The 251,453-nt window shown below is 35.7% G+C and overlaps 23 protein-coding genes and 1 long non-coding RNA gene across 29 annotated transcripts; 14 read left to right on the top strand and 10 right to left on the bottom strand.

Annotated features, from left to right (window-relative positions):
- Window positions 1-3,799: 3,799 nt before the first annotated feature.
- On the top strand, window positions 3,800-16,684 carry LOC109165014 (myosin-2-like). Of its 3 annotated transcripts, none has more exons than XM_019313620.1 (7): window positions 3,800-4,199; window positions 4,348-4,480; window positions 4,994-5,134; window positions 5,228-5,352; window positions 5,449-5,637; window positions 5,915-6,275; window positions 16,674-16,684. In XM_019313620.1, exons 1-6 carry the CDS (start codon window positions 3,900-3,902, stop codon window positions 6,266-6,268), a joined length of 1,242 nt encoding a protein of 413 aa, XP_019169165.1. In that variant the 5' UTR covers window positions 3,800-3,899; the 3' UTR covers window positions 6,269-6,275; window positions 16,674-16,684. The 3 variants fall into 3 exon arrangements, with proteins under 3 accessions (XP_019169165.1, XP_019169172.1, XP_019169157.1); XM_019313627.1 differs by lacking the exon at window positions 16,674-16,684 and adding an exon at window positions 6,753-6,896 and having other exon boundaries at window positions 5,915-6,278; XM_019313612.1 differs by lacking the exon at window positions 16,674-16,684 and adding an exon at window positions 6,756-6,896 and having other exon boundaries at window positions 5,915-6,281.
- Window positions 9,244-10,145, bottom strand: LOC109166393 (ethylene-responsive transcription factor 4-like). Its single transcript, XM_019315379.1, has one exon. It carries the CDS (start codon window positions 10,143-10,145, stop codon window positions 9,351-9,353), a length of 795 nt encoding a protein of 264 aa, XP_019170924.1. The 3' UTR covers window positions 9,244-9,350.
- LOC109166384 (F-box protein SKIP27-like) lies at window positions 15,657-16,332 on the top strand. Its single transcript, XM_019315367.1, has 3 exons — window positions 15,657-15,731; window positions 15,821-15,895; window positions 16,030-16,332. Exons 1-3 carry the CDS (start codon window positions 15,657-15,659, stop codon window positions 16,330-16,332), a joined length of 453 nt encoding a protein of 150 aa, XP_019170912.1.
- Window positions 16,685-24,830: 8,146 nt separating the features above from the next.
- LOC109165007 (heterogeneous nuclear ribonucleoprotein U-like protein 1) lies at window positions 24,831-27,172 on the top strand. Its single transcript, XM_019313600.1, has 6 exons — window positions 24,831-25,090; window positions 25,221-25,975; window positions 26,079-26,267; window positions 26,574-26,682; window positions 26,768-26,826; window positions 26,920-27,172. Exons 1-6 carry the CDS (start codon window positions 24,910-24,912, stop codon window positions 27,058-27,060), a joined length of 1,434 nt encoding a protein of 477 aa, XP_019169145.1. The 5' UTR covers window positions 24,831-24,909; the 3' UTR covers window positions 27,061-27,172.
- Window positions 27,173-34,344: 7,172 nt separating this feature from the next.
- Window positions 34,345-36,415, top strand: LOC109170543 (heterogeneous nuclear ribonucleoprotein U-like protein 1). Its single transcript, XM_019319710.1, has 6 exons — window positions 34,345-34,605; window positions 34,695-35,458; window positions 35,568-35,756; window positions 35,846-35,954; window positions 36,036-36,094; window positions 36,177-36,415. The coding sequence occupies exons 1-6, from the start codon at window positions 34,449-34,451 to the stop codon at window positions 36,330-36,332; spliced, it is 1,434 nt and encodes a 477-aa protein (XP_019175255.1). The 5' UTR covers window positions 34,345-34,448; the 3' UTR covers window positions 36,333-36,415.
- A 1,924-nt stretch (window positions 36,416-38,339) lies between these two features.
- LOC109170527 (external alternative NAD(P)H-ubiquinone oxidoreductase B2, mitochondrial-like) lies at window positions 38,340-43,367 on the top strand. 2 transcript variants are annotated; one of them, XM_019319697.1, is made up of 11 exons: window positions 38,340-38,455; window positions 38,535-38,675; window positions 39,335-39,614; window positions 39,800-39,994; window positions 40,151-40,401; window positions 41,011-41,230; window positions 41,415-41,519; window positions 41,962-42,234; window positions 42,320-42,441; window positions 42,710-42,829; window positions 42,950-43,367. In XM_019319697.1, the coding sequence occupies exons 2-11, from the start codon at window positions 38,605-38,607 to the stop codon at window positions 43,035-43,037; spliced, it is 1,725 nt and encodes a 574-aa protein (XP_019175242.1). In that variant the 5' UTR covers window positions 38,340-38,455; window positions 38,535-38,604; the 3' UTR covers window positions 43,038-43,367. The 2 variants fall into 2 exon arrangements, with proteins under 2 accessions (XP_019175242.1, XP_019175249.1); XM_019319704.1 differs by having other exon boundaries at window positions 38,454-38,675.
- Window positions 43,368-52,582: 9,215 nt separating this feature from the next.
- On the top strand, window positions 52,583-54,544 carry LOC109171411 (vacuolar protein 8-like). The gene has a single exon (XM_019320503.1). The coding sequence runs from the start codon at window positions 52,686-52,688 to the stop codon at window positions 54,483-54,485; it is 1,800 nt and encodes a 599-aa protein (XP_019176048.1). The 5' UTR covers window positions 52,583-52,685; the 3' UTR covers window positions 54,486-54,544.
- Window positions 54,545-59,753: 5,209 nt separating this feature from the next.
- LOC109166362 (sugar transport protein 12-like) lies at window positions 59,754-62,860 on the top strand. Its single transcript, XM_019315339.1, has 4 exons — window positions 59,754-59,889; window positions 59,990-60,312; window positions 60,975-61,598; window positions 62,369-62,860. The coding sequence occupies exons 1-4, from the start codon at window positions 59,754-59,756 to the stop codon at window positions 62,858-62,860; spliced, it is 1,575 nt and encodes a 524-aa protein (XP_019170884.1).
- A 19,516-nt stretch (window positions 62,861-82,376) lies between these two features.
- On the bottom strand, window positions 82,377-82,782 carry LOC109170524. The gene is made up of 3 exons (XR_002052449.1): window positions 82,751-82,782; window positions 82,628-82,649; window positions 82,377-82,420 (listed from the first exon to the last, which is right to left on the bottom strand). It is a non-coding gene; the product is annotated as an uncharacterized LOC109170524 (long non-coding RNA).
- Window positions 82,783-87,028: 4,246 nt separating this feature from the next.
- On the bottom strand, window positions 87,029-90,253 carry LOC109170506 (vesicle-associated protein 4-2-like). Its single transcript, XM_019319656.1, has 7 exons — window positions 89,905-90,253; window positions 88,397-88,467; window positions 88,162-88,243; window positions 87,957-88,072; window positions 87,800-87,877; window positions 87,575-87,694; window positions 87,029-87,414 (listed from the first exon to the last, which is right to left on the bottom strand). Exons 1-7 carry the CDS (start codon window positions 90,146-90,148, stop codon window positions 87,355-87,357), a joined length of 771 nt encoding a protein of 256 aa, XP_019175201.1. The 5' UTR covers window positions 90,149-90,253; the 3' UTR covers window positions 87,029-87,354.
- Window positions 90,254-102,338: 12,085 nt separating this feature from the next.
- LOC109165086 lies at window positions 102,339-104,079 on the bottom strand. The gene is made up of 2 exons (XM_019313706.1): window positions 103,638-104,079; window positions 102,339-102,690 (listed from the first exon to the last, which is right to left on the bottom strand). The coding sequence occupies exons 1-2, from the start codon at window positions 103,917-103,919 to the stop codon at window positions 102,523-102,525; spliced, it is 450 nt and encodes a 149-aa protein (XP_019169251.1). The 5' UTR covers window positions 103,920-104,079; the 3' UTR covers window positions 102,339-102,522.
- Window positions 104,080-116,708: 12,629 nt separating this feature from the next.
- LOC109171400 (putative PAP-specific phosphatase, mitochondrial) lies at window positions 116,709-121,396 on the top strand. Its single transcript, XM_019320490.1, has 9 exons — window positions 116,709-117,035; window positions 117,127-117,229; window positions 117,652-117,760; window positions 118,115-118,323; window positions 119,468-119,527; window positions 119,713-120,095; window positions 120,320-120,398; window positions 120,477-120,527; window positions 121,045-121,396. The coding sequence occupies exons 1-9, from the start codon at window positions 116,941-116,943 to the stop codon at window positions 121,195-121,197; spliced, it is 1,242 nt and encodes a 413-aa protein (XP_019176035.1). The 5' UTR covers window positions 116,709-116,940; the 3' UTR covers window positions 121,198-121,396.
- A 3,963-nt stretch (window positions 121,397-125,359) lies between these two features.
- LOC109171401 (myb-related protein 330-like) lies at window positions 125,360-126,970 on the top strand. Its single transcript, XM_019320491.1, has 3 exons — window positions 125,360-125,757; window positions 125,922-126,051; window positions 126,157-126,970. Exons 1-3 carry the CDS (start codon window positions 125,622-125,624, stop codon window positions 126,869-126,871), a joined length of 981 nt encoding a protein of 326 aa, XP_019176036.1. The 5' UTR covers window positions 125,360-125,621; the 3' UTR covers window positions 126,872-126,970.
- An 8,512-nt stretch (window positions 126,971-135,482) lies between these two features.
- Window positions 135,483-137,316, top strand: LOC109166354. Its single transcript, XM_019315327.1, has 2 exons — window positions 135,483-137,241; window positions 137,309-137,316. Exons 1-2 carry the CDS (start codon window positions 135,483-135,485, stop codon window positions 137,314-137,316), a joined length of 1,767 nt encoding a protein of 588 aa, XP_019170872.1.
- Window positions 137,317-138,867: 1,551 nt separating this feature from the next.
- Window positions 138,868-141,987, top strand: LOC109166346. Its single transcript, XM_019315314.1, has 9 exons — window positions 138,868-139,233; window positions 139,319-139,528; window positions 139,794-140,183; window positions 140,424-140,671; window positions 140,761-140,961; window positions 141,039-141,146; window positions 141,229-141,304; window positions 141,392-141,502; window positions 141,830-141,987. The coding sequence occupies exons 1-9, from the start codon at window positions 138,868-138,870 to the stop codon at window positions 141,911-141,913; spliced, it is 1,794 nt and encodes a 597-aa protein (XP_019170859.1). The 3' UTR covers window positions 141,914-141,987.
- A 12,462-nt stretch (window positions 141,988-154,449) lies between these two features.
- Window positions 154,450-155,575, top strand: LOC109167305 (protein MOTHER of FT and TFL1-like). The gene is made up of 4 exons (XM_019316332.1): window positions 154,450-154,707; window positions 154,795-154,856; window positions 154,960-155,000; window positions 155,242-155,575. The coding sequence occupies exons 1-4, from the start codon at window positions 154,495-154,497 to the stop codon at window positions 155,466-155,468; spliced, it is 543 nt and encodes a 180-aa protein (XP_019171877.1). The 5' UTR covers window positions 154,450-154,494; the 3' UTR covers window positions 155,469-155,575.
- A 372-nt stretch (window positions 155,576-155,947) lies between these two features.
- Window positions 155,948-161,172, bottom strand: LOC109170488 (lysine-specific demethylase JMJ25). 3 transcript variants are annotated; one of them, XM_019319634.1, is made up of 14 exons: window positions 160,213-161,171; window positions 159,999-160,135; window positions 159,360-159,462; window positions 159,142-159,274; window positions 159,006-159,072; window positions 158,298-158,892; window positions 157,873-158,202; window positions 157,284-157,763; window positions 157,123-157,195; window positions 156,956-157,041; window positions 156,686-156,805; window positions 156,457-156,611; window positions 156,183-156,373; window positions 155,948-156,108 (listed from the first exon to the last, which is right to left on the bottom strand). In XM_019319634.1, the coding sequence occupies exons 1-12, from the start codon at window positions 160,816-160,818 to the stop codon at window positions 156,531-156,533; spliced, it is 2,811 nt and encodes a 936-aa protein (XP_019175179.1). In that variant the 5' UTR covers window positions 160,819-161,171; the 3' UTR covers window positions 155,948-156,108; window positions 156,183-156,373; window positions 156,457-156,530. The 3 variants fall into 3 exon arrangements, with proteins under 3 accessions (XP_019175179.1, XP_019175188.1, XP_019175172.1); XM_019319643.1 differs by having other exon boundaries at window positions 155,948-156,373; window positions 158,298-158,889; window positions 160,213-161,172; XM_019319627.1 differs by having other exon boundaries at window positions 155,948-156,373.
- A 9,371-nt stretch (window positions 161,173-170,543) lies between these two features.
- Window positions 170,544-172,320, top strand: LOC109170482. Its single transcript, XM_019319616.1, has one exon. It carries the CDS (start codon window positions 170,593-170,595, stop codon window positions 171,847-171,849), a length of 1,257 nt encoding a protein of 418 aa, XP_019175161.1. The 5' UTR covers window positions 170,544-170,592; the 3' UTR covers window positions 171,850-172,320.
- An 84-nt stretch (window positions 172,321-172,404) lies between these two features.
- On the bottom strand, window positions 172,405-175,113 carry LOC109170472 (pentatricopeptide repeat-containing protein At1g11290, chloroplastic). The gene has a single exon (XM_019319603.1). The coding sequence runs from the start codon at window positions 174,979-174,981 to the stop codon at window positions 172,555-172,557; it is 2,427 nt and encodes an 808-aa protein (XP_019175148.1). The 5' UTR covers window positions 174,982-175,113; the 3' UTR covers window positions 172,405-172,554.
- Window positions 175,114-175,313: 200 nt separating this feature from the next.
- LOC109171392 (nitric oxide synthase-interacting protein) lies at window positions 175,314-177,084 on the bottom strand. Its single transcript, XM_019320476.1, has 2 exons — window positions 176,701-177,084; window positions 175,314-176,160 (listed from the first exon to the last, which is right to left on the bottom strand). Exons 1-2 carry the CDS (start codon window positions 176,937-176,939, stop codon window positions 175,482-175,484), a joined length of 918 nt encoding a protein of 305 aa, XP_019176021.1. The 5' UTR covers window positions 176,940-177,084; the 3' UTR covers window positions 175,314-175,481.
- A 2,691-nt stretch (window positions 177,085-179,775) lies between these two features.
- Window positions 179,776-183,310, bottom strand: LOC109171404 (shikimate O-hydroxycinnamoyltransferase-like). Its single transcript, XM_019320494.1, has 2 exons — window positions 182,897-183,310; window positions 179,776-180,884 (listed from the first exon to the last, which is right to left on the bottom strand). Exons 1-2 carry the CDS (start codon window positions 183,308-183,310, stop codon window positions 179,904-179,906), a joined length of 1,395 nt encoding a protein of 464 aa, XP_019176039.1. The 3' UTR covers window positions 179,776-179,903.
- A 7,638-nt stretch (window positions 183,311-190,948) lies between these two features.
- Window positions 190,949-208,951, bottom strand: LOC109171403 (shikimate O-hydroxycinnamoyltransferase-like). Its single transcript, XM_019320493.1, has 3 exons — window positions 208,907-208,951; window positions 204,193-204,600; window positions 190,949-192,110 (listed from the first exon to the last, which is right to left on the bottom strand). The coding sequence occupies exons 1-3, from the start codon at window positions 208,916-208,918 to the stop codon at window positions 191,127-191,129; spliced, it is 1,404 nt and encodes a 467-aa protein (XP_019176038.1). The 5' UTR covers window positions 208,919-208,951; the 3' UTR covers window positions 190,949-191,126.
- Window positions 208,952-230,883: 21,932 nt separating this feature from the next.
- LOC109171402 (shikimate O-hydroxycinnamoyltransferase-like) lies at window positions 230,884-237,348 on the bottom strand. The gene is made up of 2 exons (XM_019320492.1): window positions 236,858-237,348; window positions 230,884-232,016 (listed from the first exon to the last, which is right to left on the bottom strand). The coding sequence occupies exons 1-2, from the start codon at window positions 237,275-237,277 to the stop codon at window positions 231,033-231,035; spliced, it is 1,404 nt and encodes a 467-aa protein (XP_019176037.1). The 5' UTR covers window positions 237,278-237,348; the 3' UTR covers window positions 230,884-231,032.
- A 7,328-nt stretch (window positions 237,349-244,676) lies between these two features.
- On the top strand, window positions 244,677-245,462 carry LOC109166321. Its single transcript, XM_019315285.1, has one exon. The coding sequence runs from the start codon at window positions 244,677-244,679 to the stop codon at window positions 245,460-245,462; it is 786 nt and encodes a 261-aa protein (XP_019170830.1).
- The last annotated feature ends 5,991 nt before the right edge of the window (window positions 245,463-251,453 follow it).

Raw genomic sequence — 251,453 nt, 5'->3', positions numbered from 1 at the left:
TACTTTTTTATTTTATATTTTAAAAATTACTTCTTCTTTTTTTATTACAAAATTAAATAATAACTTAACATAGTTTCATTCTATTTAATTCATTAATTATAAATTTATCTACTCCGTATTATATTATATTTCGCGTTCAACCTAATTCGGACATATTAATTATGATATAAAAAATACCAATGGTATTACTTTATATAAAATTATATAAGTGATGATAATGCTTTTTGTAAAAAGGGAACTCTGCATACATGAACAAATTTTATGCTTGTGTAATAGTTCCAAGCATAAATTGCAATAAGATGATGAACTCGATTGAGAGAGTGTTGATAATAATCAACCACATGACCTTATAATATGAGAATTTTGCTCCACCCATTCACCACCCATTTTAGGATTATTTTTTCTTTAATTTACTGTAGCTTGTTGCTATTATATATATATATATATATATATATATATATATATATATATATTTCTTTCTTTTTTTTGTCTCAATACTTTTTACAAGTAGACCTAAAGCCCAATTTTATAGGTAATTCAAACAATTTTATTTCTAATAACTATACTTTAAAGATATGAAATGAAATCTTTACTTTACTTTATTTTACTTTTTAAAATTTTATAAATATCATGTTATATGGGAAATTGTCTAAATTCAATAACCCAACCACGAAGCCCATCCAAGTTTAGTTTGACTAATCCAACACCTCGTGGCAAACAACCTTATTGCTAAAATAGTAGGAAATTAGGAATCTCTATAGTAACTGATGGATAATTACGAAACGGATCCGGAGCGGAATAATATGGAGCGGATCGAATCCGAGGCACGGACCCAAACCTAGGCCGAGGTCGGCCAAGCAAACTATGACCGGGGTTGGCCATGGCCCTCATGGTCGGCCGACCTCCTTGCTCGGCCAAGGGGCAGGGTCGTCTCCGCGTTGTCCGGGTCCCACGGTGTGTGTTGCGGTCCAAGATGGTTGAGGCGACTCCCACCACTTCCTCCGGAGTTGTTATGGCGAAGTTGGGTATAAAACCCTTCATTCATGTCCTATCGAGACACAATCTGTCCCAATCCCGTACTTTGTCTTGTTATTACATAATTCTTACCTTTGTAATAGCATTTTATACGCAATTAATACAATATTTGTCAAAGTGACTTATATTCGTACATATTTCGTCCCGTTATTGCATTCATATTCAACTTTTACTCGTTTAATCATATACTTGTCACATTCCTCTATTTATTCGGGTTAATTAATTCGGACCTCCCGAGTTAATATAATCCATCATTGGTGCTTTCATTGAGCTACACGAGCCCCGGGTTAATACAATGTGGAGCAAACATACCAAATGAACGTACCATCCATACCAATCAAATTCTTCACTCTTACTAGTTGTAAACTTGTGATAAAAAAAAATGTGGAATCGACCACTCCAGATGTTTTTCACACCCTATTTGAGCGATTGCTTCCATATTACTATTGGTGAGACTTGATCATTAGTCTCTTTATGAGTTTTTTCCCTTTTTAAATTGTTTTCTAATTTAAGAGTCAATGACAAATTCTATTCAACTTGCTTCATATATTTTAAAATCAATGAATTTTGCATCCTTTCGTGTTAATACGTGTTGATCATATAACCATTAATGTGCAATCCAACTATCAACTTAGGCTTTTAGTTGAGATGTAGCACATGCTTCAATTTGGCATCAGAGCCAGACCAATATTCTCATATCAGAAAATCACAAGTTCAATTATTGCCAACACCCTCTCAGTCAAGCTTGTCGCATAAGATCTTCTTAGTACAATTTACATATATATATATATTGTGTTATTTGCGAGCTATTACATAGAACTTTAATTTACCTAATACACTATCAGATAATAACTATGAATTTTTCTCGTCATCCAAAAAGAATCTAATGGTAACTAATGATCAAATCTAAGTTTGAATTTTTCAAAATTTAAGATATTTGGACTTTCTCGTTATCTTTTTTTTTTTTTTTTTAAATATAGTCAGCAAAAGTGAGATATTTGTTGGACTTTCTCCCCCGTTGTTCTTAAAAGATGTAGTAAAAAAAAAGTGGAATTTATTAAATACTACGAACATCGAAAATTTAAAATACAATTCACAATTATATTACAATAAACCATTTAAACGTAAAAAAATAAAGTCATCCCCCAATATATCCTTAAAAGTGAGAATTAGTTTTATTAATAAGGACATTGTGGTCTAGTGGCACCATAAGAAGTTGTTAGTTGAGTGACTTGAGTCTCAATAGAGACGGTATTGACTCTTTGTGTTTCAATAGGTTAAGTAAGTAGGGACTTTGTGGTCTAGTGTCACTAAAATCTTATACATTGTGTACACAATGTATGCTTCTTTTTCATTAAAACTTGAACTCATGACCTCCTATATGAGAGAATCACTTCGTGTCACTAGATCAAAGGTCATTGATTTATATTTCTTGTTTGTTCGCGGTGTATTAATTATTTCTATTAATGTTTTTTATCTATATATTCACTAATTTTTTCATTGTGTCTTTATTCAAATCTTGCAAAGCATGATGTATAACAACTTTTCTTTATAAATAGGTAGGGAGGATAGAATTTCGACATCGGCTGTGTGGGGATTATGCTTAAAGTAGATAGATTCCTTATGTGCACCGATATTTGACTCGGTCTGTTGAGTTATTGAATTACCGTGATTTATATATTCTCAAAGACTCTGTCGAGCCGAGTTGTGAGGGCTCTTGAGATTAGGGATTCAACCTTTTGAGAGAAGGTAGGGAGGATATAAGCCTCCACTATTAATCAATAAAAACATGACACATTTTTACGTATTTTTCTTTTATGTGTGATTTGCATGTTATTATACAAGAGTAATATTTACTTGTCAGTGTACATCTTTAAATAGTGATAATAAATTTCTAAGAAAAAGATTGACACGTCAAACAAAATTTTCGACCTTGTAATAAATTTTTTTCATTAATTAAAATAGAAATAGAACGCGTCAATAGGTGGAACTCCCGCCATCGCGCTATGACATTTTCAATTTGTTTACAAGTGAAGTCAAATTTTGGTGGGGCCCCAAAGAAAAGCTTTCATTTTTCTTCAAGTCTAAAAAGAGACATCTTCTCTCAATTCCCACTCAATATGTCATGTAGTCACTGCCAAATGCACAGCTAATCATAACCATTATTTCTCACTTTTTTCATGCCTAATTAAACCCTATATTCTATATTGATTGCAAAGTTTATGTAATTACTAATTAGGTATCCCGCATAATAAGCCTAATTGGATAAAGTTTGCATTCACTCATCTAAACAACTCTTTCAAGAGACTTTGAATTCTGCCCGGATCAGTTTAATTCACTGGTTCAGTAGACAATATTTGAGAAAAGAGATTAAGGTTGGAACATTGACAACGACAGTGTGGGAATTATAAGGCTTATGTCTAAAGTGGACAAATCCCTTGAATGGTTACGAGTTTAATTCTTATTAATACTTTCTCAATCGAGCTCGACCCAACTATCGCAACTATTATCCGATGGTGTAGACTGAGTAAATCTTACCTTGCAAACCACATATGAGGCGTCGGGGTTTGACCAAGAAGACAAAAATATATTAACAAATATTAAATTCATAATTTTTTTTAGATACAAGAATTATGTTTTACTATGGTGCAAAGTTATGTATGGGGATGAAACATGGCTTCATATATTTGAGAGTTGAGGCTTTGGGCAAAGCAGCAAAAAAGCTATAGTTTCTGACAATTCACGTATAATCTGATCATTTCTCTGAATATTTTTTTTTTTCAAGAAAAGCCATACGACAACCACCTTTACGTTCAAAAGAAACCACCTTAAATTCTCCCATTTTTAGTACAATCCAGAGATTCATGTTTTCTCCAAGGTCGTCTGATACTCTGATGGCGACGTGTCAAATGAGGACCCTTAGCTCACTGGAGCTTTTGCTGGTGAAACTCCAGCAAGCGCCGGAGGAGGAGGAGGAGGATGCCCCGCCGGCGCTGCCGCCCCGGCCGGTGAAGAATTCCCGGCTGCCGCGTGCCCGGAAGAAGCTGCCCCTCAACCTCCGGAGTGGTTGCTGTGATCAAGAAATGGGAAAGATTAATGATTTGTCTGCAAGCAGAGGAATGGAGAAAAGGGCTTTTCTTGATTCAGATAATCTAAAGATTCAGGTAAATCTTTATTGCCTTTTTGTTCTGCTTTCCCTAATTCCCTCTTAATTTCAGTAAACTGTACTGGATTTATGGATGATTTAATTTTTGTAAATTTCATGTTTTTGTTTTCCCTGAATTTTGAAGCCAATTGTTGTCTGTTTCTCAGATTAGCATAGAAGAAGATGAGAAACAGCTTGCAGTACAGAAAGGTGTAGAGATAATCCAGAGATGTTACCATGGCCACCAAGCCCGCCATTACTATAATGAGCTCAAGAGAGGAGCTATTGTACTTCAATCATGTAATCCCCACACTTCTGTATTACAACCCTAGTTATCCAATAAAATGCAAATCGCCCGTAGGGGTAACTCAGTTGGTTCCTGGTCGTAGATTGTGAGAAAGAACACAAGATCGAGCCCCAGTAGACCCCGTGTGTGGGCTCTTTCTGGGCACCAGACACTGGTCCTCCCACCTAATAGGCCGATGAGTTACTGTTCTTGCGGGAACGAGTGAATTTTGCTTTTTGTGGGCAATAAAATGTAGATTCTGTGCCAATGACCTTGTTGTCTAGTGGCACGAAGTGACTCTCTCATATGGGACGAGTGAATTTTGTTTTTTGTGGGCAATAAAATGTAGATTCTGTGCCAATGACCTTGTTGTCTAGTGGCACGAAGTGGCTCTCTCATATGGGAGGTCTTCAGTAGGTTGAGAAAGTAGTTATGATCAGATACTGCATTGTAATAGAGTCAGATGCAGATTCTGTTTTGTCCTAGGGTATCTTATGATTCTCATGTTGGGTTGTTTATGTCTGCAGTTGTACGAGGCGAAAACGCAAGAAAAGATTATCAGTTTCTTGTTACAAGGCTGAGAGCCATTGTCACTATCCAGAAACACATGAAGGAACAGCAATCTCGGAGATTAGAGCAGCTCGCCGCAGTCATATGTTTGCAATCTGGTAACCATTATTTGCTAGTTAAATGTAGAATGAATCTGCAGTGTTAGATCGCGAAATGGTTAAGTTATCCTCTCTGTGTATTACATTCTTCAGGAATTCGCGGTTGGTTGACACGAATAGAATTCAATAAGAAAATAACAAGTCGGTTGAACTCAAGACAGATGCTAAATCCTGAATTGAAGGATGAGGACATTAAGGTATTGGCTTGTACTAATGGGGTTAGTGTTTGCCTAGAATGTTTTAACTTGTTTTTGAGACAATTCCAATGTTTTTATGTGACATTTATGTGCATTGTCTAATTCAATCTCGTTCAGGTTCAGAGGTCAGTTTTACTTGATCTTCAAAGGAGAGTTGCGGTAACAGAGGCAGCTTTGGAGAGAACGAGAGACGAAAACGCCTCTCTCAAGGAATATATTTTGCAGTTTGATAAAAAATCGCAAGAGTATGAAGCGAAGATGCAATGTCTGGAGAAGTCGTGGCAAGATCAGCTGATGTCTATACAGGTCAGTCTTGCATCCCTCTCGATCACACTCGAATTCTTGCACCCGTGAATCGGTTAATGGCATCTGATAGTTTCCCGTTCATAAAACGAATATCTGTATATCAGTATATGAGCATATGTGTTGAGCATATAACCATTAATGTGCAGTCCAACTATCAGGTTAGGCTTTTAGTTGAGATGGAGCACATGCTTCAATTTGGTAAAAGAGCCAGACCAAAGGTCATGGCTTCAATTATATGACAGCTAAACAGAAAAGCGGTTTTCGTGAACTTGTGCAGACAAGTCTAGGTGCAGCTAGTAGAAGTGAGGGTGTTGCAGAAAATGGGCTTTCAAGAACTGAACCCCCAAGCGAAAGGTTTATCCCGTTTGAACGGTCTGATGCAGGACTGGTAGTGAACAACAGGCTCGATTTCGCGAGTCCTCTCGATCAAGAAAATGGTTCTCATCAAAACATGATTACATGGGTTAAATCAGGGCATGATGAGCCCTTGAATTTAAGTCCAAAAAACAGTGATGTGCATAAGGTGAAGTTAAGGTTTAAAGCTTGGAAGAAGGATTACAAGAGCAGATTGCAGGTGGTAAAAGCAACACTGAAGCAGCTAAGACATTGTGATAGAGGCAAGAGCACATAAATATGGTGTACTATGGCCCCGTGTGGTAAAATAATTAGCCTATCAGTCAATTTTGGTTTATTTGACCACTATTAGCGGTTTGATTTGGTTAAACAATTAATATTAGTGCTTGATTAACAGAAATGTGTTCAAAGTAGCTTTACGATCAGGCATGCATGTAATCAGCTATCAGTTAATTTTAAACACCCCCTATATCTTAAGTTATGGTACATACTATAGATTATACACGATAATACAATTGTGTGCATTTTTTTTTTTTTTGGAATACTATCAAAGAGTCAATACCGTCCCTACTGGGGATTGAACCTATGACCTTCCATTTTGAAAAGTCACTGGATGACAAGGTCATTGAAGTATTTAGATTTTTTATTTGAGTAGTGATCTAAAATTTTTAGGTGTTATTATGAGATTTATGCATGTTTATTTGATGAATCTTTGTAGATTCTCTCATACTTCCATTTACTAAAAGCATTTTAGAAATTATGTCGTTGAAGCTCCTTTGTAAGATCTTAAACAAGTCAATGTTAAATTATTTGGAATTATATATAAATTCACAGTTAAAGATGGAAATAAAGACATGCATACTCTGTTTGGACCGTGTATGCATATATAAACACACATACATATATACATATGTATATAAAGTTTATGCGACATGCAATGTACAAAATTTAAGATTATTTGGCAGGTATAAGGTTTCATTTTTCAAGCTATCTAGTTATATTTGGAGAATGTTTTATAAAGTTCACTTCTTAATGACCCGCCGAATGTTGTCCAGCCATTACCGTTTGCTTGTTCTAGATTTATGTATTTTTTATTTTACTTTTTTTGGTGGTTATTTATGCTACACAGAAACGAAAAAGGGAAAGGAGAAATGGGGAAGTGGCATTAAAAAAAGAATAGGAAGCCAAACATGGAGAAACGTGCAGATGTTAAAAATAGATTACAGGTGCCAGTACACTTTTAAATATGATTGGTTCGTATAAGGGAATCGGAATTGCAATAGGAATAAAATATTTGATAGTGGTAATAGATTTTGGTGAGAGTATTTTGCATGTTTGTTAGTAAGGTAGAATTGGAATGATTACCAATATTGATGTTTGGTTTTGTATGACCACCCTTTATAATGGAAATAAAGGTTTTAAAAATTAGGGTTGGGGTTCAACTTTTTGAAAGAATAAAGGTTTTAAAAAAAGTATAAAAATAAAAAATTTAAAGCAATTGATACTAATATAATGACATTCAATACACCAATATGAACAAAAAATAAAAAATAAAACAAAAATTTAATAGCACTAATCCAAATTTAAAAATAAGATTACCAATAGGATGGAATGATACGCAATTCGTTTTTAATTAAGGAATGAGGTTCTTAATTGAAGGGATAATCAAATCTCATAGTTGTGTTTTAAAAAGTTATCAACAAAACACATTTTGATTCTCATTCCTAATGTGTAAACCCATGAACCAAACACACCCTTCTTCTTCTTCTTCTTCTTCTTCTTCTTCTTCTTCTTCTTCTTTGGTCCTACTATTATTGTGGCATGACCATTTTTTGTCATATGCCAACAAAATTTTTTAAATGACGATAAATACAAGGACATTTTGATCTATTCAGTATAAGTATTTAGTCTTTTTTCCATTTTTGGTCCTAGATTTATATGTGTCATCTCGACCAACTTTTAGTCTCTTTTTTTTTTTTTTTTTTTTCTTTTTTTAATATCCATGTTGGTCCTAGCATTATTGTGGCATTATCATTTTTGGTCCTCTATCAACAAACATATTTAAATGACATTATTAGCTACTCAAAATGTTCCTCTTTATTATTTTTATTTATTTTTATTTTTTTATTGGTAATAGAACCACAAGTCTTATGGATTTTTATAAAGTAGATTTATGCACTAGACTTAAGGTTTGTCATTAAGGGTCCGTTTGGAAAGTAGGAAAATGACTTATGGAAAATGAGTCATTTTCCGAAAAATATTTTCCTTTTCCAGTGTTTGGTTGCATTTGGAAAATTGTTTTGGTGTGTTTGGTTCATTTTCTAAAAAATGAGTAGAATTGTATAATTAAATATTTTAATTATTTTATTTAGAATATAAAAATACATTTTATATGTTTGAAACCCAAAAAAAAAAAGGGTTCAGGTATCCGCCAGAAACCATAGCTATGGTTTCCGCCAGAAACCTTAAAAAAAAAAAAAAAAAAAAAAAAAAAAAAAAAGCAATGGGCGGAAAATGACTTCCGCCAAATTTTGGCTGAAGTCATTTTCCGCCGAAATGGGCACATTTTTCCCAGTCAACGAAAAATGTTTTCCGTTGACTGGATTTTCCAAGTGTTGTCAAACACCAAAAACCATTTTTTTCAGAAATCATTTTCTGGGTTTCCAAACACACCTTAAGTAAACTTGTGATTTTTTCAATTGCACTTTTTTGGGATTTTAGAGTAGGCTTATGTATTGATAATAGTTTATAACCAAGAAGAAAAAAGGAGGATTTTGAGCGGTTAATACCGTTATTTTTATGACATTTAAACATACTCGTTGACAGTCATTTTTTTCGCCGGAAATTTCATTAGTCGGTAATCGGTCACTTTTTTTACCGGAAAATTCGCCGGAAGGTGGCCTGAACGCTAATGACATGTGATAGCAGATCATTAACCTCTTTTTAGGATTCATTGCACCTAAATGAATTGTTGATCGGTGTCATTACGGCAAATTATGCCCTGGAAACGTGTTCACCATGAATGGTGAACACGGGTCCAAACGGCGCCGTTTTTACGTTAAAAAAAAAAAAGGGAAAATCAACGATTTGGTCCCTCAATTGTTAGCGAAATATCAATGTAGTCCCTTAATCGCGAAATCATCGATTTAGTCCCTGGAAATAACTGTTTTTAGTTGATTTGGCCCCTCCGACCGTAGCACGTTCAAAATCCAACGACTGCTCCGATTTGGCATGGGTAAATTTGTCATTTCGTTCTAAAATGAACAAAAAAGGGTTTCGACGGAAAAAAACGGTTTACTCTTGATGCCGGGCGGTTCACAAAGTTTCTGGTGGAGGGAGGTTGAGATCAAGATCTAAAATTAGGCCGTCTTTTTTAGGTTTGAGATCGCGATTGGTTTCGACCACGGAGGAGGAGTCGGACTCGCTCTGAGCAACGCCGCTTCCGGTGCTGCCGACGCCGCCGTCGTGAAAATTGGGAGACGAGAATCGGGGGTTGAGGGAAGGCGAAATTGCGCGGCACATGCGAGGGCGTTGAAATAGAACACGTGGCTGGCCGGATGCACGACAGCGGCGGGCGGGTATCCACACACGACGACCGGCGCGACGCGGAGGTGACGGCTTTGGTAGGGAAGGTTCACCGCGGAGAATCTGCCGCCGACGTTGAGATCCAACAGCGACGACGAGTCAACCAACACGGTGTCGCGGCTGGACGACTCCACGGTGCTACTCTGGCTGGGACTGTGGTGGTTGCTATTCTTCCCTCCTCCTCCTCCTCCGCCGCCGTCCTTCTCGCACGCATTCCTGTTCATATCAAACCGCGCGCAGAAATCGAGCGGAATCCGCTCCTCCGCCAACGGAAAATTCGTTTTCGCCTTGGCGCCGCGGAACTCCCGCGCGGCATTATCGTAAGCCCTAGCGGCCTCCTCCGCCATATCAAACGTCTCTAGCCAAACGCGGCTTTTCTTCCCGGGATCTCTGATCTCTGCCGCGTACCTCCCCCACGGCCTCTTCCTCACTCCCCTGTAATGCACCTGCTCTTTCCGCACTCCATTCACGTTGCAGTCCACCGCCGGAACCGCCACAACCACCGCCGCCCCCTTATTAAATAGGGCAAAAAGAATAAGACCAAAATGCGAAATGACAAATTTACCCATGCCAAATCGAAGCAGTCGCCGGATTTTCAACGGGTTACGGTCGGAGGGGCCAAATCAACTAAAAACAGTTATTTCCAGGGACTAAATCGGTGATTTCGCGATTAAGGGACTACATTGATATTTCGCTAACAATTGAGGGACCAAATCGTTGATTTTCCCAAAAAAATAAAATAAAATTCGCTAATGTGGTGTTAACGGCGCGCGTTTGGTCAGATTATGAATTTTCTGTTATGAGATTATGAATGTACTATAAATTCATAATCTCATAACAGAAAATTCATAATCGCATAAAAGAAAAATATTTATTAAATTATGAATTTTCTGTTATGAGATTATGAATTTACTATAAATTCATAATCTCATAACAGAAAATTCATAATCTCATAACAGAAAATTCATAATTTATGAATGTTGAAGAAGCTTGCGCTGCAAAGGAGCAGCCATGGTTTCGGACGGGAATGTGTAGGCATGGTTTCAAAGTGAATGTGCAGGCATGGATTCATAATTCATGAATGTTTGAAATCATTACTCACCTCAAATTAAAGTTAAACCGCGAAATGTGAAAATGAAGAAGAAAAGTCATGCAATTAATTAAGGAAAAAAAAAAAAAGATAACGGTATACTAACACCGTTGGAACCGAGTTCACTATGGATGGTGACCACGGTTCCATGGCATAACGATTGTGTCATTACACCATTAAAAAGTTTAGGGTCTAATTGATTTTTAAGTTAAAGTTTGAAGGCCTATTTGACCCTTTTCTAAAAAATTTATTGTATTTTTTAATAATGAAATTGTAATGTTTTTGTGTTTTTTTCTACTAAATAGTACTTTATAATAAGGTTTTTTTTTTTTTTTCCCATATCAGAAAATTTCTAAATTAAAGCTGCTTTATTTCAGCTTTTAACTTCTTAATTAATACCCAACCAAAATAGTATCATTTTTTTCAAAAGGGAAATAGTATCATTTAATTACCGCGAGTAAATTTCAATTTTAGTCCTGTGACTATTGGGTCCTGTTAATTGTAGTTCATGACTTTTAAACATGTTAATTTAGTACATTGACTATGCAATTTTTATCAATTTTGGTCAATCTGACAAAATTGCTGGCCAAATTTCACCGGAAAAACTTAATTAACCAATTAGTGTTTAGGAAATTAGTTTTTTTAATTATGGTCTGAATTAAGCAAAGACCGTTTTTTCCGACGAAATTTGGTCGGAGTGACCAAAATTGATAAAAATTGTATACTCAAAGTACTAAATTACCACTTTTGAAAGTCATAGACTGCAATTAATAGGACCCCAATAGTCACAGGACCAAAATTGAAATTTACTCTAATATTTAGCAAATCAAGGCTCTGTTTGGCGGAACTTATTTAGGTGCTTATAGGTTATTTTAAATTACTATTAAGCTATAAGTTCTGTTTGGTAATGTTCCAAAAATAAACCAATATTTTAAAATAATAACTTATTTTGAAACGCTACCTAGGTTATACCTTTGCTAGAGCTAGGAGTTTGTAGGGTGAACTTACTTTCTAGGACGTTAATTAGTCTCCCTGATTGTAGTTTTGGTTCGAGTACGTGGTGCCATTTTTGTTTTGTTTTGTTTTGTTTTTTTTTTTTTTTTTTGTTTTTTTTTTTTTAACAGAAGAAAAGAACATGACGTAGAATTTATGAATTGAAGTAAAACATTATTCTAAAATCTATATCTATATTTATATTATTAATAAATACAAAATCCTCCTTTGTGAAATTTCCGCCCAAACAATAGTAAAGGTTAATTGAAAAAAGAAATTGATATTATTAATTGACTGAAAATATAAAAAGATTCTAATGGAAAAGGAAACAAAAATTAGGGAAATTGAAAAAGGATACAGATATTACTAATTGACTGAAAACTATAAAGATTCCTAATTGACTAAAAATAGAAAAGGAAACGGTTGGATCAGCGTGAAATAATATTTGATTAAGAAGGTAAATTGAAAAAGGAAACTGATATTACTAATTGGGAAAATGGCACTTTTTCCCCCTAAGTTATATATTTATAGCACTTTTTCCCTCTCAATTATTTATGTAAGCACATTAGCCCCCTCAATTATTTTAAAAGTGGTGATTTTTCCCCCTAATATATTAAATTGACATTTCTACCCTTAAAGTAAACATTTTATTTATTTTACTTCTCCAACAAATTATTGCGTATATGTAGCGATTATCACGGTTCGGTACGAACTGAACCAGACACTATAGCAATCGAATTAAAAGTTTTCGGTTATGATTCAGATCTAGAACTCAATATTTGGATTTCAATTTATTAAATTTAAGAATAAAAAAACTGGATCATGAACCGTGAACCGGCGGTTCCGGATCCGATTCGCGATTTTGAACCGTCTTTATTTTAAAATTTTATTTTTTATTTTAAAATAGTCTAAATTCAACAATAAATATATTTTATTTTTTCAGTTCGGATCATGAACCGACCATTCCAGTTCGCTATTTTAATAAACTCTAAATATCGCGTTTTGATTATAAATTGTAATTGGGATATTTTGGTTTGGTTGCTAAAGTATCTGTTTGGTTTGAACCAAATTATAGTAATAATTTGTTGGAGAAGAAAAATAAATGAAATATTTTTTTTAAATATTTATTTTAAGGGTAAATATGTCCATTTAACATTTCAGGGGGAAAAAGAGCCACTTAAATAATTCAAGGGGAAAAAATGCTATAAGTATATAACTCAGGGGGAAAAAGTGCCATTTTCCCTTACTAATTTATAATTCTCACATTCTCTACCTATAAATACAATGGATTGGTGACTAAAAAGATTGCAATTCTTCATTTTACACTGCCTCCCTCCTTTTTCCGTGCTGGTGACTCTCTCATTCCCCTCTTACACTGCCCAGTAAAAAATCATATTACAACTTTATAAATTGACATGTAATATGCATTATTATATAATATAGTTGACATTATATTTACTTTTAAATTATTTCTCCTTTATTTTTGTATATTTGTTTTAATAATAATAATATAATTGTCTAAATCATATTACAATATCGCTTTATGATAATAATTAACTGTCGTAGCAGAAAGCCGCCGTGAACCACCACGAGAATGCCGAAGTCTTCACCAATCTGTGATCCAAAGTAATATTTTTAGTACTACAAATGTGACTAAGAATTATTTTAAGTGCGGGTATAGCTTCCCGTGCGGTTGACGTGACGCACCTTAAATATTAAAATGGCGCACCTCAAGTACACAAACCACACGCACCTTATGCACACAAATAAAGCACATTAAGAACACAAACCCCACGCACCTTAAGTTTCAACTACTCACGCACCTTAAGCTTTATATATATATATATATATATATATATATATATATATATATATATATATATATATATATATATATATATATATATATATATATATATATATATATATATATATATATATCATATAAAATGAAAATATATATTCTAATAAAATAAAATGTAAATTGATATGTGGAATTTATTCTAATTAGATAGAATTGAAGTTTCTATTTAATTTAATATCTTCATATTGTAGATATCTTTAAATTTATTTGTTTTGTATTTCAGTTCAAAACTTTTGAAATTGAAATTATTTTATTTTATTCACATTTAATTGTATATATTTTTAATTTTATATTTAAATTACAGTAAATATTAATATTTGTATTGATTTAAGCTTAGAATAATGATAATGATTTATATTCATAATATAGTAATGATTTGTGCTCAAAATATCATAGAATAACTATAATTATATTAAAGAATGAATTTTTCTCAAAATAATGGTAATGATTCATAGTTTTAATGATTTATGCTCAATGTAGTTATGGACTATATTAATCCATACAAATTTAATAATTAAATTCTTTTCATTTGTACACGCAGTTTCCTTAATTATAATTATAATTAATATAATAAGAAATATAATTAAGAAAATAAAATTATAAAATTAACAAAATATGTGTTGATAAATATTTAGAAAAATTTTTAAATACATACACACATACATATACTTATGCACTATATTAATCATACAAAATTTAAATGTTAATTTTTTAATTTCTAAATGTAATTATTTTAATTGTAAATATATCTATCAATATCTATCTATACTACTAATAAAAACAAATTTATACTTTTGCAATTTCCCGTCCAAACTATTACTATATAAAATCTAATAAATATTATGTTAATTAAGTTAATAATTAAATGAATATTAGTATAATTACAATTAAACATGTTATATATAAAAGTGTAATTGCACAATATTAGTATAAATTATGTAATAATTATTATGGTAATTAAGAAATTAATTACACAGATATTAATATACTTAAATAATAATTATTATATTAATTAAACTAATAATTACACGAATATTAGTATAATTAAAATTAAACATGAGTTGTTGGATTTTTTTTTTTATAATAATTACACTTAATTCATTCAGATATGGAGGAGAAAGAAAAAACTAAATGTGATATGACGAAAATGAATATACTTTAGGTAAAAAAGTATGATTGCACATATATTAGTATAATTGACTAATAATAATTGCCTAATAATTATTATGGTAATTAATCTAAACGTTGGTCGTTGAATTTATTTTTATAATAATTATTACAATTAAACTATTTCTCTTTTTTTTCCCATATTTATTTTAGTAATAATAATATAATTACATAAATCATATTACATATAGATCTTTTTAAGATATTTGCAGACAAACGAGTCATATATTATCCAATTAATTTAGTGATACTTTTGCACTAATCTTATAATAAAATAAATGTACACGTTCAATATTAAAACTTTTTATAATTTTATCTTTAATTGTATTATCTCAATAAAAAAAAAAAAAAAATTATCCGTGCATCGCACAGGTAATTGAGCAGTTATTTGCTCAAATTCAAGCAAGGATAACATCAGAAAACATAATCGATCCAACCAAGTTCATCAATTGTACTATATAATATTTGATTTTATAATTTATATAGTTGTATATCGATCCAAATATTCTTAAAATATTATAACAAATCCATTCCGTGCAACGCACGTGCGAAAATACTAGTATGAATAAATCTATTTGCACATATATTCTCAAAAATATGTGTTGGATATGCAATTAGGGATATAGTTCTACTTTAAATAATTAGTTATTATTTTTTCAAAATAAAATTAGAATTACCTAAATGGTGATATTTATCCATTAAGAATATTTAAAAATTTTCAAAAAGCAAAAAAGAAGAGAAAACAATGGCACGGACAGTACGGTAAAGAATACAAACTTCAAAAATCACATATATCTCTCTCTTTATATAGAGAAAACTTTACTTTCATAAATTGAAAGGTAATTGGAAGGTGGTTCTTGATTTCCTTATAAGGAGCGACTGTTACAAATTAGGGTTTTTCACAATATATCATTATACTCTCTAAGATTCCGGTCTCATTCTCGAAGATTTTTGCCTGGTTTGGCCATGGAGGTTGCAGGTTTAACATCAATCACACCTACATATAAGTCTGCTCTCGAAGCCTTGCCTCAAGATATTCTGGTAATTTTGAATTTAGATTAGATTTCGATTGTTTGATAAAAAGATTTGATCTTTATGGTGATATATATGTATATATATAATATATGCAGATCAGAATAGTTTGTGGTGTGGATCATGATGATTTGAGAGCACTGTTTCACGTTTCCAAGACGCTCCGAGAAGTGGTGAGTCTTAAATTTTCAGTGAAATTAATGTTTTTTGTTGGTTTAAATTTATATATATATCTTCTGGCTAGACTGTTTGTTTGATGATGATGATTAGGGTTTTTGGTTATGATGATGATGATGATGATGAACAGACGTTGGTTGCTAAAAAATTACATTTTGAATATAGTACGCCGAAGAAGATGGTTCATTTCTGGAAGAACGATGATGATGATGATGATTTTGGGGAGTTTAATAATGATAATAATGGAGTTGTTGTTGCAGCACCTAATGCTCCAAAACACTTGAGAGTTACAAGGTCTCGGTTGATTAGCAAGAAGCTGGCTGGTATATCTGTTGCCCTATTTGCATCAGAATATGGTGGGGCAGTTAAGTGGCAATGCAATAAGCAGTTTTTGCAGATGGCGTCGCCCGGCATAGATGAGATCAGATCTTAATTAATGGTCCAGTAGGCAGTATTTGGGAGAAGAAATCAGGTTTTAGTTAAACCTACATGGCTAGGGTTTGTTGTTGTAGTAGGATGAAATAGTCCCAATAATGAGACTGCACATTATTTATCGATCCCCCTAACATATGAGTGCTTGTAGATGTTAGGGCATACTTCAACGAAAAAAAACTAGGTAGGTAACTTTCTCTAGTCTAGATCCATAAGATTGAAGATGTCATATATCCAAGTTTGTCATCGCAGGGAGTTTGGTTGAGGGAGTAGAATTTGGGAGCCGACAGAGCTGAGGAGATCGTCTTGTCTTCAACCATCTCATTGAAGCTAGCTAGCTAGGTAGGATATGATGTGTAGAAGCTAATTCATATGGTTAATTAAAAGCTTCAATTCTTGATTCTCATGGAGGCATATAAACCCTTCTCCAACTTAACTTAAAGTTGTAGTTTGGCATTCTTGGAACTCTTTAATCTCTTGGAATACCATTCTTGGTAGTCATATTTCATTGAATAAAGTTTGATTGGCAAAAGAAAATTTTATATATGGTATATATGTATTGTTATTATTCCTAGTAATCATATTTCATCCAATGTTTGATTGATTAAAAAAAAAAATCAAATATGATGGGATATCTTATTATATTTTTTGGGTTTTTCTATTGGTAAAAATGATTTTACTAAATATATGCAAATAAATATTTCTTGACTTTATTTTATTCTTTGGTATCCAAGGAAATGTTGGTGTGAGTGATCATGCACTTTTGTTCTTAGAGAGATCGGGAGATTGAAATCCCTTTTATATTATTCAAATTTTGAATAACGTAACTAACATGATCTATCTTGGAATTTTAAAGTTTGCAAATTGAATTTGTCAAGATTTTAATGTATTCTTATCATCAATATAAATCTTTGAATAATTCATTGAAAAAGACTACTTTACCTTAAACTAGGAGATCAATGAACCAAAATATAGGATTTCTTATCATTAATCTAGCTCAAAAGAGATTGATTGAATAGATCATTCTTATACAGAAAATTTTCCTACTTAAAATCTGCCAATCACCTATTATAACTTTACTTATTATTGCCCCTTGCTTAGTGATGTCTCACCTCCATAGATCTACTTTTGTAAATCACCATCATTTATTTACTCACTATAATAATCTAGCTACTTGATAAGCATTACCATTTACAACTATCTAATATTGATGGCATTTACCATTAAAATTGATATAATTATAGGAAGAAAATAATTAGATTTCAACTATATATTTTATAGGTTAAAAAAAATAATTATAGTTAAATATGTTGGTTTGTGACACATAGCCACATAGGTGCTTAGAGATTAACACTTGAATAATAATGTCAAGTAACTAGTTTAGTGGGCATGAGTCCTATTTGCTGAGTCATTGAGTCACCGTGATTTACATCCTCTCAAATGTTCTGTTGGGCCGGGGTTTAGGGGGACCCTTGGGATTGAGAATTCAAGCTTTTGAGAGAAGAAGAAAAGTATAAGAATAATAGTATTTTTTTTATTAGCCTAGGTTTTTCTTTGTATTAATAATATTGTTATAAGAGATTTGTCATATGGGTGAAGTTTGGAAAGAATGATCAGAGATCAAGTCTCACCAGCGACACTGTGGGAGCAACCTCTCAAAGTGAGGGAGACTCCTTGTGCGCGGTAAGCAAGAAGGAAGACGGAACATAGTTTGATACTATATGTACCTTTTACGATGATTTGTTGTGCTACATTTTCTAATTTTTGTACTAAGATTTTTACTAGACTAGCGCTATGATTGTCCACCACGTATGTGGGGCAAACTTATTTTGTAGTTGTTATAGCATGGACCCGGGTCCACCTTGGTCCAGAGAATAGTTTGCTTTTATTATGTGTCTTTGTATATTTAGACTAAATTTCTGATTAGACTAATAAAATTGGATTCTTTTTTTTTTTAGAAGGAAGACGGAACATAGTTTAATTTGATACTATATGTACCTTTTACAATGATTTGTTGTGCTACAGTTTCTAATTTTTTACTAAGATTTTTACTAGACTAGCACTATGATTGTCCAGCACGTATGTGGGGCAAACTTATTTTGTAGTTGTTATAGCATGGACCTGGGTCTGGCTCTATTACATTATTTAGATGTTCATATACTTTTTCAGCCTACTGAGGCTTGAACTCACAACCTTCCAAATGGAAGTCCAACCCGAGTACCATTAGACCACATAGTCTTGGTAATAAAATTGGATTCTAATACATTAAATGTATAAATCGCAACTGGATATATCTTCAAAAATATTCTAACAACAATGAAAAGTTGAAAACCCGTTTGGTTAACTAGGATTTTTTTTTTTTTTTTGAGGGGTGAATATTTTTCTCGAATTTGAAGAAAAACATATTTTATCTTATTTTGTTGATCGAAATGAACACGCCTGTAGATTAGAGGTTAGCATGGCTGCGCAATATGATAAGGAGGTGCTGGGGGCTTTCAAGTCGAAAAAAGTGGAAGGCATGGGTAAAACATCTACGTTGATACCCGTATCTCTTGGACTAAGCCGCCACCAGGGTGGCTCAAGATAAATGTGGATGGCAGCTATAGGCGTAATGGTTTAGCTAGCTGTGGAGGAGTGCTGCGCGACGAAAATGGGGACTGGTGTAAGGGGTTTGCATACAACATTGGAAGATGCTCGGCGGAAGCTGCAGAGGCGTGGGGTGTGCTGCAAGGGCTACGGATGGCGAAGGACTTCGGAGCCTCGAGGATTATTGTTGAGTGTGATTCTAAGGCTACGGTGGAGAGTTTGTGTGAGAAAGAAGGATGGAGAAGCCAATGCCATAACATTGGCAGGCTCTGCATGCGAGAAGCTTTAGGCCTGGTGGAAGTGCGATACACACATGTTTTCAGAGAACAGAATCGGGTAGCGGATAAACTTGCGACTATGGACGAGGAGGGTGGAGTTGTTTTACGCTATTATGACTCACCTTCGCATGCGATCATTGAGCTGCTATCTCTGGACAAGGTTGGCGCATCCTCCTCCCGTAGAGTTCATAGAGCTTCTTGCGTCCAAACTCCAAAGGGTGCTGTAATTTTTGTCTTTTCTGGGTATCCCCTCCGTTTTGATATTAAAAAAAAAATTATTTTGTTGATTAAAAATTTATTCCAATGGAAATGAAATTCTTGCTCTCTATTGATATTCTATTTTCCATAGTAAATTTCATTTTTTCACACATTTTAAGAACAGAAGAAGTTACAACATGAATTCCTGACTTAACCGCATATATTTTTATTATGCATGAGCATTTGACTCTTTATTTATTTATTTATTTGGTGAGGAGCATTTGATTCTTTATTTATTTATTTTTTTGGTGAGAGCATTTGACTCTTTATACTAATTACTAGTTTTTTTACGCGCATTGCGCGATTGAGATAATGTCCAATATTTTTTTTTAAATAAGTACTTTAAAGTATATATCAATGCAAGATTATATTAGAATTGTTCATGCATAGATAATTGAATGTTGAATTTGTGTATTTATAATAGGTAATTCTAAGTTTACAAATGCAAGATAATATAGTCAAGATTGATTATAATATTCAATAAAATAATTATATAGGTATGGACATGGTTGAAACCAAATAAGGGACATAGGGGAGCACAAATAAAAATTAGGGCATAAAATATTAAATATATACTAATATTGAAGAGATAACTGTTGATTGCCAAACAAGGACATTGCGAGGTAGTTTCCCACTTCAATTTGTTGTGTGATTTGAATACTCTCTTTATCAATATATCTTCCGAAGTAGTTAATATGATTGCTTAATTATATATATATATATATATATATATATATATATATATATATATATATATATATATATATATATATATATATATATATATATGTATGTATGTATTAAAAAACAATTATTATTATTATTATTATTATTATTATTATTATTATTATTATTATTATTATTATTATTATTATTATTATATGTATATCATTAGGTCATTTTACATGTTAATCTAAACAGTTAATTTTTTCAAATATCTTTTTACCAACCGTTGATTAATTCGCTGGTCAAATCCGCTAACGCTAACCGCTAGCTGCTGGTTGTCAAACAAGTACATTGCGAGATAGTTCTCACTTCAATTTGTTGTGTGATTTGAATACTCTCTTTGTCAACAAATCTCTCAAGTAGTTAATATGCTCTGTCGGGTCGGAGTGTGAGGGCCCTTAGGGTTGGGGATTCAGCCTTTTAGGGTAAGTTAATATGATTGACTTTATTAATTATATATTTTTTAAATTTTTTCATGATATTAATAAAATACTTGGTAAATAAATATATAGCATTATTTTGTATTATAATTTTGATATTTAATTTTAAAAATAGTACACAAAAAGATAATAGACAATGTAGTGAATATAATCAATTGATGAATTTGACTGTAAAGAATTTTTACATTGGAGAAAAATAAAGACAATATAACTTATAAAATTATTTCTCATAATTAATTTATTGATAATGAATAATTTTTTTAATAAAGACATTGTAGGGACAATGTAGTGAATATAATCCATTGACGAATTTGAATGTAAAGAATTTTTATATTGGAGAAAAATAAAGACAATATAACTAATGAAATTATTTCTCTTATCTACTTTATTGATAATGAATATTTTTTTTGAATAAAGACATTGTAGACATATAATTCTAAATTAAAGAAATGCATATGTATTATTTTTTGTTGTAGCTACTAAATTATTATTTAATTTAATAAGAATAAAATAGAGTACTAATTATGTCAACTTTGATTGGGATGAGGTTCGAACTTAAGACCTTTCTTATTGAAATTAATGAGTAAGTTAACGGTGAACTAACAGAAATTAACGAAAAAGATAATATTTAACGGAAAAGTTAACGGATAATCATATTCATTAAGGATAAATTAGGAAATCTTAAGAAAAAATTAAAATTTGATCAATCTGAGCCATTCATTTGATTAAAATCTGTGACCGCCATTTTTTCTACCCATTATAGGTCTAAATCTCTTGAGCTCTTATTAGTATACTAGTTTTTTACGCGCATTGCGCGATTGGGATAATGCCCAATGTTTTTTTTTTTTTAAATAAGTACTTTAAAGTATATTAAGGCAAGATTATATTGAAATTGTTCATGCATAGATAATTGAAGGTTGAATTTGCGTATTTAAATAGGTAATTCTTCTCCCAAAGGTTGAGTCCCCTACCCAAGGGCCCCCCACACGTATACTAGTTTTTTACGCGCATTGCGCGATTGGGATAATGCCCAATGTTTTTTTTTAAATAAGTACTTTAAAGTATATTAAGGCAAGATTATATTGAAATTGTTCATGCATAGATAATTGAAGGTTGAATTTGCGTATTTAAATAGGTAATTCTTCTCCCAAAGGTTGAGTCCCCTACCCAAGGGCCCCCCACACTCTGACCCGACAGAGCATTGTAGGAAGTTGTAAATCACGGTGACTCAATGGTTCAGCAGACAGGACCAAATGCCGGTGCGAACAAGGAATCTGCCCACTTTGGACATAATTCCTGCACTGCCGCCGCCGAGGTTCAAACCTTGGTCTCTTCTCCCAAATACTGCCCACTAAACCATTGAGCTAAGCACGTGCTGGTTAAATAGGTAATTCTAAGTTTACAAATGCAAGATAATATAGTCAAGATTGATTATAATTGTCAATAAAATAATTGTATAGGTATGGTTGAAACCAAATACGGGACATAAGGGAGAACAAATAAAAATTAGGGCATAAAATATTAAATATATACTAATATTGTTTGAGGAGATTTCGACATTAGGATTTGTGGTTAAGTTCTATTAAGACTTTAATATTAGAATTAGATTAATGGTGTAATTATAATTCTATATTAGACGTTAATATTAGAATTAGACTAACGGTGAATTAACGAAAAAAGTTAAATGGATAATCATATAATTAAGGATAAATTAGAAAAATTTTAAAAAAAAAAATAAAATCTGAACAATTTGAACCATTCATTTGATTTAATAATTTGGCGGTCATTTTTTCTACCCAATGTTAATAATTAAATAAATTCGTTGGTCAAATCCGCTAATATAATCCGCTAACTGCTGATTGTCAAACAAGGACATTGCAAGGTAGTTCTCACTTCAATTTGTTGTGTGATTTGAATACTCTCTTTGTCACAAAATCTCTCAAGTAGTTAATATGGTTGGCTTTATTAATTATATATTTTTTTAATTTTTTCATGGTATTAATAAAATACTTGGTAAATAAATATATAACATTATTTTGTATTATAACTTTGATATTTAATTAGAAAAATAGTGCACAAAAAAGATAATAGACAATGTAGTGAATATAATCAATTGATGAATTTGAATGTAAAAATTTTTACATTTGAGAAAAATAAAGACAATATAACTAATGAAAATATTTCTCTTAATTAATTTATTGATAATGAATAATTTTTTTTCACTGAATTAAGACATTGTAAGGACAATGTAGCGAATATAATCAATTAATAAATTTGAATATAAAGAATTTTTATATTGTAGAGAAATAAAGACAATATAACTAATACAATTATTTCTCTTATTTAATTTATTGATAATGAATAATTTTTTTTTGAATAAAGGCATTGTGGACACATAATTCTAAATTAAAGAAATGCATATCTATAATTTTTTGTTGTAGCTACTAAATTATTATTTATATAATTTAATAAGAGTAAAATAGAGGTACTAATTATGCCAACTTTGATTGGGATGGGGTTCGAACCTAAGACCTTTTTTTTATTATTGAAATCAATGAGTAAGTTAACGGTGAACTAACGGCAATTTTTAAAATTTTAACGGAATTAGTAACGGTGTGTGGGTATTTTAGAAAATTTTAGTGTAAAATTTAAATCTTATCAATCTTTTAATCAATCTGAGCCATTCATTTGATTAAAATCTGTGACCGCCATTTTTTCTACCCATTATAGGCCTAACTCTCTTGGGCTCTTACTAGTATATATAGTATATATATAGTAGAAATTAATGAGTAAGTTAATGGTGAACTAACAGAAATTAACGAAAAAGATAATATTTAACGGAAAAGTTAACGGATAATCATATTCATTAAGGATAAATTAGGAAATCTTAAGGAAAAATTAAATTTTGATCAATCTGAGCCATTCATTTGATTAAAATCTGTGACCACCATTTTTTCTACCCATTATAGGTCTAACTCTCTTGAGCTCTTATTAGTATAGTAGAAATTAATGAGTAAGTTAACGGTGAACTAACATAAATTAACGAAAAAGATAATATTTAACGGAAAAGTTAACGGATAATCATATTCATTAAGGATAAATTAGGAAATCTTAAGGAAAAATTAAAATTTGATCAATCTGAGCCATTCATTTGATTAAAATCTGTGACCGCCATTTTTTCTACCCATTATAGGTCTAACTCTCTTGAGCTCTTATTAGTATAGTAGATATAGTAGATTTATAATCACTTATTTTCTACCAACTAAACAATAAAACTAATATTTCAAATAATATATTTCTTATAAATTTTAAATTCAATTTTTTTTTTTTCATGAACCAAACAGACTATCAGAGAATGATAATAAAAAAATATCATCAAATATCAATTTTGGACCCATGAGTATTAGTAAAATAACGATTTTTGGTCTACATGTTTAATTCTTATCATTTTTCATCCACGACTATTATTTTAGTACCAATTTTCTTTCACGACTATTATTTTAGTACTAAAATTCATTTTGCCGGTCACCTCTCCATTTAAGACATGTCGAAATCTAAACATTTTAGGATGTCCTTTTCAACTTAAGATTCCAATTTAAGCATGAATAATAGGATTTAAACCCTAAGATCAATCTCAATTCGCAGTTCTCCTCCTCATCCCACCTTAATTTGAGGAGAAGAACCGCGAATTGGGATATATCTTAGGGTTTAAATCTTTTTATTCATACTCAAATTGATATCTTAATTTGAAAAGGACGAAAATACCCTTAATAATTTGATATTTTGACATGTCTTAAACGAAGGGGTGACCGATGTGATGAATTTTGGCACTAAAACAATAATCGTGAATGAAAAGTGGTATTAAAATAATAGTCATGGATGAACATTGATAGGTTTTAAACATGTTGATCAAAACTGTCATTTTACTAATAATCGTGGGATAAGAATTGGTATTTGCTCAAAAAAATATTGTGGTTTACCTCTCACGCCATGCGCACCATTGTAATTTGTAACGTACGGGTCGGTTTCACCATTGTATTGTGGTTTAAAAGATTTGCCAGGCCGAAAACGTGAAGGATTAGTCATAACTCATAAGCTTCTTCAAAAAAAAGTACACGTGGCACTCCAGAAATCAATATACGTTATTCTTTACAGTCATATATTTGTCACCTTGTTCCATTCCATCGCTCTATACTCCACCGGAAATCCCTCACAAATCTCTCTCGCTTTCACATTTTAAGTACACCCCAAGTTATAATTTACTTTTTTCCGTGCCGGAAAATCCACCGGATGGCGGCGTCGTCGTGGCCGAAACGTGACTCCTCCTCGTCGTCGTCGTCCATAACCGACGAACATCCCGACGCTAATAAGAAGCTCAAGATCGCCGTCGCCGCCGGAGACCAGCCGTCGTCTCAAACTCCGCTCCTCATGCCCCGTCGCGTATCACTCAACCCCGCCGATTGCGACTTGGGTATGAATCTATCTTAGCTTGAAACTTTAACCAATCTTGCCAACTTGTATGTCGTGTATATATATAGCTGTGTTTTTTGAGGAATCTGCAACTGACATTGATTTATTATAACTTTATGATGATGTTTCAGATTTCTGTATTGAGTTCAATGGACTGCAAGGCTCAGGGCGGTATGAGAAGGAGTTCGCTTATTGCTGGTCTGGGGCTCGAGCGGATGTGGGGATCAGTGGGGGAAAGTATTGTTTTGGCTGCAAAATCATTGAATATCAGCCTGCAAACATTGGCGCTGATGATGACATCTCAGAAGACCACAAGAATGTATGTCGGGTAGGGGTGTCAAGGGGGGAAGATGGCAACAGTAGTAGTCTTGGAAGCCTGGGGGAGACGACGAACAGTTTCTGCATTCAAAACACCAGAGAGTTCTGCAGTGGAGGAAGGTTTTGTGGCTATGGTGAACGGTTCGAAATCGGGGATACGATAGTTTGTTGTGTGGATCTTGAGGCTAAACCGGCGTCCATTGGGTTCCACAGAAATGGGAGATGGATGGGAATGGCAAGCCAGTTTGATGGAGGGATTAAGGAGCTGGAATGGCAGTCTGCATATTTCCCTCATGTTCTGCTAAAAAATGTTGTTGTTCTTTTGCAGTTCTGCAGAGAAGATGGACTGGAGCCTGTTGAAGGCTACAAACCCTGGGCATCTTCTGTGCAAGATGGGAAAGCTTTTCCAGGCCCTACTTTATCTCCAGATGTTCATGGCTGTGACCTTATAATGATGGTTGGTTTGCCTGGTTCAGGCAAGACAACCTGGGCACAGAAATGGGCCGAGGAGCACCCCGAAAAACGATACATCTTGCTTGGAGAAAGCCATGCTTTTCATAAAATGAAGGTAAAGAAGACAAGATTTACTTGGTTCGGGAATCAGGATGGAGCAAAGCTGTTCTTTTATTAATTGACATCTGACAAGAAATTTGACACAATTATATTCACAGGTGCCTTCCCTGATGGATAAGTGTAACTATGATGAACTGATTGAGTGCTGGAATGGCCGTGCTGCTAAAGTCTTCAGTGCTCTTGTGTCCAGAGCTTCAAAGCTGCCTCGAAACTTCATCGTTGATCACACGAATGTCCACAAAGGTCTCCGTGGCCACAAGCTGAAGCCATTTGCAAACTACAACAAAGTATTGCCATGACTTCTGTCATAAATATTGTTTGGTTATTGTTGAGCATATTTAATGTGCAATCCAACTATCAGCTTTTAGTTGAGATGGAGCACATGCTTCAATTTGGTATCAGAGCCAGACCAAAGGTCATGGGTTCGTCACCCTATAAGCGACTACGGTCCACGTGGGGAACCCACCGCGGGGCGTGTTGAGCATATAACCATTAATGTGCAATCTAACTATCAGCTTATGCTTTTAGTTGAGATGTGCTCTTGTTATTGCCATGACTTCTAATGAAGCATACTGTCTATGGCTTTGAATTAGGTTGCTGTTGTGGTTTTCCCAGCACTAGAAGAGTTCAAGTCACGTGTTGTTAAGAGATACAAAGAACTGGGAAGGGGAATTCCTGCTGGAATCATAAATGAGGCTTTAGGTATCACCAAACTTCATATAATTTTGTCATTTTACATCTTTACTGTTCGGTTATGACTCGTTCGTTCTGGCTAATCACTTGGCAGCCAACTTTGTTTTGCCAATGAGCAAAGACATGCATGGAACAGATGAGCACTTTGATGAGGTAAAAAGATAGATGTTCATAAGAACAGTAAGTTTCTGCATTTATTTTTCCTCATGTTTTGCTCTTATCTGTCTATCCATGTTGTGTTTTAAGGTTTGGTTTCCGGAACTTGGAAGAGCAGAGTCAGAGAAGAACTTGGGTGAGATGAAAGCAAATATGAATTTTTTTGCAGTTCTGGGAGAACAGACTCAGAGTTCAAGCACTCCTAGGCCAGCAGGTTCTGCAGGCCTCTAGAGAACGAAGTTGACATGGATGGTGATTTCATGGAAGCTCAGCATTACTAAATTAAACAAGGAGTTTTATATATGGTGAAATTAGGAAATAGTTTAGATTCTTAGCTTATTGAAACAACTCTTCTCTTTAGATTCAACATTGAACTAATTAATATGGTATTTTCCCTAGTGATACTGATAAATGTTTTATAGTTACCATATCATTCAAGAATCTAATAGAGCAGCCCAAACCCGAAACTCTGGATTTATGTTTATCGGCATGATTAACCGTCTTAAATAACATTTAATGTTGTGCATGGAAACGCCGCAGCTACATATATAGCAGGCAAAGACACCACAAAGAATACATTAGCTTATAATGATTTTTGCACATACTTGTCACTTGAAGTATAAATAGGAGTTCAAAATACAAACTCCGAATTCAAAAAGAAAAAAAAAGGACAATTGCCAGTTGGTGACCACCCCCAATGTATACTACAGCGCCCAGTTGGTGCACAAAACGTGCACTAACTTCTTTTTTTTTTTTTTTTTTTTTGAGATCTACTGACATTAAAAAAAAAAAAAAGAAAAGTTGGTGCATGTTTTGTGCACCGGCGCGCTTCAGTGCACATTGAGGGTGGTCACGGTTGGTTTCGAGACTACCGGAACAGTCTTCGGCGGGTCAACACTACCGGAAACAAAGTAAAGATGGTAGGAAAAGTGTTTTGGTCTCAACTCTCGCGTGTATGTTTTAGATTATTCAACCCCTTTTACAATGTCTTCTCATGCTTTTTATACAAGCTCGGATGATTGTTTCTACTAAGTATAAATAGGAGTTCAAAATACAAACTTTGAATTCAAAAAAAAAAAAAAAAAAGACAATTGCCCGTTGGTGACCACCCTCAATGTGTACTGCACCCGCCAAGCTTGTGCACAAAACGTGTACTAACTTTTTTTTTTTTTTTTTTTTTTTTGAGATCCACTGACACCCCAAAAACAAAAACAAAGTTGGTGCACGTTTTGTGCACCGGCTGGGCGCGTTCAATGCACGTTGAGGGTGGTCACGGTTGGTTTCAAGACCACCGGAGCAGTTCACTGGCGGGCCAACATTACTGGGAACAAAGCAAAGATTGTAGGAAAAGTGTTTTGCTCTCAACTCTCGCGTGTATATTTCAGATTATTTTAGGCCTGTGCATCGGACGGATCGGATCGGATGATTTTTCCGTTCATCCGATCGGATTGCGGATTGCAATTTTGAAGTCCTATCCGTTTTTTTGAAACTAAAACCCTATCGGATATGCTATGTCGGATTTCGGATTATACGGATCGGATGTCGGACTTAATTCGTATTTGGAAAAGTTCATTAATAATTGAAAATTAAAAACTGAAAAAACATAATATGATTAATTTAATATGATAATATATAATCTACCAAGTCTCTATTACCAAAATAAGTAATAACTAATAAGTTAACAAAATAAAACATGCAACAACCTTTTAATGGACAGTTTGCAGAGCTAAATAATTTAAGTTTACAAACAAAATTGCAAAAAGTAAACCAAAAATACAAAATTAATCTAAGTTTAAGTGTTTAACTTCCAAAACATCAAAAATTCGAAGTTAATCACTTAAACTTCAGCAATCATTCCAGTCTAGGCCTTTTCAACAAATAACATCAATCACCATTTCTACACTTCTTCCTGTTAATATGAAAACTTAACACAATATTAGATTATTAGACAACATATGTAGTAAACAGCTAACTAAGTAACAATATTATGCTGTAGGGGCATTAGGCTAATAGCCTTATAGGCTCAGATTGCAATTTTCCATTTCAAGTAAGGATAGTGGCAAATTGCTCAAATGTGTTATAATAGCACATGAGCAACATAGCAACACTATACCATTTGTTCAAACAGTGGTGGAAGCATCATCATTGCCAAAAAATAAGTAATAATAAATAATAATGCATTAAAACTGAACAGAGATCAATTCAGAGGATGAGAGGAATACCAGAGATCCAGAATGGATGTAATGGGAGTATGGGACATCAATACTGAATAGTGAATACTGCTCAACTCTAAGTGGGGCAACATTTCTATAATATAATTATAGAAAGTTGTCAAGCGACTTAGACTGTTAAGACTCTTAGAGTTTCATCTTGTGAAGGCCAACAGCAAACAACAGTACAACACCATAACATATAAAGATAAATAATTAGTTAAACAAATAATAATTACTGAAAACATTACAGGAATGGATGACAGCATTGATGGTAGAGTAGTTCCAGCTCCAGTGGGTAACTCTGCAAAACAGTTAAGTATAAGTAATTAGTTCTAGACTTACAAGTTACAAAAGTAAAAAAGAAATGATTTAAAAAATATATATTTACCTTTCTCCAATCTTTCAACCTCATCTAAATTTTCCTCAAGTGTGATTGGCTTATTATGTAACCTCAGCCAATCTTGGGTACACAGTAGGGCTTCCACAATTTTAGGAGTCAAGGAACTCCTAAATGCATCAAGCACACCCTTCCACTTGTACTAAATGCACTCTCATATGCAACTGTGGAAATAGGAACTGCAAGCACATCTCTAGCCATTTTGGAGAGAATAGGAAATCTCTCACTATGACTCTTCCACCACTTTAGAACATCAAAACTCACAGATTCATCATCCTCAACCAGATTTTCACTCAAGTATATTTGTAGCTCTGTCTGCTTACTGCTTCCACCACCACTCTCCAATCTTTTCTTTTTTTTTTTTTTTTTTTTTTTTTTTTTAAGTTCACTCTTCATCCTTGAGACAGGCCTACCAACTGTACAAGTAGTAGGTTGAGACTGGACAGGTTGGTTAGAGGATGAACTGTCAGAGTATGTAGCAGCATAGTCATTATACAATGCAACCATTGCAGTTTGGACCTTGGCAAAACATTCTTTGCCTTTGACATCTCCATACAACTTGACAAACTGGTGAGGCATGTACTCCTCCTTATCTCTGGGGTCCAGAATATTGGCAAAGAAAATGAGATGGTTCATTTTTTCTGGATCTCCCAGTACTTATCAAACTTGTCTTTCATTTTTGTCCCTATTGCCTAATAAATACAGAAACTCAGAAAGCATAAACATTTAAAAACACATATAACTTGGCAAGTTATACACAATTACACAAATAAACACAAGTGTTTTACCTTTTCAGTATTCTCAGCTTTAGTCATATCTTCCAGCATGCAACTTAGATCAGAGATCTCAGAGAAGAATGTGTTAGAAGTGACATAAAGAGAACCAGATATTCTCACTGTCATTTCATAAAAAGTTTTTCTTTGTATTAATAATATTGTTATAAGAGATTTGTCATATGGGTGAAGTTTGGAAAGAATGATCAGGATCAAGTCTCACCAGCAACATTATGTGAGTAACCTCTCAAAGTGAGGGAGACTTCTTGTGCGCAATAAGCAAGAAGAAGGAAGATGGAACATAGTTTGAAAACATGTACCTTTTACGATGATTTGTTGTGCTACATTTTCTAATTTTTGTACTAAGATTTTTACTAGACTAGCGCTATGATTGTCCACCATGTATGTGGGGCAAATTTATTTTGCAGTTGTTATACCATGGACCGGATCCACCTTGGTCCAGAGTTTTGTCTCTTTGTATATTTAGATTAAATTTCTGACTATCAAAACTATATGGTCTAATAGTAAAAGACTAAATTTCTGACTAAACTAATAAAATTGGATTCTAATACATTTTTTTTTTATTACAAAGGAAGGGGGCTACCCATATACTAATCTACGCCTACACCAAGGCTCAAACTTAAAACATCCCACATAAAGGGCCATCCGGATACCAATGGACTACAAGCCACTTGGTGAATTCTAATACATTAAATGTATAAATCGCAACGGGATATATCTTCAAAAATATTCTAACAACAATGAAAAGTTGAAACCCCGTTGGTTAACTAGAAATGTTTTTTTTTTTTTTTTTTTGAGTGGTGAATATTTTTCTCGAATTTGAAGAAAAAAAACATATTTACCTTATTTTTTGATGAAAAATTTATTCCAATGGAAATAAAATTCTTGCTCTCTATTGATATTTTATTTTCCATAGTAAATTTCATTTTTTTTCACACATTTTAAGAAAAAATAGTTACAACATGAATTTCTGACTTAACCGCATATATTTTTATTATGCATGAGCATTTGACTCTTTATTATTATTCTTCCAAAAGGTTGAACCCCAACCCTAAGGCCCCCCACACCCCGGCCCGACAGAGCATTTGGGAGGAACTCTTTATTATTATTATTATTATTATTATTATTATTATTATTATTATTATTATTATTATTATTATTATTATTATTATTATTACTAGTATTTTCACCCGTGAGTTGCACGGAATAAATTTGTTATAATATTTTAAATATATTTAAATCGATATACAATTGTATAAATTATAACATCGAATCTATATATAATACAATTGAAGGATTGAGTTGGAACAATTATGTTTTATGATGTTATCATTGATTGAATTCGAACAAATAACTGCCGAATTAATAGCTAATGTCTAGATGTACGCAATTATGTTTTCCGATGTTTTCATTTTGGGGGAAAAAAATAATACATAATATCATCGATTGTATTTACACATTATTGAAAATCTCTCTGTAAACAACATTGGTAGTCGCAACACAATCATGTCCATCATTGTCTAAAGCTAACACCTTCAGGCCATCAGGATGGGTGACTGGGGAGAAAGCCACGTACAATTGTCCGTGATTTTAGACCGGTTTTTTAAGCAATAACCCAACATGAGTTAGTGTTTGGCCTTGGCTTTTGTTGATAGTCATGGCATATGCAAGCATCAGCGGGAATTGTTTACGCTGGAACTTGAAAGGCAATCTTGTATCAGAAGGAGAGAGGGACATTCGAGCGATAAGAACTTTGGTTCCTTGATGTGTCCCATTAACTATTCTTGCTTCAACAATGTGATCTGCCAATCTTGTGATGATGAGCCGTGTCCCATTACAAAGACCAAGAGAGTGGTCTATGTTCCGCAATAACATAACAGGTGCACCGACCTTTAATGTCAATGAATGATTAGGAACACCTGACAATCTCAAACTATTTAAGAATTCAAGAGTGTGTACTTCTGATAGATTTTCACCGTCAGATTCTGCCTTACACAAAGAGTCACAACTTAAATATGTTCGACCTTCTGCAGTGTTCATGTCGCACATGTACTGATTAATTTGATCAACGACATCTAAAGTCGGTGAGAGGATCGCTCGGCCTTCTAGGTGCGACTCATCGAGTATGTCATATCTCGCGCTTTGGAAGGTGCTTTCCACTATAGTTGCTATGTGATCGGGTCCACACTTCAATAGAAACCGTGCTGGAATATCGATCTCTTATAAACCGTCGTTTTCAACTCCTGTAATCCCATCCCCGATGTCTTCAATCCATTTTGAAAACCAATCAACCGTCTGTCTATCTTCATCTGAAGCTAAGCTCCGTAGTCTCAAGTTCTTTGTGAGCCCTAATACCTTGCAATTTTTTCAGAGGTATGAAGAATTAATTGTTGCTCTGACAACTACTGGTCTTTTTGCTTTCAGAATAACTGGAAGAATTTGTCTAAAATCACCGCCAAAAACTACTGTCTTTCCACCAAATGTCTTTTCACCACTACCCGGTATGGCAAACCTCAATAGATCCCTCATGGTTTTGTCCAAAGCCTCAAAACAGTGTTTGTGCGTCATCGGTGCTTCATCCCATATTATCAATTTGCTCCTTATTATAAGCTCAGCAAGGTCATCGGTGCTTCATTTTTTTCACACATTTTAAGAAAAAATAGTTACAACATGAATTTCTGACTTAACCGCATATATTTTTATTATGCATGAGCATTTGACTCTTTATTATTATTCTTCCAAAAGGTTGAACCCCAACCCTAAGGTCCCCCACACCCCGGCCCGACAGAGCATTTGGGAGGAACTCTTTATTATTATTATTATTATTATTGGTGCGGAGCATTTGACTCTTTATACTAATTATTTATAACAGCTTATTTTCTACCAACTAAACAATAAAATTAATATTTCAAATAATATCTTTCTTATAAATTTTAAATCAATTTTTTCCATGAACCAAACGGACTGTCAGAGAATGAGAATAAATAAAATTAAAAAAAAAAAAAAAAAAAAAAAAAAAAAAAAAAAAAAAAAAGCAAATACCAATTTTGGTCCCACGAGTATTAGTAAAATAACGGTTTTGGTCCACATGTTTAATTCTTACCATTTTCCATCCACGACTATTGTTTTAGTACCAATTTTCTTTCACGACTATTATTTTAGTACCAAAATTCATCACATCGGTCACCCCTCCATTTAAGACATGTCGAAATCTAAACATTTTAAGGGCATTTTTGTCCCTTTCAACTTAAGATTCCAATTTGAGCATGAATAACGGGATTTAAGCCCTCAGATCGATCCCAATTCGCAGTTACCCCTCCTCATCCTCGCAAATTATGCTATGCAACCGTGTGCACCATGTATGTTGTTCATTCATTGTGGATATTTAATTAGTTCATTCATTGTGGATATTTAGTTCATTCATTGTGGATATATAAATTCAAATTATGCACAAAAAAATGTTATTGCCGGGAAGTTTTTTTTAAGTGGGACGCGTATTTTTAATCAAAACGACGTCGTTTTACATGGTGCACACGGTTACACAGCATAACTATTGCCTCATCCTACCTTAATTTGAGGAGAAGAACTACGAATTGGGATAGATCTGATCTTAGGGTTTAAATCTTTTTATTCATACTCAAATTGTTATCTTAATTTGAAAAGGATGAAAATACCTTAATAATTTCATATTTTGACATGTCTTAAACGAAGGGTGATCGATATGATAAATTTTGGCACTAAAATAATAATCGTGGATGAAAATTAGTACTAAAATAATAATCGTGCAGTGGATGAAAATTAGTACTAAAACAATAGTCGTGGAGGAAAATTGGTAGGATTAAAACATTTGGACCAAAATTGGTATTTCCTCAAAAAAATATTGTGGTTTACTTCTCACGGCTCACGCCATGCACCATTGTAAAGTACGGGTCGGTTTCACAATTTAACTATTTGGAAGGGGAAAATCTAACAATTTTAAAAGATTTGCCAGGCCGAAAACGTGAAGGATTAGTCAAGCTTCTTCAAAAAAAGTACACGTGGCACTCCAGAAATCAATATACGTTCTTCTTTACAGTCATATGTCTTTGTCCCCTTGTGCGTGCCATTCCATCGCTCTATACTCCACCGGAAATCCCTCACAAATCTCTCTCGCTTTCACATTTTCAGTACGCCCCAAGTAATAATTTGCTTTCTCCGTGCCGGAAAATCCACCGGATGGCGACGTCGTCGTCGTCGTTGTCGATAACCGACGAACATCCCGACGCTAATAAGAAGCTCAAGATCACCGTCGCCGCCGGAGACCAGCCGTCGTCTCAAACTCCGCTCCTCATGCCCCGTCGTGTATCACTCAACCCCGCCGATTGTGACTTGGGTATGAATCTATCTTATCTTGAAACTTTAACCGATCTTGCCAACTTGTATGTCGTGTATATATATTATAACTTTGTGATGATGTTTCAGATTTCTGTATTGAGTTCAATGGACTGCAAGGCTCAGGCCGGTATGAAAAGGAGTTCGCTTATTGCTGGTCTGGGGCTCGAGCGGATGTGGGGATCAGTGGGGGGAAGTATTGTTTTGGCTGCAAAATCATCGCATATCAGCCTGCAAATATTGGGGAAGATGACATCTCAGAAGACCCCAAGAATGTATGTCGGGTAGGGGTGTCAAGGGGGGACGATGGCAACAGTAGTAGTCTTGGAAGCCTGGGGGAGACGATGAACAGTTTTTGCATTCAAAGCAGCAGAGAGTTTTGCAGTGGAGGAAGGTTTTGTGGCTATGGTGAACGGTTCGAAATCGGGGATACGATAGTTTGTTGTGTGGATCTTGAGGCTAAACCAGCGTCCATTGGGTTCTCCAGAAATGGGAGATGGATGGGAATGGCAAGCCAGTTTGATGGAGGGATTAAGGAGGAGCTGCAATTGTTGCAATGGCAGTCTGCATATTTCCCTCATGTTCTGCTCAAGAATGTGGTTGTTCTTTTGCAGTTCTGCAAGGAAGATGGACTGGAGCCTGTTGAAGGCTACAAACCCTGGGCATCTTCTGTGAAAGATGGGAAAGCTTTTCCAGGCCCTATTTTATCTCCAGATGTTCATGGCTGTGACCTTATAATGATGGTTGGTTTGCCTGGTTCAGGGAAGACAACCTGGGCACAGAAATGGGCCGAGGACCACCCGGAAAAACGATACATCTTGCTTGGAGAAAACCATGCTTTTCATAAAATGAAGGTAAGTTCCATTCTTAGCTTCTTGTGGAGTAACAATAATGACAGAAAGTAAAGAAGACAAGATTTACTTGGTTCGGAAATCATCATCTGACAAGAAATTATATTCACAGGTGCCTTCCCTCCTGGATAAGTGTAACTATGATGAACTGTTTGAGTGCTGGAATGGGCGTGCTGCTAAAGTCTTCAGTGCTCTTGTGTCCAGAGCTTCAAAGCTGCCTCGAAACTTCATCGTTGATCACACGAATGTCCACAAAGGTCTCCGTCGCCACAAGCTAAAGCCATTTGCAAACTACCACAAAGTATATATTGCCATGACTTCTGTCATAAATATTGTTTGGTTATTGCCATGACTTCTAATGAAGCATATACTGTCTGTGCTTTGAATTAGGTTGCTGTTGTGGTTTTCCCAGCACTAGAAGAGTTCAAGTCGCGTGTTGTTAAGAGATACAAAGAACTGGGAAGGGAAATTCCTGCTGGAATCATAAATGAGGCTTTAGGTATCACCAGACTTCATATAATTTCGTCGTTTTACATCTTTACTGTTCGGTTATGACTCGTTTTGGCTAATTACTTGGCAGCCAACTTTGTTTTGCCAATGAGCAAAGACATGCATGGAACAGATGAGCACTTTGATGAGGTAAAATGATAGGTGTTCATAACAACAGTTAGTTTCTGCATTTATTTTTGCTCTTATCTGTCTATCCATGTTGTGTTTTAAGGTTTGGTTTCCGGAACTTGGAAGAGCAGAGTCAGAGAAGAAGTTGGATGAGATGAAAGCAAATATGAACTTTTTTGCAGTTCTGGGAGAACAGACACAGAGTTCAAGCACTCCTAGGCCAGCAGGTTCTGCAGAGAAGTTGCAGGAAATGGTTTAGATTCTTAGCTTACTGAAACAACTCTTCTCTTTTAGATTCAACATTGAACTAATATGGTAGTATTTCCCCAGTGATCTGATAAATGTTTTATAGTTACTGGATCTCAAACTAGCCTAATATTTACCATATCATTCAAGAATCTAATAGAGCAGGCCAAACCGGAAATTCTAGATTTATATTTATCAGCATAATTAACTCTCTTAAATAACATTTAATGTTGTGCATGGAAACGCCGCAGCTACATATATAGCAGGCAAGACACCACAAAGAATTCATTAGCCTATAATGATTTTTGCACATTTTTACTTGATATTTTTGAATTCTACTAAGTATAAATAGGAGTTCAAAACACAAACTCTAAGAAATGGAGGGGTATACCCGAGGTCAGTAACTGACCCTAACAATGTTCTCATCACCCAAAACTCCCAGCTCATCTTGTCGAAGGAGCTTCTGGATGTCAGCAGGGGGGTTCACAAACCACTCTAACGTATTGGTATCCTTGCTGGCTCTTTTAGCTAAAGCATCCGCCACTTTATTTTGTTCTCTAGGCACGTAATTCATCCGGATCTCCCAGCGTCTTTTCTTTGCGTCTCTACACCTCTCAATAAGGTTGCATGCAGGCCCTTCGTATTCTTCCCCTACGTTCAACATTTGGATAACTTTTGAGCAATCTGACTCTATAATCACCTTCTTGTATCCTTTCTCCCACGCTTTCTCAATGGCATGGTGAATAGCCCAAACTTCAACTTCCATAGCACGGCACGAACCAATTTGTTTGGAGAACGCTCCTATGAACACTGCATTCTCATCTCTGAACACACCTCCGCATGTGGCTTGATTGTGCGCTCTTTTACACCCATCCGTGTTGACCTTGATCCAGCCTGCACTCGGTGGTTTCCATGGTTGCGTTCTTCTCTCTTCACGACACCTTCTGTTCTCAATTCCCAAGCTTCTCGACCTTTTTTATCTCTTTGAATTGGCGATGTAACCACTCCACTTTGTCCTCGACCGAGAGATGGATGCCATTGAAAATATGGTTGTTTCTATCTCTTATAGTTTATTAGTAGCTTAAAATAAGTTATAAGCTCCTAAATAAGCTTTGCCAAATAGAGTCAAAGTAAAGATTGTAGGGAAAGTGTTTTGCTCTCAACTCTCGCGTGTATATTTCAGATTATTCAACCCCTTTTACAGTGCCTTCTCATGCTTTTTATACAAGCTCGGATGACTATTTCTACTAAGTATAAATAGGGGTTCAAAATACAAACTCTGAATTCAAAAAAAAAAAAAAAAAAGGCAATTGCCCGTTGGTGACCACCCTCAATGTGTACTGCACGTTCCCAGCTTGTGCACAAAACGTGTACTAACTTTGTTTTTTTTTTTTTTTTTTTTTTTTTTAGATGGACTGACACCCAAAAAAAAAGAAAAATGAATAAGGTTCAAATTGGCCACTAAACGTAACCTGAAAATGCAATTAGGCCACTGAACGAAAAAAAGTGCAATTAGTTGATCAGACTTCTCATTTTTTATTTAAAATTTCAACAATAAAAATATATTTTAACATATATCGTAATTGATTAATTATTACATCACAACTCGTTTTATTTTGATTGTAGTAATTTGACTATAGTCTATAGCGCAAGGTCAGAACTAATAAACATTTTTTATTAAAGCATAAATACGGTCTGATTTGACTTAACCTAAATTATGGGAGACCGGAAGATCCAAGCCGCCTGTTGGGGCGACCGGTCGGTGATTTTAATATTCCCGGCTGCTTCGATGTTTTCTCTGGCTGTACAACATTCTTAGCGTCACGTACACCCCTCTGGTCCAAACTGTAAAGCGTTCTTCGACGGCCATGTGACAGCCTAACTAACGGCACGAGGCTGCTTTTCGCGGCTCCACAATGGAATCACACCATGACGCGCGTGGTCAACACAACCGCGACACGTGTCCGATTCCTGGGCCCCAGCTGTGCCAGCAAGGATGAATGGGAAGAAGGTTCGTGATGCCAACTGCCCCAACTTCTTGGCGGTGAGAAACCGAGAATAAGCACGCCTCATTTTTTGTCGCTGTGTAGCCGTTTTGACTCGCCATTGATTCGCTTTCGTACTTTCTTCTTAGAGGTAATTTTCATCAGAGCTTCCTTCTCGCTTAGCGTATGTATTTTGAGTTTATTGTGTAGATTTTGTTCTGCGTTGATAGGTGATCTGAAGTTGGGGAGAGAGATTTCGTTTTGTGTTGTGGTGGAGATCAGCTTTCGAAGTGAAAAAAAATGCAGAGATTTGCTCGAACCTTCCGTGAAAATCCTTCGCTTTCTAAGCTTCTAATTGTTTTCACTGTCAGGTAACTTTCGTTTTCGCTCTGTGATCTCGAAGTGTTGGTGTGGAAGAATCGATTCTGATCATGAACATACTTTTGGTTTTTGGCCTGAGTATCTATTGAATTGATTGAATCTGTTCTGTTTCTGAATTTTGTTAATCTTTACTTGCCATAGGAAGATCTGGTTTGGTAGTAGATCAGTTGTTCAGCATATGACCTTGCTCTGTTGTTTGTAACCTTTGTATTTGGTGATTTTGGTCTAACTCTGCATTATAGTGTACGTGTGTTCCAATTTTAAGTTTATGCTTTGGGTTCAAGCTTTGCTCCCCTGTGAATTTAATGATATGATTTGGGAGAAGAAGATTTGGTTAAACTCTTTAATATGTAGAAAGTTGTACCAAACAAACAAAATCCTTATATGATGGCTTCATTTTACAATGAAGGGAACAGTTTTGTTTCTTAGAAAATAGTCTTGATGAACTCTAGTGAACTAGTTCCTACTTTTAGACTTGTATGAGTCTTCTTTGCTCCTGGAGTACAGGTAGATAGTCAGATGTACTCCCTTTTCTTTCCTACACTTACGGTGATATGAATATATGATCTCTCAATATCGCTCTCCCTCCCACCTTTTTTATTCAAATTTATTTATGTTTAAATGTATGCCATTTTCCTTGGATGGGCAGTGGTGGAAGCCTTGTGGCATACTCTGAGGCAACAAAGCCACATGAGAGCAATAACCTTGGGGATTTGACCGAGGTCAATCACCAGAAAAAGAGAGTGGTAGTACTTGGAACTGGTTGGGCTGGAACTAGTTTCTTGAAGAACCTGAAAGATCCCTCATATGATGTTCAGGTGATATCACCGCGTAATTACTTTGCATTTACTCCCTTGCTGCCAAGTGTAACATGTGGCACCGTTGAAGGTCGCAGCATTGTTGAACCAATTCGTAACATTATCAGAAAGGTGAATAGAGCAGTTAAATTTGCAAGCTGTAAATCTTGTGATTAAACATGCAAATGTATATATTGTTTTTTTTTTCCCCTGAAAGTGTAGTATTTAAGTAAAATCCCATCTCAGAGTACTAATCATAAAACAAAAACTGAATCTGCAGTTGCTCTACTGAAGTTGACTTGAACAATTTTCTGCAGAAAAATGTAGATATGCAGTACTGTGAGGCTGAATGTATCAAAATTGATGCAAAGAACAAAAAAGTATACTGTCGATCTAATTTGAATGGGAAGGAAGAATTTGCTGTAGATTATGACTACCTTGTGATTGCCATTGGAGCTCGTGTAAATACATTCAACATTCCTGGTGTGGAAGAAAATACATTTTTCTTGAAGGTAATATCAAGAATACTTTTCCTGTGTTGTGGACCTGCCACTAGCATGTCTCTCTGTCCCCGTCATCCCCACCCCCCAATGTTATTATTAACCTCTGTGATTAAGAATATTTAGTCAACTCCCTTCTATGATTAAAAAAGACTACAACTTATGCAGGAAGTGGAGGATGCTCAGAGAATCCGTAGGACTGTTATTGACTGCTTTGAGAAAGCCAGTCTGCCTTACCTCACTGATGAAGAGAGGAAAAGAATTCTTCATTTTGTTATTGTTGGTGGTGGTCCAACTGGTGTGGAATTTGCAGCTCAACTCCATGATTTTGTCAGTGAAGATGTTGTTAGGTTATATCCTAAGGTGAAGGATTTTGTGAAGATTACACTAGTTGAGGCAACAGATCATATTTTGAACATGTAAGAATCCATTCCCCTTTTTATTGGTAACTTCACGGTATGCTCAACCATACTTCTAAGAGGAAACTGCATATGATGCTTTACCTACTACTATTGCTTTCTTAGTCCAAGAAGTCAGAATGCTGTATTTCAACTTCAGTATTGTAGTCAAGCTGCTTTCCAAGCCTTTCTGCTATACTGAAATGAAAAATCTAAGTTGTATCAGTTGAGGCTTTCATTCTTTTCATTGTTCTTCTAATTGTTATCTATCTTGGCTGGCTTTTGTTGCTGTTCGTCCTTTTATGGTCTTGCTTGCTTCTGGTAATGCAAAGCCCTTTGCTAGGCATGTAAATCATGCTATATGAGTGTAACTTGATTGTTGTCAATAAGAAAGATGTGATACGGTAATTGCTTAACGATATCATCATTTTAAGTTGGCCTCAATATTATAAACCCCCCAAAAAGAGAAGTAATGGATCCATATTTATCTTGCTCACTTTGACCTTATCTTTCATTAATTGGGCTATAGTTCTTATTTTTACTTCTTTCTACTGAACCTTATAGATTTGACAAATGAACTAATGATGGATCCATATTTTATCTTATTCACTATAACTATTTGTTTTACAGGTTTGACAAAAGAATTACGGCTTTTGCTGAAGAAAAGTTTGGGAGAGATGGTATTGATGTTAAAACAGGCTCAATGGTTGTTAAAGTATCAGATAAGGAAATTTCTACAAAAGATGTTAAAAGTGGAGATATAACTTCTACACCTTATGGAATGGTTGTTTGGTCAACTGGCATTGGGACTCGTCCTGTAGTAACAAATTTTATGAAGGAAATTGGTCAGGTATAGATATAATTATATTTATGTTTTGTACATATTATTTTAGTTAAATCAATGTTGGCAAATTTACTGTCCCGGATTGCTTTCTCATGTTAAATTTGTCGAAATTTCTTGTGCTATTGTTTCTATTGGCGATATGTTACATGCACTTACCACCATCAATACAACAAATTCACCTGTTATATAGGGCCAAAGACGTGTATTAGCAACTGATGAGTGGCTGAGAGTTGAAGGATCTGACACCGTATATGCAATTGGGGACACTGCCACAATCAATCAGCGCAAAGTTATGGTAGGTATACCTTCTGTATGATCAGCCCTATGTGGAAAAGACAAGATACATGCACTCACACATTTGCACAACTGTTTAAGCATTTCTGCATATAATCATAATTTTCATAATATCGTGCTTAAATTAGATATATGCATGAAGAAGAAGGTGCTTCTCACTTCTCATGTTCTTGACCTGCTATATATTAGCAGTGTCTTATTTTGCTCATTTTCTGACTGGGAGGTTAGCAACAGGGATTTGTCAGCCCTGAAGAGTTTGAAAAGAATCATATAATGAATAACTTAATTTCCTTGTACACTACTGAAGCAATCAGTACTCTAATCCAAATTCGACTTGGCATTTACAATAATTGCATGTTTACTGAATAATGGATCTGTGCATATACCAAATTTAGTAGGACTTGTCTTTGAATAATGATTTGTTTGTGTTTCAATTTTTCCAGGAGGATATTGCAGTTATATTTCAGAAGGCAGACAAGGACAATTCTGGAACACTAACAGTAAAAGAATTTCAAGAAGTCCTCAATGATATATGTGAAAGATACCCACAAGTAGAGCTCTACTTAAAAAACAACCATATCAGTGGCCTGGTCGATTTATTGAAAGAAGCAAAAGGGGATGATGTTAAAGAATCTGTTGAGGTTGATATTGAAGAATTTAAATCAGCTCTCTCCAAAGCGGATTCTCAGATGAAGAATCTTCCTGCTACAGCTCAGGTTTATGCAGAGAACACTATAATCATGTAGTATTTCACAGACAGATCTTCAAATTTTTCTAATGTTATTACTGATGCCTTTTCAGGTTGCATCTCAACAAGGTGTCTACCTTGCTGATTGCTTTAACCGTATGGAGAAGTGCGAGAAGGATCCAGAGGGTCCTATTCGTTTTAGGGGAGAAGGACGCCATCGTTTCCGGCCCTTCAGGTATATAATTTTAATTTACCTGTTATATATTTTGTTTCCTTCGATGATGTCCTACTGAGACCATATTGGCACAAATTTGACTTCATATTTTCAAACATAAACAAAATAACCAGTGTATTATTTATTGTAGTTTAATTACATCATTACGATTTTATGGTGATAGTGTCATGTTATTAATGAACGAAAATCACTGAAAATGAAGTTGAGAACTAACTGAGACCTCAGTGAATTTCATCTTGTTTATTGATGCTGTCCTGCTTTTCTCAAGGTACAAGCATCTTGGACAATTTGCACCTCTAGGAGGAGAGCAAACAGCAGCACAACTTCCTGGAGATTGGGTTTCAATTGGCCACAGTACACAATGGCTCTGGTATTCAGTGTATGCTAGGTGAGTTATACTTCCCTTGAGACTTCATGACCTCAAATTGCTATTACTCATGAACTGGTCATTAGACCGACTTGGTTTTTTCGCATAAATGAAATGATCACTGCATACTTGAATGTTCAGCAAGCAAGTCAGTTGGCGTACAAGGGCGTTGGTGGTGACAGACTGGACAAGGCGATTCTTGTTCGGGAGGGACTCTAGCCAAATCTAATGAAGATCCTATAGTTCTGCTCAGACTTGTGGTTGAATTTGCCATTTTGGTGCCAAATTCATTGAGTACTGAAATTCTTTTCTCTTCTTTCCTTTATGCAACTGTGTCAGCATTTGGTTGGAGGTATTCATCAGCTTCAATTTTGCAGCACTCTTATCTCCACCCAATTTTTGGTTTGGAGGTTTTCTTCTAGCTTTAGGATTTCATAAAACATGAAAAAGAGAATTCAATAATAATGCCACAAAACAATCGATTCTTTTTTTGCAGTGTAACTCTTCTTGAGATTAATGATTCATTTCCTTTCGGGATGTATTACTCTCAATTTCTACTGCATTTTTTACACTAAAGATTACCACTTATAATCCTACCTGCCACTTCTTTCTTTTTTTTTTTTTTCCCTTTTTTTTTTTAATGCCAAGTGACTTACAAGCTATTACATCACTTTGCCATAGGGGTGGGGCAAAAAAAAAATCAAATAAATTTTATTGGTATTATTATTATATACACTTTTCGTCCTTAAGTTATACGATAATTGTAAGATTTATTCTTAATTGTTGGTTATGCTCACTTTCCATTTTTAAGTTATTATTGGTGTTATATTTTTCATTTTACAACGTTAGTATAGCTTATGAACGAAAAGTGAGCACGAAAAGAACAAATAATATAATGTCAATGATAGTTTAGGAGTGAAAAGTAAGTACGATCATTAATTATGGACGAATTTTATAATTATTTTATAATTTATGGACGAAAAGCTTAATTTTTTTGTTATAATATTTATAATTCTTTTTTTTTTGTAGGAATAATATTTATAATTTTAATAATATATATACCTTTTTTCCCTAAACAAAGTGAAGATTACCCAGTTAGTTTTATTCCTGAAAGTTGTGCTCTTGCAAGATAACATAGCATTGAAAAAAGAAAAAAAAAAGATTTCCTAGTTAGTTTTATTCCTGAAAGTTGTGCTCTTGTAAGATAACATAGCATTGAAGAAAAAAAAAAAAAAAAAAAAAAAGACTCAAGTTATTTTTATCTATGTAATACTTTTTCAATTTTAAAAGTCCATCTTATTTTCTCTATCAAAATTGTAATTTCTTAACTATTTTGGTTCCACTCTCAAATCATATTATAATATAATAAAAAATAATGATATAATAATAAATAAATAAATAAAAATTAAAATAAAAATAAAAAGTATAAAAGGCTGTCAAATGGCAGCTTTTTGTACCATTCGAAAGCTTTCAAATTGTCAAAGTTTTCAAGTCATGTAAGACTACAAAAATTTAAATTTAAAATTAAAATTTTACCTACACTTGCAGTGAAAAAGTTTACAGGGATAAAGATTTGTCTTTGACATTTAGGTTAAATTTATTCCTGTAAATGTGCTATTTGCAAGATGATGTTGCTAATGCCGTATCATTATTTTTTTATTATTTTTTTAATAAAATGGGTTTGTAAATTTGGATTGTATGCAAATTTGCACACAATGCAAATTTACAAATTCTGAAAAAGCTGTCGCAGCAGCTTTTGTATTTTGTATTTTTTTTAAAAATTTTGTTTTCTTTATTTTTTAATATTTTTAATATAATTAATAATGTTATTTTAATTTATTGAGCTCACTTTTAAAGTTGATTAGATTTGTAGGAATGTAGTATGAATAGTATATGATTTGCAAATGAAATGATGTAAAAATGAGACTCATTTTTTAGGGTGGAAAAGATTTGCAGAATAATGTTAGCCTAGTCTACCTTGCCGAATGACAAGGTGGTATACTTAAGTGTTCCACAAGGATTCAGGAAATACTCCGGAGGCGGAGACTATCATTGCCGATTATAAGGCCTTAATGTAGACCTTCGTCAACTTCGAGCTCAAGCATGTTCTTAGGGAGGGCAACCAGTGTGCAGACTTCCTTGCCAACATGGGTCAAGGCACACGGTGGGGTACAACAATTCTTGATCAACTGCCGGTAGATCTCAAGTTGCTCATAGTTCGTGACGCCAACAATGTCGCATTTAGTAGAATCCACTATTCCACTAATCTCGCGGGACTTTGGTCATTCCCTCTACCAAAAAAAAGGTAGTATACTTTAAAAATAAAAATAAAAATGAAACAAGAGTAAAATAAGCAAGCTAATTACAAGTAAAATTATAATTTGGTTATTCAACTTTAAAAATTACTATTGAATCCATAAAAAAAAAATATTAAATTGTGCAATTAAATCAAAAGTGACGTATTCTTCACGTTCCGATGATTAATCCATTAAAATAATCAATTCTTTAATTTGTTTTAATAATTTTAATTTTTTTTTTTTAAAAATATCCCTCTCCCTCACCTTTAATTTGCCTCCGACTTGATTTTAAATTGTTCAAGAACTCAATTACAGGTTAATGTGTAATTTGGTGACCTATTTATATATTATTTATTTTTTATTAATCACTTGTTTTATTTTAGTATTATTATTATTATTATTATTATTATTATTATTATTATTATTATTATTATTGAAAGTGAGTTGAAATAGTAGTGATGTACGGAGTATAAAACACAATAAAGTGAATTGTAAATAATATGATATGCGATTCATTTTTAAGTATTACTCACTTTAAAAAATGAGTCTAAGAAGGAATTACATGGATAAATATAGCCTAGGCGTACCAAACTATTTGCTTAAGACAATTATTAAGGAGCACCTTTTAGGCCAAATAATTAGTAATTTAAGGCTTAGACCTGGCTAGACATTATGCATGACATGATAGAAGAATTATTGTCAGAACTAACTATATAATGGCAATAAAGTACAAGCTAGATTGGTCATTAATTAAATCATACGACGGCTCAAGGTTTTGTCTAGATGTCTACTAATACACCAAAATATTGGGATACTCTATAATATAGATTTAAAAAAAAAAATGTAAATGGCCTGTGTGATTGAATTTGTGGAATATGAGTTTCATATTTTTAAAATCACAATTGAAATTCGATTCTTATTATCAAGACTCTTTCAATCGAACTTGTTACACGAATTTTCTTAGTGTGATTTGTCTTACACATTCCCCCCTCCCCCTTAATGTGATATAACAACTTATAGATTTAATCTTTAATATACAGGGATTCTTCCGAAGTTCAAGAGGTCGGAACCCTGTGCTCTCGTTGGGTTGGAAAATACTAAATATTTTTTTTAAGCCTTTCAGGTGAAAAGTCTCTTTTTGTAGAACATGTTGGCTTTTATAGTGTGTGGAGAGAATACATGACACATGTCAAATTTTCACTGTCATAGGCTACTTATTAGGTCGATTACGTCATGTGTTAGTGCTGAAATTCTTAGACATGTGTGACAACTGAGATGATGTTTCACATACTGTTTCTCTGTCTGAGTAGGGTCCACTTCCCAACGCCAAAGGTCGAGAAATGCATTACAGAAATCTAAAATGATCGATAATTGTCATATATGTTCTCTATATTACCATCAACCATAGTATGATATACTTAAAATATATATATATATATATATATATATATAAAATTAATTACATAGTGACTGCTAATCTACATGCACACTACTGCATTGCATGTGCCATTCAAGTGATACTATTCAATGGAGGAGAAGCATCAATCACACATAATAAGACACTTGGATATGAATCATATGATATGATGGAACAAACAATTTTCTTTCGAAACAAAGCTAAGTATTGGCATTTGGCAAGCTGGCCTTCAAACGGATAGCTTAATTAATCAGTATAGATAAAATAACTCTATGCACTTAATACGCACTTAGGTGTAAATTATTGTAAAAGTGCACACCAACCAAACATGCCAACAGAATAATGTGTGTCTTGTACGAATTTTGTCTTGTAATACAACGATGTTAGTACTAAATTATGGCACCTTTTAACTCTGGGCACAAACGTAACACTACCGGCGGTGACCTGCTATCCTATCCTAGCTAGCTAGCTTGTAATCTATTCGATTTAATTTGGATGAATTGACATAACTTTTTGGAGTGTTTGTTGCAGGTACGTGGAAGCCTTAAAAGTGTACCTTAAGGTAATGTGGGTGTAGTTATGTTATGAGGGTATTTGGTATATAGCTAATAGTTAATTGTATTAGTGTGTTTGACTAGTTGATAGTATTCGCTGATTGTAGAAAAATGTTTGATAAATGAACTGTTAGTTGATAGCTGATTATTTGTAAAATGACTTTCTCAAAAAAGCTGTTTTGAATCGCTTTTAAAATTTTAACTTTTTAGAGCAATAAACTGTTACAAAAAGTTAATTAATTATATTGATTGTTTAGTCAAGTCAAACAACTAACAGGGCGTTTGGTTGGAGGGATTTTAAATTTCCTTCCCACTTAATTCCCACCTAATTGCAAAGGCCATTAAATTCCGTAGTTTGGTTGGAGGGAATTGCAATTCCATGGAATTGCAATTCCCCAATTTTCATAGAATTAAAATCCCATGTCCCCCCTGGTATTTTAATTCCTGGGAAAAAAGATAGTGATGAGTCAAAATTACCCCTTCCTTTTTTACCCTAAAATTAATGTCTAACAACAATAATGGACATTTTTGACTTTATACTACTTATTTCCTTTTAATTCTCATGTATACCAAACATTGGAATTGAAATTCCCAGTAATTCTATTCCTATCAACCAAACACTGGAATTTAAATTCCCACTTTATTCCCAGTAATTCAACTCCCATGGAATTACAATTCCTTTCCCACATAATTCCCCCCCCCCCCCCCTCCAACCAAACGCCCCGTAATGGTGTGTTTGGTTCGCACTTGGGAATCGGAATCGGAATCGGAATGGATATCAAATACTTGGTAATGGTAATAAGTTTTGGTGAAAGTATTTAACATGTTTGGTAGTAGGGTGGAATAAGAATTGGTTACTAATAATAGTGCTTGAAAATGAATAAGGGAATATAATGAAACCCTTATATTATTTGGGTATGAGTTTTTCAATTGATGGGGTATTCAAAACCCATAGTAGTGTTTTAAAAATCTATCAACCAAACAATAACAATCACTTTCATACCCATTCTTATGGGCAAAACCCATCGACCAAGCACGCTCTAATAATGATCAAATAAGTCAAAATTGACTGATAAATTAACTATGTTACCAAACAAGCTAGAGTTATATAATTTTATTTAGTTTAAGTTGTGATATTATTATTATGTCAGATTTAAAGTTATGTACATGATAATTTGATTTGATTATCTCTCTCATCTTAGGTACTTGAGATACCGACTTTTTTAGCTTTTTGGGGAAAAAAAGTTATCCCTTTTGTCCCATTTGTCTGTTCTACTTATTATTCATTGATCAAACCAACTCTTTATTCCTTATTTATTTCTATTAATATTTTTTTATAATTTATAATTTTGATTTTTTTTATTTAATAGTACTTTTAATATAATTTCTAAATATATAAAATTTACATACTAATTCTAAATTTAATATTATTATAAAAAATTAAATTATAAATAACTTCAGTCAAAGCCTAGTTAGTGATTCTTTGTGTTCAACTAATCCAATAGAAAATCATACATAAGAACCGTTCACTAGAACTCCGCAATCCTCACTCGGGACGTGACCAACCAGTCAGTTTTGACTCCCTAACTAAATTACCCAACACCCCTCCATAACACCCAAATAATTACCTTTTATTACTCATTCATTACCCTAGTAAATCTCCCCCATTATTACCCATTAAACTTATTAATCACCTATTTATTTTTCCATTTAAACCCACCAAAAACCCATTAATGGGAGGGAGCCTAGACTATTCATTCTACTCGTACAAAAAGCTAAGTGAAGAGCAAGAGGAGGAGGGGGGGGGGGGGGGGGTTATTTTTCACGAGAGGGCTCCATCTCTCGACACAACAACGAAAACAATATGTACAAAATATTTAAAAAATAGTGAATTTTAAGCTTGGGACCGTCCAAAAAGGTCCGTGATTTTCACTTTTCGTTTTCTACGTTAAGATTGTTGTGTCTCTCTTTCTTTTTTCCTTTCTATTAATTCTATTTTATTTTCATTCAATTGGTTATGTTGGGCAACCGAGTGACTACCCCAGGTCACGAAATCAATATTGGCGCCGTCTGTGGGGACCGATATAAAAAGTCGTCTGCCCCTACCATTACAGTGAGAATATCAAACACTAGACCGCTGAACAATGATTGTCGATTACACATTTGCAGAGCGCGCTTTGAGTCAGGTAATTCGTCACAATATTATTCTAAGCATCGTTTTGGATTGAAAACAAGCTAGAATAGAAATTGTTGTAAAATTCCAAAAAAAAAAAAAAAAGAAGGCAAAATTCTGATATATTTTTAGCTCTTGACTTAATGATATATATATATATATATATATATATATATATATATATATATATATATATATATATAAGAGAAAGATTCCGGTCCTACTTTAGATTTTGAATATCATGATAGCATAATGTTGATTTATGCATGATTATAGTTTAGTATGTGGTCGTGTTCATTGGGTTGTCATATGTCATTTTAGGTGCTTGCTTGGTACTCGTGAGTAGTTGCCCCCAAGCTTAAGCATGCATCCAATCTCTTGCTAGGGTTTCACATGGATGGTGGGGTGAAGTCATGTCATCTCTTTCGTTGTTGCCTTCTTTGTCTTACCTCTTCCATTTTCACCTAATCATCATCAAATTGTACTATGTCCTATTATTATTATGTTTGGTCATTTTAATTTGCACCACCCATTTCTTATGGTTTTTGTTCTCTATTGCTTTAGAATATTATCACTTTTTTTTATAACGTAACTCAGGTTTTCCAACTTCGTCGAGTTATATTATCTGTTCTCTATTGTTCATCAACAATTTATTTTCCTTTATCAATTTTCCATATATCTCCAAGAAATTGAGAATTTCTCTAGTAAATATATACAATCTAGATACTGGAATACTTCAAGTAGTATATATAAAGACATACACACAAATACATTGAATAAGTCCTGATTACTTTTTATAATCAGAGCGGTAAGTGTTTAATCTTGTTACGTTATTACAATATTAACCACAAATATCTCCAATATGTACTATACGTTCAATGAATTATACTCACTATATATGATAGCTAAACACAAGGTACTATATCCTAAAGAATGAAAGACCAACCATGTACCTTACAATAATGACTTAACATATTAAACATCACTAAGATTGCTTCTAGCAAAACTTGAAGCCATATTAAGAGTTTTGGCCTCAAAATTCTTACTTTTTTTTATTATGTGTTATTTAATCATTAATAAGTCTAGCTAAACTATTACACACACACGCACACGCACGCACGCACGCGCGCGCGCGTGCACACACACACACACACACACACACACATATATATATATATATATATATATATATATATATATATATATATATATATATATATATATATATATATATATATATATATTGGCATGGTGATGATAACCTAATTATTATTATGTAAACTATTATTTCTCTTTAATTTCATGCAGACTAAGGTAATGGATTAGCAGATGGGGATGGGACATCAATGAATACCTAATGTGGTTGGCATGAAGGCAACAATTCCATTGACTTTTGCAGACATGCTAAAAATTCAAGCTATGGCCAGGTAAAATTAAAGCTGCATTAAGAAGCTGTTTTAGTAGTTGCCTCAACAACCCCATTGGATTCCCTAGTTTAACAGTACACAAACTAAAGAATAAATTAAGGTGTATAAGGAACAATATAATGGACATTATTATAGGATACCAAACTAACAGTCGACATTATATAGGATACCAAACTATTTTTCTTTCTCATCAAAACATATAAAATATGTACTCGGCAGATCCCAATTAATAAACCAATTCAAAATAAGTTTATAAGTTTTGCTTTGCTATCAGCCATATGGTATGATACGGATATAGCTAGATTATTTGATCTTGTTGTGAGAACTAGTATTAATGTTTGGGAGTTTATAAGATAGTTGAAATACATTTCGTGATTTATCCCCTCCCCCTCCCCCACCAGTTTCTAGAAAGGAGATTAGAGGTGATGAAACTTTAAGTTTGGAGTTCAAAACATATATAAAAAAAATATTGTAAATATATTTACTAATTGAAAACCCCAATGCTGCAAATCTACATACTAAAAACCCTAATGCTGCAAATCATAATTGGGGCACGCTCAAGTGAGAACGGTTGTCCAGGAGAGAAATCAGAACCACTCACAGTTGTTTACGTGTCCAGATTCACGAATCAGATGTAATTTAAAAAAAAAAAAAACGACACGGTGGCATTTTCATAAATAACTCGAATTTTTGTACAAGTAAAATGTGTTACAAGTGCAAGTAACTGGTACAAGTTTGCAAGTGAAAAGTGCAAGTAAAATCACTTACAAGTGCAAGTAATTTACCTTGGTAACATCCGTGCACCAAATGATAAAGTCTTTCACATAGGTGCACTTAATGATAATGTCTGGTGCTACTAATGATATGATAACGTTAGGTGCACTTAATATTGATGCTCAATGTACATTTTACTTGCACTTAGGTGCACTATATGAAATTGTTACTTACTTTTAAAACAATTTACTTACACTTTGATGTTCAATTATTTACAAAAATGTTACTGTGTTTTTTTAAAATCAGTGTTTCTGATCATTTAGATCTGGACACATGGACAATTGTGAATGATTTTAATTTCTTTCCTAGGCGAGACGTTCTCACCTAAACGGCTTCCTTATAATTGGTTAGTTAAAACCCATTTAAAGACCACACTTTAAATTATAGGTCTAACTAGGAGACAAACTTGAAACCTAGCTTGTATGTAAACAACTCAACTAGGATTGTCCCAATTATACTGTATGCTATAAATACTATACATAAGAGATTAGTACAACTTATAAAGTATAAGGTATAATTTTATAAGCATAGTAAGGGTGCGTTTTGTTTCCACATGGGAATCGGAATTGAAATGAGAATCAAATACTCGGCAATGGTATGAGTTTGGTGAAAGTATTTTGCATGTTTGGTAGTAGGGTGGAATTGGAATGATTACCAATATTGATGTTTGGTTATGTATGACCCTGTAATAGGAACAAAGGTTTTAAAAATACAAAAATAAAAAATCAAGTCAATTGATTATAATATAACATTATAATGACATCCAAAGCACAAATATGAAAAAAACAAAAACAAAAACAAAACAAAAAAAAAATCTAAAAATACTAATCCAAACTTTAAAAATCATATTATCAATAAGATGGAATGATACTTTAAAAATGAGGTTTTTAATTGAAAGGTAATTAAATTCCATAATTGTGTTTTAAAAAATTATCAACCAAACACTAACTATGATTATCACACTACCCTCCATTTTCACATCTAAATTATGCAGTTTCAGAAAATCCCGTCCCCTATATAATTAATAATGTTCATCATAAAAGCTTGGGAGTGATTAAGAAACCGAGGTTATATTGGTAATTGCACTCCATCAACGACAGTGTCACACATATATATACATCAGATAATGACAGTTGAAGCCGTAAGCTACTGAGCATTAACTTCGTTGATGATAAGATTATCGATTATGGTTTCCCTCTGACGATTCATTCTACCCGATCGAAAGCCGCCAAAAAATGTTGATACGTCCCCCGCCGGAAAATGGGTTTTCTGTAAAGCCTCTAAAAACCCATCTTCAGGCCGAGTCAACAAGACACGGGCACAGCTCGCCGGAGCCACCCACCGGAGAATCAAGAATCCGACGGGCCATTGACCTGATTTCTACCCTGATTTCCCTCACTCATTCGACCAAAGTCTTCTCGGTGAAATGGCAGCTGATACGCTGCAAGCTGGAGGAGCTTCTCGCCGGCGTCTCCGCCGTCGAGAGCTGCGACGATTCCGGTGAAAATCGCAGACTTCTTAGCTCCGTGAAGTCCATAACCGCCACCGTGAAGAGCTGCCACGATCTCGCTAGGGGCTGCGTGGATTTAACCTACAGCGGGAAGCTGCTGATGCAGAGCGATCTCGATATTGTGTCCGCGAAATTGGACGGACATATAAAGAGCATGGCGGAGATTTATGCCCGCGGGCTGCTGAAACAGAGCAATGCGATTGTGGTTTCGCGGCCCGGCCCCACGGCGTCGCGCGAGGATATCAAGTTTTACATCACGGATTTGCTGTCCCGCCTGAAAATCGGGCGTGCCCAGATGAAGAAAGAAGCTCTGGTGGCCTTCAATGAAGCGATTCAAGAAGACGAAAGGTATGTGAAAGCCGCCATTGAAATCGATAACTTCGTAGCTGTGCTAGTGAGCCTTCTTGATTTTCAAGAAGCCGGCATTCACCAAGAGGCTGCAAAGGCGGCGTCTTTAATCGCAGGGTTTCAGCCCTTCAGAGGCGTTTTGATCATGGCTGGGATAGTTGCTCCATTGATTAGGATCTTGGAGAGTGGGAGGGATGAATTGGAACTGGGGAAAGATTATGCCGCAAGGTGTTTGATAAAAGTCACGGAGAATTCAGACAATGCATGGGCTGTTTCCTCGCATGGTGGGGTCACAGTTCTGGTGAAAATCTGTGCTGCCTGTGATGATTCCGGGGGTGAATTGGTTGGATTGGCTTGTGGGGTGCTGAAAAATTTAGTTGGGGTGGAAGAAATCAAGAGGTTTATGATCGAAGACGGGGCGATTCCCGTGTTCATCAGGCTAGTTAGGATGAAAGATGAAGTCACCCAGCTATCTGCAATGGATCTTCTGTTAAGCATGGGTTCTGGAGATGAATCCACCCGGCAAATGATCATTACAGAAGGCGGGATTCGAGCAATCGTGACCATCTTGGATCCCATTTCATCGTTTTCGTCCAAAATCAGAGAGGTGGCTCTGAGAGGGATAGTGAATCTATGCTTCACATCACCAAATTCCCTCACCATTTTACTCAGCCTCGGGTTTATAGACTACATTCTTTACTTTCTCCAATACGGGGAGGTCTCGGTTCAAGAATTCGCACTAAAGGCAGCTTTTTGGCTCTGCAAAGCATCCGAAGACGCCAAGAAAGCAATGGGGGATGCAGGATTCATGGCAGAACTCGTTAAGTTTCTCGACTCGAGATCATATGACACCCGCGAAATGGCAGCAGAAACACTGTCTAGCATGTTGGTCGTGCCTAGAAACCGGAAAAGATTCGTGCAGAACGATCAAAATGTCGGGTTGATCCTGCAGATGCTGGATCCCCAGGAGAAACAGTTTGGCAACAAGAACCTGCTGCTCTCCATACTCAAGTCCTTAGCCTCCAGTAGCAGTGCAAGAAAGAAGATTGCCAGTTCTGGGTACTTGAAGAACATTGAGAAGCTTGCTGAGAATGAGGTTTCAGATGCAAAGAAAATTGTCAAGAGATTACACTCCAATAGGTTCAGAAACATCCTTAGTGGAATCTGGGGTTCTTGATTCATGTTGTTGTACACTTTCTTTATCTTCTTTCACCCTGTTATCTTAGTTATATTATCCTGTACATTTTCAAAACTATCGTTATAGATCTATGATAAGTATAATTTTTTTTTTTACTTGATACGAAAGAGCCAAAAAAAAACACTATGTCATTCTAGTGGGAAAGACACCGACAACATCTGTAAAAATCTCTTGCCGACTCCATATGATTGCTGTGTTGTTTCTTGATTATATGGGCAAAGAGCCAAGGAAGTACTTGAACTTGTCCCACATCGATTGGAGACATGTTTTTTGATCATTTTATAAATTCGTTTTCTTGGCCCTTGCTCGCTGAGCTCTGTAACGAGAGCTTGTAACCCGAGTGGGGGCATGTGGGTGATGCGGACGGCAGTGTCTGGTCAGACGGGTTGAGCCAGCGGGCTGTGTTGTCGGCCCGCCCATTCCGAGTGTAGAGTTGGGCCAAGGTGTCCATGCGGAAGCTTGGGCTTCTTGGCCCGTAGAGTGGAGAGCACCGCGTGAGGCTGGTTTGACAGAGCAGCGAGAATCTCCCGCTCTTTGCGGTGGAAGGATAACGGGCCGTTGCTTAGCGGGTTTAAAGAGCCCATTGATCAGCTCCAACCGGACCATCACCTTTTTTAGCGCAAATTATATCGTGTATGCACCGCGCATCAAAATTTAATGAAAAGAAACGGAATCTGTTTCGCAAAAAATAACTCTGTTCTTCACTTTCATTTTATATACACTGCAGTTCCAGTTCAATACAACTACAATTTCATTTCGATATAACTATAGTTTCATTCAATATTTATACACTCAAATATGTGAAAATGTTATTTAATTTTATTTTATATACACTATAGCTTCATTAAAACACAACTACATGATTATTTCAATATAATTACAGCTTCATTGTACAATATACACTCAAATATGTGAAATGTTATTCAATTTCATTTTATATATACTGCAGTTTCATTTCACCACAACTACAGTATCATTTTGATATAACTGCAGTTTCATTTTATAATGTAAAAATAATACGTGAGGCAGTATCGGTTTAGATACACTGTAGTGTCCCGTTAACACTAACAGTGCGCCGTTTTTTTACTTAAAGAAACGATGCCGTGTTGATTATGCACCGCGGTCCACGATATAACGACTGTTTTTTTAGGATCTTAATAAACATTTAAAAAAATTATTTTTATTGTATTTTAAGAAAACCGTTGAAATTCATCAAAGGATATATAATAAAGTAAAATAACGTTTATCCAATTGCGTCAATTTTAACCATTTATGGAGAAATTGTAGTAGATAAAGAAACAATAATTGATTAGATATATAAAGGAAATAAGAAGTTTATAATTCATCAATGATACATCACATAAATGTGTATCAAAGAGTAATAATTATCAACAAATATAGAAATAGCAGATTTGCTGACAAGCTTGCTAATAAAGTTATGTCACACAAGAGAGGAGTCTTAAAATAGTCTGAGATATCGTCAATGTCAATTAAAAATTTTGAGAGATGAGTTTGGTCCAACCCCTTCTATTCCAAAAAAATAAAATAAAAAATAGTAATAATTGTTGTTTTTTTTTTTTTTTTTTTTTTTAGAAGAGTAATAATTGTTTTTCTTTCTCAAATTACTAGTATATCCAAAATCGGATGATGCACATTTCTTGAAATATATATAGAAAGAAGATAGGAGCAAGATTATAATTTGTTGTGACACATCATATTATCAAAGAATAATACTTGCTTTTCTATCTCAATCATTTTTTCTTCATATTGTGTATGGTATTCTCTACTACAAGACTAATCTAGGTTGAACTCGATCGAGTTGTATTTACATAATTTAACTCTAACTAGAAAGAAAACTTGGCCCTAAGCTCAATCTTCTTGTTAAAATTATCATTCTACTAACAAACTGTCCCAAATAGATAAGTTTTCAATTATTTGTTTTCAAACTAACAATTGTTTTCCTTTCTCAATCTTTTCAAACTTCGTACCTAAATCTCTTTGAATATGCAATATAAACTCTATCCAATTGCGTTAATTCTAACCATCTATGGAGTAATTGTGTTGGTAAAGAAACAATAATTGATTAGATATAGAAAGGAAACAATAAGGGGGTGTTTGGTTGGATGGAAAATATTTTCTAAGAAAATTATTTTCCTAAAAAGTTAGAAAAAGCTTGTTTTCTAATGTTTGGTTCATGAAATTTATTTTCTATTGGAAAATGATTTCCTTACTTTTGAGGAAAACAAATTCTGAAGTGCAACTTAGGATTTTGTTTTTGTTGGTAGTTGGGAACAAAAAGTAAGTTTGCAAGATTATTTTATCCTTGTGTTTAGGGCTGTTAACGAACCGAACATAAACGAACGAAGGTTGTTCGTGTTTGTTTGTTAAGGTTTTTGAAAATCCTGTTCGTGTTTGTTTGTTAAGCGTTCATTAGTGTTTGTTAACGTTCGCGAACACGTTCACAAACGTGTTCGTTTACGTTAACGAACACGTTCGTGAACGTGTTTGTCAATGTTCGCGAACACGTTCACGAACATGTTTTTAACGTTAACAAACACGTTCACGAACATATTGGTTTACGTTCATGAGCACGTTCGTGAACCTTTAATAACCAAACACCTGTACATGTTCATGATCACAATTCGTTCGTGAACAAGAAATAATCTACATTCATGTTCGTGAACATTATTAGACGAACACTAAACGAGCTTGTTCACGAACATTATTAAACGAACACAAACGAGCTTGTTCACGATCTCTTAGCAAACGAGCATACAACTATTCAAGCTCTGTTCGTTTATTAACCGAGCTCTAATTTTTGTCTGTTAATGGTTCGTTTACCTTAACAAACGAACATAAACGGACGTTTACCGAACACGAACACGAGTAGTTTGCCGAAAGCTCTGTTCGCTAACACCTCTACTTGTGCTTCTTTCTTAATTACATTACATACATATAAATAGCAAACCCTAGGGTTATAGGGACATATAGGTCTTTATACTCATTATTCCTTACAATCACAAACACAACCAAACAATATAATCAATATTTCCAGTAACTTCTTTTCCACCAACCAAACAATGGAATAATTCATCTCCCCAATAACTACTTTTCCATGAAATTTCAATCTCATTTCCTTTTTAAATATTTTCCGCGAACCAAATGAGCTCTAAGTTTATCACTCGTCGTGATACATGGTATAGATGTGTATCAAAGAGTAATAATTGTTCTTCTTTTTTTCTCAAATTAATAGTATATCCAAAATTAGATGCACATTCATGAAATATATAGAAAGAAAATAAGCGTAAGTTTATAATTTGTTATGGGACATCATATACACGTAAAACGTGTATATCAAAGAATAATATAATACACAATCCTTAAAAAAATAAAATAAAATAAAATCATACCGCATATGGTATCCTCCATTATAACTTATACGACTAATTTAATTTATATTGAATTTTGGTCACACCCGCAAAATATGATTGTTACTAAAAGAGAAAAGCCTGATCCAAAACTTAACCTTATATTTGAATTGCCAATTTACCATTTCACTAACGAATTGTTCCAAACTGTTGGGTGTTTCAATTTTTTTCAAACTAATAATTCTTTTTCTTTATCAATCTTTTCACACACCTTACATGGATCTCTTTCACTCTGCAATATAAACTTTATCCAAAAAGAATAAAATTGTTTAAGTAATTGTATAACTCATTCCTAAATCCTAATTAATTTTATTTATTTATTTACTAGCTAGTATGGATATTATTTACCAACCTAGCTGTTTTTTTTTTTTTTTTTTTGAAGGGAAAACCATGATACTTTATTAAATCAAATGAGCAATACAATGCGGAATAGAATGAATCCAACAAGAATGATCGACTGTGAACGAGCACTTCTAGCAAGAGTATGAGCGAGCTTGTTCGCTGATCTAGAAATAAAATTAAATGACACTAAATCGTTACCAACCTAGTTGTTTAATCGTTACAGAATTTACAGCTTAAATTTCACATCTGAAAGGAAATTTATGAAAGTCATTTGTTCCTTAGGGTTGGGGGAAATAATGAAAGTCATTTGTTCTTCCCAACAAATCATTCCATGTTTTAGCACAAATTCTTCCACTAATCATTCCATGTTTCCTAACAATAATTAAGTTCAAAAAAACAAATAAATTAATAATACTAACGGTTTCGGTTTTGTGAAGCCATTAATTGTATTCAAATAGATAATATTGAAGAGATTAGGATAATCCTAGTCATCATGACATAGTGACATATTGTGTAATTTATCAATTATCAATAATTTTCATATTTACTCATCATTAATTAAATTGTGCATACCATTATATTGACAGCTAATCATAATCATAATAACTGAAATAGAAAACGCAAATACCCCTTATTAGTCTAATCTACTGTACTATATATTGCATAGTAGCAAGGAAATTACAGGTAAATTATCCAAATAGTTTACCGTTTATAAAAGTTCTATTGCTTTGACTTTACACTTTTAATTTTGTCTAATAATATAATATCGTTAAATTTTTAAATTTTTACATATTTCGATTAATTTTGGACTAAACAATACCTTTTGGGAATTAAAATAAGTACAATTTGATAACAAATGATATTATGCGACAAAATTAAAAATTAAAAGTCAAGAATTAAAGTGGTAAAATCACTATAGTTGAGAGACGGCTTCGTTAAGAATCATGTTGCGCACCCCTATATAAAATCGCTCACTATTAGTCATTTCTTAACATATTTGACATACGTAAATTAAATTTCTTTAATTTTTATTCTGAAGGTCCCTCACATTCTGTCCCGACAAAATATTTAGGAGGAAGTAAATCTTCTCAAATATTGTCTACTGAACCATCTCATTAAGTTAAACTCGTGGAGGCAATTTTTATTTTAATAAAATAGGATAAGTCAATTCACCCGTATTCATGACAATTAAGATTAAGAATAAAAAAAAAAAAAAAGTTACTTATATGGGGCCATTGTAATCGTAAAATCGTAAAATTTTCTATATTTCTATATATGGAAATATGGAATACTGTAGTAATTTACTATTTCAGTAATTTACTATTTACTATTACCTTAGATGCTTTCCATTTCTCTATATATTCCTCCCTCCCCATTTCATTTCTCCCCTACCATTCAATCTTCCTTTCATTTATATATCCCTATCGATTTTCTCTGATCTGTTGCTAAACCTTCAGAAGCTAAGGAAGAAGTAACAATGGCGGGTGGTGGTTTTGGCCCTGATCCGGGCACTGGAAAAGCATACCCTGGAAATCTCACTGGTTATGTCACTTTTACTTGCATCGTTGCTGCCATGGGAGGCCTTATTTTCGGTTACGATATCGGGATTTCAGGTAACCGATCTCATACTTAAGTGACTCGAGTGAAACGCTTTTGGCCCGAGTCTCGAGGTTTAACATTTTTTTGTTTTAATTTGGTGGTGGAATATAATAGGGGGTGTGACATCTATGGATTCGTTCTTGGAGAAGTTTTTTCATTCTGTATACATAAAGAAAAATGAGGATACGTCTACGAATCAGTACTGTAAGTTCGACAGCGTTACATTAACGTTGTTCACCTCGTCATTGTACTTGGCTGCGCTGTTCTCCTCCCTGGTTGCCTCGTATGTTACCCGAAAACTGGGGAGAAGACTTTCCATGCTCCTCGGAGGTCTTCTCTTTTGCGCCGGAGCTTTGCTTAACGCCTTTGCTCGCGACGTCGCCATGTTGATCATCGGCCGCCTTCTCCTCGGTTTTGGTGTCGGATTTGCCAATCAGGTAATGTAGTCTCCCATCTATTTTCTTGCCGGACAGACATCCTTAAACTGGTTCTTAGGATTTATGTACGAGGAAAATCATAGTCACTATTTGAGAGAGTGTAGATTTGATAAATCTAGTCTGGGTGACCCTAGTTTGTAAAGGACTACATAAACAATCCGCCTAGGTTGTTTTGATTGGCTCAAACCAAAAAGATTTATAGGCTGCTCCCTTAAGAGTTCACTACCCCATTGAATATGTGTTGATGGGATAAATTTCCGTAATGTAACCTTAGTCAGTCTCCAAAACACTGTTGCAAAAATTGGCTTAAGTAGTCGCCTAGGCGTCCTTATATAGTGATGATTTATCCCCTAAGTGCCAAACTCAGTCGAGTTAACTGTAAACTCGGTAGAATTAACTAGTCCAATTCAGTCGAATTGGCCTTGCTAATTTTTCTTTTATTTCACACACACACACACACACACACACACACACACACACACACACACACACACACACACACACACACACACACACACACACACACACACACACACACACACACACACACACACACACACACACAAAGTAGTACAATGAACTAAATCAATCTAAAATTAAACTTGTATTATTTAGTTATTGTTCATCGCATTCTTGATCTGACAATTTTGTGTGTTGTGCAGTCGGTTCCGTTGTACCTGTCGGAGATGGCGCCCTACAAGTATCGAGGAGGGCTCAATATGTTGTTTCAGCTATCAATCACAATTGGGATCTTAGTGGCCAACGTTTTGAACTTCTTCTTCGCCAAGATCACGTGGGGATGGCGGCTGAGCTTGGGCGGCGCCGCCATCCCGGCGGTGTTCATCATCATCGGCTCCATCATCCTCCCGGAGACACCCAACTCCCTGATCGAGCGCGGCAACCACGACGTGGCCAAAGAGCGGCTCAAGAGGATCAGGGGAATCGACAACGTGGACGAAGAGTTCAACGACTTGGTCGAGGCGAGTGAGGCCTCCCGGAAAGTGGAGCATCCATGGCGGAACATGTTGCAGAGGAAGTACAGGCCGCAGCTAACTATGGCGATCATGATCCCATTTTTTCAACAGTTTACGGGGATTAACGTTATCATGTTCTACGCTCCCGTGCTGTTCAACACCCTGGGCTTCGGGGATGAAGCTTCGCTTGTGTCCGCTGCCATCACCGGCGCTGTTAACGTTTTTGCCACCTTTGTCTCCATTTACTACGTCGATAAATTGGGGCGTAGGTTCTTGTTCCTCGAGGGTGGCATTCAGATGTTGATCTGTCAGGTAAAGCTATCACGTACTAAAAGATCCACCAAATCATATACTCACACATATCACTCAAATTGATCATATTGTTGAGTTATTAATTACATGGTTCCAAGTCCAATTCTTGTGAGAGCAATTTTTTGGTGACAACTTAGACTGGTTAGTTCTTTGGCAACTAGAGTTACAAGAGCAATCTCAACCAAATGGACTGTACTATTTGCTTAGTAACCACAAAGTTCCAAGTCGGATTTGAGTCGGTCAGTTAGGATAACTTAGACAAGTTACTCCTTTGTTAGTTGAAGTCAAATTATCATATTGTTGACTTGGTCAATTGCATGGTTCCAAGTCCAATTCTCAGTACTTTTTTGGCCTTCTTGGTGACAATAGACTGGGTAGTCCTTTGCCACCTAGAGTTACAAGATCAATCTCAGCCAAATTGGCTTGTGGTATTTGCTTGGTAACCACAAAGTTCCAAATTCAATTCTTAATGAAAGTGATCTATAAACCATTTTGGTTTGAGTCGATCAGCTAGAATAATTTAGACAAGTTAATCTTTTGTCAACAAAAATCACAAGGGCAACCTCAGCTCGACCAAATTGGGCATGCTATAGTTTAGTAACAACAAGGTTCCAAGACCAATTCTCAATGAAACTGATTTATTGAGCCGGTTAGGTATAGCAACCTAACGTGATTAGTCTTTTGCTAGTTAAAATCACTAGTGATTTTGATTTTATTTTTTTATCACTCGAAACACGTGATATTATAAACTCATATTTTTTTGGTTACAGGTGGTGATTGCCATCTGCATTGGGGCGAAATTCGGGGTGACTGGATATGCCGGCGATTTACCAAAGTGGTTCGCCTTTGTGGTGGTGGCTTTCATCTGCATTTACGTGGCCGCATTCGCATGGTCATGGGGGCCTCTGGGGTGGCTGGTTCCCAGCGAGATCTTCCCACTGGAAATCCGATCCGCCGCGCAGAGCATCAACGTGGGAGTCAACATGATCTTCACCTTCATCATCGGACAGGTGTTCTTGATGATGCTGTGCAGCATGAAGTTCGGGCTGTTCCTGTTCTTCGCCGCCTTCGTGGTGGTGATGACGGCGGCGGTCTACTTCTTCCTGCCGGAGACCAAGAACATCCCCATTGAGGAGATGGTGGTTGTTTGGAAGGAGCACTGGTACTGGAAGAGGTTCATGACGGGGGTTGATTTTCCGGGGAAAACAGCGCCGGAGGTTGAAATGGGGATCGGAGGAGAAGGTGGGCACAAGAATGTGTGATAATCAACAACGTTGTCTGCATGTGTTTTTCCAGTTTTATGTTCGGATGTTAGATTTTTTTTTTTTTTTTTTTTTTTTTGGTCACCTTTGGAGTGGATTTATATATAGTGCGTGGATTGAATTGCTAATGTTGCAGTTTACTGGTACGTCTTGATACATAGAACTATAGAAGTTGTGTTTTGCATTTTATTTGTGTTCCATCGTTGCTGAGATTAGGAAGAGAGAGAGAGAGAAAAAAAAAAAAAAAAAAAGACTTCGTAATAATATTTCTTACACATAATAAAGTTTTCTTCTTTTTAGAATTGGAGACTTTGGCGTTCTCTGTATAATGTTTATTGTTTAATACCGTGAATTGTCAATTTTTAAATTTAAATGGTTTCTACGACTATAATTTACACAAGCTGTGTGGATCATATTTTATATACGGTAAATTAATGTATATTCAGTACAAAAATAATGTACATTTAGTACAAAAATAATATACATTTAATATATTAAAATGTACTTTTTGTTATGGTCCATACAACACTGTGTGGACCATAACTTGCCCTTATGCAGTGTGATAGTACCTTCGTTACCATTCCAAATAGGTGAATTGAGAAAATATATCTAGAATATATACTACCTTTTAAGAATCACGAGTATTTTTTTTAAAAAAAATTAAATGCTGCTTCAACCTTAAAAATGATTGGATGGGGTAAATTGCGAGATTATCGACTAAAACCACCATTCCGAGATTATAGACTAGACGACCATTAGGAAAATTTAGAAATTTAAATTTTTAAGCATTAGTAAATGAGTTTTTTTTTTTTTTTTTTTACTAGTTTGAGAATTTGAAAAATCATTTAATTTGTTACTATTACCCACTATCTATTAAAAAGGGAAATTCTATTCACATCCCCCTTTTTACTATTTGCACCACCTATATAATAGGTCAAATCACTTTATAGGTGGTGCTAACAAAAAATGCTAGTTGCACCCCATTATTTAATGTAGTCCAAAGATTAATATTTATTTTATATTTTTTTTTACAATCATTATTATTAATTAACAAAAAAAAAAAAAAAAAACACAACTAAGCCGCTAAGCGTCACCTTCTCCGGTGAGAAGGCAGTCCGTCGCCTTCTCCGGGGAGAAGGTGACGGTTGTTTTTTTTTTTTTTTTTTTTTTTTTTAATGAATTAAATTTTGAATTAATTAATTATTATTTAAATCTAATAAATGTGGTTTGAATAAGGGGGTGCAAATAGCATTTTGACCACCCATTAGGCTATTTGCACCACCTATGTATTTATTATAAATTTTTACCTGTTTAGATTTTCAATGTACTTTATATCCCATTTTTAGTTAAAGGGGGTGCAAATAGCAACACTCATTAAAAAATGTTTGGTAACACTGTTAGTTGATTAGGTTGTCGGGAGTATTCCCGAAATTTTAAAAAAAAAAGTTTAGCCATGATTTTTAGAAAATTTCTTAATAACTGTGTGGTTGGAAATTCCAAACTTCTATGGTCAAAAGTGTTGAAAATTTCACTAATCTTTATTTATTTTTTCTGATTGATTAAAAAAGTAACTTAATAATTGACGAATTTCCAACAATGATTCAATTATTCTATGTTAGTTTTGAATGTAGAATCAAAACCGAACCAACAATAAAACTACTTTATTAATTAGAGGGCAAAAATGATTACACCAACAACAATGCTACTTTATTATGTCTTTATTAGAGGAAAAAACGATTGATAATGGCTCTGTTTGGCAAACCTAGCTGAAAAGCTATAAGCTAGGAGCTGATAGCTGAAAATGAGCTGAAAGCTGAAAAGCTATAAGTTTGGAGTTGAAAATTGAAGAGCTGTTAAGCTAGCTGTTATGATTGAAAGTGTTTGGTAAAATTAGCTTTTTGATAAGCTGATAAATGTAAAAAGACTAAAAAGGACATCTTCATAAAATTTAAATTAATTTGTTTACATATTAAAATTTAACATTTCGTCTTCCAAAAAAAAGTAAACATTTTTAAAAATAAAACTATTAGCATGATCATGATCTAGCATCCCATAATGAAGTAGCAATATTGTCATTGGTTGAAGCCATATTGCTAATTTAAAAATCGCATTAATAATAATAATAGAAGAAGAAGAAGGGATTGACGTGAAGCCATATTGCTAATTTAATAATAATAATAATAATAATAATAATAATAATAATAAGCTAAAGATGAAGGGATTGACGTGAAAATTGGGATAGGGAAGAGAAAGGGTTTTAATTCATAAGGTTAAAATATGTCATTACTTTAAAATAATAAGGGTAAAGATGGAAAAAAAGTTAGGAAGCTAGTAGCTTATTTTGAAACGCTACCTATTAGGTAAAGTTAGGAAGCCATATTGGGTAAAGTAGCGTTCCAAAATAAGTTCATATTTTAAGTTAGGAGCTTATTTTGAGAATATTACCAAACAGAGTTTATAGCTTATTAGTAGCTTAAAATAAGCTATAAGCTCCTAGCTTAGCGTTGCCAAACAGAGCCAATATCATATGATTCCAAGAATGCAGAGCCATTGACCCACAAAGAGATTGTCACAATATTATGCAGACAACAAATTAAAGTTTTCAAATTCCAATTTTAATTTTATTTAATGATGTTTGATGTCATAAATTTTAAGATTAATTTCCTATAGTGCCTACATTATGGCTCTGTTTGGCAGAGCTTATTTAGGAGCTTATAGCTTATTTTAAGCTACTAATAAGCTATAAGCTCTGCTATAAGCTCTGTTTGGTAATATTCCCAAAATAAGTTCCTAGCTTCCTAACTTTTTTTCCATCTTATCCTTATTATTTTAAAGAAATGACATAATTTACCATTCTCAATTAAAATCATTTTCTCTTCTCCTTTATCTGCAACTTTCACCGCAATTATTATTATTATTATTATTATTATTATTATTATTATTATTATTATTATTATTATTATGAAATTTGCAACAATATTGCTACTTCATTATGAGATGCTAGATCATGATTATGCTAATAGTTTTATTTTAAAATAAAACTAATTTAAATGTTAATTTTTTTTATTTTAAAATGTTAATTTTTTTTAAAAGACAAAATGTTAAATTTTAATAGGTAAACAAACTAATTTAAATTTTATGAAAATGTCCTTTTTAGTCTTTTTACATTTATCAATTTATCAAAAAACTAATTTTACCAAACACTTCCAATCATAACAGCTAGCTTAATAGCTCTTCAGTTTTCAGCTCCGAGCTTATAGCTTTTCAGTTTTCAGCTCCTTTTCAGCTTATAGTTTTTCAACTAAGTTTGCCAAACAGAGCCTATGTGTTTGTAGTTAATAGATTATGTACACATAATAAGTTAACTACATGCACATAATATGTTAATTGCAGACACATATACTTTCAATTTATTTACAGACACATAATTTATTAACATTGAAATTAAAACTCCCATGGAAACAAGAAAACATTATTTAATTTGTTATTATTGAATGAGATACATCATACATGCATGCATATAAAGGTAGGTAGCCCAGATGGAGGCCACTTTACCCCACACAAAACGTATCTCAATGCTGCATTATTGTTAAGGTTACAACATTGTTGTTGTCTAATTTCAATTGACAAAACCTTCAATGCAAAGCCATTGGCCGACGAAGAGGGCATTACAGTTGAGGTTTGGGTTTATGCCACTGAAATCTTTAGTGCTAACATTATACGCCTCGGCAATGTCGAAGCACGTGTCTCCTTCCTTCACTCCCACCACCGTGAAACATGATGGCGGCGCGGCGGCTGTGCTATTGTAGAAAGGCTTCGTCGCATACTTCATATTACAGTCTGGGGAGAGAGCCGTGGCACTCAATCTTGAATAACTACAACTTTGCAGTTCTTGGATAGCTTTTCTCAGGCATGTCTGACAATCCCGGCTGCCAATATCCGGCCGGCACTGCGCCAGACTGTAGATACTCTCCAATTCAGTGAAGTTGCCTTCTTGAGTCGCAAACTTCCGGCCGGCGGATTGATTGTTGACCACTTCAGCGGCCACCTGAGTCAACGTCTTGTTAACGGACACCATGAAACTATCCGGTTGAGAATCGTTATTACCGTTATACGACCAGAATGGGACAAAAGACGGATTGGGTATCCCATATACAGGTTCGTCGGAGTAACTCAGGGTACAAAAATCGTACCAGATAGTTGCAGTCGTCGTTTGGTTGGGACATCTCTGCAATACGGTTGCGCTAGCGTCTCTTACGCACGCGCCGCAGTCGGCGGCGGAGACGTCGCCCCGGCACATGAACAAGCCGTACACGGCGGTGTCTTGATCGCCGGCGGTGAAGTTGTAGAAGCCATTTTGGCGGTTGGCATGGGAGGAAAGAGTGGGGAGGAGAGACTTAAGATTGGCTTCATAAGCGGTGTTAGGGGTATAAGTAGAGGTGTCTTTACAATAGTTTCCGAGAGGTTTGAAGGTAGCTCCGATCAACGGACTCATCTGGAAGCAGATGCATAGGATTAGGATGTAACCCAGAAGAAAACATCTGAATTGAAGATGCATATTTCTTATCATTTTTGTTTTTTGTTTTTTTTTAAATAAAAATTTCTAGGGCCGGGTATCTCACTATCTTGTTCAGGAGAACACATGCATATAAAGAATTAAGTTGACGAGAACAAAAAAAAAAAAAAAAATCAAAGTGGGAGAAGAAAAAAAAACCAAAGTGGGAGAAGAAGAAAAAAACCCAAAGTGGGAGAAGAAAAAAAAAAAAAAAAACTCAAAGTGGGAGAAGAGAAGAACCAATGTTCGAACTTGGACATAGTGTGAAATTATGTTTAAAATAGACAAATTTCTTTCGGTGTATTGACAGTTGATCTTATCTGCTTGAGTTACTGTAATTTATATGCTTTCAAATACTCTGTCTAGCTGGGTGTGGATGATACACCCATGATGTTGGTATAATAATAATAAGAGCAAATACCAGTTTTGGTCCCACGAGTATTAGCAAAATGACGGTTTTGGTCCACATGTTTAATTTCTACCAATTTTCATCCCACGACTATTGTTTTAGTACCAATTTTCATCCACGACTATTATTTTAGTACCAAAATTCATCACGTCGGTCACCCCTCCATCCAAGACATGTCGAAATCTAAAAATTTTAAGGGCATTTTCGTCATTTTCAACTTAAGACTCTAATTTGAGCATGAATAAAGGGATGTAAGCCCTAAGATCAATCCCAATTGGCAGTTCTCCTCATCATCCTACTTTAATTTGAGGAGAAAAATTGTGAATCGCGATAGATCTTAGGGCTTAAATCTTTTTATTCATGCTCAAATTGGGATCTTAATTTTAAACAGACGAAAATACCCTTAATAATTTCATATTTCGACATGTTTTAAACAAATGTGTGATTGACGTGATGAATTTTGGCATTAAAACAATAGTCGTGGATGAAAATTGGTACTAAAGTAATAGTCGAGGATGAAAATTGGTAGGAATTAAACATGTGGACTAAAATTGTCATTTTGCTAATACTCGTAGGACCAAAATTGGTATTTGCTCTAATAATAATAATAATAATAATAATAATAATAATAATAATAATTATTATTATTATTATTATTATTATTATTATTATTATTATTATTATTATTGTATAGTGGGAATTATTGTATAGGTGGGATAACACTATTGTAATAGATAGTTAATAGTTAATTATGACACAAGTAGTGGGGTAGTGTTTTTGAAAAAAAAAAAAAGTAGTGGGGTAGTGGATAGTTAAAGGGGTGGTGGGTAGTTTTATAATCAAGTATAAATAGCAACCTATGTATTGGAAAGGGGACACTGAAGAATATATTAATGGATGTCTGGTGATATTTTGGGAGTTAGACTATCACTTGAAGTATAGTTATTGAGAGTTGGGCTGTCACTCGAAGCACATCCATTAAGTTTGGCTCTTGACTCGAAGAAGAGCAACCTATACAACAACAAAAAAAATTAAATGTCACATGCTTAAAAAAAAAAAACAAAAGCTTCAATTCAGCGCCCAAGCGGGGTGGTTCCACTGGTCCGTGAATTGCGTTGACCTCTTTTTTTCTTTTCTCTTGCAAAATCTCATGTTTTGCACGAGAAAAAACTCATTAAAATTTAGACCTTTCATTAGCTTAAAATTTTGTTCCTAAATTTTTACTATTCCAAAACACATCTAAAATGTTAGAAAGAAAACGCCAACTGCCAAGTAGATGAAGCTACTTTTTTTGTGTGGCCAATCAATCTAGCATTGGTACGAAACCGTGTGGAGAAAAAAAAAAAAAAAAACTACTTTTTTTGTGTGTTTTTTTTGAGAGATTAATTGCATTGTGTATTAGATTAGATTAATTGCGTGTTAGGCGTTATTGGTTCTTTGTGTTTCAGTAGGCCGAGAAAGTATATAAACAGATACTACAATGTAATAGGGCCAGTAACATTCAAAAAAAAAAATTAATTGCGTGTTATTGTTGTATATGTATATAAAAATAATAAAAAAAAGTGTATTGTGTATTAAGTATTATTAGTTTAGATTGATTAGTTCTAGATAGTATTTTAAATTTTAAATTATTTAGTTAAAAGTTTGAACTTTGAGCCTTTAAGTTATAAATCAAGTAAACTAACTCATTTATATCTTAAATAATGTTGTACGACAATATATAGGAGATATGGATCGAAATTAGATGTATAAAAAAACGCAATACACTTGAATATGTTTATGGGGTTCAAGAGTTTATAAAAATTGCCGAGGAATATGCAAGTCAAATTGGTGAAAATTATATAGATAGTGTGCACTTGTTATGATTGTAGAAATCTAAAAAAGTGTCGTAGTTCTGAACAAATTAAGAGTCATTTGATACGTCGTGGTTTTAAGCAAGGATATGACCGGTTGATATGGCATGGTGAAACTGTACCTACTAGTGTGAGTACAAATCAAAGTAAATGTAGAAAAAATGTAGAGAAAGATCAAAGTAATGAAGATAATGTTGGAAATGATGGAGACAATGACCGAGTAGATGAATTGATGCGTGATATGCAAGGGGATATGAACGAAATGCCTCAAGAGTTTGAAAGTTTTTTTTGAGAGTTCTGGAAAACTTTTATTTTCTCGATGTAGTAAATTTACAAACTTTTATTTAAATTGTATAACGTAAAAGCAAAAAATAGGTGGATGATAGAATAATTATTAATATTTTATTCTATTTGCTCATTATTATATTTTATGGCTCATAAATATTTATTTATATTTAATAATGAGATAATCCTGTGATTGGCCAGTTAAGGATAATAGCAGTTTCAACTGCTCATCAGATAATATCCTCTCAGGTTGATGGAACCGTGAGATTATTGTTAACCATTTTTCTGATTCTCTGGTCCTCTCCCAACCTTCTGAAAAACTAAACTCTCTCCATCTGAGTTCTTAGAGTAAAGGAATGCTGAAGGCCTGGAGGGAGAAACCAAGTTTCTAGTACAAGCAGGAGAACTATGGACCAAGGTATGTTCGTTGAACTCCGATTAAATACTGTATGTGAAAAACATGTGTTCTGAAGATCTTGTATCAAGTAGGAATCACTTACAGTGGAGTGATAAGAGTTTCACGGAGTTATTAGAGCTTTTAAAGGGCATGCTTCCTTTATCACACATGTCTTTTATAAGGCAATAAAATCCTTCTAAGGGGTTGTCAAAAAAAAAAAAAAAAAAAAAAAAAAAAAAACCATTCTAAGGGTGAAATGTGGGTGACAAAAGAACACAATGCTACATTTATCACATGGTTCAAAGATATAGTGATATGATGCAAGAGTTATCTCAAGTGCCAAATAATATCAGTGAAACCATTAGGTGGTTAGCGTATGACCCTGTGTTAGTTGTGAACCCTTATCACTACTAGAAATTCTGAAATTTCCGACCACCTGAAATTTATCTTAAATCAAGTCGAAAGCCTTGTTCCGACCACTTTTGGTATCCGGAAAAACCCTTGTTGCTATTTCCGACCACTTTTTATTTTCAATTTGATTTAAGATCACTTTCAGGTGGTCAGAAATTCAATAATTTCCAGTAGTGTATGAAGGATATGATATTATTGGATATACGTTTTATACAAAACGTCAAGATCAAAAAAGTATGGTACAAAATAGTGAGGTGATTACACCAACAAGTCAACAATGCTACTTTATTATGTCTTTATTAGAGGAAAAAAAGATTGATCTTGATATGTTTCCAAGAATGCAGAGCCATTGACCCACAAAGAGATTGTCACAATATTATATATGCTGACAACAAATTAAAGTTTTCAAATTCCAATTTTTTATTTAATGATGTTTAGTGTCATAAATTTTAAGATTAATTTTCTATAGTGCCAATCGGATATACTTATGTAATATATATCTTTTTGTTACCAGCTGATATTGACATCGGTTGATAGTAGACTAGTAGGCAGTACAAACAAACATGTATAAGGTATTATTGGTACATGTACCTCATTTTCATTATCATTTCTGGGATGAAGATGATGCCGCAAATGAACATGTATAAGTTCAGTTAGTTGGCCCAAAAAAAGCCTAAAACCGACAATATTGTCTAATATGGTCGGGGCAAGCTAAATGCTGGTGCATGGTGCATACGGTTGCAAAAATAACGTCGTTTTGACGTCCGATTTTTTTTAAAAAAATCAGTTTCGATCACCGTTAACGGTGTTATATTGTGCATAATTTGAATTATATAGTTCATTCATTCTAGATATATAGTTCATTCATTCTGGATATATATTTCATTCATTCTGGATATATAGTTCATTCATTCTGGATATATATTTGATTCATTCTGGATATATAGTTCATTAATTCTGGATATATAGTTCAATTATGCACAACATAACGCTGTTAACGGCAATCGAAACTGATTTTTTTTTTAAAGTCAGACACGCGTTTTTAATCAAAACAACGCTGTTTTTACAATTGCATGGTGCACACGGTTGCACGGCATAATTTACGAAGCTAAATAACCGCCATTCAAGTTTTTGGCCCAATAATGTAGCGCAATCCATCAAACTCTACAAATTATACCAGGAACTAGGGTTCACTTTACATTGTAAATTCTAGTTCAAAATGAAATTCAGATTATGTGTCTGCATTTAATCGATTATGTGCTTATAAAAAAAATGAGTTAATTTCAATTTTGATCCTATGATTATTGGAGTGTTGTCAATTTCAGTCCACTACTTTCAAAACTAACAATTTAGTACCCTAACTATTTAATTTTTATCAAGTTTAGTCCGTATGGCCAAATCGCAAGCCAATTTTCAGCCAATGGTCGCCAATTTTATCCACATCCTACTTGCCTTTGTATTAATTCAAACAATGGTTCAAGAATTAGCTTCCATTTTAACACTGAATTAAAAGATTTCAGAGACAATTGGTCGACAATTTGGCTAGATTGACTAAAATTGATAAAAATTGAATAGTTAGGGTACTAAATTGTTAATTTTGAAAGTTGTGGACTTAAATTGATAACACCCCAATAGTTATAGGACCAAAAGTGAAATTAACTCTAAAAAAAATTGAAGGCACGTAATATGTTAATTACAGACACATAATATGTTAACTACATGCACATAATTTGTTAGTTGCAGACACATAATGTCGTTAACCTATAATGTGCCTATAGTTAACAAATTATATGTCTTCAATTTATTTACATGCACATAATTTATTAACTAAAAAAAACATAATATGTTAATTGTAGACACATAATTTTGTAGACTAAGATCTGCAATGCAAGGTGGACCCTGGTCCATGGTATAACACTTGATCAAACTCAATCACTGCAATTTACTCACAAACACAACAAATTATACCATGGATCACGGTCCACCTTGCATTGAACACTGTGATTCAAAATGACACTCAGATCATATCTCCGCAGTTAACAAATTATGTATCTATAAATAAATTTAAAATACATAATATGTTAACTGCATGTACATAATTTATTAACTATATGTAGATAATATGTTAACCGTTTATACGTAATATATTAATTGTAACTAACATATATAATAAGTTAAGTGCAGAAACATAATAAGTGTTGGAATAGTGAACTACATGATTGAATGAGAAGCAGAGAGAATAGATTGAGAAGAAGAAAAGAAGATTGTATTGAAGAAAACTTCACTTTACATTATATACACAGAAGAAGAAGAAAGGAAAAAGATATGTAGAATGACAACTAACTCCCTATGCTAAATCTGCTTATTTATTCTCATCCTCCAACACCCCCGTAAGCTGGAGCGTGTAGATCCTACATGCCCAACTTAGATACAAAAGAGCAAAATGAAGGATCAATAAAACTGCTGCTTTTCATACCACTTCTCCATCATTTCAATCTGGCCCTTGTTGCTAAATAATCTCAGAATGATATTCATGGTCCATATATCAGGTTTGCATGTTTCACTCTTAAGCATCCCCAAGAACACCTTCTCCATCTCTTCATATCTCCCTGCATTGCAGCTACAAAACTTATGCGGCAAACAGAACAAATTTCTGCAGATCAGGTTCAACATTTGCAGCAGATCAAACATCCATCAACGTTGATCTTCTGCCGCAACCTACTGCAAATCAGACCAGCTCCTCAGAGATTCAGAAAACCATTTCAACATCATTTCTAATTGCATTATTCCATCCTTATATCTGATTCTATTCTCCAACTGTCAACATCATCCAGAATTATTCAGACTGCCTATTCTCTGTTTACAGACAAAAAAAACAGCCTTTGTTTCTGCCTCAAAACTTCAGCAATTCTCCCTTCTGCTCAGATGCTACAGGCATGAAGAATCACTTCCCAAAGAAGGATCAACTTCATGGCAGCAAAACACCTCAACTTTAAAAGTTTAAATGTTCTGCTGCAGGTTTCATTCTCATAGAACTCAGATCAGCTAAGGGCCTCATTTCCAACATAGAATCAACCACTTAGCATCAACCACTTAGCCCCAGAATCAGATTAATCCTAACCCTTCCTTATTTTCTGTTCAACATAAGAATCCAACTTTGTAATTATCTCAAAGGTCCATCAAGCTTGGTGGAACTTATTCCCCCACATTTCTGTAAACTTCAAACTTCACAAATTGTACACAATCAGCTCTATATCATTCATTCAAGCATGGTGCATTATTTCTCATTGTGAGATCAGCACCCTGGTAGCCATTCCTTCAACTTCATAAGCTTTGGGTTTGACTACAGCTCAGAAGATGTAAACCAGCTTTCATTCTTCTATTCTGCAAATCAGGACTTGTATAAGTAGTAAAACAGAAGAGCATACCAGAACATTCATGGGCAAGTTTCTCGTTAGTCAACTTTTCCAATGGAAGTGCAAACTCCATGGCATACAATGCATCTCCCTTCTCAGCATCACCAGACTCCACCAGACAAATATCAACTCCTGGGCTATTTCCCTTCAATATCCGTACTAGCTTTGATTCATTTGAAGCATCTAACAACAATTCAGTGCTCTCTACTTGCCCAACAATATCAGCACCATCAGATTTTGGTCCTCCAGTTGTTACATATGCAACAATTCCAAGAGCAATTGAATGCTCATTCAAAACAAACTTAAAATTGTTTAAAAGTTTCAATAAATTCTGAGCTGTTACCTCCCGCCGCATCTCCTGCGGCTCCAATCCCGGCACCGTCTCCTCACCAACGGCGGTCATTGGCTCGAAGGTAACCGCGAGACAGAGAACTGCCGGCCATACTATTCTCCGTTTCTCTCCGAAATTTCGGATTGAAAGACACAACCACTGTGGCTGAATCGGAGGATTGTTCCATCTGTTTTTGGCTAAGAACTCCTTCCTTCCGTTGCGGAACGGTTGTGGAGGTCATCTGAACCTGAACTGATGATTGAATGACCGGAAACGACGGACAAGCTTCCTGGATCGCATTCCGCTGCTGATCGGCTACGGCTATGGCTGAATCGGAGGACTGCTCCATCTGCTTCAACCGATGTGAGCTACGAACTCCTTCCTCTGCGGCTGGGGAGGTTCGAGCAATCGGATTCTCCTTATCTTCTAGATTCCTCTACGGAATCGTTGCTAATAATTGACTACTCTACGTAGCAATCGGATTGATTGGCGATGCGCGAATTAGGGATTTAACAATCGACATCACCGGATGAGCCGTGCTTTGACTCGATTTTTCGGCGACGGTGACAGCGGCGGCGTGGCTTCCTCGCCGCTCTGATACCATGTTGGAATAGTGAACTACATGATTGAATGAGAAGCAGAGAGAACAAATTGAAGAAGAAGAAGATTGTATTGAAGAAAACTTCACTTTACATTATATACACAGAAGAAGAAGAAAGGAATGACAACTAACTCCCTATGCTAAATCTGCTTATTTATTCTCATCCTCCAACAATAAGTTAATACAAACATTGGAATTGAAGCTCACATGGAAACAAGAAAACATTATTTAATTTGTTATTATTATTGAATGAGATACATGATACATGCATGCATATAAAGGTAGCTAGCCAAGATGGAGGCCACTTTACCCCATACAAAACGCATCTCAATGCTGCATATTATATTCTTAATTAAGGTTACAACGTTGTTGTTGTCTAAGTTCAATTGACAGTCCCTTCAATGCAAAGCCATTGGCCGATGAAGAGGGCAGTACAGTTGAGGTTTGGGTTTATGCCATTGAAATCTTTAGTGCTAACATTAAACGTCTTGGCAATGTCGAAGCACGTGTCTCCTTCCTTCACTCCCACCACCGTGAAACATGATGGCGGTGCCGGCGGTGCCGCCGGTGCCCCAATAATCCCTATATATATATTGAGGAAAAACAAAAAAACATAATGAGTGAGATTGACTCGGGAGGCTCAAATTTTGGTTTAATGTATCATCTTAATTCATGAATTGGTTGATGAATTAGAATCTTTCTGATCTTGAAAAGCAGTTAATCAAAACAAGGTCACATTTAGTAAGATTTGCCTATACATTTTCCATAATGTAATTATGGCCGGTTAGTTTCTTGTCAGACCGTCTCACGAGTCTCAATAAATGAAACTGGTTAAATATGATAAAAATTGATCATAACAGAATTTCAGATATAATCAATACTTTAAGTTTTATATATAATATAGTATAAAACAAAACTAGTAACACACAATTAATACCTCCAAAGAAGGGTTGGGTTTCAGCCATGGCAAAGACGACAAGTACGAATAAGGAAGCTATGATTTGAAACATGGAAGCTCTGCTGAATCCCTTGCCCATCTTCAACTTTGGATTTTACCTCTGGGATTATTTGATGATAACCACAACTGCCAGCTGCTAGCTTGTAATATATATATATATGGAGTTAGAAGAATATATAGAGTTTGAAGAATGTAACAAATAAGGAAACATAGGGGCATTGTTTTGTGGCGATTAGATCGAGTACAGGTGCTGCTTGCAGGCCATGGAGTTGAAAAGGATTGGTGGATTATCCAAAGAGAATAATGACATGGAATATCATGTGAATATAATTTTCACAAAGAAATTAAATAATCAAGTTTTTTTGTTTTTTTTACTTTTTATAATTTGATTCGATTATCATGTCATAACGCATGCATAAAAGTCTGCATTATAACTATGTAATGTGGTGAACGGGTGAAGTCATAAAAAAATAATAAATCGTTATAATAAGGCAATGATAAAAAAAAAAAAAAAAATACTAGAAACAAAATATGTTTATCTTGTTCAATGCGACATGCACTATTAGAAATTCACCAATTATCAACTACTTTTCTCAAACTAACCAAAACAAAAGTGAAGATTAGCAAATTTTACAACTTTTATGACTATGACGCGTTGATCAACTAAGTTTTTTGATAACTTTTGTTGGTAGTTGGTATTACCCACTATTTTTACCGAGTGATGGTCAATAGTGGCAAAAAAAATTTTGAATTCTCAAAGTGGTCGGAATTGTCTTTTTTTTTTTTTTTTTTTTTTTAAAAAAATATATTACTACCTACCTTATGTTTCTAACCACTTCTCTATAATAAAAAAAAAAATCTCAAAATTTTCAACTGGGTAAGAATTACAATGCATGCGTCCGATTAATGAATCAGATATAATTTTTTTTTTTTTAAAAAAAAAAACAACGCGGTAATATTTTTGTAAATAACTCGAACTTTGGTGCAAGTAAATGTGTTATAAGTGCAAGTAGACGGTGCACCTTTGCATGTAAAAATGCAAGTAAAATCACTTACAAGTGCAAGTAATTTACCTCGTTAACATTCGTGCACCTAGGTGCAACTAATTATAACGTTAGGTGTACTTAGTATTGGTGCTCAATGTAAATATTACTTGCACTTGTAATACATTTTACATGCACTTGTAATACATTTTACTTGCACTGAGGTGCACTATATGAAACTACTGCTTGCACTTGTAATACATTTTACTTGCACTTTGGTATGATGTTCAATTATTTACGAAAATGTCATTGTGTTTTTTTTTTTAAATCAATACTTCTCATCCGTTAGATCTGGACACGTGGATGAATGTCATGCGTTCTGAGTTCTCTTCTAGACGCACCGTTCGCACTTGAACGCACTCCTATATATATATATATATATATATATATATATATATATATATATATAGAGAGAGAGAGAGAGAGAGAGAGAGGGCGAGAGGGAGAGAGAGTTGTAAGCTGGATCACTAACTTATTGTATAAGTACAAATTAAAGTATATGTTGTCATATTTACAAACAATTAATAGAATATTTATGCATTATAGTATTATAATTGAACACCCACTTATGTAAAATGACAAATAACTACTAGAAACATATATTGTGCATTTCATTGTTCAAGTCACTTTAGGATTTATAAATTGAATACGAAATATTCATCAAACCAAGTTCTCACTGGAGTTTCGAACTCAAAAGTTGATAATTATTAACAAACTAATTATCTTACTAGATTGAATTACCCAAATACCCTTTTACTGATCAATATGTCAGGATTTGTAAAATTTTCAGTTGTGACTATATGGATGGGGCAAGACAAATATTACCATTGAACATGTCAATATATTACATATTGATGAGTATATATATGACTATATAAAGATCAAAATTTATAAGGTGATCTTCTCTTTACTGGAGACACATATGCATCTATCATCGATCGATCTCCATATGTAATTTGAGAAGCTGTACGCGCTGCCGCCATGGCTCCATCTCATCATCATCATCAAGTTATCCTACGTCGTTTTCCCCATAGTTCGACGAGATTAATGAAGCTGCAGATCGACATGTTTCATGCAAAGCAGCACCAAAACGTTTGTGAGTAGCCGCACCAAAGATCCATTCACATTCAATAATCTACCCTGTTTAAATATCATTAGATTGTTTAAATATCATTAGGTTGTATTAGGCGTTATTGGTTCTTTGTGTTTCAGTAGGTTGAGAAAGTATATGAACAGATCTGAGGCTTGATCTCATGAGAGTCACTACATGCCATCTAGCCAAAAAGTCGAGAAACTACCCTTTTCTTTTTAACTTAATTAGTAATGTAATTAAACACATTTTCTTTCCATATTTCAATCAATTATGTCATATAACATTGTAAACTTACTATTTAATTTAACGGATCACACTTTATACAAACATTATTGAAATTGAAGCTCCAACAGAAAGAAGAAAACATTATTTGTTATTATTAAATGAGATACATCATACATGCATCATGCATGCATATAAAGGTTGCTAGCCCATACAAAACGTATCTCAATGCTATATTGTTAAGGTTACAATATTGTCTAAGTTCAATTGACAGTCCCTTCAATGTAAAGCCATTGGCCGATGAAGAGGGCAGTGCAGTAGAGGTTTGGGTTTATGGCATTGAAATCTTTAGGAGTTTGGTTGGAAAAAAAGGAATTAAGGGAGAAAGAAATTGTAATTCGGTGGAAAAAGTATAAGGTAAAAATAAAGTACGGAGTATGAATAAAAATTACATTGTTGGTAGGGGTAAATAAAATTATTTGGAATAGAAATGGAAGAAATAATATAAAGATTAAAATGTCCTTTTGTAATAATATTAATAATAATATCAAATGCAAATAGCCAACTACCATGTAGTGTGATAGCATCCCAGTTACCCATCCAAATGGATGGTCATAAATTTGAACTCAGGTGGTGGGGATTTAGATTCTTTGTGCTGAAAATGTTTGAGAAAGTATAGAACAGATACTACCTTGTAAAGAATCACAAGTATTTCAAAAAAAAAAAATTATCCAAATGCAAATATATCATTTTTTTTTTCTTTTCTTTGTAGGACATCGGGGACATATGAATAGCAATATATTGAATTGAGGAAATTGTAATTCCATTAAACGCAATTCTATCTAACCAAGTAACGTAATTTATTATTTCATTGAATTGCAGCATTGTCATTGAATTGCAAGTTATGCCACCCAAATAATGTAGTGCTTACATTAAACGTCTTGGCAATGTCGAAGCACGTGTCTCCTTCCTTCACTCTCACCACCGTGAAACATGATGTTGTTGTCCCATTAATCACTATATATGTTTTGAGGACCCCAAAAAAAAAAAAAAAAAAAAAAAACAATATAATGAGTGAGATTGACTTGGGAGGCTCAAATTTTGAGATCGTGAGTCTTAATAACTGAAACGAGTCAAATATAATAACAATAAAAAAAGATCATAATTGAATTGTAAATATAATTAATACTTTAAATTTTATATATAATACTTTATATTATAACTATAGTATACGTAAAATTGTAGTAGACAATTTTGCAAAAAATAAAGTAATAACATAATAGAATTGTAGATATCATTAATATTTTAAATTTTATTTTATATCATAACTATAGTATTTTATAACAAAATTGTACGTAATAAATAATTTGCATGAAATAAAGTAATAAAATAACATAATTGTAGATATAATCAATACTTTAAACCCAATGTATAATATTTTATAAATAAATGTAATATACATTTTACAAGCTATAAAGTAATAACATAACATATTGCAAATATCATCATTATTTTAAGTTTTATATATATATATATATATATATATATATATATATATATATATATATTACTTTATAGCATAAATCATAAATGTAGTACTTTATCGAAAAACTATAATAGACAATTTATAGGAACTTAAGTTTCATTGAATAGTAGAATTGCATATATAATTAATACTTTAAATCTTATATGTAATACTTTATAGTATAAATGTTATATTTTATAACAAAACTGTAATAAACAGTTTGTAAGAAATAAAATTACTAAACCCATATACCATAAAACCCAAAATTCTCTTGACCCTACTCGTCTCATAGATTATACATCAGCAGTTATACCATGGACTTGGGTCCACCTTGCATGGTGGATCCAGGTCCAAAATACAAAATTTACATACTGAATGTTCACAATTCAAATTGTGAATATCCAGTAATTGTGAAGATTAAATATGTAAATTGTGTATTTTTATATTCGAATCCACCTGCAAGGTAGACTCGGGTCCACTGAATAATTTGTCATTATACATGAGTTGTTATACCATGGACCATGGTCCACCTTGCAAGGTTGTTCCTGGTTCTAAACGACGTATAAATTGTGTATTTTTAATATTGAAATTGCGAACTTCTAAAATATAAATTGTGTTTTTAAGTCAAAGCACATAATACAATACAAGATAATCAATTACATATATATTAATATTATGTGTTTGTAATATATTTTTTTTTTTTGAAAATATGTGTTTGTAATATATAAATTGTAAATTTTTTAAAAATAAACTGTGAACATTTAGATGCAAATTCACCTTATAAGGTGGATTCAAGTCCACGGAATACTTTGCGGCACCATGTCACTAGTCATTTTGATTCTCGTTTTTAGGCTTTTCAAAAAAGAAGTTGCAAATATCACGCCCAACTTTATAAAAATATTAAAATTTCAAAAAAGAAGTTGCAAATATCACGCCCAACTTTATAAAAATATTAAAATTTCACCCTTCTACCAAGCCAATCTAGCTTTTAGCTGGCTAAACATGGTTACGTTTTATGTATGTGTGTATATATATATATATATATATATATATATATATGAACATCTAAGTAATATCATTTCTTTCTTTTAAATCTAATGGCACTAGATCGAGGGTTCGTATGAAGGATTGAACTTATAATATTTTTGTAAAATTGAAAAAAAAAAAAAAAAAAAAAAAAAAAAAAAAAAAAAAAAAAGACTTTTGAAAGTATATAACGACTACCTAGTACTACATATATAATTAATAGAGTTAATTCTATTTCTACATAATTAATAGAGTTAATTCTATTTTTTGTCCTAGATTTATAGTTGGCATTTAACTTTTAGTCATTTTTTTTCAAACCATCTTTCTTTGGTCCTAGTATGATAGTGGCATGTTTTTTATCCTCCATCAATAAAACCATTTAAATTTCGTAAAATATAAGGGCATTTAGGTCTTCAATTATGAATTTTTTAAAAAAAATAAAAAATAAAAAAGATATTGGGTTAACCTACTTTTTATAAAAATGATTGAAATGACCTTGTGTTTAACGTTATTTCAATGATTTTGTTGACGGGGGACCAAAAATGGTGATGCCACAATAATACTAGAACAGAAAATGAAATTAACAGGGAGGACTAAAAGTGGATTGTCAAATATAAATTAAATCTAGGACCAAAAATGGAACTAACTCTAATTAATATACCTCTAATGAAGGGGTTGGTTTCAGCCAAGGCAAAGACGACAAGTAAGAATAAGGAAGCTATGATTTGAAACATGGAAGCTCTGCTGAATCCTTTGGCCATCTTCAACTTTGGATTTGATGATAACCACAACTGGCAGCTGCTTAGCTTGTAATATACAGTTACATGCAGTTAGAAGAATATAATTAAGGAAACATAGGCATGTTTTGTGGCGATTAAATCGAGTACAGGTGCAGCTTAATTGCAGGCCATGGAGTTGAAAAGGATTGGCGGATTATCCAAAGAGAATGACATGGAATATCATGTGAATTTTCATGGAATATATTATATATATATATATATATATATATATATATATATATATATATATATATATATATATATATATATATATAAAAGATATGATGGTTAATGTGCGACGAGTCCTCCAGATGAAAGATAAGATGAGATATGAACTATTGATCAAATTTATATTAACGTCTCAAATCAATGAACTTTAAAAAAAAAAAGAAAAAAAGAAAAGTGTTTCCTATAAACTGGTTCATTCTCCTCATACGATTGTTCAAGTGATGCACGTTAATGCACCTTAAGTAATGTTGAATTGGTGCACCTTAAGTGTTAAAATGACGCACATTAAGTGTTAAAACTTAAAATGACGCACCTTAAGTGTTAAAACTTAAAATGGCGCACCTTAAGTGTTAAAATGCGCATCTTCAGTGTCAAAATGACGCACTTAAGTCTTAAAATGATGCACCTTAAGTGTTAAAATGGCGCACCTTCAATGTTAAAAATGATATGATGCACCTTAAATGTTAAAATGACGCACATTTAGTGTTAAAAATGACGCATCTTAAGTGTTAAAAGTGACGTACCTTAAGTGTTGAAATGACGCACCTTAAGTGTTAAAATGGCGCACCTTCAATGTTAAAAATAACGCACTTTAAGTCTTAAAATGATGCACCTTAAGTGTTGAAATGACGCACCTTAAGTGTTAAAATGGCGCACCTTCAGTGTTAAAACTTAAAATGCCGCACCTTAAGTGTTAAAACTTAAAATGGCGCACCTTAAGTGTTAAAATGCGCATCTTCAGTGTTAAAATGACGAACCTTAAGTCTTAAAATGATGCACCTTAATTGTTGAAATGACGCACCTTAAGTGTTAAAATGGCGTACCTTCAGTGTTAAAAATGATGCACCCTAAGTGTTAAAATGGCGCACCTTCAGTGTTAAAAATGACGCACCTTAAGTGTTAAAAATGACGTACCTTAAGTCTTAAAATGATGCACCTTAAGTGTTGAAATGATGCACCTTAAGTGTTAAAATGGCGCACCTTTAGTGTTAAAAATAACGCACCTTAAGTCTTAAAATGATGCACCTTAAGTGTTGAAATGATGCACCTTAAGTGTTAAAATGGCGCACCTTCAGTGTTAAAAATAACGCACCTTAAGTTTTAAAATGATGCACCTTAAGTGTTGAAATGACGCACCTTAAGTGTTAAAATGACGAATTTTAACCTTTATAATTACGCACATTAAGCTTTCGAGTGTAAAATTGACGCACATTAAGTGTTAAAACGACGCACCTTAAGCTTTGAAAATACGCAAAATGACCATACTGTCACACATTAATCTTTCAACAATATGCAAAATTACCATAATGCCATCACATTTTTTTTTAATTTATCTTCATTCTGGATTGTTGACCTTTTGTCCCGTGAGAACCTACAGTATACAATGCACATTATAACTTTCTTGGAATAGTTTTTTTGTGCATTATATAAACAATTGTGTGCATTCATGTTAGTTCACAAGTTCTCACAGAAAGATTGAGGAATTTAAAGCTCGAAACTAACTTATTGTATAACTACAAAGTATATGTTGTCATATTTACAAACAATTAATAGAATATTTATGCATTATTGCATTATAGTATTATATATTGAACACCCACTTATGTAAAATGACAAACAACTACTTGAAACATATTGTGCATTTCATTATTCAAGTCACTTAGGGTTTATATATTGAATACGAAATATTCATCAAACCAAGTTCTGACCAGAGTTTTGAACTCAAAAATTGATAATTATTATCAAATTAATTACTCTACCAACTTGATTGAATTACCCCAAATACCCTTTTACCGATCATCAATATGTCTTGGTGGGGATTTGTAAAATTTTCAGTTGTGACTATATGGATGGGGCAACACAAATATTAATATTGAACATGTCAATATATTACATATTGATGAGTATATATATGACTATATAAAGATCAAAATTTACAAGGTAATCTTCTCTTTACTGGAGAGACATATCACATATGCATCATCGATCGATCGATCTCCATATGTAATTTGAGAAGCTGTACGCCCTGCCGCCATGGCTCCATCTCATCATCATCATCATCAAGTTATAATCCTACGTTTTCCCCATAGTTCGACGAGATTAATGAAGCTGCGGGGCAGACATGCATGTTTCATGCAAAGCAGCAAAACGCTAAGGAATCTCAGCTCGCTCGCTGCAAATTAAACACAATTCATGGTAGCTAGCTAGCTCTGTGTCCAGCAGTTCAGAAGCATCACTTTCCGGACAGACTCCTCATCCACCTCTAATTTCCTCCTCTTCAATTCTCCGTCGCCGGCGCCGGCGCCGACAGCCTTGCTCGGCCGGAACGCCCGGAACGCGGTGCAGTATTTCGAGCACTGCTCGGTCTGGGTTTCCGTCGCGGCGATACTAGCCACCGCCATACGACAAACTCTGCTAATGCAACTCATAATGTTCAGTTTATTACTGTCTCGATCGCCGAGAATTGATACCAAGACTTTCACGAATTTAACGTTGTTTTGAAGACGTGAAGTGCAGATATGGCGGAAAGCGGGGAGAGTTGTTTATATAGGAAGATGCAGAGGATAATCAGGTGGCCGTGGAGGGTGGTTTTGTGAGGAAAAGCCATGGTTTTGGAGGAAATCCGACGGCTGTTTCATCACTTTGTGGCGACTTTTTGTACTTATCGTATATTTATGGGTGAAAAATGTGCGCATAATTGTGGGGGTGAAGTAATGGAGTAAGCAGGTCCCCCACAACAATAATCTTGGCAAACAGCCCACAGAATTTCAAAACTTGAATAGTTGAATGAAACATTTCAGCTAAATTTTATCTATAATTTGGCATAATTTTTGTTTTTTAATAAAAAATTTTACAGCTAAATAAGTACTTGTAAATCAATGACATCCCTGTAGTGTCAGTAGTACTAGGGTGTGTTTAGTTGATGGGTTTTGCCCATAGGAATGAGTATGAAAGTGATTGTTATTGTTTGGTTGATATGTTTTTAGAACACTATTATAGGTTTCGAATACCCCATCAATTGAAAAACTCATACCCAAATAAAATAATGGTTTCATTCCCTTATTCATTCTCAAGCACTACTATTAATAACCATTCTCATTCCACCCAACTATCAAACATGTTAAATACTTTCACAAAAACCCATTACCATTACCAAGTATTTGATACCCATCCCGATTCTAATTCCCATGTGCGAACCAAACACACCCGAACAAAATTTACATGTAGAATTCTTTTAAAATAGATTAACCTAATGAATTCGAATGGATCAAACCCACAAAAAATTATGTTACTGTAAGATAAAAAGTTTACAAGTAGAATAAATAAAATGAAGAAATAATCAGTAATCCAAGCTTTTCCTCAAAAAAAAAAATAAAAATAATCCAAGCTCAAATGACCCATATATCATACAAGTCCAACCAAGGTGGACTGACTATTAGTCGGTTGGGAGTTGATGACAAATAGAGGAAGGTCAAAGGAGAGTTGATGATGGTTTGAAATGGATACCCCCCCTTCCTTTTATACTACTATTGATAGAGCTGTCAAAACGGGCTCAACTCGACGGGTTGGACCCGTTTAACCCGTATTTTGGATGGGTTGGGTTGGAGAATTTTCAACCCGGCACGTTTAACCTGTATCCCCACCGCCACTCCCACCCTCAAATTTATTGTGTAATTAGGTATTGTATTAAATATTTAAAAATAGAGAAAATGGTCAAATAAGCCCTCAAACTTTACCTAAAAAGTCGATTAGGCCCCTAAATTTTTTAAAGTAGCAATTGAACCCATCAACATTGTATTTTGGTGTAATTAAGTCCAAAAACCGATTAGTGACCTGCTATCACAGGTCACTAGGGTTTTGGTCAACATTCCGGCCAACTCCGGTGATAATTCTGGCAATAAAGTTCTACAGTTGCCGGTGAATCAACGGAGGGTTGCCTTCTCCTCCGTTGATTCACTAACGACAGTTCTACGCTCGCCGGTCACTTTATTGTAGGAAATATTGCTGAAGTTGACCAGAATGTTGACCGGAACGCTAAGTGACCTGTGAAACCTGTGATAGCAGGTCACTAATCGGTTTTAGACTTTAAAAAAAAAAAAAAAAACCATCGGTTTTAGACTTCATTGCACCAATATACAATGCTGATGGGTTTAATTGCTACTTAAAAAGTCTAGAGGCCTAATTGACTTCTTAAGTAAAGTTTGAGAGCTTATTTGACCAATTTTTCTTTAAAATATTGTTGATAACCAAACTTAAACCTTGACCATTCATTTAACTTATCACTATTGAAACCACCTATGCTAAGGATACATATCAATCGTTATGTTGTGCAACCGTGTGCACCATGCATGGTGCACACAATTGCAAAACGACGTCGTTTTGACTAAAAACGCGCGTCCCACTTAAAAAAAATTAGTTTCGATTCCCCTCAATAACATTATGTTGTTCATTCATTCTGGATTTTTAGTTCATTCATTCTGGATTTTTAGTTCATTCATTCTGGATATTTAAACGGAAATCGAAACTGTTTTTTTTTTCATTCATGCTGGATATTTAGTTCATTCATTATGGATATTTAGTTCATTCATTCTGGATTTTTAGTTCATTCATTCTGGATTTTTAATTCATTCATTCTGGATTTTTAGTTCATTGATTCTGGATTTTTAGTTCATTGATTCTGGATATATAGTTCAAATTATGCACAACATAATGTTATTATCGAGAATCGAAACTGATTTTTTTTTTAAGTGAGACGCGCATTTTTAATCAAAACAACGTCATTTTTGCAACCGTGTGCACCATGGATGTTGCAAACGGTTGCACAGCATAATTTTCCCCACTTACCTAATTGGATTCCGCTCTAGCCAAGCCCACCTCATCTTGTCTAATTTGACTCCCTCTAGCGAAGTCCACCTCCTCTTTACCTAATTGGATTTCATGCTCCATTAATTGCCTTTTACATATAAAATTTTAAATCTATTTTACTTTTTAAGACAGTAAATATTACTGCAATAACGATCTTAATTCTCGAATTATGACAATGAGACAAACACCTTTTCCTTTAATTTAGACAACAAAAAAGTTGAAGTCCATATATGTGTACATCATACATTGCTTGCCTTTGACAACAAAAGATGTCCAAATAACAGATGCACATACCAGAACTATGGCCATTTTATTTTCTGGCACCATTAACTAGAGAGGAAGATTTTCACACCAAAATTATATCACAGAAGGGGGAAACTGTGCCTCCATACTTTCTACATTCTATACATTTAATTCATAGCAAGTTTGAATTATACTCTGCAGAAGTTTCCAGTTGGAGTGCAAGATTCTGAAAGACACCCCAGGCCCCAGCTATCTATATCGATTCTACAGATCCAGCGTTCTGTTGAGCTAGGTATCGTTCTCTTCGTTCTTTCTGCAAAAAACAAAATGAAGTGAGCATAGCTTTCAAGGAAAAACAGTCTCGAGTTTCTTCATGAGTCGATCGATAAGGTTGTTCAGTAAAGTGAAAAAAACAATCTTAAAATCTTAATCCTAGGTTTCAAGGAAAAAGGATCTCGAGTTTCATGAGTTACCCATTCATCAACCACAAGTCCTTCGCCAATAAACTGTGGATCTGCATCTTTTGCTGGCTTCTTGGAGGCCTCAGCAGCAGCGTCGGCTTCAGCCAGCTGGCGCTTGAGTTTCTCTAAAGCCTACAAGAAATCCCGGGGGGCGAGATTAAAACAGCATATCAAAGTCAATTATTTTCGAAAGATACACATTTCCATATCGAACTAAAAGCAAGAATCTTTACTCACAGCAGTAGGACGCCCCACATCAAGAAAAACAACCTGCAGTATCTGTTCCTTAGCTATTTGATCGCTTTGCTCTTCAAACTGTTAGGAATCACAAATAATTATTTTTTTTTTACGTTTCAACTCCGAGAATGTCAAGAATGGGAAGTAGGGTACTAACCAGCTCGGGTTTATACTCCATGTCTCCTTTAACCTTGAGGCTCATGATTTTGAATTTCACCTTGTTTCTCTGATTAGGTTTTTCGTTCTTCTCCGGAGGCTCTACAAACTTGAACACTAGAGCAGTGGGGTGCAAAAATCAGAGAGTGATACTCACAGAATATCGATCAGTTATAACTCGACAAATATAAATGTTGATTAATTACCAGTTGCTATAATACTCTTGCCAGGAGCAAGAACAGCCCCGGGAGGACGCATGAAACAGCTTTTCGGTGAAGTTGTTTGGAACTAGGAACATAAGAAAACATCATCAATCAGATAAAACGGACTGCATATTTAAGGATACAATAATATAAGCAGAATGGTAATCCCGAAAAACTCAGAATATGAACAAAAATGCAGCGAATGGATGAGGGAGAACGAGTTGAGTATTTTTGCTACCTTGAAAGCTACAAGGGACTTGCTAGTATTCTTGATCTTAATAGCACTTCGAACTTGTTTACCAGGTTCATCTGTAGCCCCACAAAACAAGAAAAAGAACCATCAATTTAGCCCATTCTAACACACATAATTGAAGCTTAGTAGACACTATTAAATGAAGGAAAAAAACAGATATTTGTAACATCTGAAAAGCTAAAATTTTAGCAAACATTGAAAAAGACCAATCAGACAAAAAGTCACAAAACTTTCGATATGCATTCAACTATGCATTTTTCTTATCCAAAGTCCAAAGCTTGATGTTCAACAGTTCTGAATCTAAGAACAGAACACATGACATAATGAACATTCCAGCTTCCAGAGTCGGTCTTTTCAAAAGTAGAATGCAGAAAGTTGGAAAACTACAAATTTATACACAACCAAATTTAAGGTGTACAAAACATTACCACAAACTCAGACTTATAAATGTCCCATCATAGTAAAAGATCATAACTTTTGTTCAATAATTAGCAATTCTGGTGAATAGAATCTCTTACAGCCATCTGTACATTCTGAATGTTCTACCATAAACTCATTAATTTGATGAAACTAACACCTTTTTTTTAGTGAAAAGGGAAACCTGCAGCCACTACCAAGGGTGTGCACGGGATCACAAGGAGGTAAACCAGCCTAAATGCTCATAATTGATTGGCTCAAAACCAGCTTAAATTGCTCAAACCGAGAAAGCCAATAGGCTACTCCCTTTAGGAGTCAACAACTTTGAAGCTAATAGTTGAGGTGACAATCCATGGTTCAACACACACCAAAAACACCTGCATTCCACTTTACTTCAAGGAGAAAAGAAAAAATAAACAAGATTCCCAGCATAAAGTTCTTTCTTTTTATATTTTTTCTGCATGCATAAGTCCAAACTTTTCCCCCCATTTAAAGAACTTGTGTCTTGCGTCAATTCAAAAAGTTCTTACTGAAAACACACAGGCCTGGGTGGTAAAATAGTTAGTCTATCAGCCAATTTTGACTTATTTGATCACTATTAACTGTTTGACTTGGTTAAACAATCAATACGAGTGTTTGTTTAATTAGTCTTTTGTAATAACTTATAACTCCAAAATGCTAAAATTCAAAAAACTGTTCAAAATAGCTTTTTCAATTAACTTTTTTAAAAAGTCATTTTGTATATAATCAACTAAGCTAATTTACCAAATACTTTTCTACGATAAGCTAATGCTATCAACTAGTCAAACGCAATAACCCAATCAGCTATAACAAACACCCCAAAGTTATTACAGTTAATAATCTCTCGCCGATAAATCAAGAACCTCCATTTTAAAGCAATTGCCTTAAAGACTGATCATTGCCCAATTTTTAGCAATTAATAAACAACCAAAAATCTAACTCCATCATAGAGGCAGGTTATTTACATCAGAGCACAGCTAAAGGGAATTTTAATAATAATAATAATAATAATAAAATAAAGAAAAAAAATGGAAGAAATTCACAGAGTGGCGTACATGGAAAATACAGCCTTTTCGCCGGATCGAGCTTCAAACGGCGCGGCGTGGGGAGAAAAGAGCGCACTACGGTGGAGACTTTGCGAGGTCCCGGCGGATTTTGACCTTGACTTTGCCGCTGACTGTGAGACTGAGGGAGGTTTATGGGTGAACCAGAAGTAGAAGGGGGAGAAGGCTTCCGGAACGGGAGCTTAAACAGACCGAAGACTTTGGTATTCTTACCGGCGGCGGCGGCGGAGGCCATGAGTTCCCCGGAAGTAAGTGCGGCCGGCGGCGCTCTGGTTTGAAAAAGTCTCGGAGTTGGAAAATTGTAACGGGTTGGTTGGGAAGGTATGAACGGTTTGAATTTTGAAGCGAGTATTTATAACAGAGGAAATTTTGTAAATACGCGCCGCCACGCGGCATTCGGTGATTTGTTATTGCCACTACCAAATTTGCTTTTGGAGTCTCGACGACTTGACTATTGACCAGAAATGTTTTTTTTTTTTTTTTTTTTTACTAGAAAAACTATGCAACGAATTTGAATAAGATGGTGTTGATAAAAATTAGTCTTTTGACATTTGAGAATAATACTCCATCTAATTTATTGATTAATTAAAAATAATGTCTTTAATTTTTTATTTATTTTTATTTTTAATCAGCGTGGACGCATTTGTTTTGTACTTGTTGGATCGGAGTTATTATCTATTTTTTATAGAATATGATTCAATAAGGATGAAGATACAAAGTCATTTGAACATGTCTCCATTTTTTTGTTACTTTCAATGTCATTTAATCACTTCTAGATTGTACATTATTTACTTATTCGTAGGACAAATTATGTCTATTTATTCATCACTTCTAAGGTCATTTGGATTTAAGCGCTTGACTAGTAAAATAAAAGATATGGAGTAGTTAATTATCACCAATCTCAAAACCGTTTACTATAACCTTCAATTGATTTCTGCTCCAAAAGTATAGTTGGATATTTGCTGTCATTTTCATACATCGAGATTGGATCTGTCGAAGTATAGTCAATACATTTTATTATTGTGCATAAAGACGCCTCTGTGTAATTAAAAAAAAAAAATCATACTTTCACTATAATTAGTATTGAGCACATGAATAACTATGCATAACCAAAGCTATTTCTACCATTATATCCATCCAAATAATTGGCACTCCATACTTTCAATCTTTGATTTGTGTTGTTTATGGTATGGCTACCAAACATTAGGATTGGTCATGATTCTAGTTCTCAAATCATGAAATCGGAATTGTCAATTCTGATTTGAAATCATGCAAATCCTAATCTTAATTTTGTGTGTATAGTTAGATATAGTTAGGTTTATTTGGATTGACCCAACATAAACTAAATAACTTGTGTCCTTAGGCTACTTCCAAGCAAACATTGATAAAAAACAATAATGTTGTAATTTGTAAACTAAGCTTGATTAGAATTTTTTGTGTATTCTCCCAAATGTTTATGTCTTCCTATTGACTTTTTTTTTTTTTTTTTTTTTAGCATTTTATATAACCACCAGAAATAAGTACTATACAAATTATTTCTAATCATTTTCTCATTTTGCCATTAAACAATGGATTGGATAAACAATTGCAAGTGTTTTATTTAATGCAAGCAACATTTAAAGTGGTTCAAAAGGTTGAAGATGCACAACGCTTGCAAGTTTTAATAATTGAAACATCCTTGAGGACTTAAACTATGTTTGGTATAAAGATCTTCGTTGGGACACAAACAAGGACCCTTAGCTTAGCCTCATAAGGACAAAGACCCCTGGTTGGATGAGTACAAGGACCCTTAGCTTTACGAGGACAAAGACCCCTAGTTAAACAAGGATTGGGACCCTTAATATGTCGATCGAGGACAATAAAGGAGTTCACCTGACTATCATCCCCTATTGACGAAGACACTCCTCATGTTGGTTGATAATTGTAATATGTATTAATTTATGACCTTGAAAAAATACATGAGAACGAAGGAAAAAAATAATAATAAGAAGGTTCGAATTATCAATTCGTGAACCTGAACCTAAACAAATTAACTGGTACTAGACCGGGACCATGGCTATTAAAAAATAAAATTAAAATTCTTTCTTTATTTTGATTCTCAGATCACTACAAAAAAATGCGAAAATAACGACGGATTTAGCGACGGATTTATTCCGTTGCTAAATTAACGATGGACTTATTCCGTTGCTAAATTAGCGACGGACTTATTCTGTTGCTAAATTAGTGACGGAATAGCGACAATTTAGTGACATATTTAATTTTTTTTTGTTAAAAAGATATTTAGCGACGGATTAGCGAGTGATCAAATTGTGTTATCAAATCGTTGCGGAGAGGAAAATAGCGATGGATTGTTTTCATATAGCAACAGAAATTTCCGTCGCTAAATTTAGCGACAGAATTAACTTGTGTCGCTAAGATCTAGCGACGCGCCTTTTTGCGATGGATAAATTCCGTCGCTAATCACTTTAGCGACGGATGTCGCCTATTTAGCGACAGAATCAGTCCGTCGCTATTTTTGCATTTTTTTGTAGTGTATAGTCACAAGTTCAATTATTATCAACATTGTTTCAATCAAGTTCGTTGCATCAGCTCTTCTTAATGCACACAGTTTACTTCCCTCTATGATTTATGAACTATTACATAAAAACAAAAATTATCCATATATACACCATTAAGTAATGATTACAAATTTTTTTCAACACCTCAGAAATTAAAATTCTTAAAGGAAATTATGACCCATTCAAGATCAGTTGCACTCAAAATGAAGTTGCCGGCCATGGCGTAGGAGAATTGAAAATTGACTTTGAAGAAGATAATGTAAATGACTTCGAATCTACGAGGAATATATTTGCTTAAATGGGATAATAATTAATGAATTAGTTAAATATAAGTGCGAGATTAATTATTATATTTCTGTATATTAAACAATTCAAAGTGGTGAGAATGGACCATGAAAATTTCTAGGGGTCAGAAGAATCGATCATCAACCTGGGTGCAGTGGGAGGAACTTGCAGTGTTGGTGCATTTAAAAAAATATTAAATAAATGGAGTTATATGCAAAATTGCAAAATTTTCAAGATTAATTTATTGTTAATGGGAATAAGGAAAATTTTATTTTATTTATTTGTTTTATTATTATTATTATTATTATTATTATTATTATTATTATTATTATTATTATTATTATTATTATTATTATTATTATTATTATTATTATTATCTTTTTTCATTTTGAATACTTGACTTGCATAAAGAAAATAGAATGAAATCTTCTGGAGGATGGACAATTTACTAAAACCAATTATTGTAATAAAAACTTGAATGTAACTTGTTTGAAGGGACTCTAGATTTTGATCATGGGCAAGCTTATTTTTAATTTGAATAAATATCAATTTTGGTCCCATGAGTATTAGCAAAATGACATTTTGGTCTAATATGTTTAATTACTGTCAATTTTTATCCACGATTATAGTTTTTGTGTCAAAATTTATCACGGGGTCACCACTTCAACTAAAACACGTCGGACTATGTAATTTGTAAGAGTATTTTCGTTCATTCATCTATAATATGCTTATTCCATTAATGTATGAACTCCCATCCAAAATATGCCAAGACATTTGTACTCCATTATCTCCGCCACGTTTGGGCGAGGATGTCTTCGCCTTTGCCCGTGCAGGAAACTTCGCACAGCTTGCAGGTATAGGTGCCAGCACCAATGATTAGGGAGTCCCTGATTCGGCCCGACATCTTATTCATTAGCCTGTCGGTTGATATGTGCCCGCGAAGCCATCCTCCGTGGGACCCTCACCTGGATGTGGCGGCAATAATGGAGTATGTACAAAGGCCTTGGCATATTTTGGATGGTAGTTTATACATTTATGGAATTGGCATAGTATACATGAATGGATGAAAATACATTTACAAATTACACAATTTGGAATGTTTTAGTCAAAGGGTAGCCGACTTGATTAATTTTGGCTCAAAAATAACAATCGTAGATAAAAATTGGTAGTAAATAAACATGTAAACTAAAACTGACATTTTGCTCTTTCAAAAAGAAAAAATTTGACATTTTGTTATACTCGTGTGACCAAAATTGATATTTGCTCTTTTCAGTTTATTTTAAATCATTCTTGATACTATTTCACTATAAAAAGCGTTGAATACTTGACCAATAGAAAGTGGTTGAAATTTTAGAACTTGACATGTTTAGCGGTTGAAAATTGATTTTTTTTGTTGGCTCTGAATAAGTTGATAAATCAAAATATAAAATAAAATAACGGTATTTAAAATTATTAGAAATAATCACAAAGCAACAACACTATGAAAACAAGGAAAATTCATGTTCTGTGTAACACACTTTCCTTAAAATCAATTCGTTACTTTCCAATGGTGCTAGGAGCATTATAGCGTCAATCTCTCAATATAAAATGAATTTACAATAATATAGTTGCGCAATCAAGCTATATTACTCTCGTCGAACTAGAACTAAAACAACATATAAAATACAATAATACTAATATAAATATAAATATAAAAAACATGGATACATATTTGCACAAGGTCAAAAATAAATAATTAAATAAAAGCAGGTTTAGATTGATAAAAAGTAAAGAAAAATAACTTTTTTGGGTTAAAAATCTTTAGAGGAATGAGGACAAAGACCCTTACAGCACGTTTGGTTCACGGAATGAATTTGGAGGGAATAGGAATGTTATTCCACATGGAATGGAATAGGTAAGGAATAGAATAGGAATTGTATTCTGTTGTTTGGTTGGCAGAAGGAATAGACTTTAGTAATTGTATTTCAGTGTTTGGTTGGTTAAATGAATAGAAATGAAATAGGTTTTAAAGACATAAATACCCTTATACAAAATAATAATAATAATAATAATAATAATAATAATAATAATAATAATAATAATAATAATGAATATGATTACGATATACTGAATATTATATATATATATATATATATATATATATATATATATATATATATATATATATTTATTTATTTATTTATTTATTTATTTATTTATTTATTTTTATATACATGTATATGTATGTGTGTGTGTGAGAGAATAACAATAATAATAATAATAATAACAATAATAATAATAATAATAATAATAATAATTATTATTATTATTATTATTATTATTATTATTATTATTATTATACAAATACATATTTATATTTATATCTATTTTCCCATTTATCCCACGGTTGGAGAAGTAAGGAATGGATCCTTGAGGCTCCTAGCTCCATAATTTCAATTGCAATGCTCATCAGCTAGGCACGCTTGCAATGCCCAGTCGCTAGGCATGCCGATGGGCAGGCTACTTAATTTAGGAGCCAAGGCTCCATAATTAAGGAGTCTTATACAGTTAATTTATTTATATATATATATATATATATATATATATATATATATATATACACACACACACACACACACACACACAAATAATTTATTTCAATATATATATTTATTTGATAGATAAAAATTATAATTTAATTAAATATATACATTTATATAATACATTATATTTATTAAATAAATATAAATATTATGTAATGTGCAAAGGGTATTTTTGGTATTTGTAAAATAAAAGTTATTTCCAAGGGCATGGGAATAGCTAATACCAAGGCCCCCCCCCTAAGAATGGTTATTCCCCTTACGAAGGTAATAGCTCATTTCTAGGCATATTATTCCTATGACAAAATGATCCAACCAAACGATGAAATATGTCTATTTCAAGGAATGCTATTCCATTCCTGACCTATTCCATGAACCAAACATGTCATTAGTGTGATAGGGATAAGGATCCCCGGTCATATGAGGACTCTCCTCACGTTTGTTGGTTGAAGATGCGAACAAAGGTGCCTTCCTATATTGGTTGAGGACAAGTCTAGTCCCTCTCCCTCCTATCCAACGCACAAACACATATAGTTTTTTTTTTTTTTTTTTCTTTTGACAAACAGATATAGTAATTTAATTATGTAGTATATATTATTAGGTATATACAAAAATCATATATCACTATATATTAATATTATCATCAATTACTATTACCTTATAAATATTTCCATGCATTAATTAATTACATAGTGTGTGTATATGAAATTACTATATATATATATATATATATATATATATATATATATATATATATATATTACTATGTAGGTCAACTATTGCAAATTTAATTCACATAAGGAATTTTGAAAGAATACAAATATATTTCGTAGGGAATAGAATGAGCAATGAATATATAGAATCTAAATTTTATTACAATGTTTGGTTTAAGGGAAAATGGCACTTTTTCCCCCTAGTTATATACTTATAGTCATTTTCCCCCCTCACTTATTTAGGTAAGCACATTAGCCCCCTCAATTATTTTAAAAGTGGTGATTTTTCCCCCTGATATATTAAATTGACATTTCTACCCTTAAAGTAAACATTTTATTTATTTTACTTCTCCAACAAATTATCACGTATACGTAGGGATGACCACGGTTCAGATCAAACTGAACCGGACACTATAGCAATTGAATTAAAAGTTTCCGGTTATGATTCAGATCTAGAACCTAATATTTGGATTTCAATTTATTAAAATTATGAATAAAAAAAATTGGATCTTGAACCGTGAATCGGCGGTTCTGGATCCGGTTCGCGATTTTGAACCGTCTTTATTTTAAAATTTTATTTTTTATTTTAAATAGTCTAAATTCAACAATAAATGTATTTTATTTTTTCAGTTCGGAACATGAATCGTCCGTTCCGGTTCGCGATTTTAATAAACTCTAAATATCGAGTTTCGATTCTAAATTGTAATTGGTTGTTATAGTGTTTGAACCAAATTATTGTCATAATTTGTTGGAGAATGAAAATAAATGAAATATTTATTTTAAGGGTAAATATGTCTATTTAACATTTTAGGGGGAAAAACAGCCACTTGAATAATTGAGGGGAAGAAAGTGCTATAAGTATATAACTTAGGGGGAAGAAGTGCCATTTTCCCTTGGTTTAAAATAGAAATGGAATAAAAATAAAAACATAATTACCCTTTATTTTGAATGATATATCACTGAACATTTGTAAAATAATAATAATAATAATAATAATAATAATAATAATAATAATAATAATAATAATAATAATAATAATAATAATAATAATAATAATAATAATAATAATAAAATTTTAACCTATAACCAAAATATTCAAAAGGTAAATTAGGCATTACAAAAATATACTATTCATAGCTCCTTCTCCCTTCTTCGAAATAGATATACTCTTACAAAGCTATAGGTCATTCTCAAATTAAAATGACTTACCAGACAAAAGTGTATTGGCCTATTCTCAAGAATTTTATTTCATTCCCAATCAGGGACCAAATGTGTTGTTATATATTAAGCTCATTGACAGAAAAATCTTAAACATTTATGCCTTGTGAACAATTATATTTAAGTCTTTAAAAATTAGTAAAAAAATCTCAAACATTTATGTTTTGTTACAATTATGCATAGCGGTTATATTTAAAATATAAATTAATATCAAATATTTGTATTTTGCAATTGATGGTTTTTGAACCCAGGCCACAGAGAACTAGGTAATCAAGTGTAAAATTAACAATAAACACGGCAAAATATTAAATAGAATTAATTTTGGACCCCAAGTGCCCTTTCGGTCCCATAATGAAAGATTTTACAACCACGAGCACAAGTACAAATTATTGCTAATCATTTACTCCTTTTCCATTAAACAATGGATTGGATAAACAATTACAAGCATTTTATTTAATGCAAGAAATATTTAAAGTGATCAAAATGTTGAGGAAACACGCCATTTGCACGCTTTGAGAATTGAAACATCCTTGAGAACTTAAGATCTCTTTAGGGTAAAGTTCCTTGGTCGGACGCGAACAACGATCCTTATCACGAAAATGATTAGGAGCCCTGGTCGGATAAGAACGGGGACCCTTAGCCTGATGAGGACGAATATCCCTGGTTGGATAAAGACCGGGACCCTTAACATGTCGATCGAAGACAACAAGGAAGTTCTCGACTGTCTTTCTCTATTGACGGTGACTCTCCTTCTATTTATTGGTTGAGAAAACGAGCAAAGTTGTCTTCCTTTATAAGCAGAGAACGTATCTAATCTTTCTCATTCCTATCCAACACACCGAGCCACGTATAGTAATTTAATAATGTAGTATATAACATTAGGTTTACTAGTATTTTCACACGGGCGTTGCATGAAATTGATTTTGTTATAATATTTTAAGAATATTTGGATTGATATACAATTATATAAGTTATAATATCGATTATCGAATATTATATAGTGCAATTGATGAAATTAATTGGATCGATTTTGTTTTCTGATTTATCCTTTCTTGAACTCAAGCAAATAATTGCTCAATTAACCGTGCGATGCATGTATAATTTTTTTTTTATTATTATATATTTAGATAATTAAATTAAAGATAAAATATAAAATATTCTAATATTGAACGTGTACATTTGTTTGATTATAAGATTAGTGCAAAAGTATCACTCAATTAATTAAATAATATATGACTCGTTTGTCTGTAATTATCTTAAAAAGATCGATATATAATATGATTTATGTAATTATAGTATTACTAAAATAAATATGGTATTTATAATCCATTCCTTGCAATGCACGGGTGAAAAAATTAACATTATTTAGTTTTTGTATTATTAATATAGTGCATAAGTATATATGTATATATGTATGTATTTAAAAAAAAAATGTATGTATTTTTTTAAAAAAAAAAATTACAATATTTATGAATACATATTTTGTTAATTTTATAATATTTTATCCTTAATTATATTTCTTATTTTATTAGTTATAATTAAGGAAAATGCATGTACAAATGAAAAGAATTTAATTACGGAGTATTAAATTTATATAGATTAATATAGTCCGATCCGTAACTATATTGAACATAAATCATTAAAACTATGAATCATTACTATTATTTAGAGTACAATTCATTCTTTAATATAATTTAATTTAATTTATGTTATGATATTTTGAGCATATATCATTACTATAGTATTAATATAAAGGGAAAATGGCACTTTCCCCCCTAAGTTATATACTTATAGCATTTTTTCTCCCTGAATTATTGAAGTGGCTATTTTTCCCCCTGAAATGTTAAATGGACATATTTACCCTTAAAATAAATATTTCATTTTTTTTTCTCCAACAAATTATGACCATAAGTTGGTTCAAACCAAACAAACACTATAGCAACCAAACCGAAATATTTCAATTACAATTTAGAATCGAAACCCGATATTTAGAGTTTATTAAAATCGTGAACCGGAACGGACGGTTCATGTTCCGAACTGAAAAAAAATAAAATACATTTATTGTTGAATTTAGACTATTTTAAAATAAAAACTAAAATTTTAAAATAAAGACAGTTCAAAATCACGAACCGAATCCGAAACCGCCGGTTTACGGTTCAAGATTCAAATTTTTTATACATAATTTTAATAAATTGACATCTAAATATTGGGTTCTAGATCTGAATCATAACCGGAAACTTTTAATTCGATTGCTTTAGTGTCCGGTTCAGTTCAAACCGAACCGTGGTCATCCCTACGTATACGCAATAATTTGTTGGAGAAGTAAAATAAATAAAATGTTTACTTTAAGGATAGAAATGTCAATTTAATATTTTAGGGGGAAAAGGCACCACTTTTAGAATAATTGAGGGGGCTAATGTGCTTACCTAAATAAATGAGGGGAAAAAAGTGCTATAAGTATATAACTCAGGAGAAAAAGTGTCATTTTCCCTAATATAAATCATTACAACCATAAATCATTATCATTATTTTAAGCTTAAATCAATACAAATATTAATCTTAGCTTTAATTTACTGTAACTTAAATATAAGATTGAAAATATATACAATTAAATTTGAATAAAATAAAATTATTTCAATTTTAAAATTTTTGAACTGAAATACAAAATAAATAAATTTTAAAGATATCTACAATATCAAGATATTAAATTAAATAGAACACTTCAATTCTATCTAATTAGAATAAGTTCCACATTTCAATTTCAAACTTGAAATTTTCATTTTATTTTATTAGAATAATATATTTTCATTTTATATGAAATTTGTTGCCATTAAAATTTTTAATATATATATTCTACCAGTGCGATGTACAACAAAAAATTTAAATAATTTTATTGTTGATACGATTTAAAAATAAAATGATAGAATAAAACATTAATCCTCAAAATTCATTGCGAAATATAATATTTGTTCTCTTGTAATATTAAATTGTTTATTTATATTGATCGTCACAATATTTTACAAAAAAAAAAAAATATTATAAAACATTGTGTTATTAGATACAACACGTGATTTTAAAACATTTAAATTTAAATAAATCAAATGTACTTACAATATAAACATAATTATCCAAATTACACATACATAAAATATGTCAGTAATATGCATAGTCCAAATATATTGTATACATGTCATTTAATATAGATACATGTAGAAGATAAATAAATAAATAAATATTTACAAAGCCCAATGAAATAAACCTAAAAATATATATTTATAGCAGCTCATTACAATTGTCTTCGGAAAAAAAAAAACAAAAAATAAAAAACAAAAAACAAAAACAAAAACAAAGATTATCTCAATCTTTTAACCCTAACACCTCGTAGAGTCGAATCAATCATACCCTTATTGTTCAAGCAGTACTTTAGGCATTTATTTCATTGAGTAAAACGAAAGTAGGAGTCCAAAAAAAAAAGAAAAGAAAAAAAAAAAAGAGATACAATAAAAAATGAGGAATTATGGTAAGGTAAAAAAATTATTGAAATGTATAATTTATATATATCAGTCTAAAAATCAATTAGATATATATAAATTATATTTGGAAAAGTATAAAAATAAAACGGATTAATAATTATAGTACATTATGCCGAAAAAATTTATTCCTTAGTTATAATTATAATAATATTATACTTTATATATATATATATATATATATATATATATATATATATATATATATAACCATAATATTACCATAATAATTACATGGAAGAATGGAATGAGAATCACCATAATAATTACAATAAATAAAAATTAAGCAATTATATTAATATTTAATTATTAAATTAAGTATTTGCACAAAAAAAAAGGTAAGTATAATTAATTTTGTATCAATAATATTATACATTAAGTATAACAATTCAATATGTATATAGATTATCATAAAATTATCATAAAAGTTACAGGAAGAAGGAGATGAAAATCATCATAATGATTATCATAAATAATTATTAAACAATAATATATTAATATTAATAATTATTATTAATTATTAACTATTAAGGCGTGTATAATCTATTTTGTACTAATACATGTAATATTATTTTTTTGAAAACAATATATGTAATATTATTACTACAAAATCAATTATACTTTATAATATCCCTCCGTCCCTCTCATTTGCTTTTTGCATGGTTTTTAATACAACATAATAAATGTTAATGACTTTTCAATTTTGTCCCTCAAAAGTATGTGTTATTTGTTAATTGTTTTTAGAAGATTTAGTCCCTCCGACCGTCTTCCATCAACCAGCCAGTGAAGATTCCGATTCAGTAGGGGCATTTTGGTCTTTTCTTATCTTCAGCCCTCTTCTTGACCGGAGGAAACCCCTGGTTCCTCTCAAGTTTAAGGCGACTCAGTGAACCAGGAGTGCCTTTCTCCATTGTGTGTAACCAAGCAGTTTCGAGCCTCTGGTCATGGATGATCGATTCTATTCCCTGTACTGGAATTTTTGAAATTCGCTCTTTTGAACTGTTTATTTTAGCATTTCCGCTTGTACACTCAAAACCCCCAACCAGCTTTCCATCACGATCATTAAAGCTTTCGCTTGATGCATGCAGTGGCTCACGATGTGCATCCAGACCAGAATATTCCCCTAATGCGTTAGAGCAAATTGATAAACAAAGAGACAACAATTCCAAACAATAAAAAGACTTACCATATAAAGGTATATGTGTATAGGCTTACCACCAGGAATGTTATTCCATTTTTGATATTGTGTCTGATCATGACAACAAAGTCTTAAACATTTATGCCTTGTGAACAATTATATCTAACCCTTTAAAACTTGGTCAAAAAAAAAAAAAAACTCAAATATTTGTGTTTTGTGATAATTATGCATAGTTGTATTCAAATTTTTAAAATTTAACAAATTAATATCAAATATTTGTATTTTGTAATTGATGGTTTTGAATCAAGGCCACTGGAAACTAAGCAAGCAAGTGTAAAATTATCCCTGAACACCACTATATCCTGTAGATTGACAAAAAGTAAAGAAACATAATTTAGAAAAAAAAAATAGAAGGAATTTTCTAGTATTACTAATAAAAGCATAAATGTAAAAAAGTAAAATAAAATAAAAAATTATAGAGGCATATTTGCACCATATCAAAATTAAATAAATATGTAAATAAAAGCATGTTTAGATTGACAAAAAGTAAAGAAAAAAATATTAAGAAATAAAAGAGAGAGGAGGGTTTTAAAATTGGAATTCAGAGCTATCCCATTGAAGAACTGCAGACTCCAAATTCTGCTCTCTCTTGAGCTTGTCTTTCAAAAACCAATCACATATTCTTCCTGCATTCAGCTCCTCGATTGGACACCCTTCTTGCTCTGATATTACTTTCAGTAAATTTAGTGATGATATCTGTAACATCAAATTTAAAACATAAATAAATATTAAAACACTAAACTGTACGACTTATGCTTTTTTCAAACTTTTGGCATTCTTGAATAAAAATCAAGTGAAATATTATCAAATTTTGTCCATAACTTGCGAATGATCAAATTTTATAGACAAAAAATCACACTTTTGTACAAGACCATGCCATGTGAATAGACATTATGTTCATAAATTTTGGTCACTCACAGATTGTATGGTAAAATCTAATAAACTTGAGAACCCTAACCAAGTTAGTAAAATAGTTGGTTTGGTAACGCAAGATTTCAAGTTTGACTTTTGATAGAGTTACATATTGACCTTCTTGGTCTAAATAAAACCAGTCGGCTATGGACAACTTGGATTGGAGTCTAAACCATTCAGTTATGAACAATCTAACGTGATTCGACGACTAGAATCACAAGGGCATAGAAATGACACAAATCTCATAAGATCAAAAGTAACCATTACTCATACTATAAATTATAAACAACAAACAATATAAATTGTCCATTTTGCCCTTCATTTTAACACCACTTAACACCAAAGTTAACGGCGGACCATTTTAACATAAAATTCAATAGTCGGAGGACCACTTTGGGTGCAATTAAAAGTTAAGGAACCAATTTAAAAAAAGAATATAGTCGGAGGATTATTTTGAGAATTAACTCTATTTAAAATAAGTTTATTAAGTTTTGTTTTGTTAGCTGCCATTAATTGTAGATTTGAATCTTTCAATGACCAAAAAATAGAGGTATAAATTTGATATACTTATGTACAAACATTTTAGGATATATTCATAAGTCAATTGAGACATGTCTTAGGATATAATTTAATTAACTCTCACATCCAAATTTAATGGAGTAATAAAATTTCAAATTTCAATTGCAATTATATAATACTGGCAGGAAGATATGACGCAAGCGAATACGTACCGTTAAACGGCAGAGGAAGCGCTCGTGAGCGTCGAGGCCGGAGATTTCAACCAGGCCGGCTTCTTCAAGCGTCAAGAAAGTACGCCGGCTAGAATTCTGTCCTTCTCCGCCGGCGCCGGCGCCGGAGCTACTCGCTTTTACTCGGAGATTTCTCGGCCTCTTGAGCGGCGCAAGAACAGTGTAAGCACGCGGTACTCTTGCCGGTGATCTTGGGGCGGCTGAATAACTCCATGAAAGCAATGCGTGCTGATTTCCCAGCTTGTAAAGTTTGAGTGCATTCATGATTTAATGTTTGTTGAACTTTGAGCTGAAGAATATAATGGATCCAGAAATGGATGGGTTCTAGAGAAGTTTGATGATGATAATATATATGTATATATGTATAGGTCTATCTAGATATAATGAACGCTTGCTATGATGATTAGGTTGTGTGGTGGAAATTGAGCTCCTATCATTTGGAATTTTGGATTTTCACTCCACGTATGGACTACTCCAAGAAATACCTTCACATTGCATATTAAAAAATTATTATTGGGGAACCAAAGCATTATCCAAAAGTGTGTACTATATAAACCATTTTTTATAATAACTAATTGAGGTTATTAAAAAAGAAAAAAAAAACTAATTGAGATAAATTGCATTAAGAAGAGCATGTGCGAGAGGTTCCACCGAAATGTTATTAGCAAGAATTAAATTAGTGATATACAAATTTTTGTCCATTGTAGACGTGTAGTTATTTAAAAAGTATGTATTTTAGTACAATGTTAATATATATATATATATATATATATATATATATATATATATATATATAATAAAAAGAATGAAAATTTAAAAATCTATATAAGTCAAGATAAACTATGTTAGATATATTAAATATAATATATTTAATATAATATATGTTAAATATAATATAATATATCTATAATATATATTTGAGAAGAGGGAGAGGGGGAGGAATGCTTAACACTTGATTGATAATAAAAGCTTGAATACAAAGACTATTTATACTAGATAAGATAACTAAAATTAAGGAATTAATGCTCCATGTAAAGCTAACATCATCGCCATGTACTGCACCTATAATTACTCCCATTATTTTTAACCAATTAACTAACTACTTGGTTTAATAATAATAATAATAATAATAATAATAATAATAATAATAATAATAATAATAATAATAATAATAATATTATTATTATTATTATTATTATTATTATTATTATTATTATTATAACATTGCCTCCTTTAAACCAAGTTGGATATACTGGTCATCCCAATATCTCTTTCTTCAATTTAAGAAATGTCTCCGTCTTCAAGTTGGATATACTGACTTGTATTTCGTTCTATAAACCCACTTTACTCCAATTGACTTCTTCCTAGGAGGTAAATCTGTTAACTCACAGGTACCACTCTTTTCAATGGCACGAATCTCCTCATCCATCGCCTTAAGCCAATGAATTTCTGTAGCAGCCTCCTCAACAGATTAAGGGTCACAATCTGCAAAAAGAGCAAATTGAATAATCTCTTCATCCGACAAGTCATTATCATGACCCAAAACATAATCTTGCAAGCGAGCTGGTAAGTGGCGCTCGCGCTGAGATCGTCAAACTGACGACTCTGGCTGTGAAGGAGACTGGACATTATCTGGAATCGGTTGCTCTTCAACAATATTTTCAACAGCAGGAATAACAACTGAACTTTCATCTTTAGCTAACCAATCCCAAGCACCATATTCATCAAAAGTGACATCACGACTTATAACAACCTTTTTAGTTTCAGGATTGTATAGTTTATAAGCCTTTGAAGCGTCACTATAACCAATGAATATGCATTTCTCACCATTATCATCCAACTTCTTTCTCAATGGATCTGGCACATGTGCATATGCCAAACATCCAAAAACCTTGAGATATTTGATAGAGGGTTTTCTCCCACTCCATGCTTCTTCGGGTGTCTTATCACTGACACTTTTAGTTGGACACCTATTCAACACATAGACAGCACAAGCAACAGCTTCTGCCCAAAAAGGCTTAGGCAGATTCTTGGATTTCAACATCCACCTTACCATATCCATGATAGACTTATTCTTCCTCTCAGCCACTCCGTTTTGTTGTGGAGTGTATCTAGCTGTCATCTGGTGTTGGGTACCCTTTTTCTTCAGAAAATCATCACAGGCAATATATTCTGTACCTCTATCAGTTCTCAAAATTTTAATTTCATAACCACTTTGCTTCTCAACAAAAGCCTTAAATTGTTTGAAAACATCACATGCTTCAGACTTTTGCTTCAGAAAGTAAACCCATGTTTTTCTACTGAAATCATCAATGAAAGTAATAAAGTACTTACAACCTCCATGTGAGGGAACCTCCAACGAACACAGGTCTGAGTGAATAATCTCCAACTGTTTTGTAGCTCTCCTTGACTTGCCCACGGGAAAGGGATCTCTATGCTTCTTCCCAATCACACAAATCTCACAGATACGATCAGGGACATTCACAACAGGTAAATCAGAAACAAGTTCCTTTCTCGCAAGATAGTTTAATCCAGAGAAATGAAAATGCTCAAACCGCATATGCCATAACCAATTATCATCACAAACTTCAGAATTAAAGCAATCAAGGAGAGTATGCTTAATTTTCAAAGGAAATAGTCGATTTTGGGACATATTTACCTTTGCAATCAAAACTCCTTTAGCATCTTCAATGGTACAACACCCCTGAGCAATATGTATCTTATATCCTTTTTCTGACAACTGACCCAAACTCAACAAATTTTGGTGTAGTTCAGGAATATAGAACACATCGGATATAAAATTGTGAGTACCATCCTTCAACTGAATAGAGATTTTACCTTTTCCCAAAATTGGCACTTTTGACTTATTGCCAAATGTCACTCCAGACCGGACTGATTCATCCAGTTCAGAAAACAATTCTTTCTTCCCACACATATGGTTACTACACCTAGTATCCAAGAACCATATGTTCTTATCTGCAGAAAAACTATCGCTGGCTAAAAGTAAAGTTTCAGAACTCTCACCAGACTTTTCAGTAGTGTTTTCAGCAATGTTTGCTTGATTTTCACGATTGTTGTCCTCATTATACCAACAATCTGCAATCTTGTGCCCATACTTGCCACAATTGTAGCAATGAAATGGAAATTTACCTTGTTTGGTATTACCTCCACCTCTTCCTTGGTTGGAGTTACCACGTCCTCCTCCTTGGTTGAAGTTACCACGACCTCTTCCACCAGAACCTCCTCTTCCTCTTCCACGACCTCTACCAGATCCTCCACCTCTTTGATTAGTGCCAGTCACATTAAGGGTGACTTGACTCTTCAAAGCTTCTTCTGCTAGTGGTTCCGTTTTTGACGCAATCCTGTCAATATGACTTTCTACCATACCTTTCAACTCTGCAATTGATAAGAGCTCAGTTTTGTGTGACTCTGTGATTGAAGCCACCACATGGTCATACTTCATCGGCATAGTTCGAAGAACTTTTTCAACCACTGCACCATCTTCAGTCGTATCTCCGTATAACCTCATCTTATTCACCATATCAATAAGACGAGTGAAATACATATCTATTGTTTCTGTAGAGGTCATCTCACAATTATCGTACAACCTTCTCAACGACTGCAACTTAGACTTCTGTGCCCGATCGACTCCTTTGTGTGACACCTTTAAGATGTCCCAAGCTTGTTTTGCTGTTTGAGCACGAGCTAATTGCCCAAAAATGGAATAATGAACACCTTGGTGAATCTGACCCAAGACCAATTTATCTCGCCGTATAGCGGCTGCATCAGCTCCTTCGGGTAGATCGGGATCAACAAAGCTCCAAAGATTTTGAGCTTGCAAATGTGTGGACATCATAATTTGCCAATAATTGTAATCGAGTTTCCCGTCCAATTTGGGACCCGTCCATACAATATTGAAATTTGCAGCCATATTTCACTACGGAAAATATCTCGGGTTTGAAAGGTTGACTGACTCTGATACCAAATGTTAGATATATTAAATATAATATATTTAATATAATATATATTAAATATAATATAATATATCTATAATATATATATAATATATATTTGAGAAGAGAGAGAGGGGGAGGAATGCTTAACACTTGATTGATAATAAAAGCTTGAATACAAAGACTATTTATACTAGATAAGATAACTAAAATTAAAGAATTAATGCTCCAGGTAAAGCTAACATCATGGCCATGTACTGCACCTATAATTACTCTCATTATTTTTAACCAATTAACTAACTACTTGGTTTAATATTACTAATAATAATAATAATAATAATAATAATAATAATAATAATAATAATATTATTATTATTATTATTATTATTATTATTATTATTATTATTATTATTATTATTATTATTATTATTATTATTATTATTATTATTATTATTATTATTATTATAACAAACTAGCATAACACACATGGAGTGTGTATAAGATGTTCAGTATTTATACCAATTTCGTGTTTAAGTATTGAGAATACAATTATCTTATAGTACAAACTGATTAATCTCAAGATCTTGTTATTAATTAATTAGCTGATTAGACGATAATTTTTTTTATATCAATTTTATATTTATAAGAGATGGTATTTAATTTTCATTATTCTAATTGTAAAATTTTTCTAATGTTTTTTATTCGAGATGATTAAAATTTAAAACCATGTTGATATTAATAAATAATGTGCATATATTCATTGTCACTTGTACAAAAACTATAACATATTTACATATTCCAATTCCTTTTGTAAAAACATAAAATGGAGATTAATTTTTTTTATTTTTTTTAAATAATAAAGAAACAAACAAACAAGAAGAGCCTTCAGCCTTGTACGGATGCTATGTCGGAGCCCAACAGCTCAGGTACATGACGGTCCGGAGAGATTCCTCAGCCTGTTTCAGCTTCTCGTCGGCTTTAGAAGCCTTCAAAGCGCAAGAATCAATGACGCCGGAAAACCTCGTGGCCATCGAACCACCCACGTCGCCGCCGCAAGCGGCGTCCTTAAGAGCCTCGAATCCCGCCGAGTGATCCCCGCCGGCGCCGTACTTGGGGACCAGCTGGTCCTTATTCATCCCCTGAACCACCCTTATCGCCGCCCGACCGACGCCGCCGCCACTCATGTAATTCCCGACGTTGTAATCTTCACGACACAAAAACACGGTTTCGAGAAAGAGCATATATAGCCTCAAAGTCCTCGAGTTTTATAGGGGAGTTGTTTGATGGATTATTATTGGATAATTATTGACAGCTTCCTCTGGTTTTATCCAAAACTACCGGCGACCGGAGATGCTAACCGGCGTGGTGTGCAAGAAAAACCGGGGGCTGGGGTGACGCTGTACTGGATTGAGTTTGGTTCCTGCGGGTGACGGACAGTTGTCGGTTGTAACATGAGAAATCTGACTTGGATTTTTGGATATTTATCGCTAATTTAATTAAAGAATACGTGTTAGATTTGTGTAGTGCATAGTTTTTGATATTTGTCAAAGAATCTTCTTATTTCAAAATGTGGGCAAATTATTAAAGGAAAAATATTATACCTAGTTCCACTTTTTACTCTCAACTTTTACCTTCTCTCATAAATTTTAGATATAGACACTTTTCTTGGGATTCACATGATTAAAATATCTTATCCTTGTTTGCCACATCATTGAGTAAAGATTAGGGAGTAGAATTTTGGAGGCTCCGTTTGGCAAACCTAGCTGAAAAGTTATAAGCTCGGAGCTGAAAGTTGAAAAACTATAAGCTAGGAGTTGAAAACTGAATAGCTGTTATAATTGAAAGTGTTTGGTAAATTAGCTTTTTGATAAGCTAATAAATGTAAAAAGCCTAAAAAGGATATTTTCAAAAATAAAAAGTAGTTTGTTTACATATTTAAATTTAACATTTTGTCTTTAAAAAAATAATTAACATTTTGAAATAAAACTATTAGCATAATCATGATCTAGCATCCTATAATGAAGTAGCAATATTGTTGCGAATCTCCATCATCCCATAATAATAATAATAATAATAATAATAATAATAATAATAATAATAATAATAATAATAATTGCTGTGGAAGTTGATAAAGGAGAAAAGAAAAGGATTTTAATTAGGAAAGGTAAATAATGTCATTTCTTTAAAATAATAAAGACAAAGATGGAAAAAAAAAAAAAAAAGTCAGGAAGCTTGTAGCTTATTTTGAAACGCTATCTTAGGTAGCGTTCCAAAATAAGTTCTTATTTTAAACTAGGAGCTTATTTTGGAAACATTACCAAAATCTACATTGGGGCATTTCAAATATGCGAGTAGTTGTTGAAACTTAAGGTGCGTGAGTTTTGTGCTTAAGGTGCGTGAGATTTGTGCTCAAGGTGCGTGGATTTTGTGCTTAAGGTGCGTGAGTTTGTGCTTAAGGTGCATGAATTTTGTGCTTAATGTGAGTAGTTGTTAAAACTTAAGGTGCGTGGGTTATGTGTTTAAGGTGTGTGTGTTCTGTGCTTAATGTGAGCCATTTTAAAATCTTAGGTGTGTGGTTTGTGTTCTTAAGGTGCTTTGTTGTGTGCTTAAAGTGCGTGGTTTGTGTACTTAAGGTGAGTGATTCGTGTTCTTAGGTGCTTTGTTTGTGTACTTAAGGTGCGTGGTGATCTGTATATTTGATGTGCACCACCTTAATGCTTAAGGTGCGTCCAACCGCACGGAAAATCATTCCCGCACCTGAACCCTTACATGAGCCCTTACCCGCATGGCGGCCACTCTCAATCTTTCTTTGTTTTTATTTTTTTAACTTCATATCTGGTTTGCAGAATTGTAGCAACACATCCATTTTTTTTTGTTAACAATTAATTTGTTTGTTTTTTATTGTTTTATTATTTATATTTTAATTTTTTCATAAATTTCAATTATGTAATATATATTTTTGAATTAAATTTTGAATTATTTAATTACAATTAAAAATAAATAGATCAACAACGGAAATTAATTTAGATATTTATAATTATCATTTTAATTAAATGTAAGTATATTTATTTTAATTAATTTTCATAATTATAAATTTATAATTTAAATAAATAAAGAAATAATTAAAATATAGGATAGAAAATGGTGGGTTCACAAAAAAACTGAGAAAAAACTTCAAACTAATATGGTGAATGATTTTTATGATTGAATGAGATAGTGGATACTAGGGCTCACAAAAAACTAAGAAAAAAACCCACCTAATATGGATGTTCTAACTCTTAAGCATCCCCAATAGGGAACTGTTCTTGATTTTTGGAATAGTAAAAACTAACATTGTGGATTTTTAGCAAATGTGAGGTAGGAGATTTCGGATGTGAGTTCTCCATGCAAACATAGAGATTTTGTTAGAATTTTTAAGAAAACAAAAGCATAAAATCTACATTGAGGCATTTCAAAATGGCCGCCAGAAATGAAATGAAGTCTAAGTTTTTTTTTTTTTTTTTTTTGTTTTTTTTTTTTTGTTTTGTTTTGTTTTTTTTTTAAACAAAAACAGAACGATTTCATTAAGCATTCAACAAAACAGAGATACAATCGGGTGGGTTGGTAAACCACACCTCCGAGCCAGTCTAAGTTTGTTTGTTTGTTTGTTTTTTTTTTTTTTTTTGTTTTTTTTTTTTCAGAATTGGCCGTTGCAAATCATGTGTTTAATTTTTTTATTTTATATTTTTAATTTAATTGATAATAAACTATTATTAAATTTAAATTTAAATTTATTTTTTATTTTATTTATTAAATTCACAATTTTCAATTAAATTAAATTTTTATAATTATTACTAATATTATTATTAAATTTATAATTAACAATAAAATTTGATGAATTTTATAATTATAATTATAATTATAATTATAATTTTTAATATGATAATAAATAAATAAATAAATAAAAATATAGGATAGTAAAATAACGGGTCCACGAAAAGTTTGAAAAAAAAAACTTCAAACTAATGTAAGGAAGAATTTTTGTGATTGAGTGAGATAGTGGATGATGAAGTGGATCTTGGGACCCATAAAAAACTGGAGAAAAAATCTCAACTGGAGAAAAAACCTCAACTATTGAGGATAATAGTGGGATTATTATTATTATTATTATTATTATTATTATTATTATTATTATTATTATTATTAATTTTATTATGGAATAATAAAATAAAATAAATCGGATGTAGGACAATAACAATAACAATAACAATAACAATAACAATAACAACAACAACAACAACAATAATAATAATAATAATAATAATAATAATAATAATAATAATAATAATAATAATAATAATAATAATAATAAGAGTCAATACCATTCGGGGTCCTCCGAGTATAGTGATCTTACCATGTTTAGTCCTAAACCGATTTTTAAATTGTTATCATCTGTGGTCCAAGTAACCACCAATGGTCCTTCAACTTTTAAAATTTAACCAGCACTAGTCCTCCTATTAGGACCACGACTTGTTAAAATTTGATAATTGAAGGACAATGGATGGTTAATTTGGACCACAAATTATAATAATTTGATTAAAAATTTAGGACTACACGTGACAAAATCACTATACTCGGAAGACCCCATATGATATTAACTCATAATATAATAATAATAACAATAAAGGATATGACATCATTTATGATCCCACATCGAAAATGTAATAAGAATGAAGGGGCGTTGAGCTCTCTCTATTAATGGGAGTTCAACACCCCTTCACTTTCAACCTTGGGCAAGGGAGAGGAGCCTTCATTTATTTAAGGAGTCTTATCTATACAGTTTATTTATTTATTTATTTATTTTTGTAAGTTGGATGAAAAAAAAAAAGCAAATTCCACAGCAAACTGGAGTTTGCCAGATGGTCTTATTTTTTCAATTGAAAGATGCGCTAACTTTTTAGATTATTGAAACAACCCACAATGCAAGTCATGAAGGGTACAGAAGATACTACATTGTCTAAGGTTTGAGATCTCATACGCCACTGTGGTTGCAAAAGTGGAGAACCTCCCTCCAGTGGTAGGTGTTGCACAACTTGTAATAGAAATGTAAATTGAATACTGTTATGTGATAGAAAACTCGATCATATTTTAGATATCACACGACAATATGTACATTAGAAGTTAATTAATCTTGGTTAAAAAAGAAAAGAAATCAATTAATCAATGTTCTGTACTTCATCATCAACAATAACTCTATCAGCAACATCTTCATCAACTTTGTTAAAGTAGTCCACAACCTTTGCAATAGGTGCAAAACCTTCAATGTTTTGAAGATCAAAATCTTCAGGACTTGCAGAAAGAAGTTGATCAAACTCAATATCTGTAGCTATAGGAGCTATTGTAAGTAATGCTTCAACACTTTTACCTTTTCAAATACACTATTGATGTATTTCAGAAATTCAGTTTCTTTTTGTACGTCTGTCTTAGATCCCCTACTTTCTCGGGTGTTTGATTTGGTAGGTTTGTTATGTACAGTCTCCATTTGTCTGCTTGTTGATGGTGTATTTGTTGCATTAGTATTAAGGATATGTGTTAGACTAGTTAATTAGTTGGATTCAATCTTTAGTGTGGTTTAACCCATATGTATTATAGCCCAATTGAATGCCCCTGGTCCAATCTTAGTTTATAACATGGTATCAGAGCACCCATAATGGTATCAGAGCACCTGGTTATCGATGAATCCAAGCTTTCGTAAGCCCGTAGCCCGTTTGGTTTGACTCATGTATATTAGAGCCCAATTGAGTGATCCTGACCAAATATTAGTTTATAACATGTTACCAGATAACTCATAATGGTATCAGAGCACCCGGTAATAGGTGCGTCCAAACTTTTGTAAGCTCTCTTGTTCGGTCCACTTTGGTGGCGTGCAGAGTTTTTTTTTTTTTTTTTTTTTTTTTTTTTTTTAACTCTAAGCAAGAAAAAGAAAGGCTCAAGTTTCATTCCGCACCATGAACTAATAGCGATTCTTCATGCCGCACCCTGACCTTTGTTGTTTTGATGCCTAAACCATAAAAATTTTTTCGCATAACCTTTGAAACATGTTTTCAACAAGTGATGGGTCTGTCAGGAATTATATTCTGCCGAAAAATGTTGGCGGAGGAGGAGGCGATGATCCTAGAAAGCTGATTCTTTTCTCTGGCAATTTGTGTTTTTTTTTTTTTATTTTTTATTATTATTAAGATTTTCTGCGTTGCTGGGTACGAAAAAAACTCCTCCTCATCGCTTGACGAATCAATGGCGTCCAGATCTGTCACCGTTACTCGAACCGTCCTCGGACCCTATGGCAACTTACTTGGTTTTACGGTGGTGGCACAGGGTTTAAGCATCTGCTTTACGACATTTATGTGCTCAGTGTATTTGATTGGACGAAATATACTATGATCCATTATTTCTGTTTCCCGGTGATTAAAAGCAAGTTTACTTTGAGAAGAACAACACAGTGGACTGGACAGTATATAAGGAGATCAGAGAATGGGGAAAAGAAGAGTCAATAGAGGCTTGAAGGAAAAGCTTGAAATGCGGAAAAGGAAGAGCGATTCAGATTTAGAAAAAATCTTACACCATAAGATGAGATCCAAAAGGCGGGAAAAAAAAAACACGGCGGACAAGGCTGCCATCAGAGCAAAGCCACTGCCTCGAAGCTTTTAATGAAAACTGGTTTTGTTTTTCCCTTTTCAGGGAGAGAGAGATAAAGAAAGAGACAATAAAGTAATTACAAAGCGTGATCACCCCGCACCCCGTCCGATTAATCAGCTCCACCATTTTCATTAGCTGTATAATCCATTCCGACCACCCGGCGCTAGCAAATTACAAGACAACTGTAACGCCTCGGGATTACGTTTTGGGATTAACCAATTAACATCTCTCTTCTCTCAATTCTCTCTCTGTTTTATCTCTCTTACTCTTTGCGCTTCACCTTTTTCTTCTGCAAATCTGCTTCTTCTTCTTCTTCTTCCCCCCTTACAATTCTGCTCTATTCTTTCCTTTTCCCTGCCTCCACTCTAAGGTTCATTACAATTGGTATCAGAGTCCTCTCCCTCAAAACCTACCCCATCCACCATGGAAGCTCGGTTGGACAAGCTTGAAGCTCAGGTGGTGGAGTTGAGCCACAAATTGGATGCACAGTCTCAGGCTACTGCGGATTTCATGGAGACGTTTAAGCTTTGGATGGAAGCTGAGTTCTCCAGCTTAAAAAACGAGGTGATGATGGCTCTCGGACTCAACGGATCTCCTCCTCTGGTTCTAGATGATGAATCGATCCCTGTCGGCGACTCAGGAGCGACGATCTTCGCCGGCGACTCGGGAGCAGCAATTTTCGCCAACGATTCAAAAGCAGCGATCTACGCCGGAGATTCAAAGTCGGCGATTATAGTAGGTGAGTCCTTCCCTGTATCAGCTGAAGCTCTCGATTCTAGTTTCTGTCTTCCAATTGGGAAAGCTAAAATTGAGCATGATGGAAATGATGTGACAATCACTGCTTTCTCGAAAATGGTTGGTTATACTCTCAAGGCTGTTGAGATTCGTGCAATGGAAGGTGTCATCGCTGAGATTATCATTTTGCGCTTAGGTAGACCACTTGATAGACCTACAATCAATGCTTCTGTTAGGAAAACCAATAGACTGGTATTTGTGGAAGAAAGCCTTAAGTACCCTGATGCACTAGTTGGGAGGAATATATCTCAATGGTGTGAAGAAATACTGCAGAAAGAAGCCACCATAGTTGAGATTTGTGAAGGTTTCCTTTCGGTATGTCTTAAACTGCACACTCGACATTCTCAACTCCTACCTAAAAGCAGGGTATATCAAGTGCATGTTGATATTCTAAGAGCATGTGGCAAAGAGAAGATGGCAAGTGAAATGAATGGGGTTGGTAGTGTTCCATATGAATGGAATGATGTCTTCTATGCAAATCCTACAAGGCAAAGGTGTAGTAACTTTGTTTTTGATCCAGGTGGTACTTCCTTGCTTGATCCTTGTGGACAAGGATCTAAGCATACCAGTGTTGAAACACTTGGTTGTACATCAGTGACCACCAACCGAATAACAACAGCTAAACTGGTTGCCATGAGCTCGATCTTTTTGAGGGAGAACTACAAGATTGGTCATTGGAAATGATGGATTCTAATCTTCAAATAATTGCAAGCTATCTGCAAATATTCTAATAGTGTACTTTGTGATCCCAGGAATGCCTTCTCAGGCAGCATTGAATGCCTCCTTCCATTACTTTATGTTACCTGCAAATTGAGCTAATTGCACAAATTAAATAAGTTATGGACTTAATTGCATACAAATAAAGAGATGAAGGCTTAATTGGAGCTTTTGTTAGTTTATGGGGCCAATTGCACTTTGGCAAATTATATCGTGCACCGCGGTGCATAATCGATTATACACTGAGCTTCAAAATGACGTCGTTTTATTTAATGAAAAGAAACGACACCTGTTTCGCGCCGTTCCGCAAAAAGTAACTCTGTTATTTAGTTTCATTTTGTATACACTGCAGTTTCAGTTTAACACAACTACAGTTTCATTTCGATATAAATACAGTTTCATTCGATATTTATACACTCAAATATGTGAAAATATTATTTAATTTTATTTTATATACACTATAGTTTCATTAAAACACAACTACATGTCTACATGATCATTTCGATATAACTACAGCTTCATTGCACAATATACACTCAAATATGTGAAATGTTATTTAGTTTCATTTTATATACACTGTAGTTTCATTTCACCACAACTACAGTATCATTTGATAATATATAAAAAAATACGTGAGGAAGTGTTGGTTTAGATACACTGTAATGTCAGTTTAGATACACTATAGTGTCAGTTGGTAATTAATACACCAAAAAATGCGCGCTCCGTTAACAGTAGCAACGCGCTGTTTTTTTACTTAAAGAAACGACGGCGTTTTGACCGCGGTGCACGTAAACCGCGGTCCACAATATAAAGAATGTTGCACTTTAACTTATAGTTAAATGACCTATTTGACCCATATTCAATTTTTAAAAAAATATTCATTGCATATTTTTGTGCTGAATTTATATTGGACGATTGAGATCGGACTGCACGTGTGAAAACTGAAACACTTTCGTCTCCAAATATCCGTAAGGAAAACTAACCAACGGACTCAACTGTCACCGGGCTGCTCAATCTATCCCCGCAGGCCGCCATTATACTCTTCGCCGTTAGGAGTCGGCGTTTCTCATCATATAATGAACATTAAACATTAAATATAGCATATTCCATTCGCAGCTTCCTTTACCGTTTGATTCTCTCCTGCAATGGATCTTCTCCGCTACTCCGCCGTTCGATTCCCCAAAGCTCATCCATGCCGTCCGTTCGATCAGCCTCCCCGCCGGCGCTGCTTCACCGTGAGGTTCTAATCTTCAATTGGAATCCTAGGGTTTCACAGTTCTCCAAGCTTATAGAGTTTAATTTTCGTAATTATGTTGCTCATTGGGTTAAAGGTTGAGTTCGAGGCTTCCGCTTTCGGAGCAGAAAGCGAAATACTACAAAGAGCTCGAGGCAGCCGTGGATGTTGTAGAGAGAGCTTGTCGTCTCTGCGTTGATGTACTCTCTCAAGCATTTTGATTGATTGCAGTACTTCGTTATTGATTTGCTGAAATTTTTTTAGTTAACTTCAGATTTTCAATGCAATAATTTTTTTTTTTCTTTAGGTTTCTGCAACTACATTATCGCCATTGTTTGTGTTCGTTTTTTTGGGGGCTCTTTTTTGTGCTTTCTTTTCTAAATTTTGGAAAATGTCTCATGGATATGTCATTTTGAGTTTAACCTGTATTGCAAAGTACTGAGTAGACTAAACCAAAGATTGGAAACAGAAGTATCTTTTTCCTCGTTTACAATTGAAATAGTAATAATAAAAATAATAAATATGTTTTCCTCTGCTCCTACTGTAAGGAACAATGGAGATCTCTTTTATTTGTGAGTAGTGTAATACTCTGAAATTGTTGGTTGTTATTGGCGATTGCTAGGTTAAGAAGTCATTGCTCTCCAGTGATGGTGATGGACAAATTCTTGAGAAAAATGACCAGACCCCAGTGACTGTTGCAGATTTTGGAGTGCAGGCTTTAGTTAGCTTGGGTAATGGTCTATTTGTTGATGCAAATTTTATAAAAAATTAATTTTGTTCCAAGTATATAATCTTTTATTATGTCATTTGGTTTCATTTTTTTTTTTCTTTAATACATAAAAGGCCAAATGAGAGTTAGTAAAGAATTTCACTGGAGTTTCAACCACTGATCCATAAGAAATCAAAACTGAATTCATGAGTAAAAACTATGGATGATTTATTTATGAAGGGCACAGTGAGGAATGAATTATGAGCATATTAACTTGTCGCTGAAGTCAGCTGTTTCCCTTTTAGTTCTTTTCTTCCTCCTTCATTTGCCTATTTTTATTTATTTTGGTAAGCTATCTCCTGTTTTAATATGACAGAGATGGGTAGACTATTTCCCTCTATTCCTCTGGTGGCTGAAGAAGACTCGGCATCTTTGCGTGTGAATAATCTGGTTGATCCTGTGGTTGATTTGGTTACAACTAAAGCAACATTTGGAGATAAGTTGACAGAGGATGATGTTCTGAGAGCAATTGACAGAGGTGGAAAGGATGCCTACACATTTGGCCCTTCTCCGGCCACTTATTGGGTGGGTTTGTTTTGACATGTGGTAATAAAATCTAATGCAGTTATAAACTTTCAAGAGCATCTGAAGATTTATATTTAGTTTTGCTGTCATATTTACAAACAAGGATTCTTTTTGAGTCTGTTGACCAAAAGAAAAGATTCACTTGGTAATGCTGCAAAGCCTTAATCACGTGGTCATGCTTATGCCACTTTTCTCTTATATCTCATTCATGGCTAGAAAGTTGTCTAATTCCTGAATGATATTTGGTAATTGTGTGATTTACATGTGTCTCATATAATTCTACTTCTTCTAAGTGTGCTATACCATATGTAGCATCTTTGGGTGAGGAGGGAAGCACGCAGCCACTACCCAAGGGTGTGCATTGGGTAAACCTCGCCTTGTGACCCTAGCCGGCAAAGGACCACAAGCCACAAGGAGGTAAACCAACCTAGGTTGCCCATAGTTGACCGGCTCAATCCAAGAAGGCCAATAGGCCGCTCCCACTGAGAGTCAAGCTTGGAACCTTATGGTTACCAAGCTAATAGCCCGACTAACTCAGTTGGGGTTGCCCCCCCATATGTAGCATCTTTGTCCAAAAAAATGTTGATAATGTTATAGGACATAGTTCTATATATGTTTTAGATAAATTTAGATATTGGACATGTCTTTTGTGGCATTCTCAGCTGGAAAGAATCTATTATCATACTGGAAATAGATATTATCGTATATGTTTTGGTCTTGGACTTTGAAGGCATAAAGATGTCCCATTTATGTCTAAATTTTATTTCCTCTGCTCTTTGTTTTTCTTTGGCTGTCTTAAATATCTGAGAGTGGTTATTGCATGCTGAAGTTGTAGAGTTGATGAATTCATTGGGAATAGTGCAGTTATATTTTTCCTTTCGTTTTCTCTGCCTTGTGACACAATGAAATCTTAATTTTCTCTAAAAGAAAGACGGAAGAAGAAATTTATGATTTCTTGAGCATTAGTTTGTGCTTTGGACATGAAAACAGAAAAAAAGAAAAAAAGAAAAAAGAAGAACCATAAACAAACAAACATTGCTAGCTCCCTTGCTCGAAGTGAATGAGAAAAACATGATGCATATTTATATGGTATACTAGTTTTCAATGTTTCATTTTGTTCATTGATTCCTTCACTTTGGTACAGGTATTGGATCCTATTGATGGGACAAGAGGGTTTGTTAAAGGCGGCGATGCTCTGTATGTGGTATGCTTTACAAATTTTGTTAGTTTCACACTAATTTTTTTTAGTTTTGCATTGAGCACAAGATTGTTTTACTTGTGGCAAAGTAATATAATCCTGCAAAAAGTCTGTGTTCTTTCCTCCAATTAATTTCTGGTTCTTTATCTGTCCTTCAATTTATATATCTGAACGTGCCCTCATATTTTCAGGTTGGTTTGGCTCTTGTAGTTGAGGGACAAATTGTTTTAGGAGTTATGGGCTGTCCAAACTGGAAGGAATACAATTCTGACAATTCCTCAGCTGGATACAAGGATTACGAAAAAACGCCCATAACATCAGGAATCATAATGGTTTCTCATTTGGGATGTGGAACATGGAGAAAGAGGTTATGGAACACACAAAGTGGTGAATTGTCTAATAACTGGACCAGATGCTCTGTTGATGAGTGCCAATTAGTTCAGGATGCAAGCTTTTGCATTCCAGAGTCTCAAACATGGGAGTTAATACCCCTATCAGCTTTATTCAATGCAAAAAATCAGGCTGAAAAAGTTGGAGACAGAGACATTCTTCTTTTGTCTGCTTGCTGTGGAAGGTTATTCGTCTTAAAACATAACTTCTTAAAGTCCAATTACTTTTATACCAAGTTTGTGTCGATTAGAAATTGATTGTTAATTACCAAAAGAAAAACAAAAACACCCTCATTTTTTAGAATTTGAAATTATTACCATATGCTAGTTGTGTTCTTTTAGCATTGAATTCACGGATTTTTTTTTTCTTTTGCTTGTATTTGAAATGATGTTTATATTCTGTGTACAGCTTGTGTAAATATTTGATGGTGGCTTCTGGAAGGGCATCAGTTTTTATTATCCATGTGAAGACTGGAAAACTCATCAGGGTAATATGTCATGTTCAGCATTGTCAATGCTAATAATTGCAATAGAATGAGCTGATGCTTAATCATGTCATACTGTAGGCATGGGATCATGCTGTAGGAGTCATATGCATCCATGAAGCTGGTGGAAAGGTATGGGCATTCTTTCTTTTATACCAAGTAGTCATGTATATATATAGCATTACAGTATTACACTCCCTCGGTTATATATACAAGCCACTTAAGTTTAACCTTGTCTATGCTTTGCTACTTGCTAGCCACTGGACTTGTTACAACATCACCAAAGCAGCAATTACTTACTTAAAGCTAGTGAAACTGCATGCAAGATCTATATTATCACCTCTGTTATTGAGTCTATATGACATACATTTAGTTTTACAAAGGGGTGTTTGGTAAATTGTTGTTAGCTGATTGGGTTAGTGGGTTTCACTAGTTGATAGCATTAGCTGATTGTAGGAAAGTGTTTGGTAAATTAGATGTTAGTTGATAGCTGATTACATGCAAAATGGCTTTCTCAAAAGCTTATTGAAAAGCTACTTTGAACAGCTTTTTGAATTTTAGCATTTTGGAGTAATAAGTTGTTACAAAAAGCTAATTAACCAAACTTTTTGTCGGGGTGATTAATTAGAAATGTTGAACTTGGTATCAGGTGAGTGACTGGAGAGGGAATGATATTGATTTTGCCGAAGATGAAGTTGAACGGAGACTCATATTTCCTTCCGGCGGCATTCTTGTGACCAATCAAAGCTTACACAAGGATATATTAGGGATGATCTCTTCAAGTTCATCAGTGGTTTATTAGTTCTGGGTATTCCTTCACCTCTCTCTTGCTCCTCAACTCATTATTGCCTGTCATTCAATATTCTGCACTATCTATTCTTCAAGCCTTGGTTTATTTAAAGTTCAGATTAAATCCTCAAATTCTTGAACTGAATCAACTGATACAGAAAACCATACTTCTGTCATAATAGTAACGTAGTATATATTTGGATTCCTTGGTCTCCTCTCATATCAGAAAATAGCTCAACACAAAAAAAAAAAAAAAGAAAAAGAAAAGAAAAAGATTACTCCTTGGAAATACTTGACTTCCTCTCGGCAAGACCGATCTCGTCTGACATGACATATTTTGATTGAGTAATTTTCAAATTAGTCAAAACATGCAATGTGTCACTCCTTAATAACAGTCTGATTTGATAATTAAATTAAAATACTTATAATCGACCTACTACAGTGTATTGTGGCAACCCTGTACAAGCAAGCCCACCTGTTTGGACAGGTAGCTACTATTTAAAGTATGAAGATGTAAGCAATTCGTTGAATTAGGTACTGAACCTACTCCCGGATTTGGATAACTACTATTTATAGGTTGGATTTTCAACCTTGAGTCTATTTAAATCCATTGAATTAAGTATATATATATATGCTGGGGTATATTACTTAAGTTTAGTCCATGCATACCGGCTTATGATCTATGCTTGATTATGTTTATGTGTTCTTAATTTATAGTTTATAGATATTGTATCTGTATTAGCTTGTTGACACCAATCACTGCAACATTAGCCCAGGATTATGCTGTCATGTCCCATAATTTAGTTACAAAACTAACACTACGAATTTAATATCTAGTCTAGTTGGTAAAGTTAGAAATTGCCACTTGTCAATACCCTTATACCATAAATTGGTATCTTGAGTCGATGAAACCTGATTTTACTGGTAGAGGATGGTCACAAGGCGAGAAATATACAATAGTATATTCCCCATCCCTACTCATGTCTTGCCCCCATCTGAACATTTGAGAGATATATTTTCCCCATCTCCACATTTGCGGGAAATTTTTCGTTGTGGCAAAATTTTATTGAAGATAGGAAATTCTCCGTTTTCAATATTAAATATATTATATATAAAATTATATACAATCAAAAAGTTAAAACATGTAATTGCTTTGCACATGTTAGTTCAAAATGAAAAGTTTGATTAATATACTGTATAAAGGGTGAATCCTGATTTCTTTACACATGTTAGTTCAACATTGAATGTTTGATTACTATTGTATAAAGTATAAATTGACAAGGTATTCCCTCAAGAATTGATGTTGAACATCTCACTTAATATACCAAGTTCAAGTCTTACCTTATACATTATACAAATATAGTTGTTATTGGTGACTTATATAAATAAAGATTGTTATAATCGGTTAAATTGTATGATTAAATATATATTGTATATTTAAATATATATTGTCATGGACCCTAGTCCAAAACGATGTTGTTTTTGCTCCAAAATGATGCCGTCTGATTTTTTTTTTTTAAAAAAAATTACTTCCTTTCTTGCCGTTAACTTGTCGTTTGTCTTCAGAATTTGTTCCTCTAAAAATATTCATAATTTTTGAACTATATATTCACAATTTTAAAACTCTATATTCACAATTTTAGATCTTAAGATACAAAATTACAGAGCTTAATATTCACAGTTGCAGAACTCTATATTTACAATTTTTGAACTCTATATTTACAATTACAGAACATTCATAATTTCATAACTCTATATTCACAATTAAAGAACTCTATATTCACAATTACAGAATTCTATATTCAATAGTATAATACAATTTTTGAATCTATATTCACAATTTTTGAACTCTATATTTACAAATATATATATATATATATTTATTGACTGAGGAAATAGTATCACTGACGATAGACACACGTTTTGAACTTGGTCCACATCATAATTTGCCTATAACTTGGTATATGGCCATGTCGCCATGTCGGTTTTAAAAGGTTGATATTGTCGACCAGCTAGCACCCGGATTGGGTGGGAATGGACGGGTCAAAGACTCAAAATGAGCAGCTTGCATAGCTAGTATGAAAATATGAATAGAGTAATGTTTGACCTTGGGTTATAATTAACATTTATATACCGTACAATAAAATTCACCTTTACGCGTAAATTTACCGTCAGTATTAAATGTGTAGGTGTCCCACCCACCTTTTTATTTATTTATTTAAATGCTAATGCCCTAATATCTTTTACATTTAATATAAATTTCATAATTTTTTACATTTACTTTTAGTTGTATTTGATGTAATTAGGACTATAGTTAATGTTTATTTTAATAATAATTACATGTCAATTACAAAAAATTCAAAAAATTTAAGTTGGTTTATCTTTATGTAGTCCTTTACTGGTTAAGATCATAAAGCAAACTTTACCGTGATTACATCTTCAAGTAACGATGGTTGGCTAAAAAATTTTGTATTTTTAAAAAGATTGACTACAGTATATTTATAATTTCTCATAAGTTGTTTAAGTAGCTAGATACATACACCTTTATATTTTTAAAATACAACATTTTAGGTTCGATACCATAACATTTTCTATTACTTCCTCTATCCATTTTATGTGTCTTGTTTGGTTAACGAGACTAGCTTGATTGAAGTAATTTACAATTCAACTTTTTATATATCTAATTTTAAGTTTAGAGTTGGTATATAAAATTTATATATTTAGAAATTATATGAAAAGTACTATTAAATACAACAAAAAAATTTAAAAAATTATTAAAAAAAATGCAAAAGAAAATAAGTGAAAAAATAAAAATTAGCTTGAACAGTAAATAATAAATAAGACATGTAAAATGAGAAATAAAAAGTATTGACACTTTTGAATTTTTTGTTTTCTAATATTGTAAGGAATTGTGTTGTGGACACAAGAAAGAGTAAACAAAAGTGGATAGTGTCAATATATATTGGCTATTTGGGCAGTTTCTTTGCCATTTTTCTTTTTCGATGGAAGAATAGTCAATGCATTATTGCGGATACTATACACGTATGTATTATTAGGTGTTGTCGTAAGATTTATTATATTTTAGAACAATAATTTATTATAGAATTTATAGCATCATGCTAACAAAATTTGAATAATTAATTTCTTAATCCTTAATTTATTGCATATGAACATTTATAACATTAATTAATAAATAATAGTATGAAACCTTGGCCAAAAAAAAGAAGCTCTATGTGGCCTAGTAAGAAAATGGTGTGAACTCAACCCAACTTGTTAGACTTTTACAACTCTAATCAAAATACTTTAATCTCCCATGAATTTAGAAGAGAAAAAAAGTACTTCACATTTAGAGAAAATATCGCATAAGTGAAAATGTAAGATAAATAAAAGATATGATCTCTTGAATTAAAAAGAATTTTAAAGTTTTAAGTTAATCAAAGCTCTCTAGAAAATTACAAAACTCTATTTATAAAATGCGAGGAGGGTCTTAGTTTCACTAGAAAAAAAAAGTATGAAAATGAATGAAAAGAAAAATTGAATATAATATTTTTAAAATACGTAATCATTTTCAAAGATTGATGAAAGATGGGAATACCCTACTCTACAATGCAAAGGACACTCTTGTATGGGCCCGCCCGTATGGCATTTTGTTCGTAAAATTAGTCAAATAATGAAGTTAAAGTTAATATTCAATTTAGTCATTAATTATAGTAGTTTTTTTTTTATTTAGTTTTAATTGACTTTTTGTACTTAATTATGTCATCAATTTTGATAGTTTTACTCAATTGTGTAATCTATTAAAATAACTTGGTAATTTCACATCTATTAATCCAATTTAGTTATCCATTATAGTAATTTTATCTAAATTAATATTCGGATTATAGTGGTTTATGGTCTCTTATATTAATCATTACAAACAAATTAAAAATAATTACGTTACGAACCTGACCAAGAAAGTATTGACAAAAATCAAATAATTTTGAAACGAAAATAATGCACACAACGCAACCACCTTTTTCGAGGCACAAATTTATTATATACACATACATACACATTTATATACATACAAATAAAAACTTTTATAGCAGTGGGTCACATGAATTTTTGTTTTTTAAGTTTTAGCCATAAATAGAAACTTATAGTAAAATTGGCATTTGCTAATTGCTAATTGCTACCTTGTCAATACAAATTTTCAATTGAATACACATTTCCCCTTCAAGAAAAACTGGGACACGTTGCCATACAAAAAACAGAGGACGGCGCCGATTACCTTTGACCTCCATTTCTCCACCCCCTCTCACTCTCTAAATGTCTCTATATATACACACACCTTTCCAGTAATCCCAATTGCAGACTCTCTCTCTCTCTCTCTCACTATATATATAAAAATATATATCTCTATCTCTATAGTTGAAGAAATAATTCATCTCCACCATCATGGGAAGAACACCGTGCTGTAGTGATAAGGATGGTCTGAAGAGAGGACCATGGACTGCTGAAGAAGATCAGAAACTCATTGATTACATTAACAAACATGGCTATGGAAACTGGAGAACTCTTCCCACCAATGCTGGTACTCATCATTATAGTGCTTGTTTTACATGTTAATTTCTGGGTGATCAGAGAAACCCGTAAATTTTTTTGATGACGAGAGAAATCTAGCTATGATTTACTGGGTAAATTTCGTTTTTGTGTAATAGCTGATAAATAATTCTTGTTTTAAAAACTTGTTATTAGGGCTGCAGAGGTGTGGAAAGAGTTGCAGGCTTCGTTGGATGAATTATCTCCGTCCCGACATAAAACGAGGAAGATTTTCTTTAGAGGAAGAACAGATAATCATTCAACTCCATAGTATCATAGGAAACAAGTAAGTTGTTCGGGATTCAATCTTTTAGTGTTGGTTTGACTGACTCAATTCGGGATTTCGGTCTAATCTTAAATTCTAATGGTTGGTGTTCTGTTTTTGGTTAAGGTGGTCGGCCATAGCTGCGAGGTTGCCGGGGAGAACGGATAACGAAATCAAGAATTACTGGAACACCCACATTAGGAAAAAGCTTCTGCGAATGGGGATTGATCCGGTGACGCATCGCCGCCGTGTTGATCTTCTTGATCTGTCGTCAATCTTGAACAACAACCCATCGCTCTTGTACAATTCAAGAATCTTAGGTGCCCAGACCTTCGCTAATCCTCACCTCCTTCGGTTAGCCGCGTCTCAGCACCACAACAACAACGTAATTAACTCCGACACCGCCAATAATGTCGTTCAAGACACTCAACAACTGCATGCGCCGCCGCCGCCGCCTCTAGTTCAAGATTTCCCAGTTTACAGCCCTGCCATGGCCGCCGCTCAGCTTACGCAGCAACCCAATGGCGAATTCGGGTTAGAAAATTGTCCGGCGAACGATTTCTGGCTAGGAACTGGACTGCCGGAATCTGAGTTGACACAAGATTATTTGCTGCCGCCGCTGCAAAACTACGGCTACTACGAACCGGCCGTTGATCCCCAGTCAGCGATGGATCCTCCGGCTCCGGCGGCGGACGAGAGCTACCGTTTTGGCTTCCGGCAAGGGTGGTCAACGCCTTCGTCGAGTCAAGTTAACAGTAGCAGCACCACAACTACAGAGGACGAGAGGGAAATTAGCTACTGCAGCAATTTGTGGAACTTTGATGTCGCAAACATTTTTTGATGTGAATGAATTCATGTAGCTTTGTTTAATCCACAATTATTAGTAATTAAGAAGTTATAATTAATTTTTCGAATTAAATAAGAGAAGTATAGTCATTAATTAAATTGTTTCTGTAATATATATATATATATATATATATATATATATATATATATATATATATATATATATATATATATATAGACACATCAATCTTCTTCAGCACGTTGCTTGGACCTTGCCCTTGATCCGGCCTCTTCACGAACTGGTTGAGGTAGCCTTGCTGAACGACCTCCACCTGAATTTGGCATTTGAGAAAAGCATGCACTCACCTATGTCGTGTCCCAACAATACTTGGCGGAGTCTAACTTTGGAGATATTTTCATACATTCACCGGGGTACTCCACGATCCCCATGACCTTTGCATGGTCCAATATGGTGTTCACGGGTTGTGTTAGCAGCTTTAAGTAGCGTAAGGGAGCTAGCCTCGGTCCCTCTGTGTGCTCTCGGCGTGGTGGGCTCAGTACACAGTGATCCTCCACAGGGCTTGAGGTTCCCTATATTTCCGATCCCACCTCTCCTCCTCGTCCTTCTTCCTCATCTCGGTCTCCTTGGCGTTTGTGAACCAGGCTGCTCGGTCCATCAACTCAGAATAGGTTTTGGATGGGTATCGGTTCAAGTCATTGTGGACCAAGCCTAACCTCAGAGCATAAGTGAATATTGGGATGGCCACCTTTCCCTCAAAGTCATTAGCCCCCATCATCATCATGGCTACCCAGTAGCAAGTGAGATGCGTCTAAAGGTCCAAAGCCCCCGTGTATGCCTTGATCACAAGAAAGCAAAACTCCTTGGGCAAGGGCTCAACCATGAACTCCTCGGTGAACGGGATGGACAACATGTCCCGAGGTTCTAGGGACCCGTTTTGGGCGTCTATATACTTCTATAGCTCATCCATTCATTTTCGTAGCTGCTCGACCTCACCGTGGTGTTTACTCGGAGCCTGACCACTAGTCTCTCTTGACCGCTTGACCCTTGAGGCCTACTCGTTGCGTATCGAAGCTCGAAGCATGTGGTCTGTGGTCCTCGATGAAAAGGAGTCTTCCAGGGGCAAGTCATTTGTGGTTGGCCTTGCCCTAGGCGGTCTTGTGCATGTACTTGGGTGCCTAACGGTCCAAAGACGGACTTGGCTAGGGTCCACCGCCCTCTTTCGGTTCCTCGGCTCTCCCGTCCATTTTGGAATGAGCAGCGATTACCTGCGAATGAAAATCAAGATATAAATTCTGAAAACCTAGATTCAATTCTGCGAAGAAAACATCAAGGCGAGCCAATTGTTCCAATTAAAGAGTCAGATTGGGCAATTCTAGCAGAGACGGAGAGGAAACTAGCCTTGATTGGTAAGTTCTTGAAGGAGAAGCCACCAATTGAAACAATTAGGCTTCAATTCTAGAAAATTCTTCCTATTGCTGGCGGCGGCAGCGGCTGTGGGTTCTGATATATAGACTCTGCCCGTCAGGAACTTCCGGGAAGAAGGGCTGCTCGGGGCTAGGCAATACAGGATCAGCAGGCGGCGGCGGTGGCGAAGGGGCCAAGTTTGTTCCCGCCGGCAGCTCTGAACCCACCGGAAACAGCGGCTGATGAAAGTCGAGGTGAAGGTAAAGAGCGACAACAAAATGGTGAAGGGAAAGACTGAAAGGACTCTAATACCCTCAAAGTGGAGACTGAAAGGACTATTATGCACTCACAGTAGACGAAGAGTTAACCCCCAAACAAACGGAGGACCATATAGGTCAAAAATTGAATAGTTGATGACTGAATCGGTCAAAAAAATAAGTCGATGGCCAAGTCGGTACTTTCGCTATAGTCGAGGGACCATTTTGGTAATTAACTCTTTAAAAATGTGACAGCATAAAACATAGAAATAGAAATAAAAATAATTAAGTTGTTTTTGCTTGAGGATAACTTAGTTGATTGACCAATTCAAAATAGGTTACTAGGCTATTTAGCTATATAGAAAATGTGACATATAAAAGATAAAAATGCAAATAGTAACATGTTTTGTTCAAACATAACTCAATTGATTGATCAATTCAAAATAAGTTAATATCAAAATAAGTTAATATGTTATTATTCTGCTTGCAATAGCAATGTGCAAATTTGAATCCTACCAATGGAAATGATAACATGAGGGCTGAGGCCATTGAAACCCAAATTTTGTGATTTATTCCTTCACCGGTGCACTAAGATAAGGGCAGACGAGAGTCCAATAATTTTGGGTACAAATTGTTTAATACATAAAAATGTGATAACATAAAAGAAGAATAAAATAAAGATATAATGTCAACATTTAAATAATTTAAAAAATATTTTGCAGTTTCAGGCATATATAAATTGTGTTGTCTCAATTAATGCATCAAGCCATCAACGACTTTCCATATTCATCAATTCGCAATTTTCTTTACTGGTAATTAAAAATGATATTTCCCCCATTCAGTGATTCAACCGGTGATGTCCCTTTAGCGTGGGCAAAAAATATAATAGTAAAGTATTTAATATTTCACTTCTATATCTTCACATCAAGTGTTATTTCATCTAGAAGAAAATAACTTGTTTTGCTCACAATCAGCTATCAAACCAATATCATGTTTAAGTTTTATACATAATAGTAACAAGAATATATAGTTATCGGTTTTTGCTAACACTCTCTCGATTAAGCTCAGATCATCACACATGGTCTTTCTAGTGTGATTTGTAAACTATTATACAAGGATTTATTCAATGTACACCATTAAATAGTAGCGGTGGATTTTTCTCGCCATCCAAAAAATTGAAAAAAAAAAAAAAAGAGAGAAAAAGAATCATATTTTTAGTTGTGTTAATGCACTTTGCTTGGTATTTTCAATTAGAACCATACTAAAGAGACTGACTCTACAATTACTACTTTTTATTACTTAATTTCTTGACATGTTATCCTTTTATTGGATACACAAATTCTTTATATTAATTTAATGTGGGGTCAATTTTTTTTTTTTTTTTTTTTTTTGAATGCAATGTGGGGTCAATTAATTCACCTATAATCCATGAAAATAAATAATTTTTATTTTTTAATTATGGAGTAGCTAAAAGGGATGATACTTGTAGGGGTTGGAAGCATTTTTCTTTTAATTATTTGTTTATTTATTTATTGTTGATTTATTCATAAATTTTCTCATTTGGAGTATACTAGAACCTCACGAGTACATTTTTAGGGCTCGAACTTAGATCCAATTATCTAAGGTATTGGTTTAGGAGTAAATTGTTTAAATGTGTCTCAGCTAACCTTGATTCCCTTAAGTACTTGTAGCACTTGTAATGGGGACGAGTGGACAACCAGCGAAGCAAATGTTATCTTTATTTTATTGTTAATCAATTGAAGTGTACTCCATAAGCTTCAATTATTTATTTTTATTTTACAAAGTGTTGTGATGGACTCTTATCTAGATGAGAATTATAAACAAACAAACAAAAAAAAAAGATTAAGTTCATAAATAAAAGTTAAAATGAGCTAGACGATACAAGCGAGGGATTTAATCCCTTAAAGCTAGACAACGACGATATCGACGCCCTAGGCAGTGGCCAGGGATGGGAAACTAGGAAAAAGAGTTAAATTGACCTCTTAAGTTATTCAAATAATGTAATTAGGTCTCTTAAATAATTTTTTTTAAAAAAAATTCATTCAAATCTCCTAAATCTGTAAAATTGTTCAATTGAGTCCAAATCGACCTGTATAGCAGGTTAATTCTTTCCAGGCTTGACACATGTTATTTTTAAAATATTTTTCTATTTTTATTTTTTAAAACACTTTTTATTTTTTTTATTAAATTATAAAAGGAAAAAAAAAAGAGTACAACCACCGACTATTCGGCCATGGATGCCGCATTCGTTCAAGATTGTCCAGATCTGGACCTCTTGTTTGAGGTCCAGATATGGAAGACGGCCATGGCCGTCATTCTTTGACAACCGTGGTTGTTCTTGCCGGGCAGCCGATGGCTGTACTTTTTTTTTAATAATTTAATAAATAAATAAATAAATAATTTTAATAAATAAAAATAAAAAAATTATTTTAAAAATGACACGTGTCAAGCATGGAAAGAAATAACCTAGTATACTGGTCGATTTGGACTCAATCGAACAATTTTACAAGTTTAGAGAATTAGAATGTAACTTTTTTTTTTCGAGAATCTAATTGCACTATTCGGATAACTTAGAGCATCCCCAAAAGGAGGTTTTGGACCCGTTTTTTTTTTAAAAATGAGTGAGGTGGAAGAGAGATAGTGAAGAGAGAGAGAGAAGCCAAGCTCTTCTAAAATGGAGTTTTTTCAGGAATGTGGGGTCCACTTTGCTAGCTTCTCTATCTCTTGTGTGTTGTAGAAATGTGGAGTCCACTTTAATTTTTTTTTAAAATAAGCTTTATTGTTTTTTTTTTCTTTCTTTCTTTTTTCCCTTTCATCACATCTTCTCTTTTCTAATTACACTTACAAAAACTCCTCAAAAATCACAACAAAAATTCCATTATTGAGAATGCCCCTAGGAAGTTAGAGGATCAATTTGACACTTTTGATTTTCACATCCGGCTAGGACTTTATTGACCAGACAATGTGGGGACTACTCATGTAACAAAAGTCCTAATCCTTTTAAGTGTTAACTTTATTAAAAGATTATATTGCGTGGGTCTCGTTGCTATTTACTGTCTTTTTAGGTCCTCGCCATGCAATTAATGTGGGTTTTGTCCAGTTGTCTCGGAACAGTGTCCACTACAAGAAAAATGCACATAGACAACACTAGAAAGACAACAGTTTTTAAGAAAAGTGTTGTCTTTTGTATAAAAGACAACAGTTTGGTCCAAAACCGTTGTCTTTGATGCAACACTTTTGTCAAAGACAACGGTTTTTACTTAACCGTTGTTATAAGTGTGTTGTCTTTGTGCATTTTGTGAAAAGACAACACCACAACGACAACGGTTTTTAAAAACCGTTGTCTATGTGCGTTTTTTTTTTAAATAAGACAACGGTTTTTTTAACTGTTGTCGTTGGTGTGTTGTCTTTAAGCGCACTGGAATACACAACACTAGAAAGACAACGGTTGTTTAAAACCGTTGTCTTTGTGCGCTCTTTTTTTAAAAAAAGACAACGGTTTTATTTAACCGTTGTCGTTGGTGTGTTGTCGTTAAACACAATCGAATACACAACACTAAAACGACAACGGTTTTATAAAACCGTTGTCTTTGCATGTTCGTTATTTGTTTAAGACAACGGTTTTATTTAACCGTTGTCTTTGGTATGTTGTCTTTAAGTGTATTTGAATACACAACACTATAAAGACAACGGTTTTAAACAACCGTTGTCGTTGCGCATCATTATTTAACAGGTATATAAAATAAAAATGAAGATGTTAACTAGAAGAGTCGAACCTATGACCTCATGCTTAACAAGTACACAATTTTACCAACTACACAACACAACCTCTTATGTTTAAAAGTGCAACATCTGGTATATAACTGGGTTGCTTCTGTGTTGTTTGTGAAAACCAAGACAACAATTTTAGAAAATAGTTAAAGAATTCCCCCCAAGAAGAATAGAACCTAGGACCACTAACATAATAAACTAAGTTAAACCCACCAAGCGACAACAACACTTATGTAGACTACAAGAAAAACAGCTTTTAGTGACAAAAATTTAGTGACGGGTAAAAAAATCCCTCATTAAATGTATTGTTTGCATAATTTTTGTGACGGTTAAAAATTACTCTAGTTAAAAGTTTATGATTTAGTGACGAAATTTTAATTTTATATTTATATTAAAAATATACTCTCACTATTAGTACAAAAGATGTGTTACTCTCACTAACAAGCTAAGGTTAGCTATATGTTGGTAATCGACCCTTCCGGCTAGCGCATGACTAACAAGGTTGAAACTGTTGGTAATCGACCCCTCCGGCATGCCTGAAACACGTTGAGAATGGATATGAAAGAGTAGTTGATCGATGCCGTACAATTTTCTATATCCCATTTCTTTTGCCGCCGCGATCTTAATTAGCTGTATGTCATAATTACCAAACTATATATTCATAATTTTTGAATTGAAATGCATATTCATAATGATTGAATAACTCTGATCTATATTCACATACAATTACAGAACGTTGTGTTTATAATTTGCGATGTTCATATTCCCAAGTGTTTATAACTATACATTTTAGAAATTGTGAATCAACAATACAGAAATTATGAATCTGCAGTATAGAAATTATGAATTTACTATATATAAATTATTAATCTATACAACTGTATTTAAATTAGAAATTATGAATCTACATTATAGAAATCTATGAATCTCGTGTTCTGTACCTATATACCCGATTCTATTTTAATTGACCGGATGTAGCGACTCGAGTAATTAAATTATTATTTTGTTATGAAATTTCCCTCTAAGCTAAGACAAATTAAAATTTCCCTCTAAGACAAACTTGGGAAATTTTTGTCTTCCCTCCCAGACAAAAGAGCGCAAAATTAGGGTTAGTCCAAAATTGTCTCCGCCACGCCAGTCTTCCCTCTCCGCCACGCCAGTCTTCCCTCTCCGCCACGCCAGTCTTCCCTCTCCGCCACGCCAGTCTTCCCTCTCCGCCACGCCGGTCTTCCCTCTCCGCCACGCCAGTCTCCGATAACCTCCTCGTGTGCTCTCCGCCGACGGCGTACCGCCCTCGCCGACCGCCGACTGCGTACCGCCCTCGCCGACCGCCGACCGCGTACCGCCCTCGCCGACCGCCGACTGCGTACCGCCCTCGCCGACCGCCGACCGCGTACAGGAGAAAACACGTGTGCGAGCTACTCTTCCTTCTGAACCACAGCGCATGAATGGAAGGTATAAGCTTATATGGCTTTGTGTTTTTCATGCTCTGTGTTCAAACTTTGGTCCTATGCTCTGAATATTTGACCTGATGTTTCAGGCCGGCCCTTTGTTACTGGTACACTCTTCATAGACATGTAGTATCTGTTAGTTCATTGATTGGATTGGACATGATTGATATAAAAGATGGGAATAGAGTAGGAGGAAAACAAGTTGCAGTTTGAGAAAGCAAACCTTAAATCTTTTGATCACAACCTTAAATCTGTTGAGATATAGCCACATAAAAGCAGTGGGAGTGCAGAACAAAGTCCTTGTACATAATTGAGGAAGCTTGTAGTATTTGATCCTTCTGTTGACTGTTTGAGTAATAGAAATTGATGTAATTAGTTTGTAACATTCTGCAGATGGTTGAACTAGGAAGACTGAGGAGGAGGATAATACACTGAGAGCTGCTGTGGAAGCTTTTGGTGAGAGTAATTGGCAGGTTGTTGCTGCTTCCCTTGAAGGACGGACAGTTACCCAGTGCTCCAATAGGTCAGTTATATTTTTTAATGGTTAGAGTTTGTCATGGCATGTTTATTATTGAGGTTGAGGTAATCAAACTATTCTATGTGATATTGGCACTAGGAAATCTTAGTTTTTTGCAGAATTATATTGCTTAATTTGTTCTGAGGTAACTGCCACATTAAGGTTATGATTGATACTTTTTAATGAATTCAAGTGTTATCATTTATTCTGCCTAATCTGTTGTGAAAGGATTCACATGTGGTTGAAAGTAAATTTGTAGTTATATGAGTACTTGAGCCTTTGACTACACATTGCAGTTGAATGAAATAGAGTATACTTATGCAGATTTACTTCAAGGTATTAATGAAGTTATTGTATTCTTAAGTCTGTAATATGTATGGTGGTATTTATATCTCTCTCTTTTGCCATTCCACCATGTCAGACCTCTCTCAAACCTTACTACTCCTTGCTCCATTTATACCTCCCCTCAGATTCTTCCTATCACTTCCATTCTCGTTACTTTTTCTAGCAGCCCTATTTGTTCTAGAACCTGCAACAGTATCCTCACCAAAAAAATACACTAACAGTATAGTATATATATATACTCTAACAACACTAATTAGTATATATATTTTATACTGTTAGTATAGAATATATATTCCGTGTCAACATTAATTATAAAACATATATATATTTCATCACACATATATATAGTATACTGTTAGTGTGTGTGTGTACATATATATATATATATATATATATATATATATATATATATATATATATATATATATATATATATATATATATAGTTAGTTAGTTAGTTAGTTAGTATTTTAAGTATGTGGTTTTTGTTTTGCTAGTTACTACTAATTGTATAATTATATTCATTTAATAAGTTTTTGTTTTGGCAATATATGACCGATGCATGCAGCAGGTACCAAATAAGTATGTGGTTTTTGTTTTGGTAGTTACTACTAATTGTATAATTTTTAAGCGATATGAATTTATTTTTCTTGTCACTTGACTGTTTTGTAGCATTGGTGTATAAATAAACAATGGACAAAGAATGGATGTCAAAAGATAGATTATGTTATGAATATGAGGTTGGAGTAGAATCTTTTTTACAATTTGCTAAAAAAAATGCCGTTGATCCTAATTCAATATCATGCCCATGTGCAATATGTGGCAACCTAAGGAAGCAACCTCTTGATACTATAAGGGCACACTTGTACCGTAATGGAATGGATGGAACGTATGTGTCATGGATATGGCACGGGGAGAAGGCTACGTTAAACAACTCAATAGATGATGGCGGTCTAATTAGGGGAGAAGAGCATAATCGTGTTGATGAAAATCCTATAGATATGGTAAATGCTGCTTATGACGAATACGTTGAGGATCCCAACAAATTTAGTAAATTACTAGAAGATGCAGAGAAACCGCTATACGTTGGATGTACTACGTTTACAAAACTATCAGCGGTAGTGAAGTTATATAACTTGAAGGCAAAATATAGTTGGAGCGATGCAAGTTTTACGGACCTTCTGGATTTGTTTGCAAAAATGCTTCCAACTGACAACGTACTGCCTTCTTCTTTATATGAGGCAAAGAGAAGCTTGGTTGCATTGGGAATGGACTACGAGAAAATACACGCGTGTCCCAATGACTGTATCTTATATCGTAAGGAGAATGCAAATTGTACTAATTGCCCTACTTGTGGAACTTCAAGGTGGAAGATAGGCAAGAATTCTAAGATATCCATAGGAGTTCCTGCAAAGGTGTTATGGTACTTTCCACCGATACCAAGATTTCAAAGAATGTTTAGGAGCAAGGATATATCTAAGGAGTTAACTTGGCATAGTGATAATAAAGTTTGTGATGGTTACTTGCGTCATCCAGCTGATGCACCTTGTTGGAGAACAGTAGATGAAATGTGGCCAGATTTTGCTAATGAGCCAAGAAATCTTAGATTGGCTTTATCTGCAGACGGGATAAATCCCCATAGTGTAATGAGTTCTACATATAGTTGTTGGCCAGTCATCATGATTACATACAATCTTCCTCCTTGGATGTGCATGAAGCGAAAATTCATGATGCTCAGTTTGTTGATTTCTGGTCCTAAACAACCCGGGAATGACATTGATGTTTATTTGGCACCTTTGATTGACGATTTAAAAGTGTTGTGGGAAGAAGGTATAGAAGCATATGATGCATACCGACAAGAAAAATTCGTCCTTAAAGCTGTTTTACTATGGACGATCAATGATTTCCCAGCATATGGGAACTTATCAGGTTGCACTGTCAAAGGATATCATGCATGTCCTATCTGTGGTGAGAATACATATGCCAAGAGGTTGAAGCATAGTAAGAAAATGGCATTCACAGGACATAGAAGATTTTTATGTAAAACTCATCCTTATCGAAGGCAAAAGAAGGCATTTGATGGTAAGCAAGAATTCGACTTAGCACCCAAACCATTGAGTGGCCATGATGTTCTGAAAACAGTTGAGGGGATCAATTGTAGTTGGGGAAAAAACAGTGGCAAGCTAAATGCTAAAAGAAAAATTAGTGAATCATGTTGGAAAAAGAAATCAATTTTCTTTGAGCTTGAGTATTGGAAGCATTTGCATGTTCGGCATGTTCTTGATGGCATGCACATTGAGAAAAATGTGTGTGAAAGTATTATTGGCACATTACTTGACATCCCAGGAAAAACCAAAGATGGGGTAGCTGCTCGACTAGACCTTGTGGAAATGAATGTGAGAATGGAGTTGGCACCAAAACAAGGGGAGAAGAGAACGTTTTTGCCACCTGCTTGCTATACCCTAAGCAAAGATGAGAAAAAGAAAGTTTGTAACTCTTTGTTACATATGAAAGTCCCATCAGGCTATTCATCTAATGTGAGAAACCTTGTCAATGTGAAGGAGTTGAAACTTGTTGGTCTTAAATCTCACGATTGTCACACTTTCATGCAACAGTTGCTTCCAGTTGCTATTCGAGGTGTGTTACCCAAACATGTAAGGTATGCTATCACTCGGTTGTGCTTCTTCTTTAATGTCATATGTAGCAAAGTGATAGATTCCTCAAAGTTAGATGCGCTACAAGATGAGATTGTGACAACGTTGTGTTTGCTTGAAAAGTACTTTCCTCCTTCATTTTTTGATATAATGGTTCACTTAACTGTTCATCTTGTGAGAGAGGTCAAATTGTGTGGACCAGTGTGGTATAGATGGATGTACCCATTTGAAAGATATATGAAAATCTTGAAAGGTTATGTGCGAAATCGCAATCGACCAGAAGGTTGTATAGCCGAGTGTTATATTTCTGAAGAAGCTATAGAATTTTGCTCAGAGTATTTGACTGATGTACAAACAGTTGGGATCCCATCAACATTTCAAGAAGTGGTGCGAACTCGGCCTTTATCAGGTGCTCAAGTGCAATCCATTAGCCAAGAGGAGTGGGAGCAATCACATCGTTATATTTTGGCAAATGATGTAGAAATAGACCAATATGCCAAGTAATTTTTCCAAGTCTTATAAAACTTCCAATATATTGTTTATATTGTAGTGGTTAATTGACTTTGGTCAAATATCGTTTGTTAGGGAACACAAGGCACATTTGAAGGCTACATTGCGCGGTAAAGTTAGGACAGAGAAGGGGCTACTTGATGAGCATAACCGCACATTTATTAATTGGTTACGTGATCGTGTAAGTTGTATAACTATGACTAGTACAAAAAATAAAAGTCACTGGTTTTATTATCATATACTAATTTTAAAGTGCTTTCATTTTTAAGGTTGGAAGAGCAATAAATGATTCCACCCATGAAATATCAGAAAGACTAAAATGGTTGGCACATGGTCCTCGGAACCAAGTGTTAAAGTACTCTGGTTATTTAATTGAAGGAGTTACTTTTCATACCAAAGATCGTGATAATTTGCGAGCTGTCCAGAACTCAGGCGTAAGCTTAGTTGCAAATATAATGCAAGTTTCTAGTGCAAAGGATAAGAACCCCATTGAGTCAGATATGGTATTTTATGGAGTTATTGATGAAATATGGGAGCTTGATTACCATACCTTTCGAGTTCCTGTGTTCAAATGCAATTGGGTTGAGACTAACAATGGTATTAAAGTAGATGATCTTGGTTTCAAATTAGTAAACCTCGATAGGATTGGATTCAAATCTGATTCTTTTATCTTAGGGAGTCAAGCCAAGCAAGTATTTTATATTCAAGACCCTCAAGATCCTATATGGTCTGTCGTGCTCGCAACTCCTAGTCGGGATTACTTTGAATATCAAGATGGGAATGAAATGGATGAACCAATAATCCATCATCAATGCTTTACGAAAGGGATGCCAGATGTTGACGTTAAAGATGAGAGTGAACCACCATGCATTCGAGAAGATTGTGATGGGACATGGGTTGAGAATAGGAACTCGTAGCAAGTTTCTAGTGTATAATTACTTTTCAAACCTCATATTTTAAATATGACTTTGTATGTGCTCTTACATGTTTCTTATGTTTAATTCCTTAATTTTTTTGGCTCCCAACTTCTGAAAATGAATTCGAACATTTCTAATAATTTTGTTTTTATGTTTTTGTGCTTATTAGGTTTGCGGGGTCTATGGCTGGTCGAAGAAAGAAAAAAATTGTACAGCAGGAACAAAAGGGACAAGAAGTACATGGTGACGAAGAACATAATGGAAAAGAGGTTCAGGTAGATGAGGAAGAAAACATGTCGGGTTCTCAAGAAACCCAGTCAACGAGGAGCACACGAGGTCGTACCCAAATGCATAAGCTTGCTATGCAAAGGGCACAAGGACTGAAGAAAGACGTACAATTCAATGAACTAGGACAACCAATTGGAGATAGTGCTGCAGAACTACAAAGTTACATTGGTGTCCTTGCAAGAGAAAAGGTGAAGTTGAATTTTAAGACATGGAAACATGTGCCACAGGATATTAAAGACAAGATATGGGACGCTGTTAATGTAAGGAAAATCTAATTCGTTTACTTAGTATTTGTGATATTTAACACATTAGTCGTTTAATTCTCACAAAATTTTATCTATGTAGTTGAGCTTCAGAGTTCCGGCAATATTCAAGAAACCTTGCTTGAGTTCAGCAAATGACAAATGGCGGCAATATAAAACACAACTCACAAATAACTTTATTTGGAAGAGACTGAATGATGAAGAAAACTTGCACAAACCACCCCCAGGATATGGTATTATGGGAGATGAATGGAGTCAATTTGTGATTAGCCGCATGTCCGAAGACTTCAAGGTAACCTCAAAACTAGAAGTCTATCTATATGTGTATATATCAATTTAATTTAAAAAGTTCAAATGCCCACCACAAGCTTTTGCACAGGTATTCATCTTGCAAAGTGTGTTTAACAAAAATAGCAACTTATCCCATTGAACAATTTAGCTCTATACAGTACACAAACTTGCAGAAACCACACCCATGTTTGATGCCACATGATTTCTGACTGTCCTGTGTAATTGCAGTAATATGATTTGTTGTGATGCTTAGTCATAATATGAAGGAGTTGCAACTTCAAGGACCAAATGAGGACATCCTGACACAGGCTCTTGAATCTAAGGAGCATGGAGGTCGGGTGAGGGCTATAGGTGGACATGTCAATCCCTCAACATATTTCAGATTGGGTAAAGGGATGCTTCCTAACCATGAGAAAAATGTCCTTCTAAGACGACAAGCAACAGTAGAAGACAGAGTTGCAAAGTTAGAAAATTTGGTCCTTCAAAATGTTGCCTTTAAATCATCTCCGATTGAAGAAAAAGGGAGTTGTACTGCAAAGGATGCAAAGGGTGCGATGAAGCTGAGTGAAGAAGAAATTGGTTTTATGAAACAAAAATTGGATTTCGAAGATGATGATGATGAGCTGCAGTTTATTGACAAAGAAGATGTCTTGGAGGTAAATATTCCCTCTTTACTGAAGTTTACATTTTACTTAGTTTATTAGGCAAAAATTACTATCTACGTATTGGTGCCTCTGTCAAATGTTTTGCAGATTTGCTTCATCCTCTCAATTTTCAAATGTTTTGCATTTTTCATATAAACTGTAGGAGATGTTAATTTGTGCATGTATATAATTCACATGTCTTGGTTAGTATATTTATTTATTTACCTAATATGTGTATATTTTGCAAATTAGAAACAATGTAAGAAGAAACCGAGCAAGGAAGTCAAAAAGCTTGAGTTGAACTCCTCAAGTATGCCTAAGTCATTATGGCTACTATACTGTTATTACAAGCGTGCACTTGGGAATGGAGAGAGTTTAAAAATAGTGCTAGATGAAAATGTCTTCGGGGAAGAATGTACTCTATATGTGCACGACGAAGATGTGACTCCGTTTTGTCAATTGATGCCAATATCGTACACATGTATTGCTGTGTACATATGGTATGATTTAATATATATTTCGAGTCAATTATATATACTTATCACTTCTATGCTTTGTTATTCTAATTCAGTTTCCATTCCAATGTTAGGTATTTGTATAAAAAGATGATGGAAGACAACAAGCTTGAAAAATTCAGATTTATGCAGCCATGTCATGTAGGTCATGTGCCAACGACAAGAACAGATAAAAATTTCCTAGACAAACAGTTGGAAAGTAGGGCACGAGCTTTAGCAGACAGACTAATTGACAATCCAAGTAGTGCATCACTTTTGGTGCCATGTAATGTAGGGTAAGAATGATTACAATTATACTTTCCATTGCATATTATTTTCTATTGATGTAATATAATTTTGTGTTTCTGTATAGTTTCCATTGGATTCTGACAGTTATCAACGTCAGTAAGGATATTGTTTATTTGTGGGACCCTCTTAGTCATCGCATTCGCGATGATGATTGGAAACATGTTGTAGAAATGTAAGTTTTTTTTTTGTTATTTCTTTCGATTTATATCAGTATGATTATCACATAATCTGAATAATCAACAATATATTTGAAGGGCTATTAAAATGGTTCATGCGGCCTCTGGGAATGGAAAGAAAGGACGAAGTAAAACTGCTTGGGAAATTGTCAAGGTAATTTAATATTTGTAACTAATTAGATATAAGTGTTTGTATATGTTAAATTGTAATGCACATGCAAATCTTATTTAACATTTGTAGGCTCCTCGTCAGCCGGATAGTAACCAATGCGGTTTCTATGTCATGGCTTACCTGAAGACTTTAATTGAGAACATGCCGGACATTGATGATAAAGATTCTGTTCAAGCACTGGTAATAATTCAATTTCTAATTCGTGTTTAAAATTATTTTGATTTCAATGTTTCAAAGTGGAAATATGATGCATTTGAGATTCTTGTTGCCAGTATAATTTTGAGTACTCCATTTATTGTTGATGTCTATTGAATGAATGCTTTTTAGTTTTTAATTTGATCATTTTATTCACAAAGTTTAAAGTGGAGAGATTAGAGAAAATACAAAAGCTCTTGCCTTTAGAACTGCTAAAACTCTATTACCGTATATTGGTTCTTGAAAATTACTCCTAACTTATTTCGAATTTCATTGCAATTACTAATTTATTTACTCACTTTTTACATGTAGTTCCAACAAGTTGAATATGACAAAGCGGTTATTGATCTGGTGCGTTCTGAATGGGCCGATATTATATCAAGTTATATACAGTAGGTATGATTTGATCATTAGAACGTTGTGATCTTTTAGACTTCGTGGAATTGTTTGTTGTAGTATTATGATGACTTCGTCGAATTGTTTTTTGTATTATTATGACTTGGATGATATTTGATTCGATGAGAATTGGTCATGGAAGTATTTACACTTGTTATTTTGAACCTTAGCTTGTGCAAAATTATGTAACTACAGTTGGCCATGGTGAATGGATAAATTGTTTTTTGGTATATGATTAAAATTTAAGCAGGTTAAAAACCGTTGAGACAACGGTTAAAAATCGTTGTCTATTTTACAATAGACAACAATTTGAAACTGTTGTCTTTTCTACAAAAGACAACAGTTTATCTGCGTGACTTTTAACAACAGCGATTTCAACAACACACAATAGACAACAGTTTATAACTGTTGTCTTTTAAAGAAAAGACAACAGTTACAAAACCGTTGTCTATGTGCATCACTTTTAACAACACCGGTTTCAAAAACATTGAATAGACAACGGGTCAAAAACCGTTGTCGTTGATAGAAATGACAACGGTTTATAACCGTTGTCTATGTGTGTGACTTTTAACAACACCGGTTTCAACAACACTTAATAGACAACGGTTCGAAAACCGTTGTCTTTACAAGAAAAGACAACGGTTAAAAACCGTTGTCTATGTGTATGACTTTTAACAACACCGGTTTCAACAACATTGAATAGACAACGGTTCGAAAACCGTTGTCGTTTCTAAAAAAGACAACGGTTAAAAACCGTTGTCTATGTGTATGACTTTTAACAACACCGGTTTCAACAACACTTAATAGACAACGGTTCGAAAACCGTTGTCGTCTCAAGAAAAGACAACGGTTTTTAACCGTTGTCTATGTGCATGACTTTTAACAACACCGGTTTCAACAACACCTAATAGACAACGGTTCGAAAACCGTTGTCGTTTCAAGAAAAGACAACGGTTTTTAACCGTTGTCTATGTGCGTGACTTTTAACAACACCGGTTTCAACAACACTTAATAGACAACGGTTAGAAAACCGTTGTCGTTTCTAGAAATGACAACGGTTTAAAACCGTTGTCTATGTGCGTGACTTTTAACAACACTGGTTTCAACAACACTTAATAGACAACGGTTGAAAAACCGTTGTCGTTTCTAGAAAAGACAACGGTTAAAAACCGTTGTCTATGCGCGTGACCTACAACAACACCGGCTTCAACAACAGAAGTTTTACCCCTACGACAACGGTTATTAACCGTTGTCTATGTGCATTTTTCTTGTAGTGGTCACGTCAGCTCAAGGAACACGTGGACTCAATAATACACACAGATTGGGTCCCACTACTTGGATTGCATGGCTAACGTTGACCAACGCACAGACCGTCCACATTTTTATCCTTTGCTTTTATTTTTATTTTTTTGCTTATTGGTGAAAATATTCAAATATTTATATATTGCGATAGAGTCGAGTTTAGGTGTGGCGAGATCCTCCTGTGTGGTCGTGTTGCAACTTTCAGAATACATTAATATTTAAGTAAATATACGCCATCAACGTTACGCAATGCACTACAAAAACACACACAAATTAGGTATGCATCACCAAAAATATACCATTAGGTATGACTAAAAGCACCACACATTGTTTGGAAATACACCATTAGTTGTAGGGAGTTATATTGTGTATTTTTTGGATGTGTTGTGTAATTTTTGGTATATTTTTGCATTTCATTGTTGTGTATTCTCTTACACTATTGGTACATATTGTTAACACTGTTGGTGTATTTTGAAAACCGTCGCACGACCTCACGGGAGGGTCTCGCTGCATTTGAACTTTTCCCTATTGCGATAACTATATATTTTTTTTTATCAATATTGGAATGCCCTTATACCCATAATATGGAATACTTAAGAGTGTTAGACCTTTAAACCTGGGATGTGGTTGAGTGGAAGAGACTCATCCATGTTTAACCAAAGCTCAAGGGTTCAATCATTGGCTTTGGATATGGGGTCGTCTTAAATCTACATGCCAGCTCCCACCCAATAGAGATGTCTATAATTTAGTAAGGCAATTAGTCACCATCTCCGGCGGTGAAAACCATGGTATTTCTATGCTTTGAATATCAAAAAGAGTGTTAGAACTTTAAATTTTGACAATATAGTACAAAATATTGGTATTATGTGATAATTATATCTAAATTTTAAAATTTAATAATTTAGTATCCAATCTTTCTATCGGGTAAGGATATAATCATCACAAAACATAATTTTAAATTATTTTATCAGTAATCTTTTTCTTTTAAATCAACACAATAATTGGAGTTGACAAATTTGTAATCAATGTGGATATATTTTAGTTATATTTGAATTTTAAGGTTAATTAATTAAACTATTATTAAAATTTTATATTTAGTTAAAATATGTTAATTAAATAAAATAAATAAATTTCAACCTATTTTTTTCTATTTAATATAACTCTTGGTTAATTTTTTTTAAAAATTAAATATTCACTCAATTATTATTTTCCAGCTTCCACATGCTAAAAGTCGCCTATACTTACTAGTTGTACAAAAATGTCCTTATCAACATTGAAATTTGCTTCTTTGTTTTTATTTTTTCTCAAATTTAAATAATTGTGATTTGATAAATTAAACAACTTATCACTGTTGTAATCATCAAGTTTAACTGTTAACTCCCTCGACAGGCATCACTATGCTTTGACTATTATACTGCCAGTTTATATTTAATCCATGAGGGTGGTTGTATTTAGCCTTTCGTTACTATTTTAATCTAATTGACAATTTTTTTTTTTTTTTTTTGAAAACAAATCTAATTGACATTAATTTTGAAGACTATCTAACAACTTTATAATCTTAAACTTTTGTCATTTCTGATTGGTAATATACAATAATGAGTTAATACTTCCAATGGTCCTCCAAGTATTAGCGATTTACCAGCTGTTGTCATCCGAGTTTTAAATGACCTCCAATGGTCCTCCATGTTTTAAAAAATAACCACATGTGGTCCTTTTAGGATATCTCGTGGTCATTTTAAACTCGGATTTTTTGTGAGATTAGGACTACGGATGGCTACTTCTAAAAACATGGAGGATTGGAGGTCATTTAAAACTCGAATGATCACAACTGGTAAATCGTTAATACTCGGAGGACCATTGGAGGTATTAACTCATACAATAATAGTCGTTGATCTAAAAATAATGAAAAATTTATGTATAAAATTTCATAGTTATATTGCTATTTTAAAGAATACAAACTCACTACCGATGTCGGTATGGTGTACGTATAAAAAGAGCACGAATTTTGTTTAGTCAACTTAATCTAAGAGCATCTGCATTAGTATGATTTTTGCAGAGATTTTTAAGTGTCAGTTAGGAGAGAAGAATGGAAAGAAAAAAAAATGAAAAAGCAAAAGAAATTAAAACAATTAAATGAGGGTGGTCGCCAATTGGCGACTTGGTGACCACCCTCAACGCGTCCACTAGGTGTTGCTGGTGCGCTTAAGTGGGGCCCACAATAGGAGATAAAAACTAGTCTCTCATACAACACTTTTTTTTTTTCTTTTCTCTCATTTCCCTCTCTCTTCCACAAAAGTAACTGCACACGGTTACAAAAACGACGTCGTTTTAATTAAAAAAAATCGTTTTCGATTGCCGTTAGTTAAGTAAACATATGTTCATAATTTTATAATTTCACATTCTGAATGTATAGTTATGAAGTTATGGATGTGTAGTTATGCAATTCTGAATGTATAGTTATGAAGTTATGGATGTGTTGTTATGCAATTCTGAATGTATAGTTATAAAGTTATGGATGTATAGTTCAAATTATGCATAACATATCGCCGTTAACGACAATCGAAACTGATTTTTTTTTTTTAAATCGGACGTCAAAACGACGTCGTTTTTGCAACCGTGTGCACTATGCATGGTGCACACAGTTGCACAGCATAACGCTCCAATTTAACCCTCCTAAAAAATCACTTAAAACCTACTATTGTGAATGCCCTAATTAAGGTACTTTTAAAGTTTTATTTGGCAGAAATAGAATTTGTGTCGAAGTCGATCTTGAAGAGTGGCATTGAGAATGTGTAATCATGAACGTTGAATTAACGAAAAGAACAGTTTTGGTGTTATATGCCGACTTAGCTAGATTGTTGAACTATACATATAGACATTCTTCAGAGCTGCTATTGTAAGACTAAATATATTGTACTAAAAGTTTTTCTGAAGCTCCGATGTGGCCATAGGAAAAGTCCGATCCTAATCATATGTAGAAATGAAAACAAATTATAGCTTTTTCGATCATCATCACTTACTTTTCCTTTTACGCGTGTTATATATAAGGAGAAGAAACATTATTTGTATTAAATTTTTTACTATTTAACAAAAAAAAAAAAAAAAAAAAAACTTGTGACTTCTTTTATGAAAATCATTCACCACCCACTCATCCATTCATCGACCTCTTTTGATACAATGTCTATATATTTTGAACAAATATATTGTGGCCTCCCTGTGTTGGATTTTCCTAATTAACATGTATCTGTAATTATTTGACTATGGATTGTATTGGTGTGACATTATCACAATTTTTGTACTCGAGAATACAATATTTTTTTTTGTTTTTTTTTTAAATAATTAGTTCGGGGTTTATTTGACATTTCTTTCTAATTATTTCAAATTCATATTAATTTACTATATATACAACTACAACTAGACTTTAAACGGTAGGACCATTGTCCAAACAATTGATAATGATGACACCTACCGACTCCAATTGAACAAGTTTATACATAATTTTATATATCAATGCATGAAAACTTCTAAAGAAATTTGTAAGTTAATTTTTACTATATCATTATAACAATATCTATTGTAACCATATATTTCAAATTATTTATCTTCATCCTCTATTAAAAGTTTAATCGAATTGTAAATTTTAAGTGAATTGGGTCAAATATTTTATATTATGATATAATATAATTGAATATGAATTTAACTCGAATATTAGGTTTTAATATTTTCGTGGTATACTGAAAAGTATTAATACCCAAATAATGAAATAAAGATAAACATATTTAAAATCAATATAACAAAGTTATAACATTTTATTTAAATATACCCAATTTAACCCAAAACAATTTCACACGAACAAAATATATATGAACTAACATCTGAAATTTTTGAATAATCTATATAAAATGTATTTATATATTATTTAACTTGATTCGACACCTACTCACACATATTAGTAGAAGAATTCACACGTAGATAATGTATATAAATTATTATTTGATTTATACGGTTTTCAAAAATAACACGTGAAGCTTTTGAATAGCAAATATAAAAAAAAAAATTATTATTCAGCTTGATTTGACACCAACTTACACATACTATGAGAAAATTTTACAAGTTCATAATTGTACGAGTTATTATTTGATTTAGATGGGTTTTAACTTTCCAAAATAACACTTAAGAAAATTTTGAATAACCAATACAAACTTGGTTTATTATTCAACTTGATTCGACACTCATTCACACATATTAGCAAAAAAAAAAGAACAAATCACATGTAAATAATATATATGAATTATTATTTGATTCAAACATATATATAGTTTTCAAATATAGCATCTGAAATTTTTAAATAATCAATACAAATTTTGTTTATTATTCAACTTGATTTAGCCCCCAACCATACATATTAGGAGGTGTTTTACTAATAATTTGATGACAAATCTCTTGATCCTATTATTGTTGGAAAAATAGCTTAAAATGACATAACATGGCATATTAAGTGGCTATTTTGTGGTACAATTATCAGTGGGGTCCACTTCCGATTTGGGTCGGGTCAAAGTGGATTCGGGTTCTTCGAGACGAAGAGATTGATATATTCGGGTGTAAATCTAATTCCAACTAGAAACGAGATCGAAAAGGCTTGATTCAAGCCCGAGCTCGTGTGCGCAGGCACGAATGTCGTCCAGAAATTGATTGGACTGAAACCTGAATGTTCAAACTCGTACTAGCCTCTACCCATTTTTTTTCCACCTTTTCCTTCCCATTTTTTCCACCTTTTCCCATATAATAATAATCTTTCCGTAGGATTATTATTTAGAATTTTTCCACCTTATTACCCAACAATTATATATTAAGATACCAAATTAATCAATTAGATACCAGTCACATATTAGCATTGATTATTCCAAATTTCAAGGGGTTAATTAATTATAGTTTTCATTTTCCTCCTTCCTGGTGGCAGTGTGAAGATTAATTATATTTAAAGTTGACAGATTCCTTATAGGTACTAACATTTTGCACTGTTTACTGAGTCATCGAGTTAATAAAAGCGACATATTAGTTTTCTTGATTTGACTCGATGAACAACCTAAATTGGTTTATCTATCTCATTGTAATCATTCGACAACTAGATATAGAATCACAATACAAAATTTACTCAATATATACCATCGACAATAACTATGGATTTCTTTCCTCAAACATATGCCAGCTGGCTTCTATGTTTCAATATTTGCACATGCGGAATTGATATGATTGGGGGGAAACCGACAAGACAGCTAAATGAGCATTGGTCATTAGAATGACAAGTTATGAATAAGACAAAAGTATGGTCATAGACCAAAAATAGTTCAACTATTTAAGCTAGCTAGTTGTTACAAATGAATGACATTTGAACAACAAAAGTCAATTCACTCTGAAGATTGGTTAAGGTAATAGTGTATTAAATTCGGTGGAATGATCATTCGACTCATGTACTAATCAAGTCATCATGTCCGACTCTGTAATAATGTAGTATATATCCCTACTAGGATTCAAACTTAATATGTCTTTAACCTATTTATTTTTTTCTAGTTAAAATAGGGACAACTCCCTAAATTAGTATTTTGATAAGCTATAAATAGGGTTTTGGCCTTGCATTATGCATAAACAATATTCATTATATTGCTTCTTTAATTTAGTATTATTGCATGCAATCTTGTAATCACTTGTCCTCCAGTAAGAGAACATTTTGCGCTCATACATTTGTTTAAAATTCTTGATGTATTAGTGGATCATATAAATTAAGTCTTGGATTATATAATATCAACAGTTATAAGAAATTATAAGTCAAATTAAATGGGTTTCTCTGCTCTCGATCCAATTCATTGTTTGTCTAATTGGGAAACCATTTACTTAATTTTACAATTTATAAAGTTTGATTGACTAATTTGTTTTTACAAGAAATAAAATAATAACCAAATCTCCCGTTATAAAACTTGATCCAAAATAGTGAAATTAATTAAAGTATCTTGTAAGAGGCTCATAAGACATTAGTTTAATGGATAAGAATCTTCGTTTAAGACTTGCTTTTAGTGGCATTGTAGGATTTGATTCCTGCCACAAACATTGAAATTTTGAGTTTGGATTTGAATGAGACTTTTTGTGCACAAAAATGTACTTGTTTAATGTTGTGTCTCGAAGCTAGATTGATTCAATTCACCTCTTTATGGATATCGGGACATGTTTGTGCTGATTCATGTGGTCCATGATATAATATTTCGAATTAAAAAAAAAAAAAAAAAAAGTATATTGTAAGAGAATGATCCATGACGTGCATGATATTCCAAGCATGGATAACATGTCCGATTTTCGGCCATTTTCTTCTCATCCCATACGCAGTCAAAATTAAATTACGTATTTACTTACGAAACATTTGTCTGTATAGTAGGAGATTTCCGAACATCGGCCGCCGACGGACTAATCGGACATTTCACAGCTGTTCGATTGTACGGTACAATATAGCAAGTCAAACGTTATATGCTCTCACACACTTGTGGCTACCGGCAATCCACGCTTGTAAGTTCAACGTCACGTCTACGTCAATACTGCTAATTCTAGAATAATATTGCCTTCTCATTATGAATGTCGACGGAACAAATCAGGTAAAGTTGTGTACCTGGCTAATCTTCACTCTGATTGAATGGGTTCAAGTATATAATAATTGGGTTTGAAAAAGATTCGTATATATCCTTATTCTAAATTTGACCAATTCTATATATTATATACGTGATTATGTTTAATATAATGGTTTATAGGCGTTGATTGACATCTTAGATTGTTCTGGATATAACATTACTTGCTACTTGAGGTATATTGGATATTTTATTGTGGGAACATTGTCACCATAGTATCACTGCAACCAGTCATATGACGATGGATTATTGTATTTTTGCTCGCATGGGCAGCTCAGCTGATCATAGGGGTGAAGTTTGGAAAGAATGATCAGGGATTGAGTCTCACCAGCGGCAGTGTGGGAGTAACCTCTCAAAGTGAGGGAGGCTTCTTGTGCGCAGTAAGCAAAAGTCTAGCTTCTATGGTTCGGTTGAGTTACCATGATTTACATCCTCTTAGATGTTCTGTCGGACCGGGGTGTGGGGGGCCCTTGGGGTTGGGGATTCAACCTTTTGGAAAGAATGGATCGTTGTATTTTGTATCAATTGGCACGATGTTGATTGACATCTTAGACGACTTTTTTTTTAAGATTTAATTTTTAGTCGACAATGAAAACTTATAACCACTACTAGTTGAGAGTGTCACTCGTTAAACTTCGTTCCCAAGTAATAGCTCACAAACCACACCTCCAATAGACAAGTACTTGCCTTTAATTTCTATCATCCATACTTCCAACTAACAATAACAAAATCCGCCCGCACGCGCTTAGCTCAATGGTCCAGTAGATAGTATTTGGGATAAGAGATCAATGTTCGAGTCTCGGCGGCGGCAGTGTAGGGCTAGAATTTAGTCATGTCTGTTGAGTCATTTAAACACCATGATTTACATCCTTCCAAATGCTTTGTCGAGTCAGGATGTGGGATAAGTATAATAATTAATATGGAGGTAATTTTTAAGGTGAGAGAAATATGTTTCTATACAAGAGTAATATAATTAAGATTTAGCTTTTTGTGTGATTTGTAAATTATTATATAGATATTAAATTTACTTAATGTATACTCTTTTGAGTAGTTGTTGTGGTTTTTTTTTTGTTACGTAAAAATATACTCCGTAATTAATAAACATAAATACATAATATTTTAAAACTTTTTACTCTAATAATAATTAACAATAATTAATTGCAGTACTCTCAATTATTATTGGAAAACAAGTTTGTATATGCTTGTACATAAAACCATTTTTATTATAACGTATAATCACACGTGAAATATTTTTCTGATGTAAAAGGTGACTTATCTTAAAATGTACGTGTCAAAAAATTGTGTATACATAATGGTAGTATTTGACAATATAATAGACCTTCCGACCATCCAAAAAGGTCACAATCTCACTTTTCCCTCCTATCAACCGCCCAAAGAAAATTCCCTTCCAAAGTTTTGAATTAGGAATACCACAAAAAAGGGATTAGTGTGTGTGTATATATATATAGCTTGATTGTCACTATTTTTAAATATATTTAAAGACCAAAAAAAAAAAAAGAAAAAATTATTCTGGGTTTGCATTTGAGTTATGACTTATTTCAATAATGGATAGATGTGCCAGAAAGTTTACATGCTATAAAATTTAAACTCTTTAAAATCCTTAAAAAGTTGAATTATTCAATGTAGGATTAAAACTACTTAGAAGTATTTCAACACTTTATTTTTCCCAACTCAATCGTTACAATTTGAGTATCAATTTCTCATTCATATCACCCATTATACGTTTTAAGTATATAATATATCAAATTAAACTTGTCACTTAGAAAAACTTGAATCCACTATGACCTTACCTAAATTGGAAATGAACACGCTCAAAATAATCACTTAAATATTATTTTAAACTAAGTTTTTCAACAAGTAAAATTTAGATGGGTGACCCGCACTAGCTGATTCGCATCCATTGTAATATTAATTCTACATTTTCATCATTATAACTCTTCCATGTTGCTTAATTCTTTGTTTCTCTTGAGAGTATTAAAAGACAGTATTGCACCACGTTAGCAGGCATATCATGGAAGAAAAAGTGCATGGCGCCTAACACCAATATAATAACCAATTTTAGCCTTTTAGGTTGGTACATTATTGTTATTATTTTCTTTGTTGATGAGCTTGCAACATTTCTCATATGGAATATATGATGTTTCACGGTAGCGTTATCTTTTTCACTTTTCAGAAGAAAAATGATAGGGTTTTGGGTCAAATATTTTTGCTGCATTTGTCATATGCACACCATCATTTAGTTGTTTCTTCTCTTGGTTGAAAAGAAAGGTATGCCAGATCATATTTTAAGCTTATCTTATTGTCCATCATTTGATTAGAAAAAAACAATTTTAACAATATGGAATTATTGAGTGTTTAGAGTAATAGATTATGGTATGATTATACTTGCAGAGTAGTTGGATGTTGGAAGCTAACACTTGATGGACTCATTGACTTGTCATTGGTTATTATCTCATTACTTAGCTTAGGACTTCTAGTATACATAAGTCCACTGTTGCAAGAATCGTGCCTAGCTAGACGCCAGCCGGCTGCCTAACGTATCACCATAATCAGTGATCTAGGCGGCCGACTAGCTAGTTGGCCAGTAAGCTATTTTTCACTTTTTTAAAATGAGTTATTTTAACTAAAATAATGATGTTGTTTTGTGCAAAATAACCTTAAATCTTTCAAATCTGAGATGTTTTTAAGGTTAATATTTACTATTTTAGTATTAACTATTAAAGTATTAAATACTTTATAATTATCAAGTCTTAAAAAAAATTAAAAATAAAAAAGTTTTAAACTAATTTAAAAAATAAAAAAATACACGAATGTCCTAAAAGCGCCTAGCGATTTTTTTTAACCATGAATAGGCCTCTTTGGCATGCTTAAGGAATCATTTTCTACTCACCTATTCACTTGTACTCACTTGCTCTCTTGTAACAGTCATTTGGACAACTCTAACCCTCGTCAAATCAATTGGTCGACTTATATTGTGCATATTAATACTAGATAAGCTTCATTTTCATAACAAAAATACTAGATGTAAAAAGGCTTACCAATTGTAATAGAGTAATCATTTTTAAAAAAAAATTAAAAAAAAAAGGCTTCGGCTTGCAAATAAGCCCAAGTCAATGTAATCAGTCCATATGTTTTGGACTATTCTTTGATATGGAAGCCCAATACTAAATGGGCCAAATATGAAACATTCCTATCATAACCAAAGTTGTCCATTGGACACTTGGCAGCCCATCATTTCTTTGTTCAGTCATTATATCATGGACCGCGGTGCATAATCGCATCAAAACGGCATCGTTTCTTTAAGTAACAAAACGACGCGCTGTTAGTGTTAACGGAGTGATACTACAGTGTATCTAAACCGATATTGCCTCACGTATTATTTTTATATTATCAAATGAAACTGCAGTTATATCAAAATGATACTGTAGTTGTGGTGAAATGAAACTGCAGTATATATAAAATGAAACTGAATAACATTTTACATATTTGAGTGTATATTGTGCAGTGAAGCTGTAATTATATCGAAATGATCATGTAGTTGTGTTTTAATGAAACTATAATGTATATAAAATAAAATTAAATAACATTTTCACATATTTGAGTGTATAAATATTGAATGAAACTGTAGTTATATCGAAATGAAACTGTATTTGTGTTGAACTGAAACTGCAGTGTATATAAAATGAAACTGAAGAATAGAGTTATTTTGTGCGGAACGGTGCGAAACGAATTTCGTTTCTTTTCATTAAATAAAACGGCGTCGTTTTGATGCGCGGTGCATAATCATAATTTGCGTTCTTTGTTCAGTTGTTATATCTTAGACTTGGGTCCATATTGTAAGATACGATAAATTATACTATGGATCAGTCTACCTATCATTGTGAATGTTGGTCCAAAAATAATTTTTAGATTTTGAACCTAATCATTTTTGAACTTCTAAGCAAATTAAAGACACATTACATGGTAATTACAGACATGTGACATGATAAATACAAACATATAAATAATTAACTGCAAGTAATAATACGTTAACTGCAAACACATAAAATGTTAGTTGTGTTTGTTATTAACATATTCTGTACTTGCAGTTACAAATTATGTATTTGTACTTATCATGTTATGTATATGTAATTACAATATTATGAGCCTTCAATTTATTTATAGATATAGAAATTATTAATTGTATGTACAAAATGTGTTAACTGTAAACATATAATTTTTGAATTAGAATTCATATGTAATATAAACCCTGGTCCATAATAAGCAATTGGTAAGATACATTTTCATATAAGTTCATTTTTAACATATCACAAATTCATTATATTTGATATATATATATATATATATATATATATATATATATATATATATATTTCGGATCCTTTGTCCAATGTTGTTCCGAAAATCGAGAATATCTTTAATCTGAACACGTGTCCTCCAATCTGCATAGTCTTTGGAAGGTCCACGTGTCAACTACCCAAGTCCTCCCTCCACGTGTCCGCCTCACTACATTTCACTCTTTAATTTTTTTTCTTATAAACTGTGTCAAACACTGTCCATTTCTAGGTCCAAGAAACATAGCATACCATGGCCAACGCTAACCCGAGGTCCGTCGATCCGTTGGTGGTCGGAAAAGTGATCGGCGACGTGCTCGACATGTTCGTTCCCGTCGTAGAGTTCACCGTCGACTATGGGTCCAAAAAGATTGCCAATGGCGTTGAGATCACTCCTTCCTCAGCTGCCCAGAAGCCTTCAGTTCACATCAATGGTTCCCCTGCTTCTCCCAATCTTTATACTCTTGTAAGTTTTAGCTTATCGGTTCAAAATAAGAACACAAATAGGCTTTTAAAAAATCTTTCTTTAATGCCTGTAATTCTTTGTTGATAGATTATGGTGGATCCTGATGCTCCTAGTCCCAGTGAACCAACTTTCAGAGAGTGGCTTCATTGGTATATATAATGATTATATTAATAATTAATTTTCTGGAAATTTAATTTTTTTAATTAATCAAATTAAATTCTTCTACGTTTTCATTTTCTTGTTAAATTTCAGGGTCGTTACGGATATTCCAGAGGGATCAGATGCCTCTAAAGGTTAATAATACTGCTAAAATTGGGTGTAATACACTGCCGGAAATTATGAAATTTCTGACCACTTAAAAGTGATCTTAAATCAAGTTGAAAGTCTAGTTATGATCATTTTGGTCTTCAGAAAAACCTTTGTTGTTATTTTCGACCCTTTTTTGAACTTGATTACTTTCAGGTGATCGGAAATTTCATAATTTCCAACTGTGATGTGATAAATGATTTAATGGTGTTTTGGAATTGCATGCAGGGAGAGAGGTGGCGGAATACATAGGGCCGTCGCCGCCGACCGGAATACATCGGTACGTATTCGCGCTATTCCGGCAAAGGGAGGCCATGCAGGTCGCGCAGAAGCCGCCGGAGAGTCGAGGAAACTTCAGGACTCGGCAGTTCGCCGCCGCCAATGGGCTCGGCCTTCCGGTGGCCGCACTGTACTTCAACTCCCAAAAACAATCGGCTACCAACAAGAAGCGCTGATCATATCATATATATCCTCTCACTTTATATGTATCGTGCATGTAAATGTAGACATAAGACATGTAGTGTGTTTAATCTTGAATTTTGTCATATCATTAATTTTTGTCTTGTTATGTTTAGTACGTATTTATTTGTTAAACTATTTTTTTCTTTCTTTATTCATTCTTTTTAATATTTTAAAATTATTTTTAAATTTAATTCTTGGACTTTTAATATAATTTCAAAATATATAAATTTATACCATAACAATAAATTAACATTATGCCAATTATTATGTCTTATGATAATATTCAGATCATATGCTTTGTATCATAATATCAAAGGTTTATATCTTAAAATGCTTTATATATTACAATATTTAGATCATATGCGTTTCTTTTATTATTATCACAAAATGTCAAAACACTTATACATATAAATATAACTACAAATTTGATCATACATCGCATGACTAGCATACTAGTTAAGTCATTTAAAACCATGTATAAATGTATTAGCTATAACACTGTCAAACATTAACTTAAAACGAAATGTTATTTACAGCAAACAATTTACATGTAAAAGAAACAAGTAAAGTTGGGGGAAGTATAAGGTTGTTCCATCGTTGCTATTACACAAAATTGTTGTCAATTACATTTGCCTGTCCAAAACAATGATTTCAGTGAACCCCACAACATCCAAATCCAGAATCACTACAAATTAGTTCAGTTTTACCTCGCATGATCACCACCAAGACACAGCCATTCACAGAGATGATGATGATGATGATGATGAAGAAGAAGAAGAAACCAATTACATGAATCAATCAGTCTGGGAACGCTCAACCCAGAACACCATTTCTTTCTTTCAAGCACACAGGAATGAATATAAAGAGCTTTCGCGATTTTTTGACACAGATGCAGACCCTTTATCAAGAACGAATGAAAAGAAATGAGTTTACTTGTTTACAGTTTACAGACAGTATGAATAAGCCTGAAAAAGGAGTCACCTTTGGCAAATGGCGCGATAATAGAAGTCTGGGTTCTTCAGGAAAGACGGACGTTTTGGGTTTATCAGAACGGTTCAAGAGAGCGATTTTGTAGTAGTTATGTCATGAATTGCTCCAACTGCATCTCGAATCCCACATACAGCCATTTTCTTGACCTGTTTTACGCGTTTTTGTCAAGAAACATGACAAAAAGATAATAGCAAAAGTAAAAGAGTGTTCTGAAACTTGCCTCCATCAGTTTTCTTCTCGCTTTGTGGTGGGCAGGAAGGACTCGAATTTCATCGCTCAAATGGATGCACTCGGCCGCGTTTTCAGGCGACAGAAAGTTCAAAACAATGTTCACACATGACTGTATATATATAACATTTTCAAGAATTATACACACAGAAGACTGTAATGGTTATGCAATAGACATACAACTATACAAGCGTGTGTGTGTGTGTGTGTGTGTGTATCCGGGAAGTGCTCGAGTTCATGTCATGTATAAGATTAGAGCTACCTTAAGTTGTCTAATTTGATATGGACATCCAGCGGGGATGATCACAGCTTCGCCAGGATGTTGGTCGAACGTCCATGGTTGAACATCTAACAAAAAATAAACGAGAAATCACTTCAAGAACACGAGCAATGGAACGAAAATGGAGAAAGACCAGGAACTGAAATTACCGAATTCCTCTTTAAGCTTCAATTTATGATATGCGTCGAGGAAGAAATCTTGATCAAGAATCGGATGCGCAGGCTATGATAAATTGACCAAAAAAGTGATCACAAAGAATCTCAGATGCTATAAATTTACGGGAACGTTTGTATTGGTAAATACTAAATACCTGTTTAGAATAGCTGCAAGCAGAGGTGAACTCCTTAGAGTGCCTCCCGAGATATTCCACAAGTTTCGGGACATCCTGTCTGCGGAAAACATCCCACTGGGCCCCACAAACTGTAGCCGAGTTTTCTGTACCATGAGTATTGGTGGATTCTAAGCTATCGTTAAAGAAATCATCAATGTCCGAGTCTGTTAATCTGTCGACTGATTCAGAGCAGAGTATCGAGCCCTCGGAATCAGATCCCGAGTCACAGTCACTGTCCTCAACGCCAAATGTTTGGTCTTTATGCGAGTCAGCAGAATAGAAGGGCACTTTCGCAATAGCATCAGGCAATTGCGGGTGCTCTCCATTCACATCCTGCAAGCCCGATTCTTCAGTATCTTCACTCTGATCTTTAGCGCCAAATGTTTTCATCAAAGTTTTAACTTTACATAGCTGTTCTTTAGATACGGGCGCATCCGTAGCATATGCTAAAATGTTCACCTGAGACCAAAACCAATGAAACACATCATAAATATAAATACGTTCTTGATTTCAACACCTTAAATTCAATTACTAGGAAAACAAAACGACGACTTGAGAATAATCCTACCATATCATAAGACTCGTAGCACAGGTTAGTTGTGAATTCAGTTCGCACGAGCTCTTCGGACCCACCATACGAGATATAGATATTAGGACCTACGTCGGGTGCTGCCATTTCCCCCGGTAATTTCACCGCTAGGTTGAGGAGACCAGACTTGGGATTCATATACTCCTGAAGTGGCAAAGCTCGTAAGATTTCCAAATAATGCGCTGGAAACTGTTCTTCGAATAGATGGGAAGAAAGCCAAGCTCTAAACTTTATCATTTGTTGCCTAATAGCTGCATGTGTCTGCCATTGCAATGACCCCATAAAGACCTGCTTTCTGGCGATTTCTACCTGCAAATATTAAAATGTTCATATATAAAACATATCGAGCAAAAAGTTATTAGTACCCAGTAATCTAAGAGTTAATGATTGACAAAAATACTGACCTCACACCAGTCGAGGGAATTTGGTGTTTTTGTAGGTTCTTTATTTTTTGGACACTTAGACCTCTTCTCGAGGTAAGTGCAGAACATAAAAACGGGATCCCATGACAATTCTGAAGAACTCCGGAGCACGTTTTTTACTATAACAGGATGACCTTTTCCCCAGTGTTTCTGAAAGTTTTCAAAGTCTTCTTCCCAGAGATCCTTCAAAGCGGGGCAATACAGAAAGTTGTCATTCGTGTCTAGTCTTTGAGCTAATTCCACGAGCAAATTATTTACCCCACAAGCTTTACGATCACCTTCCTTGCACGGTGAGCATGACCCAGAAGCATCTTCAGTTTCTTCGTACTTTTTGTTGTGGCACAATGTCGCTCGGGCGCTAATTTCCAGCTCCTTAAACCAATTGCAAGGGAAAAGGCATCTCAAGTGAAGGAAGCCGCCACTGCAACCACCGGATTCTTTAGGTGGGCAAGATATGCTGCCATCAATGCAAGGTTCACATCTTTGTCGAAGCTCCGAGCAACAATTTATGCAAAGTACAAAAGAACAGTTTAAGCAGCTTCTGTGGTAATCCAGAACGGAAGCCTTACAGTTACTGCTGCTCCACGTTCAATTCCACGGACCACAAAGAGAGCAATTTAGACATTAGAGAGTATTCGCCATTGGGTATTTCTCGACTACAACAAAAGATTCGAGTAATGCTCAACTTACCAGCAATATAACTTCTTGGGGCCCACTGCAGCCTGCTGTATCTGGACTTCCCCCGAGTTTTCTTTTCCTATTTAACATAGAGCTTAAGACTAGATTCAAAAACAAAGATGCACAAGGTAAAGTCGGGAGTTTTCACCTGATATGTTAGCTTCTATCTCCAACTCAAAGCTCTGTTCTTGGTTGATCTTTTCCAGAACAGGAAGAAGTGAATGGATAAGATAATAAAGCAGTCGAGTTTCGTTAACCCTTTTCTTGTCCCTATAAAATTCCTGATAAGATCATACATATAGGCAGGTGCATCAGCATTAATATAAGCTCACCGACACTAAAAATTCAGCCTTTTGTAGGACAAACCTTGAAGTTGATAGCCTTCGATTTTGTTTTTGTGCAGATTCTACAGCTGCAGCTCCCACGACACACAGGGCATGCTGCTTTAATCTCCGGCTTCTCAAGGTGCCTAAAGCAACTCAAACATCAGATGTTTATAAGCGATTCCTCAACTTTTGTCCCAAAAAGAAATAGTAATAATTGTGGTACCTTAAATGTATCTTGTTCAGAAATAAAAGACGAAAAAAGAGAAGAAACAACAAACAGTAAACACCAAGGAATGAACTTTTAGGCTTTTGTCTCATAAATTACGATTCATGGTCATTAAAGAGAATGTATTTACAACTATAAGAGGATCTAAATATTCTTTTTAGCTCCATCTGCAGTAGTTACTACCCGAAATTTATTTTCAATCCAAGAAACATCAAATTCTATGCTTGCATAATTGTATCGACGAAACTCGAATATCAATGAGATAGACTATTAACCCCCTATTTTTATCATTTCCCCCGACTTTCCTCCTTCCATTTAGTTCCAATTCATTATTTCGTATAATGACACTACAACAATGCAGTAAATTGTGAATTCTACACACTAAGACTAGTATGGATTATCAAGTAAACATGGAAGCTAAAACAGGACAGTGCAGGGGAATGAATCACGAACCGTTCTTTAATGCAATCCATGCAAAAAGATTGCTTTTTGCAACTCGAGCATTTGACGAGAATCCTATAGTTGGTTCTTCTACACCAGTGGCACTTCTTCCTCTTCACTTTCTTCAGATTCTTGGCGAATGGCACGGCCTGCAAGTTCATACAATCGAATTCAAATTAATGCAATGCTTATGAAATATTAATTGGGAGTTGAAAGAAATAGAGACCTGCAGTGTGGTGATGGGAGGAAGTTCAATGTTCTTTGACCTAAACTGCCTGGCCGAGAAGGGACTCAAGCTCAAATCCGCCCCCAATTTGATGCCCGAGATGAAACCGCCATTGTTGAGGTTATTAGAAGGTAAATTGGGGATAGCCATTACAGCATTGGGGAATTCACGCATTGATGCTGCGTCGCTATCATTCTTGAGCTCCTTCTGTTTCTTCTTCTCCACCTGGCGTTTCAAGAACACCCGGATGAGCTCCAATGGCAAATCCCCTCGCTTCAGCTCCATTCTCTTCAACGCTTCATCCAAAGCCTCGGAAACGCAGCGCTTCCGCTTGGCCGCCGCCCTCAATTTCCTCGCCACTTTCAGCGTCTTCTCCCGCCGGGAAACCCCAATTTCGTGGCCCTTATCCGCCGCCTTCTTCATCTTCCTCGCCCGCTCGAATTTCAGCGAGTCGGGGACCTTCTGCTTCATCTGCCGGTGCCGGCCCTGCATATAGTGAATGTCGCACAGCTTCTTCCCCTCCAGCACCCGCCGCTTGCACCGCCATTGCCTCCCGTCCGTCCGGTTGCACCGGAGATCGTCCGGCAAAGACTCCCCCTCCGACATAGGGTTTTTTTTTTCTTTCTACTTTTTCAACAATCCCTCGAGAACTCGAGATTTCCTCCCAAAGACTCAGTCTTTCCTTGTGGGGAAGCCTTTCAAGAATCAAGATTAGGGTTTTGTGCCCCAGATTAGAAAAAACAACAAAAAATAAAAAAAATTTACTGGGAAAAAGGGTTTCAAGATTCAAGATTTAAGATTTTCCGTGTTGGAGTGTGATGAAAGAGGAAGAAGAGTCCTACATTGTCTTGGTTGAGTCACAAGTGGAATCTATTTATCACTGCCACCAATTATGACCCCTCGTTTCTCTGTAGCTTTATTGCATCAAAAAAACATCTTGCGGTGGGTGGTTAGAAGTTGGTAATTCTCAATTTCTCATCTCTGTACATGAATCAGATAATTTAATGATGTTTTTCTTGTAGATATTACAAAGATTCATTGATTTCAGCCTATATAAGTAACCAAAATTTCACTGAATTTCCTGTTTTTTTCTCTTTTATTTTTTTGGGTTCACTGATTTTGAGTATTCTCACATGTTTCTGTTGCTTAGTAGGATGCCACAGTTTAATGTAAAAGATCATTACTTTAATTCTGTCAAAATTCCATTTTTGTTCATCCATGTTTTTATCTCAAAGTTTTGAGCTTTCTACAATTCTACCCTGATTCATCACTCAATTTTGGACTGACAATGTCAGTCTAATGATTCAAGATTATTTGTCTGATTAATGACAATTTGGACCCTCAAATGACAATTTGGGTTGATCATAGTATCATCATACCATAGTACCAAATGGATTAATTAATGTTCAATTATTGGCTCTGATATACATTAAAAACAGTGGATTTTGAGGTTTTTCATGTTTCTGTGTACATTTTGTTTGTGGGAATGCATAATTTTGGCTGTTTTTTGGATCTTACATGCATATAATGATACTATACAGACTGTGAAAGAGCTAAAGAAATTATATATAAACTGACCAAAAAAAAATTGTTTTTAGCCTAGTAGCTCTAGATTCTTGCTCTGTCAGTAATACTTTATGCTTTTTTTTGATCAATAATCAATGGCTACGATTATATGGACAGTAACAATGAAACAGTACAGTGGTGACAGTGGTGTGTAATTACGTTAGGGGTCAGTTGAGTTTTAAGGAAGATAATGGATGACAGATTAAGGAAGATTAGGTTGATGATCATCTCAGGAATCATGCAATGTTTTCTTCTTGATTATCTGGATGATTTGACATCGTGTACAAGTTTTGCTATCTAGTTTTAAATAAGAAGTAAGAGATTTGTAATCGTGTTTGTAAAATTAGGTACGTGTAAAGTCCGACCATCCTAGTTTATATAACATATATGCACCATTAAAACGTACAGCCAAATGAATGTAGAATTTGCATGGCTTCATCTTATGTGTGCTCAAATGCATAGCTACTTAGGTCATTCTCAATAGAAGTTTTTGGTGTGGTTTTTGAAAAATAAGGCTTATGTGGATGAGAGAGGGTGAGGAGAGGTGGAAAAAAATATCCTTGCAAAGCATTGATTTTTATCAGATGTGTGGGACCCACTAAGAAAAACAGATTTTCGTGTCCACCTCGCGTGAAGCGCAACACAGCGCCCAGCCGGGCACGTTAATGACACTTTTTTCCTTTGTTTTGGTTTCCAGCTTTGTTTTGCTTTATTTTTTTTTCTCGTTTTTCTATTCTCTCATATATTTTTTTTCCTAATCACACCTGCAAAAATTATAACTATTGAGAATGCTATTAGAACACATTATATTCTTCTAGACTAGCAACAAGATACATTTTTTAAGGAAAATTTTGAAAGGCATGACAATTGAATAATTGTGGACCTTTGTCTACAAATCTACAATATAATTTAGTGTGTGCATGGGCATGTGAGTGGATAATTCAGAATGTGGGCTTGGGTTCTTTGGTCCAACAACTTTTTCTCTGGCCCAAAAGGTGCATTTCCAGTCCAGTATTATATGGGCTTCATATAGGCACAACTGCACAAGCAGCCTGCCTACACTGATTTTTTTTTTTTTTTTTTTCTATTATATCTCTAAAAATTTATCATTTTCTCACGGGGCAATCATGAAGATTGGTTCCACTCTATCTGACAACACTTTCATATTTAATAGCACGCAAAGTCGCAAACCACACAAAGATAAATTACACTAAAAAAATCATGTACAATAAGCTCAACTGAGATAGAATTGACAAGATCAAATCGAGTTCTTGAACTTCAGATATGAGAATTATATTTTATCCGCTCGGCCAGCTAGCATTCTTCTTGTCTGTGAGGGAATGGGCATGGAGCTGTTTTCTTCTTTGAAGATCAGTATAATGAGTACTGGCAGTGATTCTGTGAAGTTCTTTTGGGTTGGAAATTTATACTGATTTTATCTCTATTCTCTGGCCAAACCTTAGCTTTGGTTTGATTCTCTATTCTTTACGCCAAACTTTGTATAGTATATAATATTCTTTAATTTTTATCAATATATTGTCTCATATGTCTTACAATTGTGACAACCTACAAAGGAACATCTTGCAAGCCCTTGCCAACTTGTTGAGGTTGGTCAATCTTCCGTAACACTAATTTTTTATTTTTTATTTTTCGTGACGGGGAAAATTCACAGATACTATTTTAGGGTGTGCATTAGATAAACTTCAATATTCACTGCTGGAAATTTTGAAATTTCCGACCACCTGAAAATGATCTTAAATCAGATCGAAAGTCTTGTTCCGACCACTTTTAATATTCGAAAAAACCTTTGTTGCTATTTCCGACCACTTTTTGCTTTCGACTTGATATAAGATCACTTTCAGGTGGTCGGAAATTCCATAATCTTTAGCCGTGATTGTATAATATTATGCAAACTACACAAGAGATGTAAATTACCCTAAGAAGACCACTTGACAAGTTCGATCAAAAAGGTGTTGACAAGAATCGAACCCGTTACGTTTTAAAACTAAATAATAAACTTTTCCAATTCACTTCATCAAGAACCTAACATCCCAAACACATATTTTTGGTCACTAGCTAACAAAAAGATGATAACAAATTGGGAAGTAAGAATAAACTAACTTTTGTAACATTATTTCATATTATATATTTTAGAAGATCATATAACTCAATTGCGTTTCATGTCATTATCGTGACGAATGTAGAAATAAAGTGGGCAAGTGGGAAGCAATGAGCACCACATACAAATTGTTGTTTGATCCCACAAGTCTCTGTCCTAAAAGTGTTCTTAGCCACCGACCACCTAGTCACTGAAAACGAAAGATTCCCTTAATCATTTTCCAACTTGCTTTCCTAATTTTTAATTAAAATTATAACCAAAATTAAAATTAAATAATATACTTTAAAAAAAAAAAACTTTTTTTAGTACTAGTGACTATGTTACAATACAATATCTCTGTTCATAATTATTTTCTCAACCTACTGAAGCACAAAGAGTCAATACCGTCTAGGTTTGAACCCACAACATTTCGGGTGAGCAACTTGGCGTCACAAAAAGATACTTAAGTTATCTCAATGAGTTCTACAACATAGACTCCCAAAATTCTACTCCCTCATTTATACTCCCTGAGGTGGCAAATCAAGATTGGTTATTTTCATCATGTGGGTCCACAGAAAAATGTCTACATCAAGAACATGTGAGAGGGAGTACAAGTTGGGAGTTTAAAATGGGAGTACACCAAATATTTTCCTATCTCAATTTCACCGAATTAATTCTAAGCTCATAGGACTCCGATCCGCGGCTAGAGCCATTACAAAGGTAAATAATATACTTTTTTTATAATCCAAATTTCGCAGGTTCGCCATACTATATCATGAATCCTCATAAACCGCCCCAAGGCCTATGAAAAAAGTAAATTTCAAATTGTGCAATGACTCTTCAGATTTTCAGTGGGTTCGAACGTTCACCTTATTACTAAAAGCAAGACTAAATGTTAATTGGTCAATCACTTAAATTATCATAACAGGACAATAAAATTATATATTTACATGAAATAAAGAATTATATCTGAACCGCCATTGATGTCACTAGTACGACCCCATTCTATTTTTGTCCATTGATTTTAGGTGTAGCAGTTTTCAGGTTACAAGGAGAGCTAAGTGAAATTAAAATAAGTTTTTGTGATGCAAGAGACTGGGGGTGTATTCTCAATCAAAACTTTTAAAGATTATCAAAGAGTTTTAAAGTGAAAGATTTTAAATAATTTTTATAAAATCTTTTTATACTTTTTTAAAATTTTTAGACTTTCATCAATTTTTTATGAGTTTATAAAAATTTATAAGATAAAATATTTATAAACTTTAAAAAAAAATTTCATATTAAAAAGTCTACAAAAATCATTAAAACTCTAAATTGAATACAGGCTTACAAACATTTCATAGCCATTGGAAGGGAAAAAAAAAAGTAAGTGTTTTATAGTGTACTTGAATCGGAAAATATATATGGAGTATTTATTTATTCATGACATAAATACGAGTAACATGGTTGAGATAGAGTTTTCGAAATAACCCAACAGTTGAAAATTAAAAAAAAAAAAAATCATAATTTTTAGTTTTTTACCAACTAAAAAATAAATGGACATTTGTTGAAAGAAAAAAAATGACATCTTTCATCCACACTCCTATGTAATAGCCTAACATTTAAATACAATAATTATATGCATCTTCCACTCGACCCATTGAGAGAAAAGAAATACATAATTAAATAACACTTTTTGTGATTGAATTATAAGGAATTAACATTTTTTCGTCCTTCAATTATACCATTGTTGTTTTTAATAACCTAATCACATTATTGGTTTTTCACTCTTGTATGAAACTTTGATTTTACATGAAAATCTGTAGTCACCACTTCGATCTTATGATCCTAGTTGGCAAAGAAAAATAATAAGATCGGCTAAAATTAAAAAGGCAAATAAGCAAGAGTCAAATTTTAAACTTTGTGATTATTAAATTAATTTTTCAATCAATTTGGTTAGATTGTCCCAACTATGACATATAATTGTTATAATTATAATTATATATGAGATATCTTTATCTTTTTTGGCTGGCTGAGAGTAGAGATCATTATATTTTCTAAAATATTTGTAATTGAAGCAAATTGGTTGAATTGGAATTTATTACTATTATTATTATTTTGGATATAATTGGAAGCCACGTCGTTCACCCCACCGCCACGCCTGACAAACTTGCCACCCCAAACTTCAACGTCAAACTCTCACCTTTAATTCTTTAAATATATTTATTTTTCATTTTTTCTTTTCTTTGCAGCAGATTAGAATCAAGCTATTGGTTTTGCTGCATTTGTTTACATACTAGTCATTATCTTTGTCCTTTATTACTTGAATATATTCTTATATTATCTTTAGAAAAAAAATGATAAATAGCATTTTTAGTCGTGACTAAAATGTAAATATATTTGTTGTAAATAAATATATCTAGACATTACTAAATGTATTATACTATGATAATAAATCTCCATCCTTTAATTTGTAGTATTATAGTATATACTAGAACTCTGTATATCTTGTTTATATTATACAGTTGAATGATGATTAATAAAAGATTGATAATTCTCTCTGTACTCTGTCTCTCTTCCCTCTATTATATTCTTGAGATGTAAACGATACACTGTTCACACAAGGATTCATCCAGTTTCACAATAATATTTAATTATTTGAAATATAAATATAATCCTTCATTCAGTATTAAAGTAACAAATTTGATACTTTAAAAACTAAATCGGTCATTAATATGTCACTTGATTTGGTCTGATCTTTTTGATAATAATTGAAAGATTAAATCTGTATTGTAAATAATTAAAAGAACAAATCTACACAATAATCATAAGTGAGTGACTAAAAGCACTATTTTTTAAAATAAGATATTGTTAATTCTCCTTGCAATAAAAACCCCATGAATTGAACCTAACACAATGATATAGTACACAAGTCAAGACATTAACTCCGCCACAAAAGCTTGCTCATGAGTGGAGGTTTGACCCCAATTTAGTACCAATCCACAATCTCTTGTGGAACCAATGTGGGATCGTATCACACAATTTTTTTAAAATATATATATACCTATTGAAATTAATAATCAAATATGAATTATAAGCAAGAATTAATTGAGTGATACCAATTTAATCACAAGGTAAATTTGAGAAGGAAACGTTACAATATAATATACTTATTTTGGCATTGTTTTCTTAGTGTTGAAATATCATTTAACATGAAGAGAATACTTTTCAAGAATAAAAACTAACAGGTAGTTTAAATGGAAAATGAATTCTCTTTTATGTGTGAAAAAAAAAAGACCAAGATCACCTCGTGTTTTACACCAATATAAAGAGAATACAAGGGTCACCGTCATTGGATTTCACCTAAAAAGGGGTTTTATCATTGGAAAGTAAAAACAAAAATAAAAATCATAATCAAATAGGCAAATGAAACACATGGATTATCATTCAAAATTAAAAGTTAATTAGAAAGGGAGATAATAGACAACGCATTAGCATATTCCAATTTTTTTTTTGTATGCCTTCACTGGCAGGGCATCCAACAATGGAAAGGCCCCATAATATTTTATATATATATATATATATATATATATATATATATATATATATATATATATATATATATATATATATATATATATAGGGAAGGGATCAGGTGCATTTGTGGCTTCCCGTCCGGTTGTGCGGTGGATTAATGTGCATGAGGTTTATACTTAATGTACGTGAGATTTGTACTCAATGTTCCTGGGATTTGTACTTAATGTGCGTCATGTTAATATGCGTGAGTTTTGTACTTAATGTGCCTGAGTATTGTGTTTAATGTGCGTGAGATTTGTGCTTCATGTGTGTGAGTATTTCAGAATTATGAGCTCAGAAGGAAGCAGAACAGAAACTCACGCACATTAACGCCAAAACTTCTTGTTACTTCTTCCTTCAATTTGGCCATGGATTCTGAATTATCAGCTACCTTTAGTGCAGTTGAATGTTTATATAGATGACGCACGCACCAGTAAAATTTGCACAGCAACTAAGTGTAGATTTCTGTTGTATTATTCCCATAATTCTTAACCACCATAGCCCGCCTCCGATCCACATCATCATCATCGGGGGGGGGGGGGGGGGAGGGGGGGTAATGGCTACTGGGGATGGGGAAGAAGCTGACATCAATATTTTCTGCTGCATTTTACACATTCACGCACATTAAGTATAAATCTCAGGCACATTAAGCACAACACTCATGTACATTGAGTACAAATCTCACGCACATTAATCCACCGCACATCCGCACGGGAAGCATTCAACCGCATGGTGGAACCTTTCACTATATATATATATATATATATATATATATATATATATATATATATATATATATATATATATATATATATATATATATATATATATATATATATATATATAATAGAGATCAAATGCGATAATAGGCTTTAGGTAAAAGATGTGGTTTAATCTCAGTCATGACTGATCTAATCAAAATCAACAATCGAGATTAAAGAAAATGTATTTAAAAAAAAACACGGTGGCAATTTGGTCTTTTGCGTTTAGGTCAAACTTAAGGTACGTGATTTCTGTGCTTAAGGTGAGTCATTTGTTTTTGAATGCTACTGACTCAATAATGAGCCCACAAACCACATAGTCTTGGTGCATAGTTTTATAACTTAAAGTGTTTGTTTTATATCTTAAGGTGCATCAATTTGAGACAATTGATCATTGCATGCATATTGGCAGAAGCACGCTGTTTTATAATAATTTTTCTTGATTTGCGTCGATGATCTAGATTAGATCAACGACTCAGATTTAACCTCATCTTTCACTTGAAAGATCCTTAGCACCAGAACCAGCCCCTATATATATATATATATATATATATATATATATATATATATATATATATATATATATATATATATATATATATAGGGATGTCAACGGCGCGGGGGACAAACCCCCATCCCTGCTCCCGACTTTCTTCCCATTCCTCGTCCCCGTCTTCATCCCCACCGGGGAAGGAAAAACTCTCCCCATCTCCATCCGCACAAGGATTATTCGGGGACGGGGAATTCCCACCTTGTTAATAAGTTATAAAAATAAAAATTAAACATTAAAAATATTTAAATAAATAACGCATATATATTCATTCCCAACTTAAAGTCGTATTCAATATTTTACAATTAAACACGTTATTTAAATATGCATTTCAAAAACATGACATACAATAACAAGAATACTTTTAAAATTATATATGTTATATACAAAGTACTATATATGTGTGTGTTGTGTGGCTATATATATAATTGCCCGCCTCCCCACATATACACAATATATATATATATATATATATATATATATATATATATATATATATATATATATATATCAAATTACATCAGTTCAGTAATTCAGTTAATGGTTTTAATTTTTAAAATTAAATGAATTAATAATAAAATAAAAATATATTATAAAATACAGAGTATATTAAAAAATATAATTGGGAAACTTGTACTTTTGTTCCTTGAGTTATAGAGGCATAGAGCAATAGCATATTAATTTTTATGTTATAAGCATCATCAGTCAAAGTTATTAGCGAAGTAACATTTTTGGTCTTTCCATTTACGAGTTTATCAAAGTTTACTGTTTCTCTTCGGAAATTATAGTTAACCAATACTACCAATGAAATTTTAACTCTTTATTTTCCTTTCTCCATCAAAATCGTACTAAGAAACGTAACATGTATATATACTTCAGTGATTAAATTTTTCTATTATATTACTTTATAACTTGAGAACTAAAAGTAATTGAGTAAATACAAATTTTTGTTTCCACGAGTATTAACAAAATGACAGTTTTGATCCAAATGTTTAATTCCTACCAATTTTCATTCACAACTATTATTTTAGTACCGATTTTCGTCCACAGCTATTATTTTAGTGTCAAAATTCATCACGCCGGTCATCATTTCATTTAAGACATACTGAAATATGAAATTATTAAGGGTATTTACGTCCTTTTCAAATTAAAATCTCAATTTGAGCAGAAATAAATGAACTTAAGCTCTAAGATCGATCCCAATTTGCATTTCTCCTCCTCAAATTAAGGTATGATGAGGTGCAAAACTACAAATTGGGATCGATAATAGGGCTTAAATCTCATTATTTATGCTCAAATTGAAATCTTAAGTTGAAAATGACGAAAATACCCTAAATTTGTTTTTATTTATTTATTTATTTTGACATGTCTTTAAAAGGTGGAGTGAACCGTTGTGATGAATTTTAGCACTAAAACAATAGTCGTGAATGAAAATTGGTAGGAATTAAACATGTAAACCAAAAATATCATTTTGATAATACTCGTAGGACTAAAATTGGTATTTGCTCAAAAGTAAATTATGAGTTGAGTTTAACTACCCCATGGACAGCTCAGTTGGTCACATGGTGAAGTTTAGGAAAAATAACCCGGAATCGAGTCTAAAAAGTTTAACCTCAGCTAAGCTACCATGACTTATTACATCCTTCTAGAATATCTCGTTGAGAGCCGGGATGGGAGATTCAACCTTTTGGGAACCATGAGTTGAGTTTGACTAATGGAATCATAGTTTGATTATGTTGAAATATTTCCATGGTTCAAATTTACGCTTCTTTCATCATTATATAAATAGATAGATACATGTATGCTTACCCAGCCCAGCTATATTGTATATTCTCAATATTATTGCAGTAATGGCGGCACGCTACGCAGCTATGGAGTTGGAGTCCAACGCAGGCGACTCCGTCGCTTCGACGCCGCGGTCGGAGCACCACCAAAACCTCGCCGACGATGGCGTCTCCATGCAGCAGCTGCCACGCGTCCGCTTCATGTGCAGTTTCGGCGGGAAGATCCTTCCCCGGCCGCACGACAATCAGCTCCGCTACGTCGGCGGCGACACGCGCATAGTCGCGTTGAACCGCCACGCGTCATTCTCGTCCCTCCTCGTTAAGCTCTCCAAGATCGCCGGCACGGCCAGCGTGGTCGTGAAGTACCAGCTTCCCAACGAGGACCTGGACTCGTTGATTACGGTCACGACGGACGAGGACGTGGAGAATATGATGGACGAGTATGACCGCGTGGTGGCGCAGAGTCACAAGGCGGCGGCGCGTCTGCGGCTTTTCCTTTTTCCGACCGACGCGGATTCGAGAGCCAGCACGATTAATTCTATTCTCGACGGGTCGGCTAAGCGGGAGCACTGGTTTTTCGACGCGCTTAACGGCGGGTCGGGTCGGGGGCTGGAGCGCGGGAGGTCGGAGGCGTCGTCGATTGTGTCGGAGGTGCCGGATTATTTGTTCGGGTTGGAAAACGCCGACGAGCCGCCGCTTCTCCGTGAATCCCGGATGATGAAGAACAAGCATCTTTTCCACGAGAACGCGTCGAATTCGGATCCGGGTTCGCCGGCGCCGGCGGTTTCTTCCCCGTTCTGCTCCACCTCATCGGCGCTGGCCACGCCTAACGTGACCGTGATGCCGGATCTCCCGCCGGTGAAAACAAAGCCCGATCAACCTATCCCCGCCGCCGAACCCAAAGCAACGTCGATTGAGACTGCCGCCCCGCACCAGCAATCCGGGTATCCGGGTAGCCCGTATTGGCATTACACAGTCCCAGGACCACAAGTTCAACCCATGCCCATTTATTACGTCCCCGGAGTCGGACCAGTTCAGGCCGCCGGCGGCAGCCACCCGCCGGCACATCCAATTCCGCAACGAGGTCAATACGTTCAACCCTATCAGGTCATTCCGGGTCAAGTACCCGTCGGGCTTCCCCAACAAGTTTCAAGTATAGGCCAAGTTTATGGTGGCATGAGGCCTGTTATGGGTCTGGACAGCCATGAAATAAACCCGGCTGTTCTTTATGGGGCCAGAAATGGTGGAACAGTTCCGGCCTATTCCAGCGCCGGCGGGGAAGAAATGGAAGGAAAAGTGGGTCGGGTCCCCCATCCAGGCTAGACAACCCTCTATCATTGATTATTGGTTTCTTGACAACTATGTGACATATTAGCAGTATTTGGGTACAAAATAATGTAATATGAGGTGTTTCTTTTCAATTCATTAATGGAGTGTGTATAAGATTCTGAAGGATTTTCTAGAGTACAATCAATATTGAGAAACCAGGTCGGTGACAATTTGTGTAATCAGGTGGATTAGCCCAAACCACGAGATAGTCCAGGTCTTTCTCTATCCGTTTAACGGTCTAGATCCACCCGACTAATCCCCATTCGCTCCAGGAAGCCATGGGAGCTGGCGTAGGGGAATTGTATGCTTATACTTTTTCATAAAGTTGTTTACAAGATTCATGTTTAAAAAGAGTGTCAGTCCTAATTTAGTACGGGGTAATTCATTGAATCTTGTAAAGTGTAAAAATTTCTCTTGTTCTATAGTGAAAAAGTATGTTGGGCGTGACCTCACCGATCAGAGTAAGAGTTGTTCTCCAACCGTGTTAAAAATATCTAGGTGTTTTTACTCCATTTTTTTTTAATTATGTGTTGTTAATTTTGCAAACTATTTGGAATAGTCCAAAGAGTAGCTTTATAAACTTACAAATGAATGTATAGAACAGTTTTTGTAATATGTAAATTTGAGAATGCAGAATGATGGTACAGAAACTCAGAAAGTGGTGGAGCTATAAAGAATGGTACCTGCTGCCATGGAAGATCACCAGTAATCACCACAAGAACAGGTTCCGTTCTTGAAATGGTGGAACCGGTGCATATCACGAACGATAATTTCTCTCTGAGTAACGAGAGAGATGAATTTCGTTGCAGTATGGCAGTCGCTGCAAACCCGAAGGTTTTTCCTGATATGGATAGCGGTACCGGGGCGGGTGTTCAGAAGACTGAATGCGATAGCAAGCTTTTCGCTATGGGTGCTGACCAGCTGCTCCTGAACATCATCTTCGACATCGTGGAATGAATCTGTAACGGGGGTGTATCCAGCGACTTTGATCTTTTCGAGCAGGGTTTCGAGATATGCATAGATCTGTTTGGACTGGGGGTGGGTTGTGCTGCCAGAGTAGAACGAATGGACCTCGTTTCTCAAATCGACGAGACTGCAGCCGGGGGTTTTGCGAATCCCTTTCTTCTCCATCAGGGTTCGGACTTTAGCCACTTTGTTCCACATCGAAGCTGAGGCGTATATGTTAGCGAGCAAAACATGGTATCCACCGTCGTCAGGGTGCAGCTCGAATAGTCGGTCTGCGGCCTTCTCCCCGAGCTCGATGTTCTTGTGGATCCTGCAAGCGCCCAGCATTGCACCGAAGACGTTGATCTCGGGCTCAACGGGCATGTTATTGATGAAGTCCCAAGCTTCGTTGAGCCTACCAGCTCGACCGAGAAGATCAACCATGGCACCGTAGTGGTCCATCGAGGGCCGTATCCCATACTCTTCCCGCATCACATTGAAGTAATGCTGCCCCCTCTCTACAAACCCCGAGTGGCTGCAAGCCGAGATGATGCACAAGAACGTTATGCCGTTCGGCTCTACCGAGCTCCCGCGCATATCCTCGAACAACTCAACCGCTTCCTTCCCGAACCCGTGCGTGCCATATCCATCCACCATGACATTCCAAGTCGTCACATGCCTATCATCCATCGCGTCAAACAACCTTCTCGCGGTGTAAACCGCTCCGCATTTCGCATACATGTCCACGAGGGCAGTCATCACAAACACATTCTTGTCCAGACAAGTCCTCACAGCGAGTCCATGGATCCACTTCGCCTGGCGCAGTACCGATAACTCTGAAAGCGCCGTAGCCACGCTAACCAGCGTGAACGAATCCGGTTTCACGTTCCGAACTTGCATTTCGCAGAAAAGACTCAAGGCTTGCATTACCTGCCCGTTTTGCGCGAGGCCCAAGATCATCGCGTTCCAAGTCACGAGCGTCTTTCTGGGTAAAGTCTCGAACAACCCAGCAGCAACATCGACCGCCTTGCACTTACTGTACATTGCAATCAAAGAATTGACCACCGAAACATCTGAACCAAGGCCTAACTGATCGATCAGTTCATGAACGCTTCGCCCACGCTCGAGGCTCCCAGAATCAGCACAAGCATGTAGAGCAGCCATGACAGTGACATTAGTAGGTCTCAATCCTTCATCCAACATCTTTTCAAACAACATTAGAGCTTCATCCGAGTTCCCACTTTGCGCATACCCATCGATCATAGCATTCCACGAAACAACACTCCTAAGATCCATCTTGTCAAACACCACCTTTGCAGCATCCACTGAATCACATTTTGCATACATGTCCACCAAGGCAGTTGAAACATTCACAGAAGATTCCAACCCATTTCTCACAACAAACCCATGTACCGATTTCCCAATCCTCAAGGATCCAGTAGCAGCACAGGCAGGCAAAATCGAAACAACTGTAACAAAGTCAGGTCTAAGTGAAGTTTCCCTATGCATCCTCAGAACCAATTCCAACGCTCTCTTAGGCATCCCGTTTTGCACAAACCCAGCAATAACAGTGTTCCAGGACACTATGTCCCTTTCAGGCATTCTCTCGAACATCTTGTGCGCATCTTCAACCAGCCTACATTTCGCATAGAGGCTTACAACGCTGGTCATTGCGAACCGGTCACTCGAGAACCCATTCACTATCAACTGCGCGTGTATCTGTTTACCCTTCTGAATATCAGAATTGTCCGCGCAAGCTTTTAGCAGATATGTCAAGTTATATACAACGGGAGTGACATCGTCGGACCTCATACGAGAGTAGAACGAGAAGGAAGACTCTAAAGAGGAGTTATGGATATGTCCTTTCAGCATAGTGTGATACAGAGCATCCTGTTTGGGATTAATGGGTTCGAAGACCTTGGCGGCCTCGTTTAAGCTGCCATATTTGGAGAATAGACTTACCAGCTTGGTTTGGAAGAGGAGCTCGTTGGAGAGGCCGTTTTTTATCACGACTGGGAGCATTTGCCGGAGCTCTTTCACGGAGGTGCAGAGCTCCAGGAGGATTGCGGCTGGGTGCGTGTATACATGGGCTGGGATGTGGGTCCTTGGGGCAAGAGACGGCGGCAACGGCGGCGGCGGCGCTTGTGCGGTGGAAGTGGTGGCTAGTAACTGGAAACTCATTTAGATTTCTTCTCCGCCACCGCGATGTACACACAGAAGATGATTCTTGTACCCACTGTTTAGTTTCTACCTTTTAAATTGTGAAACTCTACTATGTATCTGGTAAGATAAAAAGGTTTTTTGGATTGACAATTCTTGTTGAGCATATGGATTGACAATTCTTGTTGAGCATATAACCATTAATGTGATAAGCGACTAGGGTCCACGTGTTGCACTCATATTGATGGTTTAACCAAGTCAAACAACTAATAATTATCAAATAAGTTAAAATTGACTGATAGACTAACTATTTTACCAAACAACGCCAATATGTTATCTATATTTCAACAGTTAAAAGTGGCCTCACAAATTGAACAGGCAAATGTATTAACATCTGGAAACGCAAGAATTCGCAGTTGGTATGAATATATCTTGAAACACATAAATTTATGTTACAGCAAAAGCCAAAAGGGAGCTCTAATAAACAGATCTAACAATGGCAGCACCACCATACTGTAGTATCAAGTCTTCATTGCAGGCCTCACTAGGCCTAATCCAGATCCGCTTCCCAAATGCTTGAAGTCCTTTGCTTCAAGATTATCTCCATGGGCAGCAAAGCCAGTTCCTCCTTTCTCCAGGTTCACGACATTCCTGTCTTTACACGGCCTGTCACACACCAAACAGACCTTGTCCGCTACAACGAATTTGTTTGCACACTTCTTGCAGAAGACGTGGCCGCAAGTATTTATGGCCACGAGAGCCAGAGTGTTGGTTAGAGTGACCTTACAGCTCGGACAGATGTATGACTTGTCGAGAGAGCTGGTTTTCTTCTGTCCCTCACTAGTATCCTCCGTGAAGTGTATAGAGAAAAGGTTTTTCAGCTTGAGCTTCTCGTTTCCTTCGGGACAAACAGTGCTCGTGGATGGGGCATCAACTTTTACCGGAGCTTCAGGCGTGGCAGAAGGCAGCCAAAATGCTTTCATTGTCCGGAGCGCCTCCTCCTCGTAGGAAGTTGCCTTCACACTGTTAGCCCCGTGAAATCCATTCTTGTCTACGCTGTAGCTTTTGTCGTTATACTGGGGTACTGCACCATGGTTTTGTTGATCAAAAGCATCAACCTCCCTCGCCTTCTGCAGGGCCAGTCTCTCTTCCGCCTCCTCGTTTTCTTGCTTCTGCTGAGCAGCATGTGCTGCAGACTTTCTGCAAGATCAAGCCACAACGTTTTTCTTAAAAATTCAACTAAACAGCAGAGTAACAAGATGATCACGAGACGATTAAGAGTTTCAAGAGTCAAATAAAATCACTACAGAGTAATTAATCTGCATTTTCACATGTTCTACAAATATTATAGATTTTACAATATCTTTTGAGTTTCTTAAGCCTATAATACATAACTAACTTCGAGTTGATTACATAATTATAAATCAAAATAACAATAATACATCATCAATTCATCATAAGCGTTATCTAACCATAACAGTGTAAAACCATAGCTGATTTGAATGCAGAGAAGTACAAATAATAGATCTGACATCAAATATTCTGAGATATTCAACAATCTAGAAATTTAGACAATTTCTCCATAAACCCAATTTAAACATTTGCTAAACCCTAATCCCAAAACATAGTACCATACAAAGTCAGCTGCTTTCTGTGCACTACAGTAAACAACTAAACATTCAGTTGAAATAACTTGAATTTACTCAATCAAACCCTAATTGAGGAGCATAAAGTAGGTACCTTTGAATGTCTTTCTTCTGGGCCAAGATGCATTCGAGTATGCACTCTTTGCAGAAGACGTGACCTTTTTGGCAGCACAAAGGGTCGATGAAGGGCTTCAAACAGAGACAGCAAACGTCGAAGGGCTTGATGGAGTCCTTGCCGAGCCGCTCCTTCTGCGTTCCGTATCCGAGCTTTCGCTTCTCGTCGTAGGTGAAAAAGGCGAGATCGTTATTGTTCTTCGAGTGTCTCTGAGGCATGTTTTCGGTGGAGGAAAATATTGGAATGAAGGTGGATTGATTTCGTATAGAAACTCTCTTGAGAAGATGAAAAGGAGGAAGATTGGATCAGATTTGGAAAAGCCCTAGAAATTGTTATATGGATTTCGGGTTTTCAGTTTTCGCCGGAGCGTGATTATTTTTATACATTTTCTCAGCTAAACTAATTCTAATCCCAAAAGAATTAGGATAAGAGCAAACACCAATTTTAATCCCATGAGTATTAGTAAAATGACAATTTTGGTCAACATATTTAGTGATATATATATATATATATATATATATATATATATATATATATATATAACTTTCTATTTTTTAATTTTTCGTGCTATGAATCAGGCCGGACATTATTTTATATTGTTCTAATCAATGTTGCAAAAATTGCGCCTAGGCGCTAAGCGGCGGCCGACTGCATAGAAATTCAGCGGAATCGCCGTTCTAGGCGGTCGGCCGCCTAGGCGCCGAGTAGGTTGCCATGGACTAGGCGGAGTTTTAACTATTTTAAAAAATAAATAAATTTTTTTTTTTAAGAAAATAGGAGCCTAGAGGGCGCCTAACGATTTTTTCAACCTTGTTTCTAACTGAGGCAACACAGTCTGAAACTTTATTGGACTAGGTTGGCTCGGTCCAAAGAGTGAACGACCTAATAATGAGGCAAAGCTCGCCTATTTGACTCTTTGTGGGAGTAAAATATTAGCTTTCTTGGTCTGAGTCGATTAGTTATGGACAATTTAAGTTGTTTTACTTTCTTGTGGTCCCTGCTAGTTAATTAGCAACACTTTTCCGGTAGTACCTCTTGGTTGTTGCGCTCCCTGCGGGTAATAGTAAGAGAGACCATAAGAATGATTCTCCAAACAAAAAGGAGTTATTGAGCTCGACTCAAGTGAGTGATGAGTGAAAGGCGTGGTAAGAGAGCAAGTTTGACTTGTGAACGATCAGCAAGTAGAGATGACCACGGTTCGAACCGGAACCGAGACTGTGCAAACCGGAACCGAACTGGAACCGTCCGTACGATTCCGGTTCCGGTTCTTAACCGGAACCTATAAGGTTCCGATTAAGGTTTGTAAAATCTTGGAACCGGAACCGTCGGTTCCGGTTCCAAACCGAAAAAAAACAAATATTATAGTGTTTTTTTTTTAAATTTTTTTTTTAATAATTCCGGTTAGAACCGGCGGTTCCAACCGGAACCGACGGTTCTGAACCGGAATCGGAACCTTACTATAAGGTTCCGGTTCCGGTTTCACCATCCATGGAACCGGAACCGGCGATTCCGAACCGAAACCGTGGTCACCCCTATCAGCAAGTGAATGACGGATCTTCGTGCGCCAACTAAGACTACAATGCAGGGTTTACTTCGTGCGCACCCTTAAATAGTGACTGCGTATTTCTCTGAACATCCAAAAAAATTGAATGGAATATGCCTTATTCTTTCATAGTAAAGAAATAATTAATTTCATTTTTATTCCCATGACTTTTGAGGTCCTATCATTTTTTGTGCAAAACTTTAAACTTGTTCAATTTTGGTGTCTAACTTTATATTTTATCAGTTTTGGTCCTTCTGGCCAAATTGACAGCGAAATATTGTCGGATTTTATATTTTTAGGTGTAAGATCATCATCCCAAGGAAAGATCTTCAATATCGAAACAAAATCACTATAAAATCAGATCTATGGGTGTTTGATAGATGAGAATAACTGGGAAGACGAGGAGAGACTAGACATAGATCTATGAGATTTATAGCGTCAACGATTGACAAACTCTTCTCTTTCTCTTAATATGATTTCCCTTTTGTTTATATATTGAAGATATTTCCTTCGTGATGATGATTTTGCCCCTAAATATATAAAATCTGACAACATTTCACCGTTAATTTGACCGGAAGATCCAAAACTGATTAAAAAGAAGAAGAATATAAGATTAGACACAAAATTGAAAAATATTTAAAGTTGTGCATCAAAAGTGATAGGATCTTAAAAGTCGTGTGGGACTAAAAGTGAAATTAATTCTAAAGAGAAACTTGTTAGTGGTGCAGGTAACACTTCCATAGAGTTTTTTGCACTTTTGGTCCCACGACTATAGTGACACTATCATGATTGATCCACGACTTTCAAACCTTGCAATTTCAGTCTACGATTATCGTTTTTGTTGCAAAAATGGTCCTTCCGGCCAAATTTCTGTCAAAATCTCACCAGAAAAAATTTCTCATTTCAAGTAGAGATAAAATAGACATTTACATTGACCTTGCAATCTCAGACTGTTGTTGACCTCTTATTCTGACCAAAGTGCGAAAAAAAAAAAACCAATTGCTAAAGACGAACCCTAATCTGCTCTCATCTCATCAACCCATCTGCGAACAAGAGGAAAACATCGATTGCCATCTTCAACACGCTATCCTTTGATGATCTTCATCTTCTTTATTTTGAAGGAAAACATAATGGCTACATCGTTGTTTAGAGCAGATTATGGTTCATCTCTAGCAATTGTTTTTTTTTTTTTTTGTTTGATTTTTCGCACTTTGTCAGAATAAGAGGTCAATAGCAATCCGAGATTGCAATGTCAATGTAAATGTCTATTTTATCCCTACTTGAAATGAAGAATTTTTTCTCCGGTGAGATTTTGACGAAAAATTGGCCGAAAGGTTCATTTTTACAACAAAATCAATAGTCGTAGACTGAAATTACACGGTTCGAAAGTCGCGGATCAAATGACCAAAAGTTCAAAAAACTCCATTTCCATAATACACATTACACTTTTGAATTCTAATGAGATAGGTTTGGAATCTTTCCCGTGAAAAATAATGACAGTGACAAGATAGTTAATGAAAAGTAACTTGTTTTATTCATTCACATTTCACAATTGGACAGATGCATATAAACAAACCTTGATGCATAAGATCCAGAAACAGAAATTATATCGAGTAATGAAGCCAGCATATGATACAAATCAATTCAAATCAAGGTATTCAGAAGTCATCGGCTTAAATACATGCGATGCATGAGCCTCTATCAACTCCACCTCCCATTTCTGCAGATGCATATAAACTATCCAATCTCCATTCCCTTTCGGGCTCGGCATCGGCATAACATAACCCGCTTGTCCTCCCCAGTGAAAATGGTACGATCCAAAAACCGGTTTCCCCCATCCAAAATCAATCTTTCTCACCGGAAACTGCTGCCCTGATGACACAACCACCGCCGGCCCCTCGCCGCCGGCGTATATTTTCGCCAATGCCGGTTCCGGACGGTGGGCTTCCACCCAATCAATCAGTCCAAGAAAATGTTCCCTCGTCACAGCTTCCTCCAAGAACTCTCTCACCGCATTTGCCACCCAACTCAACGGCTTTTCCTGCAAATCTTCAATCTTTCTGTCACCAAATGGGATCGAAAGAACGTTCCCGAAGTAACCCTTTAACAGTTCATCTCCGTCGCTCAATCTGGTCCTCCCGTCAACCACAACCCCCAATTTGAAATTCTTGAAGCTGTAATCTTTACGGGACATTATTCCGGCGGCAATTGTTTTCCATAAGAAGGCCGAGAATGCTTGCAGCTTTGTAATCCGATGATGTTTTGCGCTGCCTTTCTGGGAATTGGCTAGTGATTGGATGCGGATGATTTCCTCCGACTCTATATAGTAAATACGACTTATCACGCTTTGTTCATCAGTTTGCAGGGCTTGGGGCTCCGCCGCCGCTGCCGGCGGCGGCAGGGATGAGATTAGCGTATACATGGCGTCGATGGAAAGATCGTAATGGCCGGGACGGCGAGGAAAGAGAAAGGACCTCCGGAAACAGGGGAGCTGGGACAGGGGCTTAGCCTGAGCAACCTCGGACCACGATACGAGGAACATGTTGGCCGAGTAGGCATCCGCTACCCGGTGGTCAAAGGAACAGCCCACCACCACTCCTCCGCATTTCAGTTCTGTAACCTGTTCACACAGTATAAGAGAAGATGAGATTCAGAGGTATCATATATAGAATATTTCTGATCTACAAGCTAAGTTACCAGGAAAAGATTCCATGTAGTAGAACTCTATATATAGTGAAAGCGCACCTAACACTTGAGTGATGACGAGTAGATAACCAATCTAATTATTTTGCAATTTGGGGGTGTTCATTGGAGGCTAGCAGCCTCAAATTTTTTGCCCAAATGTTGTTTTCTAGTCTTGATTAGTTATGACCTTAGTCATGTTTTAATATTAGTTAAAATGCTAAGCACGGTATTTTTTTAAATAACTAAAAAAGGCAGATCAACAATCATTATATTTTGGGCCATGAACACTGACATACACATTTTTTTAGCGTATTAAATGCTCATTTTTAATGCACTTAATATGCATTTTTTAGTATTATTATCTAAAAATAAACTTTCATCACATTAAAAATTAGCAAATATTAAAACTTAAAAGTTCATTAAAAATGAACAATTTATTGTACTAAAAATGAACATATATCATTGGTTATAATATAGAATCCATGCATAATCATCTACCTACCACAAATCAATATGCATGACAACGGGGCAACGAGGCGGGGAGGGCAGGGAGTATACGCAACCCCGACCCGAAATTAGGTGAGAACGGAGATTTCACATCCCCAGTCAACCCCTAGTCAATGTGTCAAATTAGTATAATTTTTAATAATCAAATAAAAAAAATTATAACCTAACTCCTAATTTCAAAAATTAAAATACAAAAAAAAAAAAACTTAATTATCTCTCTCTCTGAACTTGTTTGACAATCAGTGATTAGCGGTTATTAAATAGAGGGTTTCATAAAATTAACTGTTTAATACCGACAGAATGGGAGGTTGCCGCTGGTGAAACTTGATCCCTGGCCATTCTTTTCAATTTTCACCTCTATGATCAGTTCAGCTGTCCCATGCAGGCATCAAGACTCCTTTCTTAATAAACCATTCACTGCCTGACAACATTGAGGTGCCGAAAAGACTTCTCAATTAGAAGTTTTTTTTTTTTTTTTTTTTTTTTTTAAATTTTAAATTAAGGGCATTTTGAAGTTTTTTTTTTTTTTTTTTTTCAAAATGCTAACTGCAAATATTGCTGCAGCGGTTGCAAAAGTAACGGTTCAATTGGTCATAAGAATGAAATTTAAAAAGAATAATTAGGAATTGAGTCTCCCCAAACTAGTAAACAAAGGGGTTAGCAGATTTGTCATTTACCAAACACATGTATATACGTAGGGACGGGTATTTCGGTTTCCATCCTCGTCCCCTATAGGGAATTACACAGGGTCCTTTTACTGGTCCCTATTTTCAGAAAATTTTCTCCATTTTTGTCTGCCACCCATACAAATCAAGCCATGGGCCTAGTAAACATGTGTACATAGTCTGTTTGGCTCAGGTGAAACGGTGATGGATACGGTTCTAAAACTGTTATAATTATGAATATAGAGCTCTATAATTATGAATATAGAGTTTTATAATTATGAACATAGAATTTTAATTGTAAATATGAAGTTCAAAAATTATGAACATAGAGTTTTATAATTATGAACATAGAGTTTAGTAATTATGAACATCGCGGTTCCACGGCATAACAATTGGGGTACCATTTTTGCACACCATCCGATCTGACAAATAATATTTGTATTTGTTCGCATGGACAACTCAACTTGTAATAGAGGTGAAGTTTGGAAAGAATGACCAGGTATCGAGCCCCTCTCAAAGTGAGGGGGCTCCTTGTGCGTAGTAAGCAAATGTTTAGCCTCTGTGGTACATGTTGAGTTGAGTTACCATGATTTACATCCTCCCAGATGCTCTGTTGGATCGGGATGTGGGAGTCTTAGGGATGGAGTTCAACCTTTTGGAAAGAATAATATTTGTATTTGGATGCCTTTGTAACTGAATATATATATATATATATATATATATATATATATATATATATATATATATATATATATATATATGGAATCATATTAACCTGGACGGCAAGGACACCATGCTTCTTGCAGGGAACAAGCTTGTTTTCCACGCTCTCGTCTGGGTTGAACAAGTTCAGTTGATTGAGCTCTATGTCCGCAAACGCTTCGGCGAATTCCACCCCGCGGTTGTTGCACAGAAGCTCAGCCTCTCCGCCCCTGTTCTGCACAACTTCACCGGCCAGGGCGTAGTAGTACACCAAGCTCTCCGCCAACGCCGCTTTAAGAGCACTGGAAATGTAACCGAACGTGAAGAACTTATGGGTTTTCTGGTAACAGAAGAAGACGCCGAAGGTGAGCGGCGGCAAGAGCAAGTCGAGGTTGGATTGCCGGAGGCAATGCCGTTGGATTGGCAGCGCTGCCGACACCACCTCCTTCTTGTTCACTCTTACACTGAACTCTCTTTCAGCCACCATGCTTTAATTATTTATTTTTTTCTCTCTTTTTGGTACGTGGAAATAGAAGATCAATGATTGAATATATATATAGAGAGAAACGTGGAAATAGAAGATGATAGAATATCATTTAACTCGTGCAAATATATATCATATGTATTATTGGGCAGGAAATATCTATCCTAATAATTTTGATTGTAGGCCCTTCCTAATCCTCGATTCCTCGTATGGTTGATTGGTTGATATACGAGAGGCACTAGACGCTGAAGCCGTACTACTAAGCGCTATGCGATAATGACGCAAAGTGTAACGAAGAGAAAGGAGAAGAAAATATCTTGGGAGAAGAAGAAGAAAATATCTTGCTTATTTCATCTGTTTGTTCTGGTTACAACTGGAAGCTACCGACGGGAAATATATACAAGGGAAAGAACGGTTATGTAAGAAACAAAAGAGGAGAATGACCATAAGGCCCTTTTAGTTTTCACTTCTTTCTTTTCTGCCGCTGGCTTTATTTTCCAACACCCCCGTAATGTGGCGCATGTAGATATTGGATGCCCAACTTAGAGACGAAGGATCTGAAAAGAGCGATGGGTATGGGTTTTGTGAAGCCATCTGCTACTTGGTTCGAAGATGACACTGATAGAAGCTTGATCAAATTAAACCATTAGATACTTTCTCCCGAACAAGGTGACAGTCAATTTCGATATGCTTTGTTCACTCATGAAAGACATGGTTTTTAGCCATAGCTACTGCTAATTTGTTGTCACAAAATATGGCTGCCGGCCTTTGCATGGGTGTCTGTATGTCTTCGAGGAGAAATGTGATCCACTGTACTTCTCACACAGTGGAGGCAAGTGCTTGATATTCTGCTACGGAGGAGGATCTAGATACCGTTGCTTGCTTATTTGATTTCCAAGAAATGAGAGCAGAACCAAGGAAGACACAATAACCAGTTATGGATCTTCGCTCTCCACACATGTAGCCCAATCTGAGTCTAAGAAGACGTTGAGTTGCAGAGCATCACCCCTGGGGTAGAACAACCCTTGTCCTGGTGCACTCTTAATGTATCGGAGCACTCTGTGAGCAGCACTTAAATGCTTGTCGGTTGGAGTGTCGATGAATTGGCATAGCTGTTGAACGACGTAGGTGATGTCCGGCCTCGTGGCTGTGAGATACAGCAGGCGACCAACAAGTATTCTGTAATCAATAACATCACTGAGAAGTTCACCATCATTATGGTGAAGATGATACCAAAGCACCATTGGAGTGTTTACGTACTGGTTTACACTCAAGAAACCCTGCCTCAGCTAGAATGTCAAGAGCATATTTTCTTTGGCAAAGATTTAGTCATGAGTCATCCAATTTCGCTTCAATTCCTAGGAAATATCCTAGCTCTCCCAAGTTTTCAATTTTGAAGGCATCATCAAGAACTGCATTGAGGTCTCTAATCATACACAAGGTAGGACTTGTGACCAATATGTCATCCACATAAACAAGGACTGCTATAAAACTGCCATCTCGTCCTTTGGTAAATAATGATGGATTAGCTTTGGATTGATTGAACCCCATGTCAGATAGGGCAGTGCTCAACTTGGCATTCCACTGGCGGCTTGCTTGCTTAAGGCCGTAGATAGATCAGAGCAGCCGACACACTTGATTTGGTTTCTCAATTTGAAAGCCAGGAGGCAAAATCATATAAACTTCTTTTGTTAAATCTCCATGTAGGAATGCATTGCTTATATCTAATTGGTGAATGCACCAAGTTTTGGATGACGCTGCTGCCAAGAAAGTTCGGATGGTTGTGATTCTAGCAACCGATGAGAACGTCTCAATGTAGTTAACCCCCAATTGTTGAGTGTATCCTTCGCAACGAGGCTTGCTTTGTATCTTTCAACTTGACTTTGTACACCCATTTACAACCTATGGGTATTTTTCCGGCAGGCAAGGTGGTTAACTCCTAAGTTTTGTTATCTTGTAGTGCTTGGATTTCTACATTCATGGTTTCCCTCCAATGATGGTTTTTAATGGCTTGATTATAGGTCATTGGTTCATCAACAGATGTCATAGCCATGGAGATGCTTTATGTGATGGGGCTAAGGCATCAAGGGCTATAACCTTCGATAGGTGATGATGTGATGCGCATTTATTGATTACAACATCACAGAAATAGTCTTGGAGCTTGCTTGGAACACGTCTCTGCCCGTCCGATCTTCTTGGCTGGGCGACATAAATGGTGTTATTATTTGGTTCGTGTGGGCAGAATCATGCTGCTCTGTCTCCTGCATGATTTCATGGTTAACATTAGGCATCTCATCAAAGCTGAACTGTTGGGGTGAGGAGACTCTGTGGTCTGTTGAACCGGCACCATCATGATATAAATTGTCATTAGAGATATGCTTTTCAGGAACATCTGTTGAAGGCTCGTAATGTAATTGAGTATTAATAGGAATGACTAGGAGAGATGGGCGAATCACCATAGGTTCAGGATCATCTGTTGAGGGTTCCTTTTCTGAGAATGGGAAGTGTGATTCGTAGAACTTTACACCTCTTGATATAAAGATGGTCTTCTCACCCAAATCATACATCAAATAGCCTTTGGTATGAGCAGGTATACCAACAAAAATGCATCTCTTACTTCGTTGTGCCATTTTATGCTTAGAAGGTGACAAATTTGAAGCATAGCAAAGACATCCAAATATCTTGAGATTCATCATACCAGGATTCTTCCCATAAAGTCTGTGATAGGGAGTTGACAACTCTATAACCGGTGAGGTCAATCTATTTATAAGATACATTGCATGCATTACACATTGCCCCCAGAATTCAAGAGGCAAGGAGGCCTGAAATCGAATAGCTCTTGCCACGTTGAGTTTGTGTTGATGCTTGCGTTCAACCGTACCATTGCATTTTGCTACGGTGTATAGGCACAAGACCTTTGATGAATGATCCATTTTCTCCAAAAAAACTCAACCATATTGAATTTTGCTCCGTTGTCAGTTCGAATGGCTTTAATTAGTACCCCAAACTGAGTGAAAACCAACGCATGGAACCTCACTATGAACTATCTTAGCTCGACTTTGCTTTTCATCAGATGTAGCCAAGTGAACCAGGAATAGTCATCCACCAAAGTTAAGAAGTAATGCTCCGCTTTTAACGAGCAAACCGAAAACGGCCCCCATATGTTTGCATGAATTAGATCAAAGGTTGCTTTCGAGGTTGTAACAATAAGAGGAAATGGTGATCTTTTGTGTTTAGCAAGGTGGCAAGCATCACATTTAAAGTTCATAGTAATAGAAGTCTTGATGTCTCCCAAATATTGAAGTTTATTTACTGGAAAATGTCCTAATCTTTGGTGCCAAATCTCACCACTATTACATTGTGCTGCAATGCTATTATGAGCTACATTCTTTATTCTTGGTGGTTCCATACACAAATACAAACCATTTACTTGCTTAGCCAAACCAACTCTCGTCCCAAGAGTATCTTGAATCAAGCACTGTCCGGATGTAAATATGAGATTATAACATGTATCTTGCAAGAGCTTACTCACATAAATCAAGTTGAATTGGAAGGATGGAATATGCAGTACATCCTTCAACCATAGTTGCTCATTCAATTTAATGTTCCCTAAATGTTTGACAGAGATGGACTTTCCAGTAGGTAGACTCACTCCAGCCCCATGAGTGACACGATAATCATTAAAGAAATCAACAGAACATACTATGTGATCCGAGGCTCCCGAATCTAAAATCCAAGTAGATGAGGATATCAAATGGAATTAACCTGATTAATAGAAGACTTACATTTGTTCGCAGAGTTGTCTTCACAGAATTGTGGAATTAGAGATAAAACAGCTATGGTTTTTGTATTTGGAAGTTGTCCAGTTTGAGTTTGAAGGAGGGAGATCAGCCTCTCCAATTGATCAGACGTGGATCCAGTATGTGTAGAAGACTCCACCCCGGCTGAAATAGAACTCATGGCTGCCGTTTGCTTTCCCTTCGATTTGTATACCGGGATCCATCCCGGAGGATAACCGTGTTTCTTGAAACACTTGTCTATGGTGTGTCCATTCATTCCACAGAATGTACACTTTGCTCCTTTGTTTGTATTTCCATTTCTTCTGCCATTGTATGAACTAACAATTGCTATTATTTCACTTGTGAGATCTTGACCTTGCTGCACCGCATTTGCTTGGCTAATTTCAACGTTGCCTAAGCTCAAATTTGCCAACGCAATCTGCCTTTCTACCTTCTCGGCAATGACAAAGATTTTGTAAACTTCAGGCAGGGGATTAAGGACCAAGACGTTCGACTTAAGACTGCTATAGTCCTCATTGAGTCTCTGCAAGAAGCGAATGACTTGATCTACATCTCGTTCCCTTATGATCTAATCAATGAGGTCACATGAACACTTTGGATCGCATTTACAAATCGGAAGAGGTCTTAACGTATTCATCTCTTCCCACAACGTTCGGCACTTCGTGTAATAATCGTTTACCGACAGTTTCCCCTATTTCAAACCTTAGATTTCGTTTTGCAAGGCCGAGATCTTTTGAGTGTCGCATTGGGAGAATCTTCGCTTCAAATCTTCCCATACTTCTCTTGCCTTATCTAAATGCATGATGCTCTGCGCAATAGTAGGGTGAACAGACTTGAAAATCAAAGAGCATACCATAAGATTGCAGCGTCTCCAAGCGGCGAACTGGAGGTGCTCTCTGGCAGGCGCTGTGACGCTACCGTCGACGATGCACCACTTATTCTTCACCTCCAACGCAGTTCTCATCGAAATACACCAGGAGCCATAATTGGCGCTTCCTAGCAATGGAGGACTAATGAGAACGTTGTTCGGATTGTCGCTAGAGCTGAAGAATAAAGGATAGTCCAAATCTTCCATGCTATAACCTCTTTGCTACAGAATCGGATTCCTCTGCGGAATCATTGTGGACGACGTTCGTGCCGGCGAGCGTGTGATTGGCATTGCTACAAGCCTCTCTTGATCGGACTCGCCAGAGACAAGGCGACATATGAACTATGTCGTGGTGGCTTTGATACCATGACGCAAAGTGTAACGAAGAGAAAAGAGAAGAAAATATCTTGCTTATTTCATCTATTTGTTCTGGTTACAACTTGAAGCTACAGATTGGAAATATATAAAAGGGAAAGAACAGTTATAACAGAAACAAAAGAGGAGAATGACCATAAGGCCATTTTATGGTGTGTTTGGTTGGTGGGTTTTGCCCATAGGAATGGGTATGAAAGTGATTGATGTTGTTTGGTTGATAGGTTTTTAGAACACTACTATGGGTTTCGAATACCCCATCAATTGAAAAACCCATACCCAAATAAAATAAGGGTTTCATTCCCTTATTCATTTTCAAGCACTACTATTAGTAACTATTCCCATTCCACCCTACTACCAAACATGTTAAATACTTTCACCAAAACCCATTACCATTACCAAGTACTTGATACCCATTCCGATTCCGATTCCCATATGCGAACCAAACACACCCTTAGTTTTCACTTCTTTCTTTTCTGCTGCCGGCTTTATTCTCCAACAGATAAGGCTTATTGAAACCTTGCTTGCAGTTAAGTAATAAAGAATGGTTTTGGTGTAGTAAATTAAAGGTAGTGAATCTTTACTATTGAACAATAGAGGTAGTATTTGGGAGAAGAGATCAAAGTTTGAAATTTGACAACAACATTGTGAAATTATGTCCAAAGTGGGTAAATTTCTTGTAATCTTGTGTGTACTGATATTTGGCCCTGTCTGCTGAACCACTATGATATGTTCTTTACTATTAGAATTGATTTAGTTCCTTTAGAGATAGCAAATAATTATTGTAAGGAGCTTTAACGATTCTCCTTTCCTTTTATGTTTTAGTTAGTCTTTGTTTCCTTTTTCAAGATCAGTTTAGTTAGTTTCTATATTAGCTTACTTAGTCTAAGTTTCCTTTTGTTAACTTTAGGAAAGTGTAACTCTCTGCTATAAGAATAGAGGTTTGTGTTGCTAATGAATTAAGCTAGAATTAATAAGAAACAAGGAGAAGGAAACTCCATAAAACCCTCTTTATCTTTTCTGTTCTTCTGCTACCGTTCATATTTTGTCTGAAGCCGTCGCACACCTCACGGCGGTTGTGAACTCCTTTGTCGCGAACCCTCATCTCCCAACGACCTCCACTGCTGTCACGCACTCTACCGCTAGCCACGCCACTCCAGAAACTGCCGTCCTAACACCGCCAGATCCCACTCCATCCACTCGTGTCACCCGATTTGAGTTTCCAAAGTTTTCAGGCAAAGAAGACCCACTCGTGTGGTTACATCGTTGTGAATTGTTCTTTGACAAATCCCCCCTCAGCGACTATGAGAAAGTCTCCACAGCAGCCTACTATATGTTTGATGTGGCGCAGCTCTGGTTCAAAAAACGCCTCCAGGATGGCCAACAGTTTTCTTGGGCGCAATTCAAAGAGGCTTGTACTCTTCGCTTTGGACCTCCTCACAGCATCAACCCCACAGAACAACAGGGACCTTGTGGACTTCATAGATGATTTCCAGACCCTCCTCGCTAGAGCGGACAACGTCCTATACTCCCAACAAGTAAGTTTATTCACTGCAGGCTTGGATGAGGTTCTACGTATAGATGTTGAAAGGATGCGGCCAGTTTCTCTTGATGAGGCTATTAACATAGCATGCGATTATGCTCGTAAAGGCCTCCTGCTTCACCATGCACCTCCCCAGCAACCTGTCTCATCCCAGACACCACCTAGTTGCGCTATAACAGTGCACCAACAACCACAATCACGCCCTCCTTGGTTCCATAAACTCTCCCCGACAGAAATGATGGAGCGCCAAAAGCTAGGCCTGTGCTATAATTGTGATGAAACATGGGTCAAGGGCCATCGTTGCAAACAACAACTATACATGCTTGGCTTTAATGGCGAAGGGGACGATGAACCATTTTACCCACCGGCGCCAGACTAATCCATTCCCATTTTTTCTGGATTTCAAGCTTGAGGGCAAGCTTGATGTCCAAGAGGGGAGTAATGATATGTTCTTTACTATTAGAATTGATTTAGTTCCTTTAGAGATAGCAAATAATTATGGTAAGGAGCTTTAATGATTCTCCTTTCCTTCTATGTTTTAGTTAGTCTTTGTTTCCTTTTTCTAGATCAGTTTAGTTAGTTTCTATATTAGCTTACTTAGTCTAAGTTTCATTTTGTTAACTTTAGGAAAGTGTAACTCTCTGCTATAAGAAGAGAGGTTTGTGTTGCTAATGAATTAAGCCAGAATTAATAAGAAACAAGGAGAAGGAAACTCCATAAAACCCGGCCTCTTTATCTTTTCTGTTCTTCTGCTTCCAACGCCTCTCCCACCATAGGCAAACCGGTGCCAACCAAAACACCAATCTCTCACCCCTTGACGCGTGCTTTTGCCCGGGAACACAACACACTGACGCAATTTACATCCTCTCACATGCTTTGTACGTCTGGACCGGGGTATGGGAGCCCATAAGGTTGGCGATTCAACCTTTTGGGAGAAGAACAATATAGGATTTTTAGCATATATAATGTATTGAATTGGTTGTGATAATATAAGCATAAAAGATTAACAATGTGTAGTGGTATGGTACATAATAATGCATGACAAGTAACAAAAGTTATTTAGACAAACAAAGCTATATATATGCATATAAACAAACCTTTCCAGGCAATTACAGATGGATGGGAGTTTGAATTGACATCACAGAGGCTATTAAATTCCAGTTCTTGATGAAGCAGAATCAGAAAGTCTATCATCCAGTAATTTAACCTGCTTGCTAGGATATAATACAAATCAAATCAAATTAAACCAAGATATTCAGAGGTGACCGGCTTAAATACATGAGATGCATGAGCCTCTATCAACTCCACTTGCCATTTTTGCAGATGCATATAAACTATCCAATCTCCATTCCCTTTCGGATTCGGCATCGGCATAACGTAACCGGCTTCTCCTCCCCAGTGAAAATGGTACGATCCGAACGCCGGTTTCCCCCATCCAAAATCAATCTTTCTCACCGGAAACTGCTGCCCTGATGACACCACCACCGCCGGCCACTCGCCGCCGCCGTATATTTTCGCCAAGGCCGGTTTGGGACGGTGGGCTTCCACCCAATCAATCAGTCCAAGAAAATGTTCCCTCGTCACAGCTTCCTCCAAGAACTCTCTCACCGCATTTGCCACCCAACTCAACGGCTTTTCCTGCAAATCTTCAATCTTTCTGTCGCCAAATGGGATCGAAAGAACGTTCCCGAAGTAACCCTTTAACAGTTCATCTCCGTCGCTCAATCTGGTCCTCCCGTCAACCACCATCCCCAGTTTGAAATTCTTGAAGCTGTAATCTTTACGGGACATTATTCCGGCGGCAATTATTTTCCATAAGAAGGCCGAGAATGCTTGCAGCTTTGTAATCCTATGATTAATCTTTGCGCTGCCTTTCTGGGAATTCGCTAGTGATTGGATGCGGATGATTTCGTCCGACTCTATATAGTATATGCGACTTATCACGCTTTGTTCATCAGTTTGGAGGGCTTGGGGCTCCGCCGCCGCTGCCGGCGGCAGCAGGGATGAGATTAGCGTATACATGGCGTCGATGGAAAGATCGTAGTGGGCGGGACGGCGAGGAAAGAGAAAGGACCTCCGGAAACAAGGGATATTGGGCAGTGGCTTAGCCTGAGCAACCTCGGACCATGATACGGGGAACATGTTGGCCGAGTAGGCATCCGCTACCCGGTGGTCAAAGGAACAGCCCACTACCACTCCTCCGCATTTCAGTTCTGTAACCTGTTAATTTGTTCATACAACATAAGTGTCTAAATCTATCAGTTTATTCGTCTCACTACCAAAAATCCTAATCCAAAGCTGACCCAAATCAAAAGTAAATGGAATAAGGTTCAAATTAGTAATGTAATCTGAAAATGTAATTAGGCTATTGAACAAAAAAAAGTACAATTAGACCACGACACTCTAACAATGTGTTTGGTTCATGGAATAGGTCTAGAATTAAATACCATTTCCGAGAATAGACCTATTCCATTGTTTGGTTTGTCTTTTCATGGCTGGGAATAGCATTTCGGGGAATGATCTATTCCCTTTGCAGGGGGAATAGTCATTCCTAGGGGACCACCCCCTAGTATTAGCTATTCCCAAGTATTTGGGAATAGCTTATGTACTCTAATACCGAAAATACTCTTTTTGTATATATATATATATATATATATATATATATATATATATATATATCACCACCGCAACCACCATCACCACTGCCACTGCCACTAGCACTACCAACACCACCACCATCGCCACCACCGCTACCACTGCCACCGCCATTGCCGCCACCGCTATCTGCCACCTCCACCGCCACCACCACCAACACCACCACTACCACATATTTTTATAAGGGTATATATGTCTTTTAAAACATATATCATTTCTATTCCTTAAACCAACCAAACACTGTAATATAATTCTTAAAGTCTATTCCTTCCGCAAACCAAATAATAGAATACAATTCCTATTCTACTCATTGTCTATTCCATTCCTTATGGAATAACATTCCTATTACCTCAAAATTCATTCCGTGACCAAACGTGCTGTAAATGTATGCAATTTCACCTGATAGTAAGTTATCATCAATTTTAGCAGGTTACCTGCTTACGTGGCAACTAAATTGACATTTCTAATAATTTTTAATAAATTTTTAAAAAAATTAAAAAAATAATAAAAAAAAACGAGGGGTGGTTGGCGGCCACCCCGTCGTTTTATTATTTTTTTTATTTAAATTTTTTTTCTATTTTTTAAAAATTTATTATTAAAAATTATATAAAAATTATTAAAAATGCCAACTCAATTGCCACGTAAGCAGATAACTTGCTAAAATTGATGGTAACCTACTATCCGGTGAAATTGCATACATTTGGAGTGTTCAATGGCCTAAATGCACGTTTTTGGAGTGTTCAGTGACTTAATTACACTTTTTTTTTTGTTCAGTGACCTAATTGCATTTTCAGATTATGTTCAGTGGTCAATTTAAACCTTATTCCGAAGTAAATCTCAAATATATTTGTATCGTAAAATAACCCCAATGTTATTTTTACTATTTTTTCCAACATTTTTTACACCACGAAATCCGTTGCCCTGATATGACTAAAGATTAAAAATAAAATTCGCGCAGCGGGCACCAAAACCTCCTTCTTGCTCACTCTTATACTGGACCCTTTTTAAGTATGGAAAATACTATGTAGACTCTTATTTTTTATTCCCAACTTCTACTTCTTTCATAAATTCTTGATGTAGCCATTTTTTTTTTAAGACCCACAAAATAAAAATATCCAATTCTTATTTATTATATCATAAAATAAAAATGAAATAATAGAATTTGAGAATACATGTAATAAAATTTTTAAGTTTGAGCAACCATGCTTTTTTTTTTTTTTTTTTTTTTTGTTTGGGTACGAGGGAATAAGATAAAGAGAGTAGCAACGTGGATGGTGGAAACTTTTCGGTACAGAGTACTAAAAAAGTACAGAAAATTCCAAAAATCATAAATATACATTTTTAGAGCTTGTGAACTATATTGTCTTTTTAAATTTATGTTGTACACAGTACACATTCAGAGATTCTAATTTGCATGGTTTAGAATTTTGAACTTTCCTAAAAATTAAAAAAAACAAAAAAGGGTTTTGAACTTTGAAGTGTATTTTTTAAATATTATATTGTGCATGTATATTTTGATATTTTAAAGTTTACTTTTTATCTATACTTTTACCTATCTGGTGTCAAATAATACAATATTGTGCATCCGTATGAATGTATGCATGCATTATTTTTGTCTACTTTTATTTTCCTCCCGCTTGCCCATTCCACCAAAGTAGTGATTAGTATCTAAGAGCATCCATAATAGTTGGGAATATTTGGATATTTTGTGGTTTTTGAGGAGTTTTTGTAAATGTGATTAGGAAAGAGAATATGGAAGGAGAGAAATTTTTTTTTAGCAAAATTATTTATTTTTTTTAAAAATAATAATAAATGTTACTTGTCGTCTTGTCGACAATGCGTCTGAGTGCACGCGCCCACTAGGCGCACATCTGAAGCTCACGCGAGAGTTGGGCGGCTGAGGTATTTTGAGGTGGGACTCATTTTGCTGCAATAACTCTATCCCTTGCATATGCTCCCCAATTTTCTCTTTTTTTGCCTCTCTCTCCTCACCATGACTTATTTTTTCTTTGAATTTGTGCATTATCCACTATTGTGGATGCTCTAATCATGGGTGCGATTCTCAATTCCTTATGTGGAACACCTAAACAAGTAGTCTAGAAGTTGGTTATTAGTTATAGAAATAGGGTCAATTGTTACTTTTGAGTGTATATATTGTTAGTGAGTAAATCCGAGATAAATGAAATTAAGTGTAATACACACTTTTTTTCTAATTCACTATTTTATGACTGTGTTAGAAGTGTTGTAACGTCAATCTTTTAAGTTAAAATAGATTTATCAAAATATATTTGATCACTCAAATTATATTGCTTTTCACGAACGTGAACAAAGAACACTTTTATTTAATCATAAGTGTTGCTGAATTTTCAAGAAAAAAAAAAGAATTGTTGTAAAGTTTTCATTCGTTCATTATCCATTTTGAGAGTATAATATATCAAATTAAACATTTTGAAAACTTGAATCCACTTTACTCAACCTAAATTAGAAGTGCACCCCACCGAAAGTTATAGCACCACTTTAAATGTCATAGCTGTTGTAAATAATATTAAGTGGACATTATTATAGTGTTTATAACACTTGTAACGGTCGGAGGATTATGACCACACTTATGGTTTCCGTTACAATTGTACATTATATATATGTGCTAATACCTTCTTGTATAGATGGAGTTTTGGATGCAAGATTAATAAAACTTCCTTGTCTCTTATCTTGTCTCTACTTTTCTTCTACTTTTCTTATTTTGTGCCACTTGCAACTGTATTCACCGGTTACCGGTTAGGAGCTAAATGGCCAACGGGCATAATCTCCCACAACACGTTATCAGCACGCTCAAACTTGGTGAACGGTAATTTTATGTTATTCTAATGCACGTTATACTCGTTTAAAGCATATACTATCATTTTATGATCAGTGGATATATTTCTTGAATTATATGCTTTTTAGACAATTCGTATGGTATGAATGCATGATATACATTTTTCTTTCCCGTATTAATCATAGTTGTCTAGATACCACAAAAAATGGTATTTATATTATCTCATATGCTTTACGATTTTCTCAAAAATATTTTTTTTTCGGTATTTCTTTTACATATTGCGTATATGTATATGTTTCGTATTAAAATTTTTTTTTGGGAAAACCTTGGATTGGAGTACAAACAAAATCCATAATATGAGAATGGATTTGCTAGTGATCTTCCTTATCATAGATGGTTTTTAAAGATGATTGTCATCTTGTAGTGATCTTCCTTATATTACCTTTAATATTGAGTTCATATAGCTAGCAATGATGTGCCTTGTGCAACCAAATTGTTTCAATGACTATTCTCACATTGAAAACAAAAAATTTGACCTTCAATTAAATGCTAAGAAATGTGATTTTGTATCATGGTTTTGGAAAAGGCATTGTTTTGTGGCAATTAGATATTGCATTTGTTTTGATTTGCCATAATAATCTTGATTATGATATGGGAATCATATTTTAGAATTCCTATTGAAATTGCTTATTCAAATTTTATGTGGTAATAATGATGATATTATGATTTTCAGTTACGATACACAAAAAAATGTTTATATAACATTATTACTATTAAGTAATATTTTTTTTCAATTGAGAATTTCATGTATCGTAACCTTATCATCATTATTCTTGGATTTTGATATCCATGTTGGTTGAGAATGAATATTTAGATTTATTCTCATATTCATACTTTTAATTCAAGATTATTATTATGCATATAATCGAATTAAGTGCATAGTATTATTGATTTAAATTATCCAATTTGATTATTTCTAGCATATGATGTAACCACACTTATCAAACCACACTGCCAGTACTTGCTTTGTTTAGTGACAGTGCTATTGTTCCTGGTTAATGTGAATACCACTGCTAATGAATCACTTAGTGTTGGTATTGGGGACTAGGGTCACACCTACTTGCGTGACTAATAATGGTGCACGTCAAGCTGCCAGTTCGGCCATAGCGTCTCGTGACTCTTATGTCACAATTAATACTTTAATAATTTAAATACTTTGGTCTGGCCCCATGTTCCAATTCGTGGCAGTGCATGTGCTTTCAATGAACCTGTTAGTGGTTGGCATGTTGTGTTGCTAGGTGTTGGCCCTAGTGTTAATGCTCTTAATGTTTATAAGATTTTTCTTAAATCTTAATGTAATTTTTTTTGCCTAGAAATGAAGCACTTATTATATGATATGATTGTCCCTGAAGGATCGTCTTGATCAAAATTCTAAACATAGCATTGCCCAGAAGGCAACAAGTCATGGCACAAATTAAAAATAACAGTACTAGTGCGGTTTCCCCAATGTAAAATTGGCTTTGTATTGTTTTAAAAGTTAATTGATGGTGCTAATTTGTTATACAAATTATTTCCCATGAGTCTTTGGCATTGAAATAGATCTCAAATCTAAGTATTTAAACGAAATGATAATACCTAATTTTTTAATATGGTTTTGCCCAGAAGGTAAACCAAAAGCACTAATTTATCTGTCACTCGTTATCTTGCCCGTCAGTTATGATTGTCACATTGTACTCCAGTAGTAGTACATGACAAAATTATGCTAAGTGTTTGGTCATTGGGCTATTTTTTTAATAAGGCCTGGAAGACCCTGAATGTGGATTGATCTTTAAGGTGACTAATGACTCATGAATGAAGTTTGCAACTTCTATTTCTAATGTTATGCTACTCTCCAAAAGTCAACATTGACTCACATCATGTTGGTTTGCCTGAAGCAAACAAGTTGTGATTTTTTTAACATAGTAATCACTGCCTAAAAATTCTGACCGGCGCAGTTTGAAAATTAAATTCGTGAAAAATACTTGTTGAACTCCTTTTGGCATAAATTTTTTTCTGGAGAACCTAGACTCGTGATATTTGATGTCTGTGACAATATTTTGTTAAAAATATGCTTTGGTTATTCCAGAAAAAATTGTAAAGTTTTGGCAGTGTGCTGCCAATTATTTTTCTGCCTGAAGCAATGTTGTAAAAAATTTCAGAAAAAATACTTCCACACCTTGGATTGACATGAAAATTTTTATGTACGTTCTAGACTTACTGAACTACATATCTGCCAAATTTTGTGTCAAAATGTGCTACCGTTTTCCCCAAGAAAATTCTGCAATCCAGGTCAAAATTCTGAAAATTTTCTGCCGTTTTCAGCTTGTATATCTTGCTATTTTGTGATGTTTTCATGCTAATATGAAACTATGAAATAAAATGAGAACTTGCTTGGAAAAGTTCTATTTTTGACTCCCCGAAATAGGAATGAATGGGCCCGGCAGCGAACATGTGCTCATTATTCTTCGGCGAACGGTACTTCTCTCTTTTTTTCTAATTTATGAATTAAGAAACAATATCTCTTGTCATGTCATGCCTTGTGTGTACCAAACATAATACTCTTTATTTAATGGATGTGCATGACTCAATTGAGAGTTTGGTGTCCAAGACATAAGGGACAATTATATCACATGTTGCATGTGCTTATCTTTAATTGACAACATTTAGCATATAATCTCTTGATTATGTTCACATAAGAGATTTTGTTATTTATCTTGTTGGCAATTTATGATTTGCTATAGGCCATAGCTATTGAAATTCATCACACAACTTATAAGTGAGGCAATATCATGAATTCTCAATATGGTTAGGTTGCACCTATCATTGCTAAACCTTAGCTTGCATGTGATAATAGTTAAAGGCTATGACTTGTTTACAATGCTAGTTTCTGCTATAGAAACTCTTTGACATGAGATTTGGGCATATGATATTTAAATTTATAGCCCTCATTATTTTGTATATTTATTTGCCCAGAAGGTAGATTAAGGATTTTAATTCTCTAAGTCATCCCCATTCTTTTAGGATGAACCTTTTAGGATGAATCGTGACAATGAATTCTTGACCAAAAATGGTCAACCTATCCCATCAATCCCCGAAGGATTGCTTGACGTTACTATGAGTCAAGTTTTTTTTACTAAGTCTAACATATTGCAGATCACAAATCAATCCCTCAAGGATTGCTATACCCCCTTTTTCACCTAGTACGTGGTTTCAAAAGTAACATTTCCCTATCTGCGTTATTTTATTTGCGCAGTCTATTTTATATCACCACCACAACGTACCTCTAAAAGGGCTATCAAAGAAACCTCCGTCTATTGATTAAATACCGAAAGCCCATGATAGAGGATCAATACATATAATTGGGTACGTTGACTGCATTCCTAATGAAGATTGTTTCTCGGCATTAGGGGGAGATAATATACTACTCCGTAGCTTTTTGGAATGCCAAGAAATTTCATAAGAATAAAAACATCTTCACTATTTAAATCCATGTACTAGTTAGATTGAACTGGAAGTTCAAAAGATAATCTATTTGCGATTTTAGCAAATAATCTGCCAAAAACATACCTATTGATCATAATGATCATAAAAGAAGTGACTAGGTCCTATATCCTTGGACCAAACATATCTATCGATACTCCTTGACACCAGAAGTGTAGGAGATCTATCGGTGAAAGAAATATGGATCGTAATACTAGATCTAGTAAAGAAACATTGTCACTCTTGAAATAGCTTGAATAATTATGTCCTGCAGACGTTCGTCCAGATGACGAAAAACCCTGGTAAGACTTATAGGTGCACCAAACAAATGTAATACTAGGGACGCGGAACGACCAGATCAAAATATCTTTGGGAAATGTTTAGAATTTGGTTGTTTTAGAAATTGCCATTACTTTTACAGATATGGGAGTTTTACAAAAAGGTTATAGTTGTCGACAACACAATTGCCATCACAAATTGCTCGTTATATGATAATCTGGATCCAGAGTTAGGCACCAGAAGTGCCATGACTATTTAATATATAAAGGAGCAATTAAGGCATAGCTCGACTCGCTAATATGAATAAATTCTCTTTATAACAATACACCATTAAGCGTTAACCCTGAAGGTTACAAATGGGTGTGTGCATGAAAGAGAAGTAAGAATAACAAGGTGATATGATATGCAGCGAGTTTGTAGCCTATGGGTTCACGCAGAGACCCTTAATTGATTTTAATCAAATATACTCTCCCACGGTAAATGGCATTAAGTTCCGCTACATAATACAATTGGCAGAATAATAAATTTAGATATGCAGTTAAATTTATCTTGAGAAATCCCTGATGGATTCATAATTCTCATTTTTAAGTATTATTATGTGTCATTATCTACTCTTTAAAGGGTTGCGAATGGAGTTAATATCCTCATTGAAGGAATAATATGTACCATTGTGTGCTCGATAAAGGGTTGATAATGAACTTATTTATTATTTATTATCTCAGTCAAGATTGATGGTGTAAACATCAATGAAATATATAAAGAGCTTGATAGTGTCAGTTCATGTTTAAAGACTGAGACTTTTGAAATAAAAAGCTTGTGAAAGATATAAGTATTATCTCGACTTGAAGATCGAGTTTTTCTTTGAAGTTTTTTTTATATATACACCAGTCAGCCTACATCTAAAAATGTTTTTTCACATGTCTATATGCATATAAGTGTCATGTTTTATCAAACTAAAGGTTGCCTAATAATCTCCTGAAGCAGATAAGGAACCTTGTTGGACTCGAAGTCCCTTACTTCATTATCGTTGGAGCACCATTATAGAACCAGAAGTTCCATAATCGCAACATATTTGCGATGAAATTACTAGCAAAATCTAGTGCTCCCCCTACAAATGAAGTACTTGAATAATGATTAACATATCCTCCGGTATCTTCGAGATACAAAGACATGACATTTATGTAAGAAACCATGATACGGTTTTAATAGGCTACTTGGGTACTGGCTGTTTTGTTTGATCCCCGCAATGCCAAGTCCAAACTGGTTATACAATGAATTTCCCTAAATGTTCAAAATGAGGACAATAACACTTGTGTTGCACAAATGTTATATTAGCTCTAGAAGAGCCATAAGATTATTGTACACTACTCTAAGTGACAATCTAGAAGAGTTGTCCAATCCATCTCTTCAAAATTTGAAATATATGTAGAACTTGAAGATTGTTATCTTCAGGGGGAGACTGGAAGTACATTTACTCGAATCAATCCGGAAGATTGAACATTGAACGTAAAATCCTGAAGATTAAGTCATAAAAGACTAACAATTGCGCACTATTTGCAACGAATAAATACATAAATATCATGTACTCTTTTCCTCACTAGTTTTCTCCCATTGGGTTTTCTAGTGTGGTTTTTAACGAGGCATGAGTATGATATAGTAATGACAATGAGGAAAAGTTGCAAAATAATTGCTTAAATAGACAAACCCAAAAATCCTGAAGATTATGCGGTTTGCGCCCTGAAGGCTTATGGTTGTACTCTTTTTCCCTTAACTAAGTTTTTCCCACAGGGTTTTCTTAAGTTAAGGTTTTTAATGAGGCGACCAAATACAATATATGTTTTTACATATATCATGTACTCTTTTCTTCAACTAGGTTTTTCCCATGTGGTTTTCCTAGTGAAGTTTTTAATGAGGCATGAATATATATTTTTTTATTGTACTCTTTTCTTGTCTAGGTTTTTCCCACCGGGTTTTTCTAGCAAGGTTTTAACGAGGCAAGGTCGTGGCCAAATAATGTCCAAGGGGGAGTGTTGTAAATAATATTAAGTGGACATTATTATAGTGTTTATAACACTTGTAACGGTCGGAGGATTATGACCACACTTATGGTTTCCGTTACAATTGTACATTATATATATGTGCTAATACCTTCTTGTATAGATGGAGTTTTGGATGCAAGATTAATAAAACTTCCTTGTCTCTTATCTTGTCTCTACTTTTCTTCTACTTTTCTTATTTTGTGCCACTTGCAACTGTATTCACCGGTTACCGGTTAGGAGCTAAATGGCCAACGGGCATAATCTCCCACAACAATAGCAAATTTTTTTTGGGGAGTTCTACATACACTCCCAATTCTTACTCCACATTTATTTCATGATGTGACAGACACCGGTAAACCATTTTTTTTTTTCATGTGGTCTCCAATAAATGTGTCAATATCATGATTATGTGTGTGAGAGTAATTAACTATGCATTTGGTTGAAAGGAATTATAATTCCCTCCAACCAAACAATGAAATTTTGATACTAACTAATTTATTTTACATTACAAACACTATTCTATTACATTCGAAACTTATTTGGTATTGCTAAATGCTAAATAGAAATGCATGCATTCACCAATACAACCAAAGTTAAAAAGATACTAATATTTGTCCAACACCTTTCTATCTTGCCCACATGTTTCTTAAGTCTTTAATTATACCTTCTTTCCATCAACTAACTTAGTTTATGCTCATTTTGGGTACGTAATTAAAACCATCATGTATATTAAGACGTACGTACACATCGATTAATTTTATCATTTTGTCTAAATTTGGTTAAAAAATTTTGTTGTAATACTCATTTTTTGTTCATAAATTGTAGGGTATTTAACAATTAGTGGTTAGTAGATTTTGGCCATGTTTGGTAACATAGTTAAATTATCAGTCAATTTTGACTTATTTGACCACTATTATATTAGTTGTTTAACTTTTAAACAATCAATATGAGTGTTTAATTAATTAGCTTTTTGAAATAATTTATTGCTCAAAAATGCTAAAATTCAAAACATTGCTCAAAGCAGATTTTTGATCAGCTTTTTTCTAACAACTATTTACCAAACACTCCCTATGTTATCTTCATAACTATTTTCTCAACCTACTGAAACACAAAGAGTCAATACTGCTCCCACTCGGGATTGAATCATGATATCCCAATTGAGAGAGCCACTTTGTGCTACTAGACTACAAAGTTATTTGGCTTATAATATAATTTACTAATTATATAATAATTAATGATTATATAAAATTATAATAAATAAACTCCGTAATAAATAACAAATAATGTTTATGATTAAAAAAAAAAAAAGAGGCATAAAATCATTTTTTGGAACGACACTCCCCTTTATAAATAGGGGGAGTGCTCTCCCCAATTGCCTATGGCTCTGTTTGGCAAACCTAGCTGAAAAGCTATAAGCTAGGAGTTGATAGCTGAAATGGTGCTGAAAGCTGAAAAGCTATAAGCTCGGAGCTGAAAATTGAAGAGCTGTTAAGCTAGCTGTTATGATTGAAAGTGTTTGGTAAAATTAGATTTTTGATAAGCTGATAAACGTAAAAAGACTAAAAAGGACATCTTCATAAAATTTAAATTAGTTTGTTTACATATTAAAATTTAACATTTCGTCTTCCAAAAAAAGTAAACGCTTTTTAAAATAAAACTATTAGCATGATCATGATCTAGCATCCCATAATGAAGTAGCAATATTGTTGCTAATCTCCTTCATCTCCATAGAGGTGTGACTTAAATTTTCGTTGATGGAGATATTACTACATAAATCTTGAAGTTCATCAGGCGGTATGTAATCTGGATGCTGCTCAAACACATTAAACATCATGTCATCTTGTGAATTCTTCCGAATATAATTATGTAGTGCAAACGTGGCCATAATAACATCAATTTCGGTCTCCTCACTAAACTGTGGCATTTTAGCAAGTATCTTCCATCTCTTATTCAATACTCCAAACAACCTCTAAATACAACTTTGAAGAGAAGAATGTGCACGATTGAATGCTTCTTGAGCATTAGTTGGCGGCTCTTGTTCAATTTGAGATTGAAGCCACATTGCTAATTTTAAAATAACATTAATAATAATAATAATGATAATAATAATAATAATAATAATAATAATAATAATAATAATAATAATAATAATAATAATAATAATAATAATAATAAGCTAAATTTTCAACATAATTGTTTAGCAGGAAACAAGACTAAGGAAGGGATTGACGTGAAAATTGGGATAGGGGAAAAGAAAGGGTTTTAATTCAAAAGGTTAAAATATGTCAATACTTTTAAAATAATAAGGGTAAAAATGGGAAAAAAGTTAGGAAGCTAGTAGTTTATTTTGAAATACTACCTAAAGTAGCGTTCCAAAATAAGCTCTTATTTTAAACTAGGAGCTTATTTTAAGAACATTACCAAACAGAGCTTATAGCTTATTAGTAGCTTAAAATAAGCTATAAGCTCCTAGCTTAGTGTTGCCAAACAGAGCCTATCTTAATTGAGGGACGATGGCTCTTACGTGAGAGCATCCCACGTTAATGCATGGTCAATGAGTGGATAATTAGTAACATTGTCAAAACACCCTTTACCAAACAAGTTTATTATATTAATTATTTGTAAAAGAAAAAAAATAGTTGATAAATTAGGGTGTTTTGAAAACTCGGAAAGGCGGAAATTGATTTCTGACAATCATTTTTCCGATTTCCGGTGTTTAGCTAGAGGGAGGAAATGAAAGTCAATAGAAAATTATTTTAAAAGTATTTTCATTTTCGAACAAAATTTTATCACGTCAAAGAGTAAAAAGAAGCCACTAAAAATTGAAAATTAATGTAGTAGAACTCTATTAGAAACCTCAAACTCTAACATACATACCAACACTAGTACTAGATAAATATTTGTGTGAATTAACGTTTGTTATTTGTTGTAAACGCAGGTGCCACATGCATTATATTCCTCAACTTTGTGTAAGTAAATGATTTATGATTCTAACCTGGACGGCAAGAACGCCGGCGTGTTTCTTGCCGGGAACAAGCTTCCCTTCGACGCTCTCGTCCGGGTTGTACAGGTTCAGTTCACTAAGATCCACATCCGCCACCGCTTCGGCGAACTCCACCCCGCGGTTGTTGCAGAGAAGCTCAGGCTCGCCGCCGGCGTTCTGCACCACTTCGCCGGCGAGGGCATAGTAGGAGACCAAGGCCTCCGCCAGCGCCGCTTTGAGAACGCCGGAGATAATGGAACCGAACGTGAATTTGGGCGTAGGCTTCTGGTAACAGAAGAATACGCCGAAGGTGAGCGGCGGCAGCAGCAAATCGAGATTGGACTGCGGCAGCCAATGGTGTTGCATTGGCAGCGCCGCCGCCATCGCCTCCTTCTTGATAACTCTTACGCTGAACTCTCTCTTATCGATGAGGATTGTATTGATTAACCGAAAACGAATAATAGTCTGTACAATACTAATATAGAAGACAAGTATAAAGAGTTCTACTAGACTACTAATACTAGAGTCCTAACACTCCCCCTCAAGCTCAAGGTGGAGCATTCGAAATATTGAGCTTGTCCCGAAGCAATGAAAACCGAGCAGATGTGAGTGGCTTGGTGAAAATATCAGCTAGCTGGTCCTTCGTGGAAATAAAGTGAACCTGCAACTCCTTCTTGGCAACCTTGTCTCGAACAAAGTGATAATCAATTTCAACATGCTTAGTCCGTGCATGAAAAACTGGATTAGCACAGAGGTATGTTGCTCCCAGATTATCACACCACAGCCCCGGCGCAGCGTCTGGAGGAAAGCCAATTTCGCGCAGCAAAGAAACCAACCACGTGACCTCCGCCGCCACATCAGCCAGTGCCTTATATTCGGCCTCAGTAGAGGACCGCGCCACTGTCCGCTGCTTCCGACAAGACCAAGCAATTAAATTGGACCCCAAGAAGACGGCAAACCCACTCGTAGACTTTCGGTCATCCGGATTACCTGCCCAATCCGAATCCGAGAACGCATGCAACGCAAGAGACTCCGACTTGCGAATACAGAGACCCATACCAAGAGTGCCTTTCACATACCGCAGAACACGTTTCATAACCGCCCAGTCCGCAGTGGTGGGCGACTGCATGCGTTGACAAAGCCTGTTAACTGCATAAGACAAATCCGGCTTAGTCACCGTCAGGTACTGAAGTGCACCCGCAATGCTACGGTAGTGAGTAGGATCAGCAAACGGAGTAGAATCATCAACATCAGACCGAACCATCGAAATAGGTGTAGAAACCGGTTTACAGTCAACCATGCCTGCACGTCTAAGAATATCCTGTATATAACGCCGTTGAGACAGAAGAATACCATCAGATAGTGACATCGTCTCAATGCCAAGAAAGAAAGACGGGGGTCTCATGTCCCGAATCTTGAATGTACGCGCAAGCTGAGCCACAAGCCCATCAACATGGCTCGAGTCCGATCCCATGACCGAAATGTCATCCACATACACAAGAAAGTAAAGCTGCACACCACTGACAGAATATATAAACAACGAAACTTCAGTCTTGGACGGAACAAAGCCAACAGAGATCAGGAAGTCATGCAATCGGGTAAACCAGGCACGAGGAGCCTGCGTCAGTCCATATAAAGAACGCTGTAGATGGCAAACATAATCAGGAACAGACTTGTCCTCATAACCAGGCGGCTGACGCATATACACTGTCTCCGCCAGGTTACCGTTCAGAAAAGCGTTGTGGACATCCAGCTGACGAATGGACCAACCACAGGAGTGAGCAAGTGACAGAAGAAGGCGAACCGTGGTTGGCTTGACCACCGGATTGAAAGTCTCAAAGAAATCCTTACCAGCGACCTGATTAAAACCTTTGGCCACCAGACGAGCCTTATGTCGCTCAATAGACCCATCAGCATTCCGTTTCACCCGAAAACACCCACTTGCAACCCACAACATTCATACCTGGAGTGTACGGGACCAGAGTCCAAGTCTGGTTGTGCAGGAGAGCATTAAACTCAGCATCCATGGCCTCACGCCATTCCGGATGCGCCACAGCCTGAGAGTAACATGTCGGCTCGGGTGTTGTAGTGGCAGAAACGAGAGCCACATGCTCCTGCGGGCCCCGACTCCTCGTTGCCATAACATGAGAGGGCGGACCTGCCACCTTGTTCTTACTACCACGAGGTCGACCCCGAGAAGCTTTAGGGACAGCCGAAACGGTCCGTTCAGTGGAGACAGAGTCAGCCGGACCCGCGGGCATATCCAGAACCGGTGTATCATCGACGGGCTCCATAACTGAAGAGGATACAGGCACGATGGGGGCAACACCCCACGGCACCACTGGAGGCCGAGACACCACCTGCGAAGCAACAGATCCAGCAAAAGGAAAAACGGACTCATCGAATCGCACATGGCGACAGATAAAGACCTTATTAGTGATAGGATTCATACAACGATAGCCACGAAAAGAGTCAGGATACCCTAAAAACACACAAGGAGAAGAACGATATTCCAATTTATTACGGTTATAGGGACGCAATAAAGGAAAACACAAACACCCAAAGACACGCAAAAAGGAATAGGACGGAGGAGACCGGTGCAAACGAGAGTGAGGAGACTCATTATTTAAGACACTGGTAGGCATTTTATTAACAAGTATACAGCAGTCTCAAACGCATAGTCCCAGAAACGAGATGGAACAGACGCCTGAGCCATCAGGGCCAAGCCAGTCTCAACTATATGCCGATTACGGCGTTCTACCCGCCCATTCTGTTCATGTGTGTATGCACAGGACTGCCTGTGACGAATGCCAAGAGACTCAAAGGTAGAGTGAAGTTTCTTATACTCTCCCCCTAAATCAGACTGAATAGAAAGTATTTTCTGTGAGAACGAGCGCTCAACGAGTGACCGAAACCGTTCAAATATGGAATATATATCAGTTTTTAAGCGCATCGGATAAAACCAAATAAAACGGGTAAAGTCATCCACAAACAAAACAAATTAACGAAAACCATTCACAGAGTGCACAGGCGCAGGGCCCCAAATATCAGTATAAACCAATTCTAGTACACGAGTAGTTTTAGTTTCAACACGGGGCAAAGGAAAACGGGATGACTTCCCTAACTGACACGAAGAACACAAACGAGATAAATCACTATAATTAAAACTACTAACACCAGAAGACTGCAAAATCTGACGAAGAACCCGAGTATGAGGGTGACCAAGCCGCTTGTGCCACGTAGAAGACGAAGCACGCGCAGCAACATAAGCAACAGAACGAGCAGAAGACGCGGGCCAGGAGTATAAGCCACCAGAAGTTCCCCCCTTAAAAACCACCTCCCTGGTCAAGAGATCCTTCACAAGAAAACAGTCAGGATGAAACTCAAAAAAGACACGATTATCTTTAGCAAAGCGTTGAACATAAATTAAAGAGGAAGACAAACCAGGGACATGCAAAACATCATCTAACCGAAACACTCTAGAAGACGAGGCTATCGAAGTAGACCCAACACTAAAGATATGCATACCTTCACCATTGCCGACACGAAGAGTGTCCGAACCGTCATAACCTGCCGAGGACATCAACTGAGAGGAATCGGGAGTGGCATGATTAGTGGCTCCCGTATCAGGAAACCATTGGTGAGAGTCAACCGAACCACCCTCACCACCAGAAAAAACCACATTAGCCTGAGGACCAGACGACTCAGAATAACGGCGCCAACAATTCGCCGCCGAGTGCCCAATCTTGTCACAAATCTGACAACGCACACGGCGACCACGGCCGCCACTGCCCGAACTGCCGCTGCCCGAACCACCTCGGGAGAACCGGCCTCCGCCACCACGGTGAACGGCCAAGGCAGCCGGCGCACCAACCGGACCATCACCTGCGCAGATATATTCTTGAGAAATTAAATAATCGGAAAGATCCGAGAGAGTTACCGGGTCACCACGAGTCAACGGAGCAACAAGCGGGCGAAGATCCGACCGCAGTCCACGGAAGACATAAATATTCTGCTCATCAAGAGGAACCGGACGCCCAGCAAGGGCCAAGTCTTCCACCAAAATCCGCGCCCGGTTCAAATAATCCGAAACGGACGAAGCCCCCTGCGACAAACGCTGCAGCTCACTGAGCAAACGAACCGCACGAGACCGCGTTGCCGAGCCGAGCTCTTGCTCAATTGCCAACCACAACTTACGCGACGTCGGCCGGCCCATCGCCAACGGTAGCATCTCGTCCGACAAGGACGAGATCAAGAGAGACAGGACAGCCTTGTCCTGTCGACGCCACTGCACCACCGGCGACGCTACTGCCGAGGCAGTGCTGCCGCTGTCTACCGTCGATGAAGCCGACGAGGCTGCCGGCGGACACTCCACCGTGCCGTCAACAAAACCCAACACCCCCTGACCTTCGAGAAACGGGAGCATCTGGGTACGCCAGAACAGATAATTGTGTGCGGTGAGCTTGATCGACACAAAGTGATGAGCACTGGACAAGCTCGGAGACAGATAAATGGGGGTGGAGGCAACCTCGGAGACGGTCCGTTCTGAAGAATCACGAACAGATCCATCATCATTCCCACCCAAAGCTGCCATGGAAAGAAACCTAGATATGATACCAGATGAGGATTGTATTGATTAACCGAAAACGAATAATAGTCTGTACAATACTAATATAGAAGACAAGTATAAAGAGTTCTACTAGACTACTAATACTAGAGTCCTAACATTATCAACCATGCTTTCTCTCTCTAAGCTACGCCTGTAGTGGGAAGGAGATTGAGTGATGAGTTAATGTTCACAAACGATGGGAAGAGTATGTATATATAATATGGATTATACACAGTGAAAATATTTGAGTTTATTATATATATATATATATATATATATATATATATATATATATAAAAGACAATAAAATATTTATAAATAATATAATTTCTCATCCATGTACGTATAATGTCTCCTACTTTCTCATCCATGAAACAAAGCTGGGTGTCTATATATACAATTCTAAACAATCGTTTTCTCACCTATTACACAAACTAGCTAACAACTTTGTGATTTATTTGATTGTCGTGTGAACATATAAACATATATACATATAAGCTGGGGTGCTCGAGCGACAACACCTGTCTATGGAGTTTGTTGGGGGTGCTGGAGCGACAACACCTGTCTCCGGAGTTTGTTGGGTGGGTCGGGAGTAATTTTATTAATGTAACGTAAGTTACGGTTATATAAAGATAATGTAAGCTATACCGTACTATTGCTATCTCTGTTATTGAATTACGTAAATCTTGTCGCATATACTATATAGTGTTGGAAATACATTCAATGTACAAGAGATTTCCACAGGTACGTCTATTCTAAAGCTATAATTGTAGCCCATGTTTGAATTGTTAATTGTGGTTACACAATTCCATAGCCACACGTTCAAGTCATTCCCCACTTAATTATAGTTGAGTTGTGACTAGAAAAAGGAAACTGTCAACTAATCAGTATATAAGCAGCATTCCTTCCATTTTTAGAATGCACGGTTTTCAAAAAAGCCTTTCTCTTCTATATGAGTTTTATTTCCCTAGGTCTGAGCAAAGTCAGGTTCACATACGCTATAGTTGGTGCGAACTAAGCGTAGTTAGTCTCTGTAGCCTGTCGGAAGCGTGCCAGGGTTCTAACTGCACCGTTACCGGGCAAATAACATTTTTAAGGTAGTGTTATTATAACACGTCACAGATTTCCTTTCAGCCATACACCCATTGTGTCCGTGCTTCTTAAAAGGTTTTTAGCCCGCGCGTTGACGTTGCGAATATTTTCCAATAGTTAAAAGTGTTAGTTTAGCAACAATCAACTACTCGAATCATGAAGCAGATTATAATAATTTTTTGCCGACATGATGGTGTAGCAACAACAGAGATTAGCAGTGGAAGGCAACAACTTCATACAAAACAATACTGGTGAAGCACACTACTTCAGCTTATGTATAACTGATAGGCACATTTTACACTCATATTTTAGCTACATATTTATAATAATTTTGCATAGTTATTTAATATTATCTTATAATTAGTTCTTTTTATATATAATATTTAATATATATAATATATAATATATAATTTATAATACCTATTACATACTACTACTATATATATGCATTTTATATATATATATATATATATATATATATATATATATATATATCTATATATATATATATCTATATATTATATATTATTTAAATAAATTAAGTGGCCCACTTCTTAGTAAAAAAACAAAACAAATATAAGGATTATAATTATGTTGTCCTTTTTTGTCTTCAATTCGTGTGGATCATGCAGGAAAGTAGAGGAAATGCGATTCCATCGCCGAGAGTCATGCAAAAGACATTTTCATGCAGCGATAAAAAATAAGAATTGGATGGTTGAGGTTCATTTAGCCTATTTTTAGAATGCTATAAATAGTAGGAGTTTCCTATTGTAAAATGTTCATTCTTCTCCTCTCGAATATTCTTTAAGGTTGTTATCAATGTCCATTCGCGGCTAATTTCTTGTTTGGTTTAGTGAATTGAAGCCCCGGAGTTCATTACGCTGTAAGGTTATTTATTTATTTTTATTATATATTTTTTATGCATTTGAGTATTAAATATTCTTCTAAGTTATTTGAAATAATTGTGTCATTTAATTGCTAGGGAGGCCTACTAGTTATTTATTTGATATAATTATTTGCTATATTAGATAATGTTGTGCTACAAATTACTCTAATATTCAGTAGCAACTGGGTTAATTATTGACGGCTTAGTGATAATTGGACTCGGGTAGAATATTTTCCTAAATTAAATGCAACCGCTTGTGCTTGTGTTATTTAGTTTGTCGGTTTTCCTAGTTCCTATTGCTGCTATTAAATTAAATCTACAGCGCTTGTCTTAGGTTATTTAGTAGTTAGGGGTAATTAAACCGCGTGTGCTTTAGTTACCTACAACTAAGGGAAAACAGAAATGAAATAATTTCACGACAAATATTCAATTGCATATTAATTACTTTATTAATCAATGATCAGTGTTGAATTCCGGTGGTGGATCTTTACTAACCAAGGTCTCCTATTATAAGTGTTTTCGATATATTATTTTCATTGCTTTATTCGTTCAATTAAATTTCTCGTTTATTTAATTTCTCTTTTATTTAATATTTATTCTCGATATATTCCAAACCCCCCATTATTTCCTTGAGCACAAAAGTTAAACTAGATACTCCTCGTGGGATCGATCCTTACTCCCGCTACTACGTTTGTAAGGTTTTAATTTGGGAGCCTACGATAGCTCACCAATAACCTTTAAGCAAGGGAGTACAACAGAAATAATTATTGGGTTCATATCAGAGCTTTGACCATACTCCGATGAGGTTTGTCTCCTCATATTTTAATATGACACATGCATACTTATATGATAATAGACTATCATATGCAAATGTTTATCTTGAGCATTAGTAGTCATATATTATGGGCATTGACCATGTTCCCTTAAAACTATCATAATGACATAATTTAGAAGATTGTTTGCGTATATCTTTGCATTCAATTGATTATTATCTTTTATGAGCATGTGAAACGTGAAATAGATATTGTGACAAGCATTTTATAAATCACCATTTCATATTTTGTATGGTGAGTGTTTTGAATATTATATACAAAATTAACAGCGGTGTACAAAAAGATAAGTGAATTGTTATTATTCACATGTATAATTTAGAAGATTGTTTGCGTATATCTTTGCATTCAAGTGATTATTATCTTTTATGAGCATGTGAAACGTGAAATAGATATTGTGACAAGCATTTTATAAATCACCATTTCATATTTTGTATGGTGAGTGTTTTGAATATTATATACAAAATTAACAGCGGTGTACACAAAGATAAGTGAATTGTTATTATTCACATGTATAATTTCTATGAATTTGTTGTGTTAGAAGTGTTGATTTAACACTTCTGCTAAGTGATTAAATCATCAATGTGATATAAAACATATAAATTGTGTACTTATGCACACGTCAATTTACAACATTACGTGTTATTATTGTGGATATGTTACAAACTTTGCACTATTTGATGAGATACATATATGCTTTACAGTCACTTAATCCTAAATGTCTGAATTGTGTACTGAGACTAAATTCTAAGACTTTACTTACATTGTGGTGGTAGGATGGAAAAGTCATCCTTCTTGAATACTCTGTCTAGGAAGATGGTTTTTAAGTAAACTTCGGTTTCACCACTCGACCTGTGAGTTTTTTAAGAAGTTGGGTGTTGATCATGCAAGCTAGTTAGAGCGCCACTTGATCTTCACCTGAAATGAGGTTGACTTTCATATATTGTTAAACAATCAAAGCCTTGCAATAGAAATTGTTGAAGTACTGCAATAGTAATATTGATCTGCATAATATGAATGCTTTATATGAGTTTTAATCTCCTCAAGTGAAGGAAAAGTTGTGCAGGTGGCAACTTTGAATTCACCTTGTTGAGAGATATTTCTTATTAAATGTTAGTTTGAACATATTCTTTGTGTATGAGATTAATTTCTTGTAAGAATATGATGTGAAACTTGTGATTATGTTGTTCAACTTGAAGTAGCATGTGGACAACATTATCTCTATGGCTTACTAACAATGAGCATTTGTACATAATGTATATACATTATTTAAATTCTTGGTTGAGTCATATTGAAAGACCTATAATTCCTATTTAAAGGGTAATTATGATGGGGTGAGATAACCAAGTTTGTTGAAATATATTCAACTATTGAGTATGTATCAGGCAAAGTGCAAAGCTATTATAATGCTACTCAAAGCAAATCGACAAAACTCAGTCTACAAAGTAGCTAATGTTGGCACCAAATGATCAGTCTAGGTAAGAGATCAAATACATTTGACAAAAATATTTGTAAGTGTTGCATTGTGGGGGTGATTAAATCTTTATATTTTCACCAAAAGTTTCTCTGTGGTATTGAGAATAATGATGAAAGAGAATGTTTCATGTTAAGCATGAAAATCTCAAAGGATTATTTACGAGTAAACGAAATACTCGTCAAAGTGCATGTAAGTTTGATAAAGAGAATCAACTTACTTGAGGGCTAATTATGAGGATTAGTAGTTGAATCATTGGAAGGGCTTAAAGTCCAAGTGGTAATGAATTCGTGGTGGGTCCCACTTTTGTGGTCAAACGAAGCCATGAAAAGAGTTACAAAATAGTACACTTGTTGGTCATTCCTACAATGTGTGTACTTGTGAGGCTGAGCTATAGCTCTTAATGAATTCATAACTCTTTGAGAAGAGTGGGTTTGTTGAGAAAAACCTAATGAATTCACCGCATAATGACTTGAGTACAAAAGTGCTCTTAGTGACTTATACTCAATTGGGGTGGTCTATTTTGAGGTAGACCTAAAGAGATCCCTGACTTGAGTGGAAAAGGGCTAACCGCCTCATATGAAAGATAATGGGGGTATCCCAATAAGCTGAGTGGCTAAGAAATACGTTGATAAATGTGGAGTTGTGGGGGTGTCTAGCTAACACCTTCACTACATATACATTGTGATTCACAAACTGTCATTTGCATTGCAAAGAACAGTGTCCATGATAGGAAGAAAAGACTTATAACTGATTTATGTTTTTAACGACTCTATAAGTCTTTAAAGGTGGTCTATACTGAGATAGACTTGATAGAGTTAAAAGTCTATATTGAGATGGACTTGAAAAGACATAAAAATCTATAATGCGATAAGGCTTGTCAGGATTAAAAGTCTATAGTGAGATAGACTTTGACAGGGTGGAGGTCTATATTAAGATAGGCATAACATACTTGAATACTAAGGGTATTCATAAAAAGTCAAAGAGTTTGACTTTTGTAGAACCTGCTACTTAGAGTTGATGTGTGCATTAGAGTTCAAAATTTATCTAACCGGTGAGATCAAGATTCATATCACTCTCGGGAACAAATTACTCAGTGTCACTACGTGTCAGTTCAAGTTCTCAAACACTGACATTAAGATCAACTCGTTTGTATTGCTCAGACTTTATTTTCTTTCTAGCCTTCTACTTTGAATGTGTGGGGGATTGTTGGAAATACATTCAATGTACAAGAGATTTCCACACGTCCATTCTAAAGCTATAATTGTGGCCCATGTTTGAATTGTTAATTGTGGTTACACAATTCCATAACCAAACGTTCAAGTGATTGCCCCCTTAATTAATGTTGAGTTGTGGCTAGAAGGAAGGGAGCTGTCATACTAATCAGTATATAAGCAGCCTTCCTTCCATTTTTAAAATGCACGGTTTTCAAAAAAGCATTTCACTTCTATATGAGTTTTATTTCCCTAGGTGCAAAGTGAGGTTCACCTACGTTATAGTTGGTGCGAACTAAGCGTAGTTAGTCTATGTAGCCTGTCGAAAGCGTGCCAGGGTTCTAACTGCACCGTTACCAGGCAAATAACGCTTTTAAGGTTTTGTGTTATTATAACACGGCACAGATTTCCTTTCAGCCATACACCCGTTGTGTCTGTGCTTCTTAAAAGGTTTCCCGCCCACGCGTTGACGTTGCGAATATTTTCCAACATATAGAGTCGGACGAAATCATCCGCATCCAATCACTAGCCAATTCCCAAAACGGCAGCGCAAAGATTAATCATAGGATTACAAAGTTGCAAGCATTCTCGGCCTCCTTATAGAAAACAATTGCCGCCGGAATAATGTGTAAAGATCACAACTTCAAGAATTTGATCAAAAGTAGGGGTTGTTTTATTATGATGCCTTGCAGGTAAAGCTAAGACATTCTTTTGCTAATATACTTTGTTTATAGAGTATATCAAATGTCATTTATTGTGAAAAAATTTGAATATTATTGGTATATACTTTGTTTATACAGACTAAAAACATCATGGTTTTCTCTTATGTTCGGACAAAGGAAGCTAGTCAAGCAAAGTATATATCAATATTAAACATTATTCAAGGAGAAGTAGATCCAACACAGGCACTACTACAGAAATGATATACTACGTCGCTTAATAGAAGGCGGTTTTTTAAATAACCGCCTTCTATTATATTTTGTTATACTACGACACATAATAGACGGCGGTTTTCTAAATAACTGCCTTCTATTATATACTACGGCACATAATAGACGGCGGTCTTTAAATAACCGCCTTCTATTATATACTACGGCACTTAATAGACGGTGGTCTTTAATAAACCGCCGTCTATTATATACTACGTCACTTAATAGACGGCGGTTGTTAAATAACCGCCTTCTAATATATATTTACGTCACTTAATAGACGGTGGTTTTAAATAACCGCCTTCTAATATATATTTACGCCACTTAATAGACGGCGGTTTTAAATAAGCGCCATCTAATATATATTTACGTCAATTAATAGACGGCGGTTCTAATATATATTTACGTCACTTAATAGACTACGGTTCTTAAATAACCGCCGTCTAATATATATTCATGTCAAGGTTCTATGAATCATAAAGCATATTAATATATTATCTTATCTATAGTGGTACTTATTGAAGGCCTTTCAAAATTTTATCAGTGAATAATGAATTTATTTCACTTTCTCAACTATAAATATTACCAAGTACATTTTGATTAGTATTATTAGTATATTAGTATTTGTCACATTGTATTTGATCGTTGGATTGGTTATATCTTTTTTGTATTCGTTATAATTTTTATTGTTTATGTTTAAGACTATTATTCTGAATATTAAATTATTGTATACACTTTGATGCAATTGAACAACTTACTATTGTATTTTATATTGGAGATATACATTAAATTTTGAATTGGTGTTGCGTAGTGTATATCTTAAATTGATTAATATTGAAGTATATTATTTGTTGATAGTTATGCTGGAATGTACAGAAAAATATTGGTAGTTTTATATAAAAAAATTAAAAAAACAGGACAATATGCGTCAGAAACGGACGCATATTGTTTTTCAAAAAGACTATATGCGTCCTAGGTTTGCGTACTTCGGACGCATATAATGTTTTTAAAAAATAATTATGCGTCGGAAGTTGAACAACTTCAGACGCATATAGTCAACTATGTGCGTCCCAGTAACACAACTTGTTCATACAATCTGCCTGATGGATTTAATTAATCCGGGGTAGCCCAAAATACTAAACTCGATAAATAATGTATATAAGAAATAAATATATAAAATGTATAGAATGATGTCGTAAGGTCGAGGGGAACGTATATTGTATTATGATCTGTTAAGCTATTACAAGATTGGGTAATGCTATTACCATGATAGTTTTAGGACAAAGTAGATAGAATAGACAAGAGATGTTCTAAAGGGACAAATAGACTCCTTTTATACCCAAGGGAGACCCGTAACCGCCTCCCCCTAAAGAGGAGGGGACGTTTACAACCGTCTTTGACCACGCCCGGGAGGTCGGCACGAGACCCCACCCGGGTGGTCGGCATGAGAGCCACCCGGGAGGTCGGCACGAGAGCCTACCCGGGAGGTAGGCATGAGAGCTAACCCGGGAGGTCGGCACGAGAGCCCACTCGGGAGGTCGGCAAGAGAGTCCACCCGGGAGGTCGGTACGAGAGCCCACCCGGGAGGTCGACAGGAGAGCCCACCCGGGGGGTTGGCACGAGAGCTCACCGGAGAGGTCGGCACGAGAGCCCGCCCGGGAGGTCGGTGCGAGAGACCACCCTGGAGGTCGGCGCGAGAGCTCACCCGGGAGGTAGGCCGATGGGGTCGGCAGCGAGACGACCTGAGTCAAGCCCGGGGCTCGACCCCGGGGCCTCGGGTCTTCTCCACTTCGCTTCTCCAAGTCGGTTTGCTCCATTTCCAATATTTTCATCATGAGTCCCCCACTCTCTTCGTTGCGAGAAGTCGTCAACGAATGAGAGTAGATACTCCAAGCCGCGCCTTGCGAGTTAACGAGCTCCAACTCATCATCTTTCGACCCGTGTCTCATAATTTCCGACCCGTGCCTCATAAATTCTGACCCGAGGGCACACGCGCGGGAGGTAGACGCCTCAGAAGGTGGAGAACACATCTTTCTTTCTTTGTCTCCTTTGGATCGCACTAATGAGGGGTTGACCATGCACCTGCTAGGCCAACCACCTCGGAAAGGGGTCCGCACGAGACCCCGGCCAAGAGGTCGACACGAGGTCTTGGCCGAGAGGTCAGCACCACACCCCGGCTAAGAGGTCGGCAAGATACCTCGGCCAGGGGGTAGGGGCGAGGTCTCGGCCGAGAGGTCGGCACGAGGCCTCGGCTCGCTGCGGGATCCGAGGCCTTGCTCGGCCAAGGCCGCTCCATCCTGGCGCATCTTTTTGGTAACTTGCTCATTGACATCAAACTCGGGGCTTGAGTTGGGGGGTCGTACCCCCGCGTCATGGATTAACTATAGCTTTTGACAATATTAGATGTTATATATATATATATATATATATATATATATATATATATATATATATATATATATATATATATATATATATATATATATATATATATATATATATATATATATATATATATATATATATATATATATAGGCGTAGTGATATGGCTAAGGGTACCCCTTAGATCCAGTAACTCTTCTGTCGAGTAGCGAGTAGTGAGGTTGAACCTCGTGCCCCCCTTAGGGTACTAGCCCTTCGACCCATGTCATTCGACGCTGGGCGATTAAACTCTTCCGTCGGGGTTGGTACGCGAGGTCGAACCTCGTGCCCCCTTAGGGTACTAGCCCTCTGACCCAGGTCGTTCGACGCCGGGTCGTTAAGCTCTTCTGTCGAGGGTGGTACAAGAGGTCGGACTTCGTGCCCCTTAGGGTACTAGCCCTTCGACCCAAGTCATTCGACATTGTGCCATTAAGCTCTTCCGTCGGGGTTGGTATGCGAGGTTGGACCTCGTGCCCCCTTAGGGTACTAGCCCTTCGACCTAGGACGTTCGACATCGGGCCGTTAATCGCTTCCTTCGGGGTTGGTACGTGAGGTCGGACCTCGTGCCCCCTTAGGGTACTAGCCCTTCGTGTGACAACCCAAAATTTAAATTTATAAATTCGGTTTTAAGAAATTCCGAAATAGCCATTTTCACTCTGTAAAATTTTTTGCGATGAAATCGGTGTTGAATAAATTATTTTGAGTCACTTTTAAGTAAATTCAACACCGGGACTTATTTTAAATCAAAAATCCTAGATTTTCGGGTACATTGCGTACCTAGTTTCTAATCCAAAAGTCAATTTGAGTGAAACCGGAAAGGAACCTTTGAAACTTGAACCAAGTGTTTTAATTAGAACTATCTTTTAGAAAATCTATTTTGACCCTAAGTTATTCAAAACTCATCTTTTTAGACTATGGTTCATGGTGCAAGGTGAACCCTACAATTTTATTTTACTTTTTTTACCCCCAAACCCTAAGTATAAGGGGTAGCATTTTTCCCTTGTTGCACTATTCATTCAAAAGAAATCAACAGCTCTCATCTCTCATCTTTCTCTCGTGTCTTTCTCCAACATCTTCATCTTCTTCATTTTTTTGGAGCTTCTTCTTCTTTCCAAGCTTAGGTTTCAAGACTAGGTAAGATATCTTCTCCCATTTCCTTTGGTTAGCTTATTTCTAAGATGAGATTATCTAAGCTAGATGTGTTTGTTTGTGTTGGTTGTTGCTTGAGAAATGGAGATGGTAAAGAAGAAGACCTAGCTTGATGTTGGAGATGGAAAGATTCTTGAGGTTGAAGCTTGAGGTATAACCCATGGATTCCCAAATCTAATATTTTTCCCTAAGTTATGTGTTTTAGTTGTTCAAGTGTGTGTGTGTGTGTGTATATATATATATATATATATATATATATATATATATATATATATATATATATATATATATATATATATATATATATATATATATATATATATATATATATATATATATATATATATATATATATATATATATATATATATATATATATATATATATATATATATATATATATATATATATATATATATGTATGTATTTTGGGTGTTTAGAATGATGAAATGTAAGTTATTTGTTGTTGATATGCTATGTGATTTTGTGGAATTTGAGTATCGGATCTGTGTTGTTAAGAGAAGGGAAGCAGAGAATAGCAGAAGCCCATTTCTGGGAGTTCACGGACCATAAGGACGGATCTAGGCAAGATCCGTCACCATGGTCCGCTGGGAGTTCACGGACCATAAGGACATATCTAGACAAGATCTATCACTATGGTTTGTGGTAAGCTATTGGTTTGAGTATTAGTGTGTTGAAGGTTATGCTTTGGATCAATTCCCATGGTTGATAACTTTTGTGTTAGCTTTAATTTGACGTGTAAAGCTTTGAGAAAATTATTTAAAGTGAGATTTAAACCCCTAACCCCTTGTTTAATAATCCAAGCCTCTTCCACTTAAGCAACTTCACCCTTTGAGAATTAGTGTGTTGAAGGTGAAGGTTATGCTTAGGATCAATTCCCATGGCTGACAACTTTTGTGTTAGCTTCAATTTGACGTGTAAAGCTTTGAGAAAATTATTTAAGGTGAGATTTAAACCCTTAACCCCTTGTTTAATAATCCAAGCCTCTTCCACTTAAGCAACTTCACCCTTTGAGAAATTATCTTGGTTTATTCAATATATTACTTAGGCTTGAAGGTTTATTTATATGTAAAAGTATTTTTTATAGAAAATCATAAATATGTTTGAGAAGGGTTTAAACTATCAAAAGCTATTATTTGCCAAGAAAGCTCTATTTCAAGAATTATATATATGAGCATATATGTTTTGGGGAAATATTATACTTGATTTTGAGAATATATACTTATATAATTATGTATGTGGTGTATATTTGATTATAAAGATATTTGAAGCTTATTCTATTATTTCCCTAGAATTTATTAGCTATTAACATCGTATACTTTGGGAAATACTATGTATCCCTAGAAAGGTTTAATCTAAGAGCTTTTGATCTATAAAGTGTATAAGCCCATGGTCCGTGTGTTGCTCCCTGTGCAGTGGCCGGGCCCTTGCGGCTCAGCTACGTGTCGTTCCGGACCAGGTGTCACGGGCCCTTGTGGCTCGGTACCTCGGGGCCGTCTTGACGCACGTTTGGGCTTTGATTTCGTTGAATTTGGATTAGAAATGAACATGTTATGGTAGAATTTGTGATGGAATGCTCCACAGTAATGTTTATTTGAGTTCACTGCTTTTGGGAATTGCTTGATATTACCTTCCTGATGCTATTTGAGTACTTGAATAGAGAAGCATGAATAATTTATGAATAAGAGTTGTTAGAAAAGCATGACTAGAATGTGTTGTATGTTCAATGGAATTTGATGCCTATTTTGATGGTAGAAATGTTCAGGGTATGTCATTTTGCAAACAAGCATGATTGTATGTTCTTGAGAGTTTACTGTGCTATATAGAATTGAAGTATGATTGTACAGTATTCTTGCATTTCAAGCATATCATGCCTTTATAAGAGCATAAATGGCCAACGTGAGCCTAAGTATTATTTTCCAAAATTCATGAGCATATGGTATATAATTACCTTGTTGCACTGAGAAGTTGTTGAGTTGTGACATGCATAAGTTTGGTGCATGAGATATATATATATATATATATATATATATATATATATATATATATATATATATATTATCTATCTATATATGTGAGGTTTTGGAGGACCCGTTTGGACTACGTCCTCTCGGAAGAAAGAAATGGAAATTGCGGTCCCAGTATATGTAACGCGGCGTATTCCCACGTTACGAGGTTGGAAACTGCCTGCTAGGCTTGGAATCCTGGTCAGGGGGTGTGAACACTAAAAGTTCGATACCTGATTCCACAAATTTGAGTTTAGAACCAAAAGAGTGGTTCGGTGGATGAGATGAGCATAGGTCGGCTAGAGACCGTACCGGGATAGGTTCGTTCATGCTACGGTGAAGATCCTACGTCATCCATTAGTAAAGAAAGCGAGTCATTGCGACTCTAAGAAAGCGAGTCATTGCGACTCTAAGAAAGCGAGTCATTACGACTCTAAGAAAGCGAGTCATTACGACTCTAAGAAAAGAAAGCAAGCGAGTCCTTGTGACTCTAAGAAACCTCCACAGAAAAGTATTCTATTTACAAACGAGTGTATAGATATACTTATAGTACTGCACGAGATTGCATTTGAGTATAGTGATGCACGAGATTGCATTTGAGTATAGTATTGCACGAGATTGCATGATGAGAATGTTTGCACTAGATTGCATAATAAGAATGATTAACTGAGATTGTATATTGAGCTTGATTGCTTAGTTGTATTTTGATGCCTTATATATCTAGTTTGCATGATGAGAATTCGAAAGCATGAGAATAATTTCGTATTGATTGATAGCATGCAATTGCTTGATAGCATGGGTTCGTTATGATGAGTTTTGTTGTGAGAAATATGTGTTGGAGTGATTTTGTTGATGAATTATTCATCGTTAAAGCATGCCTGTTGATATTATAGGTTGCAAGTATATAGAAAGTCTGTGATGTATCTTAAAGTTGTCTAAATGTGGAGATTGCTTGATTAGAGTTTGTGAACAAATGTTTTTCCAAAGTATATACTGTAGTACTTTACAAGGTTGAGTGTGGTTATACTTAGCTTTGTGCTAACGGGTGTTTTCCTACTTGTCTACTTATTGTTTTGCAAAACCCCTTTCAGGTGGGCCCAGCGTTTGAGAGTTGATCGAGTTAGACTAGCTTAGTAGATCTAGTAGTCTAAACTCTTCTTATTTTTATGATTTTTTGTTGATGGATTGTAGACTTTTGCTACCTATGTTTGATGTTAGACATCGGGGTGTTTTTCCCCAAGTGACTTTAAATTAAGTAATTTAAATGTTAGTTTGACTTAATGATTTAGTTTTATCCTTAGCCTGTGCAATCACCGTGGAAAGGTGGTTGTGGCAGTGACATTCCCACTAGTTTGTTATTTAAGTTGTTTATCCGCTGCCTAGTTTATCTTGATTTTGGTTTTAGACCTGTAATTAAGTTTAAGAAAATTGGGGTGTTACACTTCGACCCAGGTCATTCGACGTTGGGCCGTTAAGCTCTTCTGTCGGGGTTGGTATGCGAGGTCGGACCTCGTGCCCCCTTAGGGTATAAGCCCTTCGACCCAGGTCGTTCAACGCTGGGCCGTTAAGCTCTTCCATCGGGGTTGGTACGCGAGGTCGGACCTCGTGCCCCCTTAGGGTACTAGCCCTTCGACCTAGGTCATTTGATGCCAGGCCGTTAAGCTCATCCATCAGGGTTGGTACGTGAGGTTGGACCTTGTGCCCCAACAATAGCCCTTCAACATGAGTCATTTGACACCGACTGTTAAGCTCTTCCGTCGGGGTTGTATTCCTGGGCTCGGCAGGAGGGTATGACTACCTTCGCGGGGGTGCAAGCCTTGAAACCATAGGATAATGAGAAGGGGGTCTCGCCCATGACTCGTCGGAAGGTGGTGCGGTACACCCATAGGATGACGTCTAACTCCTCCACCCAGGCCCCGCGTGCTGACCCCATAGGTAGGGCTTCCACAATGTCCACCCTTACCTTGAAAAGGAGATCACCGAGCCTTGATGACAGATTTTGCCTCGCCGGGGTATAGGCATCGCAGTAGGGTGCCGCTATAGGACCTCTTATAGAGTGTATCACCGAGGAGCGGGTAGGTTCTCCTCACTCGCTTGGCATCGGCCTTGTCAAGGGGCAAGCAGCCCATAATAGGTTCTTCCGTTAAGTAGTGAGCGGGGGCCTCCCCCTATACTACCGTTAGGGAATGCCAAAGTCGGGGCTAGCGCGCACGACCGCGACCATGGGTTGATAAGAACATATGTCCATATTTGTGCTCCAAGCTAAGGGTTCGGGGAAGTCGGGTGCTCGACCTATCACGCCCCCTTGGGAGGGGTGGGGTAAATGTAGGCACCCCTCGAGAGGCATCGGGGCCAAGCGGAGGGCTCGGACACCTCCTTGGAGCGCGACCATCCCCTCTTGGAGCTCGTTCATTCGCTTACGGAGCTGCTCGACCTCGTTACGATGGGTGCTTGGAACTCGACCATTCGTTTCTCCCAACCTCTCAACTCGGGAGGCCTGCTCGCGTCGCGGTGGAGCTCTGGGCTCGCGGCTTGGCAACCTTAGGGAACACGATTCGTCCGCTGGTGGTGCGTCGGGGGTTTGCCTTGGGCCCAACCTATCTCGGGCCGACACGCGGTTGCCAAACCTCTCTAGGGCGTGCCTGACATGGGTCGACCTCCCCTATCGCCCTCTCGATGGCGATCTTGGCGGATGTTACCCCCTCCCCGCCTGTCCGATAGCCGGGGCGAGTTGACCTCCCCTTCGATTTGAGTGTTGAGTGCCCGGGGTGGCCGGGTGCTTGGACCGGTGCACCCCTTTGAGGGAGGTGGAGGCAGGGTCGGCGCCCTTTGGGTGGCCTCGGGACCGTCTTGCGCACCTCCTTTGAGCCCCTCCGCAAGGCGAGCCAAAGTCGCAGAGGCTTGTTGAAGGGTGACTGCCTACTCCTGTAGCAGGGCGAGATTCGGAAGAGGGGCGGCAGAAGCGGGCACACCACCGCTGCAGTTGTCGTTGAGGTGATCTTTGAAGTCCCCTCCCGACCTGATGGAGACGGTCGGTTGGAGGCTAGGGGAACTATTGGGGCCGTTCCCGGTCGGGACGTATTAGTGCGACAGGAACCGATCGTGTTACGAGAGTTGGATCTCGATCTTGCATGATAGTTGACTTTGAGAGTGGTGTTAGACTAAGGATAGAGAACACGTCTGAGCTGGTACAACAGCTCTCAACAAGACCTCCAATGATGACCTCCCGGGTGGGTTCTCGTGCCGATCTCCCGTGTGGGCTCTCGTGCCGACCTCCCGGTTTAGCTCTCATGCCGACCTCTCGTGTGGGCTCTCGTGCCGACCTCCCGGGTGGGCTCTCTTGCCGACTTCCCAGGTGGGGTCTCGTGCTGACCTCCCAAGTGCCTGGTCACAAGACCGGACGCGATCAAAGACGGTTGTAACCGTCCCTTCCTCTTTAGGGGGAGGCGGTTACAGGTACTCTGACTACATGTACTCATATGTGGGTCCCTCGAACCCACAACCTCTTATATGGAAGAGCAATTTGGTGCCACTATATCACAAACTCATTGACATAACTGAATATATATGGAATCATAATATGATATATATATATATATATATATATATATATATATATATATATATATATATATATATGCAGCCATATTAATTACTTGGACGGCAAGGACGCCATGCTTCTTAATTGCAGGGAACAAGCTTGTTTTCGACACTCTCGTCTGGGTTGAACAAGTTTAGTTCATTGAGCGGCGGCAAGAGCAACCCGAGGTTTGATTGCCGGAGGCAATGCCGTTGATTGGCAGCAGCGCCGCCGCCACCACCTCCTTCTTGCTCACTCTTACACTGAACTCTCTTTCAGCCACCCTGCTTTTAACTTTTTTTCTTTTTCTTTCTTTTTTCTCTCTTTTTGGTACGTGGAAATAGAAGATCAATGATTGAATATATATATATATATATATATATATATATATATATATATATATATATATATATATAAGAAACGTGGAAATAAAAGATGATAGAATATCATTTAACTCGCACATGCAAATATATATTGTAAGTATAAATATATTGCACATTTAAACCTTTTTATTATTGACTTAGATTAGTTGTCAAAGTAGTCCTGGATTAGTTGCTGGATTAGTCACGTCGTCTGAAGTAGTTGACTGGATCAGCGCAAGAAAGTAATCCAGGAGGTATGAAGCTTCTTCAAAGTATTTATTCAAGACCCTATCAATGGGGAGATCTAAATCTAATGGAGCAGCCGAAATCAAGGAAGAGAAGAGTGCATGTTTTGAGGAACAAAACATCTTTTACAACCTATAAATAATGCTACCTTATTTAGCATTCAATTGCGCACTCTTACACAGTTATACTCTGAGAAACCTGGTTCATCTATACCAAATCTATACTGTACTGTTGAGTGTGAAGAAAGGCTCATAATCAGATCATGAAGCAATGAAGATCGCCTGCACATCGGATCCACTGGAGTAGGTTCTGGAGTAGTTATATGTTATACTTTAGTGTGTACTTAACTCTCCTCTTGTACTCCGTTTTTATCATAGTGGATTTGGGTTGATGTGAGTGGCCCCGCAGACGTAGGAGTGAGGCTCCGAACTGTGTGAACATATCCTGGTGCATGCTTTCTTTTACTGCTTTTTATTTTATGTTCATTATTATATATGGAGTATGTTTGCATTTAGTTCAGGTTTATAATTGAAATAAATTTAAAGTTCTTAAAGATAAATCTTGCATTCAAGACTCACGTGCTTTTTCATATATCATATGTATTGGGCAGAAATATTATCTATCCAATAATTATTTTGATGTTGGTAATAATGAACCACGATCGATTTAATATCCCAAAAATAATATTTATATATACACACACAAGTATATAAAATATTATTGGATATTTATCCGAAATATATATATATATATATATAACGGATCCAAAGGTTATATATACATGTATATCTACGAAAAAGATATACCAATATATATCAACCAAAATTGAAACTAATAATCCTCAGATTATAAGTTCAATCCAACTAATATATCAAAAGAGGGAGAACGGATTTTTGCTTAAAAGCATAATCCAAATTAAACAAGAAAGAAGGAGAAGGAAGAAAGAAATGTACGAGTTAGGCGAGTGCCTTTATTTCCTTAAAACCTTATTTGCCACCTCCCAAAAGTGCTAGGAGCGTTGTGGCCTAGGTTTCCCAGGATAAAACGTACAACGGTTCGGCGTTATATATATATATATATATATATATATATATATATATATATATATATATATATATATATATATATAACGGATCCAAAGGTTATATATACATGTATATCTACGAAAAAGATATACCAATATATATCAACCAAAATTGAAACTAATAATCCTCAGATTATAAGTTCAATCCAACTAATATATCAAAAGAGGGAGAACGGATTTTTGCTTAAAAGCATAATCCAAATTAAACAAGAAAGAAGGAGAAGGAAGAAAGAAATGTACGAGTTAGGCGAGTGCCTTTCTTTCCTTAAAACCTTATTTGCCACCTCCCAAAAGTGCTAGGAGCGTTGTGGCCTAGGTTTCCCAGGATAAAACGTACAACGGTTCGGCGTTTGAGCACCCAAACGAATGAACCCGGCGAACAAGAGCACGGGCAAAACACAGTTTCAAGAATGGAATAGAAGCAGAAGTATTTTGAGGCTGGAAAAATTATTTTTCTTGTGTGTTGAAAATGCTATTGCTCAACTCCTTCTTATATTGGGAATGAGGAGTGAATAGCCTTTATTATGGCATTTAGAGGCATCCCTACAACTCTTGCAACAGCAACCATTAACATGGGTGTTAATTCAAAAATTAAAATTAGAAATAATTCAAAACCACTACTAAAGGGAGCTAACATTGTTTCATTCGGCGCACACGAGGTTAAGCTTGATCCAAGCCTTTTCAATCTCATGATTTACACCCCCCTGCGTGCGAGAGAGAGTCTCTATGATATACAATTCAATAAACTTAAAAAGAGCTCATGTATAAATAGTGGGGCAAATCCTCTTCCCAAACCAATGTGGGACAAAAGCTCACTTTTTCCCTTCATTTTCCAACTCAAATGGGTTACTTTGAGAATCAATATCTCATTCACCTATTATCCGTTTTGAGCGTACAATATATCAATCTCTTCGACTCACTACGAAAAACCCGAATTCACTTTGACCCGACCCAAATTGAAAATGGACCCCACTGATAATTATACCACAAAATAACCACTTAATATGTCATTTTATGCCATTTTAAACTATTTTTTCCAACATTTGATTGTAGGCCCTTCCTAATCCTCGATTCCTCGTATGGTTGATATACGAGATCAGAGGCACTAGACGTTGAAGCCATACCTACTAAGCGCTAAGCGATAAGGCTTCTTGAAACCTTGCTTAGCTTGCAGTTTAAGTAATAAAGAATGGTTTCGACTTTCGATGCAGTATATTAAAGGTTGTGAATCTTTACTTTGAAACAATAGAGGTCGTATTTGGAAAAAAAAAAAAGATAAAAGTTTGAAATTTGACAGTAGTAATGTGAAATTATGTTCAAAGTGGGTAAATTCGTTATATTCTTGATGACTTTTTGTATGTATCAATATTTGATCATGTCTCCTGAGCTACTGATGTGATTTATATCCTTTCATATGCTGTTAGGATCAGAATATGGGGCACTTGAAGTTGGAAGTTCAACATTAATTTTGAGAGAAAAACAATATTGGATTTTCTTGAATCTTATACTGTTGAATAAATGAATAGTAAATCTTTGGCAATTGGCAAATTATACCATATACCAGGATCTACCTTGAATTATAACATATAAGAGATTATGTATATGTATATAAACTAAATGTACACATTACGTTAAGAACAATATAGGATTTTATTGAATCTTTGCTGTTGAATAGTAAAGTTTGTGCAAATTATACCGAGTTTTACTATATGTACTCCCAAATCTTATTCCCTCAAATTTACTCTATGATGTGGCGGGCTCTGATAGGTTATTTTTTTCATGTGGTCACCTGTAAAAGTGTCTACATAATTATTTTAAGTGTGAGAGTAAAAGTTGGAAGTAGAGAAAGTGAGTACATGTAGTATTTTCCAATTATACTATGTATTAGGGCCCACCTTGCATTGTAAACCCGGTTAATATATTATTTATATGTATATAAACTAATGGGATGTTTGGTTGGAGGGAATTACAATTCCATTCTCACTTATTTCCCACATAATTACGAAGGCAAGCAAATCATTCGTTTGGTTGCGGAATTGAAATTCCCTCATTTTCATAAAATTTGAATCCCATGTTCTCAAAAATATATTTGATCACTCAAATTATATTGCTTTCCACAAACGTGAACAAAATGAACACTTCTATTTAATCATAAAGTGTTGTTGAATTTTCAAGAAAAAAAAAAGTGTTTTTGTAAAGCTTTCTTCACTCATTATCCATTTTGGGTGTATAATATATCAAAATAAACATTTCAAGAACTTGAATCCACTTTACCCAACTTAAATTAGAAATTTACCCCACCGATAATTATAGCACCACTTTAAATGTCATAGCTAATTTTTTCAAAGTTTTACATATATGTACTCCAAATTTTTGTTCTTTCACATTTACTTTATGATGTGGCAGACATTGATAAGCCCAATCAAATAATGAAATTTTGATTGGTGTGGAATTACAATTCATATGTATCAAACGCCCATAAAAGTTGAAAGTATATACTACAAGTTAGAGTTTTTTCAGATGCATGGCAGGCCACATGCTTCTCTGTCCAGTTTCTGCAAGTTTAGAATATAATTCCAAAGGCAGCAGGCCGGGATCTACGTACTGCCCCTTGCTTTGGATTCTTGAAACCTTCCATGCATGCTATACCATACAAATTAAACCCTATTTGGGGACCTAGCTAGTGCCCGGATAACTACATTGAGTAATTCCAATACTTATTGCGTGGACTGTGGTCCACACAATTGTATGGACCATGGTCTAAAACGATGTGGTTTTACGTAATTTTTTTTTCTTTACGCGACCCACTGCAACATATATTTTTATAATCTATATGTACATTATTTTAAAGCATAATGTACAGTATTCTAAAACATAATAATGTATATTATTTTAACTCATAAAATTTGTAAGTGTAAAATTTAATACACATTAAAACCCTATATGTTGGCTAATTTATTTGGACAAAATAATTAGAATTTATTTTGTAATATGACATATGGACCAACTTCTATCAAAGGTGTTATGTGTCTACAGCTAAAGTCAAGGGAAGAAATTCTATGGTAGTAAGGAGCTGATCTTTTATTAAGTGTGGATTAATTATTATGGTGGAGATTTATTCAAATGAGGTGGTGATGAATTAATTGCGTTGGAAGGAATTATCTATAAAAGGAAACACTTTCCACCTTGAGATTTACGAATTTTTATATTACTATTTTGATAAGAAAAGTGCTCACGTATTATTACATTGCAATCTGCTTGCTATTACTCTGATTGAATGTGGGTTTTCTCGCTGGAATAATTGAATTGTACCTGAGTCAGATGCAACAACTCTTGACGATGATTTCGGCATGCACGTACCAGTCCTGAGTGGATGTTAGGAAGGTTGTAGTGGTAGTAGTGACTGATCGCCTTATGTACTTATCTCTTGTAAAACACCACGGTGAACATCTAGTGAATTGGGCAGATGTGAGTTGTTCCGCAGACGTAGGAAAAGTGCTTCGAATTACGTGATCAATTCCGGTGTACTTGATTTATTTTTTATGCCTTTTATTTCGTTATTTATTTTCGTTAAAAAACTTAATTAATTGGTCCGGTAATATCTATACTAAAATCAAGTAGAAGTTTAAGATATATCTTGCATTCAAGATTCACGGCACTTTTTCAATTGGTATCAGAGCTCAGACACTTAAATTTCAACAATATAACATAGGATTTTATTGAATCTTAATTGTTGAATAATAAAGTTTGGGCAAATTATACCATGTATCAGGCCCATCTTGCATTGTAAATCCGGTTAATAGATTATGTATATGTATATAAATTAAATGTACATAATATGTTAATTGTAATATGTACATAATTTATTAATTGTAAGCAATATGTTAATTGTAATAGGTACATAATTTATTAACTTAAGATATATAATATGTTCACGAGATTACATAATATTATGGGTGTTAGCGAACAGAGTTTGGAATAAACAACTTGTGTTAGTATTCGGTAAGCATTCTTTTATTAAGTTTGATAAATATAAATGAACAAAATTTAGAACTCGTTAATAAAAAAAAAAAAAAAAAAAAAAAAAAGAGTTTGGCTATTTGTATGTTCATCTACTAAGAGCTTATGAAGGTGCGCGTTCGTTTATTAATGTTCATGAATGATGGATTATATGAATCCAGGGTCCGGGTTATACAACCCGAATATATGTGGAATGTGATAAACGAATAATAAAATGATAATAGGGGTGTCTATGTAAATGATATTGTATTAACCGAACGAATAATGCTATTACAGAGGTAATCAACGTGTAATAGTCAGACAATTGTTGTAGGAAAGTAGAAATACTTTGAATAGGACACCAGGGGTGTTTTTATACCCCGGCTGCTACAGGCCCAGGGTACGCGGGAGGAACCACGGCTCGCGCCGTGAGACTCGCTCCATGCGAGGACCCGGTCCTTGGTCGAGCACGGAGCTCGCCCAAGGGGCCGACCATGGGCTCGGCTGAGCCCATGGGGCCGAGGCTGAGCCCATGGAGGTCGGCTCGACGGCGAGCCGACCCCATGCCAGGCCGACCCCGAGGTTGTTGGCCGATCCCGGGGTGGTTCGCTACGCGTCGCGGGTAGTCTGCTAATGCCGGGTCCAACCTGTTCTATATTGCTTTGCACCAAACACGCTCTGTGAGTATTCCATCAATGAACATTCTTGTTTAGTGGTCGTTTAAATGTTCATGAATATGCTTGTTTAGTCACTTTAGTGTTTGTTTAAGACGATTCAACATGCTAGTGAAATTTATTTATTTTAAACATAACTTTCCAGGCAATTACAGATGGATGAGAGTTTGAATTGACATCACAGAGGCTATTCAATTCCAGTTCTTGATGAAGAACCAGAATCAGAAATTCTATCATCCAGTAATTTAACCAGCTAGCATATAATACAGATCAAATCAAATGAAACCAAGATATTCAGAGGTGACCGGCTTAAATACATGAGATGCATGAGCCTCTATCAACTCCACTTGCCATTTTTGCAGATGCATATAAACTATCCAATCTCCATTCCCTTTCGGATTCGGCATCGGCATAACGTAACCGGCTTCTCCTCCCCAGTGAAAATGGTACGATCCGAACGCCGGTTTCCCCCATCCAAAATCAATCTTTCTCACCGGAAACTGCTGCCCTGATGACACCACCACCGCCGGCCCCTCGCCGCCGCCGTATATTTTCGCCAAGGCCGGTTTGGGACGGTGGGCTTCCACCCAATCAATCAGTCCAAGAAAATGTTCCCTCGTCACAGCTTCCTCCAAGAACTCTCTCACCGCATTTGCCACCCAATTCAACGGCTTTTCCTGCAAATCTTCCATTTTTCTGTCGCCAAATGGGATCGAAAGAACGTTCCCGAAGTAACCCTTTAACAGTTCATCTCCGTCGCTCAATCTGGTCCTCCCGTCAACCACAACCCCCAGTTTGAAATTCTTGAAGCTGTAATCTTTACGGGACATTATTCCGGCGGCAATTGTTTTCCATAAGAAGGCCGAGAACGCTTGCAGCTTTGTAATCCTATGATTAATCTTTGCGCTGCCTTTCTGGGAATTGGCTAGTGATTGGATGCGGAGGATTTCTTCCGACTCTATATAGTATATGCGACTTATCACGCTTTGTTCATCAGTTTGGAGGGCTTCGGGCTCCGCCGCCGCTGCCGGCGGCGGCAGGGATGAGATTAGCGTATACATGGCGTCGACGGAAAGATCGTAGTGGGCGGGACGGCGAGGAAAGAGAAAGGACCTCCGGAAACAGGGGAGCTGAGACAACGGCTTGGCCTGAGCTACCTCGGACCATGATACGAGGAACATGTTGGCTGAGTAAGCATCCGCCACCCGGTGATCAAAGGAACAGCCCACCACCACTCCGCCGCATTTCAGTTCTGTAACCTGTTAATTTGTTCATACAACATAAGTGTCTACAATCTATCAATCCATTCGTTTCACTATAAAAAATCCTAATGACCAAATCGGAAAGTAAATCTCACATATAGTTGTATCACAAAATAATCACTTATAATATTATTTTTACTATTTTTTTTGAACATTTTTTACCCCACAAAATTCGTTGCTCCCGCTACTGATATGACTAAAGATTAAAAATAAAATTCGCGCGGCCGCCACCACCACAACCTCCTTCTTGCTCACTCTTATTCTAAACCCTCTTTTTAATTAAGTATAGAAACTATTTTATGGAACTCTCAACTTTTACCCCTCTTATAAATTCTTAATCTAGACCTTTTTTTAAAATTTACAAAATAAAAATATCCAATTTTTATTTATTATATCATGTAATAAAAGTGAATGAATAGAATTTGAGAGTACAATAACTTTTTTTTTTTTTTCAGTTTTAGCAACCATGCTTTTGCTTTTTTGTTTGGGTACGAGGAAATAGGAGAATACTAAAACAGTACAGAAAATTCCAAAAATCATTAAATATGCATTTTTAGAGCCTGTGAACTTTGGAGATTCAGAGATTCTAATTTGCATGGTTTAGAATTTTGAACTTTCCTAAAAAAAAAAAAGAAAAAAAAAAGAGTTTTGAACTTTGAAGTGTATTTTTTAAATATTATATTGTGCATGTATATTTAGATATTTAAAAGTTTTACTTTTTATCTATACTTTTTAGATTGTTAAATAATACAATATTGTCCATCTGTATGTATCTATGCGTATCATCAAAACAATTTGGTGTCATTAGAGCACAAGATTTTTACCAATATTTTATTTACTTAAAGTCTTAAACATTTTCAAAAAAAAAAAAAAGAAAAAGACATATCCCGGAAATTTAGGAGCATGTCATACACGTAGTGCAGGGTCAAGATTTCATCAATTATTTACCTCTCGCTCACCCATTCCACCTAACTAGTGACTAGTATAGTAGTATCTAATCCTTATGTGGTGCTCAATCATGTAGTGGAACGCCTAAAGAAGTAGTCTAGAAGTTGGTTATTAGTTATAGAAATATGGCCGATTCTTACTTTTGTGTGTATATATTGTTGGTGACTAAATCCGAGATAAATGAAATTAGGGATTTAAGTGTAATACACACTTTTTTGTAACACACTATTTTATGATTGTGTTAGAAGTGTTGTAACGTCAATCTTTTAAGTTAAAATAGATTTACCAAAATATATTTGATCACTCAAATTATATTGCTTTCCGCGAACGTGAGCAAACACTTCTATTTAATCATATGTGTTGCTGAATTTTTAAGAAAAAAAAATGTTGTTGTAAAGTTTTCATTCGTTTATTATCCATTTTGAGAGTATAATATATCAAATTAAACATTTCAAAAACTTGAATTCACTTTATCCCATCTAAATTAGAAGTGCAGCCTAACACCACTTCAAATGTCATAGCTTCTTTTTTTTTTTTTTTTTTTGAGAGTTCTATATTTACTCCCAATTCTTACTCCTTCACATTTACTTCATGATGTGGTGGACACTGATGAGCCATTTTTTCATGTGGTCTCCAATAAATGTGCCTGTATTAAGATTTTGTGTGTGAGAGTAACTAGGCATTTGGTTGAAAGGAATTGCAATTCCCTCCAACCAAACAATGAAATTTTGATTATTGTGGAATTGCGAAGGAATGGAATTGCAATTCATATGTATCAAACACCCATAATAGTGAAGGTTTGTTGTTGGTTTTTAGGAAGCCAAGTAGAAGAGAGAGAGAGAGAAAAAAAAAAAAAAAAGAGCAAATTACACTTTTGGTCCTGTGACTATAGAGGGTGTGTTAATTTGGGTACGTGACTTTTAAAACTAACAATTTAGTCCTTTAACTATCATTTTTTTAGCAGATTTGGTCCTCCCGGCCAAATTGCCGGTGGAATTTGGCCAGAAAGACGTTCGACTTTTTAAATCAAATATTGGTGGGGGTAATTCGGTCTTTTTAATTGTTGAACCGAATTACCCCCACCACTATTTGATTTAAAAATTCGAATGTCTTTCCGGCCAAATTCCACCGGTAATTTGGCCGAGAGGACCAAATCTGCTAAAAAAATGATAGTTAAAGGACTAAATTGTTAATTTTAAAAGTCACGTACCCAAATTAATACACCCCCTATAGTCACAGGACCAAAAGTGTAATTTGCTCAAAAAAAAAAAAAAAAAAAGAGAAGAGAAAAAGAAAAGAAAACAAAAAAGAGTGACAAATTTTTTTTAAAAAGGGTCTTGGGTACACTCTGAAGCGTCCCATTCATCCAACGGGCACGTAGGAAACACGTACCTACTGGGATGCACAATGTGCTCCAAGCGTTCTATTTTTAATGTTTTTTATTTCTTCTGCAAAAATCAAGGTCTTTGCAGGAGAAAAAAAAAACAAGGAAAAATATGTGATTCCTAATTGTAAAAAATCACTCCATCAGTTTTTAGCACGAGTCAAAAATCATTCTAAAACTTCTATTGGAGATACCCTTAAGAGCATCCTTAATAGCAGATCATGAGGAGTTCTTTCAAGGATTTTAAGGATGTGCATCCTTGGTGGAGGTGAGAGAGAAAAAATTGCTTCTGCAAAGATTGAGTTTATGGCAGAAAGTGAGTCCCATTGTAAGAATATATCAGCCCCGCGCGCGCTGCGTGCATGTGTGTGGCACAAAGTGCACGTGCCAGCCGGGCTCGTCAAGCATGCTGTCCAGTTTAAGTAATTATTGTATCCTGGATAACAAGGACGCCATGTTTGGTCGATGCTCTTGTCCTGGTTGTACAAGTTCACTTAGCTCTGACTCTACTTTCAGTTTAGAATATAATCCCAACGGCAGCAGGCCGGGATCCACTGCCCCTTGCTTTGGATTCTTGAAACCTTCCATGCATATATGCCATAGCATACAAACCCTATTTGGAGACCTGCTAGCTAGTGCCCGGATAACTACATTGACTAATTCCAATAGTTATTCATGAAACGTACAACTGTGTGGATCACTGTCAAAAAATGATATCGTTTCGAGTAATTTTTTTACACTGCGGTCCACTGCAACATCTATTTTTATAACTCATAATAAGTATATTATCTTATCTCAAAAATTTCACTATTCTAACACATAATATACGTTATTCTAACTCATAAAATTCAATGACGTCATTTTAGACAGTGGTAGGTTCACACAATAATTTGCCGAGTAATTCAAAGTTGTACAATCCAACTTTGTTTACTAGTCAAGTGGAGACAAATATGATAGTAACAAATTTATTTTTCGTTACAACCACTAATCTATTATATTCTAATCTTATTTGGTATTGCTAAATGCTAAATAGAAATGCATGCATTTATTACTAATACAACCGAAGTCAAAAAGATACTAAAAATTGTCCAATACCTTTCTATCATGCATTCATGTTTCTTATGTTTTGCCCACATGTTTCTTAAGTGTTTAATTATACCTTCTTTCCATCAACTAACTTAGTTTATGCTCATTTTGGGTACGTAATTAAAACCATCATGTATAATAAGACGTACGTACAAATCGTTTAATTTTATCATTTTGTCTAAATTTGGTTGAAATTTTTTATTATAATACTCATTTTTGGTTCATAAATTGTAGGGTATTTGACAATTAGTGGTTAGTAGATTATGTTAGCTTAGCAATTTTGACTAGTGAATTGTATTATCTATTTGTAAATAATTATTTGATAGAATATTATACGGAGTATTTACTATTAATAATTAACATGTAAAAAGACGTAAAAAAGATTATGTATACTTTATAATATAATTTATTAATTAAATAATAATTAATTATTATAATTAAATTATAATAAATAATACTCCGTAATAAACAACAAATAATGTTTATGATAATATTAAAAAAAAAAAAAAACAAAAAAGGCAAAAAAAATCATTTTTTGGAACAACACTTGACTTTATAAACATTGCTTACACGGACTAATTAGTTCATTGGTTTAGTAAATAGTATTTGGAAGAAAAGACCAAAGTTTAAACCTAGACACCGACCCACGTTATAAATTATGAATTTCTATGTTCTTGGTACATGTAGGGAGAATAGGCTCCCACTTTAGAGAGTACGAATTTGTATGTACATTTAGGCACCCACGTTAGAAAGTACGAATTTGTATGTATCTTGGCTCCCACTTTAGAGAGTACGAATTTGTATGTACATTTAGGCACCCACGTTAGAAAGTACGAATTTGTATGTATCTTGGCTCCCACTTTAGAGAGTACGAATTTGTATGTACATTTAGGGAGAATAGGCTCCCACCTTAGATAGTACGAATTTGTATGTATCTGGTTTGGGTTTTTTTTTTTTTTTTTTTGACTAGAAAATCTCCCACGTTAGAAATTATGAATTTCTATGTATCTTGGTATCTTTTTGGTTGTGACTAAAAACTGATGTATCTTGGTATTTTTTTGTTATGATTAAAAACCGGCCTGCAACAATTATATAATGATGGGCACAGAATAAACCATCCTCCGTACTAAATTCATGCTCCACTAGCTTGCCCAACCTTTCAGAGCATAGTATCTCATTTCTGGGACGAGAGAAATTACTTATCATCTTTTATCACGTCAGGGAGTAAAACAAAACCCCTAAAGATTGAAAATTGATGTGGTAGAATTCTATTAGAAACCTCAGATTCTAACATATATACCAACATATATACACTACATAAATATTTTTGTGAATTAACGTTTGTTATTTGTTGTAAACGCAGGTGCCACATGCATTATATTCCTCAACTTTGTGTAAGTAAATACTTTATGATTCTAACCTGGACGGCAAGAACGCCGCCGTGTTTCTTGCCGGGAACGAGCTTCCCTTCGACACTCTCGTCCGGGTTGTACAGGTTCAGTTCACTGAGCTCCACATCCGCCACCGCTTCGGCGAACTCCACCCCGCGGTTGTTGCAGAGAACCTCAGGCTCGCCGCCGGCGTTCTGCACCACTTCGCCGGCGAGGGAATAGTAGGAGACCAAGGCCTCCGCCAGCGCCGCTTTGAGAACGCCGGAGATGGAACCAAAAAACGTGAATTTGGGCGTAGGCTTTTGGTAACAGAAGAATACGCCGAAGGTGAGCGGCGGCAGCAGCAAGTCGAGGTTGGACTGCGGCAGCCAATGGTGTTGCATTGGCAGCGCCGCCGCCACCGCCTCCTTCTTCGTCACTCTTACATTGAACTCTCCCTTAGCAATCATGCTTTCTCTCTCTAAGCTACGCGTGTAGTGGGAAGGAGATTGAGTGATGAGTTAATGTTCACAAAGGAAGAGTATGCATATATAATATGGATTATACACAGTGAAAATATTTATAAATAATATAATTTATAATTATAAATCATAATCATGTAACTTAATTAACAATGGACATTATATTATATTATTACAAGTAGTTTCCTTGATATCTATCATTTCTTGTACCGTGTACCTCATATATATTGGGATATATGTAATAGTTATCTGATCTGCATTTTTTTTTTTTTTTTTGGGTACATAGTGTTGAAATTTTTTAGCAAAAATAGTATTTAAGTGATTATTTTATGGTATAAACCACAAATTAATGTGATATTTACTTCTGATTTGAGTCGGGTTAACATGGATTCGAGTTCATCGAAGTGAGACAAAGAAATTGATCTGATATATTATATATACACTCAAAACAGATAATAGGTGAATGAGAAATTTATTCTCAAAGTAAACCCTAAGTTGAAAAATAGATATGGGAAGGCTCGAAAGTAGCTTTTAATTTGTCTCACATTGATTTGAGGAGTTGGTTTGCACTAATATATATATACAATCAGTTTTAAAAAAGAAATTAAATTGTATATCATACAAACTCTTTTTCACATCTGAATGCCTCTATTGCCCATTTTAGTCGGAGAATCATAAAGAAGATTTTTTTTATTTTTTATTTTATGAAAAAGTTCGCAACCACTTAAAATTATTAGTTAGACTTATTTTAAATTATAAATTATTATTATTCCTTAAGAGTGATCAACATGCACGGCTCATGCGAGTACGTACTACGTAGTGTACGTGAGTAGTATAGCTTTCAACATCCATGTATGTATAATGTCTCGTAGTTTCTTATCCATGAAACCAAACTGAATATCTATATATATATATATACAATTTTAATTTAAACAATCGTTTTCTCACCTATTACACAAACTAGCTAACAACTTTGTGATTTATTTGGTTGTCGTGTGAACATAAACATATATACAAGCTGGGGTGTTGGAGCGACAACACCTGTCTCCGGAGTTTGTTGGGTGGGGCGGGAGCGACAACACCTGTCTCCGGGGTTTGTTGGTTGGGACGGGAGTAATTTTATAAATGTAAGGTAAGTTAGGGTTATATAAAGATGATGATTGTAATTTTGAATGTACGATCATCTACTATTTTGATCTTGTGGATGTAGGTGCACTATTGGATTACATAAATTTTGTATTCTATACTATTTGAACTACATAAATCTTGTGTTCTTCTTAAGAAGGCCAATACAACTTTCGTTTCGATGGCAAAATGCTTGACTCGGCCCTCCAAGCTGCCACTCTGCAGTACTTGCATAGCAATTAGTATATTGCCCAACAGTTCTGCCCATCACAACTTTCGTTTCGATGACAGGATGCGTCAATCTTGTGTTCTTCTTTAAGCTATACCATTTCTATCTCTGTTCTTGATTTTTTCAGTTTGAATCAAACATTATTTCCTTATACTTGTGTAGCAGTTAACGCCACCCCACAATCCCCCATCACAACTTTCATTTTGATGGAAAAATGATATACTCGCCCACGGGCCCTATTCAAGATGCCGATCTACAATACATGCATAGCAGTTAGTGTTGCCCAATAATTTTACCTAGCACAACTTTCGTTTCGATGGTAAAATGTCGAACTCAACTCTCCAAGCCACTATCTAGCAGTACTTGTGTAATAGTTAGCACCACCCAACAATTCCCCTCTTGATTCCAACACGCCACCTGATACAAATTTTCAGAATCAAGCACTTTCCATTACTCCACAAACTATAACTATTAACGAATGCGCAAATTTATTTTTCTTATATATACTTATATAATAGTAGCGCTACGTTTTGATACCAGAATGTTTGACTCGACTCTTCGAACTGCAACCTAAAATTTTCATATGGTTTTCTCAACACAAACTTAGCAATGCGGTATGTCAATCATGAATCAAGCATTATTATTTAGCCAAGCTAGATAGATCGTGATTGATGATCTATCCTTGTTATTTATATAGAGATTGTTGAATGGATCAATGGTTTCTTTAAGAAGATGATCAAAAACTTATTGACGTCACCTGGCCGGCCTTATGGTTTTAGGTAAAAGAGTTGATGGAAGTTTGATTTGAATATATGATTTGCTGCAAAAATGTATAGTACGAGTAGTGTCAATGACGATTAAACAGTGACTAATTAAGCATGGTTATATTGATGCTTTAGTCTCACCTAAAACACTTGTTAATTAATTATTTAACGAGTAATTAAACATTTTAGTCACTAGAATCTTCATATATAGTAGCTAGTCTGTTTTATGAATGAATTATTTAAACTATACAATATTGCTATTTCCAAATATATATAAACTTCATTAGCCATTTACTAGCTTAATTACTGATAAAACGTCAAGGCTCCCATATCTACTCTCACCAATATCAGTGGGAATTCAATATTAGAGGACCGCAACCCAGTTGATCGAACAGTTGACTTGATAATTATGAAATTTTAAATTTAATTTTTTTATGAGTATTACTGACTAGACCACAAGGTCATTGGCAAGTAGTTTTTTAGACAAATAACTATAGATTTTTTCGTAAATCAAAAGTTGGAGTTAATTTTTTTTTCCACGTGGACAGTGTTTATGGATTGAGATAATATTTTAATTAGTTTTTGTATTTAAAAGTTTAATAATTGTGTTTGTAATATGTTAATCCACTGTAATACGTATGATTAAAATTTAATAATAATCAATTAATAATTGAAACAAACAATAAAAAAAGTCCACGAGTTGCTCATTTGGAGAGGAAATCTTTGGTTCAATGTATAAAGGTGGGCAAGTGTCCGTTTGAAAACGGATGACTTTCAAAAGTGGTTTTCAAATTTTTAAATATTTGGCTAACATTTTTTTTCAGTACTACGACTATGTTACAATGCAATATCTATTCATATTTGGCTATTAACATAAAATGAAGTAAATAATAAAAAAAAAAAAACTCATATTAAAAAGTTTTTCTCTCGCTAGGCTTCGCGAGTTCTCTCTAACCCTACCTCTTTAGGGTTCCGGTAGCGTTTTCCAACATGGCAGCGGATGACGGAGGCAGTATAGTAGGCCTATGTGCGAATCTAACACTTGCGGATGTAGATGATGAGGACACAGCTTTGCAGGTGCCGAATGTCCAGGTCGTGCGGGAAGCCCAGGGCGCAAGCTATTACGCGGTTGGAAGGTTGATCACAAATAAAAAGGTGAAGTTCTTGTTTTTCCAGGACACAATGGCGTCAGTTTGGCAGCCTGCAATGGGGGTAACTATGCGGCAATTACAGCCACAACGCTTCCTAATTCGGTTCTATCACGAGACGGATTTGGTAAGGGTTTTGCGGGATGGTCCTTGGACGTATGAGCAGAATTTGCTTGTGATGAAGAAGGTTAAACCTGAGGAGGATCCGGAAACTACGCCTCTGAACCATGCAGAGTTCTGGATACAGATACATGCTTTGCCGGCCGGTCTCCGGTCGAGTGCGGTGGTCTCTGCGATTGGCTCTTTTCTGGGCACGTTGATTACAACTGATGACAAGAATTTTGGGGGTTCTATGCGAACATATTACCGAGTTCGAGTAGCCATTGACATCACCAAGCCACTTAAAAAACAGATGAAGCTGAAGAAAGACAATGGAACGTGGGCGATTGTTGATTTCAGGTACGAGCGATTACCAACCTTTTGTTTTCTTTGTGGGGTGATCGGACATGGGGATAGGGTCTGTCCAAGGATAGCACATGGGGCAGACGTGAATGATGAGAAGCCATATAATGCGGGGCTGCGAGCAGGTGCACGACGGACTGCTCTTATGGCAGGCCAGCGCCTGGGTAGCGCCGGAGTTGGATGAGGACAGAAGGGGTTGGGTAGCTCCTGGAATGTTGGCAGAACAATTGGAACAAACTGTGGTGGACGGTCCAGACTTGGCAGCTTCTGATGCAAAACGGAAACGTGTTGAGGGGCATGGGCAGGAAGATGTGATCATAACTAATGCAATGGAAACTGAGAATACAGTGACAAAAAACGGCCGGGAGGCGGGTCTTGCGATGCAAGCCCGCCGAGGATTATCAGTCTAATGGCATGGAATTGCCGGGGGCTTGGCAACCAAACGGCAATTCAGGTATTGGCGGACTTAGTTCGCACGAAGCGGCCAAGGGTGATTTTTTTGATGGAGACGTTTGTGGATACTCAGAGGATGGAGGTTGTGCGGGTCCAATTGGGATATGATAATGTGTTCGTGGTAGATGCGGTTGGACATAGTGGGCGCTTGCAATGATGTGGTTGAGCTCGGTGGATCTCCAGGTAACGGGTTATTGTGATAATTATATTGATACTACTATATGTTTAGATGTTGGTAGCCTGGTGTGGCGTTATACGGGGTTTTATGGTTTTTCACAAAGAACAAGGAGACGGGAATCATGGCAATTATTGCGTCAGCTTGCAGGTTTGAGTACTATGCCCTGGGTTGTGATGGGAGATTATAACGATCTCATGAGCCAAGGAGAAAAATGGGGGCGGGCCCCACACCCCCCATGGCTGATTAATGGTTTCTGTGAAGCGGTTGCAGATTTTGGGTTACAGGATTTCCCGTTTGAGGGCTACCAGTTTACATGGAAAAGGCGCAGGGGAACGAGTAATATGGTGGAGGAGAAGTTGGACAGGATACTAGTCTCGGATAGTTGGTTGTCAATGTTTGAGGGGGTAACAGCTATGTCGATGGCTTGTCCGTACAGTGATCACATGCCGATACTACTTATACCAGTAGTTGTGGTTCAAACTACACGGTGTAGGAGGTTTCTATTTGACACTATGTGGCTGCGGGAGGAGAGGTGTAGAGAGATTGTGGCTCAGAGTTGAGGCCGTACTGCGGGTCTTGAAGTGTTGGAACGGATTGAGTCTTGCGGTAGGGATTTATGGCGCTGGGGGAGGTCCTACAATAAGGACTTTCAGCGGCGTATTGATTTATGCAGGCGGGATATGGAGATTTTGAGGCCACGGGATGATGATGAAAGTCTAGTTGCATATGCTAATGTGGAACGGGAGATGTTATTTTTGCTGAATCAACAACATCTCTACTGGAAACAAAGGGCAAAGGAACATTGGTATAAGGATGGGGATTTAAATAGTAAATTTTTTCACAACTCGGTGAAAACAAGGAAACGGCGGAATAGGATTAATAAGTTGAAGGATGATGATGGGAACTGGGTACGGACTAAGGATGAGATTGGTAATGTGATGCAAGAGTACTTCGGGAAGTTGTTTGAATCTGAGCAGGGGGAGATGTCTGAAATCATTAATGCGATACAACCAAAAATTAGTGCCCAGCAGAATACCCGGTTATTGTGCCCTGTGAGCATGGATGAGGTGAGAAAGGCTGTTTTTCAAATGCATCCAGATAAGTCGCCGGGACCAGATGGGTTGGGTCCGGGTTTTTTCCAGCATTACTGGGATATTGTAGGAGAGTCAGTAACTGGTTTTTGTAGAGACTATTTCCAGAGTACTGTTTTACCGGAGAAGGCAAATGATACATATGTCGTGCTGATCCCAAAGAAATCGGTACCGAAGACGATGAAGTACCTGCGCCCGATAGCGCTTTGTAACGTAGTGTATAAGATAGCAGCCAAGGTTTGTGCTAACCGGTTGAAACCATTACTGGAGGGGATTATATCGCATGCACAGAGTGCGTTTGTGCCGGGCCGTTTGATCACTGATAACATAATGCTAGCATATGAAGCTCACCATTATCTCCGACGGAAGACACAGGGGAAGGAGGGGGTGGTAGCGTTAAAAGTAGACATGAGTAAAGCATATGATCGTGTCGAATGGGCTTTTCTTGAGGCGATAATGCTGAAAATGGGTTTTGGAAGGAAATGGATTGATATACTGATGGAGTCTGTCCGAACAGTTAGGTATCACATACTGTATGAGCAGCGGCAACTGGAGCCTATCTTGCCGGGGCGGGGGTTATGTCAGGGTGATCCATTATCACCTTATCTGTTCCTGCTGGTGGTGGAAGGGCTGAGTGTTATGATAGACAGGTATATGAGTATGGGCCGTTTGCATGGGATCCGAGTTGCCCGGGGAGCGCCACCGATATCTCATTTGCTTTTTGCGGATGATTGTTTCTTGTTTCTGCGGGCAAATGAGGATGAGACTGCGTGTATGAGATATGTGCTAGACACCTATTCAAAAGCATCCGGGCAGAAGATTAATTTTGAAAAATCTGTGGTATGCTTTTCCAGCAATGTTAAACCTGCCCAGCGGAGTATGGTCACTCAGATGCTGGGGGTGATCGAAGGGGATACAGCGGGGAAATATCTAGGATTGCCGTTAATAGTGGGACGAAGGAAAAAACAGATATTGGGGTTTCTGAAGGACAGGATTCTGGCCAAGGTGAGAACATGGAATGCAAGGTTCTTGTTGAAGGCTGGGAGGGAGGTGCTGCTTAAGAATGTCATTCAGGCAATGCCTAGCTATGCGATGATGGTTTTCCTGCTACCAAGGGGAACCTGTAAAGATATTGAGACATTGATGAATGAGTACTGGTGGACGGGAACTGTGGGGAGTGGAAAAGGCAACGGTGGAGATCTTGGCAGGGTTTAACAGCCCCGAAAGTAGTTGGGGGAATGGGTTTTCGTTCTTTGCATGAGACAAATTTGGCATTACTGGGGAAACAGGCGTGGAGGTTGGTCACAAGACAAAACTCAATAGTGGCCCGGGTTTACAAAGCACGGTATTATCCAAACAGCACTTATGATCAGGCGGTGGAAGGCAGCAACCCGTCTTTTATTTGGAGGGGTTTGCTTGAGGTCCAGCGTGTGATTCGGGATGGGTGTAGGAGGAGTATTAGAGATGGCCACGATACGGTGATTGGTAAGAATGCATGGTTACCATGTGTGGATGAGCCTTTCATCACTACACCAGTAGATGAGGAAACCTTTAACTCACCAGTGTCTTCTTTGTTTAATGCTCAAAATACAGGTTGGGATGTGCAACGGGTGCGGAGTGTCTTTAACACCCGGGATGCCAGCTTGATTATGAACATACCAATTTCTGTGCGAAGGCCAAGGGATTCATGGTACTGGTATTGGGATGTGAGGGGTGAATATTCTGTAAAGTCGTGTTACAGAAAGTTGAAGGGTGAGATGTTGGATGCCCGGCCGTGGTCTCGGATTTGGAACTTACATGTACCGCCAAAGGTCAAGCACTTTTGCTGGCAGTTGGCTTCTTCTTTTTTGCCTACTAATGATGCTTTACGGGCAAAGAATATTCACTGCGCTTTGATGTGTCATATGTGCAGGAGGGACCCCGAGAGTGCTTATCATATGTTTGTGGAATGCAGCGCATTGGCACGTGTCTGGACTCTAGTGGGTGTGCCGACAGTGGGGGATGCTCATGGTAATGTAATTGATTGGTTTTTTGTTTTATTGTCTCGTTTGCATGGTGATCTAGTGGCAAAGTTTGCTATGATCTGTTGGGGTGTGTGGCAGAGCCGTAATGAATGTGTCTGGAACAGTGTTGCTTTTAATGTGGAATTGGTGGTTCACCGGGCACTCAGTTTCTGGTCTAGTTGGATGAGTGTGAATACTCACGGCCAGGCAGAACAATCAGCGGCAGGGGATGAAGGGTGGAAACGGCCTGAGGCGGGACGCATTAAACTTAACACGGATGCTTCTGTGTTACCGGACTCCAATTCTATGGGGTTGGGGTGGGTGCTCAGAGATCATTCAGGCTTATTTTTAGCTGCAAAGAATGTGTATTTGGAAGGGATTTATACAGTGAATGAGGCAGAGACAATATGTTTAAGGGAGGCACTGAGCTGGTTGAAGGACACAGGTATGGGAAGTGTGGATGTGGAGATGGATTCACAGAATGTATTTTATTCTCTACAGGCAACTTCTTTTGATTCTACTTTTGGTTTTTTAGTAGATGATGTTAAAGAATTAGCATCTATGATAGATGATGTTAGATTCTGTTTTGTTAAACGATCTGCGAACCATGTCGCTCATACGATTGCTAGAGAGGCATGTTCTACTGCAGGTTGTGGAGAGTGGTTTGATGTCCCACCTTCTTTTCTTGTACCGCACCTATCACGTGATTTAATGCATTAATCTTTTCTTCTCAAAAAAAAAAAAAAAAAACTCATTATATTCTAATTATAAAGAAAAATTGATTTATTTTGAGAGGAAATGTTTTTTAAAATTTGTATTTAGAAGGGTTTTTTTTTTTTTTTTTAAATTTCTATCACATGTTTAGCTCGCTCTCTCTCGCCCGGCCTCTAGCTATCATTTCAATCGTTATATCCTACACCACGACGCACATAGCACTGTGCGCCGCGCACCTCCCAAAACGACGTCGTTTTGGGGTAGTGTTGGGAGGCGCGGTAAGAAGTTGCTGAGATTATGTGTATTTGTTCACAACGTTATGTGTATTGGTTCATACAGTTATGTGTATTTTTTATACAATTATGTACATTCTTTTTATACAATTATGTACATCCGAATCAGAAAATTTGTGTGTATTATGTTAAGAGTTGATGTGTATTATGTTAAAAGTTTATGTTTATTATGTATTATGTTAGATTATGTGTATTATGTTACATTCATGTATAACATTATGTGTATTCTAGTATAACATTATGTACATTCTTGAACAGCGGGTTTTTTTTTTTAAAGAAAAAACTACTGTCATTCACTGGGGCGGGAAATTTCAAAAAAAAAATAATAATTAAAACGACGTCGTTTTGCATCTGGGCGCATAGTGCAACGCGCGCCGTGGTGTAGGATATAAATTGCCATCAATGACGGGTTAAAGAAATATGAGTTAAGTCAAATTGAGCCAAACAATAAAAATTTTGATCTAACCCAATCAATAGCCCAAAAGTCCACAATTCCAATACTAAAAATACACAATTTATATGTCATTAGAGCAACCACACCAGTGCATAATGGGAGAATAATGTCAGAAATTAGTGCCATGTGGAAGAGAGAGAAGCATGAAAGAGAGGGCTCCGCCTGCAAATGTTGGGAGATTTCAAAAAAGTGGGACCCACAATTAATTTTAATCATCGGTGACAGCCATGCGTGGCAATCACCTCTGCGCCCAGAGCAATAAATAAAATATCATTGTTTTTATTTAATTTTTCTTTTTCCTTTTTTTTTCCTTTTTTCTTTCTCTTCTCATTTTCTCTATCCTAATCACTCTTACATTGTCTCCCCATTATCTCCAACCATTGTGGATGTTCTTAGGACGCTGGTTCATGGTATCTTTTTTTTTTTTTTTTTTTTTTTTTTTTTTTTTTCTTTTTTTACCATTGGAGGGGGATGCTAGTTCATGGTATAATAACTCCCCAAAAATGGGTTATTTTTTCTCTTCAATTTTTAACTAAAAATTATTATATTTATTAACTTATGTATGTATTTATTTTTATTATAATAATTTTTTATTAATCTTTATATGTATTATAAAATTTAATTTATAATTTAAAATGTTAATATAAATAATAATTGTAATCATCATTAAAAATTAATATTATATACTAAATAACTTAGTAATAGCTTTATGTTCATTTCTTAAAAATGAACAAAATAGGAAAAAATATATATAATTTTCATGTTTTCAATCAAATAAAAAAATATTTTTTAACTTTTAGTTAAACACTAAAAAATGAAAATATTTTTCTAGAAAATGAATCATTTAAAAAAATCCTATATTTACAAACTGATTCTGAATTAACAGGGCATTTGGTTGGAGGGATGGAATTATGTGGGAAAGAAATTGTAATTCCATGGGAGTTGAATTACTGAGAATAAAGTGGGAATTTAAATTCTAGTGTTTGGTTGACAGGAATAGTATTACTGGGAATTTCAATTCCAATGTTTGGTATATATGGGAACTGAAAGGGAATAAGTAGTATAAAGTCAAAAATGTCCATTATTGTTGTTAGACATTAATTTTTAAAATACCAGGGGGGGACATGAGATTTTAATTCCATGAAAATGGGGGAATTGCAATTTCCTCCAACCAAACTACGAAATTTAATGGTCTTTGGAATTAGGTGGGAATTAAGTGGGAAGGAAATTTAAAATCCCTCCAATCAAACGCCCTGTAAAAGTTGAATTTCTGTATAAATGGTATGTCATACTAAAGAAATATGAACTTGATTTTTTCTTTTTTCTTTTTCTTTTTTTCCTAAGCAAGAGCTAAATTATGCGGGCACATCTCGAGGCAAAATCAAATTAAACTCATAGTGGTAAGAAAATCAAATTTTGTATATGCAAAATAAAATAAATTTAAAAAACTCCCTTCTTTAGCCATTTCGTTCACCATTATTTACCCATGGACTTGATAATGGCAATTTATATCGTGGACTAGGGTTCACAGTGTACTATGAACTCTGGTCCAATATATAAGAATTTAATTTTATAAGTGGTAGGGAATATCCCGACCGACATAGCTTCACCACGACCGAGAAGCCTTTGTCCTTTTCTCCTTGTCTTTGCAGGTAACAGGTCGGGCTCCGCGAGAAGAACCCGGTCGTAGATCGACCGGGAGTTGCCCGAGCGACGGTGTCGACCACCGAGCGATAGCCCTTCGGCGAAAGAGCTGACGAAGGACACGTGGCGGCTCTCTACACCGACAGGCAGGGCACCCGGGAGGATGACACGTGGTAGCTACGTGGAGGGCATGCTGAACGGCTGGAATCTTGTCCCCGGCATAGCGACCCACAGTAGCTCCAGTGTAGAGGACTTTTGGACGATCGATAGGTTGTTGTTAGAGAATCCCGACCGCACTCAGTCGGTACTCAGAGCAACCGAGTAGATTGTACTTAGGGCTTTTACCTTGATCAATAAAGACTTTACTCGCTTTATTTGGTCTTGTGTTATTTATATTGCTTACGTAGAATTAGCAGTATCATTTTGGCGCCGTCTGTGGGGACCCGTTCAAGAAACCAACGTCTTGACGAGCACCCGATCACCATATCGACATGTATCCGTGGGCACACAACAACTTTGCCGACGACCAGGCGGATGCGGCAAGCTCCTCCGACCACTATGCTACCCAACAGCAGGGTCAGACGATGGACCTCAACCTCAACCTCTCACCACCGCATCCATCAAATGCATACCCGGCCGCCCAGCAGCCGGTGAATTACATACAACCGGGGTACCCAACACCCGGTCTGCCATACCAGCAGCAGCCCATGATGTATCCCGCTCAGTATCCGTACCCAGTCCCACCTCCACCATATGGGTATTGGCCAGGCCAACCAATGTGATACACTTCCCCGGTTGGCTATCCACCATATACGCCTGCTTATACAGCTCCAGCCGCCGCCCCTCCAGTACAACCGACCGCCCAAGTGGAGCCGCAGCGTCAGTCCACATCCCGGGCTCGACGCTCGGCTCATTCGCGGTTGGGGTCGGGGGGTGCTGATGCGATGGAGGCACCAGCTCAGGCCGTTCAAGCGGAGGACCCTGAAGAAGTTGCCCGAGCGGTAGCTTTTGATCGTCTTCGACCGGAGATGCGCCAGCGTTTGGGACCCCAAGACCCGAACCGCGGGCAAGAAGACGTACAAATGCAGGAAGCTAGCCACGAGGCTTCATCTGGGTATAGCGGGTCGAGATCTCACCGGCGGCGACGCGCTCGGGATACAGCCCAAGCCGCCGAGCTCAACGAAACCCGGGGACTACTCTATAACCTCCAGGCGGAAGTTGCGCAGCTCAGGAATGCGTACCCTGGAACTCCCCCGGTCAGCCAATCAACCTTGCACCAGACGCCTTTCACAGCAGCGGTAATGGCCCAGCCTTACCCGCTCGACTTAAAGGTCTCTGGAGAGAAGAGTTATGACGGACGGGCAGATCCTGAGGCCCACGTGAATGATTTTTTCAGCAACATGATGCTGAAGGGCGTTTCGGACGCCGTGATGTGCAGAGCCTTTTACTCGACCCTCACCGGCCGGGCAGCAGAGTGGTTCCGTACCCTCCCACCGGGGTCAATCGACAAATTTGAGACCCTGGCGATCAAATTCGTGAGGAAGTTCATCACTTCCAAAGTGGTGAGGAAGTCCTACATGTATCTCGAGAAGGCCAAGCAATTAGAAGGGGAAAGCTTGACCGATTTCCTCATCAAGTGGAAAGCGGCGGTCGGGGAGGTCGAGCCTATGGACGATGCGACCGCCACCCACATGCTCCACATATCTCTCCGGGCGGGACATTTGTATCAGGACTTCATCCTACACCCCCCGACCACTTACGAGGAGGCCCTTCGGAGGGTCACAGACTATGCTAACGCCGGCGAGGCGAACGCCGTCAAGCGCTTGCAGGAGGTCGGCTCCTCGTCCCGTAAACCGGCCAGCCGGGCGGAACATAGGTCGGGAGATGACAACCCCCGATCCCGCACCAGGCCTGGAGAATTTACGGCTTTGAACCGATCCGCAGCGGAGGCCATGCAATACGCCCAGTCCTGCAACCTCATCAAACTCCCCCATCCCGATCGAGACGGCCCTGACAAGAGTAAGCACTGTGCTTACCATCGATGTGCTGGGCATGACACGGAGGAATGTACCCACTTGCGCCAATTGTTGGAAGATCTGCTGAACAGGGGAAAATTGGACAAGTGTGTGGGGAAGAGAGAGGAAAACAAAAGGAGCACCGATCGGAGGGATCATAGACGTTCTCACCCCCGCTCCGATCGATCTGGCCAAGACAGAAGGGATGATCGTCATGATGACCGACGGGACCCCGACCCTCCGTCCGGTAGCCGCCGGTCCGGAAAGCCTACCATTCACGTCATTTTTGGTGGGCTGGAAGATGCTTCCCGACCGCGGACTAATTGCCCGGTCGCAATAGTGGATTCCCGGGGAACCGGGAAGAGGCAGAAGATGGAACCCATAACCTTCACCCTTGAGGACCAACCTACCAGCAGTGATCACGGTATGGAGGCGCTCGTGGTCACGATTGACGTTAAGGGGACAGACGTCCAGAGGGTTATGGTTGATACGGGCAGCAGCGTGAACGTCCTATACTTGGACGTGTTTGAGAAGCTTGGCCTTGACAGGAAGGAGCTGACTCCGGTCGGTGTACCACTGTCAGGGTTTACCGGGGCTCTTATTTACCCCGAGGGAAAAATAACGCTTCCGGTTGAGATCGGCACGCCTCCAAAGTCGATCCAAACGGAGCTGGAATTTGTTGTGGTCAACCTCCATTGCGTCCACAACATTATCTTGGGCCGACCCGCCATTATGAAGATCGGTGGGATAATTTCTATGCCCCACCTGTGCATGAAATTCCCCACCCCTAACGGGGTCGGCGTGGTCCGTGGCGATGTCCAATCCGCCCGGAAGTGTTACACCCGAGCGGTTAATAGACGTGATTCCGGTCCATCTTCCCGGGTGAACACCATAGCTAAAGAGGAGGCTAAGGAACGGAAGGAGCAGCCTGAGCCTTCCGAAGAGATAGAAGAAGTTCCCCTATCCGAGGATCGCCCGGATAAGAAGATCAAGATTGGCCGAGCCCTCACCCCCGAGATCCGAGCGGAAGTTTTGACCGTGCTCCGGGAGTATGCTGATATCTTTGCATGGGGGCCTGAAGATATGCCTGGGATCGATCGGTCGGTCATTTGCCACAAATTGGCCGTCGATCCCGCAGCTAAGCCGGTCGTGCAGAAAACACGGCACCTCTCCTCCGATCGCCGCGAGTTTGTAAGAGAAGAAGTCAAAAAGATGGCGGCGATCGAGCACATCCGTCCGGTGGTCTATCCTGAGTGGGTGGCAAATATCGTTCTTGTTCCTAAGCCCCCAGCATGGAGGATGTGCATCGACTTCACGGACTTCAACAAAGCGTGTCCGCTCGACCCGTATCCTCTACCGAGCATTCATCAGATGGTCGACGAGACGGCGGGGGCTGAGTTAATGAGCTTCATGGATGCCTTTAAGGGATACCATCAGATTATGATGCACCATGAAGACGAGAGCAAGACAGCCTTTGTGACACCGGATGGGCTGTATTGTTATCGAGTGATGCCGTTCGGCCTCCGAAATGCAGGGGCGACCTACCAAAGGATGGTCAACATGCTCTTTGCCGATCTACTGGGCCGAACGA

The sequence above is a fragment of the Ipomoea nil genome, unplaced genomic scaffold, assembly GCF_001879475.1.
Source record: "Ipomoea nil cultivar Tokyo-kokei standard unplaced genomic scaffold, Asagao_1.1 scaffold0317, whole genome shotgun sequence".
Taxonomy (NCBI): domain Eukaryota; kingdom Viridiplantae; phylum Streptophyta; class Magnoliopsida; order Solanales; family Convolvulaceae; genus Ipomoea; species Ipomoea nil.
Note: the sequence above shows the minus strand (reverse complement) of the source record. Positions and strands in the feature narration are given on the sequence as shown.

What these genes read in the sequence shown, in the direction of transcription:
- LOC109165014 (XM_019313620.1), top strand. Translation starts at nt 3,900, where the DNA reads ATGTTTTCTCCAAGGTCGTCTGATACTCTGATGGCGACGTGTCAAATG. An exon ending in AGCTATTGTACTTCAATCAT is followed by an intron (nt 4,481 to 4,993) that starts GTAATCCCCACA and finishes TTATGTCTGCAG; the next exon opens with TTGTACGAGGCGAAAACGCA. An exon ending in AGTCATATGTTTGCAATCTG is followed by an intron (nt 5,135 to 5,227) that starts GTAACCATTATT and finishes TACATTCTTCAG; the next exon opens with GAATTCGCGGTTGGTTGACA.
- LOC109166393 (XM_019315379.1), bottom strand. Translation starts at nt 10,145, where the DNA reads ATGGGTAAATTTGTCATTTCGCATTTTGGTCTTATTCTTTTTGCCCTA.
- LOC109166384 (XM_019315367.1), top strand. Translation starts at nt 15,657, where the DNA reads ATGGAGGTTGCAGGTTTAACATCAATCACACCTACATATAAGTCTGCT. An exon ending in CCTTGCCTCAAGATATTCTG is followed by an intron (nt 15,732 to 15,820) that starts GTAATTTTGAAT and finishes TAATATATGCAG; the next exon opens with ATCAGAATAGTTTGTGGTGT. An exon ending in CCAAGACGCTCCGAGAAGTG is followed by an intron (nt 15,896 to 16,029) that starts GTGAGTCTTAAA and finishes GATGATGAACAG; the next exon opens with ACGTTGGTTGCTAAAAAATT.
- LOC109165007 (XM_019313600.1), top strand. Translation starts at nt 24,910, where the DNA reads ATGGCGGCGTCGTCGTGGCCGAAACGTGACTCCTCCTCGTCGTCGTCG. An exon ending in CCCCGCCGATTGCGACTTGG is followed by an intron (nt 25,091 to 25,220) that starts GTATGAATCTAT and finishes ATGATGTTTCAG; the next exon opens with ATTTCTGTATTGAGTTCAAT. An exon ending in CATTTGCAAACTACAACAAA is followed by an intron (nt 26,268 to 26,573) that starts GTATTGCCATGA and finishes GCTTTGAATTAG; the next exon opens with GTTGCTGTTGTGGTTTTCCC.
- LOC109170543 (XM_019319710.1), top strand. Translation starts at nt 34,449, where the DNA reads ATGGCGACGTCGTCGTCGTCGTTGTCGATAACCGACGAACATCCCGAC. An exon ending in ATGCTTTTCATAAAATGAAG is followed by an intron (nt 35,459 to 35,567) that starts GTAAGTTCCATT and finishes TTATATTCACAG; the next exon opens with GTGCCTTCCCTCCTGGATAA. An exon ending in CAGATGAGCACTTTGATGAG is followed by an intron (nt 36,095 to 36,176) that starts GTAAAATGATAG and finishes TTGTGTTTTAAG; the next exon opens with GTTTGGTTTCCGGAACTTGG.
- LOC109170527 (XM_019319697.1), top strand. Translation starts at nt 38,605, where the DNA reads ATGCAGAGATTTGCTCGAACCTTCCGTGAAAATCCTTCGCTTTCTAAG. An exon ending in TTATGAAGGAAATTGGTCAG is followed by an intron (nt 41,231 to 41,414) that starts GTATAGATATAA and finishes CCTGTTATATAG; the next exon opens with GGCCAAAGACGTGTATTAGC. An exon ending in ATCTTCCTGCTACAGCTCAG is followed by an intron (nt 42,235 to 42,319) that starts GTTTATGCAGAG and finishes ATGCCTTTTCAG; the next exon opens with GTTGCATCTCAACAAGGTGT.
- LOC109171411 (XM_019320503.1), top strand. Translation starts at nt 52,686, where the DNA reads ATGTTGATACGTCCCCCGCCGGAAAATGGGTTTTCTGTAAAGCCTCTA.
- LOC109166362 (XM_019315339.1), top strand. Translation starts at nt 59,754, where the DNA reads ATGGCGGGTGGTGGTTTTGGCCCTGATCCGGGCACTGGAAAAGCATAC. An exon ending in TTACGATATCGGGATTTCAG is followed by an intron (nt 59,890 to 59,989) that starts GTAACCGATCTC and finishes GGAATATAATAG; the next exon opens with GGGGTGTGACATCTATGGAT. An exon ending in GTGTCGGATTTGCCAATCAG is followed by an intron (nt 60,313 to 60,974) that starts GTAATGTAGTCT and finishes TGTGTTGTGCAG; the next exon opens with TCGGTTCCGTTGTACCTGTC.
- LOC109170506 (XM_019319656.1), bottom strand. Translation starts at nt 90,148, where the DNA reads ATGGCCTCCGCCGCCGCCGCCGGTAAGAATACCAAAGTCTTCGGTCTG. An exon ending in CAAGAGTATTATAGCAACTG is followed by an intron (nt 88,073 to 88,161) that starts GTAATTAATCAA and finishes CCACTGCTCTAG; the next exon opens with TGTTCAAGTTTGTAGAGCCT. An exon ending in GACTTGTGGTTGATGAATGG is followed by an intron (nt 87,415 to 87,574) that starts GTAACTCATGAA and finishes TGTTTTTTGCAG; the next exon opens with AAAGAACGAAGAGAACGATA.
- LOC109165086 (XM_019313706.1), bottom strand. Translation starts at nt 103,919, where the DNA reads ATGAATGCACTCAAACTTTACAAGCTGGGAAATCAGCACGCATTGCTT. An exon ending in GCTTCCTCTGCCGTTTAACG is followed by an intron (nt 102,691 to 103,637) that starts GTACGTATTCGC and finishes TTGATGTTACAG; the next exon opens with ATATCATCACTAAATTTACT.
- LOC109171400 (XM_019320490.1), top strand. Translation starts at nt 116,941, where the DNA reads ATGGATCTTCTCCGCTACTCCGCCGTTCGATTCCCCAAAGCTCATCCA. An exon ending in CTTGTCGTCTCTGCGTTGAT is followed by an intron (nt 117,230 to 117,651) that starts GTACTCTCTCAA and finishes GGCGATTGCTAG; the next exon opens with GTTAAGAAGTCATTGCTCTC. An exon ending in GCGGCGATGCTCTGTATGTG is followed by an intron (nt 119,528 to 119,712) that starts GTATGCTTTACA and finishes TCATATTTTCAG; the next exon opens with GTTGGTTTGGCTCTTGTAGT.
- LOC109171401 (XM_019320491.1), top strand. Translation starts at nt 125,622, where the DNA reads ATGGGAAGAACACCGTGCTGTAGTGATAAGGATGGTCTGAAGAGAGGA. An exon ending in AACTCTTCCCACCAATGCTG is followed by an intron (nt 125,758 to 125,921) that starts GTACTCATCATT and finishes ACTTGTTATTAG; the next exon opens with GGCTGCAGAGGTGTGGAAAG. An exon ending in CATAGTATCATAGGAAACAA is followed by an intron (nt 126,052 to 126,156) that starts GTAAGTTGTTCG and finishes TTTTTGGTTAAG; the next exon opens with GTGGTCGGCCATAGCTGCGA.
- LOC109166354 (XM_019315327.1), top strand. Translation starts at nt 135,483, where the DNA reads ATGGATGGAACGTATGTGTCATGGATATGGCACGGGGAGAAGGCTACG.
- LOC109166346 (XM_019315314.1), top strand. Translation starts at nt 138,868, where the DNA reads ATGGCTGGTCGAAGAAAGAAAAAAATTGTACAGCAGGAACAAAAGGGA. An exon ending in AGATATGGGACGCTGTTAAT is followed by an intron (nt 139,234 to 139,318) that starts GTAAGGAAAATC and finishes TTATCTATGTAG; the next exon opens with TTGAGCTTCAGAGTTCCGGC. An exon ending in TGTATTGCTGTGTACATATG is followed by an intron (nt 140,672 to 140,760) that starts GTATGATTTAAT and finishes TTCCAATGTTAG; the next exon opens with GTATTTGTATAAAAAGATGA.
- LOC109167305 (XM_019316332.1), top strand. Translation starts at nt 154,495, where the DNA reads ATGGCCAACGCTAACCCGAGGTCCGTCGATCCGTTGGTGGTCGGAAAA. An exon ending in TTCAGAGAGTGGCTTCATTG is followed by an intron (nt 154,857 to 154,959) that starts GTATATATAATG and finishes GTTAAATTTCAG; the next exon opens with GGTCGTTACGGATATTCCAG. An exon ending in GGGATCAGATGCCTCTAAAG is followed by an intron (nt 155,001 to 155,241) that starts GTTAATAATACT and finishes AATTGCATGCAG; the next exon opens with GGAGAGAGGTGGCGGAATAC.
- LOC109170488 (XM_019319627.1), bottom strand. Translation starts at nt 160,818, where the DNA reads ATGTCGGAGGGGGAGTCTTTGCCGGACGATCTCCGGTGCAACCGGACG. An exon ending in CGAAGGCTATCAACTTCAAG is followed by an intron (nt 159,275 to 159,359) that starts GTTTGTCCTACA and finishes TGATCTTATCAG; the next exon opens with GAATTTTATAGGGACAAGAA. An exon ending in ATCAAATTAGACAACTTAAG is followed by an intron (nt 156,806 to 156,955) that starts GTAGCTCTAATC and finishes ATATATATACAG; the next exon opens with TCATGTGTGAACATTGTTTT.
- LOC109170482 (XM_019319616.1), top strand. Translation starts at nt 170,593, where the DNA reads ATGGCGGCACGCTACGCAGCTATGGAGTTGGAGTCCAACGCAGGCGAC.
- LOC109170472 (XM_019319603.1), bottom strand. Translation starts at nt 174,981, where the DNA reads ATGAGTTTCCAGTTACTAGCCACCACTTCCACCGCACAAGCGCCGCCG.
- LOC109171392 (XM_019320476.1), bottom strand. Translation starts at nt 176,939, where the DNA reads ATGCCTCAGAGACACTCGAAGAACAATAACGATCTCGCCTTTTTCACC. An exon ending in CAGAAGAAAGACATTCAAAG is followed by an intron (nt 176,161 to 176,700) that starts GTACCTACTTTA and finishes TTGATCTTGCAG; the next exon opens with AAAGTCTGCAGCACATGCTG.
- LOC109171404 (XM_019320494.1), bottom strand. Translation starts at nt 183,310, where the DNA reads ATGGTGGCTGAAAGAGAGTTCAGTGTAAGAGTGAACAAGAAGGAGGTG. An exon ending in ATGGTGTCCTTGCCGTCCAG is followed by an intron (nt 180,885 to 182,896) that starts GTTAATATGATT and finishes CTGTGTGAACAG; the next exon opens with GTTACAGAACTGAAATGCGG.
- LOC109171403 (XM_019320493.1), bottom strand. An exon ending in CCGGCGTTCTTGCCGTCCAG is followed by an intron (nt 192,111 to 204,192) that starts GTTAGAATCATA and finishes ACAAATTAACAG; the next exon opens with GTTACAGAACTGAAATGCGG.
- LOC109171402 (XM_019320492.1), bottom strand. Translation starts at nt 237,277, where the DNA reads ATGATTGCTAAGGGAGAGTTCAATGTAAGAGTGACGAAGAAGGAGGCG. An exon ending in GCGGCGTTCTTGCCGTCCAG is followed by an intron (nt 232,017 to 236,857) that starts GTTAGAATCATA and finishes ACAAATTAACAG; the next exon opens with GTTACAGAACTGAAATGCGG.
- LOC109166321 (XM_019315285.1), top strand. Translation starts at nt 244,677, where the DNA reads ATGTTTGTGGAATGCAGCGCATTGGCACGTGTCTGGACTCTAGTGGGT.